Source organism: Mustela nivalis (assembly GCF_964662115.1).
Source record: "Mustela nivalis genome assembly, chromosome: 1".
In the NCBI taxonomy this organism is placed as follows: Eukaryota; Metazoa; Chordata; class Mammalia; order Carnivora; family Mustelidae; genus Mustela; species Mustela nivalis.
The window spans coordinates 129,444,916-129,674,304 of NC_139020.1; the positions used below are offsets into that span (position 1 = coordinate 129,444,916).

At 39.2% G+C, this 229,389-nt stretch overlaps 1 protein-coding gene across 1 annotated transcript; it reads right to left on the minus strand.

Annotated features, from left to right (window-relative positions):
- Positions 1 to 8,646: 8,646 nt before the first annotated feature.
- On the minus strand, positions 8,647 to 151,952 carry COL6A5 (collagen type VI alpha 5 chain). The gene is made up of 41 exons (XM_082684413.1): positions 151,781 to 151,952; positions 105,311 to 105,406; positions 103,479 to 104,072; positions 99,169 to 99,801; positions 90,822 to 91,382; positions 86,407 to 86,961; positions 83,841 to 84,416; positions 80,662 to 81,237; positions 77,997 to 78,328; positions 77,802 to 77,883; positions 75,001 to 75,143; positions 74,329 to 74,421; positions 72,739 to 72,792; positions 70,899 to 70,970; positions 70,537 to 70,563; positions 70,382 to 70,426; positions 70,239 to 70,292; positions 68,288 to 68,350; positions 67,307 to 67,372; positions 66,799 to 66,852; positions 62,733 to 62,768; positions 62,185 to 62,247; positions 60,624 to 60,686; positions 59,510 to 59,572; positions 57,908 to 57,970; positions 56,377 to 56,427; positions 56,221 to 56,256; positions 54,763 to 54,825; positions 53,435 to 53,497; positions 51,015 to 51,050; positions 50,860 to 50,896; positions 47,420 to 47,431; positions 44,910 to 45,394; positions 42,240 to 42,324; positions 41,037 to 41,696; positions 38,443 to 38,527; positions 36,010 to 36,218; positions 21,258 to 21,947; positions 19,781 to 19,877; positions 18,805 to 19,049; positions 8,647 to 9,448 (listed from the first exon to the last, which is right to left on the minus strand). The coding sequence occupies exons 2-41, from the start codon at positions 105,375 to 105,377 to the stop codon at positions 9,429 to 9,431; spliced, it is 7,809 nt and encodes a 2,602-aa protein (XP_082540539.1). The 5' UTR covers positions 105,378 to 105,406; positions 151,781 to 151,952; the 3' UTR covers positions 8,647 to 9,428.
- Between the last annotated feature and the right edge of the window lie 77,437 nt (positions 151,953 to 229,389).

The window sequence follows — 229,389 nt, forward strand, 5'->3', positions numbered from 1 at the left end:
AGACAAAGACCTCACTAAAAAGAAGAATTACATGCCAATATCCCTGACAGACATGGATATAAAAATCCTCAACAAAATACTAGCAAATTGACTCCAACAATACATTAAAAGAATTATTCACCTTGATCAAGTGGGATTTATTCCTGGGGTGCAGAAGTGGCTCAATATTTCCAAATCAATCAATCAATGTGATATAAGCATTAACAAAAGAAAGGATAAGAACCATATGATCCTCTCAATATATGCAGAAAAAGCATTTGACAAAGCACAGCATCCATTCTTGATAAAAACCCACAACGAAGCACGCATAAATGGAACATACCTCAACATCATAAAAGCCATATATGAAAGACCCACAGCTAATATCCCTCTCAATGGGGGAAAAACTGAACACTTTTCCTCTACAGTCAGGAACAAGACAGGAATGTCCACTCTCACCAGTATTATTCAACATAATACTAGAAGTCTTAGCCTCAGAAATCAGACAGCAAAAAGAAATAAAAGACCTCCAAACTGACAAGGAAGAAATCAAATAGTCAGGCTTCTCAGATGACATGATACTCTATGTAAAAAACCTAAAACACTCCACCAAAAAATTGCTAGAACTAATACATGAATTCAGCAAAGTTTCAGTATATAAAATCAATGTACAAAAATCGATTGCATCACTATACACTAATAATGAAACAGCAGAAAAAGAAATAAAAGAATTAATCCCACTTACAATTGCACTAGAAACAATAAGATACCTAGGAATAAACCTAATCAAAGAGGTAAAAGATGTGTACTCTGAAAACTATAGAACACTTATGAAAGAAATTGAAGAAGACACAAATAATGAAGAAAAAAATTCCATGCTCATGGACTGGAAGAACAAACATTGTTAAAATGTCTAAGATCCCAAAGCAATCTACACATTTAATGCAATCCCTATACAAATATTCCCAGCATTTTTCACAGAGCTAGAACAAACAATCCTAAAATTTGTTCAGGACTACAAAAAATTCCAAATAGCCAAAGCAATACTGAAAAAGAAAAGCAAAGCTAGAGGCATCATGATTCTAGACTTTAAGCTCTATTACAAAGCTTCAGTCATCAAGACAACATGGTATTGGCAAAAAGACACATAGATCAATGGAACAATAGAAAACCCAGAAATGGACTGTATGTTGAACTAATCTTCAACAAAGTGGGAAAGATCATCCAATGGAAAACAGTCTCTTCCACAAATAGTGTTGGGAAAACTGGACAGCAACATGCAGAATGAAACTTGGCCACTTTCTTATACCATACACAAAAATAAATTCAAAGTGGATGAAAGACATGAGACAGGAAACTATCAAAATCCTAGAGGAGAACACAGGCAGAAACCTCTCTGACCTCAGCCATTGCAACTTCTTACTAGACATGCCTCTGGAAGCAAGGGAAACAAAAATAAAAGTGAACTATTGGGATTTCATCAAGATAACATCTTTTGCATAGTGAAGGATACAATCAACAAAACTAAAAGCAGTCTGCGGAATGAGGGAAGATATTTTCAAATGACAGATCTGATAAAAGGTTAGTATCCAAAATCTATAAAGAACTTACCAAACTCAACACCCCCCCAAAAAACAAATAATCCAGTTAAGAAATGGGCAGAAGACATGAATAGACATTTTTCCAAAGAAGACATCCAGATGGCTGACAGACATATGAAAAGATGCTCCACCTCACTTGGCATCAGGAAAATACAAATCAAAACCACAATGAGATACCACCACCTCACACCACTTAGAATGGCTAAAAATAACACAAGGAACAACAGGTGTTGGCAAGGATGTGGAGAAAGGGGAGCCCTTTCTCCATATATATATATGCATATCTATGTAGATATGCATATATATCTCCATATATATGCATATATAGATAGATATCTAGATATATATAAATATATAGATATATAGATCTATATATAGGTATATAGATAGATATCTCCATATATATATGCACATATATATGAGATCTATATGCATATATGCATATATATGGAGATATATATGCATATATATAGATATATATATATATAGAGAGAGAGAGAGAAAGGGCTCCCCTTTCTCCACATCCTTGCCAACACCTGTTGTTCCTTGTGTTATTTTTAGCCATTCTAAGTGGTGTGAGGTGGTGGTATCTCATTGTGGTTTTGATTTGTATTTTCCTGATGCCAAGTGAGGTGGAGCATCTTTTCATATGTCTGTCAGCCATTTGGATGTCTTCATTTTATATATATATATATATATATATATATATATATATATATATATAGCAAGGGAAGGGAATATATATATATATATATATATATAATGGAATATTACTTAGACATCAAAAGGAATGAAATCTTGCCATTTGCAACAACATGCTAGAGCTAGAGAGTACTGTGCTAAGTGACGTGAGTCAGAAAAGGATAAATTCAGTATGATTTCACTTATACGTGGAATTTAGGAAACAAAACAGATGGATGTGTTGGGTGGGGGGAGGGAAGGAGAGGAAGGAGACAAACCGAAAGAGACCCTTAGGGTTAGAGAACAAACTGAGAGTTGCTGGAGGGAAGGTGGTTGGGGGAATGGGCTACATGGGTGATGGGCATTAAGAAAGGCGCTTGTTAAATTCCTCATATCAGAGAGACAGGGTGGGGGGTCTTGGGGGCTAGGGAGAGAAAAATGAAACAAGATAGAATCAGGAGGGAGACAAACCATGAAAGACTCTTTATCTCATGAAACAAACTGAAGGTTTTTGGAATAGAGGGGGTTGGGGGAAGGATAGGGTGGCTGGGTGATGGACATTGGGGAGGGTATGTGCTACCAAAGTGCTGTGAAATGCGTAAACCTGATGATTCACAGACCTGTACCTCTGGGGCAAATAGTACATTACGTGTTAATTAAAAAAAAAAAAAAAGGCTCTTCTTGTTGTGATGAACATTGGGTGTTACAGGTAAGTGATGAGTCACTAAGTTCCTGAAATACTCCTGAAATCAATTTCATACTCTATGTTAGTTAACTAAGTAAAACTTAAATAAAAACTTAGAAGGAAAAAAAAGTGAGAATCATTGAGTTACACTAGAACAGTCATTCTCAAATGTGGCCCCAGGACATGCAGTGTCGACACCAGCTGAAAACTTGTTAGAACTGCAGATTCCAGGGCCTCACTCCAGGGCTATGGAAAGAGAAACTAGAGGTGAGGAACCCTCCAGGGGTTTCTTATGCACACTGAAGTTTGAGAACCACAGGCCTAGATATCCAATTTCCTCCCTTATTCTGTCTGGATTAGTAGATTTTCATGTCCCACTCATTGTTCCTTTTAGATATATATATTTTTTTATGTCTATGCATCTCCATGAGCACCACAGTCCATTCTTGCCTAGAAAATTGATTACCCTGTGCCTGGTTCTATTTCTTTCAATCCCCTCCCCCTCCTCAGCCAGAACCAGCTGTAATGAAGTCTAACCGCACTCCCTCTTTGGTGCCTCCAGAGTAGAATCCAAGCTCTCCACCATGGCACATAGGCTTCTCTCTGGCTGGCCTCTGCCAGCCTCTCTATGCCCATCTCCCGTCACTCCTAACTTTGGGTTAGCGATACCGAATCCATACAGTCAATTCCCTTCTCCATGAAGATGACGGAGCTTATGGTTTAAACAAAAACCTATTTTAAGAACAAAGAGCTGGGAGAGACAATTGCTTTTTGCTGGATTACTTACCTGATTTTTGTTTGACTAAATTGTATCCAATCATTTTCATTTAGTTCAAAGAACCTCTTCTCAAAGGAACCTTCTCTGGGATTCCTGTCTGGGCTAAGGAGTCCTCCATATCACAGTGCTCTCTGCATACCCTCACCTTAGCTTGACTATGTTACATTGAAATGACCTCTTTCTGGGTCAGTCTTCCCAGCTAGAGACCATGAGCTCAAGGCATATGTCGCCTTGTTATTTATCTTTCTATTCCCCATCTCTGGCATAAGGCATGCCAAATGGTATGAGCTGAAAGTCTGTAAAATGCTTCGACTCGTTTACAGAGCTTCCAGCAAGTGAATTCTCAGCCAGTACTTCTCAAACTTAGATGTGCATATGAATCACCTGGAGATTTTACTTTTAGGTTCTGACCCAGTTGACTTGAGGTGGAGCCCAAGAATTCTGCATTTCTATCAAGTTCCCAGGTGATGCTGATGTTGCTGGTTCATGGTCCATAAGCTACACCTTGAGTAGTTAGGATTGTGGCCCCCAAAACCATGAAACACAAAGTACTTGTAGACCAATATATGTGATACTAGAAAAAACTTCTTTACTTTGTAGAAATGCTAGTAACTGAGAAGGTAAAAGATGATTTATGCTGTTTACTAGTCTATTAACTAATCTCTTCTCATCATAGCCCATCATCTTGGAGTTGTGAATACTCTTGTAAAAGACCGTAAACAGGCGTCTCATGAGCCAGGCCCCCACACAGCTGTTGTTCTCATCATAGGAACTGAGAACTTCCTTATCAGCTGCAGTTGTGGAGAGGACAACTTCTAGCTGTTCCAGGAATTTTTCTCAACACACAATCCAAATTCAGTTTGGGAAGTAGAAGCTGGAAAGAAATGAGGGAGGCCAACAAGATTAGCCAGGATCAGCAAGACAGGGCTTAGTCATTCTTCCCTTCCCTGCCCAAACTAAAAATAGTTAACAAGCACATACCACTCTAAGTTCCAAGTGTGCCACAAGGTGAGCTGCTCCCGGGCTGTCGAGGTGGGTGAGTCCTGTAAGAGTGGCACCAAATTTCAACTATGATTATTCAAATTCTCTACCCCACTGCTCACACTCAGATAAAAGATTTAGGAATCAGATTCAAGATGTTAAATAAAGTTGCTCTGAGATAATCACAGGATTCTTAGTCATCTGTAATTCTGACCAGCTGTTCTACAATTTAGTGCCCATGTCACATAAGGCTGCAGTGCTCAGCTATGGGCTGTTTCTGCACAGAAACTCTAGGAAAATAGGTACTTTCTGCATGTGCCATGGCTCCTTCTTGAGGACATGCAATTTTGATTACAGGTCACTCTATATTAAATAGATGGGCTATTATGGAATGATTCAAGATTTTTTTTAAAGTGTGCTGTGTTTTTTGTTTTTTTTTTTCTTAAAGCTTTTAAGAAAAGACTTTTCGCTTCCACCAATTCCCAGATATCCAATCCAGTCACACTGGCTCCCTTTATACCCTACTCACACACCGCCCATTGCCTCAGGGCGGGTGCATGCGCCCACGCACACACACAGAGGTTTTGCTGGGTTTTGTCCCCTTGTCATTTTTCATGCCAGTTTCCTTCTTCACCATCAAACCAAACTGTATTTATCTTTCAAGATTCATCAGATTTTTATCAGACACCTTTTAAGTGCCAGGCGGCCTCCCGGGTGTTGGGGAACAGTGATGGGCAAGTAGGGGTGATCACTTGGGTGCCTCCTGGGGACATAGACAAGTGAATTAGACAAGCTGTTATAACCCTCTCTGATGAAGACCTAAAGGGAGAGATCCAGCCCTAGGAGAATATGCAGTGTGGTGGACGGTTACTGCCCAGCTTTGCAAAGTTTATGGGCGATGTTCCCAAGCAGGTGAGAGCTGGCACAGAAAAAGGACGCACTGAGGGGAAGAGATTCCTTGCCGAGGGATGAGATTAGACAGGAAAGGTGAGCAAAGGTCAGATTTTGCAGAGTTTTTTAAGGCATGGAAGGCGTTTGTACTGCTATCTTTCATTTATTTATTTTAAAGATTTTATTTATTTATTTGACAGAGAGAGATCACAAGTAGGCAGAGAGGCAGGCAGAGAGAGAGGAGGAAGCAGGCTCCCTGCTGAGCAGAGAGCCCGATGCGGGGCTCGATCCCAGGACCCTGAGATCATGACCTGAGATGAAGGCAGCGGCTTAACCCACTGAGCCACCCAGGCGCCCCATTTGTACTGTTATCTTAAAGGAACTGGAAGGATAGAGTTAATGATCTGTAAGTCCAGACCTGGTGTGGATTCCTTTTATTCCTTGAAGTGTCCTCCAATTATTGAAATCCCAAGTGATTTTTTTCCCCTTTGACTTCCAAAGCAATTACTGGCTCTAGTTAGCAGCCTCACTCTGAATTCATGTGCAATATTTTTCATCATCCTATGGTCATTCTCTGCTCTTGGTTCTCAACGTTTTTGTCCCCACAGCACACACCCAAGTATTATATTTGGGGCTGGAATGTCCAAAATATATTACACATTACTTTAAAAGCTCCTTATATTTAGAGTATAATTGTTCCTCCAGTGAAACAATGTCACTTTCTATCACTCTTCTTATCTCTTATGTGCATCAAATTGTGCTGTACAACCTGAAGTGACCTCTCAGACACAAAATTCACATGAAACATGAATGGACACTCAGTGGTAACATAAACTAATTTTATATATTAATCAAACTTATGTGGCATACCAGTGATGGGGCAAGTTTCCCTGGTGCTTGGTGTTCAAGGAGAACCATTGTTCTAGGATGTTACCTAACTCTAGCCACCTTGCCTTAAATGCAAACTCATCGAGGGTGAGGAGAGTTATACATATTTTTATTTTTTATTATTTTTATGTTTTATAGAAACATGAGTTTAGGATTTTATTTGTTTAAGAGAGAGAATGAGAGAGCACAAGCAGGGCTCAGAGCATCAGAGGGAGAGGAAAAAGGAGAGGGAGAAGCAGATTTCATGCTGAGCCAGAAGCCCTGCATGGGACTTGATCCTATGACCCTGGGATCATGACCTGAGCCAAAGGCAGATGCTTAACCAGCTGAGCCACCTAGGTGCCCAGGTATACATATTTTTAAATTTCTCACAATTCTTAACATGATGTTGGATACAGCATTGAATTTTATGATTATTTTTATGACTGGGCTTACTCTTTAAATTATGAAATATGTCAGGCATTCAAAAATGTATAAAAAATAAAGAACATCATTTTTCTAATTTCCAGTTTAAGAAATAAGACATTATAATGACAATTGGACTCCTCTTTTGCCCTTCCCCAGTGAAAGGTAACCAGCATCGTGAATTGGTGTTATATGGGTGGTACTATATATGTTTTTACTACACTTGTGAACAATCATGAACAGTAGGTAATATTGCTTCTCAGGTTTCAAAATGTTGTAAAAATAATGTCATAATATATCCTTCTGCAACTTCTTTTGTTTCAATATTATCTTCCTTGTTTGTCCACTGTTTGCAGATGTAGCTTAGTGTACAATATACCACCTTCAGGACATTCCAGTTGATTTCAACTCTTCAGGGAAACACACAAGGCTGTGGTGAACATATTTTCATTTGATTCATTGTGTACATGTGTGAGAGCTTCTTCAGGCATATAGACCCAGTAGGGGGACAGCTGGGTTGTAGGATATATGCATCATCAACCTTGCTAGGAACTGCTAACATGCTTTTCAAAGACAGAACAATCCACAGTCCCATCAGCAAAAGCTGAGTTCCTTAGGCTTCGCATTCTTGACAACCCATGTTATCTTCATGTTTAGAGATCTGATGTATTCCTCATACATACATTTATTTTTATTTATTTATTTATAATTAAATTTTTTAAATAATTTTTAAAAAATTTTAAAAAGATTTTATTTGACACAGAGAGAGAGAGAGAGTGAGCGCACAAGTAGGCAGAGAAGCAGGCAGAGAGAGAGAGAGAAGCAGGCTCCCTGCTGAGCAGGGACCCTGAGACCATGACCTGAGCCAAAGTCACAGGCTTTAACCCACTGAGACACCCAGGTGCCCCTCATACATACGTTTATACACATGTGCACATATGTTAGGGAAAAACAAAACTTTAGTAAAGAGTAGAGTTTGCTTTAGAACTTCCCAGAGAGCAATATGTAGGTACTTCAAAACTTTTGACAGTCTAGCTTTAATTGATTGGGTTATTTTAAAATTATTCAAACAAAAATAGTATTGTTGAGGGATTTTATGTGGGAAAAGTACATAATTGCCAGTACTATTACCCTATGAAGAGAGTCACTTTAAAAATACACAAAATAGGGGCACCTGGGTGGCTCAGTGGGTTGAGTCTCTGCCTTCGGCTCAGGTTATGATCTCAGGGTCCTGGGATCCAGCCCCACATCGGGTTCTCTGCTCGGCAGGGAGCCTGCTTCCTCCTCTCTCTCTCTCTCTCTGCCTGCCTCTCTGCCTACTTGTGATCTGTCAAATAAATAAAATCTTTTAAAAAAATACACAAAATAGGGGCACCTGGGTTGCTCAGTGGGATAAGCCTCTGCCTTTGGCTCAGGTCATGATCTCAAGGTCCTGAGATCCAGCTCCACATTGGGCTCTCTGCTCAGCAGGGAGCCTACTCCCCCCACCCCCCACCCTGCCTACCTACTTGTGATCTCTCTCTCTCTGTGTCAAATTAATAAATAAAATCTTTTTAAAAATATGCAAAATATACTTGCTTGGTAATTATTAGTTGCCTTGTCCTAATTGAAAGACTTAAAAAATGAATTCACTATTGGTTTATTACTATATATATATATATATATATATATATATATTCCAAATATGTTTAATCCTGTACTGGTGTTTCAGTGGGCCTGGGTTAGATGACAGGTAGTTAAAAATGAACAGAATACGCTTCCAGCTCAGACTTGCTTTTATTCTAGAACTTGTCACTTGTTCCATTGTAATTCCCAAGAAAGCTCTGGTCATATAGAATATTCATTTTTTCCATAATTTTTTTTCCCAGCAAAAACCAAGTGCATATAAAGCAAAGCATGTTAAATGTAAAACAAATGATCACAGCACAAAATAGCCATTCATAAAATTAGCCTCATTTCACTTTTTTTTTTTCTCACGAAATCCATTCTTTTCTAAATGTTCTGGTAAAGAGCAAACATTGACTGTGGTGGCAGCAGCTGGCCAGGTGGGTTTTGTAGGGTACTCAGGGCTGGATTCACCAGCTGTACCAGAATTGAAGAGATGGACGAGAGTTTCTCATTCTATGAGGAGATAGGAGACATTCCTAGGAAATTCTAATTCTAACTGCTTTTTCTTCAACTGCCCCATCTGAGATGTAGATGCGATGAAAATCATGACAAAAATCTTCTTTAAGCAGATATAGCATCATATTGCTATCTGAACCATCCAGAGCTCTCGAAGAAAAGATTCCATCAGCTTTTCCTGGTCAGTTGTCCAAGTTCTCGGAAGAGATGAAATCATTCCTAGTTTCTCAGTTATGCTTATTGATGTCTTCACTCAGAAAAGTCTCCCTTTCAGATTTGAAGCAGAACAAATTTAGCATGTTATTAGCCAATTGGTTTCATGAAAAGTTCTTGCCCCTCACCACTCCACTTCTGACAGATGACTTGTAGTTTCTGGTTAGAATGCCAGTGGAATGATCTTCCTTTTCTGCTATGATCATCTTGAGTCCTCACCATCTGCAAAATATAAAAATATAAATTGTTCTTAAAGTCACCGGATTTGTTTATTATGTTTGTTTATTATGTCTCCTCTTTTGCCACATATGAATTGAACACACATAGTTTGCTGCTTTCAAGAGTCAAAATAAAAGGGTGATGTGATGATCTATACAAATGAGCAACATATAAGTAGAACTATAAATGTGATTCTTCCTGGGAAAATGTTGGTGCCTTCATCATCTGAAATTCCACACTTGGCACATTCAGTGGCTGGTATCACTGCTTCAGAGCAGGAAGGAATGTGCAGAGCAAGGACTCTGCCCAGAATCCTTCTAATCTTCTTTTTTAGCATTAATTTCTAGGACAAAATGCCTTCCTTTCTTGTCCTTCTTCCCTCCTCCTCCCTAACCACCCTCGTGTGAGCTTTCACTTTAGCATCAACACCTACTATTCTTAGGAGGGCTGCTGTCCCACCACTGGAGTGGTTTCCATCACCTGCATCATGAGTGCCTGGGAAGTCACAGCCCCTGACCTGTCGATGATCTACCAAGAGAGTGAGAAAGCCTGACTCTTTTGTTCAGGTCAGGATGACTCCGCAGTATAACTCAACATGCTGGAGTATCTGCGTGTAGCAAGCTAAAGCTGTACTTGATGGTACTTTGCCTGAGATGACACCCTTGCTTGTCTTCCACTTCTTCCCTCTCATGCTTCTTCCATTCCCTTTTAGTTTCTCCTGTGAGTGAGTGCCATCTCCATAAATCGCAAGTACACAATCCTCACTGCAGGGTCAGCTCCAGGGAACCTGGCCCAAGGCAGGATGTGAGAGATGATCCCATGTACTTATCTTCAGACTTACTTACATACCCATCCCAAAGGAAACAGTCATGTACACTTGCCGTGCATATTTTAAAGTTAACATCTAATTATTTTTTTCATTATGAGTTTAAGCATTTGAAAAGGATGTAATTTGTGACATAGTGTAAAAACTCACATTTAGAAATAAAACTGCCACCTTTTTCTTTTAATTAACTCAATAGAGTATATATAGCACAAGGATTTGATAGCACCCATTTTCCATTGAAAATATATGTAAACATGCTCATGCTTCAAAGTCAGATATTTTGTAGTGTTCCTTTTTCTCCTTAAACATGTATTTCCATTCCACTTCCCACACAGAATTTCATTTAATTGTAATATATTTACATGCTTTAAAATCTTTTGTTTGCCTAATCATAAATCTTTGCATCAAAAAATATATTTAAGCACATGATTTTTATTTCCTATAACTATAAGCTTCTATGTGTTAACATTTTCTGATGGAATACCATTACAATTTATCAAAACAGCATATATATTTAAATTTTGGTAATTCTATCAAAACAAAAGTCAAAAATTTTATTGGAAATGCATTTCTTATTGAGATGGATAGTTTTTAGCTATTACTTTTACTTACTAGTACAACTTACTGCTAGAGTGATGCCATTTCTTTTAAAGATTTTATTTATTGATGATAGAGATCACAAGTAGTCAGAGAGGCAGGCAGGGAGAGAGAGGAGGAAGCAGGCTCTCTGTGGATCAGAGAGCTCAATGTGGGGCTCGATCCCAGGACCCTGGGATCATGACCCAAGTTGAAGGCAGAGGCTTTAACCCATTGAGCCACCCAGGCACCCCAAGTGATGCAAAACTTAATATTAATTCTATTAATATTTATTGTTATAGTTTTAAGCACTGATAAATATTGTTTACATAGACAGATGGGTTTTGAAGAAATTTTATTATAGCAATACCAAACAATTCTTTGAATTCTGAGTTATGTGCCCAAAACTACCCAGTAATCTTTCAAAAAGCTTTTATTTACAAAAGAATCTATTACCCTGTCACTGGATGACATTTTCTCACTTCTGGGAAATGCACCCAAAAACACTTCATTGAACTTATCAAATGGCTATTAATAATACTAGTTAGTTATTCTTTCACTTACAGGTATGGTGTTTAACCTGAGACACTAAAATGTGGCTGGAAAATGTTAATATTGATAAATAAAGCACACTTCACATGTATGCTATTACTGTATTTTTTGATAAAATAATATTTCTTATAATCTGTTTTATGTATTTTATCCTTCAGAATCTTTTTTTTTAAAAAGATTTAATTTATTTATTTAACAGAGAGAGAGAGATTACAAGTAGGCAGAGCAGTGGGCAGAGAGGGGAGGAAGCAGGCTCCCTGCCGAGCAGAGAAGCCCAATGTGGGGCTCTATCCCAGGACCCTGAGATCATGACCTGAGCCGAAGGTAGAGGCTTAACCCACTGAGCCACCCAGGCGCCCCTTTCCTTCAGAATCTTGAGGCTCCAACTTGGCTTATTCTCTTGATGGGACATATCCCCATATAGCCTAATTGGCAGAACTAGCCCTTACAGTAAAACCAATTAACATCGCTTTTTCATTTGGGAGATTTGGTCTTCCAACTGAAATAAGTATGTTACTGAGGGTCTCTGTGATGATGTCTTACTTATGATTCCATTCCAAGATAGGTAAATGATTAAGGTTTTTGTTATGATTTTTTTGGCCTGATGAAACAATGCCTGCTCTCCACTGATACTTCATTTATAGGCTCTCTGCTTTGTTCTCATGGTTTTCTCCCTTTGAAGAGAGGTGTTTTTTGCCAAGATCGGGGAATGGAGCAGGCCAGATTATTAAATGAAACTTATCATCACTCCTACCGTCCTTACTCTATAGTATAACTGAATTCAAACATCAAAACATGAATTCAAATACCTCATTTCTAGCAGCACATTTCTTCCTTAACAGAAACATGTACAGGATGGGAAAGAACTGAAGCCTTACCTGGCTTAAAGGAGGCCTACAGATCCAGTATTTAAAATGACTCTTTGACAACATGCTCCCCCCTCCTTACCTTGTGCCTCCCTAGGAGGGTTTACATTTGGGCAGAGCACAGAATCAGATTCAGAATGGCTGAGAGAGATGCCTAGCAGGCTTAATTGGAAGCAAATGCAACCCTTAATCTTGGGGTTGTGAGTCTGAGCCCCATGTTGGGTATAGAGATTACTTAGGAATAAAATCTTAGGGGCACCTGGGTGGCTCAGTGGGTTAAGCCTCTGACTTCGGCTCAGGTCATGGGTTGTGGGATCAAGCCCCACATCGAGATACTTGCTTGGCGGGGAGCCTGCTTTCCCCTCTCTCTCTGACTGCCTCTCTGCTTACTTGTGAGCTCTGTCAAATAAATAAATAAAATCTTAAAAAAAAAATCATAAAAAAAAAAGGATGGTTGAGAAATATGCCTTTTTTTTTTTTAAATGAGGTGGGGGACATTTGTAAAAGGGGATGCAGGAAAGGAGACCCTCCATGATTCCTCAAATAGAGACATTCTCAGGTAGACAGAGTCCTTTAAGACTAATTTTTAGGAGGCGCCTGGGTGGATCAGTGGGTTAAAGCCTCTGCCTTTGGCTCAGGTTATGATCCCAGGGTCCTGGGATGGAGTCCCACATCAGGCTCTCTGCTCAGCAGGGAGCCTGCTTCCTCCTCTCTCTGTCTCTGCCTCTCTGCCTACTTGTCTGTCAAATAAATAAATAAAATATTAAAAAAAAAAAAGACTAATTTTTAGAAATCCATGCCCTGGGAAGTCTTTGCATGCCCCTTAGTATGAAAAACACTGGCCTTCCCAAGCTCCTCATTACACAAATAAAAAAGCTGAAGACCAAGATAAAATTTGAGATCACAAAGCTTGTTGGTGACAGAACCAAAATTAGCATCCCAATCTCCTCATTCCTAATCTGGCATTCTTTCCACCATGGCCATCAGCTCTAATGCCATTTGTCATCACCACTGTCATTATCATCATCATTTTAAATAATAGCTAACATGTATTAAGGTTTCACTCTATGTAAAGTGATATTTGAAGCAATTTACATTCATTTAAGGATCATATTACCCTACGATGTAGGCTCCATTATTCTGGCCATTTTACGGGTAGGGAAATGAAACCTCAGAAAGGCAAAATAATGGGCCTAGGATCACATGACCAGTAACCGCAGAAATAGGAGTCAAATCCATATCCTTATCCAGTGGCCCCTGGGTTCACTCTTTTAACTACTGTTTCCCAAACTGGTTTCTATAGAACACTAGTCCCTGATAAAAGATTCTGTGGTCATAATGGTTTGACAGTAGCCTCTCTCTCAGAAACACAGTGAAGATTAGCCCAATAAAGGCACTAAGAAGTCCTGCAAAAATGATACCTACTTATCAGTGTTTTACAAGAAAAATTTCTCCCAATTACCTATTAATATCTAACAAAAGGACTCCCATTAAAGAAGACTAATTTAGGCTCAATATTTCTAACACTAGGTCAGTGGTTCTCAAACCCTGGCCTGCATCAGAATCATCTGGAGAGTCCCAACCCCAGAGTTTCTGATTCAGCAGGTCTTTGGTAGGATTCAAGGATCTGCAGTTCCAATGACTTCCTAGATGATGCTGATGTTGATGGTCCAGGGACCACGCTTTGAGCAATACTCTTCTTGATGTTAGAAAAATAAAGACTAAGAAACAAGCCCTCATGTGGTATAATGGGAAAAGGAATGCAGTTGTTCTTCCTAAAAATCCACATTAAAACCTTGCAAATGTACATTAATGAGGAAAATAATCTGTACATTAAGTAGATGGATAGAATCTAAACATCAGAAAAATGAGTAGGTGAAAAGAAAAGCTCACGCTCTCTGGGAAAACAAAGATAAGCATAGCAAGATCAACATATAAGGGCTGATCATCCTTCACAATGGATTATTTTTAATTGCCACATATATTACCAGACTTAGATCATTCATGTAAGATAATCCTAGCTGATTATATGCCAAGCACATTGTGTATTTTGACCTTCATATGTATCATCTCCAATCTTTCAACAAAACAGATAATGAATTTTTTTCAGATAAATATTTTATTATCTTTTTTCCATTGATTATTTGTGTTCTAGAAACACAATTGTAGGGTATGTGTCTTTGTGACGAAATGGTATTGGACTAGGTGCTGTGAATATTCTTTGGTAAGACAATTTTAGATGTCTGCAACTTCCATTTCCTTACCTATAAAAAGATACAAGACAACTCAGTGATTTCTAAAGTCATTCCATTTTCAAATTCTAATCTTGCATGATTCCATTCCAAGAAAGAAGCCAAACTGACATTTCCTAAAGAGACTCAGACTGACTTCATGGAGAAGAGATGGCCAAATGTCACCCAATCAAGTTACTGGCTAGCACTCCCAGAGGGAAATGAGTAAAGACATCATCAACTTCTGGATGTAGGATATATAATTAAGTAGAAAAATGGAGAAAACTTCTGGAGGAAAGAAATTTTGGAGAATAATAACAAACAAAAAAGATCTCAGTAATGGTCACTTGATAATCCTTTTGAGTTACCAAACTTATCATTTTCAGCAGCAATCTCACCTCAAGAGATTAAGTATTAAGATTAGGTAACAGGACTGATTGAATAGAAATTTATAGAAGTGTTTTTCAAACTTATATGCATATTGGGATTGCTCTGGGGCTTCAAAAAAAAAAAAAAATGTTGTCTTTGTCTCCCTCCCAGAGATCTAAGTGATGTAGAGTGTGGGCTGGACTGTGGAACTGTCAACAAATACCCAGGTCATTATAATCCATAGTCAAGCTTGGGCAATGCTGATTTATCGGGTTTCTTCCTGTAATTATGTTGTTAATTATATCCCCTGCTGTGGACTGTATTGTGTCCCCCCAAATTCAGATGTCGAAACCCTACATGACTATATTGGATATATGGCCTTTAAGAAGGTGACTAAGATTAAATGAGGTTTTAAGATGGAGACAAAATCTGATAAAAGTGGTGAACTTAGAAGAGGAAGTGGCCCTAGGACTGTCTTCACCATGTGAAAACAGAGCAAGAAAGTGGCTGTCTGCCAGCCAGAAAGAGAGCTCTCATTAAAACCAAACTGGCTCTTGCCCTGACCTTGGTCTTCCCAGCCTCCAGAACCATGAAAAAATAAATTAGTGTTGTTTAAGTCCCCCAGTCTATGGTATTTTTTATGGTAGTCTGAGCTAAGATATTTCCTCTTACATCCACCTTCTCTATCTCAGATCTGATTCCTTTCTCCAGTATTGGGAAAGCACACTAAATCAGGACCTGCCAGACTAGGGTCAAGTCCTAGAAAGGTACTAAACCTATTTGAGCTTCAGTTTCTCCATCCAAATATGAGGGGTATTATTTCCTGTCTCTTACACAGGGTTTTGGAGAGAACTCAGTGGGATAATTTACATGAAATTACCTTCAAAGATAGTATGGCTCTGTACACAGGTGAGCTGCAGCTGGTACCTGCCACTTTTTCTCACTCAACCAGCCTCCCTTTCATCCCTTCCTTGATTTCCCTCTTGGGCCCCCTCCTCAGTATGTTCTCTCAGCCCTCTGATCCTCAGTCATTTGGCCTCACCCTAACTCCCTGGTTCTCCCATCACTGCTTTCCTTTAGCACATGTCTGTTAGCAACAAATCCTCTTAGTTTTCCTTTATCTGGAAGTATCATTATTTTGTCTTCATACTGGAGGGCTATGTTCACTGGATATAAAATTCTGTGTTCCGAGTCCTTTGATTTCAGTATGTGAAAGAAAAATGTTTCACTATCTTTCAGCCTCCATGATTTCTTATGAGAAATCTACCATCATTTGAAGAATTGTTCCTTTCTTTTGTAATATGTAGATTTTTTCTAGCTGCTTCGAGATTTTTCTTTATCTTTTGTTTTTAGCAGTTAATGATGTGTCTTGAGTGGGGTTTTAAACTCTGTAAAGTTATATCTTCTACTAATTTGGGAATTTTTTGTCCATGGTTTCCTCTAATACGTATTTTCTTCTGACTGAATCTAACTTTCTTTTCTTTCTACTTTCCTTCTAGAATGCCAATAGAACAAATGTTAGACCTTTTGATAATTTTTTACAAGTCTCTCAGGTTCTGTTCATTTTTAAAAATCCCTTTCAGATTATATAATTAATATATCTTCAAGTTATTTGAGTCTTTCCTCTGTCATCCTCCTTCTGCTTTTGAGCCTGTCCATTAGTTGCATATAAAACCCAGTGCTCATCAACACACATTTCTGCTGAGAATACCTTTCTGTTCATTTCAGGTTGTTTGCCTTTATCTCATGGAGCATAGTTAACATAGCTGCTTCAATGGCTTTGTCTGTTGTCTTTTCCTTTGAGAATAGTTCACATCTCCTGGTTCCCTGTATGTTGCCTAGTTTTAGGTTTTATCATGAACATTTTGACTATTATGTTGTATAGACTCTAAATCCTAATATGATACTGTGTAGAATTTTAAATTTTTTGTCAGCAGGCAATCAACCGGTAGGTTGCAAGTGCTGTGTTACCTCCTATGAACAGTGGTTCTATCCTCAGTTTAATGTCCAAAGCCTTTGCTATCCTGTTCTGGGTCTTCCCCATCCATGCACAGCATAGTGGAGAGCCCAGGGCTTATGCAGCTCCCATAATTAGAATTAGAGGATCCCTTCTCCAGTTCTCTTCTCTCTGGGGCTATCTATCCTACATGCTGGCCAACAGGGTTTCTCTTCCTAGTTCCTCTGGCCAGAAAAACAGGGTTTCTCTTTAATTTTAGCTAGCTAGCCTTCTACTCAGCTCCAAACTTTGCCTACTTTCAGAGCAAAACAGTGGGCAAAATAGTGAGAGGAGGGGTGTGTGGGTGGCTTGTTGGTTAAGCAGCTACCTTTGGCTCAGGTCATGATTTTGGGGTCCTAGATTGACCCTTGCATCAGGCTCCCTGCTCAGTGGAGACCCTGCTTCTCCTTATTCTTCTGCCTCCTCCCCTGCTTGTATGCTTTCTCACTCTCTGTCAAATAAATAAGTAAAGTCTTCTAAAAAAATTTTTTTTTAAATGAGAGGAAAGAGAGGGGAAATGGGGATTTCTTCCACAACCTCTTACAAACAAGGGCCCCTTTCTTAGTTCTCTGTCCACAAACATGGGGTTTGTACTGAGTTTTAGCCTCCTGCCTTACTGCCATTACACAGTTCCAGGACTGGGGTCTGGCCTCAGGCCAAATCCACAAAAGGAAACAGAAAAGACAATGGGAAACTTTATAACATATCTGCTTTTTGTTTCTTTTCAGAGATTTCAGGAGATTGCTTTTTTGTGTTTTCTCCAGAGTTCTCAGTTGTGATCAGTGGGAGAGAGAGGCTATATGGGCTTAGTCCATCTTGACTGGAAACAGATATTTCATTGTATTTATATTTGATTTTTCTTTTCTTACACGTCCCTTCCCTTTCTATAGTTTTCTATATTTCCTCTATTCTCATCTCTCCTATTTTACTGATTCTGTTCAATATCTATATACTAGCTATGCCTATAATTATACCCATATCTAATACATATAGTATAGATGTATATATGAAGTGTTGATATATATTATATATTAGTATATATTACAATATTGTGTATTAATATAGTGATATATATTACATACTTAATATTGTACATACATACTGTATACATACATGGAATTTCATTATATAATCATACCAAATTTGATTTATCATACCTGCTATTGGGCATTTTTTTTCCACTTTGGGACTACAAATAATGCTTTTATGGACATTCTAATACATGACTTTTGATGAATATAAATATTTTCTGTAAGGCATATACATTAAAGTTGATAGTCATAGTATATGTATATTTTCAGCTTTAGTAGACACCCAAGAATATTTATTTTAAAGTAATTTCCCATGTAGTTTTGATACACAACAAAAATTGTAAATAGCTTTTCTAGAGCCTACTATAGCTTCCTGTTCTCCATCTTTCATTTTTCCCTTTAACTCTAGGTCCAGAAACACCTCCTTACATTGCCTAGGAAGCTGCCCTCAGTCTCCAGAGAAGTCCACTCCAGACACTGTTTAGAAGCCCATATTTCAGAGCAGGAAAGCCTGGGTTACTAAGGGAGAAGGTGAGGTTTTTTGCATAGCTCTCCCCCACTGCATTTTTCACAGGGATGAAGGTCTCTGCTTGCTTAATCAGGACTTGTGTGGTCCTTTTTCTCTTTCCATTCCCTGACCCCACAAACATCTATACCTACTTCCAGTTCTGGTTTTGTCAACACCATTGATTCCCCTTTTTTTTTTTTTTTTTTTTTTTTTTTGCCTTTCTGGAGTTGTGTCTTGTCTGCCTCCTCATTTTGGGAACCCCTTGCAACCCTAGATGATAGGCACCTCTATCCTGTCATTTCTACTTGTCCCAGTGAGTTCTCCTTGCTCATCTTCACTCAGCTTCCACCAGGGGAAATCCAAAGGTACTTCAGGGTCTTCGATTCTATTGTACCCAAGGTTACCTTTTTTATCTTGTTGTTTACCATCTGCTAGAGCTGGCATTTCTTCTGATTGTGCCTCTTTCTCATTGTTCACCAGCAGTTCTCCAGTTGAAAAGAGCAGGTATAACTTCTGGATCAAATCAGTAGCAGTCTCAGAACCATTACTAGGACTGATCCCTAATACAAATGAATGCTGCTCCTGGGAACCAAATTCATCAAACAGCTCACTGTTTCCTGTCTCTATTTTATACACCTCAGGAATATGGCTGAGGTGACAGAGAAAAGAGATGAAAAATATATTAGCCAAGTCCCTTTCAGAATTAAATGTAAATACAGGCAGATATAGAACAGCAATAAATTTTATGCACGTGCTTGGAGTAGTCCAAATGCAGTTTGTGGATGAAACCTGATTCAGGGGCATTTTAAAAAAAATATTCCAAAGGAAATTAGAACGTTGTAACAATGGCTTAGTACTCCAAAGCAATCTTATTTTCACCACTGAATTTTTATTGAGTATTTAGGGTTGTACTTTGCAAAATCAAACAGAAAAGAATCCTTCCTACTAGTCTTCATATGGGTTCTGTTTTTTAAATGGTGAATGTTCTGGTTGCTTTTGCAATTTTTTTCTCTTTTTGTTTTTATTTTCCTCTAAGATTGTTATATCTAAAATTTGATGTTATAAGTTTTCTGTTTTGTTAGTACCCAATATTAGAGTGGTATTATATAAGGTATTACAAAGAACTTTTTTTTTTTCCATAAAAGCAACAGAAATGGAAACATGGTTCTTTCTAATATGGGTCATATTCGATCTGCTATTAACTCCAGATCTGTGCAGTCATTACAGACCAGGAGTATTTCACACACACACTCACACACACACACCCCTACATCCCAAGCAAACTTGCATCCTGAAAACTAAAGCACAGTTCATTTAAAATTATTTTTGTAAGGATTATTTCCAGCTGTAGTATTACCCAAACTGAATTTGCCAACTCACAATGCATTGTTTCCTGAGCCAACATTTTCTGGGTTGGGAGAGGTGATGTTAACACACTTGGGTCTCAGATCTGCAGGGGGATATTTGTTGATGGCACCTGGAGAAAGAGTGTGCTGGTTAATCTAAACTTTATCCTTCTATATTCTATCGCCCAGGTCAGTCATCTTCTCCTGTGGTTAGAGGTATCTTCAAGAGCAAATTAATTTTATAAAGTCCTTGGCAAAGTAGTTACCCTCTGACATTTGCAATATCTCACTGGCAAAGTCAATGAGATAAAGCAGTGATCGAGTCAAAAATTCTCAAGCTCTGTATGTCACAGGCTTGTGATACAATTCAAGGACATCTCTCCATCCCTTCTAAGATCTATTTCTCTTCCTCTAAATAGAAGATCTTTCCAGAAGACACATTGAGCTACTGAAATTGTCTGTCCTATTTATCTTAGGGTTGGAAGGAGGCTTTTTTTTTTTTTTTTTTTTTTTTTGCAAGTAGTGAATCTGCTATGATACAGATGAATCCAGAATTCCAAAATTCCTTAGGGTTACATGAGCCCTGGGGCTTTGTGCAGGGCAGCAAATCTGCATTTCTGTTAATTCTCTGGGAAACTTGCAGGAGCTGCAGGTAACTAATGTGGCCTCTGCCTCACTCCTAATCCCAGCACAGGCCAGAATTTGCTTGATGCCACAAGCTCTCAGGTACTCTACTATACTCACGTCTAAAATTGCAACTCACAGACAGAGGCTGGAGCAGTCACTCTCAAAGCCCCACTATAAAAAGACACCCTTAAGACCCTGCTTGGCTATGCCTGAGCCAGTTGTTTGGGACAAAGGCTCTGGAAGAAATTCATGCCAATGGCTCAAAAGAATTAAAGTCAAACCAAAGGTAATTTTCAATGAAAGATAAAACAGAAGTCCTTGGAGCAGTTGGGAGAGTGATGGTAGTGGGTGATTACTGATTATAGAAGTGTACTTCTTTTTGGGTACAGTATTGAAATATAGTTTAAAGAAGAGGAGCACAGCTCTGGGGTCAGAATGCATGGGGCTGAGTCTAGAATTTGCCAACTGTTAAACTGTAAACTTTTGGGCAATTTATTTAATGTCTCTGAACCTTTGTTTTCTCACCTGTAAAATGGAGATACTAGTACTTTTGTTTGAGGGCTGTACTGAGGATTAAATGATATAATCCATTTAAAGAAGTTGCTACATAGTACCAAGTACATAGTAAACAGATAAGGGTTAAAAAACACTTTTTTGCCTATATGGTGGTTTTCTGGCAAAGACCTTGACAGTGTAGCAGAAAAGTTCAAGGTCAGTAAGGCCTGATATTTTTCTCTGGTTTTCTCACTGCCTCCTACTCACATCTTAGACTGTACCACTCTCCACTGAAGTAAGGAGTTATTACTAAGCCACCTAGTGGACTGTACACAGAGACATTAAATCTATTGCAAAAGCAATAGAAGAAAAAAGGTTTAATGACTTACGTCTGATTAAATGAACAAATGGCTTGACAAACTTGATGATATAGTTCAAATCTGGCTTGTGGATTCGGCCAAGCTGGACTAAGTGATGATCCAGTGGGTGGCTGGCTAATTCTTCTAATTCTTTGTCGTTGTGTATAGGACCAAAGGAAAATACAAATATGGTGTAGCCCTGACATTTGGCTCTCAGAGCTACATTTCTTAAGACTTCTTTGTCTAAGGGGTTGGTTTTGCCAGCAGATATAACAAAGATAACTTTGTTTTTCCTCAGGTTGGGCGTTCCTACAAATACATTATCAATTGTCCACTGCAGGGCATGGCCAATAAAAACATCTCCATTGAGTTGTTGAAAAGAGTCTTGGAGATGATGTTTCATTTGGTGTACATTGTTGTAAGTAACCAAATCAAATTCCAGGTAGACAGGGCATTCTTCACTGTTGGGCATATAGCCAGGAGGAGAATAGCTCACAACTGCCACTCTATCTCCTAACATGGAAGTCAGTGGGTAGGAGGCAACACGAAAATAATCAAGCACTGAGATTAGAAAAGCTTTCACTTCCTGAAACTCATCATTTCCTATTCTTTGGGAAGCATCTATGAGGAAAGCCACATCCATGTAATATTCTTGAAGAGAGGTATCTCCAGGTTCATTAGTAAGACCTGGTTCTTCTTTTCTGCCATGGTTTTCATGTCCTGCAATAGAATAGCTCAAGTCACTCTTTTCAGCAGAAGGCTAAATTTGGAACTGCTAGCCAAGGATGACCAAAAAACATCATGGGATTTTGCCATGTGCTATTCCCATACCCATGGCAGACATCATAAATCAATTATAGTACTTATTCCCAGATGCATTCTCCAAATATGTTTCCACGCACTGCATGGGAAACCACCTGCATGCCATAGGTTCTGTCATGTGACAAAAAATGTATTTGCTAGCCTGTCTCAGATATTTGTCAAAGGACTGGTTGATCCTCTAGCTAGTATCATATGTAAGTTGAGAAACATGTAACTATTTTTAGTGCACTCCACATGATTACGAAGTACACATTTGTATGAGATCTAATTATTATGCAGCCACTCTAAGAGAAAGGCATATATGTCAAAGTCATATTTATTGATGTTACAAACACATATACCTTTATACATATGTTCAAAATAAGTACTATAGTGTGATGTCATGAGAGCAAATATAAATGCTGACTTTAGAATCCAAACTCTGTGTAAGACCTTAAATACTCTAAGATGCTGGTACCTAAAGTGCCAGTCCACAAAATGTTTATTGGCCCAGGACAAAATCAGGAGCTTGCACATGTTGTAAGTCATCCACATTACTAAGCATATTGTTTAGATTAGCTGACTTTTTTTTTTTTTTTTTGGTAGCAAGACTTTCTCAATGAATGAAATGGTGCCTTGATTTACATTCTGATGCTGATGTCTTATCTTGCTGCAGATCTGCCCTTCAAGTAGCACTGCTCTAAGCCCAAGGGATCATGAAACCATGTCCACAATCATGTTCATGTGGATGGTGACTGGTCAGTGAAGACACAACAGGAAATGTCAGCTCAGAAAGACAGGAAGTAGGTGGCCAATGTTCTTTTTTCTATGAAATAAGTATGTCTATAAACCTAATCAAGCAAGAAGATTTCTAATTGGCAAAATTTATTGATCCCCATCTGTGCTAAAACCCCATTATTTATGCTTTATATTTATTACTTTATTTACTCCTCACCATACTTACAAATAAATCAATTAACCTGTATTAATGCCATAAAATGTTAATAAAATAGGATGCCAAAAACAACCCCATGAATAATGCTATTAACAGGGCAAACGATCCATTATACCTTTGTAGCTCAAATAAATCTGAATTTCTAGGGTAAACTCCACATTATCTTTTTTATCTATTGTTGAATTTTGACAAATAAAAATTATATAAAAATAGTGAGATGTATAATGTAGTGTTTTGATATCACTACACCTTGCATAATGATTATGACAATCAAGCTAATATTATTGGATTTGGTTTACCTAAAATTTTGTTTAGAATTTTTGCAGCTACTAATGGGTATTTACCCCAAAGATACAGATGTAGTGAAAAGAGGGGCCATCTGTACCCCAATGTTTATAGCAGCAATGGTCAAGGTTGCCAAACTGTGGAAAGAACCAAGATGCCCTTCAACAGGCGAATGGATAAGGAAGATGTGGACCATATACACTATGGAGTATTATGCCTCCATCAGAAAGGATGAATACCCAACTTTTGTATCAACATGGACGGGACTGGAAGAGATTATGCTGAGTGAAATAAGTCAAGCAGAGAGAGTCAATTATCATATGGTTTCACTTATTTGTGGAGCATAACAAATAGCATGGAGGACAAAGGGAGCTAGAGAGGAGAAGGGAGTTGAGGGAAATTGGAAGGGGAGGTGAACCATGAGAGACTGTGGACTCTGAAAAACAATCTGAGGGTTTTGAAGGGGTGGGGGGTGGGAGGTTGGGGGAGCCAGGTGGTGGGTATTAAGGAGGGCACGTACTTCATGGAGCACTGGGTGTGGTGCAAAAAACAATGAATTCTGTTACGCTGAAAAGAAATTAAAAAAAATTAAATTAAAAAAAAAGAATTTTTGCAGCTATGTTTATGAGGAATATTGGAGTGTACTTTCATTTGCATGTAAAGTCTTTGGTTTTGTTATCATGGCAATCTGGCCTTAAAGAATGAGCTGGAAAGAATTCCTTCCTCTCAGTTTTCTGTAAGAATCTGTGTAGAATTGGTATTATTTCTTCCTTAGGTATTTTGTTTTATTTGCCACTGAAGTCTTGGAGGCTTGGAGTTTTCTATATGGGAAATTTTGAACTGCAAATTCAATTTCTTTAATAGGTTTAGGGCTATTTTGGTTACTTTCTGAATGAGCTCTGGTAATTTGTGAACTGCAAGAAATTTGTCTATTTCACCCAAACTAATTTATAGGCAAAAATTATTTATCATATTCTCTGATTACTCTTTTAATATCTGTTTCCTTTCTCATTTCTGATATTAGTAGTGTCTTCTTTTTTTTTTTTTCCTGGAGAGTTTGGCTGCAGGTTTATTGATTTTTATTGATATTCCCCCCCAAAAAAATCTGCTTTTGGTTTTACTGATTGTCTCTTTTCTGTTTCATTGAATTCTACTTTAATTATAGTACTTCCTTTCTTCTGCTACTTACCCAGGTTCTCCTTTTTCTGTTTTTTAAGGTGAAAGTTGAAGTCATTGATTTGAAAACATTCTTCTTTACCAACATAGGTATTTAATGCTATAGATGACCTTCTAAATCCTGCATTAGTGGAATCTCACAAATTCTGGCATATTGTGATTTTATTTGCATTCATCTCAAAATAGTTTCTAATTTCTCTTTTGATTTCTTCTTTGACCATAGATTATTTGGAAGCCTTTTATTTAATTTCCAAATACTTAGGGATTTTTTGAAGATCTTTCGACTACTGATTTTTAATTTAATTTTGTTTTGGTCAGAGAATATAATTGGTATGACTTCAATCTCTTAAAATTTTGAGAATTGCTTTATGGCTCACAATATGACTTATTTTAGTAAGTGTTTCATATGTATTGAAAAGAATATGTATTCTGTTGTTTGCGGAGTGTTCTATAAATATCCATTAGGTGAGGTTAGTTGCTAATGTGGTTCAAGTCTTCCTACTGATTTTTTACCAAGTATTGAGAGAGGGTATTAGAACTCTGATGCCCTTTTCATTAAAAACAAACAAACAAACAAACAAAAAAACACAAACTTTTTTCTCCCCAAGTTTTACTTTAGATAATTCCATTACTGCATCTTCAAGTTCACTGATTTTTTCTTTTACCAAATCTAATTTGCTATTAATCCCATCCAGTATATTGTTCTTCCTAGACATTGCAACTTTTATCTCTATAAATTCTATTTGAATCTTTTTTTAATATCTTTTTATCTCTACTTATCTCTACTTAACTTTTTCATGTATGAGATATAGTTATAATAACTGCTTTAATACCTTTGCTAACTCTAACATCTGTGTCAGTTCTGGTTTGTTTTAGAGTAATTATGTTCTTGATTATGGTCAAGTTTTCATGCTTCTTTTTTTCCACAAATATTGTGAAATTTTCGTTTTTGGATGTGGAATACTTGTGTATTCTTACAAATATTTATGCTGTATGCAAACTATTTGATCCTTTTGGGTCATGCTATTATGATTTGTTTGACTAGTCTAGAGCACTCCTTAATTTCAGGCTAAGTATTCCCCACTACTGAGACAAGACCTCCCTGAGTTTTCTTTCCAATACTGTATGAATTATGAGTTTTTCCAGGCTTTCTGGCAGGAAAAGGCACTGTTTGTGTCCCTCTATGAGCAACTGGCACTGTTCTATAATCTTTTCTGATGTTCTTCTCCCAGACTCAGGGCATTTCATCACAGGCATGTGCCCTTACCAATCTACTGAATAATTGAGGGGACCCTTTGCAGATCTCTTGGGGTTCTCTCTCTGTGCAGCTCTTTCTTTTCTGGCATTTTGTCATGGGAACTCTGACCACCTTGGTCTCCTTAGATTCTCAGTTCTGTCTCATCTCAAGCAGTACATTGGGCTCTGTTTATAGCAGCAATGGCCATGGTTGCAAGCTGTGGAAAGAACCAAGATGCCCTTCAGTGGACGAATGGATAAGGAAGATGTGGTCCATATACACTATGGAGTATTATGCCTCCATCAGAAAGGACGAATACCCAACTTTTGTATCAACATGGACGGGACTGGAAGAGATTATGCTGAGTGAAATAAGTCAAGCAGAGAGAGTCAATTATCATATGGTTTCACTTATTTGTGGAGCATAACTAATAACATGGAGGACAAGGGGAGATGGAGAGGAGAAGGGAGTTGAGGGAAATTGGAAGGGGAGGTGAACAATGAGAGACTGTGGACTCTGAAAAACAATCTTGAGGGTTTGAAGGGGCGAGGGTGGGAGGATGAGGGAACCAGGTGGTGGGTATTAGAGAGGGCGCGGATTTCATGGAGCGTGGTGCAAAAACAATGAATACTGTTACACTGAAAAGAAATAAAAAAATTTTAAAAAAAGGAAATAAAAAACCAAATATATTTTTCTTCAAAAAAAAAAAAAAAAAAGAAGAAGAAGAAGAAGTACATTGGTCTCTACACCAATTCTTTTTTCCTGCCCCATGGCAGTAAGCCGGGGCAATCATAGGGTTTACTTCATTTGTTTTTGTCTCTCAGGGATCCTTCTTTCATTTCTTGATGTCTGTTGTCTTGAAAACTATTGGTTCATGTGTGTTTGTGTGTAGAGATATAAATATATATCTAATAGGTGAGAACTAGCCATTTTGTTTGAGATGTTCCTATGTTCTCTTCCTTCTCACAAAAGGACTAAGAACTCATGATTTGTACATCAGATTCTTCCTTTATCAATACATCTGTAGTAACTGAATAGGATTTTGAATTTCCCAAGCAGGTATAAAATCTTTGGGCTTTTCATTCCCCATAGGAACCTACCTTTAAATTCTTTGAATTTTTTTATCCAGATAAAAGCCCCTGATTAAACTATTAGATATGAAATTGGAAGTGCAGACAAAAGTATTTATTTCACATTCCTTCTTGCTGTGACTGCTATGTACCATACTTTAGACCTAAAAAATCACCATCATAAACACTTCCAGAGTTCTTGGCTATAGTGTATTTGGCTATGAAGGTCAGTTAAATGGATATGTCTGTCATGTTGAAGTTTACAGTCCTGGAGATGTCTAACCACCACCTGCGCTGTCATCAGGATCTTTGTTTTCCAACTATAGCATTTTGGCTTCTTTAAAAAGAATAATCAACACACTTTGTTAAAACATGAGGAAAAGTATTTCATAAATGTTCTGATAGAAAAGGATTTATGTTAGTGAAATGTTTTTTCATGCATGCCCATATCAAAAGGTTTACTGCTTTTTCCCAATTTTCTCTTTATAACTGAGCAAAATCTCCATCTTTTTCCAAAGTACCCAGCAGAATTATTTTCTAAGGAGGCATATTTTCGCCCACAAAATCTGTAAAAATAGGCTCTCTTCCTACTTACAGGATTAGCATGAGAATCAAGAAGCTAAATGTAGATACTTATGGTTCGAAAACTCTAAAATTAGTCAAACATGAAGTATGATTATTCTAACTTTGAGTCGAAATTCATCTTACTTAGAGAGAGTGGGTGTTCAAAAATATTTTCTTTCAAGAAAACCTGGCAGGAATGTGGATATAATATATCCATAGCTCATAGCAATGCTGCGTATTTTCTGAAAATGTCATGGTGCCAAATTCCCATCTCCAAGTTTATGGAAGAATTTCCTCAGAATGGCAGAGAAGGAAAGGCTGGCTTACTTTTTATTGTGGAGGAGTCTTGGAAGGTGTGAGGGATCTAGCTAGATTTCCAGGGAAGTGGCCTCAGAAATTAGTCTAACTTTGGCCAGTATTAAAGCCACAACACCATGTGTGCTCCAATAACTTTAGGGAGAAGTGGGGGTGGAAAGGGAGCTTAGACAGAAGGGAGAATCTACAGGGCCTTGAGCCATTTGGACTGGGATTAAGTATTCTGTGAAGAAGCTATGCTGCTTTTCATGGCAGTTGTGGGAAACCTCAAGATATGTATGAGTTATCCAGTGATCTGATTTGGAATTCGTCCAGGGATCAAAATTAGTCATGTGTTCTTCATAGGCAAGCCACAAGTATAACTGAGGCTAACTTACATATTTATTTCTATCCAATTGTACTGTAGATTAAAGTGATGTTGTTTTATAAGATTTCCCATGAGGTTGACAATGTTTTCTTTCCTGCTTTTCCACTGAGTATTTGATGAGACTTCAGGTCTTATGCTCAGCTCTGTGTATGTCTTCTCTCAGTTAACCTTCCACAGGACACCACAGGGCACCAAGAGGGTAGAATTACCATCATTCCCCTTTTACAGATGAGCAAGCAGAAGCATAGAGAAAGTAAATTACTTGGCCAAGAAATGGCAGCTTCTAAGTGGTAGAGGAAGGATTTGACCCCCACTCATGTAACTCCCTCAGAAGAACTGGTCCTCAGATATGAGGGTAGAGCACACACAAAGGATCATATTAACCACTTCGCCAAATGCCCTGAGACCTGGTGTGAAAAATGAGGTTCTTGGTCAATTGCCATTCCTTCTGAGTGAAGCCACTAGAAGAAGTTTTCTTCCAAAATAGGCAACTATATGATTAAATAAAATTTGCAATTTTTTCATCTCTAGGCATTATAGAACAGTGGTTATGACCAAAACCTTTGGTGTTTTGAGTCCTGTCTCTGCTGTTTGTTACCTCTATGACCCTCAATCCCTCCCTACTTCAGTTTCATTATGTAAAAAGCAGTAATAATACACTATAAACCTTATTAAGGTTTTTTTGAGAATTAAAGCTTGCACAGTGCCTAACATACAAATATAATTTTTGGAGGGAGTTAAATAAATAGAAAAGTCCCAGACATCTGAAAATCCTGCCCATGTTACTCTATTTCACAAATGAGAATTTCCATCAGAAAAAAACGCACAGCCAGCTAGAATTAACGGAAGATAACTTGCACACGCACATATGTACGCATGTTCTCAGAACTTAGAAGCTCATTCTGCTGTGCTTGTGAATGTTTAACTACAGGGGAGTTAGCAATAATTTATGTACCTCTCCATTTAATGATGCCATCCCAGGCCTGTCCTCCCTCCTGTCTGCTGAGGTCACTGGCCAGGCTCTAAGCTGAGGCAGCAAGGGAGGGAGGCACAAGAATTTTATGCCAAAGGGAAATACAGACACATTTAAAATTCCCTCCTTTTATTGTATGAGGTCCTCTTTCCCCCATTTGCCTAAACAAGTAGAAGTGACTCTTAAAATAGATTTCATCCTTTTCCACCAAAGACATAGAATAAATATTTTTCTTAGACTTTATAGGTGGCACTTAGTCTGAAAGACTCACTCTGCAGTCCACTTCATACTCTGAAACAAGTCTGCAGAAGGTACCAGCACACTGAGAAAAAGTGACACATGCCTTAGGGATTATTTAGACCCAGACTACCTGGATCTAACATTTTGGTCTTTATGGTGTTATTCTGTACTCTGGCTTCTGGATAAAATTATAAGCAGCTTATAAGGCCAAGTTATTCTGGCATTATAGCTTCTGGATGGATTTATAAACAGGATTTTTTTTTAATGAAATTAAATTTTTGGAATAAAAATGCACTACTGAAATTATTTTAAACAATTCTTCCAAATTCTCAAATTTGGCAATTGGATTTATTTCCTCATCTGTAAATGAAGACAATGCCATCACCAGGAAACATGGCATACCTAGTTAAAAGTTAGTGGGTATGGGTTTGAGTCCTGACTCTGCCACTTAAAGTTAAGTACCTGAAGCTTTTAACCTTTGCATCAGTCTCCTCATTTGTAAAATATAAAATATAGGGGAGCCTGGGTGGCTCACTCGGTTGAGTGTCTGACTCTAGATATTGGCTTGGGTCATGATCTCAGGATTGTGAGATCAAGCCCCATGTTAGGCTCTACACTCAGGAAGAAGTCTACTTGAGATGCTTCTTCTCTATTGCGCTTTGTCCTGCTCTCTGTTTACATGTGTACACTCTAAATAAATAAATAAAATCTTTAAAAAATACAAAATGTAATAATAATAATAATTAACGATAATAATGGACTTTTTGGTAAAGATTAAATAAAATCATGTGTATAAAGTGCTTAGCACTGTGCCTGGCACAGAGTTGTGCTAAGTAAGCAGTAGCTTCTATGGTTATGATTATTCCTCACACATTGTTCAATCATCCCTCAAGTGAGACAATGCATGCGATGCTTTGAGAATTGTACTGCAGTGAATAAATATAAAGCATTCCATTTGCACTTTTAATTAAACTGAATACTTTCTGGGACTCCTGGGTGGCTCAGTTGGTTAAGCGGCTGCCTTCGGCTCAGGTCATGATCCCAGCATCCTGGGATTGAGTCCCACATCAGGCTCCTTGCTCAGCAGGGAGCCTGCTTCTCCCTCAGCCTCTGCTTGCCACTCTGTCTGCAAACAGAGGCACTCTCTCTGACAAACAAAACAAAACAAAACAAAACAAAAAAAAAAAACTGAATACTTTCTGACTTGTGTTATGCATTTTTTTCGTACACACAGAATATCCTCTGAGAGACCACAAACTCCTAGAACACAGGGCCTCTGTCTGAGTTTTAAAAGCAAAACAAAAAACAAAACAAAAAACAAAAAAAAACACTCCTAAGCCCCCAAAGAGACTAGCTCAGGGCTGAACTCAGAACAGGAGCCAATACATATTTGCCACACGAAAGGACATTTGAATAATCATGGAAAATCTACCTAAAAGCCTACTGCTTTCATATAGCAAGCCCTCATTGCGGGCTGTCACTGTTACCTTCACCTCTACCACCCCCACTATTACCATCCCACCCTCACAACTCCACCACCACCAGCATCACCACCACGATCATCACCACCCCACTTACATACCCCGACCTCCATCTCCACCATTGGCAATACTGGTGCCACCAGCCTCTCTACCACCCTCCTCTACCACCACCATCAGCAACAGCAAACAGCTTCACCACCACCGTCTTCACTACTATCACAACCAGTGCCAACACTGTCATCAGAATCCCCTCTACCACCACCACTATCACCCCATTACTACAAATATCCAAGTTTTATTCCATAAGAAAGGGGTCTGCCTTGAAAAAAATGTCACTAGTGTTCTAGAACATTGCTTTATTACTTGTAATAAAGTTTTGCCTGAGACATACAGAAATAACCAATGAGCATTTGAATTCAAATAGTCCACATACCCTGAACAACCAGTTCACGTTAGTTTTTTCCACATGCAAAACCTTCATGGGAGATGACCAAAACTGTAATAATGAGACAATAAATTCTCAAGCAAAAGTAAATGCAATGAACAGGAAACTCAGTTTATTCCCCAGAGAACGCCAAGATGGTTGAAATTTCCTAAAGAGTTTATGAAACATATCATGAAAATTCAGATATGACTACCATTTTATTACTACCCTCCTCTTTAGAATGTACATTGAAATAAAAGTAGGACATTTATTTGATGTTCCACAGGTGATTCAGAAGCCAATTCTGCTGCATTTAAGTCTAGCATGGACTTAAATTTAGCAGAAGTCAAGATAATATATTCAAGTTCAATACATGGCAGTAAAAATTAGAAACAAGTTAAGTGTTCAATGAGATAAATAAATTCATTCATTGAAAGTAATGTTATGAGATACAGAAAATCAGTATGAAGCTTGCAGCAATATGTAAAATGTATGACATAACATGATGTGAGAAGCAGGATATCCAATTGACTGATATGATGTAAATCTATGGAAAAACCAAAGAATATATTCCACACTACAAATAGCCTTTGCTAAATCATTTGAGATTCTTTGTATGCAAATTTTATGTATGACAGTACTTCTATAATTTTTTAAAAATTAGCAGAATCTTGGGTCCCTGGGTGGCTCAGTCGGTTAAACGACTGCCTTCAGCTCAGGTCATGATCCTAGAGTCCTGGGATCAGGTTCCACATCAGCTTCCCAGCTCCATGGGAAGTCTGCTTCTCCCTCTGACCTCCCTTCTCATGTGCTCTCATTCTCTCTCTCTCTCTCAAATAAATAAATAAATAAATAAGTAAAATCTTTACAAAAAAAAAAATTAGCAGAATCTGGAGAGTATAAGGGAAAAACAGTGGACAGGGTGTAAGAATTGTGAGTCCCTATTCTGAATCTTCCTGAAAGAACTTGGGGGCATGAAGTTTCTTCTAAAAATGTGTTTTTTCCACTATTGACAGTATGACTGGATAGTGCTTTGGTGTGAGGGGAGGGTCCTGGGATTGTATGATATTTAGCAGCATCTGTGGCCTCTGTCAGTTAGATGCCAGTACTACCTCTCAGGTGTGACAACAAAAATCATCTCCAGACATTGCAATATGTCTCCCAGGGTGCACAGAGTGAAATCACCCCCAGATGAATTTGTAAGAGAATCATTAAATATCTTTCCAGCTCTAAGGCCCTGTGATCGAGTCAAAGTCAAAAGACATATTGGCTTTAAAAAAAAGGGAAAAATGTTACTTCTCATTTCTCAGTGAAATTCATTGAAAAGAACATTAGCTGATGTTATCCTATGGCTTGAAACCCCTTAAAGCTATGAGTGCCCCCCAAGCTGAGTCTGTGTTGGTAATTAACATTTCATTACAAGTTATCCTGTCCTTTAATCTTGAAAGTCCACTAACTATAACTTTAATATTGGTTAACTTAGTATCTTTGATGAAAGTGCTATGCTTGCCACTGGCTCAGCAGTTACAACTTAATTAGAATTAAATCACCCATTTTTTATTACATAATTCCAAAGAACTATGTGTATTCCACTGGTCGGTAATTAAGAAGAACTGAATTTTCCAAAGAATTTTTATACTGCACATGTTGTGGTCAAAATGCTTGACATTATCTCATATATTTAGATCTTAAAAAGTATTGTAGTTGTTGTTTTATTTTTTTAGATGTTGGATGGAGGGAAGCATGACTGTTCTGTGGTTTTACATGAGTAAAAAAATATATATATATATATAATGCAGTTCACCTGGAATCCTTTGAAAACAGGAATTCCAACTTTTGTCCTGTGGTGCTAGGGTCTCAATTACTTTCAGCTCCCTTGAGAACGCAGAGCTAATCTGGCATGCCAAAGTGGCGGGATAAGCAATGGTTCTTAAAATACAACCTATACTGGGCTCCTTGCTGGCTCAGTGGGTTAAGCCTCTGCCTTCAGCTCAGGTCATGATCTCAGGGTCATGGGATGGAGCCCCGCATCAGGCTCTCTGCTCAGCAAGGAGCCCGCTTCCTCTTCTCTCTCTCTGCCTGCCTCTCTGCCTACTTGTGATCTCGCTCTGTCAAATAAATAAATAAAATTTTTAGAAAAAAAACCACAACCTGCTGAGCTCCAGCCCCAGAGATTCTGACTTGGTAGGTCTGGAAAAGGTGCAGAGAAGTTGCATTTCTAATGACTTCCCAGATGCTGCTGGTGCTGGTGCTGCAGGGACCACACTTAAAGTTTCTAGCCTTTTCCTTGCCACTCACACCCCTAAATATGAAGCAGTAATTCTGAGGTGGGTTTAGCAATCTGAGCTTATGAAGGACTTCCAGGTGATTCTGATACAGGCTGTCATTCAGCTGCTATAAGGATTGGAGAGGGCCATGGAATTAAAGACGAACTTGGACATCAGAGCATGTAGTAAGAAGCAGAGGGAAAGGTGGGGCGCCTGGGTGGCTCAGTGGGTTAAAGCCTCTGCCTTCGGCTCAGGTAATGGTCCCAGGGTCCTGGGATCAAGCCCCGCATCGGGCTCTCTGCTCAGCGGGGAGCCTGCTTCCTCCTCTCTCTCTGCCTGCCTCTCTGCCTGCTTGTGATCTCTGTCTGTCAAATAAATAAATAAAATCTTTAAAAAAAAAAAAAAGCAGAGGGAAAGGCATAGGGAAGAGAGATGGTGATTGTATATCTCATGGGAAACACACAACTCATTTCCAGCCCACAGGACTCTGGAAACTATACATTTTTTAAATGGTTCAGATTCCTGACTTTCTCCCAAGACTCTCAGTTCAAGGGCAGAAAGATCAGCCCTCAGCCACGAGAATCACATTACAAATGAGTAACAAGAACACATGTGGGTGCTTATGCCAGTTATCAACCTTTTATTTGTGCAATTCATCTGGAACTAATCAAAGTTCATCTCTTAGCAACTGAATAAAATATGTGAACCATAATGTCCTCTCCATGAGGATGGCACATTATATAGAAAGTTCTCAGTAGGTTTTGGCAACTGGCTAAAGATGATAAAAGAAGGGACAGAAGGAATAACACTAAATCCTTAGACAACACTTTTTAAAAAAAGACTTATTTATTTGACAGAAAGAGATGCAGAGAGAGAGAGGGAACACAAGCAGGGTGAGTGGGAGAGGGAGAAGCAGACTCCCCACTGAGAAGGGAGTCCGACATGGTGCTTGATCCCAGGACCCTGAGATCATAACCCGAGCTGAAGACAGACACTTAACAACTGAGCCACCCGGGCATCCTGGCCTAGACAACATTTATGATCTGAAATTCAGATTTATTTTAGAGGATAAAAAATATCTATTATCTTAGGTGTGAGACTCACACTGTTTGCAGGATACCACAACATGACTCAATCCTCCATGGAACTCCCAGCACACTTCAACCCACTACAGGAGAAATGAAGTGGGGCAGAGCAACTAATAATCTACATTTTTTCCTAGTAGAGCCATGTACAATGATTTCTTTGACCAAAATGAACCTTCCTTTTGCTATAAGTATCTTGATTCCCCAACATCTGATAAATCAATGAAAAAAGTCCATTATTACAGAACAAGGGTTGCTAGAAATGGCAACAAAGATGAATTCCTTTTCTTTCTTTTCTTCTTAAATATCCAGTTATATCTGCCTTTTCCTGAAAAGATTCACATTTCTGAGTTATTCGACTTTAGAGTGCTTACCTTTACCAAAATGATCACAATTGATAATTCAGTATTTAACCTTGTCAAACCACATTTTTTTTCTTTTTAAACCAAACCATTATAAATTCCTGTACCATATCATTGAAATGAAACCCAAAATTAATTGTATCTGTTAAAAAGAAGAAAATATCTTATTCTCTTCTTTAAGCTATGATAATAAAAATTGCTTAACTAAAAAAATACACACAGTTGAATGCCTTGATGCCAAGGTACTACAGACATTTTGTTTTACTGCACTACATCATTTTTTAAGCCCTATTTTTCAACTAATGGTTGACTTTTTTATTGTTAATTCTAGCTTGGAAAAGGAAATTCAGTTGTCTTAAAGGTAAAATGAAAATATTTATATTTCATAAGTAGGAGGACAGGGTGGAGAAGTGAGTGTTGAACCCAAGGAAAAGAAAAGGTATTTATTCAAGGAAGTTACTGAGAATGAATGTGATTCATTTTCAGGAATAACTGGTATAAATTAGCCCCTTTTCCTTTTAAACTTGCATTGTCTAACAACATATGTGCTACTTCTGACGTAATGCATTCAATGCTGGTATTCTGGTCTAATGAGCATTTTGGAAGCCTTTAACATACATAGCTGGAAATGGTTGAAGTCTGTTTAGAATGTCCTGCCTTTCAATGAAAGCACAGACAAAAAGCATACATATCTGATTTGTTTTAAAGTATTAAATCCTGCCAGAAGTTATTCTTGCTTTGCCACCCAAATGTATAGAATAGACAGAGGGACAGTCTGTGCTCTATCATTTCCAAGTACCTCAAAAATACCATACCTTCTCATGCAATCACAGAGTCTGAGGTACTGGCCCAGCCAGCTTTTAAAGCGATTTTGATCCCTGCTTTGCTCTGATATTCTCTGTATTGTTTTCTTCTACGTCATACTAACCTTCTAGAGAAATCTTAAGCCTGGTGAGAACATCATGGACATTTCGTAGAGCTTATACCAATGGTCTTCACATTGGTGCTCATTAACTTGTAAACCTTCATTTTCAACCATAGCAGCAGCTGTAGCTACCATCTTGAACTTGAAAAAAAAATCACCTTAGAGAACAGCCTTCATTTACTGGGTTCTCTGCTAGTATTAAAAGACAAGGACCCCGTTATTTAAAAATTCCATCATAACTTTTTGTTTCCTTACCAGAAGTTAAACTTGCAATTTCTTGATAATTGTGACCTTTCTTGTGTGTGATCTTTAATTCTTGTGGCATAAGCATATGACTTGGTATGTAGACCAAAGAGTCACTTCCAACGTCCTCCAACACAAAGGAAGAGTCTTTTCCAGCACTTAATTCCTGGCCAATGAAGCTGTTCTCTCCTGAAGAAATATCATGTGGCTCAGGAGTAAATCTAGCAGATAAAAACAGAATGTTTAGATGAATTTTGGTTGCCTTGGGGAATGCAAATAAAGTATCTCAACAATTTGACATAGTTACTTAGTCATTTCTTAGAAGAAAACAAGTGGTAAACATTTAAATTCATTTCAATAAAATTATTCATTAAGATTTGTTATTATTAAAAAGAATAAACTGATAAATAAACTATTCTTACTTGTCCTTCCTTTCCCCCATCTGCTTACAGCCCAATATCTATTAGTTTGGAATAATATGAGTCTAATTTGCCATAGTTTTAGATAAAAGACAAGAAAGTTGATCACAGGTTATTTGGAACAACCATACAATTTCTCAGATTGAGGTCACTCTCCACAGAAAATAGAGAAAATAGAAATCGAGATCTGTTCTGAGAAGAATAAGACTATACAAAACTTATCTCATTGACATCAGATCTCTTAAAATGGTGTCTACATTTATATTCTTGGAGTTTATGAATTCTCTTGTAATTTGAGAATGTGTTTTTATTTAGATGATGATAGAAAACATATTCAATATGAAGTTGATTCTTATTTTTATTCTATTTATGCACCTTGATGTAATTTCAGGGTCCATGTTCACATTTGTATTTGATACTAGTGTTTGGTACCCGGCAGTATTACTTTGACTATTGCGAGTTAATGAGGAAAGATAAAAAGGTCAGACATAACACATGAATAACACACTCACACAAGTTAAAGCCAAATGATATGATGACCGACGATATGATATATGTGGGTCATCATATATCATATTGAACAACACTTCTACAACAGCACAGGTGAAGACAGCGGTGAAGAATTAAGGTTTCACGCAACAGAGTAGGTAAGCTGAAAGCAGGTGTACTTCTACCATATGCCTCATATTTTACATTTTTTTTTTACCAATATATACCACATTTTTCCAGTTTTCAGGAGATCTATTTTGGTAAAGCAGAATCATCCATTATATTAAATTACTATTTTAAATTTGTGTCTTACTGATTTTGCTTGGATTTGACGTACATTTATTCTAGTCTGATAGTTGCACAAGAACTACAAACATAGTGTTCACAGCCAGATTTATGTTTGTACATGTCTGAATAACATTATAATATTTTGTCTGCAGTTCCATAAGAATTTAAATGAATTTATGACTTTAAATAAATTTATGACTTATTCAATGCTGGGAAATATTGCTTCACACGACATCAGTGTCATGTTGTTCTTCAGGTGTTGGCTGCTGGACACTTCCTTGCTAAACTACTAAGTGAATGAAATCTGAAATTACAGGAATATATACTTGCATGAATTCTGAGCACACTTCATCTTGCCATTGTGCTTCTGGATGTGTATAAGAGACCTTATCTGTTCCAAGAAGCTCTTTGCTTAACTGCAATCTAAGAAGAAGAAGTAACTGTGGGCTTAAATCTGGGCTTTTTCAAGGCTGCTGTTGGGGATCCAAGCTTGGGGAAATACAGAGAAGCAGACAGAAACCAAATGGGCCACTCACTCTGTTTGAAGTTCAAGATTTATTCAGATTAATTATTCATATTGTTACTTAGGATACAATTTTAAGAAAAAAATGCTTATATGTGAAATTACATGGTGGGGTCTTTCATGCCATCTTTTGGAGGGATGAAACAATGAATTTTATGTATCTCCAGACTTCAGTGAGACAGGCTTTGAGACAAACTATAATAATCGCCTCCTCAGAAGTATAAGAAGGTACAAGAAAATAAAGATTTTGTAAGTAAAAATGGGCTTCAAAGGGGCCATGGATGATAGTAAGCTTTCACTGGAAGGAACAGGGTTCCAAGTGGTGTGACCCAAAACCCAGGAAGGAGAAGCCACCATTTACACAAAGCAGACAAGGGTCCAGTATGGCTAGAACTCAGGGCTAATGCTGGGGAAAGAGGGGAAGGGAGGTTGCGGTGGCTAAGGCTATATTGTGGGTCCTACTCTGGAGTAGATTTCAATGAGAGACTTTCTCAGGAAACCATGAACCGAAAGGCAAAACTGTAATACAGCTCATGAGGATGTTACAGAAACATCAATCCAGAAAACATCCTTGCTGTGTGGCTTCTGCTACAGAAAATGGAAAATATGGAAGACTTTACTTCAGAGACCTTATTAGCTTCCTCAACCTAATAACCTGCCATCAACAGTTATACACCCATCAGTCAATTAACAGTTGCTTGTAAATGGAAGAGATTTCTAACTCACAGGTGATCACTATTTTGATAAGCTTCTTCTGAGATGAGTCTGCAGGCATTCTCAAGCTCTGGTGGGGGGTACTCATTGAATCCTCCTATGGAGAGAGCAGAGTTAGAATTAGGTTTTTAAATCAGAAATTGTGTTTTGTAAAGAAAAAGAATCCCAAAAGGAATCTTCTTGAAGCAATCACTGTCACGAAAATATTTCAGCCAAACTTGGCTGGGATGGAAACAGAAAATAGTAGCAGCTAGAAACAGCATTCAAAACTTGATTTTAGAGGGTTTTACAGCCAAAGAATTACTGGGCCCATGGAAAACAAACCTCCTCAAATTGTTCATTTAAAGGTTAATTGTGATGCAGAAACACATGATTTCCACATACTCAGGCTAATAGGATTTAAGGGAAATATTATTCTGAATCCACCAAGCTTTTCACTAGGATTTATGCTAATGAATCAAACCTAGAAAGGGTAGCATTTTATTACATGCTGCTATTTCTGTGCTGCTGTACCCATTAACACCAATTTCCTAGGAGGAAAATAATCAAAGAAAAGGTTTTAGTTTACTAGCCTAAATAATATGCCCTCTTATTCCCTTCCCACTGTCATTCTGTATTAAAAGTATATCCTTATTTTTCTTCATTCAGGAGAATAGTTTTTAGTTAAAGAAGGCTTTTGGCCACAGAATGACTCCAAGAAAATAGCTCAGAGAATGCTTATGGTTTTATAACAGTTGTACTTCTCTAGTTCTAAGATGAGCATTTTTTCCCCCATTTCTCGGAAATAAGACAAAGTCTTCTAATCAGTTGCATCTGCCAGCTGTCATTAGTGAGGCGGGAACTGTCATACGGCAGGTGTCGCTCGTGCACGAGGAAGCAGTAAACATGCAGGCACCAAAAATCGTAGAATAAGGGTCAGTAGTTTAGGAACATTTCCAGGCAGTATCAGTGAACCAAGTGGTTATGGGCAGGCACTGACCTGGTTGTATTCACCAACATTGTTCAGGTGGCAATCAAAAGCAAGCTAGCCCTAATCACTGCAAAGCTTAACTTGAAAGCCCATTAAGAACATCTCTGAATTGTTTTATAGTCTTTCAAATGTGCTATGTCTCCATCAATCCTGATGACATAAAGGACAATACTGCATTGAACAGGATAGATCTCAGTGAGTTGGAGTCAAGAAATAGCTCCCAGGAGTCCAGTTTTGAATGTGAAGAAGTGTTAGGAATGCCCCCACCAGTCAATTCCACACATATTCCCTGTTCACGCATGCACCAAGAGGGACATCTGCCTGTCTGTCTAAAAGGACTCTTTCAATTACTCTAAAATACAAAACTCTAATAGGGAAGCTGGTATCAACATTTAATTGGAAGCACTTTTTCTTTCTTTTTACATAATACAATGGTATATCTTACAATTGATTAAATTAAAGGTGGAGCTTTCTCTGCAATGGAGAGTGAAAGCTCAAGATACTGTCACCATGGTGCTGTTGAGATTCCTTAAATACCAGGGCAACTTTGGAATTTAAAGGGTGGTGGGATTGGTTCCAAAGAACCTACATCTAAACCTGATAGAGTCCCATAAAGAATGGGTTCAACCCTGATTCTGTAGGATGCCCTAGAGGCAGTGTTTCTCAGTTTCAGTGCTATTGACAATTTGGGCTGCAGCTTTTTGTTTGTTTGTTTGTTTAGCAACATCGTTGGTCTCTACATATGAGATACTAGTATCTTCTCTCTTGGCTGTGACCCCCCCTCAAAAAAAAAAATCTCCAGACATTTCCAAAATTTGGGGGGACAAAATCATCCCCAGTCAAGAACCACTGCTCTAGAGATTTTCTCAACTCATTTGTGGGGAAGGTATTTTTATTCTTAATACTTTGGAGACTGACACTTGTGGTTTCTATCTTGTTACATGAGAGCGAGTATACTGTTAATACACTTGAATGCTGTGGTAATGTCAAATTGCCTTAAAAGTTTGTGGATGCTTATTCTCAATGTCTGTATTTCTCTCTTGCAGATCAGTTTGGGGATATTACCCAACCAATGGGTGACATTTTGTAGTGCATCAGCCTGGAGCCTTCCTACTCAGTGTCATTGGACCAGAAGCATTGACATCACTGGGGAGACTATTAGAAATGCAGACCCTCCATCCTATACATACTGAACCAGGACAACATTCCGATATGATCTGTATGCTTATGCTCTTTGGGAACAGCATAGGACTGTGCCATCTTTAAACCTTCTCCAGGGTGTGCCACGGTTGAAAAAAACTAGGTGAAATAGGGCAAACCTTTATGTAAACACTCATCGAAGGACTGCTGAAACTTCTTTAGGTCACACAGGTGTGGCTCCAGAGACCTCCAGTCACTCTGTACTGGTAGTGCTGATATTTTGTGTAATAGACCTTCTGTCATGAAAGAGGTCTCATCACATTATAGTCAAGGTAAAAACAAAGTAGAAGCAGGAGGGGTCCCGCCCCATCCCCGTCTCACCATCTAATTCGTATATTTGGCTTAGCTATAGATTCAAAGATGTGTTAGGCTATGAATACTACTAACAAACACTAAATTTAACAAAACAAAGAAGAAAAACAAAATTATGACTTACGTCTGACTGAATAAACAAATGGCTTTAGAAACTTCGTAATATAATCCAGATCTGGTTTATGAATTTTCCCAAGCTGTATCAGATGGTGATCAAGTGGGTAGCTGGCTAACTCCTCCATGTCTTCCTTATATGCAGAGCCCAGGGAAATCACAAATATGACATAGCCTTGGCACTTGGCCCTCAGAGCCACCCTCTTTAAGAATTCCTTTCTCTCATGATATTCTCCAGCTGAGATAACAAAAATGACCTTGTGTTTTCTTAAGTTTGGTGTTTGTGGGAAGAGGTTCTCCACAGCCCACAGTAGGGTATGGCCAATGGTAGCTTCTCCTTTAAGCTGCTGGAGGGAAGACTGGATGTGCCTCTTCATTAGGACTCCACTGTTATAAGTTGTAAATCCAAACTCTGCTTTTACCACAGCCTTCTTTCTCCTAGAATTATCCCAAGGAGAATAGCTCAATAGGGCAATCCTATCACCAAAGTCTGAGATTCCAGGGTCTGAGGCAATGTTGAAGTTGTCAATCATGGAGCTCATCAAGGTTTTCACAGCATTAAACTCATCATTTGCTATAGTCTGAGGATTGTCTAAGAGGAAGGCTGCATCCATGTATGAATTTTCAGGTAAAAAAATCTCTTTGATGCAAGCATTTGGAAAACATTTATCTGAAAACAGAGAGACTTATGATTGGTTCAGTGTCTACACAACAAGACACTGTTGTTTAAGATCTTTTTCAAGTGATTCAGTGACTGATTACCAAGTATTAATAACTTGATTAGTACCTCTTTAATCTCACATTATTTAAGTCAATGAAGAATTTTCAATGTCCCAATATTTCTGTGGCCGCCAGAAGGCAATTTGGGAAGGTTTTTTTGAAAGCAGATGTAGATAACATATATGCTTGAAGTCTGCAAGTCATGCGTAAACTCATTTAGAAAATATTTTCAATATTTTAGAGGTATTTGATACACGCACTACCAAACTGTCCCCAAAGAAAAACCACAACAATTGGGATAGTATTCTAAACAAATTTTCACATTCTGGAAGCTCTAAATATTACAGAGATTGAAACCCTGATGTATGGTATTGGAAGACTAGGAAACTGAAAATAGAATCTATATTCAAAGCCAGAAAGATCTGATAAGTCAGACTTAATAACTTACCCAGTAGGCATTTGTTTCTGCACAATAAATTCTCAAGAGTCTTACCGTAGCAAAGAGTACAACGTCGAAATTTTTCTAATGACTCATTTGGAGAAACTGGGATCACCTGAAATGTTCCAGTGTCATCAAACTGTAATGAAAAACAAGTATATGCTTATTTGATCATTTTCTTTAACCATTATCAGGAAGCCATTTTGTGCTTACTTTAAGGATTAGTTTGAAAAACCCCTAACTAATTACCATTATCTTGCATTATAGTCTTTTCTATTCAGTACATCTCTCTTTCTTTCTCTCTCTCTCTCCTTCTCTTTCTCTCTCTCTCTCTCATACACACACCCCCACACATCATCCCCCTTTTATTCTAAACAACACAAAGAAGTATGTAAGGGAGGTATCAGCATCTTTCTTTTATGGCAAACAAACAAACAAACAAACAAACAAAAAAACATCAAATTTACCCACCAGGACAAGAATTAAACTCTCACACTTATTTCCAATTCTGAAATTTATCACTGAATCTTACATGCTGCTGCTGCTCTTCTTCTTCTTTGGTTATTTTTTTAAGTACCCCATGTGGGGCTCAAACTCACAACCCCAGGATCAAGAGTCTCATTTTCTACCGACTAAACCAGAGAGGCACCCCTATATACTTCTGATTATGTACCAGCCGATTATATACCGCACATCAGCTTCTGAAGTTGGATCCTAAAGAAATTTTACCTACATACAAGTTTCCTTTGGCCTCTTTAAACAGTGATCCCAACTATTTCCAATAACATTATTTAGAAAAAAGTACATCTTTCAGATGTTAAGTGGACTTCCTCAATCACAAATTCTCATTTAGAAGTTTATTTCCAAAGATAGTAGACAAATAACATTGTCTAATCAAAATTCTTGGTAGTACATGGCCTGATTTCATCTGTTTTTTTTTTCTTGCTTTTCTTGCCTTAATATTTACTGAAATGGGCAATATATGGCATTCATTCATTCATTCTCTAATTCACTTATTCATTCGATGAGTCAATAGCTATCTATTGGACATTTACTCTGTTTGAGGCACCAGGAAGGCAGATACTTTTGTTACAATGAAAGAAACCCATCATTCTTAGGTGGTGATGAGGTATCTTTCAATCACAAGAATACTCATGTTTTTTCCTTTTTCTTCTTGGGATAGTAAAGGGTTAGAAAAGCCACACCTTGTTTTACTGCAAAGTGTTGAGTGAGCTTTCGAAAATGCTTATAATTGTTCCAGTCTTATAATCAGAAAGTTTTTACCACATTCCTTACTATTTCTTTTGTGAACTTTGTGAACTTGCTTGTCCCCCATGGAAAGACGAAAGGCTGCCTTGGTAAGTCAAGGAATAAACCATATTATCTTCATTCATTCATTCATTCATTCATCCAACAAATCCTGACTAAATGTTGATAATGTTATAGGTGGTATTCTAGGAACTGGGGACACAGAAACGAACAAAGCAGATGAAATCTCTACCTTACAGTCTAGTGCAGCAGGGACACATACCATAAAATAACAAGTAAAATAAGTAAGTAATCTAGTATGCTGGGAGATAATCATTTTTAATAGAGAAAACTTTGACTTCCTACAATCCTTTCTGTCAGTTTCTATTGTGACTCTCCCTGGGGCTCCTATTCCCAAAAACTACTTGGATGTGTCATGAACAGATTAATTCTCTTTGAGTTAAAGAGTGCTTCTTTTTCTTTTTAAAGTAGAAATATAGGTATTTGTGTATATATCTAGACTTATAACCTCTTGGAAGACACCATGGCTTCACCAGGAGCATGTAGTTCATGGACAATCTGAATATATTTAAGAACAGTAGAACAGTAGATGGAGAAATTCTTCAGTTTTGGGGGGAGAGGCAGAAACATAGATTCTCATAAGTATCTGTTGATCCAAACCTCTCTTGGGTTCATAAATTCATTTTCATTAAATGTTTTACACAACATTAGGGTTCAGAGAGCACATAAACCTCATCTGTCATAAGTTAAGACCAGCTAGTCAATGAGATACCTCAAGCAGATGACAGATGTGAGAAACACCTGATCTGCAGGGGGCTGGTAGAGCCCCAAACTCATGGTCCCTTCTGTCAGACACACCTTAGTTGGAATTCTGATTTAACTATTTATTAGCTGCACAAAATTGGAGAAGTCCCTCAAACTGGACCTCAGTTTCTTCATTTTTATTTTTATTTTTTATTTTATTTATTTATTTTTTTAAAGATTCTATTTATTTATTTGACAGAGAGAAATCACAAGTAGATGGAGAGGCAGGCAGAGAGAGGGGGGGGGGAAGCAGGCTCGCTGCTGAGCAGAGAGCCCGATGCGGGACTCGATTCCAGGACCCCGAGATCATGACCCGAGCTGAAGGCAGCGGCTTAACCCACTGAGCCACCCAGGCGCCCCGTTTCTTCATTTTTAAATGGAGATAACAACAACATTCACTTCAGAGGACTGTGAGCATGTAGGTAAAGTTCTAGGGACAGTGCCTGGTGCACAGCGGGAACTGAGCAAGTGTGGCCGCCTTCATTTCTGACTACTGTTGTTATCAGACACCGGATTTCATGGATCCTGGCAACAATACAGCTGGGGAAATTGCAGAAAAAGACAGACCCTCTATCCCACCTCCAACCCTACTTCCCGCTATCCCCGTCTTACCACGTGATACAGGCAGAAGTTGCCAAGGGAAGTTCTTACCTCAAAAGCCTCAAGGAAAGTCCTTTCATTAAAAGCAAAGACTGCTGGGCTGATATCTAGGGCATTGAACTCCATGGTGGCCGTGATGATGGATGACTGACTGGCCACTTGCCCATTGCTGAAAAACACAGCGACCTTCCTCACATTGGCTCCTGTATGTGTCCGCTTGAAAACGTTCCGGGCCACAAACCTCATTGCATTACCAATGTCTCGGGCTTCTGTGGGGGTTCGATACTTCAGCTGGGAAATAAGCTGGAGGAGCTGCTTCTTGTTACGGTAGTCCGACCCACGGATGAGGTAGCTGGTGCCTGAATCATACGAAACTACAACAACTCTGGCTCCCACGGGGCAGTTACTTTCCCTAATGTTAAGGCCTTCAACAATGGATTTGATGACTTCCCTCATTTCATCAAATCTCTGTTTGGAGATGTCGTAGGACTGGTCCAGGGCAAATACCAGCTCTGTTGGGTACACTGGGCACCTTTCTGCAAACATGAAAAGCAGAAGTATGAAGTCATTTTGCTGATCAGAGGCCCTTCCCGTGCCTTTCCCTCCAGGGCTGAGGCTGGTTCACACCACGGGCTAGGGAGATGAGGGGTGCCTCCAGCTCCAGCAGTAGAGGGACGCACAAGTAACTCGTTGTTCCCATGAAAGTGTTATATGAGTCTAGAGCATCCATATGTGGTGGTATGAACACTCAGACTTCATAGCCTGAAATCAACCTGCTATTTATAAAGAAATTGATGGGAGTGTCTGGGCTCATAGAAGAGTTCTGAATCCTGATCATGGTGATGGTTACATGAATCTATGCATGTGTTGAAAGGGAACTCACACAAAAAAATGAGTTTTACTATAAATAAATTTTTAAAAATATGAATAAAAGGAAACGATAGCTTTGAGGGTTTTTTGAAAGTTTACTGTCTACAAAAATCATCAGACATGATCTACTAATGACTATAGTCAGTTGGAAGATTTTCATCCACTTAGGCAACAAATATTCACTCAGTAGCATGCTGGCTGACATACCAGGTGACATACACCAAGATACATGCAAAGATGACCAAAATTCAAGCCTGCCCTCAAGGACTCTTTCCTGGAGAGGATTGCCCCATGGAAAGGTACAGAGTGACTACTATTCTTGATGAGCATTTGGAGGACAAAGAGGCTGTTTCCCAAGAGGGGGGTTCTCAGGGCCCTCATGGAAGTCAGCTTTTAAATGAAAGCAAGGATGGCTGGACCCCAGCAGGCTTGCAATGAGCTGTTATAAAAATGGGACTGTCTGTAATTTCCAACTCAATGCTAATATTCTTCTGATGATTGGACTTTGGGAATATGATAGGGAATCTGCACTATGTATCAAACCAAACTGTTCAAAGTGCTATTAAATTCTCAACATAGGAAAAGAAAAAGCAGTTATCTAAAAAACCAACACCCTCATCTATATAGGCTGCTTTACTATCCTCAATCTGGCTAAGTCCCCAAGCACATTGGACTCTAAATAACCCACACACCAACCCACTGTTCTCAGCAATAGGATGGGAGAGGAAAGGTTGATCTAGAGATGTCTTGAGTCAAGGAATTTTCAGTGAAGAAAAAAATATCAAAGCCAATAATGAATAATAAAATATGAAAAATTAAGTATTCTTCCCTTCTTAGCCCTAATACTAAAAACTATTAAAGAAGTGGTAGGCAAGCATCAAGACTGACCTATTGTCACAGATTCTCCCAGAAAGCAGAACCAGTTTCTGTTTATTTTTATTGTCTTCTTTTCCTAGGGCCCAGCAGGGTATCTGATAAATTTAATTCAAATCCATGAAATTTTATTGGGTGCTTACATGTGTAAGTTTTTTGGGTTTTTTTGTTTGTTTGTTTTTCAGAATTAAAGCTCATGATGCCAAATTTGGCGATAAGCTCAAACTTTTGGAGTAAGTCCCTATGGGTCTACTTCAGAAGACTTCTGGAAGTCCAGGAGTTCTTCACCTTGACATAACTGCTTCAGCAACAATGGAGTCCAAGGGATCTATGGTGCCCTGGGACACCCACTGCAGTCCAGGCCCCAGGAAGATCATCCATAGCAAGGTCAGGTGTACAAGACGTGGGCACTTGGTGAAATGAAAGATGTGTGTGGGTCAGAGACAGGAAAGGAAATATCACCGGTCCAAGAAGCCAGTGTCCACAGGGTCAGCAACAAAGCAAAAGAATGTGGTCATTCAAAGCCCCGTCCCTGAGTTCCCCAGTAACGTGACCTCCTCTGTGAAGAGACTGAACTGTGAACGGAGACAAGACCTAGAAAGCACAATAGTGTGAAGGGGATCGGGGCTGGGTGTCACCATCTCACAATCAGGTAGAAACATGACATTGACAACTATAGCCATAATCACAATATAGAAGTGTCTGCATAGAAGGAAGAAGTCCTTTTTCCCATGTGGCTGAGAGTTTCTCTTAAATGGGCCTTGTCAGAATGCAGTTAATTACTTCAACAAGAATCACAGTACAGTAAGAATACTCACCTTTCCAGCAAGCTATAAAAACAGAGAGAGAGAAGAATTGGTTATATTTTTGGCACAGACTAAAAATAATCCCCTAGAACAAAATTTCAGCCAACCTTAATATTTTGTTTGACTCTACTTACTCTACTTCCTATATTATAGGAAGCCAAGGTTGGAGGCCTGAGGAACATGTACACAGAATTTCACTAATGGGGAATTTTCCTGACCTTTTCTCCTTGTGAGCCATGGCCAGCAGTTTTCAGCACAATCTGAATGGAAATCTGAAACACTGATCACTTGTCCTTGAAGTAGAATAGATGAGCCTCTGATTAAAAGGCTAGATATCTCAAATTCAATTTGTTTTGTCTCTCTTCCTATAGCCTGGAGCGTCATTCAGCAAGGCAAGGCTAAAATGTGAGGGCTTATTTTCTTCTCAGATGAATCCCTTGGGAACCTCTCTTGTCCTGCAGAAATGTGGGGATTTCCCAATAACCTTGGTCTTTGTTTAAAAATACAGCTGCTGCATTTGATGCTCTCTGTATCTAGGGAGAGTTGGGAAAGCCCCAAAGGATTTCTCCTGAGCAAAACAGCATCTGGTTTTTCTAAGTGATTTACTCTATGAGTTGGGGACCAATCTGAGGGAGATGTTGGTAAATCTTTAGAAAGCAATGGCCTGACAATTTGCTTGCTAATGTTTCTCAATTCTTAAAAAGCAAATGAGTCCCTTCGATATAGTAAGATTTTATCAGCACTGGGAACAACCTAGCTTCCACCCTGCTATCCCACAGCTCATGCTCTCTCACGTCACCCCTATTAACACCTTTGAACTGTCTTAATCCTGTGGCTGCTGAGGTGCTAACTGCCAACAGACGGGACTCAGAACCCACAGCCTCCTCTGCATCTCAAGGCCTGCCATGGATCCCTTTTGCTCTGAGAATCTCCATTTGCTTACTGGCAACCTGCTGTGAGTATGGAAACACGGGCTTTGGAGTCAGATGCACCTGTCCAGGTTTGAGTGTGACAAAGCTGCTTGACTTCGGGGAAACCACTAGATCTCTTTTCACGTGTTTATTTTTCCTAAAACACTTCTTTACTTATGTAAAAGTAAGGCCTTTACTTATGGCCCTAATCATTTGGGCCCTCCTATTTTATTTGCAACTGGTGGACGAGCTGCTAAGGTGGGCCAGTCAGGGCTTTGATCATGCACCCAACTACCTACTTGGGTTATTGTTCACGTGTTGATAGTCTTTGGGGCTGACATTAGGAGACTAACTGTCTCAACCTGTGATAATGACCGATGTTTTATGGTTAATTGTTTTGTTTCAGGATGTCTTGCAAAGGTCACTTCTACAGAGCCTGCTAGACAGGATGCTACTGTGGCCCTATCTAAGCTGTAAAATAAGATACTAACTCCTAACACAATCACCAGCATTCTGCATTCCCCTTAGCCCCCCTATTTTGGGTGGGGTCCCAGTCACCATCTCAGGATCTGGGCGTGTTGCAGGACTGGGGTGTTACAGGACTGAGGAACAGATGTGGTAGACCAGGAGGCCTTGCGGGAGTCCAACCCCCAGGGCCTCCATGATGTCACCTATAAAGCCAGGCCCTCTGAATTAGCTCTAAAAACCTATCACCCAAATGGCATCTTGGTTCTGCATTCTGGAAGTCCATGCTCCCCGGTCAGCACTGTTTGGTTACAGAACCCACAGTCCCCTGGCCCTCTAATTTCCCGGCTAACTTCTTTCATTCAGTGTTGGAAAACTGTCCTCAAGTCTCTAACCCTTCACAGCCTGGTATTTACCTCCCGCCCTGCTTCCTTCTCCTTTGTTCTTCCTTGGGAAGATATCTGTTCATTTCCTGAGACCAACTCCCCTCCCTACAACAGCTCTCCCTCTGTCCTCCTCCTGGAGCCCAGGCCCTGGTTCTCACTTCCTCTGGGTACTGGACAGCCTTTCTACTTCTCAAGGAACATCTTCCACAGGGGTCCCTTCATTTGAATGTTCTCTTCCTTGGCCTTTTCCTGCTTCTTTTCAAACTACGACATTTGCGGAACTTCCCCATCTCTGCAATGCCATTTGTTGTACTTTGGCCCCACTCTTTCTGCTAAGATGTCTTCCTGGATTCATCCTTTGGGTTTTTGTTTCTTTCTCTGTAGTTTTACATCCTTAGGACCTCACCCATCCCTGTGGCCTCAAGGACCACAAGTATGTGAGTGACTTCAACACTGCAGTCCCCTTACTCGATCCGTACCTTTATGACAGTCTGTTTATTTAGCTGCCTGGAAATCACTTCATTTAGGGCTCACACAATGTCCCCCACCTCTAAAATGTTTAAAGTCATCCTATTTTCCCACTAAGCAAGTTTCCCTTCACAGTTCCTCCTGCCTTCTCATCCACAGTGATACTAAGCCTCTCCCGCTCTGGCCTTGTACTTATTTCAAACTTGTTTTTCTTTTTATTCTTTCCTCACCCCATACTTGCAATGACTACATTTTTATCCAGTTCCTTCAGTAAAGTCTCTCCAATTCTCCCAACTTAAATTCTTCTGACAGTGATCATATAAGCATCATTGTAAGTCAACATGGAAGCAAGAAAAAAGATCACTTAAAATTCTACCACTCTAACAAAGTAAGTGGCTACATTTTTCTACTTTTGCTTTGACAGCTTGTTTCTGTGTAAATATTTACCTATATGTAAAAATAATGAGGATCCAATTTAATTTTCTGCTTTTTAATGACAATATTATTCATATTCTGATAGAGTCTTCAAAAAAACCAGTATCTGCTTATTATTTGATCAGAAGATGATGTACCATAACCCAATTATTTTCTAAGTGCAAATAGTCTAAAGGTATATTCATTTTGCTCTAATGAATAGTATTTTGACAAGCTTATTTGCCTATCATTTTTTTTTATTTCCTTAGGATAAATTGTTAGAGATGAGATCACTGGTCTTTTTCTACCTCATTTCCCCTTCTTCCTAACCAAAGACACTATATTTGTTGACTCCTGCCTTATTCCTCTGCTCAAAATATTCTCTTGCCACTCCCCCATTACTTCCCCATAACTAGATTCAAGTACCCCATCCAAAGAGACTTTATTACTAAGTAACTAACTGACTAAACACAAATCTCCATGTTCATCCTTTGAACACCAGGCCCTTGCAGACCTTTGTACAACATCATGTGAGCTAATTTACATACCATTTAAGTTGGATTTGTTTCCCACAAGCACATTTTCTCTCCTATATGAATCACACTTCTTAAGGCTTTTACTTATACCCCTTCCTGTCACACCTTTGATGTGAGCTCTTCCTACAGCAAGTACTCAGGACAAAGCTGTTGCAGAGGGCACATGCCACCAGTGGATTCAGCTTACTGATTCTGCATACCCACACCACACTCATCCTAAGTGCCCTCACCAATCCATAGACTCCCTTGTCCCATGACACACAGATACTCACGACTATGGCCCCTCAAGAACTGGATCAGATCACATTGCTGTAAATTAAAAAAAAGAGAAAGAGAACAGAAACATGAGCACAGGGACCTATAAGTGGCCATATTTATTGGTCAGTGGACTGGTTAGGTTTTCACTTGTGAATAAGAAGATACATACGGAATATATAGGCTTCCCTGCCATGCCTTTCATGCCCTAGGAAAACAAAACAGAGCAAGTTATTGGGATGTGATCTGGAGTCTTTAGTGACAAAGCAAGAGTAAAGAAAAAATACCTCATTCTTAAAAATACAGCTGGCAGAGAATGGTTAAAGTATTCCAGAACTGGTAGATTACAGTGCTATTTCCCCACTTAAATCAATAGTGTAAATTTCTTTGTTTCAGTATTAGATCAGTTAAGCTCATGTCTGCCCAGAGTGAACTGAATTACTTTTCAAGGTGAGAAGTAAAGAAATAAAAGTATTTCTTAAAGATGTTTGTACTAAGGATATAACACTTAGAAGGTACTTCTCATGAGAAAACTTGAAATGTAAACCGCAGGCTTCCCAAAGCATGCCACAGGGAGAGGAATTTGTTGAGAATTCATAGGTACAGATGTATTATGAATCAAGGAATTTAAAATGCAAGGTGGTAACATACAACCTCTACATTTGTGAAAGAACCAGAAATAATTACGTAGCAAAATGGGCATTATACAAAAGAAGAGCTTTACACAAAGAGTAAGTTCATAAATGTTAAGAGGTCATAAACAAAGGAGTACATGTAATTGGCTGAAATGAATCAAGGAAGCTTCCTAAAAAATAAATAAGTAAATAAATAAACAAATAAAGAAAGGTAATATTTTCTTCACAGCTTGAACTTTTCTCCCCTTATTACTTCCTTTTCTCAGGATCAGGCTTCTTCTTTGTAGCAGTTCTTAACATGTTCAATGCACACAGATCTCTTGGGGAACTGGTGAATGCTAGTATGCTGGCTCCAGAAAATGCTATTACAGGCTCACATTTGTACAATTTCATTGGCCTCAGAAGCTCAACCAGGGATGTCTGTGTAAGACCCCTGTTCTAAATGACAACTGGGTCATCCGTCTCTCTATCCAACCACCCATCCATCCATTCAATAAACAGTTACATGTCTGTTGAATGCTGAGGTAGCCCATTCTGTGGTGCTGGTGTTATCCAGAAATGTCGTCGCATCCATAATTGTACCCACTGGGAGCACAGATTCTTCCTACTAGAATCAGGAAATTACATATCTGACTGAGAGAGGCAGAGTCTCATCCTTCCTTTCGTAGGTTATGGCGGAAGACAGAAAAGAATGCATTGATTTAAAACAGAGAGAAGAACAGTTTTGGGCTAATAAATAGAGGAGGCAGCCCACATCTTACAGAGGATCAGAGCTCCAGAGCATCTGTCCTAAAGAACCAAGTTAGAAAAGAACTTCAAGTTCTTAAGCAAAGGCTGAGGATTGAGAGCCCAAGACAAAGAAGCTGATCTAATTTGAGCAGACCAGCAGACCCAAGATGGAGAAGTCACATTCTGGTAGAGCAGCAAGCCCGAGACAGTGAAACCAGGCTCTAGTGGACCAGCAGGACCAAGTACAAGGCTGGGAAGATGCACGACCCCCACATAGATCTCCAGAATCTGAAAAGGAAATCAATTCAGACCAGATCAGCATGGCTCAGAGATTAAGTCTCACCCAGGGGATTACATATTCACCAGCTCTTTAACATGAAAGGAAAAAAAAAGATGTATTAGAGAACCCTTAATAGCCAGTTGACTCTCATTCTATTGTCATCCACAAAATATCCGTGCTTTTGTTTTCTCTCTAAGGTCCCAAGTTGAAGAACTCCAGGTAGTCACAAAACACTCAGGGTGCACAGAACAAGATGGACTGTCTCTCTGCTCTATACACAATGCTTCCTACACCTCTACACAAACCCAGGTGCTGGCAACTTTTAGCTCTTACCTAACTATGCTCATCAGGGGATAGAGATGTGTAAATAAATCATTATGATAACAGGAGAGGCAGTGAAATAGAGATATGGATGTTTCATCACTGGGAGATGGGCCTGACTCTGCCGGGGAATGCTCCCAGAGGTGACATTTTTCTTGCAGTGGAATCATAGTAGGAAGCTGCGGTTATAATTCCCGATGTCTCTGGAGTCTACATTTTGAAGATGGGGAGGCAACGGCAGTGACTGGGGAAACTATCAACTTGTCTTGCATGCTAAACTTTACCAGGAGACCTTTATGGAGCTTCTTCCATATTCCCATTCCTACTTTAGAACTATAGTAAAAAAAAATAACAGTAATAGCTAATATTTGCACTGAACTTTATCAGTCACAAAGAGTGCTCATATTTGAGAATCTGGTCCTCACTCCTACCCTTTAAGGTGGTAGGACAGGATCTGTTGTCCCATTTTAGAAGTAAACTGAGAGAGCAGGTTGACCAGCCCCACGGCACACAGCTAGCAAGAAGCAGAACTTGGACTGGAACCAGTGCTCTGACTTGAAAACTGTGCCCCTCCGGGGAACATCCTAAAAACGAGCACAGGCTACTGAGTTCTAGCGGTGTACTTACTCTCTGTCCAGGAGGGCCCGGGGGTCCTGGAGGTCCCTGTTCACCTTTCAGGCCTACAGTGAGCTGCAGATAAGAACATGCTTTAGTTTCCACACTGTTTATATCCATGGAAACCACCTCAGTTTTAATGATACTTTCTACTTCAAAAACACTTTTTTAAAGATTTTATTTATTTAGAGAGTGCATGATCTGGGGGAGGGGCAAAGGGAGAGGAAGAGTGAGAATCTCAAGCAGACTCAGGGCTGAGCACAAGCCTGATGTGAGGCTTGAACCCATGACCTGAGATTATGAGCTGAAATTATGAACTGATTATGAATGAAATCAGGAGTCAGACACTTAACCTACTGAGCCACCCAAGCATCCCTTCCCCCCCCCCAAAAAAATGTCTTTAAAGAAAGCAACTATTCAAGTCAAGTAAATTCCTTACTTATAATGTAAATAGCCATTCTCAACCATTGGAAAACCTCCCTTTTCCTCTTAGCCTCTCCATTTAGTGATATACTTTGCTCTGGCACTGGCTGTGCAATTGATCTGAATTAGTCATAAACTAGAATTGGTGCTAAAAAAAAAAAAAAAGCAAATATACTAGCGCACACAAAGATCTAATTAAAAACTTCCTATCTGCAAAGGATCCAATACAAAAAATAATTCTCCACATACATAAGAGGACACGGGTGGGCTGTGTCACTCCCATACTTCAAGGTGATGGATATGGACGCTAATGAAATTTATCCAGAAAATATCTGTTGAATTGCATCTCTTTCATGCTGATAATGATCACTGATATTACACTCCCGCTTCAAAGTAAAAAGATGCTTGTCTCAGCATTTTGTTTTTTAAAAAATCTGTAATATTTTACTCTACACTTGGCTAATTAGAAGATCTCAACAGCCTTCTTTAAAATGAATGCCTGAGATGACCTTGGTCATGGGTGGTAGAATTGTCAGAAAACTCTGAGGGACACAGTGGGAAGATGTCAGCTGCATTTCTGCTCAGGGTTAATATTCTGGACTTTAATATATGCCTTAGAAAATATTGGAAGGCACTGACATTTCTTGGAACAGCCAGTTATCAATCTATAAATCTTTAAAATAGTTCAGATTCATGGAACCATAGAATTTTAGAGCTGAAAGTGATCTTTGGTGTCAAGTTCAAGTCTCATGTTACAGAAATAGAGACTCTGAAAAGGTGTGGTAAAGGTCACACAGCCTGGGAATGGCATTTCAGATGCCCCTGGGTTAGATCAATAATCCACATTTATTATTACACATAAAAGCCAGGGTCTTCCAAAGAAACATTTATTATTTCTGGAATTATAAGCCACTTACTGTTAATCCCCTAAATCCTTTGGGTCCAGGGCCCCCAGGAATTCCACGATCACCGACAGCACCCTAAAGATTCAGATATATGGAATCAATATATTAAAATATTTGCTATTAAAGAATAAAAGTAATTCTCTCTAATACTTAATTGATCTTATAACTATACTGTATCTTAAACGTTAAATGTCACCTTGTCCTGTTGCTTGGAACTCAGTCATTGATAAACTTAATTATTCTCCAAACTATTTTTAATTTTCTAAGAATACAAATATTTATGCAATAATTACCAAGGCAATGTCTACCCAATCGTTTTTTAAAACATCTAAAGGAAAAAATGCTTGAAAATCCAGGAAAACATATGGAGTATTAACTATAGAAAATACTAAATAATTAATTACTTCCTAAATTCTTGAATCATTCTGAAAAAGCTGAAGGTTAAAAAAAAATTTACTCTGACCTTGGTAGAAAATGAATTTTAGTACCTATTTATCAAAAAACTAATTTCATGTTTATCCCTAAACTGAAATATGCTAACTTTCTCCTTTTATCAGTAAATTAGAAAATTGGTCTTCTACAAAGAGAACTCTTGTCCTAACACTTATTTATATACTTCTCTCTTGCACTCTTCTCTAGTTAAGAAAAGAATTTCTTCTGGCACTTCAACCATTCAAAGCACTTTTAAGAAGATTCAAAAACTGGCTGCTTTTCTGTAGTTGATTTGATTTGATTGGACTTCAATTTCTTGTAATCAATATTTTGTATTTTAATTTGAGGACCAACTATTGGGAGACACTCTTCTGGACAGGACACTTGAAAGAAAGAAATCAATCTATCTATCTCAATCCAGAATTCCAGTGTATAAGAACGACATAACAGGAGCTGCTCAGATGGAAATGGAAGGTGTGCCTGGTGACAGAATGCAGAGGTTCTGTCCTCTCCAGATTTGTCCTAGAGTTCAATCTGGGAGACAATGAGGAATTCTGGAAACTGTTCAGGAGAGGAACATGTGTATGTCACACTGAAGAAGACACCAAGTGAGAGCAGTGTTTAGGACTAACCGAAGCAGGGAGAAGGTGGAAATAGAGACCATGAGAAGAATGTTGCCACCTTCCAGGCAATGGGAAGCAAAGGCCACAATGACAAAGAACAAACATCAATAGCTGAAGCCAAGAGTTTGAAATGAGTTTCCCCAGGCAGAGAAATCAAGAGGACAGAGGACTAGACTTGAGAGCAGGTCTAGAGGTAGAGTTTCAAGACCAGGGACATCAGACAATGAAGGACAGGAGAGTCTTTTCCAGTTTAAAGATCCATAGGAGTTAAGTATCATCCTTTATTCATGAAGCCCTGGAAAAACAACTGTCCTGCTTTTTTGCTTTTTGGTTTTTTTTTTTTTTTTTTAACCTTAATTCTCAAGTAGAAAGTTAAGATCATGGTAGTTTCAAAACAAGGTCATGTGCACAGTACCTTTTGACCCATATCTCCAGGGAATCCTCTTGGGCCCTACAATTCGCAGAAGAGAACATAATGGATCAACAGGCCACTCCTGCAGTACGATCATTTCTTCTTATATTATTTAGGTTTGTTTCGTCAGTTAAAGAAATAATTACTTTCCATATTTACCTTTACTCCTTTTCGTCCCATTTGACCATAGCCTGGGATGCCGTAATCCCCCTGTGAACATACCAGTTCATTTTAATCTCTCAAAAGTGAAATTTAATTGCAATCTATACTGGTAGCAGGAGATAAGCACTAGGGACTTGCAGGTAGAGGGGGCCTTATCAGTGATCTTGTGCTCTGGGTACATGAGCATTGCTGGGTTTTCCTCACTTCTTGTTATGTGCCCTGGTACTTTGGCCAGCTCCGCTCTGCAAACATTGTAGGAAACAGAGGGAAGACCAGTCAGGACCAAGGGAGTCAGTGACATTTACTTGCCTGGAATATTAGGAGCTGATTGAAAGGAAGGACATGGCTGAGGAATTTCCCCAAAGCAAAATTGCTAACGGCTGATAAACATATGAAAAACTGTCCTCCTCACTAGTAACCAAAGAAATGCAATCTGAAACAGTAAGGAGATGCTATTTTTCGTTAATAAAATTGGTAAAGATCAAAAAAAAGAAAATGACAAAACCCACTGTGGGTGTGGGTGCCCTGAAGCATGCATTCTCCTACATAACACATGAGGGCGTATATCATTTGAATATTCCTGAGGCCACTGTGAGAAAGAGTTCAAAGCCTCACTTAAATAGGCATATATTCTTTGAACCAGTTATGCTATTTCTAGAAATTTCTACATAGAAATTATGATTTTTGCCCCCAAATTTAGTTAGATACAAGAATGTTCATTGCTGTGCTGTTTATGACCGTAAAAAATGAAAACAAGTCAGGTATTTAATAGCAAGAGATTGGCCAAATGAACTAAGGTATATACATTCAGTGGAATATTTTGAAGCTATTAAAAGTAATGTAATGACATGGAAATATGCTCATGATATATTGGTATGAGGGGAAAATTGAGCAATTTTGGGGGTTATCTCTAGGATGTTAATATATATTTCAAAATAGTGAGATGATGGGTAATTTTTCTTCCCTATTTACCATCTCTTATGCTTGGTAAATTTTCTACAGTTTCTACATGTAACATTTATAATAAACATCATTTTCGAAAAGAAAGGAAAAAATGTCTCCTATATTGGCTGCTCCTATATTGGCTGCTCCTATATTGGACAGAGACGCTGGTATGTCCAGAGCTACTAGAACAACTGGTTCATTCTTTGGCTCTACTCCCCTCTTCTTGTTGTTGCCCTAGAGTTTTGCAAGACAGGGAGAGATGTGGGTAGTGCTGTTTTTCAAACGCCATGCATCTATATGGCTGTATCGGTTGTGAAAATATTGAAATGTCCGGCTGTGACTTACCCATTATCCTCTCTGTGTGCCCCCTTTCCCTCTAGCTGTTTCCCCTAGCTTTAACAGACAGACTAGCTATAGAATGAGAGCTGCAGAGGTTGGGAGTATGTCCCCTGCATCTTCCTAGGAGGCCCTAAAATATCTTTCGATACCCCAGGTGCTTAGGCTGATGGCATCAGTCCCCTTGTCTTTACCACAGAACTGAGCACTTGGAGTAGTGGAAAGGTAAGGGTCCTAAATGTCATACCTGTCTTCCTCTCTGTCCGACTTGCCCCATTGGCCCTGGATCTCCAAGAATTCCAGGTTCTCCCTAGTGAGTGAGACAAGAAGAACTTCAGATCAGTAAAATCAAACCCAGCTGCTACCACAGGAAGTTGCGAAGGGAGACTCAAGCCTCTCAGGGAGGGTTCAACAAGGAGATGGGGTGTAGGAAACCAGTGACAATGTGTCCAGTGGAGAGTAGGAAACAGCAGCACAGCCCAAGGCCGTGTGCAAGCACTGCTTTCCCCATGTGATACAAGGACGGAAGGAGGAGGCAAAGCGTGGAAGATCTACTCCGGGGCAAGTCGATTCATTGGTTGATGTGTTTGCCCATCCAACACGTATTTACTCTCCTGGAAAATAAACTGTCGAACAAGATAGATGTGGTCCTGCCCTTGCCAACAATAGTGTGGTTGGGAAGAGAGATGATTAGACAGGCAGCTATAAACTCAGGGGCCCGTGGCAGCCAAGAAGAAGGGCCTCTGAATTGGGTTTGGTGGGGCCAGGGAAGAGGGCTGGCTGAAGGGAAGGAGCAGGGGCACTGGGGCTTGAAAGCTGAGTTAGGTAAGCCAGAAGAAGGATTCGGGAGGAGAGAGGATGGTCTGGGTGGAGGGAAGCCATTGATGAGAAGCCTGGGCAGGCAGGCAGGAGGGAGAAGAGCTCTGAAACCTCAGAACTAAACAGTGTCAGAGGGCCTTCTTTTTTTTTTTTTTTAAGATGTTTATCATAGTTTTATTTATTTTTTAATTTTTTAAATTTATTTTCAGCGTAACAGTATTCATTGTTTTTGCACCACACCCAGTGCTCCATGCAATCCGTGTCCTCTCCAATACCCACCACCTGGTACCCCAACCTCCCACCCCCTGCCCCTTCAAAACCCTCAGATTGTTTTTCAGAGTCCATAGTCTCTCATGGTTCACCTCCCCTTCCAAGGGCCTTCTAAACTACATTAGAGTTTGGATTCTCCAAAGAGCCACACGGAGGTTAAGACAGGCTGCATAATTTATGGGGCTCAGTGCACAACAAAATCATAGGCCCCATCCTCAAATACGGAGACTTCCAAGATGGTGACAGCACAGCATTAAACCAAGCCTGGGGCCCTTCTGAGCTTGGCCCCTACTGTGACCACCCAGGTGCCAGGCCCAAGAAGTTGGCCCCAGAGCAGGGAGCCACCTGAGAGGTCTGAAACAGGGGAATGGGCTTCTAAATGGGCCTACAGTCTGCAGTCTGACAGTCTCCCACAGAGCCACATCAGAGACGGGTGAGTTAGAGAACCGTACGCACAGACAGATTTGAGTCTGCACACCCCTCAGCCCCCTGCTGGACTCCGTCATCACACACACTCATGCATTCAGGACACCAAGGAGGTGAGGAGAGTTTTTCAGAGTTGTTTCATGATGTATGAGATCACTGTGTCTCTCTAGTGAAACGGGAAGAGATAAGCAGTTAGAAATTCTTTGCTCAATGGAAGCTAAAGAATGTATCAGCAGAAAGCCAGTGGGTGGTTGATGGAAAAATGGAAATCCAGAAAAGAAGGGAGGTACTTTTTTTTTCTCAGTATTTCACATCTTAAAGAGATAACACTTACTTTTTTCCCAGAAGGCCCAGGACTTCCGATGTTCCCTTTAGCTCCCACTGGCCCGGAAGAGCCCTGAATGAAATTGTGAGACACATATGTTGGCCCTGTAGCAATTCTTAGAAAACCCATTAGATTAGTTTTGCTTTTCTTCATGTCATTTCCAGCAGCTCCTTGATGACTCCTTAACAAGAGACCCAGCCCCCCAGCAGGGAGAGACATCTGCCGCAAAGCAGGTGACTCAGGGTATGCTGCTGTGTAGAGGACCACAAGTCTTCCTCTGCGGGGATACCGCTGGTCCATATGGGGCCTTAGTGAAAAACAGAAAAGGTGCCCTTGACATGACAAATGTTAGTTCTAAGTGCAGCAGACTTGTTGTAATGTACTGATTGTGTGAGGACGAGATATTGTCATTTGCGTGCACTGTGCCATGCACACATCCAAAGAAGAATGTGTTTCAGTCCCAATCTGCAAATGGACGAAAGTGTCCTCCACAAACATGCTAGGACAGTAACTAGGCAAACACACATATTCCTAGCCTTCTGAGCTCCCACTATTGGAGCTGAAGAACTGAGCAGTTCCAAAACATTTTTCATAGGAATCCCTCACCATCCCAACTGTCATTACTCACTGTCAGAAACTCAGGGCCAAATAGATTGAGAGGGTGAATTCAAAGCTGAACTGAGAAATCAAATCAATTTGGGTAGTGAGGGATCTTTGTAGAGTCAATTTCAAATATCTACAATCAATGGAGAAACGCGTGGCACAGATAGATTTTTTAAATTTAGAAAAACCAGAATAGTGTACTGGGTTTCGAAATGTTCACAAGTCCGCACAATTCGTCTTCTTGCAAATGCTTTCTTCAGGCTGACGCAGTGGGTCTGTACCTTCGCAGTAAAACCCCAGTGGCAGGAGAAAGAGGAGGGCTTAAGAGACATGCAAGGAATCGGAGTTGTGCTAAGAATCTGTCCCCAGTTTTTTGTCCCAAGTCTGTTCCAAGTTAATTGAAAAATAAAATACCCCATATATACATAATATAAAATAAACTACAGAAGATGATGTTTTTGAAGGAGGAAGAAATGGTGTTGCTGGAGGCCACTGACTCTACGGTTCCTGGGTCACTCACCTGTGGTCCTTTATGCCCCTCGCTTCCCTTCTCTCCTTTTCTGCCAGGAATTCCATCCAACCCCTTCGGTGGTCATAAATAAATAAATAAATAAATAAATAATAAATAAATGAAGCATGGTATAATGAAGCAGAGGAAATGTACTTTTGAAACATCCACAGAAAGGCACTGTTCCAACCCTTCAAGTAACCTTTTAATTCTGAGTTTAAGCATATCTTACAATAGGAATGGAAGGGAGGACCAGACTTAGTGGTACAGAACTTATCAAGGAATCTCTGCCTGGGTCCAGACTGTCATCCCACTCTGACAGGGAGACATGGAAAAGAAACCAAAGGGAGAAATAAAACCCTCAGAAGAAGGAAGTAAGAGGTAAACAACAGTTATATGGATTCTTTGCTGGGGCAGGTTACCTGGGCCAGAGCGCTCACCATCAATTTGTAAAATAGAGAACAAAGTTGTTTCAAGTTCCCACAAAAGGACATTTAGCAGAGGAACGTAAATACATTTTCAACTTCATTTACCATCAAATACATGTGTACATACTATATTTGCCACAGGATTCATGTCTAGATCTCTCACACAGAAGAAAAAACTAGAGGTGCTGGTCAACTGTGCTCTCACCAAAGTGCCAGCTATAAAATGGCCCCAGCTGCCCAGTGCAAATGGTGGTTTGCACCCACTGGACTAGATGTGGTTCACTCCCTAAGTATCAAAGGGACCCTGGAGTAGCTGAGGTAATGTCTCCTCTCTCCCTACAAGGCCTGGGGATAGATCAGGACTGATCCCATGGTTACTTAACCTAAAGGATTTGCTAACTGGTGGCTTGGTTTAGGAACCCCAGAACCCTCAAGAGAATACCAAATTCTGCCTTAATGTGAATCATATGAAACCTCCTAAAAGAAAAATGAACTTTTGAGAAGGCCTCAGATCTATGCACACCTTCCAGGCAAGTTCTGGCTTAAAGTGGGACCCATAAGGTAACTGAATACTCCTGTTTCCAAGGCCATTACCTAGGGATGAGCCCAAGCATCTTTCCAACATGGAAGGAAGACAGAGATGTCCAGACTCCAGTGCTCATATCAGTAATGATATTGCCAAGAAAAAATGGCTCATGTAAAGCTCTATCATTAATATTCTCAAAGGACACTCACCTTGTGTGAATTAGCTTTAGATGAGTTAAATAATAGTTTCCAATTCCTAACTTTCCTTCATGGGATCTGTGTGCAGGCCTTCCATTAAGGAAAACCAATTTGTTGATTCTGATATTCATTACTAATATAATACTAAGGTCTTAATAATTCATTATTACTAACAAGCTGATAACAACAGTGGTGAACGCAAGAGCATCCATTTTCTCCGTTCAAAATAGGAGCAGGTTCGATGGAACAAAATCACTCTCCCATGATGGGAAATGTTGAATTCCAGAAACATGGTCCATGGAAGAAGGCGGGAGCAGAGTCAACATTTCTCAGTTATTTATTTTTATACAGAACTACCAACCCTCTTCCCATCAGGATAACCCAGCATTATTTATCAATATTTAGGAAATTCTTGAACACACCTGTGGGCCTTGTAATCCGTTGGTTCCCGGAAGGCCTTGAGGTCCACGATTTCCCGGCTCGCCCTGGTGAACAAATTTTCAGTGTTAACACTTTTTCCATACAGTTTCCATATACATTCTCTCTTTATACTATCTAGTACTATAATATATAGTACATGGGTACTATTGTGACTGAATCTTGGCTCACCCCTTACTTGGCCTAGGATTTTACTCTTTCCCATACTAAAAAATGAACACAAGATCTTTTCTGATTCTAGTAAAGAATGGCACCCTTGTGCAGTCGATCTGCAGTGTGGGTGAAAAGCAGGCAAACAGACAGCAGGTCTTCTGGTCTAGGAGGTGTCTGTGAAGAGGGTTCTGCCTTAGGCCAGGCCTGTCCAGTTTCTGGCAGCTGAACTAGTGTTTCCCTCCATTGGTGGGGCCATGTCCCACGCTCTGCACTTCCTACAATGTCCTTGTCAAATGCTCATTCATTCCCAGAGCCATCTGCATATGAGGAACCTCCTTGAACTGTCTACCACGGAGGGCAGGAGGTAAAGGGTACTTACAGAGGCACCTGGGGGCCCCCGTTGGCCTTCCCTTCCCTGGAACAGAAAAGGCAAAGTGTTAGTGTTGTGTATGTATCCAGATGGAGCATCCTTTAGAGGCAGACCAGCCTGTTTGATTCCCTGACAGACATAAGTAATGAGTAGCTCACAGAAGTGGCTTCCCTGAGGCACTTCCCAAAGACAAGTTTTCACACTGGGCACTTCATTATAGACTAACATTTGGGGGATTGATTGAAAACCAATCTGAAAGTCATTACAGATCCAGCTCATCTAACTGCCTCTGACAATTATTCAGGAAGCTGTTTAGAGAATCAAATCATTCTGAAGAAGCTGTCTTCTATCTTCCCCTCTTCAACAAATCCCACAAAGTACTGTCTGCTAATCAGATGCTTCCTACGTGAGGATAAGCTGTATCCTGTCCATCCCTCTGTCCGAGGCCCTGCATGTATCTCAGGGGAGAAGAGAAATTGTCATATTCAGCGCTTCTCATGGGCCCACTGAGGTCTGTTTTCATGGAAATCTGCAAGAAGGAAACGGCTGTGGGTCTGCTCAACTACATGGCAGTTCAATGGCCCTGCCACGCTCACCTGAGAAAGGGGCTGATCTCTGACGCTGGGAAATCTGCACTTAACCAGAAGCGAGCTCCACGTTGTCAGCTCAGGCTCTCCCTCTAGTGGCTCCTTTGCCACACCCTGTCCTTTCCAGCGAGTGATCAATGCAGATGATTCAGACCCTAGATCCTAATTTCTTTCCCCCTAAACAGCAACAATAAAATCTGTTCCTTCACGGCCTCCTCACCTCTGCTCCTTTGAGCAAGCTGTGGAGCATCTCAACCATCAATTTGTGATAAACAACTAACTATGACTACTTTAGGTACAAGACAAAGACTTCATCTTTTAAAATTTTTATTTAAATTCAACTAATTAACATATAATGGATTATTAGTTTCAGAGATAGAGGTCAGTTATTCACCCATCTTATATAACACCCAGTGCTCATTACATCATGTGTCCTCCTAAAGACTTTTAAAAAATTCTATGAACTATTGAACACTACACCTGAAACTAATGATTTACTATATGTTGGCTAATTGAATTTAAATTTTAAAAAAATCAATGATAATAATAATAATAATAAAATAAATTTAAAAATTCTATTCATGCATTCAGAAAGGTAGCCATGGAAATCATTTGAGAATCGGTTTTCTTTCAACTGCCTACCTTCTGGAGTTCCTTTGAATGAACTTCCTAACCAAGTATCATCTCTACCAGGTTGGCTGATGATTGGAATTCTTCCACTGGGGTTCTGCTTCCCCCACTCAGGGACTCTCCTATCAAAATGCAAATGCACTTTGGGAGAAGTTACCCATTGTACCTGGTCAGCTCTTTGTACCTTGATGTATGTAATAAAGCTCTTGACATACGAAAGCAGAGAAGAACTAGCAAAAGGCAGTTGAGGCCACTGTTACCCTGTGATGTCATAACTCCCTTAAAAAGGGTAAAAGAGGCAATATACTCCATAGTGTATATGGACCACATCTTCCTTATCCCTTCGTCCATTATAGCAACATGGACGGGACTGGAAGAGATTATGCTGAGTGAAATAGGTCAAGCAGAGAGAGTCAATTATCATATGGTTTCACTTATTTGTGGAGCATAACAAATAACATGGAGGACATGGGGAGATGGAGAGGAGAAAGGAGTTGAGGGAAATTGGAAGGGGAGGTGAACCATGAGAGACTATGGACTCTGAAAAACAAACCTGAGGGTTTTGAAGGGGCGGGGGTGGGGGGAGGTTGGGGGAGCCTGGTGGTGGGTATTAAGGAGGGCATGTACTGCATGGAGCACTGGGTGTGGTGCAAAAACAATGAATACTGTTACTCTGAAAAGAAATTTTTTAAAAAAAGGGTAAAAGAGCATTTATTCTGCATACAGACAATATTGCACAGTGGTTAGGGACGTGTCTTTAGAAGTCCGGCACTCTTGAGCTCAACACTGCCCTTTAAAGCCTGTGCGGTGCAGAATAACTGTGCAATACGCCTTAGCCAGGAGGTTAGGACCCTGGACTCTGGAGTGAGATGGTCTGGGTTCAAACCCCAGTTCTGCTACTTGCTACTTATCCTGGTCTTGGGCAAGCTGCTCAAGGGTTCTTGATTATTCTCTTCTATAAAATGGATATAATAACAGTATCTATCTAGTAGGTTTTTAAGGAAGATTTAATATTTGAAAGTGATCTGATCAGGATCCGGCACAGAATAAATGCTAGAAGTACTACTATTTATAAGCTTTTGTGTGTGGCAGGCCAAAAACAAGGGGCCTGTAATGTTGTCGTTTCAAGTCGTCTGGTTCTCAGTACATCAGTCCACTGTTTTGGCAACAGCTGGCACAACTAACCCACGTAAGGGTCTTCTATCCCAGAGGAGGCAGTGTCCTACACGCTTGCTTGTGTTCTCGGAATCTATCTACTCAAGATCCTCTGACCCTCACAGAGAACTCTGGCCTTCACTGGAGAGCTGGGGGAAGAGTTCAGAAGAAAAGTGATTGCAAAGGTAGGAGCTTGGTGGGGAAGCTGGTGAAGATAGGAGAGGGATGCTGAGAGCCTCCTGTCTCTGAAGTGACTTCAAGTCATTGGCTGGTTTGTCCAAGTAGTAAACCCCCCCCCCCGACCCCACTCCAGTATCTCTTTTTAAAAGGTGCCTGAATGATGGTGACAGTTACAAAGCTATCTCAAACTAAGAGTATTTTCTCTTAAACCAACAAAAATCCGTACTTATCTTTAAAAATTTATCTCATGTAGTGTATCTTGCTGCTCTGCTGCTTCCTCTGGTTAATTTTAATTCTTGCATATGGAGAAGACAGGCAGAGTCCCAGAGAATTTTTACCAGAAGCATCAAGAAGCCTAAGCCATCTGACTAGATCTTATCCCTAAGAACTATGATTCAAGATAAACAAAGGGAAAAGGAATTAAAACACATTCCTCCACTATCTATTCCAGAGAGAAAGGCAATCAGCCACAGCCTTCAAGGTGATAAGACTCCAAGTCTGTAATAGAAAAAGAAGCCAACTATTTTCGGTTCCCTTTTGAACAAAGCTTAGGGTCAAATAGATCTAGGGTGCTGTACATTATTGTCTTTTCATACTCTCCATTCTGAGTGCAGGATAAAAGGGTTTCATTCTTTTAAGATTTTATTTATTTATTCATGAGAGACAGAGGGTGGGGGGAGGTGCAGAGGTCACGGGAGGAGCTGGCTCTTCACAAAACCCGGAGCCAGACCCCTGACTCGATCCCAGGACACCAGGATCACCACCTGAGCTGAAGGCAGACGCTTAAGTGACTGAGCCACCGAGGTGCCCAATAAAAGGTTTTCTAACACATTGGAAATGTCACCTCTCACTTCAGTAGTCCATAAAAAAAAGTGATTTCTTGTTTGTTCTTAAAAAAGAAGGGGAAATCCCTGTTTTAGGCTTGGTATCACATGAGATGCTACAAAGTTGTCCTAGAATCTAGAGGTTGCCACAGGCTTGGCCCTAGTCACCAGTGTTTTTCAGGAATAATTTATCAGTGACTTTTCTTTCCCATTGGCAACACTTGAAGAGAAAGAGAGTATGTTTATCCAATTCATATTCTTAGAGAAGCTCAAAGATGCTAAGCTACTGGAGGAGGGCTTTCGTGTTAGAGGCACCGACTGTCTCCAAAGATATTCTGAAGCTTCTGGAAGGCGGAAAGAGGAAGGCAGATTGTCACAGAAGTTCTCAACAAGGAGTGATTTTGTCCTCTTCCCTCACCACTACCCTCATCCCAGACATCTGGCAAAATCTGCAGACATTTTCTCTCTCACAACTTGGGGGGCGTGAGCTACTGACATCTAGTGGGTAGAAAACAGCGTTGCTCTGACACATCTTATAAAAGCACATCATAGCCCCGTATATCATCTGGCCCCAGATGACAATAGCACCGATGTATCAGCCCTGGGCCAGCCAACTCTGCACTGGCAAATATTGTGAATACCTCTGTGGCGCCTTCGGGTGAAAAGGAGGGAAAATAAATGTTCGTAGAACATACTTACCCTATTTCCTCTGGAATTAGGACTGCCTGGTGTTCCTTTCTGTCCAGTTCTACCCTAGAAATATAATTGTTTCCCCAAGGTCGTAAGGGATAAGATTCTGAATAACTACATCAGCATAAAAACTTCATGCACTATTAAAACAGTAGAACAAATGTGTCATGCTAGAACCTGTCTGCATATTAACACTACTGGGTCTGTATCTGTTAAAGAGGAAAATGGCATAGCAACGTGCACTGCTAACTATCAGTTTCCCCGTATAATATCACCTGCCAGAAACTTAATAATTTTACCCGTGGAACTATAACCCACCACAGATGTGTCTTGTTTTAGGAAATAAAGCTCTTTGAAATCTGAACTTAGGGTTGTTATTCAATTATAGAAGAGATACATATTTTACTAAGTAATTAATTTAGACTTTATGAAAGTCTCAGCTCAGTAACAGAATGAGTTATTCATACATATATAAATAGATCTATAGATGCTATGTGTGTAAAATGGATCCAATTACTTGTCTTCCTTGTTCTCCTTTGGAGCCCTTTTGTCCCTTGATGTTACTGTTTTGTCCTGGATCACCCTGGAGGAAGATTTAAAAAGGATTTTAGAACCAAGAAATATTAACTTTTTTTTTTTTCACATACCATGGTATAATTTTAAAATAGAAAGCTAATTTGTTTTTTTTTTAAATTATTAACATATAATGTATTATTTGCCCCAGGGGTACAGGTCGGTGTTTCATCAGTCTTACTCAATTCACAGCACTCACCATAGCACATACCCTCCCCAGTGTGCATCACTCAGCCACCCTACCCCTCCTATCCTTCTCCCCTCCAGCAACCCTCAGTTTATTTCCTGAGATTAACAGTCTTTTATGGTTTGTCTCCTCCTCTGGTTTTATCTTGTGTTAATTTGGGTTAAGTGAGGAAAAGCGAGAGAAAATTCTCCATATTTGAAATTCATAGATTTTTTTTTTTAAATGAAAATATTTCCCTAAGTTTGAATGAAGAGGGTTTGGTGACAAATGAAGTGTTAAGAGTGTTTGCTAATGACTGTCTGATGAAACCATGATGATTTTCTCTTCTCTGTATTGGCACCGTCACTGATGCACTAGTTAAAACATGCTTACACTACTTCCTTAGCGATGCAATAAGATTCCTTTCTGATCAAGTCTGCAAATAGGGAATCTGTAAGATTAGAAGCCCAATAAGTAACATTGTGAAAATTTCTCCCCAAAATGAACTTGATAGTCTCAATGTAACATTAAGGATAATTAGGATGGAACCTTAGTTCCCAGTTCCAAATTTCCAATATAATCAGCCAAGGTCAGATGCACACAGATTTTTTTCCATAGCAGTTACTTCTCAGTCAACAGCTACTACTCCAAATCCCAAGACAAGCCTTCATCTACAGCTTAGCAGGAGACACAAGGAAAAGGAGAGAGGAATTTGGAGCAACTACGCAATTCAGAGCCAACTAGACCCAAGTAACTTACAGAATCTCCTGGGAAGCCCTTCTCCCCATATTCCCCAGGGGGACCTCTGGAACCCGGGCTGCCCTGATTTAAAAAAAAAAAAAAAAAAAAGAATATGAGCTTCTGAGTTAGCTTGTATGAGGGTTTTATAATGGTGTTAAAATGTCAAATGTGTGTTTTGGAGGCAAGAAAATTAATCGGACAAAATGATCCATGTTCTTCTCTCCCAGTCAGTTTCCTCAGACTTCTTAGGCAGCACTCAGTGCAGTTTTAAGCCTATATGGTCAGGATTATCCATAGGGAGGCTGAGCAATGGGAAATTTCTCATGATCTAGCATAGCACCATCTGACAGAACTTTTCTGCAGTAATAGAAATGCTCCATATTTGCATTGTCTAATATGGTAGCCCCTAGCCACATGTGGCTACTGAGCACATGAAATGTGGCTGGGACAAATGAAGAACAGAATTTTTTACAGTCACTAATTTGAATTTAAATTGTCATATATTGGGAGTGAGTATTACATTGGACATCGAAGCCAGTCTAGAAACTTTTGATGTTTATAATTAAATTGCCCACTGGAAACCTTCACAGGAGTATTCCACATGTCACCTCAAACTCAAGTGTTCCCAACTCAGTTTTGCCAAACCAGGGCACTTGAAGGCATTTTGACTGACTCCTCATTTCCTGCTTTTCTGGTCACCTAGATCTAGAGATCTTATGTCCTGGAGACAGAACTGGGGTGAGAGAAGCAAGTCACCTAGGATGCAAAATTTAGGGAGACACTCACACTTTGCATATCTCTGAGAAGGAGTACTTTCTTAAATCCTGCACTCTAGCTGCTCATTCCAGCCCGGGCCCTGCTATGTCCTTAATATGTCTTCTGTCTGTTCTCGTTGGCGTTGCTTTACTTGAAGGCTTCATCACTTCTCACCTTGATTATTTCAGATTCTCTCATCTATGCCTTGTATCTATGTCATCTCTGACACATCCTCCACACCGCTGCCAAGTAATAGTTCTAATAGGCAAATTCATGTGTGGTCCCTGTACTTAAAATCTTTCAAAGACACCTGATTGCTTAATGGTTAAAAGCTCAAGTCCTCCACATGGCCTACCAGTGCCTTCCCAATCTCTTCCCACTACCTCTAGAACCTCACCTCCATCCACCTGTACTCTGATGCTCAACTTGCAGTACCCCCAAGCCTCCATGTCTTTGCTTATGCTGTTCCCTCTATCTGGAATGCCTTTCCTCCATGTCTTGCTAATGCCTCTCATCTTCAGCTCAGGGATCATTTCCTCTAGGAAGACTTCCTGGACTTCCTCCCTACTCTGCTGCGTTAGGTGCCTTCTCTGGGCCAACATGGCCTCAAACATATTCTGCACTGTCTTTGGCTATTAATATGTCAGTCTTCTAATGTCCCAGGATCCTTGAAGACAAGGAAGTGTGGTTCATCTCTGAATCTTCAGCACATAACCCAGTGCTTGGCACATGCCAGGTATTCAAAAATATTGGATGAATAAATGGATCAGAACAAAAAAACAGAGCTGCTTGGAACCAGGTAGGCACAAGTTAATAAAGATCGAATTGAATTTAAAATTAAAAAAAAAATTTCACTGTGATTTGCTACAGAGAGGTCATCAAAATAATTCTGTATTTTTCTCTTGCCTTTTATGTTGTTTTCTTTTTTTCCCCTGGTGCAATAAAGAGAACATGGAAGCCACTGACAGGCAAAAACATTCGTTTTCAGATTTCTGAGGAACATGCCCATAGAAGAACCTTGTATGCCTTGCCTCCCTCTCTCTGGAATTTCTGAAAATTCCCAAATGGGGATGTAGCATCTACTCGGTAGTAACAGGACTTCACTGCATGGTCAGGTCAGCTGTCACACTTCTCCCTAGGAAGCACTGGCACACATCAGTTAAGACTGTCCCTGTTGCCAAATTCTTCTTCTTTGATGTATCGAAAGTGTTACCTGAGATCCTGGATCACCTTTTTCTCCCTTTTCCCCAGGAAATCCACGAAAACCCTAAAGGAAGTCAAGGAAAACAAAATTCCCATTTAAAGAGAAATACATCAACCTCCTGACCATGTTGTGATACCTGAAAAATGGCTTACCTCTTCCCCATCCAGTCCGGCAACCCCATCCTCTCCTTGTTCTCCCTGAGGGACAATAGGAGTGCATTCGGGTCAGAGGAGGGCTCTGTCACGTGCTTAATGGGAAGCTAATCCCGTCAGGAAATCGGATTGGACTGAGAAGACAACTACAGTACCTTACTTCCAGAAAATCCTCTGATTCCCTGTAAAAGACAAATTCTCTCTCACTGACACATCAAAGACCGACAGCAGTTGGATTCACAGACTGTTGGAGCAGGCAGCGGCTGCCTCCCTAAAGAAGCAATTGTGTTTCTTTAATTGCTTCTGGCTCTCTAAGCACAAACCGATAGAGAGATTGAATGAAGGCTCTGAACTCATTGAGATTTCTAAGAAGTTGAATTAGTCCACAGGTGAAGACATAGATATGTAATTGGAGAACGGCAATGGGGGGCATGGAAGAGAGAAAGGGAGGGAGAGAAGAAGAGACAGCAGATCATGTTGTAGGGAATTCAAAATCACATTTCTAGCAGAACCTCACCTTTTGACCATGCTCCCCTGGACATCCTGCAATCCCTTTATCTCCTGGGGGTCCAGATTCTCCTCGTCTTCCCTAAGAAAAGGCAGCCAAACAGGTAAGTCAAGTCACCACAGTGACTCTTTTGTCAGAAGTTGCCAGCAGTTTGCCCTTTAGAAGTGAAGCTCTTCCTTCTGCAAATGCATTCCTTCACCTCTGGCTCTCCCCTCTATTCAACACATCTTCCCCATCAACCTTCCGGGCCTCCTTACAGACCCAAGATCACACGGAGTCCCATGGCTTCACTGTCCTCAGCAGACGGCACAGCCAAATGTTCGGAAGTTGCTTCACATTCCAGCCCCCTTTCAAAGGCTCCAGTAATACACGTTGGCCCCAGCGTGGTAGCCGAGATCCCAGCGCTGCCCTGGAGAAGCCAGCACAGCTGGTGGTTCTGAAGCCAGCTGGTCCCGGGGGACCGGAGCTGAGTAGAAGCTGTTGATGAATGGGAAAGATGGGAAGTGCAAGTGCTCATGGAAAGGACCACCAGGGGAAAGAGTCCCAAAGTCAGACCGTCCACTGAGGGAAGAGTGCTCAAGGTTAATGGTGTGAGCATCTACCATCAATCCTGTTTCTCCCAGGAAATATTTAAACACAGGAAAATTCTAGAGTAAAATGAATTTCCAGAGAAAAGAAATGTGGTGCTCCTTGAAGACAGGAATCACCCTACTCTCTCTACCCAATTATGTCCCTTGCGCATGGCTCAGTCAGATCCGGCTGTAAAGTGGGTGCTTAGGATTTGCTGTTTGGATAAATAGTTGTTTAGCAAAGAGCTTGGTTATTTCCTCCCTGGTAGTTTAGGTGAGAAGGGATCTTCCTTCCCCCTGCTTTGCTTTCTTTATTCTGGAGGTTACTCCCAGGAAAGCAGGAGGCCTCATTCATGGTCACAGGACACTGAGAGATGCTAAACACTGTGACCTCCTGTTGACAGGACTGTCAGCCAGATGAGGGCTTGTGGCCAGACACTCACACTCAGAGTCCTCTACGCTGCATCGGTGGGCTCTAAGACCCTTCTGCAGGTATGGGGTAGGTGGGTTAGGGCACTCCCCTTTGTGGTCATTTTGTAAACTAGGTCAACACTAGAGTCTTAGAGGAATGTTATCTGTCTGTAGATCAGGAGACTGAGAGGAAGTTAAATGTCTTGCTAGGGTTTCATGTCTAGGTCAGCCTTTGGCTGTTTAACTGAGCTTATGCTTTTAATTATACCTGCCCAGGCATGATATAATTTTGTTTTAAATATTGCTGCCCTGGTGGAGAGCTAGCTCGATTCTAAGGGGATGGAGATGCAGGCTGGATGCTTCCTGAACTTTCCCAACCCCAAAAAGAGCCATTCAAGTATTTCAGTTCCTTCCAATCTATCCTCATAATTTGACTGATGAACCATGTGAGAGTTCTGGTTTAAGGGTCAAACAAAGACTGACATTAGAAAACCTCTGTGTTACATGGACCCATGAAGCCGTGCCTTCCCGTGCACTAAGCACTGAGCTCCAGGTCTGAAGACAGCTCCTCACTAGTAGTCAGCCCTATTGCGCCCTGCACAGGGGAGACAGGACCATGCCCTCTTCCCTGCCACTGATAAAAAACATGCCTGGCAACATGTAGGCAAGCCTGCTCCCTCCTTTCCTGCAAAAGTGGATTTGGTGAGTGTTCATGATCCAGACCCCAAAAAGGGGTGAAGGAGAAACCCATTTTCTTCCAAATCCACCAAAACACCCCATATAAACAAACCCTTTCTGTAGGAACATAAAGCTGTCCATGCAAAAGAAAATCATTGCTTGTGTTGCGGGGGAGGGTCAGAAAAACTTACAGGGTCTCCGTCGTCTCCCCTGTGTCCTCTGCTGCCTTTCAGACCTGCAAAACCCTAGGAGGAAAGAGAAAAATATATTTTGGTCAGCTTCCTTCAATCTGAACTTATGAAATCATTAGACAATTGCCTCCTTTCAACTTGGTCACAGTGTCTCCAGGGGTGGCTGTGAGTCTGGGGGAGAATCTGACAAGCCCAGACTCCTGCTGGAGTCTGACCTGTGGAGATGACTTTGCAGCTTAGGGTGTCTGGGGGGTTCCTACGCCCAAGAGGCTGTGTGGTAGGCAGCTGTAGCCACTACAACTGATTTGCCTCATAGAAGGCAAATCGATCACATTTCCAGAGAGATCATTTTATTTCCTTTTGCTTTTCTGAGAGCTCAAGGAAAAAGAAGCACTTCTCCCAGTGAGGTTACATATATTTCAGTGGCGATCATCACTTCCTCTGCCACATGGGGTTTAACTGCCCTGTGGCTTATTTATGGCAAAGATTTCAACAGGGCTTTGCTTTACTCACCGTAAAACAAAGGTCCCGACTTTCTGCTCAGTACACCTGTGCTGTGCTCTCGGAATGTTAACTCTAAGACTAACCAGAGCCAAGTGAGGGGAGAGGAAACTTTGCTGAACAAAGCACTGTAACTCAGTAAAATGGCCAAGATCACGTATCCATGGATAGGCAGTGCAGAACTTATTAGTAAGTATTTACTCTCTTTAAAAAAAAAAAAAAGACTCCTTTACTTATGATATCAAACTGCATTTGAAAAAGTGCATAAAATAAAAAAAAATCTAAAGGCATGGTTTAATTATTATAAAGTGAATGTCCATGTAGCCACCACCATGGCCAAGCAACAGGACGCAGCTCGCCGCTCTCCTCCAACCCCAGCCAATGCCAAGCACTCCCACCGACACCCCAGGGGACACACTCTTGGCTTTTTTTTATACTTCACTACTGAATTATTCATCCCTAGACATGATTGGTTAGTTTTGCTTGCTTTCAAACTTTTTATAAATGGAATCATACTACATGTTTTCTTCTGCATCTTGCTTTTTTTTTTTTTTTTGACCATTACTGTATTTATAACACTTATTCATGTTGTGTATGTACCTGTGGTTCATTCATCCTCATCACCTTAGAGCATTCCATTAGCAAAGACACTGTGACATATTTATTTACGCTATTGTGTAATGGATCTTCTAGAATTCGTTTTTTAAAGGGCTGTTAATCTGCAATGCCTTGCTCTTTTTGTGGTTCAATTTCACTCATTGCTGATGAACTACAGCCTTCCCCACGGTCTCCAACACCTCTTGCACTCCTCAAACTGTTCAAAGCTGCAAAGGTGCAAAAGTACAAATGGCAAAACCAAGGAGCAACGTCATGAAGGATATGGAGGAAAAATGGGAGTTATTCGTAACAGCAGTATCCAAAATGAGCCTTTTCAAAACTGGCCTCCTACACCTCAGAAGTCGCATGAAATAAATGTCTGAAGCAATTACATCGGCATTGAGTGAAGACAGCAAAGTGCAATGCGTGGCCTCAGTCCCACCCACCAAATCAAGGCACACTGGATAAAATAGTTTCACAACTGAATGGCACCTTCGTGGCTTGCAGTCCTCGGGATCCACGAGGACCTGGATCCCCCAAACACTTGCACAATGTGCAGCAGCAAGTCTTCTCTGCAATGTTTCCCTAGAAAAGCAAACTTGAGTGAGCAACAATGGTCAGGAACTTCTCGGCATTAAGAACTGTATTCAGAGATCCTAAGGCACCACCTACACAGCTATTCTCTCTCTGTGGGGGAGGGGCTGCAGAGGATCAGTGGGGCTCTTTAGCTTCATACTGAGGACCGGACACTGAGCTAGCAACTACAACACAGCATCCCCTCTCCCCGAAAATGATCTCTCTATAGAAACGGCACCTGCCCCACAGATGGCCACAGACCAAGTTTGCACAAGACTGCTTGGCTCATCCTTGACAGACTGCAGCATAAACTGCTGGGAGCTTTTCTATGTGACTAGGGGCTGGTTGTTTTTGTTGTTGTTGTTGTTGATTTTAATGCCCGTGCCTTCATTTGGGGAGATGATAAAGGAGGGAAGGACACTCAAAAACAAAAATGCTGCTGCTCTGGTCTTTCACACTTTTTCATCTACTAAAGGCCATGCACTTTAGTTAGTGGGGCAAGCAAGGAGGTCTCTAGAAATACTCAACAAAATTCCAATTTCATTCTGATGGCCTTTTGAATAACTGCATTTCTGCTCCCCAACTCACCAGGTACTGTGACAGCATCTTGCCCAGCTCTCTCATGCCAATGGTCAGGTGAGTCCTGTAATCAAATCCCTTTCCAAATTCAAAGCTGGAAAACTCATCGTGGGCAGTCGTATTTAGGGACACCACCAGCAGAGCATCAAGTCCTAGTCAGTAATGTAAACCAAAGGAGTTGCATGTGAAAGAGAAGAAAGCCTGTTGTATTTCTACTTGGTAAGTGATGTTCAGAGAATCAGAAAAGGGAAAAGGAAACATAGGAAGAAGCAGGACTCTTGACATATGAAGAACCAAACAGGCCTGCTTGTTTGTTTAGGCTTCAAACCCAACAGAAAAACAATAGCAGAAAACCGTGTTTAACGCCTCACCACCAAGTTTTGATAGATGCAATTCTTAGGTATTTGAAAGCAATTTTTAAGAAAGAGCATTGTTATCAGGGAACTACAAATCAAAACCACAGTGAGATACCACCTCACACCAGTCAGGTTTCTAAAATTAACCTGTCAGGAAATGACAGGTGTTGGCGAGAATGTGAAGAAAGGGGAACCCTCCTACATTGGTGGGAATGCAAGCTGGTGCAGCCACTCTGGAAAACAGTATGGAGGTTCCTCAAGATGTTAAGAATAGAGCTACCCTATGACCTAGCAATTGTACTACTGGGTATTTACCCCAAAGATTCAAATGTAGTAATCCAAAGGGGCACCTTCACCCTAATATTTGTAGCAACAGTGTCCAAAGTGGCCAAACTATGGAAAGAGCCTAGTTGTCCATCAATAGATGAATGGATAAAGAAGTTGTGGTACACACACACACATACACACACACACACACACACACGCAATGGAATACTATGCAGCCATTAAAAATACAAAATCTTGTCATTTGCAACAACATGGATTGACTTAAGTGAATTAAGTCAATCAGAGAGAGACAATTATCATATGATCTCACTAATAGGAGGACTTTGAGAAAAAAGACAGAGGATCATAGGGGAAGGGAGGGAAAAATGAAACAAGATGAAACTAGAGAGGGAGCCAAAACATAAGAGACTCTTAATATCAGGAAACAAACTGAGGGAAGGGGGTGGGAGGGATAAGGTGGCTGGGGGATGGGCACCAGGGAGGGTATGTGCTATGGTGAACACTGTGAATTGTGTAAGACTGATGATTCACAGACCTGTACCCCTGAAACAAATAATACAGTATATGTTAATAAAAATAAATAGATAGGTAGATAGATAGGGCATTGTTCATCTTCAGAGGTTTTCTGAATATAAATTAAGAATAGTTCTCAAAGTCATCTCCATGGCTCAACACCCCTGGGGGCCCAGGCCATGCGAAACTGAAGAAAGCCCAGGGTGAACTCCTGACCATAGCCAGGATTCCATTTATTCATTCATTCACTCACTCATTAATTTGCTCACTAGTCCATTTGTTCCACTTATCCTTGCATTAAACAAACATTTGCTTACTAGCAGCTTATTGTGTATTAATCACTATACCAGGGACACAAGATGAGTAGGACAGACACACTCTGTCCCTTCACAGAAGTCCAGTCCAATGGAAAAGGTGGACAGGAATCAGATGGCTGCTCTGAGAAGTGGTAATTGTCCTGAGAAGGAATGGCAAGGTGCTTTGAAGGCCTAAAGGAGAAGCTCCCAACTTGGTCTTAGAAAGTCATGGAAGGTTTCTGGGAGATACCTGCACTGATCCTGAAGGACAAATGAAAGCTGGTCGAGGTAGAGAACCAGAGACAGAAAGTGGAGAAGGACTGGGAGAGTTCTAGGTAGAAGAAAGTTGTATGCCAGGGATGGGGGCCTGAGGGACCGAGGCAGGAAGTGTGCTGAAGGAAGAAGGGGATGGCTCTGTATGCCAGAGATGCCGAGTGTGGGGAGTGAGGGAAGGTAAGAGTGGGGAGAGGAGCCAGATCCTATAAAGGACCAGAGGTTGTACTAAGGAACGTGATGTACTCAGAACAGTGGGAAAAGAGGACAAAACAACCCAGCAATTAAGCAGGAAATTTTGTGGCCTCTAGGGAGGTTGCCCATGGACACTAAACCCCAGAAACCAATGTGGGTCTATACCCAGAAAGTCTCAAACAATACATCTCATCTGACAATCAGTGGAGCCTCATGTCACTGCATAAGCTTCTCAAAACTTCTGCAGTTAGCTTCCAGCTTGGTGTGAAACTAGGACGAGGGATAGGGGCTGGGTACTAGGGACCCAGCATTTCCTAAGAAATGCTTTTCAAGATCAATGTGGCTTTCACATGGATAATCAGAAACAGTAGGGAGTGTCCTAGGTCAAGAGCCCTGGAACCATAATCTAAGAGAAGAATTTGTGTGTACATGGTTTATTGAGGGAGAAAGAGGTAGAGGAAGGGGAGGGGGAAGTTGTAAGCAAGAATGTGTCTCAGTAAAGTCTTCACCTTGATATGACTCATGAAGGACTCTGGTGTATAAACTGTATCAGAGTTGACCCACTTGAGGAAGGGTGCTATGTTTTCTATCCCTATATCGATTGTCCCCCTTCCATTTCCAGGTGGGACATTGTATAAACCCACCCCCTACTCCAAGGTTCAGGTCAGCCAAGGCCACAAGACTGTAGAAGGTCACAGGTAAAATGTACATGGCTGTGGCATTTGCAGTTTCTGGGGGATAAGCATACAGGCTGGTCAAGGGGGTTTGGGAAGGCACCAACAGCATCTGCTTCCAATGGCCAGACAGATCCCAAGATCTACCACACCTGAGTAAAAAGGGACTCATTAGCATATTCTGTGTTGTACCACTTAAATTTGCAATTCTGTACCTGCTGCTCTGAGCCTGTCTGATTGATCTTCAAGCATTATCTCGCTTTCACCCCCAAGACCATCTGAAAAGATGAGTAGAACCTAGAGGAAGAGAAAAGTAGAGGATGGGATGATGTGAAAATGAAACATATATTTGGGGAGGACGAAACAAATGAAAGAATGCAGAGATGGGAGACTGAATGTGACAAGAGTACCTGTCCATGGGATTTAGCTCTATCATTAAAGGTCTCCCACAGCGACTGCAGGAACTGTGCATTCAGATGAGTTGGCCCATCGACATTGACTTGCCGCAGGCTGTCAAATATTGCTCTCTGGTAGAGTTGGAACTTGGCAGTGATATTGTTCACCTTGAAGGCCACGTTCACCTGCACCTCTGTGCCTGCCCCACAGCTGACCCTCCCGATGGAGGTGATGTCCTCTAAGATGCTTGGGAGGTAGGATTCCAGCAGGGGGTGGCCATAGAACAACGGCTGCCCCAGCAGGTGAGTGGAAATGTCAAACCCGACCACTATGTCCATAAAGCAATCTGGAAACCAAAAGAAACGAGGCCAGATTAATGAGTAGACAAGAGTAAGGAAGAGCAGACCAGGCAGAAAAAAGGAGAGTGGTCACGGCATGGATCAGGACTGGAGGGTCCCTAGTACCCAGTGTTCAAGAAGGAAGATATTGGCTGCTTGATCAACACAGGTATTTTCTCTCTCCTCTTTCAAATATTTCAAGTTCCAATCATGGTTTAGCCTCATTTTCAGTGGCTGGTTGTGTGTGTGTGTGTGTATGTGCGTGTGCACACATGCGTATTTTTTCTTTTAATGATGACAAATTATGATTCATATAATCATAACATTTTAAGTTTTGAAATATCCTTAGGGATTATTTAATCCAGATGTCACAAACATAAATGGTTGCAAAGGCCGGGTGGATAATGTAAAGGAGTTAGATGGACAGAGAGCAAAGAGAACGGAAGGAGAATAACAACCCCGTCTGTTCACTACTCAGTTCCCACTGAGAGTAGCCATGCAGGAGATGGGTCTGGTGTAATCAGATTGCCTTTCTTTTTCCCAAGGAAAGCCTGAAATCTCCATTTTTCATGTGCAATTTTCAGTTTGTAAAAGCTGTCAACTAATTTTAACAAGTTGTCAACACCAGACAGGACCAATACGATGCAGCTGTAAGTTGCCATTTGGTCACTTCTGACCCTGCCTGATTGCTCATTTTATCACTAAGGAAATCATGATGGCTGGAAGTTACTACTGCACCAGAGCAAGAACCCTGGCTTTTGGATTCCAGTGCCCTTTCCACCACTGTAATCTGCTTCTAGCTGAGCACCCCAAATGGGGCATAGACCATCTGGAGAGCTTGGAAAGACCAACCCAATCTGTGAAAGAAGTGGCTTCAGTCATGACTCCAGAGCACGCTGAGGAATTTCTGCATGTTGTACAAATTACACAAAATGTTATATCCTGAGATGTCATCCTCTCAACTCCCAGCCCAAATGTACAGAACCTGAGTCCTACATGGTGACTCTCACCTGAAGCAAATAGTGACCTCCCCATAAGATGGCTTATTGCTGTCCCTTCCTTTCTTTCCCTTTCTCCCCTCTTGACTCACTTACCTCCTGGCCTTTACAGCCATTGGTTTTTTGACTTCTGGGAATCAAATAATCACTAAGGGCAAATTCAAATCTTTACTATGTTATGATTATACAAATGCCATCATTAAAAGCAGAAGAAAATATGCACACACATAGGTTCAAACAGACACACAACACAGAGACACACAGGAACATGGAGTCCCTTACAAGATGGTTTGACAAAGTTAAAATAATAAAGCTGCCAACTAGCCAAAGTCTGTTTCACTTACTTCCCACGGGACACAAGGCATTATTCTAGGCCTGCCACAAGTGGAGGGAGGCAGAATTAGGAGACTGACTTTCGGTGGTAAGAGAGGCACAAAGCCTGGCTTGCAGTGAGGGGTCAGGACTGACCTTAGGGCACAACCCAGGACCTCCTCCAGCCTCTGCACCTTTTTCCTCACCTCTGAGGGAGGCTAGCTAATCCCAAGCTTCCTGGAAACAGAGGAGAGGTCTGTTCTCACTGAGCACTCTTCAAAAAATATGTTCAGCTACAGCCAGCTGCCAGGACATCTCGGGGAAATGAGGCCCCAGGAAGGCGGCAGTTAAATCAAAAACAAACATGCAAGATGGTGCAGCCTCTTTGGAGAACAGTGTGGAGATTCCTCAAGAAATTAAAAATAGAACTTCCCTATGACCCTGCAATTGCACTACTGGGTATTTACCCCAAAGATACAGATGTAGTGAAAAGAAGGGCCATCTGTACCCCAATATTTATAGCAGCAATGGCCATGGTCGCCAAACTGTGGAAAGAACCAAGATGCCCTTCAACAGACAAATGGATAAGGAAGATGTGGTCCATATACACTATGGAGTATTATGCCTCCATCAGAAAGGACGAATACCCAACTTTTGTAGCAACATGGACGGGACTGGAGGAGATTATGCTGAGTGAAATAAGTCAAGCAGAGAGAGTCAATTATCATATGGTTTCACTTATTTGTGGAGCATAACAAATAGCATGGAGGACAAGGGGAGATAGAAAGGAGAAGGAAGTTGGGGGAAATTGGAAGGGGAGGTGAACCATGGGAGACTATGGACTCTGAAAAACAATCTGAGGGTTTTGAAGGGGCGGGAGGTGGGAGGTCGGGGTACCAGGTGGTGGGTATTATAGAGGGCACGGATTGCATGGAGCACTGGGTATGGTGCAAAAATAATGAATACTGTTATGCTGAAAATAAATAAAAAATAAATTAAAAAAAAAAACACAGAACAAGGGAAGTACTTACTGGTGGTCCCACAGCTCTGGCAGATTTCACGAACCATTCTTTTTTTTATACCCACATCCGTTAATGTATTAAAGTCTTTGAGGGTGATTATTTTTCTAGAATCTCCTGTCATTGGCAGAAGTTGCTCCTTATGAACATCCCCTATGCCCCAAACCAGGACACAAATTCCGAGGTTTCTCAGGACTTTCACTTCATCAGCCACATTGTAGTAGGGATCCCTGGATGTGATGACGACCAAAGTTTGAGGAACACCAGCATTTCTCCTCCCACCAGAAGATGGATTGAACATGACTTTCACTTTTTTAAGGGCCAGGTCAATTCGCGGAAACCCGTTGCTCTTAGTGATGGTTTGAATTTGAGTCTTCAGCTTCGGTATTGTCAGAGAGTTTTTCAACTCAATAATTTTCTGGAAGCCACTCCCAAATTGAGCCAAGCCGATTTTTATTCTCTGGTTCTGAAGGTTAAAATTATCAATTAAGTCTGACACAAAAGTTGTCATGGTAACAAACTCTGAGTGGGAAACCATGTCAGAGCCATCAAAAAAGAAAACCATATCGGCTTCTTGAATATCACACGCTGCAATTGGGAAAAACAAAACAATTATTTTCCTCATGAATTATTCTAAATCTTCCTTTTCCTCAAATTCTTCAATTGCTTTACTAAATCCCCACATTAGTAGCAAATTGAGATAAGTCAACAGAAGAGAGAATTATTGGTTGGCCCTCAAGAAGGAAAAACAGTGGGAAGGAGAAAGATAATAGACTTCGCTTCAAATTTTAATATTTATGTGATTCATTTGAAAAGACAGTGAAAGTTGCTTAGAGAAAGAAGCTTGAATAGATTGAATAAGTTCATTAAAAAGTAATTGCAAAGGCTAGAAATCCCTTCGACACACTCAAACTGGAAGGTTCACCGAAGTCAAGGTAATGGTACCCATGTATTATGGTTAGTATTCCTGTTACTATTAATGCTACCAGTTTACATTTGTGTTGAGAATTACCATTTTAAAAAATGTTTTTGGCATACAGTAACTTAATACTCATGATCATGTTATAAGGAATTAATCTAATTTTATAGATACAGAAATGGAATTCAGAGGTTAAGTAACTTGCCTAAGAATACACAATTGTTATGCAGTGGAGTGGGTACCTGGACCACGTCATTCTTTTTATCTTTAAATCCAGTATTTTTTTCTGCTGCTGTTTTTTATAATATCATAACCCAAATATTAAAATGCAAGGGGACAAGTGCTAATAGCTAATAAAGAGGGCAAAAAGTCATCTCCCTGAAATCCAAGGTGAAATGTCCCAAACACAGGGATAATATTCTATCCTCAGTTCCAATCAAATGCAATGGCTGGGATAGGGACAACACGAAGGTGATTAGTAAAGGTAGTTGAAGACAAAGAATGCCCTCTATCACACAATTCTTTCTAAGGGTTATCTGCCCAGATAGACCTTCAAGGAAGGATTTGCTGCCAGTTGTGGGAGTGTGGTCAACAGAGGGCCTCAGACTGTCAGCTCCTTCATGGTTAGCCTCACTGCAAAGAGAAGTCTTGCAAAAGACCATGACCTTTTTGGGAAGCCCATATCTGGGGTCTAAGTGGGAAGGGGACATAACCACCCAGTCATCTTAGTCTGATGCTGGACAACACTGATAGGCAGTATACACTCCAGAGCTCTTCACCAGGTTTGGAGCTTTGTTGAGCATGCCTCACTGTGCAACTTCTTCTGCCCATCCTGCTTTCCCACTTTCCTTCACAGGCTGTGGATCCCTAATAAACACCATGTATCCTAGATTCTGCCTCAGTATCTGCCTCCAAAAGGTAGGCATGGGAGATGAGAATAAAACAGACTCCATCTTTGAAGGAAAAGACTGTCCCTGGTGATGTAGTAGAGTTGGTGGGGACTCAGTGATAAACAGGAGGCTATGCCTGCCCAAGTTAATCAGTCTTGTGATAGCTACAGACAAAAATATAGCAAATATGTGTTTGGTGCTACCACCAGGAGAAATAGAAGGTGCAGAATCAGGGATACCCACTGGGATCACTGTCAGGTATTGGGTCAGGAAATTGGCAAAGGCTGAAATGTGAAATACTAGATACAGTGTGGGAAAATGGGCTGGTGTTTTCGTGATGGGTAGAATGCTGTGTACAAAGATGCAGAGGTATTTCAGATTGACAGGAGAGACTGTAAAGTGGGGAGTGGCAACAAATGAGGTTGGCGATATGGACAAGGCTAGATGGAACTCAGGAATTCAGAAACTATAAACTGTCAGCAAAGCAGTGACATAATCTAGTGTGCGTTAAGAGGATCACTCAGTGCTCAGAATGGACTAGAAGGTGGCAAGACAAAAGGCAAGAAGACCAAATTTTAGGATTCGAGTCCAGGGACAGGCTAGAACAGGCAGAATTGAAACTGTCCTGCTGCCTTGGGAAAAGTCACAATTTTTATTGAAGATAATACCATCATTCAGTATCTGAAACCAAGGAAATGAATTCATTGCTCACTTTGAGCCCAGATGGCAAATCTTACACTTTCCTCAAGTGGGATGCCTGTGGCCATCCCTAACCCATTGCTATCTCATGGGATCCACTTACGTCCCTTCCCTCCCTATTCCTACCCACCAGCCTCTACTACTCCATATTGAACTCCCATATCCTTTTGTCCGTATTAATGGCCCCTATCTAGAAAAACACACAGACTACTTCAACTTCAAATGGCCCAAGAGAATGTCTATAATCCCATTTAGACTGTCCTGGATGTCTGAAGACAGAAGTCTATTTGTGAAACCAAGCAGCTCTGAGACTGACCTGCAACTGGTATTCAGTGATTGCATTGAGACCATTAACGGAATAGCACAAGAGGCTCTGAAATGGGGTAAGGTCAGTATGATCCCAGGTAGAGTTCCCTTCTGCCAAGAAAAAGGCAACAGGGTAGCAAGACCTCAAAGAACATTTCTGAAGCCTTCTTCCATAAGCTCTTCAATGGATGCTGTCATGGAAAGGCAACTTTCAGATCTTGCTCAACCAATGCATTTCTTTTAGAAATAAGAAAAATAGCCTGGGCAGAGAAAGATTCATCCCATGACTTCCAGGTAATGGGAAGCCAAGATTTAATTTATTTTTTTCTTAACCTTCTATTGCTACCCCCAGAGAAACTTTAAAAATTACAACTTACGCTCAAGGGCAATGGTACACATTCTTTCTTGCAGAGGCAGGTAAAGATCTTTCAGTTTGTTGAAATTATCTACATGGAAAGTATTGTTTTTATTCCCTGCCATAGCCTCAAGTTCAAGTTGATTGGCCTTTCCTATACCCACTGCGTAGATATCGATGCCTTTGTTTCTCAATTTCAGTGCTGTGTCATTGAGCTGATTTCGGTCATCGGACTCGCCATCAGTGATGATGATCAGCATCTGTTTCACATTTTGCTGGATGCGGCTGCCATGTTCTTCCGTGAACATTATGTTTGTGTGATCAAGAGCCCTGGCAGTAAAGGTACGCCCTCCAGTGTCCCTGCGCCTCCTCAGGTGTTCAATGACTGCAGATCTGTTTGAGTATTTCCCAAGGTGGAAAAGAACCTCAGGATACTCTGAGTATTTGAGAGCTCCAATCCGAACTCGGGCACTGCCAACATCTGCTTTCTTCACCAAATGGATAGTTAGATCCATCATGCTTTCTTGCTCTTCTGTATTTATGCTGCCTGAATGGTCCAGCACAAACACAATGTCCAACACTTTAATATTTTTGCAATCTGAAAGAGAAAGAAATCAGGCATCACAATCTTTCTGCAGTGTGTTCTAGACAGACAGCTGAGAAGCGTGAGCAAGCGAACATCTGCCATGAACCTACTACGTGCCAGACACTGCTTCTCACTTGTTAGACGTGGCTGTTGCCATTTTACAGAGTGAGAAACTGAGGCTTGGTGATGTACAACTTGCCCAGATCATGATTCCACGGAAAATGTAGCTGACAATAACTCTGCAATGGGTGGTTGTTAAGCTACACCACTCTGTTCTGCTATATCTCATTAGGACAAGTGATATGTTTTCCTAGACAGGCTTTCAACTGAAATGAAATGTCAGAAGGTAGTTTAGTATCAGTATAATAGTGAAATAGGACTGATATTTGCCAAACTGGCCTGTTGCTCTAAAGAGCTCAGAGGCTTTATGTATTAGCTGGGATTTTTATCCTACCCTCTCTGGCTCCAGCTGTCTTTTCAGCTTCTGCTAGGCGAGCTGTTCCATGTGCACCATGCCTCTCTGCTTTCATTTCCGCTCCTTCCCCTCGCCTCCTGGATTAGAACCCGGAAAGACCCCAAGTAGGGGGAGAGCTAAGGCCCTATCACTTCCCCTCACCCCCAAGCTCTCCTCCACATTGAAAGTCAAGCGAACACTCTGGAAATGTCTCCAAAGTATGGGGTTTCTCTCCCCTCTTTCTCTTCCCTCAGTAACTTAAGTACATGCCTTCTACAATTTCACTTTCTCCACTTTCCACCTGAGTATGGTAACTTCAGTCCTTATTTCTGGCAATGGTCTCAAATTCTCAAGGCTAAGATACTATGGGTGAGCCCAGGATATATCTGTAGAAACCTGGGACAATGACATGATTTGACGTTTATGAGTCAATCTGATATGTGAGTCAGCTGAAATTTCACCTCATGCTATAGACAGGGCCTATCAAAATGAAGAAATGCCAGGAAGATCTCCATGGATTTCAAAGGTGGGGATGTGGCCTTAAGGCTAACCTGTCTTAGAATGTATCAACACTACCAAGAGTTTGAGAATCCTTGCCATTTTAATTAAGCTGTTATGAGAGAAATTGCAGTGTCACTGCCTAAAACTCAGAGTTTACACTAAAACATTTTGTTAACTTGTGAAAATTTCTCACACAGAATTCTGAATAATATAGTCCAAGGGAGATCTCTATGTTGCCAGGGGAACAACATACAACAAATTTACCAATACTTCAGTGTGTTGTCCTGGTTGTATCCAAAACACAGATAACAGCACATGATAGATTTAAAAGCAGAGTTGTTTTTAGTCTTATGTGTGGATTTATAGCCAAGTTCTCATCCAAGAGTCATTAAAGTTGATGGACTCAAACTGAAGATTTGCTTGACGCAATTTGAAAAGCATTACAGTTTGTGAGAGATAAAAATGATGATTCTGAACAATCATTTTTAAAAAGTAACAAATTAAAATTTTCCAAAGAGATAGTACATGAAAAGACAATTGTAAAATACTTCACTCATAGAAGTGGAGAAAAATAGGTGAATCAATGAAATCCTTTAAAACAGGATTTTTTGGGGGCGGGAAGGGTATGCTTAGGATATTGGATTTCATTTACCTAAGAAGAAGAATTTGTATTTCTAGGTATTTACTACTTGACAAGGATTATAGGTAGGCAAGAAACAATTCTGGGGAATCATTTGGGATTAAAAATTTCCTGTGGAAAATCTAGGTATTCAGGTAGTAAAAAGTTGGAAATTCAATGGAAAATTCTGAGAACTTTTTGGAATAGCTTCAAAGTCTCCACAGCCAGACTACCCTGTTGCTAAACTGGCTGACAAGATTGTTTAAGAGGAATATCCCTGGAGGTCACAGGCATTTTAATAAAACATAAATAAGATTAAAACTTAACACCAAAATCGAGAGAGTCCAAACCTGTGGTACTACCCACTGTTCACCTGAAGAGGTCAACAGCTCACATTTCAGAGCCCTGAGAATAACGGTGTTACTCACCATGGAGAGCACAAACACGAAAAATGAGTTTGCTTTCTATTGTCTTCAGATCATCAAATTTCTCAACCTGGAAGACCAAGCTGCCATCCCCACTGATCTCCTCCAGCTGCGTCCTATTGGCGCCATACACCCCCACGGAGAAGATAACTACACCTTTGTCCCGAAGAGCTTTAGCAGGGTCTCTCACAGGATCTTGTGCTTCTCCATCCGTGATGAGGATAAGAAACTTTTTGGCCATAGCACGGGCCCCCTTGGCAGGGGTAAAGTATTCATCTATAGAAGTCAGTGCATTTCCGGTCAAAGTGTTTCGGTTGATGAGAGACATTCTGTCTATTGAATCAGAAATTTCATTTTGTGTAAAGTATTTATTAAGTTGGAATTCTTCTTGAGTTTGATCGCTGAACTGAATGACACCAATCTGAGTTCTCTCTGGACCGATCTGAATCTTGGCTAATAGGTTTTTCATGAAAGTTTTCATTTTCCCAAAATTGTCATGTCCTATACTGCCAGAACTGTCCACCAGAAACATGATGTCAGCCTTCATGCCTTCACATCCTGCATGTTGTCAAAAAGACCAGAAATGAGTCAGGTTGACAGGATTTTCAGAATATAGAGAAATGGTAAGACAGAAATAAATGCATTGTCAGAAAACATCAAAAATTAACTCAAGCACCTGCTACTACATTTGAAAATTTAATCTGCTCCTGTAGTAGAGGCCTGCTGACTAGAACCCTGAATCAGAAATCCACTGAATTATTACCCATGAAATTTTAAAGAGAAAATTCAACTTCCGAAGCATATATTCATTTATCCATAATTCATTTATTCATAATTCTTGAGGTGTATGAAATGCCAAGTATCAGGTTATGTGTTAAAGGATGCAATGATGATCAAAAAAAGGAATAAAAGAAAAAGCAATCAATTCTCTACACTCACAGGACTATTAGTTCAGGTTTTTATGTATAATGTAAAAACACAAAATTCAAAGCAATCTTTATGTTGCATTATTTTCTTGGATAATTTAAAGTGATTTGATAAATATTATAAATCAATATTAAAAATCAGGGTGAGGAAAAAAATCAGGATGAGAAACCTATTAGAGATAATAAGTGTATTAGTAAGCGCATATCCATTCAGCATGGACTGTTCCTATATTTATATATAAAATTTGAAGAAACCTACCAACTGGAAATTCACATATTTTTATATATATATATGTGTGTGTGTGTGTGTGTATGTGCATGGATGTACACATTGAAGACCAATTTCTATAAGCCACAGAAAAAATAGCCAGTGCTACTAATCCATTGTACAGGTGTGTGTGAGTACATCTATCTCTCTCTCTATATATAGTATGTAAATATTGTTGTTGGCATATATCTCCTTAGTCTTATCCTTTTGGTCTACCTGTTCTCATTGCCATTCTCTCTCTTTTTTTTAATTTTTAAATTTTTTATTTTTTATAAACATATAATATATTTTTATCCCCAGGGGTACAGGTCTGTGAATCGCCCGGTTTACACACTTCACAGCACTCACCAAAGCACATACCCTCCCCAATGTCCATAATCCCAGCACCCTTCTCCCCAACCCCCTCCCCCCAGCAACCCTCAGTTTGTTTTGTGAGATTAAGAGGCACTCATGGTTTGTCTCCCTCCCAATCCCATCTTGTTTCATTTATTCTTCTCCTACCCCCTTAAGCCCCCATGTTGCATCACCACTTCCTCATATCAGGGAGATCATATGATAGTTGTCTTTCTCCACTTGACTTATTTCGCTAAGCATGATACGCTCTAGTTCCATCCACGTTGTTGTAAATTCATTGCCATTCTCTTAAGTAGTCCTTCCCTCAACACTCACAGAGTCTATCCCATACTATTTATAAATAAACAATTAGCATTAGTCAAAGAGAATAAAACAATGTTTATTATTTTTAAATAATTTATGTAAGGCCCACCAAGGAACATTAAAACCACCATTTAAGACCCAAGCTGCCTGGAACCATCTTGAAAGTCATCAATAGAGAGGTCACTAAATATATTTGTGGCCTTGACAAGGCCCCACTGCTGTGAAATGTGGAAGCCTCCCTTCCATGAAACATATGTAAAAGGAGTGGACTTTTACATGTGGTTTGGTGTTCACTGGGTCTACCTTCTTATATCTGTTTTGTGATGAGACTGCTTCCCGTCCTCTAATATCTGGTCTCCCATCCTTCTGTGTCAACTAGTTTCAACTAGAAACTAGCTTCAACTAGCCAGATGATTGTCCAGGGAAAGACCATATATCCTAGTCTTCCTTGAAGCTTCATGTGGCCCTGTCACTAAGTTTTGGTCAATAGATATGAGCAGAAGTGACTTTCCCTCGTCTGGATCTTAACATTAAAACAATTGAGTGTAGTGGACTCATATGGCCCTTTCTCCCTTTCTAAAATGCAAGGTGAAGAGAACTAGAGGTTCACTTTTGACCTAAAGATGGGAGCTATGTGTTGAGCATGGACTGGTCTCTCTACAGACCTCCACTACTCACCCTGGATCATTATACAAAAGAGAAAGAATACTCTGCATTGTGTAGTTTGGGGTCTTTCTGTTAAAGCCCCTTTTCTTGCCCTCTCAGCAATAAACACACTGTGTTTTGCTCCATATGCATCTGCTATGAGACTAGTCAGTATTTTTCTGGGTCTTCCAGCTTTGATTCCTCAGTTTCCCTGCCTCTATTTACCATCTTATGACTCATTTCCTTTTCCATAGCTCTGCATGACAACAACCTGACCCACAGGAGATTATGTACTGCACCTCCTCACATTGGTCCAGGCCTATCTCACTTGAAAGGACTGAGATACAGTCTACTTACTGTTTCCTGGGACCCTGTTAATGTTTCTTTGCATCAATCCCAGGAAATGTTGGGGAACTTTTGCTCTTGTAGTCTTTCTAGAACATCCTGAAGACCCAACTACTGTCCACAATGGGGAGAACAATGAGCAATATTGGGATTTCTGATTTTGCTGTGAGCCCCATTTATTATCTGTTTTTCTTTTTTGTTTCTTCATTTTTTGCTTTTTAAAGTTATGTTCAGTTAGCCAGCATACAGTACACAATTGGCTTTTGATGTAGAGTTCCATGATTCATTAGTTGCATTGCTTATCTATTTTTTTATTTTAGTGACTCAGAAAATCCCCAAACTTTTTCACTTTTCTGAGTTCAAATAAGTGAAAATCCTTTTGTCTTCTCATCAGTGAATACCTTAGCCAACTTGTACAATAGCTCCTTTTTATGTAGCAGTTACCATGGGCCCACATGCATTATTTTAAGTTTTCCACATGCATTATCACTTTCAAGCTTCACTATAGGCTCCAAACAGGGATGAAGGCAGGTAGACAGGATGTAACCCATTCAAGGTCCATAGGTTATAAGGCTGGGGTTTGAACTTTGACTCATTGACTCCACCATCCCTTATCTTAACCAAGAAGTTAACATGTCTCTCGGCACATGGAATTTTCATGTGTTCATACTAGCAATCAACATATATCATCTTCAATTAGTAAGTGGCTATTACTAACAAGAGAAATCATAATCAGGTACAGGAATTTGAAAATTGTTTTTCCTAACGTTTGTTACATGATTTTTAGTCAGAATGAAAATGCAAATATGTGCTTCTGTTACAAATAAAAATAAACAATTGTTATGTGTGTACTAGATATGCATGCATTATAGAGAAATGATAGCTAATGCGTGTTATGCTAAACCTGTGAGGGTTCTATGATGTAGGTGTTACCTTTGCTTAATCAATGAGGCAGTCTGAAGGTCAAGTAGGAGAGTGAGTTGGATCCTATAGCCAGAGCCCATTTTCTTTCCACTGTGCTCATCTGCTTTAATTAGCCCATGCACATACACACAGGCACGCACACACACACGTACACATGTGCACACATGCACACACAGAATAGAATCTCTTACACACCATACCGGTGGGCTTTGTCAGGGCCACAATATTCTTAGCAACCTTCCTACTTACAACATGGCCTCAGGGTATCTGTCTACTGAGGGATTTTCCAATCTTGGCAATTGTTGCCTGGGTGGTAGCTCAGTGGGTTAAGCCTCTGCCTTCAGCTCAGGTCACAATCTCAGGGTCCTGGGATCGAGACTAGCATCAGGCTCTCTGTTTTGTAGGGAGCCTGCTTCCCACTCTCTCTCTCTCTGCCTGCCTCTCTGCCTACTTGTGATCTCTCTCTGTGTCAAATAAATAGAATATTAAAAAAAAAAAAAGGGAGGGTGCTGAATCCCTCCCTGATGATAAAGGAAGTTAGCAAAATGTTAACCAGACAACTAGTCACGTCACTTCTTGTCTTAGCCCAGCTATCAGTCTGCCTAAAGTGCCTAATGAAGTATGGAGAATAAAGCTGTTTTTGTTTTGCTTACCTTTTTCTTTGCAGATCCTGTGAACAACTTCATTTTTTATGCTTCTTAAAGCATCAAAGTTCTGCCCAAAGCTAACCCTTTCTTCTCCCCCAGCAATTTGTTGGAGTTGTGCTTTGTTAGCTTCCCCGATGCCAACTGCATGAATGGTGACTTGCTCAGCCCTTACTCTCTCTGCAGGCTCTAGGACTTCATCTGAGGACCTCCCGTCTGTCAGCACAATGAGGTAACAGGGAACCTGGCGTGTCCTATGTTTCCTATCCTCTTTTATTATTGACAGCACGAAATCCAGGGCCTCCCCAGTATGGGTCCTGCCTTTGAGTTGCTCGATGTTCAAAACAGCATTTCTTAAGTTCACATCATTAGAACTTTCATTGATATAAAACTCCACTTTCATCTTATGTGAATACTGCACCGCTCCGACTTGGACTTTGTCTGGGCCAATGCTGAACATTCCTGTCACAGCCAGCATAAATTCCTTGATTTGTCCAAAGTATTTCTTCTGTATGCTGGTTGAGCCATCAATGAGGAAATAGATATCAGCCTCTTTCGTATCCATACAGCCTGCAAAAAAGAAAAGAAAAGAAAAGAAGGAAATGAATTCTTTGTTAATTACAGAGACTCTGGGGAGAACACTGTAAGAGGGTTTGTAGAGGACCAGGAGAACATGAAGAAAATGAAAGAGAGAATGAAAACTCTTCATCATTTGCACAGTCTGTCTGCTTCATGAAACCTGTTCATGCCCATTTTCTCTTTTGAAATTCACGAAAACATGATGGGATATTGAAACAGAATGGCCCCCAGTGCTTTGTTTCAGATCATACGGCCAGTTAATATAAAGGAAGGACCAGATTCCCAAGTCTCCAGGCTGTGATTAAAATTGTTTTTCTAGTATTGACATGTGACTTTTTGGACAGTTTATGCCTTATCATTCCTTGAGAAATGGAATGAAGGAGATGACCGACTGCCTTACTTCCCCAATAACTTCTTCTTCCTGGAGCAACTAGAACAATATATTTAAAACTAGAACCAGATCATATTACTCTTCTACTTACGTGGTTTATCATTGCATTTAGAATTTAAAAATAAAAAATTGGCCTGAAATTTCTCCCTGCTTTTCTCTTGGACCCTGTTTTCAGCAATTCTTCATCTTACTCACTGTGTTCCAACCACTCGGAGCTGCTTTCTGTACTTCCAAAGTGCCACAGGGCTTTTGCCCTTGCCCTTCTCTCTTCCTGGAATATTCTTCCCCCTAAATACCCACATAGCTGATTCCTTCTTATCTCATCATTTGCCAATTCAAATGCCAGTTCTTCAAACAGACCCTCTCTTCTCCTCTAGCTAAAACACATCAATCATTGCCTATGCTCTTACCTTATTTTCTCTATGACATCCTACTTTTTGAAGTTATCTTCTTCATTTGTTCATGAACACATACTGCTTCCTGCCACAGAGGGTCAGCCCCACAAGGGCAAAAACTGCCTCCTTCTCTGTTTTTACCTAGTATACCTGGTGTATCACAAGATTTCAACAAAAAATTTTTAAATAAAAGAGATTTCAGGGGCTCCTGGGTGCTTCAGTGGGTTAAGCCTCTGCCTTTGGCTCAGGTCACAATCCCAGGGTCCTGGGATCGAGCCCCGCATTGGGCTCTCTGTTCAGCAGGGAGGCTGCTTCCTCCTCTCTCTCTGCTTGCCTCTCTGCCTCTCTTGTAGCTATTGACACTACTTCAGGCTATGGGGAGTTGGTCCTTAAGAAATCAGAAATACTGGCAATAAGTTGGGACCTGGGAATTAAACTATGAATCAGGGACACCTGAGTAGTTCAGTCATTAAGGGTCTGCCTTTGGCTCAGGTCATGATCCCTGGGTCCTGGGATCAAGCCCTGCATTGAGCCCTGATTTACAGCAAAGGGAGAGGGAGAAGCAGGCTTCCTTGCTTGGCAGGAAGCCTGCTTCTCCCTCTCCCTTTGCTGCATTCCTTCTCTCGCTGTGTCTCTCTCTGTGAAATAAATAAATGAAATCTTTAAAAAAAAATCAAACTCAGCACACACAAAACAGACAATCATATCAAAAAATGGGCAGAAGATAGGAACAGACACTTCTCCAATGAAGACATACAAATGGCTATCAGACACATGAAAAAATGTTCATCATCACTAGCCATCAGGGAGATTCAAATTAAAACCATATTGAGATATCACCTTACCCCAGTTAGAATGGCCAAAATTAACAAGACAGGAAACAACATGTGTTGGAGGGGATGTGGAGAAAGGGGAACCCTCTTACACTGTTGGTGGGAATGCAAGTTGGTGCAGCCTCTTTGGAGAACAGTGTGGAGATTCCTCAAGAAATTAAAAATAGAACTTCCCTATGATCCTGCCATTGCACTCCTGGGTATTTACCCCAAAGATACAGATGTAGTGAAAAGAAGGGCCATCTGTACCCCAATGTTTATAGCAGCAATGGTCCCGGTCGCTAAACTGTGGAAAGAACCAAGATGCCCTTCAAGGGACGAATGGATAAGGAAAATGTGGTCCATATACACTATGGAGTATTATGCCTCCATCAGAAAGGATGAATACCCAACTTTTGTAGCAACATGGACGGGACTGGAAGAGATTATGTTGAGTGAAATAAGTCAAGCAGAGAGAGTCAATTTTCATATGGTTTCACTTATTTGTGGAGCATAACAAATAACATGGAGGACATGGGGAGTTAGAGAGGAGAAGGGAGTTGGGGGAAATTGGAAGGGGAAGTGAAACATGGGAGACTATGGACTCTGAAAAACAATCTGAGGGGTTTGAAGTGGCGAGGGGGGTGGGAGGTTGGGGTACCAGGTGGTGAGTATTATAGAGGGCACAGACTGCATGGAGCACTGGGTGTGGTGAAAAAATAATAAATACTGTTATGCTGAAAAAAAAATTTAAAAATAAACTATGAATCAATCCATAAAATATTAAGGCAAAGATAAGCAGTTATCTGCAAAAGATAGGATTGATCTCAGGCCAGCAAAACTTAACAGCAACCAGAATGTATTAATTTATATACCTAATAAAGAAGAATCAGGGGTTTTTCAGAATAAATACAATGGTGGTCAGCAATGAAGGACCGAAAAAAATGTGAGTCACAGTGGGTAACCAAGGCAATGCCCACGTAGCCCACCTGGAGCTGTACTATCTAATACACTAGCCATTAATCACACATTGCTATTAAAAAGTCAATTTAAAAATTTAAACTACTTAAAATTAAATGAAATTTAAAAATTAGCTCTTAAGTTGAACTAGCTATATTTCAAGTTAACATCCCCATGTGGCTAGTGACTATCAGATCCAATAGTATAAATATAGAATATTGCCATTGTCACAAAATGTTCGATTGGAAAGTGTTGAAGAAGAATGTGTCCCTGGCCCCTCACCTGTAGAGTTATACAGAGACAGAGATAGAGAGAGAGAGAGAGGGAGATCTATATTTTGACTTTTAAATAGAACCAGCTACCCAGCTGAATGATACCAGACATTTCAATCATAAAACTAACTCCATGGCTATGATCCTGCAACCTCCAGCAATCTCTTGATTTCAATTTAGCTTCTTGGTATGCATGCCTATAGGGAGAGAATATACTTCTCAGAGGACATGAATGTCCAGGTCTCTGGGCACTGGACATCTAAATATAACTGTCACTCTTCTATACATCAGTCTCTTGGTTTGATTATAGTGAATCTCTTCTTGATTTAATGAAACCTGACTTAACTAGATACCTACCCTGTGACAGATGTGGTAGAGACAATGACTAAGTCAGTATAGACTGGTTCTCTGTGTTTGACCATTCTGAATCTACAAACCTGGCCATCACACTCTAGACCATGTTAAATTCACTAAGATCAAGGCTCTCAAACATTGCTAACAAGAGTTTATAGGAGAGCTCTCTAAAATCCAAGTGCCCAGGCCCTAATTTGAGACTGATGCACTAGGTTTCTGGGAGGGCTTGGACAGATGAATTAGTAATAAATTCATCAGGAACCTCTGATAAGTTTATAGCTGACCCTGTTGGTACTTAGCCTGTATCCCCTCAAACTCTACCATTTCTCTGCCCACCAGTTCCTAATATGTTTACTCTGAGGGCTTGCACAGTGTCTGTCTGTGGGTAGATTACACTCAGTGTCCTGGAACCCTCTTAGCATGGGGCTTGAAGAAGTGCCTGGAAGTGCTAGAATACAAATTCTCTAGCTACACTGCCCCCTGACTAAGACAATTCTAATGTTTAAACTACACTGTCTCTAGAATGGTCCTATAGAATGGAACCTCCATGGGACTTGGTTTATCATCCTCTCCTTCCTGGCCCCAATCCTCACTTTCCTACCAATCTCCAGTTTTCCCTGGGTATATCCAATATATCCAATATATCAGTTTCACACAGAGCTTTTTCTGGCATCTTCTTCTGAGGAACCCAACCTGAGTCAGATACCAAATTTTGAGAACTACTCAATTAGTAAGAAGCCACCTACAGACTAAGGCCTCATGAAGAACAGCTATCCCCCTCACATGGCCCTTGCCTCTAGTCTAGGTCCTATGCCTTCCCATTTAGAATTTCTATATTGAAAATAATCATTTTTTGTCATGTCATTGTCACTCTCCAAGAGAGACCACACTACACATTCCTCCTATACCCTCGTAGTTAGTATTATACCAGAGTGGCTGCCACTAGGAAAATTCCCTCACAAGTCACTCAGGAGGGAACACAGGTCTTGTTTCTTGCTCCTGTGTGTAATGTATTCATGCCACAGGAAATCCAGGGTTGGCCCAGAATAAATTCTTAAACTTTCAATTGACTGGTCTGAGTTTAAAATTGGCCTTTAAAATCATTGGAAAATCACAAGCCTTTTCTATCTAAGTTCTGCCAAATTCCAGTTCCAATTGTTCAGAAGCATTTTATCTGCAAAGGAAATGTGTGAAGACAGCAGATATCTCAGTATTAGGTAAACACAAAGTCACATCAAGTTTCTTTTAGCATGCACCTTTGAAAAGAGCTAAGTAAGCAGAAAGAGGAAAAAGAACCAAAGAAAAGGCAGTTCAAACGACCAAAGGGTGGGTGGAAGGTGCTGCAGTATGAAAACTGTATGAATATTTTGACTCTGGTCTGAAAAGATAAAAGAATGTTATCGAAACTACATGGAATAATTGAAGTCCCTTCGAGTTTGAAAGTAAAGCATTTTAGGACAAATAAAAGGAAATTCAACTTTGTACTTGTGGAAAACTAATCCCTAAATCTGAATAGGTTTATATTGATTCATGGGTAACAGGTCCGTAATAAATTACTGGAAACTAGGATGTCTGAATATCAAGGAAGACAGCCAGAGTCTCTTACAGTGCCTCTGTTGGTCTGTCTCAAACTGAATTGGGTGAGAAAAGGTATGGTCCAATATAAACTTTTTCTTGGTTATCTCTATCAGTTTCATTTTTGCTGTTGGCAAATCCTGCTGTTGTTTATTCCAGTGCCAGTGTTTTTCTGCTTACTGATTTGCTTTGTTGGCATCTGAGTTTATTTACTTGTATGCCATGTGCAGTTTCCAACTTCCTTACACTCTCCCAGATAAATTCCGATTATAATACTTGACATCTAGCTAAGAGGGTCCATCTCTTCTCACCTTGGTCCTAAGTCAATATATTCAGCAAACGTTTATTTACTGAGCCCTTACTGTGGGCAAAAATTGTACTGGGTAATTGGGAAGAAAATTCACTTACTGAATAAATGTCTACTGAGCACAATTTAGTGAATCATTACAGTGTGGCCTCATCGTTTGAGGCGTATTCATAACTCTTTTACACCATTAGTATCTTAATGTAATTATAAAACCCAGAATACTATCAAAGATATTTTTTATGGTTATCTGCCATTTAAAAGTATCCAGTATTTCTGTTTGCATCCCATTAATACAAATAATGAAAAAATGTTTTAATCTTTAATAAACTGATTTATTGTGACTGTAATATACTTAAAGTCATATTAAATTGTTAACTCTGCCTCCTCAAACACATATTAGGAAATAATCCCCAAAATAAGTACTTAACTTTGCAATAGATATAAAGGAGACTCTGGGTGCTAGAATTAGATTATTTTGAGGCAGACGGAGAGCTGTTATCCCAGCTGATTTAGTATGTTCTGTAATTGAGAAAATGTTCACCAGATTATACTTTTTAGTGATTTACATGTACATTTTATAGGGGACATGTTCTGTGTATAGTGAATAAATAACTTTTATAGTATCACAAAAATGTTTTGGATTCCTTAGTTCCTTATTAGGATATGAAGTTTGTTTATCTATATGTTGATTTTCCATCACTCACATTTGATTTTTGTCAAATTGCTGCCGCATATTTTAAGCCTTCTATGTAAAGTTATTCACCTAAAAATTTAAAAAAAAAAAGAGCTAAGTAAAACTATAGAAGATTCACAGTGTATCTTAACTAGGATATCTTCATTAGAATGATGGAAGACATAATAGAAAATGTCAAAAAGTGCAAAAATACTCATGGTTGTGTGTGAAGATACAAGGATTAAGATGATATTATCCAAGACTTCCAGAAGGGAAAAATATGTATGATGACATATATATCCAACAGTTAGGGTATGTTTAGCAAATTATATTCCATTCATACCATGAAATTTTATTGCCAACCTAAAAAAAATGTTGCAAAATAATATTTAAGGAAATGGATGAAAGTTTGTGATACAAGGTTGACAGAAAAGTAAGGAAGGAAGATAACATTGGTTATCCCCAATATTGTTGTCTCCTTCTATACTAATCAAACCCCCAGTTTTTACCAAGGTGCTTGGCTGCCCTAAATAAAGACTACATTAAAGACTACATTTTCCAGCTCCCATTTTTAGAACTAGGTGTGATATGTGACTAAGTTCTGGCCACTGGGATGTAAACAGAAATTATATGTGTCATTTTTAGGAATATCTTTGAAGAAAAGGAAGTGGAAACTTTCCTACTTCCTCCTTTTTTATCTTTCTTGCTTGCTGGGTATGAATGTGATGCTTGGAGAAATTATCTTGGACTATGATCCTGGGAATAAAAGCCACAAATGGCCAAAAAATAATGTAGAAAGAGACAGGGTTCCTGACACTGTGGTATACCATACCAGCTCTGTCTACCTACCTTAGGACTTATTTGAGAAACATAAAAAAAATAGTTTCATCCTCACAGTTAAATGCTATTTTTATTTCTGTTAGTCACACAAAAATAGTCATAATTGATTTAAATTACCCAACTGTATATTCCCATATTGTATGATACAATACCCACCAGCTACATGTGGCTATCAAAACTAAACTGAGGGACGCCTGGGTGGCTCAGTTGGTTGGACGACTGCCTTTGGCTCAGGTCATGATCCCAGAGTCCCGGGATCGAGTCCCGCATCGGGCTCCCAGCTCCATGGAGTGTCTGCTTCTCCCTCTGACCTTCTCCTCACTCATGCTCTCGCTCTCACTGTCTCTCTCTCAAATAAATAAATAAATAAATAAACTGAATTAAAATTAAAGTTCAGAAAAATTAAATAAAATCCAGATCTTCTGTTACACTAGCCACATTTCAAGTGCTCAATAATCACATGTGGCTAGTTAGTGACTGCCTTACTGGACAGCACAGATGGGGAACATTTCCATAATCACAGAAAGTTCTCTTGGGCAGCACTTGCATGTACAATGCTATACAATCTTTAAAAAATGTGTATGTGGCACCTGGATGGTTCAGTCAGTTAAGCTTCCAACTTTAGATTTCAGCTCAGGTCATGATCTCAAGGTTGTGAGATTGAGCCCTGCATCAGGTTCCACATCGGACGTGGAGCCTGCTAAAGATTCTCTTTTGCCCTCTCCCTCTGCCCCTCCCCATCCTAAGTAAATAAATAAGTAAAAATAAATTAAAAATGTGTGTGTGTGTGTGTGTGTGTGTGTGTGTGTGCCAGTGTATGTACATAATAGGGAGAGAGAAGAAACCAAATGACATGATAAATGTTAAAAATGGTTTTATCTGAAAGAAAGAATTACAAATGACTTTCTTTTCTTCATGTTCATCATATTGTTAAACTTTTTTATAATGAACACATACTACTTTTTTATATTTTTTGAGGTACAATTTACACACTAAAAATTTACCCTTCATAATCATTTGATGATTTTTAGTAAATTTATGAAGTTCTGCAACCAGAACCAAATCTAGTCTTAGAATAGTTCCCTAACTACTGAAGTTCTCTCAGGCAATTACAGTCAGTCCTCACTCTTGCCCCTACTCTAGGCCACAATTCATATTATTTTTATAATAAGAAAAGTATTTTTTTTTAAAAACATACCAGTTCTGTCAAGGTCCATTCCCTCAGCACGAGTAGAAATTTGGGACCAAATTTCATTCTGGAGTTTTTTCTGGAAGTTTTTACTGTAAGCTTCCAAGTCTGCATAGGACTCAAGCTTGGAAACCATTTGCCTTGGAGGGTAAGACACTATTTCTTCTAACTGGACGTCATTAGCTCCTTGAATATTCATGCCAAACACAGTCACATCCTGCAGCCGAAGTTGTATCGCCATGTCGCGTACCTCATCAGTCGATGGTCTGTGAGTGACAAAGACTGCGATCTGAGGCACTCCCTGTGCCCTTCTGCTGCCACTTGACTCTGAGAAGGCTTCTAGCCTCATCTTCTCAATGGCAGCCCCAGCATTGGATTTCCCAGCCTGGATAGAAAGCTTTTGGATTTGCTCCTGAAACTCATATTGGGTTGTGCTTGAATTTAGAAAGGAAATAATCTTGGCTCTATCACTGTAACTCATAAGACCAAGGCGCGTGCAGTTGTAACTCACATCCATGGCGGCGGTAATGTTCCTTAGGAAATTCTGTAGGTTCCTTAAATTTTGCCTGGTGCCAACTGATTCATCTACTAGGAACACGAGGTCAGCTAATGAATCTTTCTGACAGGCCACTGGGAAGGAGACTATGGAGAGAGAAAAAAGTACAAAGATTAGTGTAAACTACTGGTCCAGAGTGAGAAAGGCACTTTACTGATTGTCAAAAGGCATTAGTGAGAACAGAGGTGGTCATGACAGATGTAGTTAACATTGTCTTTTTTTAATAAACAACAGATAAAAATTCTGAACAAAACTTACAAGGTCACTGACTTCAGAGTCTTTGCAATAATGTTCCTTCTCTCTGGAAAATGCTTCTTACCAACTTTTCTATCACTCCCCACCACCAGCACCATCATGATATTCATGACCACCATCACTACCAGTATGACCACCCCACCACCAACCACCACTAACTGCTACCACTCTCACATCCACCACCATCGCCACCTACCAATGCCCCTATATCCACTTGTACTATCACCCCAACCATCAACAACCAACCACCACCTATACCTCCACTATCACCATCTCTACCTCTATCTCTACTACCAACAACAACAATTACCAACCACCACCACTACCACCAACCACCGCCATCAGCACGACCACCACCTCTACCATCCCTCTCAAGTGCTAGGCAGGGATAGATTAACAGAAATATCTCTGACCTCAGGAAGTTCAGATTCTAGGGGGAGGACAGATAACTAGATTATATTATTTCAGTGCTCACAAGGAACTGAAACAAGTAAGACAACTAAGTTACTCTTCTGGGGATGTGGGAGAAGGACTAACTTACTTGAGATAAAAAAAAAAAAAGTCAGGGGGTGCTCTTTAAGAGGCTTGCACTGGGGCTGAGATACAAAGAGAAGGATTCAGCTACATACTCCTATTCCTGCCAGAAGAGGAGTTCTCGCAGAAGGAACAGAAGGAGGTGGGAACAAGAAAAAAGACCAGAGTGGCTGGTGACAGTGAGTGAGGGGAACAATGACGGATGAGGCCAGAAAGAAGCAGCGTCCAAATCATATGGGAGTCACATGATCTTATTTAAATCTTTAAAATATCAACCCAGTTGTTGAGGAGAGATAAAAAAAAAAATCAGGGATAGCCATTAATAAACAATTGCCCTAGTCCAAGAAAGGGACTGTGTTTCTTGGACAAGGAAGTTAGGACAAGCAGTTAGGAGGAAACAGCAGTGTACTTTTGATACATGAATTAAAGATAGAACAGAGAGGGACTTGATGATAAATTGGATGCTAGTGTTAAAGACAAAAAAGAAGTGGTGAGAACTAGCTTTTTGGCATGAACAACTGAGTGGATATTGGTGGTATCTTTTTTTCCAAGACAGGGAAGACAGTAGAAAGAACAAGTTGTAAGGGGGATTCAAGAGTTCCTTTTCAGTCACATTAAGTCTGGGATATTATTGAAGATGCCAGGTATGCAGTTGGTTGTAAAAATATGGAATCCAGGGAACAGAATACCATATTCACAGAAAAAGCCTATTCCAGGCACAGGTGGAAGAACTATATCTGTGGAACTCATAGCCAAGAGATAAGCTCAGTCTTGCCAAGAGCTACCCACTAGGATTGTGAATTCTAGAAACCAGAAGATATGTCTTATTTATCGCTATCCCTCCAGTACCTGGTGCCTAGTGAGAACTCAAATTAAAGATAATTCTCATAAATCTACCAATGCATTCTGTACTCCACACAGTTAGCGAAAACAAACTCCCGGCATGACCTAATTGGGTTAGTATTTATTTGCAAATAGCTATTACTATGAATAATAGTAAACTGTGTGCCAAATGCCACACAAGCCATCTCACACATATCAAGGTAGACACTATTATCCTCACATTATAGGTAAGGAAATGAAAGCTCAGAGGTTAAGTAATTTATTTAAGGCCATTAACAGCCAATCCAGAGTCTGAATTTAGACCTTACAGTGTCTGAAGTTCTTACTCTTAACCTCTAAAGGCGAGGATAGTGTCCCATCAAGCAAAACCTTGTTGTACCATATTGATGTGAAGTTAATTAGGAGAGAAGCACAATAACACACAGAACCTTCTAAGAAGGTGGTAAGATCCTACAGTCCTGAAGAGCACAGACTAAGCAGCCATCTGGAAGATCTCCCAGGTCCCCAGAGTGGATGGTTACAGAAGGGTTTCCTCTCTGAAAGAAGAACATAAGTCATAAAAACTTGCTATTCTTCCAAGGTGGCGGGAGTGAGAGATCAGGAGAGTGGAAGGAAAGGGATTCCCTGGTGTCTCAGGAGTGACACTAACTGTTGCAGAACCTCGTAAATATGCACTAAAACCCATTTCTTTTTCTTGGGCATAGAGCTAGACCTGACTGCCCCACCTCACCCTGCACCCCTACTTGCAGTTAGGGGTGGCCATGGGATTAAGATCTCGATAATGAAATGTGAGCAAAAATAATGTGTGTCTCTTCCAAGCTTATCCTATAAACCCTCCTGTGAGTGATATTTCATCTTTTTTCCCCTCCACCAGCTGTATAACAATCCCCAGGGCACCTTGGAAGTCACACGTTGAAGACAGAAGAGCCACCACCAACCCAAGTATCTGACTAGAGGAGAGACAGCTGGTCACTTTGACCACCGGTGCTAGAATGTTACAAGGGAAATAAACTTGCTATTATTCAGGGAATCTATTTGTTATTAAGGCCTGAATTGTTCCTACTACACAATTAGGCTATAGCTATAGTCATGGAATCAGTAATGATGAGGCAGAAAGAAAGTTTCAAGGTCATCTTAGTTCCCATGACTTACAAATGGGGATGCTGATGCAAGGCTCAGAGAGATGACATCAATTCCCCAAGTTCACACAACCAGCTAGTGGCAGTGTCTGGGTCTTCTGACCTTGTGTTCAGAGCACTTTGTACCACACCAGGTGGCTTCCTTGAGTCTTAGAACTAGATAGTACCTGCTCAGAATGGACCATCATCACCAACTGAGTGCAGAGGCAGGCAGCAAAATCCATTTTGCCAGGAACTCTTTCTACCTTACTCTGGAGAGAATGGTGGAAGACTTTCATGAGTCTGGGACCTTTACTGAGTGCTCTCCTGGGGCTATATCCTGGCCTGTTCTGAAGCCTGCCCGTCAGCAACGCATGGGTGGCTTTCTATCTCAGTTTACCCATTCCTTCCTAATGCTGTCTCCAATCACCTGCCAAGTAAACCATTTGTACTCAAGAGTCTTCCGTTTTAAGGTCTTCATGGAGCACTCACTTAAAACACAAATAAAGCATTCTTCACGCATTTTATCTGTAGGACTTCCATTTATTTGCTCACTAAGAAAGAGAATGCTAGTTCATTGTCAGGCACTGTGTAGACCTGAAGATAGACCTACGTGCCCACTTCTGCCCTCAACATGCCACCAGTTCATTGGTGGAGGGGACAGAAACAGAAATGAGCCATCCTTCCCTCTGGGAGGTGCTTCTGACCTCAAGCATGCACAGGAAACTGTGACACACAAAAAAGAAATGTGAAAGGAAAGCCTTCCAACTGGATAGGATTATAGGGCTGAGATTTAAATGATGTCAGGAGTCACCCAAGATATAAGAAGAAAAAGGAGAGCAAGGGAATGCCCATTAGAGAAAAAGCACAAGCAGACATGGCAGGTGGTTGACAGGTATCTGTAGAAATTTCCAGGACTTCAGTGTGGCCAGTCACGGGAACCAGAACGGGAGCTGCAGGAGATGAGGGCAGAATGCACAGAGCCCCCTGCCTGGGACCCAGGCCTTCCTTACCTTGAATATCGGCTGCTCCACCCCTGTACTGGGTGGCTTCCTTGATGATCTGCGTCATGTTTTGGGAAAACGCTCCAAGGTCCCTGACCGACCCGAGTTTGAAATGAAACTGAGCCGTGGCCATGGCCTTCAGCTGCTCCTCGGAAGCACCCTGCAGCCCCACGGACACAATTCTCACCCCGTATTCCCGCAGGGCTTTGGAGGCCTCTTCCACATCATCCTCAGACTCTCCGGAAGCCAGGACCACCAGAATCGGGGGAAACTGCTTCTTGTCCCTCCCGCCAGCCTGAGCAGAGAAGTAGGTCCTGTGCGCCTCCCGGAGCGCGTGGCCGATGCGCAGGGAGCCGCCCACGAAGGCGAAGTTCTTCTTGAGGTGGTTCAGCATGGGGTTCCTGCTCCTGAAGGTGCTCAGCTGGAACTCATTGTGGAACTGGTCGCTGTACTGGGCCAGGGCCACGCGGTACTTGTGGGCCTCTATGGGCAGACTGCTGATCATCTTGTTCATGAACGTTTTCACAAAGGAGAAGGACTTAGTTCCCAGGTGATCTGAGCTGTCCACCAGAAACACCACGTCTGCATACTCAGGGCCGGGTTCTATCAGAATAAAATGTCAACAAACCTAAATAAGGTGATTGCTTGTTCAGCCTTTACATTTGACACTACAATATTCATTTGAAACTGTGTCCTAGGTTAAGACTAACTCGGAATCCCAAGGGAAGTGTCTTCTGGAGGTCACACAGAAAAAACGAGACTGGTTTTTGTGAAAATATTAAATAGGAAGACTTTTGTAAGGTGAAGGAACAATGTTTTTCTTTCTTCACTCTATCCCAGAGACATTTTTTTTTCTTGTTTTGGCTAGGGAACCCCAAACTTCAATAATATACTAAAGAATAAACAAGAAAGCCCCCAAGTAGTCTGTGGATTAAGAGTAACTTTTAGAAACCATATCAGCTAATGGTTTAGAAACCATATCCGCTAATCAGGGGTCTTGGGTTGGAGAGTTTAGAAGCAGATCTGAGATGGGGACTTGGGGGACGGGGGCTTCACTGAACGGAAGCAGAATAAGGGAAGTAGGAGAGGAGCAAAGCACCGTATTTGCCTGATCTGAAAGGATTCCAGATCATGTCGCTCTCTGAGGCAAGAGGGCTGGTCTGTTATACTCTTTCTCTATTAGTCACTGGCTGCAGACTATCCCCAGGAACTGCAGGGAAGGGGAGCAAGGCTATGGGCACAATCTCCTGCATTAGCTGACTCTCCGAGAGCTGAGAGCGGTTCTCCTGAGAAAGCAGGCCTTGTCTGTGAGCTGTTACGGGCTATATTCATAGCAGCTGGGCCCAGGGCGAGGGTGGTAAGAGGGGTACCAGCCTGATAAGGAGAGTCTGGGCCCAAGGGAGACACCACCAGGATCTACTGTCATAGTCAGCCACCTCCACGCTGGAAATCAGGGATGTACTAGTATGCCTATTGATTGCTCCCTCTTTCCAAGTAACTCAGAAGTTTGTCAGGGAATCCTAGGATGCAGACTGACCTCCAAAACAAATGGATCGACTCTATTCACAGAGACACAGAACATTGGGACCTAAGCAAATCAATGAATAATTAAAGTTCTTCTAGCCAAGTGTAGCATAATTCATGCTTTTGCCTTTGGCTCTCTGTCATCTTTGAGAGATTGTTTGCTTGACAGTGTGCCTCCAACTATAATTCAGTGCTGTCTGCTTTGATTTTTTGGTAAATAAATAAATCCTTTGTTTCTGTGTATTAAAATGAGAGTCGGTTAAGCCATAAAAATGTTTATGTTCTTAAATGATAATAAACATAAAATATACCAGTACCTGGACTATGATCTGCCAATGTTTCAGTCCAAAGGATTAAGATGAATGTGATTAGCAGGATCTTCATTTTGTTAATGAAGGCTTCTTGCTTATATTCTGTAAAAAAAGTTATTTACAATATGAAAAAATCTCATTGTATAACAAGACATAATGACTGGAGAATCTGGGTTATAATGCAATTCACAACACAAGTGTCTGTCAAGTAATGCCAGGTGTGTTTAAAAAACTCATTAAGCATTTGGAGTATTTACTGCAAACAGAGAATGCTGACATTTGCTGAGTCCTCGCCATGGCTTAGATACTTTTCTCAGTGCTTTATAGTATCGTCTAATTTAATCTTTACAACTGTCCTACAGCGAGGGACAAATACTGTGGCTATGTGACATCTGAGGAAACAGCGCAGAGTGGCTTGGGAAGTGGTAGATCCAGGATCCCAACCCAGACAAAGGTGACTGCAGAACCCAAGCTCTTCACCACCGTAAAAATGCCTCATACGAAGTCTGTGTCCTCACAAATCACACTCTTTTTTTTTTTGATTTATCTATTTATTTTAGAGAGAGTAAGAGTGAGGGGGGTGCAGAGGGAAAGAATCTTCGAGCAGACTCCCTGCTGAGCATGAAGCCCAATGTGGGGCTCCATCCCCACCCATGAGATCATGACCTGGGTTGAAACTAGAGTCAGGCTTCACTGATTGAGCCACCTGGCCCTCCCTCAACCTTCTATTTTTATGTCAATAATGACTGTTGTGTATGTTCACACCTTGGCCCAAAAAAGCCAAAGCTACCCATGTCTCTTTCTTCATGAAATGCTTGTGAAGTCTGTTCTCACATTTACAGAGATACTCAGTTTTACAAATTACTTAAGCTCAGCATTTCTCTCCATGCAGCTCACAATCACTCAGAAATCTTCAGGGAACATTACAGTCTTTAGAAATTCCACCCATTCAGAGTTGTTTTTTTATAAAGAGGAAAAGAGATCAAATGACCAATATGCAAAAATAAAGCTGCCTTAAGTGAGATACCAAAAGTATAAGGGCTTGGTTTTTTTCTAGAATTGAATTTTCCAGCACTTCTTTTGAAATTGTTGATTATTAAGGAAGGGTGAGAGAATCATTGGAATCTAGATTTGGAAGGGACCCAATAGATCATTTAGACTAAACCTTTATTTTGCTAAGGATAGCCACTAACAAGGCTTCCTAGTAGTTAGTGGCTGAATCATGGCAACAATGTCTTTTAAATCTATATTCGTCATATTCTAACATACCACGTATTTTACTTATTCATTAATTTTAGTATTGAGATAAAATTTGCATACTCTAAGATTTACCCCCTTTAAAGTGTTCAACATATTTTAGTATGTCACAGAATTTGTATCCATTATCATTAATTCCAGAATACTTTCATGACCCCCCCCAAAAGAAACCCCGTACCAGTTAGTTGTTAATCCCCAACCTCCTCTTCCCACTGACCCTGGTGAACACTGATCTACTTTCTTCTCTATTGATTTACCTATTCTGGACATTACTATAAATGGAATCATATAACATATGGACTTTTGTGTTTGGAATTCATTAACATCATGTTTTCAAGACTTTTCTATGTTGTGATATATACTAGTGCTTCATTCTTTATTATGGCTAAAGTTCTGTTGTATGGATAAACATTTTAAAAAATCTATTCTGGGGGTGCCTGGGTGGCTCAGTGGGTTAAGCCTCTGCCTTCAGCTCAAGTCATGATCTCAGGGTCCTGGGATCAAGCCCCACATCGGGCTGTCTGCTCAGCGGGAAGCTTGCTTCCCCTCTCTCTGTCTGCCTCTCTGCCTACTTGTGATCTCTCTCTGTGTCAAATAAATAAATAAAAATCTTTAAAAAAGTCTATTCTGTTGATGGACACTTGAGTTGTTTCTACTATTATGAATATTGCTGCTATGAACATTTGTGTATAAATTTTTGTGTGGATACATGTTTTCATTTCTTAAGGAAATACTTTGAGCAGATTCCTAGGAGTAGAATTTTTGGTCATATGGTAATTTTATGTTTAACATTTTGAGAAACTGCCAAATTGTTTTCCTAAGTGGTTGCACCATTTTGCATTCCTACCAGCAATGAACAAAAGTTCCAACTTCTTTACTTTATCACCAAAAATTATTATTTTCTGTCTTCTTTTATTCTAGTGGGTATAAATGGGTATCTTACTATGTTTGATTTGCATTCTCCTAATAATGAATGACATTGAACATCTTCATTTAGTTATTGGTCATTTGTATACTTTCCTTAGAGAAATACCTATTGAAACACTTGACCCATTTTTAATTGAGTTATTTATCTTTTTTTAGTGTGTAATAAGAGCTCATTATATATACTGGATGTTAGATGATTATCAAATATATAATTTTCAAGTATGCTCCTCCTACTCTGTGGGTTGTAATCTCTCTTAAGACTGTCTTTAAGATACAACTAACTTTAAATTTAATTAACTCCAATTTATCTATTTATTTTTTCTTTTGGTACTAGGGCTTTTGGTGTCATAGCTAAACCACCATTACCTCATGAAGATTTACTCTGATGTTTTCTTTCAAGAGTTTTATAGTTTTAGCTTTTACATTTCAGTCTTTAGTCCATTTTGAATTATTTTTGTAGGTGGTATGAGGTAGGAATTGAATTCTACTCTTCTTTATGTAGATATTCAGTTGTCCTAGCACCGTTTGTTGAAAGGACTTTTCTTTTACCATTGAGTTGTCTTGGTATGCATATCAAAAACAAATTTACCATAAGTATATGAATTTATTTTTGGACTCCCAATTCTATTTCATTTATATCTATATGTATATTCTTATGCCAGTACCACACAGTCTTGACTATTCTACCTTTGTAGGAAGTTTTGAAGTCAAGAAATATGAGTCCTATAACTTTGTTCTTTTTCAAGGTTGTTTTGGCTGTTCTGGGCCCCATAGATTTCTAAATGACTTTTGGGATCACCTTGTCAATTTATGCACAAATGGGCTTTTTATTGAGATTGCCTTCAATGTATAGATAAATTTGTGAAGTATTACTATTTATTTTTTAAAAGATTTATTAATTTTATAAAGAAGGAGAGAACAAGAGACCATGAGCAGGGGGTTGCAGGGCAGAGGGAGAGGGAGAGAGAGAATATCCATCAGACTCCCTGCTGAGAGCAGAACCTGATACGGGGCTCAATCTCACAACCCTGAGATCATAACCTGAGCCAAAATGAAGTTGGATGCTTAAATGACTGAACCCCCCAGTGTCCCAAGTATTGCTATTTTAATTATGTTAAGTCTCTCAATCAATTAATATAGATTGTCTATAGAGGAAAGAATTTGTTTTAACTCCTTGCTTCATATTTCTGTAATGTTTTTCAAGAAGAAGAAATTATTAGAAGTCAGGGATAGAAGAAAGGCCTCTCTAAAAAGCCATGCTGATTTAGAAGTCAATAAATATTCAGAGCTGTTATGTATATTTGGAAAGTGAGACTGGACTCTACCCAGCTCAGGCTGAACTTAGTTGCCCTATTCACCTGTGGGTGCTAGAACCTCAAAGAAGATATCAAGGGTGGCCATCCATGGGCAGCTTCACTCCAGCCTGCAAACCTTGGCTTGGCTCCACTCTAGTTCCCTCTTCAGCTCAGGTCCCCACTCTGCAGGTCTTGGCACCAAAATGGTGGATCAGCAACAAGCGAGGTAGGCAGGCATGTCTTGTTTATTTATTTGTTTTTAATTTAATTTAATTATACTTTTTGTGTGTGTTCCAAAATTCATTGTTTATGCACCACACCCAGTGCTCCATGCAATATGTACCCTCCTTAATACCCACCACCAGGCTCACCCTTATTCATTTATTTTTATTATCTTTCTCTCCCTAGAGCTGGGAATCAAGCTCTAAGAGAATGGGGATTTCTATCTGTCTTGTTCATCATTATATCACCAGCTCCTGGCACATAGTAGGCATTTAATAAACACTATAAATAAATATTGTAACTTTGCATATACACTATTTCGTGAATATGTACATATATTTATAGCTTAATTGTGTAGAGGTGGAATCACTAGGTCAAAGGTATGTTTAAGATTTTATGAGTATTGCCAAACTACTAACCATTGGGCTATATCAAATAATACTCCAATACCCATCCCTACAACAAGCATGTTTCATAATTTTCAAATCATTGTCTTTTTTTCCAACTTGAGATATATTTGAAAAATTACATTAAGGTGTACTGCTGGTTATTTGATATATGTGTATATTATGAAATGATCACCACAATAAGGTTAGTTAACAAATACATCACCTCACATAATTACCATTGTGTATGTATATGTGTGTGTGTGTGTGTGCTGAGAACTTTTAAGATCTATATTCTTGGCAACTCTAAAGTATACAATACAGTATTGTTAACTATAGTAACCATACTGTACTATAGTTACTGTAACCATAGATGTAATCATCCCCCAAATTTATTCATCTTATAACTGGAAGTATGTATCCTTAGACTACCTTCACACATTCCTTCCCCCACCCCCCTGAAAACTAGTACTCTACTCTGCTTCTATGAATTTGGTTAGCTTAGATTTGACACATAAGTGAGATTGTTCAACATTTGCATTCTTCATCTGATTTATTTCATTGATCATAATGCCCTCAAGATTCACCCATGTTGTTGTAAATATCAGGATTTCCTTTTTTTATGGCTGTGTGTGTATGTGCGCATGTGTGTGTATCACATTTCTTTATCCGTTTATCTGTCAATGACAGGTCATTTCCATGTCTTGGATACTGTAAACAATGGTGCAATAAACAACAATGCAGATTCCTCTTCAAAATAGAGATTTTATTTCCTTTGGATATGCACCTAGAGTGGAATTGCTGAATCATATGGTAGTTCTATTTTTAATTTTTTGAGGAAACTCCATACTGTCTTCCATGGTGGCTGCATCAATTTACATTCCCACCAACAGTGTATTTTTTTTTAAAGATTTTATTTATTAATTTGACAGACAGAGATCTCAAGTAGGCAGAGAGGCAGGCAGAGAGAGAGGAAGGGAAGCAGGCTCCCCGCTGAGCAGAGAGCCCGATGCGGGGCTTGATTCCAGGACCCTGGGATCATGACCTGAGCCGAAGGCAGAGGCTTTAACCCACTGAGCCACCCAGGCACCCCCCACCAATGGTGTATTACAGTTCTTTTTTCTCCACATTCTCACCAACATTTGTTATCGTTTGTCTTTTGTGTAATAGCCATTCTAATAAATGTGGGGTGTAGTTTTGATTTGCATTTCCCTGATGATCAGTGATGTTGAGCACCTATTCATGGACCTGTTGGCCATTTGTATACCTCCTTCGGAAGAAAGTCTATTCAGATTCTTTGTCCATTTTTAAACTGGATTATTTGCAAGTTTGTTTTGTTGGGGGATGTTACCATGTTTCAGTACCTTGTATATTTGAGATATTAATTCTGTATCAGATAGGTTTGCAAATAATTTCTCCCATTTCATAGGTTGCCATTAAGCTTTGTAGTTTGATGTACTCCTGCTTGTTTTTGCTTTCACTGCCTGAGCTTTTGGTGTAATACCAAAAAATTGTTCCAAAAGCCGTGTTAAGGAGGTTTTTCCCCTTTGCTCTCTTCTAGAAGTTTTATGATTTGGGGCCTTATATTTTTAGGTCTTTAATCCATTTGGAGTTAATTTTTGTCAATGGGTGAGATAGGGGTCCAGTTTCATGCATTTGTACATCGCTGTTCTATTTTCCCAATACCATTTGTTGGGAAGACTATCTTTTTTACCATCGAATATTCTTGGTTCCTTTTTTGTAAATTAATTGACCATATATGAATGAGTTTATTCCCAAGGTCTCTATTTTTTTCCACTGATCTATGTATCTGTTTTTATGTTAGTACCAGCCTGTTTTGATTACTATATCTTTCTCGTATGGTTTGAAATCAGGAAATATAATACCTCAGCTTTGTTCTACTTTCTCAGGATTGCTTTGATTATTTGGGGTCTTTTGTTGTTCCATATGAAGTTTAGTGTTGTTTTTTAATATTTCTGTGAAAAATGCCACTGGATTCTTGGTAGAGATTGCATTAAATCTGTAGGTGGCTTTGGGTAGTATTGATATTTTAATAATATTAATACTCCCAATCCATAAACACAGATGTCTTTTCATTTATTTATGTCTTCCTCAGTTTCTCTCATCAATGTCTAAGTATTTTATAGTTTTTGATGCTATTTAAATGGGATTTTTTTCTTTTCTTTTCCTGAGATTTTATTGTTAGTATATACAAATGCAACTGATTTTTGTATGTTTGTTTTATATTCTGTTGAGTTTTTTCATTAGTTCTAAGAGTTTTTTGGTAGTCTTTAGGGTTTTCCATATATAAGATCGTGTCATATGCAAACAAAGTCAATTTAACTTCTTTTCTAATTTGGATGACTATGTTTCTTTTCTTGTCTGATTGCTCTGATGTAGGACTTCTAATACTATATCTGTTGCTTCACAAACCGGCCCCTATACCCAGAGGGCAAGGACAAAGTAAAGAAAGAGGCAGACCACTTCTGACTGATGGATGGCAGGTTTAATAAACAAGGGAAATGACTCATGAGGCTTTTCTTGGGTGGCAGCAAGATAAATAAATCTCCACAGTCACTCATAAAAATCTCAAAAGTTTATGTAGAGGCCTTTACTGGGTTCAGTCACATATATTGCTAGATGGTCTCAACCACAACTTATTCTCTTGAGGTGATGTCCTTGGACAATTCCTAATATGGGGAATGGTAGACATAGCATATATACCAAGGATAGGGTAGAGGTGAGAGGCTTCCGATTGCCTGGGTCTAACTTGAGAGTCAACTAGCAGTCATGTCCTCTTGATTACCTACTCCAACAATGTTGAAGAGTATAGTAATAGTGGGCCCCCTTGCCTTTATCCTGATCTTAGAGGAAAAACCTTCAACCTTTCACCATTGAGTATATGTCATACTTGTCACATATAGCCTTGATTATGTTGAGGTACATTCATTCTACTCAATTTGTTCAGAGGTTTGTTTTAATCTGTAAAGGATGTAGAATTTTGTCAAGTGCCTTTTCTGTACCTATCAAAATAATCATAAGACTTTCATCTCTCATTCTACTAATGTGAGGTATCACATTTATTGATTTGTACATGTTCAATTATCCTAGCATCCCAGGGATGAATCCCACTTGATCATGGCATATGATCCTTTTAATGTGTTGTTGAATTCAGTTTGCTAGTGTTTTGTTAAGAATTTTGCATCTGTTGTGAAGAGCACTGGGTATTGTATATGTAAGTGTGGAATCACTAAATTGTCCATCAGAAACTAATTACACTGTATGTTAAGTAACTTAAATTTAAATAAACTTTTAAAAAAGAAAGAATTTTGCGTATACATATTCATCAGATATAGTGGCCCGTAGTTTTCTTATAGTGTATATATATCAGGTTAACGTCTTAAGTTAATACCAGCCTTGTAAAATGAGTTAGGGAGTGTTCCTTACTCTTCAAATTCTCAGGAAAGTCTGAGAATTCTTCTCTGAGTGTCTTGTACAATTCACCAGTGAAACCATCTGGTCCTCTACTTTTCTGTGTTAAAAGGTTTTTGATTATTGATTCTGTATCCTTACCCATAGGTCCATTCTCTGTATTTTCTATTTCTTCCTGATAAAGTCTTTTTTTTTTTTTTTTAAAGATTTTATTCATCTATTTGACGGAGAGAGAGACAGTGAGAGAAGGAACACAAGCAGGGGGAGTGGGAAAGAGAGGGAGAAGCAGATTCTCCACTGAGCAGGGAAACTGATGGGGTGCTAGATCCCAGGATCCTGGGATCATGACCTGAGCAGAAGGCAGACGCTTAATGACTGAGCCACCCAAGCGCCCCTCCCCAATTAAGTCTTGGTAGGTTTTGTTTCTAGGAATTTATCCATCTCTTCTAGGTTATCTAATTGTTGGCACAGTTATTCATAGTAGTCTCTTGTGGTCCTCTATGTTTCTGTGGTATTAGTTGTAATATATCTTCTTTCATTTATAATTTCACTTATAATTGCATTATTGGAGTCCTCTCTTTTTTCTTCTTGGTAACTCTACCTAATGTTTTGTCAATTTTGTTTCTCTCTTCAAAGAATCCACTACTATTTTTGTCAATCTTTTCTACTGTTTCCCTATTCTCTATTCCATTTATTTCTGTTCTAATCTTTATTATTTTCTTCCTTCTGCTAACTCTGGGTTAGGGTTTTCTTCTTTTTCTAGTTCCTGAGATATAAACTTAGGTTATTTAATTGAGATCTTTCTCTTTCTCTTACTGTATGCATTGATAGTGGTAAACTTTCCCCCTTAGAAATGCTTTTGCTACATCCCAGAAGTTTGAGAATGTTGTGTTTCCATTTTTGTAGAGCCCCTAGGAGGGCTCTGTAATCATTTCTGGTCCAGCAAGCTCACAGACTGTGCTCCCTGGCAGGCAGGGGTCCACATTTGGACTCTGTGACTGAGCAATGCTGTGGGACAGGCTCTGTAATTGCTCTTGGTCTGGTGGAATCTTAGTCTGTGCTCTGTGACTGGATGGTGCCACTGGCAGGACTCTGTGTTTAGGTGGGGCCACCATCTGGGCTTTGTTAAAATCAAGGACAGATAGAGCCTAGCCTTGAAGGTTCCTGAGCAAAAAAAAATCAGTAATCAGGCAAAGCTTAATTTAGTTTACTTTAGGAGATTAACTTGACCCAGATCATTTCTTGCTTTTGCCTCTGGAAATCATAAACAAACTTGAACTACTTCTTAAAATTGATAGGAGGCAACCACCAAAAATTGTAATATTGTAATCAATCACTGTGAAGAATAAACAGTCATGCTTTCTTGCTATATAAGCTGCCTTTAAACAATACATCCCTGAGACTCATTCTTTGTTCTGGCTTGAGTGTTACTGTTTTGCAGATTGTCTTTTTGCAAATTGTCTCTTTGTGGCATAGAACTTTGCTAATTACCATTTTAGTGATTCATTGGTTTTATGTTAGCTCTTCTGAACTTTTGACATTTCATGATGCTAGAAGTGGGATGCATGGAAGACCTCCAGCACCTCCAGTGCCGGTGAGCAACCAAGGGCTGGTACCCACAGGGCCCACTGAGCTCACAGCTTTCTCCCTGACCCTGGGGCTTGAGGGAAGTCTTTCTTGGATCTGAGATCTGCTCTCTGCATTCTAAGTTCTCCAACTGTATTGCGTACACTTTTCTTCTGTTTTTCTGCTTTGCTTTCCGGTTTCTGCTTTTGTTTGCTGGTGTGTAAGTCACCTATCCTGTCCAAATTTCAGGGAAAAGATGTGATTCCACATGATTCCACATGTTTTAGAACAGCTCTTGGAAAACAAAGCCCCTCATAGTTAGGGTGTTTCAGGATATCCAAAGACAAGATAGATTCTACCTGGCCCTTGGACCATTATCTTGTGCCTTTCTGGCAAAATGGGTGAAGTTTTTAATTTGTAGAATCACAATGGCCATTCTGCAGAATCTTTGTTTTAGATAGGTTCACCTTAAGTGGCACCCTTAAAAGAAAGGATCCCAAACCTCTCAGAGACAATGGAATTCATTCTTTGATTGGTATGCAGAAGCTCCCAAAAGACAAAATGACTTCAAATATAGTTCTCAAAGGATCCCTGCAGCATACAAATAAAAAAATCTATAGTTTTTCAGAGTCCCAATCTGAGGGTGTTGAAGGGGTGGGGGGGGGGGAGATTGGGGAACCAGGTGGTGGGTATTATAGAGGGCACGGATTGCATGGAGCACTGGGTGTGGTGCAAAAATAATGAATAGTGTTATGCTGAAAATAAATAAAAAACTAAAAAAAAAAAAAACAGATGAATGGGGAAAAAAATCTATAGTAAAAAACTTTGGCCGTCTGAACAGGTAACCTTACACAACTTGGTCCATCTATCGGAAACACAATTTGAATTCAACTATTTTTTTTTTCACTTTTGTACCCGAGACAAGGCTAAAAGTTTTAAAACAAAAGTTATAAGATCTCTGTGTCTATCTGCATGTTACATATGTCTATGTGTGTATATGGGATATTTTTCTATCTCCAGATGGTATTGCCAAAGAGCTCTATTTAATTGGCTCAAAGAAAATTAAGCATTTATATAAATCAAGTGTACCCTCAGAAACACAGAAACTAACCTAAAGTTTTTCTAAGTTCATATGATCTGGGATAATCTTTGATAAATAAAAGCTAATTTCAATTTGTTGACTTAATAAAAGCAGGCAGGGGCACCTGGGTGGCTCAGTGGGTTAAGGCCTCTGCCTTCAGCTCAGGTCATGGTCCCAGGGTCCTGGGATCAAGCCCCGCACTGGGCTCTCTGCTGGGCGGGGAGCCTGCTTTCTCTTCTCTCTCTCTCTCTCTGCTTGCCTCTCTGCCTACTTGTAATCTCTGTCAAATAAATAAGTAAAATCTTAAAAAATAAATAAATAAAAGCAGGCATTTCTTCAAAATTTGTCAACAAGAAAAGAATTTAAGATGATGGTAATTATTTTGAGATCTAATCCAAGCATAATGTTAAAGCCAAGTAATTAGGTGAATATAAATAAGATCAAAGTTTGTACTAAGTTAAACTAATAATGGATATTCATTGAATATCTAAATCATTTCCAAATAAGACAAACACTGAATACTAAACATAAGTTTATCTACTTTCAGCTTTTTAATTTTTATCCAAGACTCTCCCCCGCAAAAAACCACATTTGAATCTATTAATAAACGTGTTTTATGTCACAATAAAAAAAATTATTAGGAGAAAGAATATAGTTCTAACATTTTTGAAATATTCTTATAAACTGGCTACTCTATTGAATGCTAATCTATGGTAGTTCATGTTGTGTGTTCTCTAGTTTTCACTGGAGAACAACTTGAACTGTCAAATCATTGAAAAAGTTGGAAGAAGAGCTGAGAATACAAAATGAACCAAAGAGACGCTGTCATAATGTTTAGAGTAATAGGTGTAAGTGAATTCTGTATACTGTGTGCACTGGTGCTAACAGAATGTGGGCAACGCAGCAAGCATGCCTTTAGAAGGTGAGAAGCATGGGAACACCCATGAGTGCTTTCTCTTACAGCAGAAGGCTTTACTGTAACTTCTCATTTTTTCCAGCTGTGGTCTCAGACCATTGGTGAATGGTGATTAATATTTATTTAAATAGAAGACATATATATTATCTATGTTGACCCATATAGATAAATGGTTAATATATATCTTCATTTTATCTATAATTTATAGATTGATTTATTATAGATTTAAATTCTACATATAAATAAGAGAGAATAACTTCATAGAGTGCAAAATAGTGTTACATACATGGCATATACTGAAAATAGAAAATATGTGCCAGCTTATTAAACTTTTATTTCAGTTACTTATATGGTTTTATATATGTAAGTCTGTGCTGGGCCACAACATACACTATATTTCTTGCCGTGAAATAATCCAACATGTTTTAAAGCCACTGCTCTTATAAAACAATAAACTGAGTAACAAAATGATCTGTGCAACCAGCCAAAAAGACCAATACAAGAACAATCACCATTTCTGTCCTGTACACACATAATGGTGACGCCCTCCCCAGGTCAGGCTGTGATCACTCTGTGAGAGGTTCAAACTTGATTATCTTCTCTTTTTGTAGCCAGACAGCAATCTTTGTTTTAAAATAACTTTCCGCATTGCTTAGAACTTCTTACAGGGCTGGGACTTCTGCTGGTGGCTTCCCAGATATTCATAGCACTGCTGTCAGTTTGGAAGTTGTTGACCCATTTTCCAAATCTGTATTCTGCCTACTTAGAATAAGTAGCTTAGAGCAAGCTTCTTGAATAATAATGTGGGGATCCTGTTGCCCTTACCTGTTCTGTCATTCCCAATCTAAAAGAGCAGTGTCAGGATGAGCCTATAGACATGAATGAATCTCATATTGTAAAACCCAAGAGGGATATAGTTTATTTAAACTATATTACATAGGAGTTTATATTCATTTAATGTAGTATTTAGGCAATTATATTTTCCTATAAGAGTAAATCTGTAATTACTCTGTAACAATTGCCTTGCATTCTTGTCCAGATAAGCTTTGTAAGTTTTGAAATTGAGAAAATAATATTTGAATCAATAAGGCTGAAATTAAGAGCAAAAGAAGAGAGGTTTGGGGAAGTTTTTGTTTTTTTGGTTTTCTGCTGGTTTTTGTTTTTGTATAACTGCAGACAAAATAAGGATTAAAAAATGACTATACATGAAAAGTAGAAAGTGTGTTTTCGATAAAAGAAGGTATGAAGAATGGAGATGCATGTTTGGTAAAGGGAATAAAAGGTTATTATATCCTAAAGTAAAATGATTGTTGCAGAATAAGAAGGAAAAATAACAAAACCTATATAGATATAGAAAGCTGTGGTAGGTTTGTAGAAAATCAATTTTGAGAAAGGAATTCTTTTAAAAAGTTTTATATATTTGAGTGAGAGAGAGAGTATGAGTGCGGGAGTGTAGGAGGGAGAAGCAGACTCCCCACTGAGCAGGGATTCCCAGTGTGGGACTCAATCCCAGGACCCTGAGATCATGATCTGAGTCAAAGGCAGATGCTTAACAAACTGAGCCACCCAGGCACCTTGAGAAAGGAATTTTATGTGTGGTCAAGCTAAGATTATAATGGATTTAGTTAAGTTAAAAAGAAAAAAAAAAGGGGGGGAAATGTAATATCAAAAGAATACTGGTACAAAATTAGACCTGGTTTTCTTTCTGTTAAAAGGACACAGTTTTCTTAGATTCTTGTCTGTAAAAAAAAGATTTTCTTTAGTATCGTGTATTCTGCATAAAAAAACAAAGATTCTCTGTTTTGTCTTTATCAAGTCCTTGAATTTCCTAAGAAAACTGAATTTTCTCTATTAGAAGAGTTAAGTTGTTCTAGCTCCTCCTCCAATACGTGTCTAAAACTCTCCAATCTGACATTTTCAATTTTCTCCCACTAATCTGACTTGGAACCGCTATGAAACTAAAAGCTGCCCTTTCCCTAAAGCCATGAAAGCTAAAGTTGGACAACTTGATATAAACTTCAGAGACTTAGCACAACTCAATGTGTGAACAACCCTCTTGCCTTTTGCTCTGTGGCCACTCAGAAAGGTCACCAGATACAATCACTGCAAATGAGGAAAATCTGCCTGATTACTACGGCTTGTCTTCCTCTATCTAAGGATGCTTAGAACCCAACATCTAGAAATCTTCTCAAATGGCCTCTCTCCAGACTCAGAAAACTAAATTTATACTTGGCTCAAATTATTAACCTTTGTTTTTCTTTTGTTTCCATGGAAATGCCTCTCATTAAAACGCCTGCTTGCTCACATCATACAGAGGCCTAATTTAGAAGAAAGCCCACCTGCAACACGGCCTCCTGAAATCTGACCTCAAGTTCACCTGTTCTTACCTGGTCAGGAGGATGTGGGTTTGCTAATACATCATGTGCTTATGTAGATAACTTGTGAAAAAAATCATACAGGGGCTTAGAAAGGTAATGCCTGAATCTGATTATAACCCATTTGATTTATTTAATTGGTTAAATCTTGGCTTCTGGGAATCAATGCTCTGGAGAGTTTCTCAAGCCTTGGCTGTTCTCATATTAACATCTCAAAGGTTTTAAATTCTTGTCATAAGCCATTCTATAAGCTAAATGGTATCCATCAGGACCAGATAACTGGATGAAATTAACAATAACCACATGAATGATGAAGAAGTGATTACATGGCCTTCTGGCCTGATGACCCAACTAATGGAAACAGCAAATGTGTGATTCTTTGGCATGACTACATTAACCAATTCTTGGTAACCAAGAATAATGCTATCACGATTTGGACAAACTTTCTGCTTGCGGAGAGAAAGCCTGAACAGAGGGAATTATTAAAATTAAGGATGAACAGAGATGATCCTTGAAGGTTCTCTGAGCAGACAGAACTGGTTAGTCATGAAGGCAAAGTTTCATTTAGCTTTTTTTGCAAGGCTACCTTGACATGCATCATTTCTTCCTTGTGCCTCTAGAAATGATTAGCAAAGTTGAACTGTCATCTAAAATTGGTATGACATAACCTCTGAAAATTATAATATTGTAACCAATTCCTGTGAAGAATAAAGGTCACTGCTTTCTCACTCTCTAAGTTGCCTTAGCAATATACCTGAGACTCATTCCATGTTCTGGTCTGAGTGTTCCTGGTTTGCAAACTGTGCACAATAATTTTTACTGATTACTACCTCAGCAATTCATTGGTTTTACTTTGGCTATGTTAAACCTTTGACAGCTTCATAGTTGGACAGAGCTCTGTCTGCAATCAGGCAGGGGCATAGGCTGTCCATCAAATGTGTGGGGCTGCAGGCTGAGCTTCACAATCAGGTAGCCCACTGGCTGTGCTCTGCTATTGGGTGGCACTGCTTTCCAGACTCTCTACCTGGGCAGGGACTTTCACGGGATCCTGTAGTTGGGTAGGGCTGGAGACTGTGTTTTGAGGTTGGGTGGGGTGACCTTCTGGGAACCTTGGTAGATTGAAGCCACAGTCTCTGGGCAGAGTCACTGGCTGGGCTCCCTGCCCAGGGTCACTCTTCAGTCTCTTAGGTCATGCAAGGCCAGAGGTTATGCTCAACAATTGGGCAGGGCTGCTGGCTTGGTTCCCCACCTGATCAGGGCTGTGAGAAGTTTAGCTGCCAAGATTCTCTGCCCAGGCTGCTTGTCAGGCAGGGCTGGATGCTATGCTCAGCAGTTTCATGAGGCTGAGAATTTGCTTCCTCGCCTGGGTGAGGCTATAGAATGGGCCCCATGGTCTATCCGGTCCACTGGGTAGGAATTCGGACCACTCCATGGCCAGACAGGGCAATGGGCTTGACTTAGTGGATAGGCAGAGCTGCTGGCTTGGCCCTCACTCAGGTGCTAGTGCACACTGACATGGGATTCAACAAGATCTGAGTCCTGGTTGTACTAAGCCATGTTCCGCTTCATCTCTGTTTGATCCTCGGTGGTAGAATCCAGCAGATTCCCCCAGTGATCCCTGTGCCTGTCTGGGGGAGTGGCAACATGATCAAAGTGAAACTGCTCCTCCTACCTTCTAAAGTCATCTTTCTCAATCTCTGTTGTCTGGGGGTGATTTTGGGATTTTCACAATGGTGTTTTGCCTATGGGTAGTTGCTAATTGGTCTTCTTGAGAAGGGGACTAAAGCTGGGAAAACCCACATGGCCATCTTGATGGCATCACCTCCAGGGGCTCCTGGACCATGGCCAAGAGGGACTTGAGCTAATTCACAGGCCACTTCAGAGCCCACAGGTGAGGGTGACTCTGGCCAAATCCCTTACATATAGCACTGGTGACAGGACCAAAGCCAGGGAAACTATAACTGAGCTCTCAGAGATACAGACATGTTTCTGGGTCTGTGGCAGAGACCACAGTTAGCAAATCAGGTACACGCCTCCAGAAAGGATAAATACCCAACTTTTGTATCAACACGGACGGGACTGGAAGAGATTATGCTAAGTGAAATAAGTCAAACAGAGAGAGTCAATTAGCATATGGTTTCACTTATTTGTAGAGAATAATAAATAACATGGAGGACATAGGGAGATGGAGAGGAGAAGGGAGTTGGGGGAAATTGGAAGGGGAGATGAATCACGAGAGACTATGGATTCTGAAAAACAACCTGAGGGTTTTGAAGGGGTGGGGGGTGGGAGGTTGGGGGAGCCAGTTGGTGGGTATTATGGAGGACAACTTTGCATGGAGCACTGGGTGTGGTGCATAAACAATGAATTCTGTTACGCTGAAAAGAAATTAAAAAAAAAAAAAATCAGGTACCTGGGTGGGGACCTGCCTTCTCCAAATGGCTCTCCTTGCTCTTGTACTACCTCGGGTTTCACAGTCTCCTACCTGGATCCCAATGCTCTCACAAAAAGATACTTTTGCTTAGAAATTATGGTTGTTGGGGATTCAGGGATATGAGTGAGGAGTTTCTTATTTGGGCATCTAGCTGATGTTTTTCACTTCACCTTTTCATTTGCTTTGTCTATTCTGCTTCCTTTAGTATAAGCTCTTCTGATTTGTCTTTCATATTCTCTTGAGAGAAATTTAATGGGCACATGTAAGCTCATTTTTCATTCCCTGAGCTGGTAATGTGCTCCTGAGGAAGGGTGAAAGCTGGGGTCCCTCTGCATGGGATGGGGTGGAAGAGAGCAGCCTCTCAGAGCAGAAAATCCTCAGTGCTGTAACCAAGCCATCCATTCCCAAACCCCCTCCCAGCCCCAGCTCTTCCCCAGGCACTTCTACCCCAAGCCCTGTGCTTATTCCTGAGAAGCTACCCTTTATTAATTATTTCTTATCAACGTCTTTTGGTTCTTCCATGGCTCAACTCCCCAATCTCTCCTGTTTGGATTGGGTAGAAGAAGACAGCAGCCACTAGCAAATTGCCATCCTGTCCAAACCAGCAGAGAAAGAGTAATGAAAGATGAGGATAAAGAGGTCCTAAGGCATCAGAGCGGGGATCCAAGCACCTAGGAGAAGGTTGACTCATATCTCCACAGATCCTCTTATCTTTAAGTATCTCTGATCTGGTGATGTTATGATGGAAGGTCCTGAAGCTGAGAGTGGCAGAACAAGCAGTACCTTGCAGAAGCCGGTCAGTCATGCTGGAAGATTTATACCCCAAAACAGATTTGGGCACAAAGAAACTCCAAGTTCAAACAGCTGCCATGTGAATCAACTTGTACATTCTCCCACTTTCAAATGCTCAAACTTTCAGAGACTGATTGGGAATTCAAGCCAGCACAGTCTCTGAGTGGGGAATACCCAAGCCCACTTCAGGGGGATTGATAGCCAAATTGCACACCTGAAGAGAAGGTCCCACACGCAGTACCAGACAACAATGAAGTGGCCTTGCTATTTCCCATAGGGATGGTCAGCACATGCCGGCCAGCCATGGAGAGATGGAGAACGAAACTCCTCTGCCCATTGCCAGGAGACAAAGTAGGAGAGTAATAGTGGATTAATGAATAATCATTTCCCTTCTCTTGATTACATTCCACCAATCTCTCCTATTCTGAATGGTAAACTGTACTTTCTATGAAGTGGTCTGTTTAAAAACAGAAGGCATGAGGTCTAAATGTGATTTGGTGAAGCAAGAAAACAAAGAAGTTTAATTGAGTGAAATACAAAGTTGCAAAACAAGCTTCCAACTTCCTGACAGGTTCAGACATCAAAAGAAAACAGCAATTATGCAGTAAGTTATAGGAACACATCAAAGGCACTGGTGTCCATCTTGAGCCCACTGGATTGGAAATAAGTATGTAAATAGTTTATTGGAGTTTTATACTGCTAAATCCTAAATCAAATATAATACAAAAAGCATTCTACAACCACCAAGTTTCATTTCTCTCTTTCACTCCCTTTGCAGCCAAAGGAGCAAGATGGACTAAATGATGGTAAGAAAGCAAACACAGGCCATCTCACCTTTTGCACTCCATCCTGATTCCTCTCTCACCAGTGACTGCTCTTCACCGTACCCTGTTATTCACCCCTAACTCAGGGTATCTGCACCCCAAACAGGCCAACTGAACAGGATATGGAGTTCCAGCAGAGGGAGAAGGACACAATTTAAGAATCACAGGCTCCAGGGGGAGACAAGATGGCGGGGAAGTAGGAGGAGGCACCATTTCAACCTGTACCACAAAGTGAGCTGATTACCTACCAAAGAACTCTGATCACCCATGAAATCAACCTGAGATCAGAATTATACACGTCTAGATCTCTACAGGGGCAGAAGACGCCAGTGGACAGGTAAAGCAAAGTGGGAACGTTGGACTGATATTGGAAGATAAATAAAAGGGGGAGGGAGCCACCAGAGGTGACTGATTGGAAAGTAATACCCCAATACGAGAGTGCCCTGCAATTGGGGACCAGCATTAACTTGGAGTCTGGTTGAAAGCACTCAAAAAGAGCAAAGGATCATGGGGGGGATTTGTGGGAATTGGGGTGGTTAGGGACAGGGGCTTAAGTCCCTGGACCTAGGACAGCTTCCCCTGGCACTGAGCCAGAGAGAGAGAGAGAGTGAGGTGAAGAAACCAGGTCTTGGTCCCTGAGCTGCCAGCGCGCCCAAGAACGTGTGGGGTCCAGCTCCTATGAGGGCTGGGAGCCTTGCCAGATGGCAGAACACTGCGCTGTGCTATCAGAGCCTGAGATGCGCGGGCCCCACACCCTCTCCTGAGAGAGGTGTGCAAAGGCACCAGCCCAGCACTCTCAGACCTGGAAAGACCAGGCATTCCCAGCCCAGGGCCAGTTGGAAAACCCCAGTGTGCGATGGCTGCTTGGAACCTGGCAGCTGCCCAGAGAGCCGCTGCTGCTGTGGTTTTGGGTACAAGCAGGAGATCCTGCGCCCCCAGGGACCATGACTCAGAACCTGCTCTGCCAGCAGCTGAGGGGGGACTTAATGTGCTCTGGAGACCCAGAGGTGAACAGACTGAGGCTTCTCTCTGAGAGGGAGGTTGGGGTGCAGTTTGCTTTCCTCTAAACCTCCAAAAACCATCAAAAGCTGTCAAGGTAGAGAAAACAAATGAACAAACAAAAACTTCCAGAGAACAAAAGCCTGAAGGTTTCCTCAGAGCCCACCCCCTTGAGGGGGGTGGGAGGAATTAACTGAGGGAACATCATTGACTGAAAACCCACGTGGCAGGCCACTCCCCCAGAAAACCAAACAGAAAAGAAAAAAAAAAAAAAAGATGACAAGAGAACAATTACCACTACTTCATAGATACAACTTTTATTTTTAACTCATTCCCACTATTCTGGTTATTTTTTTATATATAGATAATTTTTTAACCTATTTACCATAACAGTGAGATGTCCAGTACATCAAATTCCATAATAATCTTCTAACCTGAACTTTTTGATACATACGTCCATGTTTTTCTTTTGCTTTTCTATTTTTAATTTTTTTAAATTTTAGTTTAGTTTATCTAGTTTATTCTTTTTTTAATTTTACTTTCTGATATTCATATAGAGTTAAACTTCAAGGTAATCCACTTTCCTCAGTCAATGCTACCCCTATAGGTAAACCAATTTTTAATCCCCCTTTATCTTAGGAAAGTTGAGTCCTTTAACAAAGATACCAAGATACATCCAGGAAGAATCAAAATAACCTTCCTCACCCACACTGAGAATTTATAACCACTCTCCTCTCTTTTTCTTCCACCAGTGTTTCTGTGTATTTGAGTTTGTCCTGATAGTATATAAATCTTATACTTGGGGTTCTTTTTGATGAGTTCTTCCTTTTTTTGCTTTTACATATATATATTTTTTTCTCTTGTCATATACTTTTATCAGTCTTTTTGTTTGTCTGTTTTTGTTTGTATACTTCATAAATTTACCTTGGGGTCCATTTGGGCTGAGCCTTCTCTATTATCTTTCCTTTTTTTCTGTCTCTCTCTCTCTCTTTCTTCTTTTTCTTTTTTTTTTTTCTTCTCATTTGGGTGGGGAGTCCTGATGCTCAGAAGCATTTCAGGGTGCACCTTGATGGCACCACAGTCAATACATCCAGCTACATCCGTTTAGTCATCTCTCACCAAAATGACTAGGAGGAGGAATGCCCAACAGAAGAAAGATACAGAGGATGGAGTTTCTGCAACAGAGCTAATGGCTATCGACATAGATAATATGTTGGAAGGGGAATTCAGGCTAACAATTATCCAGGCAATAGCTAGGTTGGAGAAAGGCATGGATGACCAAATGGAATTGATTAGGGCAGAACAGAAAGCCACCAGGGATGATGTTCACAATGCTCTCAATGAGTTCCAATCTAATCTAAATTCTCTAAAAGCTAGGGTAACTGAGACAGAAGATAGAATTAGTGATCTGGAGGACAAACAGATAGATAGAAAGGATCAGGAGGAAGCCACAAACAAACAGCTTAGAAGCCACAAAAACAGAATCAGGGAAATAAATGATGCCATGTAACATTCCAATGTCAGAATTATTGGGATCCTTGAAGGGGAGGAGAAAGAAAGAAGTTTAGAAGATATAGTGGAACAAGTTGTCCATGAAAATTTTCCCAGTCTCACGAAGGGAACCAGTGTTCATGTACTAGAGGCAGAACGGTTTCTCCCCAAGATTATAGAGTCTCAAAAGTCCTTGAGACACCTAATAGTAAGAATAAAGAATTATAATTGTAGGCAGACCCTCTTGAAAGCAGCTAGGACAAAGAAGCTCCTTATATACAGAGGAAAGCCCATCAGAATAACGTCAGACCTGTCCACAGAGACCTGGCAAGCGAGAAAGGGCTGGCAAGATATATTCAGGGCACTAAATGAGAAGGAACATGCAGTCAAGAATATTTTATCCAGCAAGACTGACATTCAAAATGGATGGAGAGATAGAGTTTCCAAGACTGGCAAGGCTTAAAAGACTATGCAACCACCAAGCTGACACTGCAGGAAATATTAAGGGGGAGTTCAATGAAAGAGAAAAAATCCTAAAAATATCATTGAACAGAAATATAGGGACAATGTACAGAAAGAAAGACTTCAAAGGTAACACGATGTCAATAAAAATGTATCTATCAATAATCACTCTCAATGTGAACGGCCTAAATGCACCCATAAAATGACACAGTGTTGTAGATTGAATAAAACAACAGGACCCATCCATATGTTGTCTACAAGAGACTATTTTGAACCTAAAGATACAACTAGACTGAAAGTGAAGGGATGGAGAAGAATCTTTCATGCCAATAGGCCTCAAAAGAAGGCCGGGGTAGCGATTCTCATATCAGATAAGTTAGATTTTAAACTAAAGACTGTAGTCAGAGATACAAAAAGACACTACATAATTCTTAAAGGGAATATCCACCAAGATGATCTAACAATTGTAAATATCTATGCCCCCAATATGGGTGCAGCCAATTACATAAGAAAACTGTAAATCAAGATAAAGAGTCATATTGATATGAATACATTAATAATAGGAGATCTTAACATACCTCTCTCAGAAATAGACAGATCATCGAAGCAGAAAATCAATAAAGAAACAAGAGCATTGAATGACACATTGCACCAGATGGACCTCATAGATATATACAGAACATTCCACCCTAAAACAACAGAATACTCATTCTTCTCAAGTGCACATGGAACCTTCTCCAGAATAGACCACATACTGGGTCACAAATCAGGACTCAACCGATACCAAAAGACTGACATTATTTCCTGCATAGTCTCAGATCACAGTGCTTTGAAACTGGAGCTCAATCACAAAGAAATGTTCCAAAGGAACTCAAATACCACCTTGCTTAAGAATGCTTGGATCAACCAGGAGATCAAAGAAGAACTGAAACAATTCATGGAAGCCAATGAGAATGAAGACACTTCGGTCCAAAACCTATGGGATACAGCAAAGGTGGTCCTAAGGGGGAAATACATAGCCATCCAAGCCTCCCTCAAAAAAAATAGAAAAATCCAGAATACACCAGCTGTCTCTACACCTTAAAGAACTGGAGATCAACAACACCAAACCAACTCCACACATAAGAAGGGAAACAATCAAGATTAGAGCAGAGATCAATGAGGTAGAAACCAGAGATACAGTAGAAAGTATCAATGAAACTAGAAGCTAGTTTTTTGAAAGAATCAATAAGATCGATAAACCATTGGCCACACTAATCCAAAAGAAAGGAGAGAAAGCCCAAATTAATAAAATTACAAATGAAAAGGGAGAGATCACAAGTAACACCAAAGTAGAAACAATCATCAGAAGTTATTATCAACAGTTATATACCAATAAGCTAAGCAGCCTGGATGAACTGGATGCATTTCTGGAAAACTATAAACTCCCAAAATTGAACCAGGAAGCAATTGACAACCTGAATAGACCAATATCTAGTAACGAGATTGAAGCAGTGATCAAAAACCTCCCAAAAAACAAGAGCCCAGGACCTGATGGATTCCCTGGGGAATTCTACCAAACATTCAAAGAAGAAATAACACTTATTCTCCTGAAGCTGTTTCAAAAAATTGAAGCAGAAGGAAAACTTCCAGACTCTTTCTATGAAGCCAGCATTATCCTGATCCCCAAACCAGTCAAAGACCCTAAAATAAAGGAGAATTTCAGACCTATATCACTGATGAATATGGATGCTAAGGTTCTCAATAAGATCCTAGCAAACAGGATCCAACAGCACATTAAAAAGATTATCCACCATGACCAACATTCGCAAATCAATCAATGTGATAGAACAAATTAATAAGAGAAGAGTCACATGGTCCTCTCAATTGATGTAGAAAAAACATTTGACAAAATCCAGCATCTTTTCCTGACTAAAATGCTTCAAAGTATAGGGATAGTGGGAATGTTCCTGAACTTCATAAAATCTATCTATGAAAGACCCACAGCAAATATCCTTAATGGGAAAAAGCTTGCAGCCTTCCCATTGAGATCAGGAACACAACAAGGATGCCCACTCTCACCACTCTTGTTCGACATAGTATTAGAAGTCCTAGCAACAGCAATCAGATAGCAAAGAGAAATAAAAGGTATCCAAATTGACAATGAAGAAGTCAAACTCTCTCTTCAGAGATGACATGATTATTTATATGGAAAACCCAAAAGACTCCACCCCCAAACTACTAGAACTCATACAGCAATTCAGTAATGTCACAGGATACAAAGTCAATGTACAGAAATCAGTGGCTTTCTTATACACTAACAATGAAAATACAGAAAGGGAAATTAGAGAATTGATTCCTTTTACTATACCATCAAGAACCATAAGATACCTGGGAATAAACCTAACCAAAGAGGTAAAGGATCTGTACCTGAGGAACTACAGAACACTCGTGAAAGAAATTGAAGAAGACACAAAAAGATGGAAGACCATTCCATGCTCTTGGACCAGAAGAATAAACATTGTTAAAATGTCTATACTGCCTAGAGAAATCTATACTTTTAATGCCATTCTGATCAAAATTCCACTGGTATTTTTCAAAGATCTGGAGCAAATAATCCTAAAATTTGTATGGAATCTGAGGAGGAGTCAAAATGGTGGAGAAGTAGTAGGCTCAGACGACATCAGGTAGCAGGAAATCAGCTAGATAGCTTATCGATCCATTGTGAATACCTAAAAATCTAAAAGGAGACCGAAGAGAAGAGCAATAATTCTAGAAACAGAAAATCAACCACTTTCTGCAAGGTAGGACCGCAGAGCAGTGAATCCAAAGCAACAGGAAGATAGACAGCAGGGGAAGGGGTCGGCTCCCAGCAAGTGGCAGAGCAACGGAGCACAAAATCAAGACTTTTAAAAGTCGGCTCCACTGAGGGACATCACTCAAGAGGCTAAACCGGGGGGAAGCCCACGCAGGGTCAGCATAACCCCAGGTCCCGTGGGGTCACAGAAGGACCAGGGTGTCTGTGTCACAGAACTCGCGGTTATTACAGCAGGGAATCCTGCTACATTGACAAAGCTGAGGAGTGAGCTCTCAGCTCAGGGTTACCTTGAACTGGACACAGACTGGGTGAGCTCAGAGTGCAGCTGGAAGCTAGGGAGACAGAGTGACTGAGCACTTTTCTCCAAGCGTGCATCTGGAGGCCAAAGAGACGGAAGCGACCAAGCACTTTTCTCCAAGTGCAATCGACTGAGTGCTTTTCTCCAAGCGCGACCAGAGGCCAGGGAGGCAGAAGAGACCGAGCGCTTCTCTCCAAGCACAAGCGATTGAGCACTTTTCTCCAAGCACAACCAGAGGCCAGGGAGATGGGAGCGATAGGGCGCTTTTCTCTGAGGGCACACTGAAGAGCGGGACCCTGAACTCTCAGCTCCTCCCGGCCAGAGATTGGGAGGCCGTCATTTTCATTTCCATCCTCCAGAACTCTACAGAAAGTGCTCAGGGAACAAAAGCGCTTGAAAACAAACCCTAATTACTTAGCCTGACCCCTGATAAGGGTGGGGCAATTCCACCTCTGCCAAAGACACTTGAGAATCACTATAACAGACCCCTCCCACAGAAGATCAACAAGAAACCCAGCCAAGACCAACTTCACTCACCAAGGAGAACAGTGGAATTCCAGAGGAGGAGAAAGCAAATCTTATCTGTACAAAATGACAAGGCAGAATAACTCACCACAAAAAAAAAAAAAAAAAGAACAAGAGGCAACACTGAAGGCTGGGGACCAAATCAATATGGATATTGGTAATATGACAGATCTAGAGTTCAGAATGACGATTCTCAACGTTCTAGCCAAAAAGGTATGGAAGATATTAGAGAAACCCTCTCTGGAGAGATAAAAGCCCTTTCTGGAGAAATAAAAGAACTAAAATCTAACCAAGTTGAAATAAAAAAAGCTATTAATGAGGTGCAATAAAAAATGGAAGCTCTTACTGCTAGGATAAATGAGGCAGAAGTAAGAATTAGTCACATAGAAGACCAAATAACAGAGAATAAAGAAGCTGAGCAAAAGAGAGATGAACAAATTCTGGACCACAAGGAGAGAATTTGAGAGATAAGTGACACCATAAGACCACACAACATTAGAATAACTGGGATTCTAGAAGAAGAAGAAAGAGAGAGGGGAGCAGAAGGTATATTGGAGAGAATTATTGTAGGGAATTTCCCTAATATAGCAAAGGGAACAAACATCAAAATCAAGGAGAATGCCCCTCAAAATCAATAAAAATAAGTCCACACCCTATCACCTGATAGTAAAATTTACAAGTCTTAGCGACAAAGAGAAAATCCTGAAAGCAACCCGGGAAAAGAAGTCTGTAACATACAAGGGTAAAAACATTAGATTGGAAGCAGACTTATCCACAGAGACCTGGCAGGCAAGAAAGAACTGACATGATATATTCAGAGCAATAAATGAGAAAAACATGCAGTCAAGAATACTATATCCAGGGATGCCTACGTGGCTCAGTTGGTTGGACGACTGCCTTCGGCTGAGGTCATGATCCGGAAGTTCTAGGATCGAGTCTTGTATCAGGCTCCTAGCTCCACAGGGAGTCTGCTCCTTCCTCTGACCTTCTCCTCATTCATGCTCTCTCTCACTGTCTCTCTCGCAAATAAATAAATAAAATCTTAAAAAAAAAAGAATACTATATCCAGCTTGGCTATCATTGAAAATAGAAGAAGAGATAAAAAGCTTCCAGGAAAAACAAAAACTAAAAGAATTTGCAAACACCAAACCAGCTGTACAGGAAATATTGAAAGGGGTCCTTTAAGCAAAGAGAGACCCTAAAAGTAGTAGATCACAAAGAAACAGAGACAATATACAGTAACAGTCACCTTACAGGCAATACAATGGCACTAAATTCATATCTCTCTATAGTTACCCTGAATGTTAATGGGCTAAATGTCCCAATCAAAAAACACAGGTATCAGAATGGTTAAAAAAACAAAACCTATCAATATTCTGCCTACAAGAAACTCATTTTAGACCCGAAGACACCTCCAGATTTAAAGTGAGGGGATGGAAAACAATGTACCATGCTAATGAACATCAGAAGAAAGCTGGGGTGGCAATCCTTATATCAGATCAATTAGATTTTAAGCCAAAGACTATAATAAGAGATGAGGAAGGACACCCTATCATACTCAAAGGGTCTGTCCAACAAGAAGACCTAACAATTTTAAATATCTATTCCCCTAACATGGGAGCAGCCAACTATATAAACAAATTAATAATAAAATCAAAGAAATACATTGACAATAATACAATAATAGTAGGGGACTTTAACACTCCCCTCACTGAAATGGACAGATCATGCAAGCAAAAGATCAACAGGAAATAAAGGCCTTAAATGACACACTGGACTAGATGGACATCACAGATATATTCAGAACATTCCATCCCAAAATAACAGAATACACATTCTTCTCTAGTGCACATGGAACATTCTCCAGAATAGACCACATCCTGGGTCCTAAATCAGGTCTCCACCAGTATCAAAAGATTGGGATCATTCCCTGCATATTTTCAGACCACAATGCTCTGAAGCCAGAACTCAATCACAAGAGAAAATTTGGAAATAACCCAAATACATGGAGACTAAACAGCATCCTTCTAAAAAATGAATGGGTAAACCAGGAAATTAAAGAAGAATTGAAAAAATTCATGGAAACAAATGATAATGAAAACACAATTTTCAAAATCTGTAGGACACAGCAAAGGCAGCCCTGAGAGGAATGTATATAGCAATACAAGCCTTTCTCAAGAAACAAGAAAGGTCTCAAATACACAGCCTAACCCTACACCTAAAGGGGCTGGAGAAAGAACAACAAAGAAAGCCTAAATCCAGCAGGATAATAGAAATCATAAAGATCAGAGCAGAAATCAATGAAATAGAAACCAAAAAAACAATAGAACAAATCAACAAAAGTAGGAGCTGATTCTTTGAAAGAATTAATAAGACTGACAAACCCCTGGACAGACTTATCAAATAGAAAAGAGAAAGAACCCAAGTAAATAAAATCATGAATGAAAGAGGAGATCACAACCAACACCAAAGAAATACAAACAATTATAAGAACATACTATGAGCAACTCTACACCAACAAATTTGACAATCTGGAAGAAATGGATACATTTCTAGAGACATATAAGGTATCACAACTGTAACAGGAAGAAATAGAAAACCTGAACAGACCCATAAACAGTAAAGAGATTGAAACAGTCATCAAAAATCTCCAAACAAACAAAAGTCCAGGGCCAGATGGCTTCCCAGGGGAATTCTACCAAACATTTAAAGAAGAATCAACTCCTATTCTCCTGAAACTGTTCCAAAAAATAGAAATGAAAGGGAAAATTCCAAGCTCATTTTATGAAGCCAGCATCACCTTGATCCCAAAACCAGACAAGGATCCCATCAAAAAAGAGAATTAAAGACCAATATCCTTGATGAACACAGATGTGAAAATTCTCACCAAAATACTGGCCAATAGGATCCAAACATAAATTAAAAGGATTATTCATCACGACCAAGTAAGATTTATTCCAGGGCTACAAGGTTGGTTCAACATCCGCAAATCAATCACTGTGATACAATACATTAATAAAAGAAAGAACAAGAACCATATGATACTCTCAATAGATGCTGATAAAATATTTGACAAAGTACAGCATCCCTTCCTGATCAAAATTCTTCAAAGTGTAGGGATAGAGGGCACATACCTCAATATTATCAAAGCCATCTATGAAAAACTCACCACGAATATCATTCTCAATGGAGAAAAACTGAAAGCTTTTCCACTAAGATCAGGAACAAGGCAGGGATGTCCATTATCACCACTACCATTCAACATAGTATTAGAAGTCCTAGCCTCAGCAATCAGAAAACAAAAAGAAATTAAAGGCATCCAAATTGGCAAAAAGAAGTCAAACTATCACTCTTCGCAGATGATATGATACTATATGTAGAAAACCCAAAAGGTTCTACTCCAAAACTGCTAGAACTTGTACAGGAATTCAGTCAAGTGTCAGGATATAAAGTCAATGCACAAAAATCAGTTGCATTTCTTTACACCAACAACAAGACAGAAGAAAGAGAAATTAAGGAGTCAATCCCATTTATAATTGCACCCCAAACCATAAGATACCTAGGAATAAACCTAACCAAAGAGGAAAAGAATCTATACTCAGAAAACTATAAAGTACTCATGAAAGAAATTGAGGAAGACACAAAGAAATGGAAAAAATGTTCCATGCTCCTGGATTGGAACAATAAATATTGTGAAAATGTCTATTCTACCTAAAGCAATCTACACGTTTAATGCACTCCCTATCAAAATCCCATCCATTTTTTTTCAAAGAAATGGAACAAAAAATCCTAAAATTTATATGGAACCAGAAATAGCCTCAAATAGCCAAAGGAATATTGAAAAAGAAAGCCAAAGTTGGTGGCATTACAATTCCAGACTTCAAGTTCTATTACAAAGCTGTCATCATCAAGACAGTATGGTACTGGCACAAAAACAGACACATAGATCAATGGAACAGAATAGAGAGCCCAGAAATAGATCCTAATAATAGACCCAACTCTATGGTCAACTAATCTTTGACAAAGCAGGGAAGAATGTCCAGTGGAAAAAAGACAGCCTCTTCAACAAATGGTGTTGGGAAAATTGGACAGCCACATGCAAAAAAAATGAAATTGGACCATTTCCTTACACCACATATGAAAGTAGACTCAAAATGAATGAAGGACCTCAATGTGAGAAAGGAATCCATCAAAATCCTTGAGGAGAACAGAGGCAGCAACCTCTTTGACCTCAGCTGCAGCAACTTCTTCCTAGGAACATCACCAAAGGCAAGGGAAGCAAGGGCAAAAATGAACTATTGGGACTTCATCAAGATCGAAAGCTTTTGCACAGCAAAGGAAACAGTTTCTTTTTGGAACAAAACCAAAAGACACCTGACAGAATGGGAGAAGATATTTGCAAATGACATATCAGATACAGGGCTAGTATCTAAAATCTATAAAGAACTTAGCAAACTCAACACCCAAAGAACAAATAATCCAATCAAGAAATGGGCAGAAGACATGAACAGACATTTCTGCAAAGAAGACATCCAGATGGCCAACAGACACATGAAAAAGTGCTCCACATCACTCGGCATCTGGGAAATACAAATTAAATTAATACAAATTAAAACCACAATGAGATACCACCTCGCACCAGTCAGAATGGCTAAAATCAGGAAATGACATCAGGAAATGACAGATGCTGGCGAGGATGCGGAGAGAAGGGAACCCTCCTACACTGTTGGTGAGAATGCAATCTGGTGCAACCACTTTGGAAAACAGTGTGGAGGTTCCTCAAAAACCTGAAAATAGAGCTACCCTATGACCCAGTGATTGCACTACTGGGTATATATCCTAAAAATACAAATGTGGTGCTCCAAAGGGGCACGTGCACCTGAATGTTTATAGCAGCAATGTCCACAATAGCCAAACTCTGGAAAGAACCTAGATGTCCATCAACAGATGAATGGATAAAGAATAATACTATGCAGCCATCAAAAGAAATGAAATCTTTCCATTTCCATGGAACTAGAGGGTATTATGCTTAGCAAAATAAGTCAATCACAGAAAGACAACTATCATATGATCTCCCTGATATGAAGAAGTAGAGATGCAATGTGGGGGGTTTGGGAGATAGGAAAAAAAATGAAAGTAGATGGGATCAGAAGGGAGACAAACCATAAAAAACTCAATCTCAAAAAACAGACTTAGGGTTGCTGTGGGGGGGGGGGCGGGAAAGGGTGGTGGGGATATGGACATTGAGGAGGGTATGTGCTATGATGAGTCCTGTATAATGTGTAAACCTGGCGATTCATGGACCTGTACCCTTGGGAATAAAAATACATTATATGTTTATTAAAAAATTAAAAAAAAATTTTTTAAAGGTAAAGAAAAAGAAGAAAAGTATTTGTATGGAATCAGAAGAGACCCTGAATTGCTAAGGAAATGTTGAAAAACAAAAATAAAACTGGCGGCATCACGTTATCTGATTTCAAGCTTTACTACAAAGCTGTGATCACCAAAACAGCATAGTGCTGGCATAAAAACAGACACATAGACCAGTGGAACAGAGTAGAGAGCCTAGATATGGACCCTCAACTCTATGGTCAATTAATCTTTGACAAAACAGGAATATACAGTGGAAAAAAGACAGTCCTATTTCTCTCTCAAAAGCATCCCAGAACTTCCAGGATCCAATTTGGAATGTAAGGAGCTTGAAAGACATTGATGTGTCCTAACACAAGTAAAAAGATGAACCATCTGACAATCAACAACTCTTCTTGGATCCATCAGAGAAGTGAAGTCAGAGGGTAAGCCATGGCTCCATTAGAGGCAGAGGCAGGTGGATACAGAGATACAGAAGAATCTCAACTCATCAGAGTAGAAACCTATGTGCAGACAGCTCTCTGGATAACTATGTGGGAACTAGTGCCAGGCTATAGGAACATAAACCATAACTGACAAATTGTTGGAGGCTCGATGTAGACAAATAGGAGGGTTAAAAATTCCAGGGGAAGGCCCACACTTCTGTAAGTTTTACCCCCAAGAGCTCTACCACATTCTTCCAGTGAGGACCAGAGAAAAGCCCCCATGCTTCCAGTAGGAGGGGTGGCGTGGGGGAGTAACCATTTTTGAAATATTACAGAGTTCTTTTCTTCTTAACAAGACACGCCCTAGGAAGACACTATTTTACCAAAATCTAACTTACTGGGGTTTTACCAGAACCGTATTAACCTGGGAGAAGGGAAATACCTACCTCCAGCTCCCTAACCCCCTGTCTGACCAGAGGGGGTTCAAAAACAGAGAAGCATCTGTGAAGTTCATAGGCCAAGAGCACGAGCTCACTAAAAGATCGAGACCCAATCATAGGACGATGGAACGCTTCCATTCCATCCCATCCAACCACACTTCACCACCCCATCACTAAACACTTACTTATCGCAGTCCCTCTAGCTCACTCCGTCATATTCAATTTTCAACACAAAATTGTAAGGCAAGCTAAAAGGTAGAAACACAGTTTAAAGAGATAGATCAAGCAGCATAACTAGACTTAGAAACTGCAGGGATGTTGGCATTATCAGTCCAGGAATTTTAAATACCTGATAAATGTGCAAAGCACTCTGATGGAAAGAGTAGATGGCATGCAAGAACAGATGGGAAATGTAAGCAGGGCATGGGAAAATCAAGAATCAAGAAGAAATATAAGAGGCCAAAAACACAAAATGAAAAATGTCTTTAGTGGGCTTATTAGTAGACTGGATGCAGCTGAGGAAGGAATCTCAGAGCTTGAGGAGATATCAATAGAAACTTTAAAAACTGGAAAGAAAAGAGATAAAGTCTGAAAAAAATGACATAGAATATGCAAGAACTGTGGGACAACTGCAAAAAGTAGAACATACTTATAGTGGGAATATAAGAAGGGGAAGAGAAAGAGAAAGGAATAGAAGTGTAAGGGCCTATTTAGCCAGAGCGATTCCATCTGGTTAAACAGTGATTTTGTTATTTATGCAGTAAAACTTAAACTGACCCTGTCCCCATCCCCCAGGGGAACTTACTTAAAAGCGAGTCCAGGAAACCAGTAATATATGGTCTACCAGTCCCTGATAACCTAGCCCAAATACAAGGCCAGGTCAGGTCAGGTGGAGATAACAGAGCCCGAATGCAGGGATAAGTCAGGTCAGATGGAGACATCCCATCAGTGGAGTATGCATATTGTCTCCCTAGCTACCAAGGAGTGTGGGCCCCACCTTTTGGGCCCCGTCATTCCGACCAAAGTGATAGGCTAGTTCAAATAGCTACTATGGGATGGATTATAATTCAATTGGCCACCCGTGTGTGATCTAGCATGACTGTGCAGCTTTCTCTGTGTGTTACAATCTCACTGGCCTCCTGTGTGTGGCCAGGCTCCACCACATGGCCCTTTGCTCTACAAAAGTTAGTCTCCCCGAATGGTCGGTTTGGTTCTTGATGCTTAGCGCGGAATAAAGCTTTGCTTGACTTTCATTTTGTATCAGTCTCACTCCTTTGACTATGGACCTAACAAGAAGAAATATTTGAAACAATAATGACTGGAATCTTCTCCAAATTAATGTAGACACCAACCACAGATCGAGGAAGCTCAAGGATAATAAGCAGGATAAAGGCCAAAACAAAACAAAAACAAACAACACCAACAAAAACTATATTCAGGCATATCGTACTCCAACTACAGAAAATCAGAGATAAAGTAAAAGTCTTTAAAGAAGTCATAAGAAAAAAATACACCTTATCTACAGAGGAGCAAAGATAAATATTATATCTGACTTCTCGGCAACTAGGCATGCAAGAAGAGTGGAGTGGAATATTCAATGCATTAAAAGAAAAGAAAAAAACCAACTTGGAATTCTGCATCCTGGGATATTATCCCTCAAGAGTGAAGGAAAAACACACATTTTCACAAACAAAAATGGATCGAATTTATCTCCACTAGACCTGTCTTGTTAAAAGAAGTTCTTCAGGAAGAGAAAATAATAGAGGTCAGATACCTGAATCTACAAAAAGACCATGGAATATTCACCAATACTCAGCAATAAAAAAAGAACAAACTATTGATACATGCAACACTTTGAATGGATCTCCAGAGAATGATGTTAAGTGAAATAGACAGTAACAAATGGCTACATATGATATGATTCCATATAGATAGCCTTCTTTAAATGACAAAATCATAGGAATAGGGAAAAAAACTCGTGGTTCCCAGGGTTTAAAGATGGGACAGACAGGAAGAGAGGGAGAATAAACAAATGGATATGGTTATAAAAGGACAATATGTGTTGAGAAAAATGTTCTGAATCTTGATGAATCAATGCCAGCACACTGGTTGTGAAATTATACTAGTGTTTGTAAAATGCTACCATTATGGGAAACTGGGTAGAGGGCACATGGAATGTCTCCATTTTTTTTTTTTTTAAATGAACCACATGAAAATCCAAAATTGCCTCAAACTTTAAAATTTAATTAAAAGTAAATAAACCAATTAAATTTGAACATTAAAAATAACATAACTTTGAAAATTAAAAAAAAAAAAAGATTCAAGTTTTAATGGTACCCGGGATTTATTTTAATCAGGTATAGTAAGACATGCAGACACAAAAATGATTGTCATGAAGGAAGAAATGTTTATTTTACTCACAGCCCCCTAGAAACAGGAGGCAAAGCACAGGACAAATGGCCATCTAGGAAGAACTAATGCAAGAGGAGCAGGCAGAGAAAGAGAGAGGAAATGAGGGTGGGAGCTTTCATTGCAGTTTTCTTGGGAAGGAATGAGTGCGGCCAAGTCAACAAGCCAGGTGGATTTAGAATTGGATAGTTTGAAGAATTGCAGTTCCTGGTTGTCTAGCATGATCCTGGAGTGGTTAAGAATAGGGGATAATGTCCCAGAATTCAAGAGTCCAATAAGAGGAGTCAGGTGTCAATATGGGCTCAAGTTTGGTTGGTTTACAAAACAAAGAAGGGCTTGCAGGCAAATTCTTTACTATCTCTAGGAATTAGTTAGTCGTGGGGTGAGGCTAGTCCCTCCCTAGTCAGCAAGACTCCAGATGCCAGAGCCTCAAGAATACAGAAATTAGGAAAATGTAGTTAATGCAAGAACATTAGAAAAGGAATAATTAAAGCTAAAGACAAACTTTATTTTTCTTATTCTTAAACAGCCTAAGAAATAATAGTTTGTTCAAAATAGTAATAATAATGTACTTGATGATTACAGTTTATAAATGAAATGAATGATAATGATACAAGGGACAGGAGGGATGAAGTACTTGGGCATTTGGTTACTATAAGGTATTTGCTGTACCCATGGAGAGACACAGTTTTATCTGAAAGTAGATTTGGAGGCAACTGAGGTGTCCTTCACCAAGTGGAATGGATAAATATACTGTGGGACATCTGGACACTATAATATTATTCAGAGTACAAAAGAAAGCTATCAAGCCATGAAAAGAGACAGAGAAATCTTTGATGCATATTGCTAAGCGAATGAAGTCAGTCTGAAAGGCTACCAACTATGACCCCAACTGCAGAAGCATCCAGAAAAGGCAAAAGGCAAAAGATCAGCAGTTGCCAGAAGGTGGGGGAAGGTGACATAAATAGGCAAAGGACAGAAGGCAGTGAAACTACTGTGTAATACTAGAATAATGGGTACAGGTCATTATAAATAGAGTGAACTGTAATGTAAACTATAGACTCTGGGTGAATAAAACAGTAATAAAACCAACTTGACCTGTTTTATATTAACCGAATGAGCTGAAAATTCTAATCAATGTCAGTAACAAGCTACTCATTCCTAGCTGCACAGACTACTTATAAGACACCTCCACTTTGGTGTACCCAACTGATACATAGTCCCATTCCCTACAGACAACACTCACACCAGTTTGTATATTATTCTCCCAGGAGCTTTCCTACGCGTAAATGAATCACAACGCATGCTGACTAAAAGCAAACTTAACTCTCAACAGTAATATATAGTCGAAACTGAGGCCACATCATGGTATAAACCTGAGGGATCCAAAAATAAATCTGAAATTTTACACCAAACTTATAAACTATAATTATTTTCTTAAAACTTTAAAAGCAAAATTATAAGCCATAAGCACTACAGTTCAGGAACAATATTCTTTTTTTTTTTTTAAGATTTTATTTATTTATCAGAGAGAGAGAGGGAGTGCGAGCGAGCACACACAGGCAGACAGAATGGCAGGCAGAGGCAGAGGAAGAAGCAGGTTCCCTGCCGAGCAAGGAGCCCGATGTGGGACTCGATCCCAGGACGCCGGGATCATGACTTGAGCCAAAGGCAGCTGCCTAACCAACTAAGCCACCCAGGCATCCCCAGGAACAATATTCTTAGCACGGTCATCTTCTGGAATTTTCCTGAGGCCACTGTGTTGCATTCATGCCACACAAAGCAGATACTCGACAAAGAGCATGGTATGTGAAGATACTTTTTTTTCCTTAACACTGTCCCTTACCCCATTCTTTTTATATTCTTTATGATGTATGGGATGAAGATAATTTAATATAAATATGGACTACTTGGTGATTTTCCTTCTCTTCAAATTTTGAGTTGACCTAAAGGGCATCCCCCCATCCAACTTATAACAAATGGTGAGGGAACGTGAGGAATTCAAAAAGAATTTTTTGTCTTGAAAGATTGATGGTGTAAGTGGAAGTAATAAGGAGGAATAAAATCCAGGTCATAAAGATAATTTGTTTTTATATCGTGAGTGCTAACATACTAAGCCAAGAGCCAGCAAACTTTTTCTGTAAAGAGCTAGATAGGAAATATTTTGGGCTTTGATTCCAGTACAAATACCCAATTCCGCCCTTGCAAAAGCTACCACAGACAACCCACATAAACAATTGAGCATGGCGACACAGCTGCGTTAGGACAGCTGCAGGTCCCATGAACTTTGCCTTATGAGTTTCCCTTGAGAATAAAATTAATTAGAAAAAAAATTTTTTTTAAGATTTTATTTATTTTTTTGACCAAGAGAGACAGAGACAGCGAGAAAGGCAACACAAGCAGGAGGACTGGGAGAGGGAGAAGTAGGCTCCCCACTGAGCAGGGAGTCTGATGCAAGACTTGACCCCAGGACTCTGGGATCATGACGTGAGCCGAAGGCAAACATGTAAGAACTGAGCCACCCAGGCACCCCTAAAAACTATTGCTGATATAACTTTTGATACTTAACAATGCTTTTTTTTTTCTGTCATAGATAAAACTTAACAGATTTTTGTGAGCCTTTATGTGAAGAAAAAATTTTTAATATTCTGACCCTCAAAGTTTAATTTTTTTGTTCTGATTATTAAAGAAATTAAGGCATTTCATGAGATCCTAAAAGTACTGGGGGCCCTAGACACAGTGCCTTCTGTGCCTAGTGGATAAGTTGGCCCTCTGTGGCTGTGTTTCAATAAAACTTTATTTGGTGGCAGGTTGCCAACTCTACACTAAACAATTACACAAGTTTAGTATTATGATTTAAGCTCTATTATTCTGCGTGGTGTACATATATGTATATATGTGTGTGTGTGTGTGTGTATGTACATATATAATTTTAAAACAATTATAACTGATTATATATATTTTTATATTTAAAATTTTATATTTAAATTTTTTGAATTTTAAATTTTTTATATTTTAAGTTTGAATTTAAATTTTGTTAAAGATTTTATTTATTTGACAGACAGAGATCACAAGTAGGCAGAGAGTGAGTGGGGGAAGCAGGCTCCCCTCAGAGCAGAGAGCCCGATGTGGGGCTCAATCCCAGCACCCTGGGACCACAACCCAAGCCAAAGGCAGAAGCCTTAACCCACTGAGCCACTCAGGTGCCCCTAAATTTCAATTTTTATATTTAAAACAATTAAAACAAATTATATATATATAAATTTCAAAAACAATTATTGGCTCAGATATTCCTCCTAAATGTACCTACCTAATTAATTTTATTAATACTCATATTATCTGTTAGTCTATTTCCTTACTTATTTAACTATTGAAAATCCTCAATAATTGTCACAACCCAGTATGGTCACACTGGTTGAAACCAACAGCTATTGTGATTGGTCAAGGCTTAGTCATTAATTATTCTTAATATCAATTTTGTGTTTACCTTATTCTTCCTAATAGTTGCATAGTAAACCATCATAATGATGCAGCCTAATTTATTTAACCAGTTCTCTATAGATTATTTTCAATTTTTTCACAATTGTGAACAATGTCACAATAAACAGCATTGCACAGTGAAAGAAGTATTCCTATAGGATCACTTATTAGTAGTGGAAATTCTGGGTCAAAGGAAATGCATACCTAAGTTATAATCAATATTAGACAATTGTAACAAAAAATGTATTGCCAAATCATGTTTTCCCACAGGAACACATGGGAGTCTTTATTTCTCCACATTCTCACCACACACTTTTTAAGTTTTAGAATCCTGATTAGAAGCAAGAAATTCCATATCACCACATGGCTCTTTGAATTTGCAAGATTATTAGTGAGACTGTTAGTTATGAACTGTATACTTAAGATCTTTGCCCATTTCCCCTCACGAGTGTTTCTCTTGCATTGATCTGGATACACTCTTAATATTTATGAATATACACAGTGCTGGATTTTCCTGATCTTTTACTGCTTTACAAAGGGAATCTTTTCTTTTACTCACCTCACTAAATTATTATCTGTATCAGCTACTTTACTGAATCTTCCTGCTAACTCAGATTATACTTGTATACTCTTATTTTAAAAACAAATAATGATATATTGGAACCTTCTTTATAAATGTATATAGCTAATGCTATTCTCTTAAACTATTACATTATCAGAACTTTGACAATAATATTAAATAACAGTGTTGTTAATGTTCCTAACTCAATGGTAATATTTCAAGTTTTTCACAATTAAGTGTGGTATGCTGGCAGTTATTTTTAATGTGTATTTCTAATCATAGAAATAAGAAAACATCCTTTTTTCCTTTATTTTAAACTAAGATTTAAAAAGATCAAGAATGGCTGCTAAATTTTACCAAAGACATTTTCAGCACCTACTACAAATTATTTGTTGAACTTATTAACAAAATATTAGTGAAAAATTTATTACAGCTCTTAATATTTAACTATTTTTATTTTTCTAGAACTCCACTTAGTCATTCTATATTTTCTTTCATGTGCTAACATTTAATTCTGGAATTTTTCATCATTGTTCACAAGTGAGGAATGCTCATCTTTCATCTTTCTGTGGGTATTTTTGTGTGGTTTTGTATCAGCTATGTTGGCTCATAAAAAAGACTTGAGAACTTTTCTCCTTTCTTTTTGCTTCAAAATAGTTCAAGTGACAGAGAAATTACTTATTGCAAGTTTCTAAAGCATTTACACATGACACTCGCAGGACCAGAACGCTGGCTTTCAGCAGACTGAATTCCTTCTGATGTTACAAGCTACTTAGGTCTTCTATTGTTACGTTAGATTTTGTTAATTATTATTCATGTTTCCTTCTACAGTTTTCCACTTCACCCTGGTTTCATATTGTTTATGATAGAACCAGATAAGTTATCCTCTCATTTTTCTCTACCCTCTAAGGGTTATGTCTAATTTCTCATTTCTAATATGCATTTTGTTTATTTCCTTTTTTCTGGATTATAATAACTAGTAGATTAGTAGATAAATAGTAGATTATGATAACTAGTACATTCTTTTTACTGTGATTTTCTCTCCAAAAGAGTTTTTTTTTTTTTTTACATTTATTAACCAGTTTGGTTGTTTTCCTGTCTTAATTTTCAATTTTCTGTCTTGATTTAGGTTAATTACATGTCTTCCAACTTTTTGAATTGAATGATTAGTCCATTTATTTCTATTCTTACTTAGAAATGAAAGTTTTCTGAGGCAATGCATTTTCCCAACTCTACGTAGTCTTTGATAGGCAAGCATTTCATTCTTATTAGCAGCCAGATATTCTTTAAGTGTGGTTTTAAATTTTTCTAGTGGGTAGAGGAGCACCTGGGTGACACTGTCAACAGAGCACCCAACTCTTGGTTTCAGTTCAGGTTGTGATCTCTGGGTTGTGGGATTGAACCCCACATCAGGCTCTAATCTCAGCACAGAGTCTGCTTGAGATTCTCTCTCTCTCTCCCTCTCTGCCTTTGCCCCTCCCCATTGTGCTTTCTCTCTCTCTAAAATAACTAAATAAATCTTTATATTTTTCTAGTGGGTAGAAATTTTAAATTTGTTTGTTTTATAAAAGTTTTATTTTTAGTGACTTGTTTTTACCACTTTTGATTTTAATGCGTCCCATGCAGAGATCTGGTCTAAAATATTTCTCTTTTTGGGAACAGATTGAGGTTTCCCTTGGGACCTGATATGAACTCACTTTTTAGAATGATTTATGGATGCTTGGGGAAAAAACATTTTCTCCTGATGATATAGAATTCATTGTTAATCTATTAGGTCATCCTTACTTATTTTTTTCTGTCTAATCTCTCAAGGACTAACACAAGTGGATCAACATTTCCTCTATCCTGTTTTTCATTTCTTGCAGTTTGGGCTTTATATATTTCTACATCGTGTTAGTTATTTCATCAGGTTTGTGACAACTCTATCTTCATTGCAGATCATGTTTGCCATTTACTAATATTATGTGACCTTTCATTATAGGGTGTGCCACCACTATATGGTAAACTTCATCACAGAAAGACATTTGCTTTGGCCACTGTTATATCTATGGTATTTACTGGTACTTGGTCAATAGTTAACACTCAATAAACATTGGTTTAAAAAATAGAAAAAAGGAAGGAAAGAAAGGAGGCTTTTAAAAAAGAGTGTGTTATGCCTCATTTGATATATTTTTTTATTTATCTTAACATTATATAACAGCATAATCTCTGCTTTCTCTTGGATGACATATCATTAACATCAATTATCAAATCTTTTTTTATAATTATTTATTTATTTTTTAAATTTCTTTTCAGTGTACTGGAATTCATTGTTTATGCACCACACCCAATGCTCCATGCAATACATGCTGTTCATAATACCCACCAACAGGCTCACCCAACTTCCCACCCCCCATCCTTTCAAAATGTCAGATTGTTTTTCAGAGTCCATAGTCTCTCATGGTTCATCTCCCCCTCCAATTTCCCTCACGCCCTTCTCCTCTCCAACTCCCCTTGTCCTCCATGCTATTTGTTATGCTCCGCAAATAAGTGAAACCATATGATAATTGACTCTCTCTGCTTGACTTATTTCACTCAGCATAATCTCTTCCAGTCTCGTCCATGTTGATACAAAAGCTGCGTATTCATCCTTTCTGATGGAGGCATAATACTCCATAGTGTATATGGACCATATCTTCCTTATCCATTATCCATTCAAGCATTGAAGGGCATCTTTGTTTTTTCCACTGTTGTTTTTTTTTTTTTTTTTTAAGATTATTTATTTATTTATTTGACAGACACAGAATATAAGTAAGCAGAGAGGCAGGCAGAGAAAGAGGAGGAAGCAGGCTCCCAGCTGAGCAGAGAGCCCGATGTGGGGCTCGATCCCAGGATCTGGGATCATGACCTGAGCCGAAGGCAGGGGCTTTAACCCACTGAGCCACCCAGGTGCCCCCGTTCTTTCCACAGTTTGGCGACCATGGCCATTGCTGCTATAAACATTGGGATACAGATGGCCCTTCTTTTTACTACATCTGTATCTTTGGGGTAAATACCCAGTAGTGCAATGGCAGGGTCATAGGGAAGTTCTATTTTTAATTTCTTAAGGAATCTCCACACTGTTCTCCAAAGAGGCTGCACCAACTTGCATTCCCACCAACAGTGTAAGAGGGTTCCCCTTTCTCCACATCCTCTCCAACACATGTTGTTTTCTGTCTTGTTAATTTTGGCCATTCTAACTGGTGTAAGGTGGTATCTCACTGTGGTTTTAATTTGAATCTCCCCGATGGCTAGTGATGATGAACATTTTTTCAAGTGTCTCATAGCCATTTGTCTGTCTTCATTGGAGAACTGTCTGTTCATGTCTTCTGCCCATTTTTTTGACGTGATTATCTGTTTTGTGTGTGTTGAGTTTGAGAAGTTCATTACAGATCATGGATATCAACCTTTTGTCTGTACTGTCATTTGCAAATATCTTTTCCCATTCTGTGGGTTGCCTCTTTGTTTTGTTGACTATTTCCTTTGTTGTGCAGAAGCTTTTGATCTTGATGAAGTCCCAAAAGTTTATTTTTGCTTTTGTCTCCTTTGCCTTTGGAGACATATCTTGAAAGAAGTTGCTGTGACTGATATCGAAGAGGTTACTGCTTATGTGCTCCTCTAGGATTCTGATGGATTCCTGTCTCACATTGAGGTCTTTTATCTATTTTGAGTTTATCTTTGTGTACAGTGTAAGAGAATGGTCGAGTTTCATTCTTCTACATATAGCTGCCCAGTTTTCCCAGCACCATTTATTGAAGAGACTGTCTTTTTTCCACTGTACATTTTTTTCCTACTTTGTCGAAGATTATTTGATGATAGAGTTGAGGGTCCATATCTGTCTCTCTATTCTGTTCCACTGGTCTATGTGTCTGTTTTTATGCCAGTATATGCTGTCTTGGTGATCACAGCTTTGTAGTAAAGCTTGAAATCAGGTAATGGAATGCCCCCAGTTTTATTTTTGTTTTTCAACATTTCATTAGCAAGTCAGGGTCTCTTCTGATTCCATACAAATTTTAGGATTATTTGCTCCGCTCTTTGAAAAATACCAGTGGAATTTTGATCAGAATGGCATTAAAAGTATAGATCGCTCTAGGCAGACATTTTAACAATATTTATTCTGATCCAAGAGCATGGAATGGTGTTCTATCTTTTTGTGTCTACTTCAATTTCCTTCTTTCAGATGGCTAAGTAATATTCCATTTTAGACACACACACGCTATGTCTTCTTTATCCATTCATCTCTGCATGGATATCTTGGCTCTTTCCAGTTTGGCTATTATGGCATTCCTGTTACACACATTGGGTTGTACATGCCCCTTCAGATCACTACATTTGTATCTTTGCAGTAAATACCTAGTACTACAATTGCTGGGTCATAGGGTAACTCATTTTCAACTTTTTGAGGAACCTCCATGCTGTTTTACTTAGCGTCTGTAACAGCTTGCATTCCTACCAACAGTGTAGGAGGGTTGCCCTTTCTCTACATCCTGACCAACAACTATTGTTTTCTGACTTGTTAATTTTAGCCATTCTGACTTCCATGAGTTGGTTATCTCACTGAGGTTTTGATTTGTATTTCCCTGATGCCAAGTGATGTTGAGCAGTTTTTCAGTGCCTGTTGACCAAGTTTGGTAAGTTCTTTATAAATTTTGGATACTAGGCCTTTATCTGATATGTCATTTGCAACTATCTTCTCCCATTCTGTCAGTTGCCTTTCAGTTTTGTTAACTATTTTCTTTGCTGTGGAAAAGTGTCTATCTTGATGAAATTCCAATAGCTTATTTTTGCCTTCGATTCCCTTCCCTTTGGAGATGTGCCTAGCAAGAAGTTGCTGCAGCCAAGTTTACAGAGGTTGCTTCCTCTGTTCTCCTCTAGGATTAATGGATTACTATCTCACATAGAGGTCTTTCATCCATTTTGAGTGTATTTTTGTGTGTAGTATAAGGAAACAGTCCAGCTTCATTCTTTTTTCTATCACCATTTGTTGAAAAGACTGTCTTTTTTCCATTTTTCCATTTTTTTCCATTTTCCATTCTTTCCTGCTTTGTTGAACATTAGTTGACCATAGAGTTGAGGGTTTATTTCTGGGATCTCTATTCTGTTGCCTTGATCTATGTGTCTGTTTTTGGGTCAGTACCATACCGTCTTGATGCATACAGCTTTACAATAGAGCTTGAAGTCTGGCATTGTGGTGCCACCAGCTTTGGTTTTCTTTTTCATTATTCCTTTGGCTATTCGAGGTCTTTTCTGGTTCCATACAAATTTTAGGATTATTTGTTGTAGCTCTGTAAAAAATGTCTATGTATTTTGATAGAATTGTTTTGAATGTATAGATCACTCTGAGTAGTCAAGATATTTTAATAATATTTGTTCTCCCAGTCCATGAGCATGGAACATTTTTCCATTTCTTTGTGTCTTATTCAATTTCTTTCATATGTGTTCTGTAGTTTTTAGAGTATAGATCTCTTACCTTTTTGGCTTGGGAGTAACCATAGGTAAAGTCCATATCTACTCTTGGGTTCTTTATTTTGGTTTTTCTTTTTGCCACCTAAAACAACCAGGTCAGCACTGTCCAACAGAAACAGAATACAAGCCACATATATAATTTTAAATATTTTAGCAGCCACATTAGTGAATAAAAACATGAAATTAAATAATGTATTTTGCTTAACCCAATATATCCAGAATACTATAATTTCAATGTGTAATCAATATAATTATTAACACAATATTTTACTTTTTTTGCATATTAAATCTTCAAAATCTGGTATGTCTTCAACTCCCATAGCATAACTCAACTCAGACTACTCACATTTCAAGCACTCAATAGTCACATAATGACTGGTTACCATACTGAACAGCAAAGCCATAGATCATGATACACAATGGAATGACATTGTTTTTTAGGTTCTCAGTCCAAGGTCTTCTACCCCACAGGCTAAGAAGATCAATGTCTCAGCAGATCCAAAGACCTTGCGACAAACACCAGTTATAAAGTGCCAAGCTAGATGACTTTAAAGAAGTGGCTAAGGAAGACAGTGTTTCTCAAGCTTTAGTGTGCACAAGAATTACCTGAGCATCTTGTGAAAATGCAGGCTCTGATTCAGTAGCTCTGGAGTGGGGACTGAGATTCTGCATTTTTAACAAGCTCCTAGAGGATGCAGGTCCTCAGAAAATACCTGAGTAGCAAGGATTAGGTTATATGTCCTGACATCTGGCATAACTTGAAGCATGTCTTTCTGATACCTTCCCACATGCCATCTACAACAATATAAATCAGTGCTGTCTAATGAAAATATAGCACAAGCCATCTACTGAGTGTGGCTGTAGAATTCCCTAGTCTCATTCCTGTCATTTGCCTCCATAATACAGAAGAAAATAGTGGTGTTAAGTGTCTTACCCAAGTTTACACAGCTAGTAAGTGATGAAATGCTGATTTGAACCCATGTATATGGGCTTTTTTTAGATCATTAAATCATCTTTAATTATTAAATTTAAAAATTTAGTATGTATCTCCCTCTTTACAAACTCTTTCTTACCTTATTGCAATGGTAAAAATGAAGTATGCAAAGTTTTCTTCCTTTTCTCATTTCTTCTACAACATGATCCCTCCTGATTAAGGATATCTACTGGGTGCCAGAAAAGCTAAGATCTACAGTAGCTCAGTGCTAACTAAGCATATGCTCATACACAAGGGTTTAGTAATTCTAAGCCTCAATTTTCCTAACAATGAAGTGGTAATAAACACATCTACTTTTTGACCTCTCCAGATTACTCTGAGATTTAAATAGAACCATTTATGTAAACTGTTTCAAGACCTCAATAGAGATAACGCTATTAGTGCAATTTCACACACAGAGTACTTCTAGTTCAGGGGACTGTCTGCTTAACTTGCACATCCTCAAGTCATCCAGTTGCCTAGAAACTTGTTATTATCACATTTTCTCTACCACCTTCTATTCTTCAATGCACACACACATACACACCACCATTGACTACAACCATTGTCACTTTACAATCTCCAAAGAACCATTCTTGTCCTGTATTCATTTTTCAGAAACTCCTAGTTGCATATTCATTACCCAATATCCCCTCTTTGTTGATAGAACCCCTATACTGGTGGATAGGGCAATGGGCTCAGCTATAAAAACACACTTCCAAACCTTTATAGCTAATGCTAGCCAACACTGAAGGTAGATGAACCAGAAGAAGAGTCAATCTTTTTGCATGATGATTATCCCCTTACTAATGATAAAGAAACAGGCTCAAAGAGGTAGTACAGCTTGCCCCCAAAACTTCAATCTCTGTGACTGCATATATGATGTTCCTTCCACTGCAGTATATAGTCCTTATAAAATTCTCATCCCACTATTCTGCTCTTTTCATGTTCTTCATTATCTTCCAACCATGCTAAGGGAGAATTCTCTAAGTGTCACTTTGGTCCACCAAGCAAAGTAGAATTTTACAGTGGCTTTTCAGAGACCAAGTCTTGAATGACAGTATGACCCCAAAACATGACTTGAAGAATTAGAATTCAAGCAGATCAGAAGAATCCATGGCGGGACCACAGCACAACTGCCAATGCCCCATTAGCTAGTCCTTCCTCTTAAGGTAGGCATGAATCTCCTCTATATCCGAGGTCCCAGCTTTGCCCAATGCCTATCACCTCCTCTGCTGTACCTGCTCAGAGAGAACCTGAATCTGAGACCCTAGCAGATTGACAGAAGCATCCCCCAAGGAAACGACAGGAAACGACAATGTTAAGAAAAATACACATCACAAGCAAATGCCTATCCCCCTCTGTCAGATATAGAGGGTTCTGGATAAATGTTCTAGGGTTAAAAATTCTTCTCTTTTGGAAGGTGATCTGAACTTGAAGGAAGGAAATAACAACATAAAATATGACAAAAATAAGACCTATGTTGCAAACCTTATATTCCATTATAAAAGAATGTTGAGTATATACGCTCTTTGAATTCTTATGAGCAAGCTCAGTGTGCAGCTATGATTCAGGATGAGGAATATTTACAATGGCAAGCTTTATTTTCACAGGCACATGCCATTCTTAGCAATAACTTGCAATTTTAACTGACGTTTCCAAAGTTGTTTTCAAAACAGAAGTTAGCCTCTGAAATCTGTGAGCAAGCCTCTCAGATGATTTAACTTACAACATGCATATGTAATTAACTATGATCATTTATTAAGTATTTTGTCTACTTAACATATTAATAAAGATTCAATATTGTAACCATACAGCAGATAGGAAACTCTGGGGAGATACTTTGAAATACTGCTGGCAAGTGCCACATCAAAATCATACACCCTGCATCCACCCATTGACAAAAGAGGAAAACTGAGAAATATCCAGAGATTTGCTCCAGAATCTCAGAAGGACTCAGTAGTAGATTTAGACTTAATATTTAAGTTAAGCCACCAAAAGAGAACAAAAACACAACTAACAGCAAACCATTCATATAAACTTCATCATCAAATATGTCTTGAGTGAGGTTCTGAGCAGTGATGAAGGAAATCTGCGGGTAGGGTTTGAAACCTTGGAGATCAGGGAACAGCACAATTTGGGCCCCTACAACATCCATAATCATTTCCAAGGGGCTTTCCCATAGCAACTGATTTCTTCTCATAGTTTGTATGAGGTAGCTAGCTCTGGTACTAGATTCACTGAAGAAGATGACAAATTGCCTTTCTCACTTTGATTCATAGGAAATCTCAGGATCCCTATATATTCTACAGGTAAAATGTATCAAGTAGACTTCAATACAAACATCAAAAAATATGTCTAAAGGATTTTTGGAGTTTTTCTGAAGGATTTTTGTTCAGAACTCATGAAGTAAATCTCTTTCGAAATAGCTAATCTGGCATTCTAGGTTAAAAGCAATAACAAAAATTAACCTCAGAAGGAGCTGTTAAATACTAAAAACCCCAAATAAGTGTGAGGGTATGAAGCACTACACCAAATTACAAAGATCCTGTTTAAAGGAAAACTACTCCACCAGTGTGGAGATTTAAAGGTACATAACTCCCTCCTTCACCCTGAAAGAACCTTGCTTGGAGCCTTGCACATAGTAGAGACACTGAGTGCTGCTTTGAGGAAATCAAAGATCACAGATCACAGTTCGACCCTGAACAGCAATTCCCGCAGCCACGAGCCTTTCAAATTTCCTGTTTTATCTGAATCTATCCCGTTATCTAATGCCTCATGGCTTATGGTCAATGCAGGTCTTCCTGCTCCCTTGGGAGTTCCTGCCTTGAGTGAGGAGTGCAAGTCTTAAACTAAATGCCTCAAGGTCAGGGGTAAGAAAATGTTAGCTGCCGCAGACTCTCCGGGAGGGCTTGTGAAAACACACATTCCTGGGCCCCATACGCAGAGATTCTGGTTCAGCTGACCTCTCTTGGGGCCCGAGAATTTGCATTTCTAACAAGGCCCCAGGGGATGGGGATGCTGGAGGTCCTTGCCTCATACTTCAAATAGCACTGCTCTAATGTCCTCTCTGATTCTAAAAGCCTAGCCTTTAAGAACCTAGTCTCAACCATTTGCCAGATTCCTTAGAGCCAGGATTTTAGTGCATCTCACAGGTGCAAAATCACTGGGAATAAACTCACTCAGACCGGCATATAGGCCCTCTGCGCTCTCCTCCCGCCCTTGGGCCTCAAGCCACCACACCTCACACTCACCGAATTTTCCCTGGGTCGGGGGCCGCTCAGAATCTCAGGGACCAACCCCCAGCTCTGCAGAGGTCCTCAGAGTGCCCACGGAGGAGGAGGACAGGAGGGAGCACACGCAAGGACCCAGGGTCCGCGCTGCGCCGCAGGTGGTACCCAGCAGCAGCCCTTTATAGCCACTGCTGACCCTTGACCTTGGCCAGGCTGCCCTACTGGCTGGGGCTTTTAACTGCTCTCGGGTTTTCATGTGAGTGTCCAGAGACGCTCCAGCTGCCTGTTGGCTTAGCAATGATTCCGGAGAAGCCGGGGGCTGCCAAAAGAACTGGAGAAGTTTCTCAGAAACCGAGGGCAGCCTTTATCTGCCGGCCGCTGAGCTGAGGTCACTGCTGCTGCTTGGACTGCAGACTCACTGTTTAGCTCCAAGGATTTGCTCACTGGTATCTACAGAGCCCTCCTGCAGAGAAGCAGACTAAATGCCCAAAGAGGGGAAGCTGGGGGACAGGGGGCGAGTGGAGAACACCTACGTTAAGGTCGCAGTTTCCTCCCAGAGCTCCCAGCAAGAGCAAAGTTGGAAAGTGGAGCAGGCAACAAAAATGAAGATGTGATTTAGCACAGATCACAACGAAGAACTTGGAAAACACTGCCTATTCTTAGATGAGGGGCTTGTTTGCTTGTTTTTTCCTGGGCATGCGCTCACAGCTGAGATTTTATATGCACACGTATTCCCAGCTGCTGCCCTTGAATTCTGTCAGTGCCCTGTATTGCTGAAATCACTTGCTCTGATGAGAGTTTATTAAGAAGCCAAGAGGAAACATGAGAGATGGGAGCTCCCCCTTGCTCAACATGGACCTCTGAGGGACTAGGCTGCTGGATTCTGGGACTGCTTCTGAAGTAAATTAGAAGGATTCCAAGAATTTCTCAGAAGGGATGGTGTTGGAAGGATGGAGAGAAGGCAGATGAATGAAGGCTCTCAGGACTTTTCCCCTTTATTATCAGTTTTTTAAACAAAAAGAACCCAAATAGAAGTAATCTAATAACTTTCTTCTTTTTTTATTAACAAGGAGGAAAAATGGTTTTTCTCAGAAGATGGTGTATTTGCTCAAAGCCAAAGGTGTCCTGGACTTCTGGAACCCACTTAATACAATCAGGATTATGGGATGCTCTGCACAGAACATCCTGAAATCCTGGACTTGAACACAGTCTTGTTCAATTTGGGGAGGAGGTCTCAGCCTAGACCACAGGGGGCAAAGCCCCCTAACCTGCTTACTTGGTTCCTCTCTCTACTAAGGGGTAAGCATGTTTGTGTGCCTGTATGTTAGGGGTGGGGAGGTATGCTGTGAGTGTTCACCATCCCTGGTTCCACCCACCAGACCTGTTCTATCAAACATGATCTGCCTCAACACTCCTCCAAGTGATGTAACAAGAAACATCAAAACCCAATAAAGCAGAATGGCTGGGGGAGATGGGAGGCCGTGCTCTTTGTAAAACACCACACAGCATTGTTTCTAGAACATAATCAGGAAAAAACCTCCAGTTTCCATAGAATGATTTCCCTGGTTGAGAGGCACTCCCCACCAACATCAATATCAGTGAGTCTCAGATTCTATGCAGAATCTAATGGGGAATGTGCCCTTGGCCATCAGAGTGAAACACAGCGAGCGACACTGAAGGCTGAAAGCTCCAAAGACTGAAGTCTTGGGGACAAATTATATTTCCAGTTCACATTCACGCTTGGCCCCAGTGGAAGTCTTGCTCATGCTGTGTCCATACACCCACAGTGTACAAGGATTTATATATTGAACCTTCCTTCTCAATCCAGAGTAAAATCCAGAGGGAGAAAAAGAAGGCAGTTGAACTTCAGGAGAAGGGTCGGACCTTTTCTTCACAATTAGTGAAGTAGTATTCAAATAGCATTGGAGTCAAAGGAAGTTGGCTTCTTTGAGTAACTTTTCTGGAAAGTATTATTGTAGGGATGTTTTTACTTACAATACAATTCCAATGTAGTTTTTATGACCACAATATGACACAGAAGTGACTTGGGAATCTACAACCTTTTCCACGGAATCAACACGCCTTTTCTTTTCTTTTGGTTGTAAAATTTAAACAAGCTTTCTCCCTAGACAAATTATAATGCCAAGTTTGCATTCGATTGAGAATTATATTTATCCTCCTAAGGAAGAATTAACCTCATTAATTTGTTTGAGAAAGTAGGACTTTCAAGCTGAATATTTGAAGAAATTTAGACACTAAAATCACCAAGTTTTCTATTTCCTAATAAAGGAAATAGCCTAATTGGACTTATAATACATGTATCTGACCTTGGTCTCATTTTCTTTAGAAAATTGCCATCTTCTCTAGAAAAAGAAAAGTTACTGAATAAAATAATAGGAATCCAGACTTTCTGAATTGTGGAAAGAATATTAAATGTTTTCCAGAGAATTCACCACTAGTTATATTTATTGTTCATTAACCCAACCTCAACAGTCTCGGATTTTTGAAATTGTTTTAAATAATAAGATAATATCTTGTTTATTAATATCAACAAGATAATATCAAAGATTAGTATTAACAAGATAATATCAAATTGTGTTCTAGCCTTCATTCTTTAGTTCCCACTGAGAAATATTGGTGGCATTTCCAAAAACATGAAACCTGTGCTACCAGAAATATGCAAGATGATTTTGAATGCAAGATAATCTAAATAAACATGATTGACTTTCACCATGATACAATCAAAATTATTAAAATATGGGGAAAAAAGAAAACACTTCTCTCACCAAGTGTCTCAGTGTCACTCTGTCATGCCTATATACCAGTAGGTAGAAAAATTAATAAATAAAATGCAATATTGATAACTAAGCCAACATACTTTCATGAGTGTCCTTGTATTGGCTATTTCCCAAGTCGCTTCAAATCAAAACAGTCAACATTCTTTTGTGGCACCCTCAGGGGAAGCCTGCCCTCAGATCCTACAGTAAGAAGAAGCCTAAAATACCAAACTCCAAGTTCCCTTGACTTAGCCATCAAGAATGATAACTATGAGCATTTTTAAAGAGTCCAAAGCCAATTTCAATTTTGTTTCTCCCCCTTGATTTTAAAGGTATTGAAAATATGATAAAATATCTTTTTAAAAATCCTGTTGAATAAGAATAACAATTTTATTATATATTCCCAAGCTATTGTGGGGAACATGTGCTATCTCTGTTAATGCAACACCATCTGAATTATACTATGAATTTTGATGGTGACATGATGTAAAAATGGTGGAGAAAATTGTGTTTGCCATACAACAGTGTGATAAGAATTCAATGAAATACTGTAGTCATGTGTCTTAACAGGGTGGCCAAGCGCTTAATCCTTGGAACATAATCAAGCTTGGTTTAAAGCTCAGCTGTTTTTTATTGGCTGTGTGATTTGGAGCAGGTAACTTTATCTCTTTCTGTCAGATTCCCCATCTACTAACCATGGATAATATCTATGCTACAAATTATTGTGAAGTCTGGATCTGTCACTTATGTCTAATATGACTGTGTACAGCACATAGTAGATGCTCAATAAATACTACCTTCTTCCACTGTGCTTATCTGAAGTCTTGTCTCAAAAGTCATTTTGTACAACATTTTTTCCCCTCTATGGTGGAAATGGCATATTTCACAGCACACATCAGAGGACAATAATTAGTGATTTCATACTCAATAGCAGAGGTCTTTATAGCAAAGCATTCCTCTACAGGAGAGAATGTGAATATTTTAGATATAGCAAAAATCTGGACTAAAATTTTCTTTGCCTTTGCCTAGAGTGTGCAGGATGTGATGTTACTGAAAGAGAAACTACAAGAATTAAAGACAGAGAGGACTCTGCAAGGAAGGAAAGCCCACACACCCCAAGCTCAGTGGATTTTCAACTGATCCCAAATAAGAAAGGATATAGCACTGTAGATGCTTTCTCACTGCTTGTAATGCAAACACTGGGTGGCGTGCAAGACCTGTCACTCACTGGAGACTGTGCCCAGTGACTGTGCCCACTTTGGCTATAATGGAGGAGAAAGCAATGTTTGCTTTTAGACACACACACACAAACACACACACATACACACACACACATATATAGTATATGTATATATGTGTGTTACATATATATGTATACACAAACATATACATGTGTATGTGTGTGTGTTTGTGTGTATGTGTCTATGTGTCTAAAAAGCAAATATATATATGTGTGTGTGTTTTTGTGTATGTGAGTGTGTGTGTGTGTATATATATATATATATATATATATATATATATATGGAGAGAGAGAGAGAGAGAGAGAGAGGAATAACAGTTGAACCAAGGGGGAGGATTGAAACATAGAAACCCTTATGATTATGGGTTTCTGCTCCTGATTCAACATGTTCTCTCATTCATCTCTTCTTATCTGGATAAAATGACAAGGCAGAAAAACTCACCATAAAAAAAAAAAAAAAAAAAGAACAAGAAACAGTACCAACAGCTAAAGACCTAATCAATATGGATAAGAGTAATATGTCAGAACTAGAGTTCAGAATGACGATTATCAAGATATTAACTAGGTTCAGAAAAACATATGGGAGATGCTAGAAAATCCCTTTCTGGAGAAATAAAAGAACTAAAATCTAACCAAGTTGAAAAAAAAAGTTATTAATGAGGTGCAATAAAAAAATGGAGGCTCTTATTGCTAGGATAAATAAGACAGAAGAGAGAATTTGTGATATTAAGACCAAATGATGGAGAATAAAGAACCAGAGAAAGAGAGAAACACACAACTACTGGACCATGAGAGGAGAATCTGAGAGATAGGTGATACCATAAGACAAAACAATATTAGAATAATTGGAACCCCAGAAGAAAAAGAAGAGATAGGGGAGCAGAAAGTATATTGGGCCAAATTATAGCAGAGAATTTCCCTAATTTGGCAAAGGGAACAAGCATTAAAATCTAGGAGGTACAGAGAGCTCCCCTCAAAATCAATAAAAATAGGTCCATACCCCATCATCTAATAGTAAAACTTACAAAGCTCATTGACAAGGAGAAACTCCAAAAGCAGCTAGGGACAAGAGGTGTGTAACATACAATGGCAGAAATATTGGATTGGCAACAGACATATCTACAGAGACCTGGAAGACCAGAAAGGACTGCCATGATATATTCAGAGCACTAAATGAAAAAAATAAGCAGCCAAGAATGCTATATCCAGCTAGATTGTAATTGAAAATAGAAGGAGAGATAAAAAGCTTTCAGAACAAACCAAAACTAAAAGAACTTGCAAACACCAAACAAGCCCTACAGGAAATATTGAAAGGGGTCCTCTAAGCAAAGAGAGAACCTAAAAGTAAGAGACCAGAAAGGAACAGAGACAATATACAGTAATAGTCACCTTACAGGCAATACAATGGCACTAAATTCATATCTTTCAATAGTTAGTTACCCTGAATGTAAATGGGCGAAATGCCCCATGCAAAAGACCTAGGGCAGCAGGATGGGAAAACAAAACAAAACAAAAACAAAAACAAAAACATCAATATGCTGTCTACATGAAATTCATTTTAGACCCAAAGACACCTCAAGATTGAAAGTGAGGGGGTAGAAAACCATTTGCCATGCTAATGGACATCAAAAGAAAGCTGGGGTGGTAATACTTATATCAGACAAATTAGATTTTAAGCCAAAGACCATAATAAAAGATGAGGAAGGACACCATATCCTACTTTAAGGGTCTTCCCAATAAGAGGATCTAACAGTTTTAAATACCTATGCCCCTAATATGGAAGCAGCCAATTATATAAACCAATTAATCATAAAATCAAAGAAACACATCAACAATAATATAACAATAGTAGGGGACATTAACATCTCCCTCACTGAAATGGACAGGTTATCTAAGCAAAAGATCAACAAGGAAATAAAGGCTTTAAAAGACACACTGGACCATATGGACATCACAAATATAGTTAGAACATTCCATCTGAAATCAATAGAATACACATTCTTCTATAGTGCACATAGTACATTCTCTAGAATAGGTCACATCCTGGGTCACAAATTGGGTCTCAACTGGTACAAAAAGATTAGGATTATTCCCTGTGTAATTTCAGAACACGATGCTTTGAAACTGGAACTCAACCACGAGAGGAAAGTTGGAAAGAATTCAAATATATGGAGGCTAAAGAGCATCCTATGAATGAATGAATGGATCAGGATTCCTGGGTGGCTCAGAGGGTTAAGCCACTGCCTTTAGCTCAGGTCATGATCCCAGGGTCCTGGGATCAAGTCCCGCATCAGGCTCCTTCCTCAGCAGGGAACCTGTTTCTCTCTCCGCCTCTGCCTGCCTCTCTGCCTGCTTGTGTGCTCTCTTTCTCTCTTTCTCTCTGACAAATAAATAAATAAATAAATAAAATCTTTTAAAAAAGAAAAAAGAATGAATGGGTCAACCAGGAAATTAAAGAAGAATTTAAAAAACTCATGGAAACAAGTGAAAATAAAAGCACATCTCAAAATCTTTGGGACACAGCAAAGGCAGTCCTGAGAGGAATGTATATAACAATACAAACCTTTCTCAAGAAACAAGAAAGGTCTCAAGTACGCAACCTAACCCTACACCTAAAGGAACTAGATAAAGAACAGCAAAGAAAGCCTAAATCCAGCAGGAGAAGAGAAATCATAAAGATCAGAGCAGAAACCAATGAAATAGAAACCAAAGAACAGTAGAACAAATCAATGAATCTAGGAGCTGGTTCTTTGAAAGAATTGATAAGATTGACAAACCCCTGCCCAGACTTTTCAAAATGAAAAGAGAAAGGACAGAAATAAATAAAATCATAAATGAAAGAGGGGAGATCAAAGCCAACACCAAAGAAATACAAACAATTATAAGAACATATTATGAGTAACTATACACCAGCAAATTGGACAATCTGGGAGAAATGGATGCCTTCCCAGAGACATATAAACTATCACCACTGAACCAGGAAGAAATGGAAAACCTGAACAAACCCATAACCAGTGAGGAGATTGAAGCAGTCATCAAAAATCTCCCAAGAAACAAGAGCCCAGGGCCAGATGGCTTCCCAGGGGAATTCTACCAAACATTTAAAGAAGAATTAATACCTATTCTCCTGAAACTCTTCTAAAAAATGTAATGGAAAGGAAACTTAAAAAAATAATGGAAGGAAACTTCCAAAGTCATTTTATGAAGCCAACATTGCCTTGATCCCTTAACCAGACAAAGGCTGCTTCAAAAAGAATTACAGACCTTTATTCTTGATGAACACAGATGTGAAAATTCTCACCAAAATACTAGCCAATAGGATCCAACAGTACATTAAAATTGTTATTCACCATGACCAAGTGGGATTTATTCCTGGGCAGCAAGGTTGGTTCAACATCCACAAATCAATCAATGTGACACAAAACATTAGTAAAAAAGAACAAGAACCATATGATACTCTCAATAGATGCTGAAAAAGCATTTGATAAAGTTCAGAAGCCTTTCTTGATCAAAACTCTTCAAAGTGTAGGGATAGAGGGCACATATCTCAATATCATCAGAGCTATCTATTAAAAACCCACAGTGAATATCATTCTCAATGGAGAAAAACAGATCTTCCCTAAGGTCAGGAACATGACAAGGATGTCCACTATCACCACTGCTATTCAACATAGCACTAGAACTCCTAGCCTCAGCAGTCAAACAATAAAAATAAATAAAAGGCATCTGAACTGGCAAAGAAGTCAAACTCTCACTCTTTGCAGATGATATGGTACTATATGTGGAAAACCCAAAAGGCTCCACTCCAATACTGCTAGAACTTGTACAGGAATTCAGTAAAGTGTCAGGATATGAAATCAATGCAAAGAAATCCGTTGCATTTCTTTACTCCAACAACAAGACAGAAGAAAGAGAAATTAAGGAGTAAATCCCATTTACAAATTGCACCCAAAACCATAAGATACCTAGGAATAAACCTAACCAAAAAGGCAAAGAATCTGTACTCAGAAAACTATAAAGAACTTATGAAAGAAACTGAGGAAGACACAAGAAAATAGAAAAGATGTTCCATGCTCCTGGATTGGAAGAACAAATATTGGGAAAATGTCTATGATACCTAAAGCAATCTATACATTTAAGGCAATCCCTATCAAAATCTCATCCATTTTCTTCAAAGAATGGAACAAAATATCCTAAAATTTATATGGAATCAGAAAAGACCCTGGATAGCCAGAGGAATATTGAAAAAGAAAGCCAAAGTTGGTGACATCACAATTCCAGACTTCAAGCTCTATTACAAAGTTGTAATCATCAAGACATTTTGGTACTGGCACAAAAACAGACACATAGATCAATGGAACAGAAAGAGAGCCCATAAATGGACCCTCAAATCTATGGTCAACCAATCAGGAAAGAATATCCAATGGAAAAAAGACAGCTTCTTCAAAAAATGGTATTGGGGAAAATTGGACTGCCACATGCAGAAGAATGAAACTGGACCATTTCCTTACACCACACAGAAAAATAGACTCAAAATGGATGAAAGACCTCAATGTGAGAAAGGAATCCATCAAAATCCTTGAGGGGAACACAGGCAGCAACCTCTTCGACCTCGGCCACAGCAACTTCTTCCTAGAAACATTGCCAAAGGCAAGGGAAGCAAGGGCAAAAGTGAACTATTGGGACTTCATCAAGATCAAAAGCTTTTGCACAGCAAAGGAAAGACAAAAGACAGAAGACAACTGACAGAATGGGAGAAGATATTTGCAAATGACATATCAAATAAAGGGCTAGTATCCAAAATCTATAAAAAACTTATCAAACTCAACACCGAAAGAACAAATAATCCAGTGAAGAAATGGATAGAAGACAGGAACAGACATTTCTGCAAAGAAGACATCCAAATGGCCAATAGACACATGAAAAAGTGTTCAACATCACTTGCCATCAGGGAAATACAAATCAAAATCACAGTGAGATACCACCTCACACCAGTTAGAATGGTTAAAATTAACACGTCAGAAAATGACAGATCTTGGCGAGGATGTGGAGAAAGGAGAACCCTCCAACACTGTTGGTGGGAATGCAAGCTGGTACAGCCACTCTGGAAAACAGTATGGAGATTCCTCAAAAAGTTGAAAATAGAGCTACCCTATGACCCAGCAATGACACCACCTACCACGTATTTGCCCTAAAGATACAAATATAGGGATCTGAAGGAGCATTTGTACCTGAATGTTTATAGCAGCAATGTCCACAATAGCCAAATTATGGAAAGAGCCTAGTTGCCCCCATCAACAGATGAATAATAAAGAAGATGTGAGATATGTATGTGTGTGTGTATAAATATATACACTCACACACACACAATGGAATATTATGCAGCCAACAGAAAAAAAAATCTTGGCATTTGCAACGATGTGGATGCACCTAGAGAGTATTATGCTAAGGAAAATAAGTCAATTAGAGGAAGACAATTATCATATGATCCCTCTGATATGAGGAATTTGAGACGGAGGGGGATTGTGGGTGGTAGGGAGGGAAAAAAATGAAACAAATGGGATCAGGAGGGAAACAAACCATAAGAGACTCTTAATCTCAGGAACAAAACAAAGGTTGCTGGGGGGGGGGGGGGTTGGAATAGGGTGGCTGGGTTATGGACATTGGGGAAGATATGTGCTATGGTGAGTGCTGTGAAATGTGTAAGCCAGATGATTCACAGGCCTGTATCCCTGGGGAATATAATACATTATATGTTAATTTAAAAAAAAATACTTTCACAGTCTGCCAGGTTTTCAAAGACCAATGCATTTAGGAGCCCAAGTACTTGGTATAAAAATCAGCTTCATCAAGGGAGGTATGAAAGCGAACCCCAACAACATACTGATGTGGCTGCAATTTGCCTTTGATGTTCAAAACCAGCACTTTGTATCCTTTAAGGCCTCCTTCCTTCTTGATACCTTCTCACCATATTCAACCAAATGCTATAGAAGCTCGGAGATGTAGACCTCTAGTAAAGAGTCAGAGGGACCTTCTGGAGGATTAAGTGGGCCTCTCTGGCAGTACACATTGTCTCTCTTTATAAATACCCCTTAGCTAGGAGGCATGGACAGAAGAACAACACAGATGGGTACCAAGCTGAGTATAGTTGAACACGGAGTTGCAGATCAACTTCAAGTTTCTGGATTGGAGTCCAAACTTCGGGGCTGCTTAACCACCCTACCAAAAGAGAAATCCGTTTTTAAATTCACCTCTTGAAAAAACTCCATGGCTCCCTGTGATGCTGTGATTTATAATGGTAATTATATGTTTGGTATTCATCCCAGGTTCCTGGCACAGAGCTTCTAAAACCTTGGAGTTTCCTGTGACCAGAACTGTAAAGGCATCTTGTTATGTTAATGAAATGACTTCTGGAAAGCCTTTAGGTAAGGTAAAGATGGGGACTTGTTGTCATGGGCAGAACCCAGGTCATTAGAGGATTAGAACTTTCAGTCCCCAACCCCACTCTAATTTCCAGGAAAGTGAGAGGGGCTGGAGGTTTCAGCAATCACCAATAGCCGAAGACTTAATCAAACATGCCTATGTAATGAAGCCTCCATCAAAACCCAAAGGACAAGGTTCAAAGAGCTGCTCCCAGGCTGGTGAACATGTGGGGGTTAGGGAGATTGGCACACCTGGATAGGGCAAGGAAGTTCTGTGCCCCTTAACTTGCCATGTGCATCTCTTCCATCTGGCTATTCCTAAGTCATAGCCTTTTTAAAAATTTTATTTTATTTACTTATTTGACGACAGAGATCACAAGTAGGCAGAGAGGCAGGCAGAGAGAGAGAGAGAGGAGGAAGCAGTCTCTCTGCTGAACAGAGAGCCCGATGTGGGACTCGATCCCAGGACCCTGAGATCATGACCTGAGCTGAAGGCAGAGGCTTAACCTACTGAGACACCCAGGAGCCCCAGTTATAGCCTTTTATAATAAACCATTCATCTTGTAAGCAAAATGTTCCTTTGAGTTCTGTGAGCTACTGTAGCAAATTACTTGAACCCAAGGAGGGGGGCATGGGAACTTCTAATCTGTAGTTGTTTGATCAGAAGGATAGGAAACACCTTAGACTTGCAACTGGTGTCTGAGGGGGTCAGAGGGACAGTTTTGTAGAACTGAGCCCTCAACTTGTGGAATATGACACTAACTCTGGACAGAGAGTGTCAGAATTGAGTTGAATTCTCAGACACTCTGCTGTTGTCTGAGAATTGCTTGGTGTCAGTTGGGAAGCCCCAAACACTCAACACACACATTGAAACTGGGCCTTTGAACCCATAGGACTTCCCAGTCCTTACAAGATGAAGTTAAACTTAGAGAAAACTGTAAAATTTCTTTAGTGATCTAGACGCAGTCCACTTTTCTAGCTTAAACCAAAATCCAGACTATCTTGCTGTTGCCCATAACCATGCCATTCCATACCTTCATACTTCTGCCAGTGCTATTCCCATTTGTCTGCTTAGCAAACTTTTAGCAATCCTTGAAGACTTACTCAGATGTTACCTCCTCTGTGAAGTCCCTTCCCCATAATCATCTCTACTCAGTGTCAGTTGTTCCCATCTCTGCAACAATACATACAGACAGATCTAGATATGAATACACAACAACAAACAAATCTCAATATAGTAATTAGAGCAATTAACTTTCATATCTGTACTGGACAACTATTGTTTTGAATTTTTAGAAGAGTATTTCCCTCTCCTCTCCTGGGAAACATTTATTCTACCTATATGATTCAAAGAGAGCTGTCATTGCTTTAGGGCCCCACCTCCCTAGTCAGAGTTCTTAGTCTGGGGATCTGGGGTTCAGAGAGGTTGAGTTTCATTTCTCAGTAGATAAATGTGAGTCTGAGGCTGATGGAAGCCATATTTCAATTGTGGTGCAAGAAGACTGTTTAAAGATTAGACATGGTCTGCAGAGGAGGAGGGAGAACTTCCTGGGCTATTAGAACTCCCGGCTCTGGTCATCTTTAAGACTTTGTCCTTCCCACAATACATGCACATTGGCCAGGAAATAGCTCTTCTTGGCCTAAATGAGTTAGTTGTGTTTACACAATAAAAGAAATTTGACTAATGTAATGATTATTCATCCACTTAAATATTGGTTGCATTTAATTACTGAAACTATATCTTACTCCTCTTGGAGTAATTTCCTTTTAAAAATAATCCATAGGAATTGGTGTGGAATGGAGCATTCCTCTGGGTCAGGCTTCAGAGGAAGGCTTTCCCAGTATTTTTTCAGAGTATCACCCACCACCCAGGACCCTGTTTCTGAAAGATAAGCTCCCTCCCACGTTGCTACCAAGCAGTATGATTCTCCATTGTTGCTGCCTGGCCCAAGAGAGAAAAACTCCAGGCATTTAGCCCTAAAATACCCAACAAATCACCCTGTCATTTGTCCCTGAGCCTCTTGCTGCTTACAGCTTCTACCCTTTAACTCTCAGCATGGTCATTCTTGATCTTCCTCTGTCTTTTGAGGTAATGTTTTCCCACAAATGGACTGGGCTGTGCTTTTCCTCCTTAACCTGAGAATACCTAATTTGTATCTTTAGGAAATTTCTCACAGCTTCTGGTCCTCCAAGAGTTTCCATTTCTACTTGCAAGTATATGTATTTACTGATTGGTTTGTTTATTTATTTTTCTATCATTTCTAGGGCTTTTGCATAAAAGTTGATATGCCCCAAGCTCATCTCACCATCTTGAAATGGTTTCCACTATATGAATCCTGTAACTGCTACCAATGCCTTTCAAAATATCCCTGAGCTTTTATTCTTCTTGCTGCCTCACAAATAAGCCCTGGTCTGAATGGCAAGAAACTAAAGGAGCCAAAATAGACCTATGGGAAATCAAGTATAAGGCTTACAAGAAATGCCAAATGCTCTGGGTCCTTTCCTGCTTATTTTACTTTTTTGTCCTTTTCTGCTCATTTATTTGGTAAACTTACTCCCTTTCTGATTGAGTAACTTGGATCTATGTTTATATATCTGAATTCTTAATTACTGCTGAACCACCAAGCACAAGCATGACAAGCACAGCATGATAATGCTATAAAAATGTCTCTGAAGAGTAATGAGACATTTCAAATCCTCATGCTAATTCCACTGTATATATTCAATCGCCAGGTCTTATATGGGCGGAGGATCCTGAGGTCATGGTCACTGCAATTATCCCAGCTGCACACATCTGAAATTTCTGAGCTGTGCTGCATTAGTTCCCTAAAAAGAAAGCAACATAACTGATCAAGGCAAGAAACAATTAGAAGGGGACATGTATACAAGTGGATGAATCTTGGTGTTCTGGCCTCCATATAAGTCTATGGCCACCGTGTGAGTCTATACAATGTCTTCATCCCAATGATTAGGACTTTTTCATTATTACTGTTGTGTTTAGAAAAGTTTCTACAGAGGATTCCAAATACTTCCCAAATTTTTGTGTAAAAAATGTGAAACAAATGAAATTTATGCTCACACTATCTGAAATTCCTATGATATAACCCACATCAACCCCACCCAAGAAACTTGAGAGAATTTATAAATAGGGAGAAAATTTAACAATCAAGGACAAGGTTCAGATTTTTATTTCCAAACAGGTGAAGTCATCTTGAATCTAATTTTCAACACCCAGGGAGATAATTCTGAAACCCTGTTTTATAGCACTGACGAGAGAGCACAATTCTCTGTTGGGCAGATACATTTCACTTTGACCACCACCCCCACAAAACAAACGAGGTTACTTAAAGAAAGTTGACACCCGATCCTGCTCAAATAGTTACAATACAGTGAAAAACTCACAGGGCATTTTGACTGTGCCCATAACAACTCTTCAGAGGAAAGCCACATATTAAAAAAAAACAATCATTCATGTTTATGGAAGGTTCAATAATGAGGTAACTTATTTGCTTTCTTGCCACATTGTGCTTGTAGTTTTCAGGAATCCTCTGATTTCTAACCAGTAAGATAATAGAATAAGCTAATTCCTGAATCAAGACAAGTCAGGGTTATATCTAAATCCTCCTAAATAAATAAACAGGATATTTTATAGGCACTCAGAAAAGCTCCACTCCCTCTGAAGTTTCCCTAAACTAGTGTTAGAAATTTCAATGACTATGATCCTGAAAAATATGAATGGCTTGGATCTTATTCAATATCTTACAACTTTGTTGATCAGGTCCTCTGAGCAAATGTTATCTAATCTTGTTATCTATCTTCAAAATGGCTTCACTGCCATGTGACCAGCATTTTATTTATTTCATTTATATTCTGCTGAATTTACCACAAATCTACTTCAAATTTTCCATACCAGTCTCTTAACCCTCATACTCTCTTAGGCTATCAATTTCCCAGTAGACAATATTAATGGATGATATTGGTTTCCTACTTGAAATCCATTCTGCTACTTTTCATTAGCAGTGAACAAATTTTACCCAGGTGTCTATTCTTTCTGTGTGGCATTATCCTCAGGGAAATTGATCCTACTCCCAGCACAGTTTGAGCCAATCATGTGGTCCTATTCCTCTTGCCAGTGAACATGTCACCTTCTAGCCAATAACACACAAGGATATGTCTAAATGTTTTCTATTAAAAAGATACACTCTCTTTCCTTCTCTGGACATTATCATATTCAAATTAGATGCCTGGTGCTACGGCAGCCATCCTGTGACTAGCTTGAAGATGACAGAACAGAGTAATAGAAAGAACGTAGGACTTTGGTGATATTATCAGGCAGCTGTAGCTTATGCCTTGTGGCTTCCCTTCCCAGAACTTCTTATCTGAAAGAATAAATATCTTTCTTGAGTCAGCCAACTAGGTCAGTTTTCTGTAACTTGCTGCTGAAAATATCCTAACTGAAACAATTATTTAATTATTTTGCTTCTCCTTCTCCTTCTTTTTTTTTTTCTTTTTTTAACCTAAACTGCTAAACCTCATGTTGCATTCTCCTAAATTGTTACAAGTTAATAGGTTCTGTTGACCTCACCATTGAAAGTCTCCTCCTTTGTCTTTGGGAGACCATACCAGTTAGGTGTTCTTCCCACGTTTTGTGACTTTTCTTTAACTCTATGTCCTCCGTTAGCCTCCTGTCTGTGACCATACCAAAGCTTAATCCCTGACCTTCTGCTCTGTTTTTCTTGCATGCTTTTCTATTCTCATGGCTTCATTTCTCAACCATGAACATGAGAACACTCATACCACAACCCAGGACTTTGCTCAGATTTAGCTCTATTATCTTCCACTGTCCACTGGACAGTCCTGTTTGGATGGCCCTCAACCATCTCAATATTGATGTATCCACTAGCAACCTTACATTATTTTCCCAAAGCTCAGAAATGCCACCAGGAGCTAACAGTATTCTTCTACATGCAAGCCTTAAAGTCATTTCTGATTGATCACTATAAAGAAAGGCAGCCATCAAGGATGAAGAGCTCATGCAGATTGTTCATTTGTCATCCCATTTTGACTTCACTCCAGTCCACACCACATAATTTCTAGTGCTTCAATATTTATTCAAGAAGATCTTCCTTTTGTCTACTATTCAGTGCTCCAGAAATGGAAACTAACCCATTTGGTCCTGATTATGGTTTATCCATGAAGTGGGAACCCTTTCTGGTTCTTAGATTGATATTTGGGAGTTGTCAATGACCAGATTTTCATGGCTGGGGGAAGTTGAAGTATCTTATGAAAGAGAGAAGGAACAATGAGAAATAGCAAACAGAAAGAGAGGAACAGAAATAAGAAATGGATAAAATATGTGATGGAGTTCAAATTTTGATCTGAGTTGTTTCTGAGACCTAGCTCCAGTCCTGACCTTGGAATCTAAAAGATATCTCCAAATCCTAACAATGAAATCTCCCTTATCATTCAGTTAGTCCAAACTGGGTTTTAGTTATCCAGAGTAAAAAAAGACACTTTGTAGAAAATCTTCTCAGTCTTTTCCTTGAAATATTGGTTATTTTATTTCTATCCTCTAAACATTCACTCTGGGTTCTCATCCCCTAAAATTCTACAGCAGTTAGTTGTTAACTGGGTTCCCTGCCCCTATTATATTTTCTGCTCGATATGTTCTATGATCCAATTCAAAGTTATCTTTCCAAAATATTGCTTTGTGTATGCCATCCTTTTTCTCAATAATCTTCCATTGATCCCTATTGCCTATGTGATTCAATACAGCTCTGTGTTTACTGGTGCTTTCCATAAGTAGCTATGCAAGGTCTTTGACAATGTAGCCCATACTACTTTCAAGCTTCTTCCACTTTTTATAAATGTGAATCATCTTCTTCAGTTAGCCTTATCATCTCATTTCTTCCCTGAACTTGCAATAAAGAATTTGATAACTTTACTTAAACTGTTTTCACTGCCTGAAAAACCATTTTTATGAATTCTGCTTTTTCATGAACATTTTCTCATTAATGTAGAACTCAGAATCTTTCTCTCTAAGAAGGCCTTCTTTGGAGTGATAGAGTACAATATTTGTTCACGATTTTATCTTCCTCCCACAGCTTTACCAACTTCACTGTGAAAGAAATCTGTTTTCCCTCTCGATTTATTTTGGACTTCACCTCATGATATATATTGGCCAATGGAATATAAATAAACTCAGAAGTGCTTGTTCTAAGTTAAACTTTTAAGAGGTATGGAGTTTTAATCAGACTTCTTGGAGATTCAAATCTTTTCTATTAGATAAGCATAATTCAGGTAGCCAAATAAAAAATCATTAAGCAGATAAGACTATAAACCCAAGTCTGAAATCTAGCCCAATCCAGCTAAGTCTATCCAAGATCTACTGGACCACAGTTTGAGTTAAAACTCATAAACAAGGGGCACCTAGTGGCTCAGTAGGTTAAAGGTTCTGCCTTTGGCTCAGGTCATGATCCCAGGGTCCTGGAATCAAGTGCCACATTGGGCTCTCTGCTCAGCAGGGAGCCTGCTTCCCTTCCTCTCTCTCTGCCTGCCTCTCTGCCTACCTGTGATATCTGTCTGTCAAGTAAATAAATAAAATCTTTTTTAAAAACTTCATAAACAAAACTAACTTTTGTTGTTTTGAGCCACTGAGATTGTGGGGCTGCTTGTTACGCAGCACTATCACAGCAAATAGTAAATTCCTTTTTTGAATCCCTAGAACACTAATTATCTTTATTACCAGTTTCAAATTGAGAAAATGTTCTTATTTTTGCCTTTTGGTGTTTTTAATAATAACTAATATTTGTCAAGTATAATTGTTGTGTGAGGCACACTAGATAACTTAAATATTTTATATTCCCTAATTTTTTCAAAAAAAATGTAAGAAGTAGGTATGAGTATTCCTGTAAACTGATGTGGGAATACTGAGTTACTTTCCCCAAACCACACAGGTGTTTAATGAAAGAATAAGGATTCAAATACAGAATTATCTAGATCCAGAATCCATGTTCTATATGTCCTTTCAATTTGGAAGCTTTGCCAGTTTTCCAAAAATGGTAAAATCCATTAGATGTAGTTTCTCAATTTCATACAACCAAGAAAGACAACCAAAAGTGCAGTGAATTTACAACCTTGATAAATAAGTGAGTTTGTTTTCTCAATTTGTACATGAAGAAACTGGAACTCCTAGGGGAAGGAATTCTCTGTTAGCAAGTCCACCACTCTTTCTATAATCTCTGTCATGGGGAGATTTTAGTCTCTGTTATGCCTCACCCAACTCTACTCTTTTGAGGAGAAAGTGAAGTCCATTCATTCATGTGTTTTAGACCTCCATCTCTTCCCATAATGTATGCCTGGTAGGAACTAGCAAAGAGCCTGGTCTACTGAAATTGCTCAATATTTATGTGTCCAGTCATGGAAGAAAAGGGCAGAATTCTGCTTCCAGATGAGTGGGAGGACCCGTAGGAGTCACACTGAATGACATGCCTGGCATAGAAATTGAGATTTTAATATTTCTAATCTTTTATTATCCTTCTCATCCACCAAAAGAATGGGGCCATGTTTTGCTTCCATTTCATAAAACGCATTTTATAGGACAAGGGAGTTGAGTTCACTCATTTTTGAGCAAACATGTCATGAACACCTTTTCTTTCCAAAGACTGGAGAAAACAATTTCCCTGAGGAAGAACCTTCAAATTATATTATCAGAGAGAGGTATGTACTGCCCATGATACCCCACAATTTCTGGAATTTTTTTTAATTTAAGTTTTAGGTAGTTAATATACAATGCATTATTGGTATCTAGAGTAAAATTCAGTGATTCATCACTTACATGCAACACCCAGTGCTCATCATAACAAGTGCTCTCCTTAATACCGATCACCCAATTACCCCATCCCTCCACCCACCTACCCTCCATCAACCTTCAGTTTGTTCTCTATTGTTGGGTCTCTTATGGCTTGTTTTCTTCTCTCCTTTTTTTCTTTTCTACCTTACCACATGTTTATCTGTTTTCTTTCTTAAATTCCACATACAAGTGAGATCATATGGTATTTGCCTTTCTCAAACTAACTTATTTCACCTAGCATAATATACTCTAGCTTCATTCATGTTGTTGCAAATGACAAGATCTCATTATTCTGATGAGTAATATTCCATTGTGTGTGTGTGTGTGTGTGTGTGTATTCACACACATACTACATCTTCTTTACCATTCATCAGTCAATGGACATGTGGTCTCTCTCCATAGTTTGGATATTGTTGATAATGTTGCTATAAACATCAGTGCCCATGTGTCCCTTTGAATCTGTGTTTTTGTATCCTTTAGGTAAATACCCAGTAGTGCAATTGCTGGATTATAGAGTAGTTCTATTTTCAACTTTTTGAGGAAACTTCATACTGTTCTCCAGAGTGGATGCACTAATTTGCATTGCCCCCAGTAATTGTTTAATGCCACCACATTATTGACAATTATCTTGCTGATGGTAGATCTTATAGAGCACAACAATTCTCCACAAGAACACTCTAGCATTGCTTCAGTTGGGGAAATAAATTATTTTCAGTCTTCACTTCAACCAGTCAAGCAGGCTTAGACCTTTTTCTGGAATAGGTGTTTTTGTTGAAAGTATTAATAGCACAAGTCATAGAATAACAGCTCAGGTAGGAACCAAAAAACAATCTCTCTCAGTTAAGAAAATTCTTAATATAAAAAGCTTTACATTTTACAGTTGGAACAAGAACCATTTTCTTTAAGATTTGCAGTACTCAGAATTTGTTCTCATGGCCTCTGCCTTCCATCAACAGAAAAACTGCAGACTTAAACAGTTTACTTTTTTGCAGAATTAAACTATTTATGAAATATAAAACTGACAAAATGTAATTTATGAGCCTTTCTTTCTCCCCCTATCTACCAATCTCTACTGTAGTAACACAGCTACAGGTAAATAATGGAAAGGGGTGGGGGAGAGGATGCAGAAATGGATAAGTAAAAGCTTCATCAACACATACTTTAAATTTTTTAAAAAATGATTTTATAAAATCCATCAGTGTTTTTGATAAATAGTTTATCAAGAGCAAATAACAAAACTCTCAATAAATGATGAAAAATTAGACCTTGTTGTTAGAAAAAAACAACATGAACATATAAGTGATGTGTGATTATTTTCTCTCCAGCTATTTCTTGTCTTTTCATGCTCTAACAGCATCTTTAAATGAGCAAAAGTTCTTCCTTTTGATAAAATCTAATTGACCAATTTTTGGGGGGTCGTGTTTATGGTATTCTGTCTAAAAAATCTTTGCCTAACCTAAGGCCACTCAGATTTTCTATTTTCTTCTACAAGTTTTATTATTTTTGGTTTCACACTTAAGTCTATGATTTGCTTTGCATAAATTACTGTATATAATGTAATGTATGGATTAATATTTACTTTTGGATATGAATATTCAAATATTCCAGCACAACTAGTTGTAAAGTTTTTCTTTCTCATACAAATTACCTTTTCATCTTTGTCAGAATCAATTGATCTCATATATATATATATATATACATATATATATACACACACACATATACATATATATACATATATAATTGATCTCATATATATGTGTATATATATACACATATATATATATAGTCTATTCCTGGATTCTTTATTCTGTTTCATTGACTTATTTGCCATATTTATGCCAATATGACTCTGTCTTGATTATTGTAATTTTATAGTAAATCTAAAGTTAGATACTGTAAGTCCTTCAGTTTTGTTCTTTACAGACTTATTTTGGTTATTCTAGATTCTTTGAATTTCCACATAAATTTTAGAATCTAATTATAAATTTTTATTTAAAATATTACTGGAGTTTTTATTAGAATCCTTTTAAATCTATAGAAAATTTGGAGAGAATTGACATCTTAAAAAAGATTGGATCTTTTGATTTGTGAATACAGTTATCTCATTATTTTTTTAGATTTTTAATTTCTTTTAGCAATGTTTTATAGCCCTCAACATAAAGGTCTTGCATATCTTTTGTGACATTTATGTCTAAATTGTTTACATATTTGAAACTACTCTAAATTTCACTTTTTAAAATTTAATTTCTACTTGTTATTTGTGGTATAACATTTTTGTTGAGGCATAATTAACATAAAATAAAATTCATATGGCTTACATGTACAATCCAATTTGTTTTAAAAAGAAATAGCTGTGTAATTATCAATAAGATTGAATATTATCGTCACCACTACAAGTTCTCTCCTGTTCATTTTCAATACCCTATGCTGGTTTCTGGCTATCACTGATATTTTTTTCTATCATGTTACTTCCTAGAATAAATGGAATCAGATAGTATGAGCCTTCTCTGTCTGGTTTATTTTACTGGCTTTTGGAATGCATTAATATTATTGGTATATAAGTATTTTGTTCCATTATACATGAATACTATTCCATGTATACCATAAATATTTATTCATTTTCATGTTGATGGATGTTTAAGCTATTCCCAGTTTGGGGTTCTGTTAAATAAAGCTACAATGAAGATCCATGAACAAGTCTTTGTATGGACAGATGTTTTCATTTCTCTTAGATAAACACCTAAGACTGGATGCTAGGTCTCCATTAGTTATCTTATCAGAGACGTTAATATAAACATTGTTAACTCTGTCAATGAAAAGGCAAAAAGTAACTACTCTCTCAAGCACATGTAAAGATATTAGAAATCTCCACTTTATCCTAAAAAGTAAAAAACTTAAAATAGTGAAATACATTCTCTTTTAAGAGCTATACAAGAGAGGAGGACATAAGGCAAACTGCTGCCCCCAAGAAAAGAGAGACAGGTGTGTACATGGAGTCAAGACTTAGCAAAGCAGAGACTCATGAGGGGAAAACAGGTGCTAGGGTAGGAAAACCTGATCTGCAATTGTTGAATTGCTGGAATCTCAATGTGTACAACTCTGAGAGTTATAAACTCCAGAAGGCCCATTGTAGGTGCATCCCATGATAGTATGAGATTTACCTCCAGGAACATAGTAAATATCAAAGAAAAACCCCTCAGCTTCTTGCAAGTGAAGGGTAAAGGAAATCATCTAGTAATATACCATAACACTCTGCATTTCTTAACAAGGGCTAAACTCAGGAGAAAGTAGTTAACCAGAGCCTAACCTGCTGGGGTGTTATCAGAGCCTAACTGATCTTGGGGAAGGAAATGCCCAATTCCAGTCCACTTTAGCAGTCCTGACCCACCTAAGAGGGAAGAAAAAACTGGGTATCACAGTCCAGAGGCATCAGTTCACTTGAAAAATTGAGACCTAATCAGAATGCTTCCCCTTTCCCCACACCTCACTACCACATTACAAAAGGCCTATCTACAGCAGCTCTGTTTGCACATATCATGCTTGACCATGAAGAAAAAATTGCCAGGCATATCAAAAGGCAAAACACAATATGAAGAATCAGAGTAAGCATTAAAACCACACATGTCAGGAAGGTTGGAATTATCAGACCAGGAATTTAAAATAACTATAATTAATACGTTAAGGGCATACTCCAATACTGTGATATGGTGGCATGTTAAACACTTAACTCTAGTTTAAATGGTATAGGATTAGAAGTAGTAAAAATAAATATAGGGGCACCTGGGTGGCTCAGTCAGTTAAGTGGCCAGCTCTTGATTTCAGCTCAGGTCATGATCTTGGGGTCTTGGGTTTAAGCCCTGCATCAGGCCTCATGTTCAGTGGAGAGTCTGCTTGAGGATTCTTTCCCTCCCTCTCCCTTTGCCCCTCTGCCCACTAGAGCTCACTCTCTCTCTTTTTCTCTAAAAAAAGAGAAATAAATAAAATAAATCTTTAAAAATAACTCGTAATTTATTATTGTAATTTGTTATATACTATATAGTAGTAATTTATTATATACTATATAAAAATGTAAATTGTGATATCAAAAACAAAATGAGGTGAGTGAACAAAAGGGGAGGGTTTTGTATGTAATAAAAACTATTATCAGCATTAAAATATATTGTGATATATAGGATATTTTATGTAAGCTTTGTGACAACCACAAAGTTAAAAATAAATAAAAAATAAGGAGAGGAGATTCAAAGCATGCCACTACAGAAAATCATCAAAGGAAGAAAGCAAGAAAAGAAAGGAGCAAAAGAACTACAAAGAACCAGAAAATGGTAAGATGGCATTAGTAAGCCCTTACCTATCCATAATTACTTTAACTGTGAATGGATTAAATTCTCCTACTAGTAAACAATGTGTGGCCGAGTGGACGTTTTTTAAAAAAGCAAATTGAAGCTCCAAACTATATGCTATATGCAAGATTCACCTCCACTTTAAGGATGCACATTGGTTCAAAATGGGAGGATAGAAAAATATTATACACAAAGGAAAATCAAAAGAGAACAGGGTTAATTATACCTATACCAGTGAAAATAGACTGTAAGACAAAAACTGTAGTAAGAGACAAAGAAGGTAATATACAAACAAGGAATTAATTAATCAAAAGGATATAACAACTGTAAATATACATGCACCCAATATTAGAACATCTGAATATATTAAGCAACTATCAACAGATCTGAAAGGAGAAACAGATAATACAGTATTAGTAGAGGACTTCAATACCCCACAGTTGGTCATAAGTAGTTCATTTAGACAATCAAGAAGGAAACGTGAGGCCAACTGATTGTACCACAACAATAGCATATCTGACTCTAAGAAAGAAACATGAGACTTGAAGTGAACATTAGACAAAATGGACCTAACATGTATGCAGCACAGCAGCATTTATATTCCCTCCAACAGTAGCAGAATATACATTCCTCTATTTTTAATATATTTTAAATTTTTATTATTTATTATTTGAGAGAGAGAGCACCTGTGAAAGAGCAGGAGAGAGAGCATGAGTGGGAAAAGGGAGAGGGAGAAACAGGCTCCCTGCTGAGCAGGGAGCCCAATGCAGCACTCCATCCCAGGACCCTGAGATCATAACCTTAGCTGAAGCAGATACCTAACTGACTGAGACACCCAGGCACCCCAGAATACACATTTTATCTATCTATCTATCTATCTATCTATTTATTTATTTTCAGCGTGGTAGTATTCATTGTTTTTGCACCACAACCAGTGCTCCATGCAATCCGTGCCCTCTCTAATACCCACAACCTGGTTTCCCCGACCTCCCACCCCCCCCCCCCGCCACTTCAAACCCCTCAGATTGTTTTTCAGAGTCCATAGTCTCTCATGGTTCACCTCCCCTTCTAATTTCCCCCAACTCCCTTCTCCTTTCTAACTCCCCTTGTCCTCCATGCTATTTGTTATGCTCCACAAATAAGTGAAACCATATGATAATTGACTCTCTCTGCTTGACTTATTTCACTCAGCATAATCTCTTCCAGTCCCGTCCATGTTGATACAAAAGTTGCGTATTCATCCTTTCTGATGGAGGCATAATACTCCATAGTGTATATGGACCACATCTTCCTTATCCATCCATCCATTGAAGGGCATCTTGGTTCTTTCCACAGTTTGGCGACCGTGGCCATTGCTGCTATAAACATTGGGGTACAGATGGCCCTTCTTTTCACTACATCTGTATTTTGGGGGTAAATACCCAGTAGTGCAATAGCAGGGTCATAGGGACGTTCTATTTTTAATTTCCTGAGGAATCTCCACACCGCTCTCCAAAGTGGCTGCACCAACTTGCATTCCCACCAACAGTGTAAGAGGGTTGCCCTTTCTCCATATCCCCTCCAACACATGTTGTTTCTTGTGTTGTTAATTTTGGCCATTCTAACTGGTGTAAGATGGTATCTCAATGTGGCTTTAATTTGAATCTCCCTGATGGCTAGTGATAATGAACATTTTTTCATGTGTCTGATAGCCATTTGTATGTCTTCATTGGAGAAATGTCTGTTCATATCTTCTGCCCATTTTTTGATATGATTGTCTGTTTTGTGTGTGCTGAGTTTGAGGAGTTCTTTGTAGATCCTGGATATCAATCTTTTGTCTGTACTGTCATTTGCAAATATCTTCTCCCATTCCATGGGTTACCTCTTTGTTTTGTTGACTGTTTCCTTTGCTGTGCAGAAGCTTTTGATTTTGATGAAGTCCCAAAAGTTCATTTTCGCTTTTGTTTCCTTTGCCTTTGGAGACATATCTTGAAAGAAGTTGCTGTGGCTGATAGCAAAGAGATTACTGCCTATGTGCTCCTCTAGGATTCTGATGGATTCCTGTCTCACATTGAGGTCTTTTATCCATTTTGAGTTTATCTTTGTGTACAGTGTAAGAGAATGGTCGAGTTTCATTTTTCTACATATAGCTGTCCAGTTTTCCCAGCACCATTTATTAAAGAGACTGTCTTTTTTCCACTGTTTATTTTTTCCTGTTTTGTCGAAGATTTTTTGACCATAGAGTTGAGGGTCCATATCTGGGATCTCTCTTCTGTTCCACTGGTCTATGTGTCTGTTTTATGCCAGTACCATGCTGTCTTGGTGAGCACAGCTTTGTAGGTAACCTGATGCCCCCAGTTTTATTTTTGCTTTTCAACATTTCCTTAGCGTTTCAGAGTCTCTTCTGATTCCATACATTTTTGGATTATTTGCTCCAGCTCTTTGAAAAATACCAGTGGAATTTTGATCAGAATGGCATTAAAAGTATAGATTGCTCTAGGCAGAATAGACATTTTAACAATGTTTATTCTTCTGATCCAAGAGCATGGAATGGTATTCCATCTTTTTGTGTCTTCTTCAATTTCTTTCATGAGTGTTCTGTAGTTCCTCGAGTACAGATCTTTTACCTCTTTGGTTAGGTTTATTCCCAGGTATCTTATGGTTCTTGGTGCTATAGTAAATGGAATCGATTCTCTAATTTCCCATTCTGTGTTTTTATTATTAGTGTATAAGAAAGCCACTGATTTCTGTACATTGACTTTGTAACCTGCGACATTACTGAATTGCTGTATGAGTTCTAGTAGCTTGGGGGTGGAGTCTTTTGGGTTTTCCATATAAAGAATCATGTCATCTGTGAAGAGAGAGAGTTTGACTTCTTCATTACCAATTTGGATACCTTGTATTTCTCTTTGTTGTCTGATAGCTGTTGCTAGGACTTATAATACTATATTGAACAAGAGTGGTGAGAGTGAGCATCCTTGTCGTGCTCCTGATCTCAACGGGAAGGCTGAAAGCTTTTACCCATTGAGGATGATAGTTTCTGTGGGTCTTTCATAGATAGATTTTATGAAGTTCAGGAACGTTCCCTCTATCCCTATACTTTGAAGTGTTTTAGTCAGGAAAAGATGCTGGATTTTGTCAAATGTTTTTTCTGCATCAATTGAGAGGACCATGTGGCTCTTCTCTCTTCTCTTATTAATTTGTACTATCACATTGATTGATTTGGAAATGTTGAACCATCCTTGTAACCCAGGGATTAGTCCCACGTGGTCATGGTGGATAATCTTTTTAATGTGCTGTTGAATTCTGTTTGCTAGGATCTTATTGAGAACCTTAGCATCCATATTCATCAGTGATATAGGTCTGAAATTCTCCTTTATGGTAGGGTCTTTGACTGGTTTGGGGATCAGGATAATGCTGGCTTCATAGAAAGAGTCTGGAAGTTTTCCTTCTGCTTCAATTTTTTGAAACAGCTTCAGGAGAATAAGTGTTATTTCTTCTTTGAATGTTTGGTAGAATTCCCCAGGGAATCCATCAGGTCCTGGGCTCTTGTTTTTTGGGAGGTTTTTGATCACTGCTTCAATCTCGTTACTAGATATTGGTCTATTCAGGTTGTCAATTGCTTCCTGGTTCAATTTTGGGAGTTTATGATTTTCCAGGAATGCATCCATTTCACCTAGTTTGCTTATCTTATTGGCATATAACTGTTTTTAATGACCTCTGATGATTGTTTCTACTTTCTTGGTGTTAGTTGTGATCTCTCCCTTTTCATTCGTAATTTTATTAATTTGGGCTTTCTCTCCTTTCTTTTGGATTAGTGTGCCCATGGTTTATCGATCTTATTGATTCTTTCAAAAAACTAGCTTCTAGTTTCATTGATACTTTCTACTGTATCTCTGGTTTCTACCTCATTGATCTCTGCTCTAATCTTGATTATTTCCCTTCTTATGTGTGGAGTTGGTTTGATTTGTTGTTGATTCTCCAGTTCTTTAAGGTGTAGAGACAGCTGCTGTGTTCTGGATTTTTCAAATTTTTTGAGGGAGGCTTGGATGGCTATGTATTTCCCCCTTAGGACCACCTTTGCTGTATCCCATAGGTTTTGGACTGAAGTGTCTTCATTCTCATTGGTTTCCATGAATTGTTTCAGTTCTTTGATCTCCTGGTTGATCCAAGCATTCTTAAGCAAGATGGTCTTTAGCTTCCAGGTATTTGAGTTCCTTCAGAACTTTTCCTTGTGATTGAGTTCCAGTTTCAAAGCACTGTGATCTGAGACTATGCAGGAAATAATGTCAGTCTTTTGGTATCGGTTGAGTCCTGATTTATGACCCAGTATATGGTCTATTCTTGAGAAGGTTCCATGTGCACTTGAGAAGAATGAGTATTCTGTTGTTTTAGGGTGGAATGTTCTCTATATATCTATGAGGTCCATCTGGTGCAATGTGTCATTCAATGCTCTTGTTTCTTTATTGATTTTCTGCTTCGATGATCTGTCTATTTCTGAGAGAGGTATGTTAAGATCTCCTATTATTAATGTATTCATATCAATATGACTCTTTATCTTGATTAACAGCTTTCTTATGTAATTGGCTCTTCCCATATTGGGAGCATAGATATTTACAATTGTTAGATCATATTGGTGGATAGTCCCTTTAAGAGTTATGTAGTATCCGTCTGTATCTCTGACTACAGTTTTTAGTTTAAAATCTAATTTGTCTGATATGAGAATCACTACCGTGGCCTTCTTTTGAGACCCATTGGCATGAAAAATGCTTCTTCATCCCTTCACTTTCAGTCTGGGTGTATCTTTAGGTTCAAAATGGGTCTCCTGTAGACCATATGGATGGGTCCTGTCGTTTTATCCTATCCTCAATCCCATTTTGTTTTATGGGCACATTTAGGCCATTCACATTGAGAGTGACTATTGATAGATACGTTTTTATTGACATCATGTTACCTTTGAAGTCTTTCTTTCTGTAGATTGGCTCTATATTTCTGTTCAATGCTATTCTTAGGATTTTTCCTCTTTTATAGAACCCCCCTTAATATTTTCTGCAGTGTTGGCTTGGTGGTGCATAGTTTTTTAAGGCTTGCCGGTCTTGGAAACTCTTTATCTCTCCATCCATTTTGAATGTCACTCTTGCTGTATAAAGTATTCTTGGCTGCATGTTCTTCTCATTTAGTGCCCTAAATATATCTTGTCAGCCCTTTCTGGCTTGCCAGGTCTCTGCGGACATGTCTGACGTTATTCTGATGGGCTTTCCTCTGGAAGTAAGGAGCCTCCTTGTCCTAGCTGCTTTCAAGAGATTATATCTACAATTATGATTCCTCAATTTGACTATAAGGTGCCTTGATTTCTTTTGGAATCTATAATTTTGGGTGGAGACCTTTCGGCCTCTAGTACATATACGCTGGTTCCATTCATGAGATTTGGAAAATTTTCATGAAGAACTTGTTCCACTATATCTTCTAGACTTCTTTTTTTCTCCTCCCCTTCAGGGATTCCAATAATTCTGACTTTGGAACATTTCATGGCATCATTTATTTCCCTGATTCTGTTTTCGTGGCTTCTAAGCTGTTTGTTCCAGGCTTCCTCCTGATCCTTTCTCTCTGTTTGTCCTCCACATCACTAATTCTATCTTCTGTCTCAGTTACCTTAGTTTTGAGAGAATTTAGATTAGATTGGAACTCATTGAGAGCACTGTGAACCTCCTCCCTGGTAGCTTTCAGCTCTGCCCTAACATTGTGAACATCATCTCTGGTCATTTTCAGTTCAGCCCTAATCACTTCCATTTGGTCATCCATGGCTTTCTCCAACCTAACTATTGCCTGGATAATTGTTAGCCTGAATTTTCTTTCCAACATATTGTCTATGTTGATACCCATTAGCTCTGTTGCAGAAAGTCCATCCTCTGTATTTTTCTTCTTTTGGGCATTCCTCCTCCTAGTCATTTTGGTGAGAGATGACTGAATGGATATAGCTGGATGTATCGACCTTGGTGGGTCAAGATGCACCTTGGAACACTTCTGAGAAATCAGGATTCCCCACCCAAATGAGAGTAAAAAGAAAAGAAAAAGAATAAAAGAGAGAGAGAGAGACAGGAAAGAAAGGAGGATAAAAGAGAAGGTTCAGCTCAAATGGGCCCCAAGGTAAGATTTATGAAGTATACAAACAATAACAGACAAACGAAAAGACTGATAAAAGCATATGACAAAAGAAAAAAATATACATATGCAAATAAAGGAAGAACCTTATCAAAAAGAGCCCTAAATGTAAGGTTTATATACTATCAGGACAAACACAAAAACACAGAAACACTGGTGGAAGAAAAAGATGGGAGAGTGCTTATAAATTCTCAGTGTGGGCGAGGAAGATTGTTTTGATTCTTCCTGGATGTATCTTGATATCTTTGTGAAAGGACTCTACTTTCCCAAAATAAAGGGGGATTAAAAATTGGTTTACCTATAGGGGTAGTATTGATTGGGGAAAGGGGATTACTTTGAAGTTTAACTCTATATGAATATTAGAAAATAAAAATTAAAAAGGGATAAACTAGACTAAGCTAAACTAAATTTTAAAAAAAGAAATTTAAAAAATAGAAATGCAAGAGAAAAACACAGGTGTATGTATCAAAAAGTTCAGGTTAGAAGGTTATTATGGAATTTGATGTACTGGACATCTCACTGTGATGGTAAATAGGTTAAAAAGTTATCTATATAATCTCACAAAACAAACTGAGGGTTGCTGGGGGGAGGGGGGTTGGGAGAAGGGGGGTGGGGTTATGGACATTGGGGAGGGTATGTGCTTTGGTGAGTGCTGTGAAGTGTGTAAACCTGGCAATTCACAGACCTGTACCCCTGAGGATAAAAATATATGTTTATAAAAAATAAAAAAATAAAAATTTTTTAAAAAGTTATCTATATATAAAAAAATGAGCCAGAATAGTGGGAACGAATTAAAAATAAAAGTTGTCTTATAAAGTAGTGGTAGTTGTTCTCTTGTAGTCTTTTTTTTTTTTTTTTTTTCCTGGTTCTTTTTCTAAGGGAGGAGGCTGCCACGTGGGTTTTCAGTCAATGATGTTCCCTGAGTTAAGTCCTCCCGTCCCCCTCAAGGGGGTGGGCTCTAAGGAAACCATTTTTTTTTCAGGCTTTTGTTCTCTGGAGGTTTTTATGTTTGTTCGCTTTTTTTTTTTTTCCTCTTGCCTTGACCACTTTTGATGGTTTTTGTAGGTTTAGAGGAAAGCAAATTGCACCCTGACTTCCCTCTCAGAGAGAAGCCTCAGCCTGGTCCCCTGTGGGTGCTGCAGAGCCCATATAAATTTTCCCTTGGCCGCTGGCAGAGCAGGTTCCGAGTCGCCGTCCCTGGGGACGCAGGTTCTTCTGCTTGTATCCCAAACCATGGCATCATCGGCTGTCTAGGCAGCTCCAGACTGACAGAGAGGTTCCAAGCAGCAATCGCACACTGAGATTTTCCCGCTGGCCCGGGCTGGGCGTGCCTGGTCTTTCTGGGTCTAAGAGTGCTGGGCTTGCGCGCACCTCTCTCAGGGGAGGCTGTGGGTTGCACGCGTGTCTCAGGCTCTGCTAGCAGAGCACCAGCCTGGGTCTTCCTGTACGTCTCTCAGGTTAGAGTTTGGGGCATGCATGTGTCTCAGGCTCTGAAACAATGGCGCAGGTCTAAGAGCGCCAGGTTGGGCCTTCACGCACCTCTCTCAGGGGAGAGTGAGGGGTGGGGGTGTCTCAGGCTCTGTAGCACAGCTTAGTGTTGTGCCATCTGGTGAGGCTCCCAGCCCCTCACAGGAGCCAGACCCCATGTGTCTCGGGCACGCTGGGCTCAGGGACCACGACCTGGTTTCTCTGCCACACCCTCTCTGGCTCAGCGCCAGGGGAGGCGTCCTGGGTCCCGGGATTAAGCCCCTGTCCCTAGCAGCCCCGATTCTCACAATTTCCCCCCACGATCCTTTGCTCTTTTGAGGTGCTTTCAACCAGTCTCCAAGTTAATGCTCATCCCCAGATGGAAGGCACTCTTGTATTGGGGTATTACTTTCCAATCGGTCACCTCTGGTGGCTCTGTCCCCCTTTTATGTATCTTCTGATATCAGTCCGATTTTCCCACTCTGCTTTACCTGCCCACTGGCGTCTTCTGCCCCTGTAGAGATCCAGACGTGTATAATTCTGATCTCAGGCTGATTTCATGGGTGATCAGAGTTCTTTGGTAGGTAATCAGCTCACTTTAGGGTACAGGTTGAAAAGGCGCCTCCTCCTACTTCCCTGCCATCTTGTCTCAGAATACACATTGTTCTTAAGCACACATGAAAAGCTTGCCAGAATAGAACACATGTTGTTTCTTTTAAAAAACAAATCTTAGCAAATCTTAAAAGATTGAAATTATACCAAGTATCTTATCTTACCACAAAGGTATGAAACTAGAAATCAATAGCAGGAAAAAAATTGGAAACTTCACAAATATGCAGAAATTAAACAACACATTCCTGAATGAATAACAGGTTAAAGAAGAAATCAAAAGGGAAATTTTTTAAAAATCTTGAAACAAACATAAAGTAAATACAATATACCAAAACTTCTGAGATGCAGCAAAAGCAGTTCTAAAAGGAAAATTTTTTAAAGATTTTATTTATTTATTTGAGAGAGGGAGAGAGGGCATAAGTGGGGGAGAAGCAGAGGGAGAGGGGGAAGCAGACTGCCCACTGAGCAGGGAGCCTAACAGAGGGCTCAATCCTAGGACCCTGGGATTATGATTTGAGCTGAAGGCAGATGTTTAATCTACTGAGCCACCCAGGCTCCCCAAAAGGGAACTTTATAGCAATAAATATCACAGAAGAAAAAAGAAATATATATGTTTTTAAAAACCTTACTCTTATATTTCAAGGAAAAAGAAGAATGAACCAAGGCTAAAATTAGCAGAAGGAAGAAAAATAGCAAAGATTAGAACAGAAATAAATAGAGAGTGGGAAAAAATAGAAAAGATCAACAAAATTAAGCATTGGATTTTTAGAAAGATAAAACTAACAAATTTTAGCTAGATTTTCTAAGAAAAAAAAAGGATTCATAAATAAAATTATAAATGAAAGAAGAGACATAGCCACAGAAATAAAAAGGATCATAAGAGAACTACAATGAATTAGGAATTATAAATCAACAAACTGGGCAACCTAGATGAAAAAGACTAATTCCTAGGAATATACAACCTGATAAGGCTGAATCATTAAGAAATAGAAAATTTTAACAGACTAGTAATGAATAAAAAGACTGAATCAATAACTTCACAACTCAGAAAAGCTTAGGACCAGATGGCTTCAAGAGTGAATTTTACCAAACACTTAAAAAAGAATTAATGACAGGGTTGCTGGGTGACTCAGTTGGTTAGGCCTCTGACTCTTACTCTCAGCCTAGGTCTTTATTTCAGGATCTTGAGTCCAAACCCTGCATTGGGCTCCCTGCTCCTCTCCCTTAAAAAGAAATTATTAAAAATCCTTCTCAAACTCTTCCAAGAGGTCAAAAACGGAAAACTCCCAAACTTACATAAGGCTAGAATTACCCTTATACAAAACCCAAGAAAGGACACTACAGGAAAAGAAAACTAGAAGTTCCCTGATGAATACAGACACAAATATTCTCAACAAAATGTTAGCAAAACACATTCAACAGCACTTTAAAAGAATCATACAACATGATCAAGTGGCATTTATTCCTGGGATACAGTTATATTTCAACAATTGAGAATCAATCAATGTGATACACTACATTAATAAAATGGAATATAAAAATCACCTGATCATCTCAATATATGCCAAAATGGCATTTGACAAAACTCAACATCCTTTTACGATAAAAAGAACTCTTACAGAGTAGGTTGAGTGGGGGAAATACCTCAACACAATAAAGGCCATATATGACAAACCCACAGCTAATCATACTTACTGCTGAAAAGCTGAAATATCTAACATCAGGTGAAAGACAAGGGTGCCCTCTATTACCACCCTATTCAACATAGTACTGGAAGACCTAACCATAGAAATTAGGTAAGAAAAATAAGTAAAAGAAAATGCTGACAGCATAGAAGATTCTGGTCATGACTGAGTTCCAGAAGATACAGTGAGAGGTTTAAGTGATTTGGATATAGGTAGAAGAAGGAACAGAAGGATTAAGGGGTGCACAGAGGCTTTACAGAGGTGAGAGTCCAGGTAAACTTGGAAGACCTGAAAATCATGCTTTCTATGGTGACTAATATGGAAAGAACTATAGCACGTGACAAAAAAGTTCAAAAGACTCTGAAGCAGAGGGGACTGGTGAGGCCTTCAGCTGGTGATGAGGGTCTTGCTAGAGCACCAGGCGCTCTGTGGTCCTGTCACCATTCTTGTCAATGGCAGTACTAGAGCTAGGAAGAAGCCACCCAGAAGTTCTGTACACTTCTATCTCTTAATCCAAAAGATATATAGACTTTTGCTCAGTACAAAATAAGTGACATGAAGTTATTTTGCAAATCTAGAGCATTATGTGTAAAATAACCAAGCTTATTTACTTTTTGCTGCAATTAATGAATGGATTTGGCTTCTTAACAATCATGCATTTATATTCTGAAATGTGAAACCTGCCATCAAAGTTCTATTAAAAGCAAAATTAATGGAACAAATATGTTAGATTGTGACCGACCCTAGAAAGTATCTAGTCCAGTTCTTTATTCAGAAACAGCAATTTTCTATGATGCCTGGGTGGCTTAGTCAGTTAGGTGTCTGACTTCAATTCAGGTCATGATCTCAGGGTCCTGAGATCTATCCCTGTATCAGGCTCTGCACTCATCAGGGAGTCTGCTTGTCCCTCTCCCTGTCCTTCTGCCCCTCCCCCCATTTGTTCTCTCTCTTTCTCTCTCTGAAAGAAAAGAGAAGAAAAGAAAAGAAAAGAAAAGAAAAGAAAAGAAAAGAAAAGAGAAGAAAAGAAGAGAAAAGAAAAGAAAAGAAAAGAAAAGAAAAGAAAAGAAAAGAAAAGAAAAGAAGGGTAGGGAGGGAGGGAAAAGTGAAAATATGCATACTTGGGCTACAGACTCCTGGTCCCTTACCTTCTACATCCAATTTAAACAAAACCTCCAATCCGATATTTTATTTTATTTTATTTTATTTTATTTTATTTATTTATTTATTTGACAGAGAAAGAAATCACAAGCAGGCAGAGAGGCAGGCAGAGAGAGGGGGTGGAGAAGTAGGCTCTCTGCTGAGCAGAGAGCCCGATGTGGGACTCGATCCCAGGACTCTGAGATCATAACCTGAGCTGAAGGCAGCAGCTTAACCCACTGAGCCACCCAGGTGCCCTCCAATCCCATATTTTAGTGATATGTTTGTATCAGTCTCTCCATACAACAAGGAACAACGCAAGTTGTTCCATTGAAAGCAACACAACTCACAAACACCAAAACCATGTGAGATCAGTGGGTCACATTATTCAATGAGATGTTGCCCTCCCAGAATATTTCTCCTACAGAGTAAGCAGTAAATTCACCTTTTTTATTTCAGACAGTGAAAAGTGTTCTCTATCTTCAACTCCTAGATGCACCTTATGCACAGAGTGGCTTTCTCCTGCCTCACAGCTTCAAGCTCTCTTTTTCAGTTTAGATAAGCCTCTCTCTTTACCCTACTATTGCCTTCTGGTAAAGAGGAAGGGATGGTATCAAATTGAGTAGAGCTCACCCCACCTATACCCCACCTTTAAATCCAATTTAAAGCATTTCAAAGACACTGTGTGTCCCAAAGACATTTCATGGTGGATGGGATTGGGACTTCTGCTTTATATCCCTTCGTCTCTCCTCCAACTGCTACTCAAAGGAATATGGCATATCTCTTCAGTGAATTTAGACTTCAACAAAGATGTGAAGATCCTTTGATTTCAAGCAGCTTTCAATTTTAGCTTTGCCAAAATCATGAAAATAAAAAATAAATTTAAATCCCAGAAATTATCCAGGGCCTGGATACTTGCTTGAAATGGTAGAAGGAACAAGTGTAGAAAGAACAAGCACAAATTAATATTTTAATATATCACATAACAAGTGAATCTTATTAATTTAGATACTATTAATTCAGGGTTAATAATAATAATTTAGACACATCATGAAGGAGAAAATATTTTTAGAAAAAGACATTTAGCAAATCCTATTTGTATAAAATTTATTCTCTGACTACAAATGATTCTTAATTATAATTAAGATTTGGCTAAGTAAACTCTATTAGGGTATGTATGTTCTTAGTTCAGACAATGTTACAAATTTTGTTTCATTTTCATTTTGGGGATTCATCAAATAATGGTCCATTTTTAGAAAAAAAATATATATATACCACTTATCACTATATAAGTTTTAAGCCTCTTGATGGTCTATGAAGATTATAATTCTTACCTTACAGAGCACCATGAGGATAAAATACAAATACAAAATACAAATAAAATTTGAAAATACAGTAAAACAAAGTTTAGGTAATATTTAAAATTTTTTAAATGTACTGGGCCACTAACATGTTTAGTGTACTGTGTGATATCTTGAGGATAAAAAGAGATTCATGAAAATACCAATCCTTGGGGAATTTATATTCTAGCTGGGAAGGAACATCGGTCTGCATCTTCAACTTAAAGCTGGGTGTTCTGTCCTGGGGACCATGTAGAGAGTACCCAAGAAGAAGAGATTAATGGGTACAGACTTCCAGTTATAAAATAAATAGGTTATGAAGATATAATGTATAGGGAATATAGTCAATAATACTGTAAAAACTGTGTAGGGTGACAGTAACTAAATTTACTATGGGGGTCATTTTATAATGTCTAAAAATACTGCATCACTATGATGTACATCTGAAACACTTAATAGGATATTGTATCTCAATTATATTTCAATTCAATTAAAAAAAAAAGTGAGTTCCTGACCCTGTGTTTTCATGCCTGTACCAGAATCTGCTTGCCTTTTCCTGCATCCTGGTCTACTTCCTGGCCATTTCCTGACTCTAGCTTCATTGAAGTCTCTCTCTATAGTTACCACTAAGGTATGAAACTAAAACTTATCTTCAGGGACTTGGGACTAACCCTCCATCCTTCCTTAGGTAGCCCTATTTTAGTCTATCTGTGCTCCCCACTGCTCTGAATAGTAACTCTGACTGAGGGAGTCTTGCTCCTGCCTAAGAATGCTCTCTGTCTCATGGAAAAGAATCAAGCATATAGTACACTAACCATGATATGAAGTAATAACAGCTAAGAACACGGTGAAGGAGCCACAGGCAATAATGCAATATAAAGTTCAGGACCAGTCAGGGAGATGGGACTTGAATTGCCATTTGTTGGAAGGGTAAAGACTGGAGAAGCAGAGGGAAGGTGTGAGTCATTTGGGGAAAATAAAAGGGAATCATCACAGGGCAAAAGGGAAAGTCTATGAGATGAAGGGTGCCTGGGTGGCACAGTCAGTTAAGCGTCAACTGTGCCGACTCTTGATTTCAACTCAGATCCTGATCTCGGGATCATGAGATCAACCCCTGCATTGGGTTCCACACTCAGCAAGAAGTCTGCTTAACACTGTCTTTCTACCTCTCTCTGCCCCTCTCCCACCCTGCTCATTTTCTCTCTCTCTCTCTCAGTCTCTCTATCAGATAAATAAATCTTTTTAAAAATTCTGAGATGAAACCATCAGCTAAGGAGTAGATTCTTCGATGGGTTGGTACAATATTACATTGCTGTTTTATTTTCATCTTTTTCTAAAACCATCACCAACACAATTCCAACCCCCATTCTCAGGGCCACCATCACCACCATCTTTATCAATGTGGTGAACACACACATACGTTCCCAAAGACACCGACACACTCAAATTACCTTATCTCTTAATTCTTACCTTGGAATAGAACCAAAATCATTTGGATCATTTGTGATGTTTTGTTTTCTGTTAAAGGCTTAATGATGAGAACTACTTACCCTGAACGCTATTGCTGTACTTCACTGCCCAAACATTTTGAAACCCCATAAATATAGCATCTTCCACATTTGCACACTCCAGCTTCAAAATTTCTCAGTCCATAAGGAAAATACAGGCCACTATATCATGTCAGGATAATTATTTCTAGCATCTTACCACCATGTTATTCTTCTGGCCATGTCATGGCACAGGTCATGGTATCGTTATATTCACTGCTATATTTATCAATTTGGCAAACATTTATTTAGTCCCTACTATATGCCAGGCACAGGTCTTGCAATAAAAAGTAAAACCTGACAGAATCCCTGCTTTGTAAAGCATTAATTTTGGAGAAGAGGTGGACATTGTGTTAATTATCTATCATTATCTCTTGCCACATGATAAATTACTTCCATGCCAGTGGCTTAAAACTACAGTGATTATTTATTATCTCAGACAATTTCTGTGAGTCAGGAATTTGGACACTGTCTCACCGTGTGGTTCTGGCTAAGGTTTCTCAAGAGTCAAAATGTTGGCAGATGGTTTATCTGGAGTTGGAAGATATGTTCCAAAATGACTCACTCATATAGCTATTGGCAGATGGTTGCCTAACCAACCTCATGATATGGCAGCTGGCTTTCCCAAGAATGAGTGATCCAAGAAAGCAAGGCAGAAATGAAAATGTCTTCCATGCTTTCACCTGAGAAATCACACGCAGTAATTTCCACAGTATACTAGGTTCCATAGGCCAGCCTCAGGAAAGAACTACACAGGGCATAAATACACAGAGGTGAGAATCATAGCACATCTTGGAGACTGACTGCCCGACATTAATAAGATGATAACTCAAATAAATGCAAAATTATAACTACATTAAGGAGGTCTTTATAGTCCATGTCCAAGATATATTTTAGTCTTTATTCTAAGATTATTGAGACTCCACTAAAATATCCTAAGTAAATTCACAAAGCTTACATTTTGAAAAGATCACTCCATGAGTTCTGCCTTGGGCTGTATGGCAGACAAGGCATTCTGAAAAGCCCCTCTTCCGTGGTCATGAAACAGTGAGCCACTAGGTAAATTATAACTCAGATATTTTTTAAATGCATTCCTGAGCTCATACAGAAGTACAAAAGGCCCCTAAAGGCCAGAAAAAAAAAATAAAGAATAAGTTAAAATTACAGAAGTAAGCAAAGGTGGACAAAAGTTGGTGCTTCTGAGAAAAAAAGCCAATTTCAGGAACCTAGAATTTGGAGGACATGGCTAGCTGATGGGGAGCAGGAGAGCAGCCTATAGACTGAGGCCTGTTGGGAGTCACTTACAGGGCCCTTGAAGAAAGTCTGGTACTTACAAAGGGAGCCAATATGGGAAGGAGCTCTTTCTGCTTCTTTTCTGCATGGAAAAAATTATAAAAATAACAACAGCAGACTTGCTGAGAAATGATCACTGTAGGCTTGCTCCCATGTGGGTCTGGGATTTAGGTTTATACTACCTCTGTCTCAGCAATCACCAGACCTAAAAGTTAAAGTGCTACCATGCTGGTTCCTTGTGATACCCAGCCAAAGCAAATGCATATTCTTTCTGAATTTTGAATAAGAATAGAAATACTAATTGCAGACTTTATTATGTTACATATTCATGTTATATTTTTTAAAGTAAAGACTTTATTTATTTGACAGGCAGAGATTACAAGTAGGCTGAGAGGCAGGCAGAGAGAGAGAAGGAGGAAGCAGGTAGTGATCCAAAGGGGCACATGCACCCGAATGTTTATAGCAGCAATGTCCACAATAGCCAAACTATGGAAAGAACCTAGATGTCCATCAACAGATGAATGGATCAAGAAGATGTGGTATATATACACAATGGAATACTATGCAGCCATCAAAAGAAATGAAATCTTGCCATTTGCGACAACATGGATGGAACTAGAGCATATCATGCTTAGCGAAATAAGTCAAGCAGAGAAAGACAACTATCATATGATCTCCCTGATATGAGGAAGTGGTGATGCAACATGGGGGCTTAAGTGGGTACGAGAAGAATAAATGAAACAAGATGGGATTGGGAGGGAGACAAACCATAAGTGACTCTTAATCTCACAAAACAAACTGAGGGTTGCTGGGGGGAGGGGGTTTGGGAGAAGGGGGTGGGATTATGGACATTGGGGAGGGTATGTGCTTTGGTGAGTGCTGTGAAGTGTGTAAACCTGGTGATTCACAGACCTGTACCCCTGGGGATAAAAATATATGTTTATAAAAAATAAAAAATTATATTTATAAAAAAAAAAAAGTAAAGACTTTAAAAAAAAAGAGTATATAATGTCTTACCTAGTAGAAAGGAATAAATGCAATTTATTAAAAAATGCATTGCTATACCATAAGAATACAATACTATATTTATAAAATATGCAGAATAAAATGCATTCATTATGTTACTTCTGGTTATCTCTAAATGCATACAATTTAGTAGTTAAGAAGATGCACTCTAGAATCAGATAGCGTAGGTTCGAATCCTACTCCCAGTACTTACAAGCTATGTGATCTCAAAAAAGTCATATATCTTCCCTGTTCCTCAGCTTTCTCATCTGTAAATTAGGGGTTATAAGAGTATATATCTTACAGAGGATTCAATGAGTTAACCAATGTGAAATTCTTTTTTTAAAAGGTTTATTTCTTTGAGAGAGAGAGATAGAATGTGCATAGGTGTGAAGAATGTGCAAGGGGAAGAAGGAGAGAATTTTCAAGCAGACCCCACCCGCCCCCAGCACAGAGCCTGATCAGGGGCTCAATCTCATGACCTTGAGATGATGACCTGAGGCTAAACCAAGAGTCGGAGGCTCAACTGACTAAGCCATCCAGGTGCCCCTAAATGTAAAATTCTTAGAACAAAAAGGGATATAGAGTAATACATACAATGTTACAGATTTATGGGGTTTTTTTTGTTTTTTTTTTAAAGATTTATGTTTTTAAAAAAGTACTTTTATTTTCTTGTTTATATACCTCTATGGAAGATTCACAAATTGACTAATAAGCATGATTACCTGTGAGCAATAGAGAGAGACAGACTTACCACTGTAAATCTTTTATCCCTTTTGATTTTTGGTCCATGTACATTTACTCTCTACTTAATAATTAATTTAGAAATATATATAGGTGGGCGCCTGGGTGGCTCAGTGGGTTAAAGCCACTGCCTTCTGCTCAGGTCATGATCTCAGGGTCCTCGGATCGAGTTTCGCATTGGGCTCTCTGCTCAGCAGGGAGCCTGCTTTCCTCTCTCTCTCTCTGCCTGCCTCTCCGTCTACTTGCGATCTCTCTCTGTCAAATAAATAAATAAGCTCTTAAAAAAAAAAAAAAAGAAATATATAGGTAATATATATTTCAAACATATTTGAAATAAATTATAAATTTTAAAAGATTACTTACATATTAGAATAGGCTAACTGCTATAATGAGTAGACCCAAATCTCACAGAAATATATACATTGTTCAGTTGTTCCCAGGTACCAAACTATTCCTACTTCCTCAACCCAACCTTTATCTCTATGAACAGTCCTTTTATTAAACTCTTCTAATTATCCAATTTGAGTCTGTCATCTAAGACTAAGAAAAGTGGAAACCACCAATGTGATAGGTGATTGATATGACTAATTGGATGTGTCCTTTTTACCATTTCCTTGACACAAGTCCCATGCTGACTGTACATCTGCTGGGGTCTCTAAGGGTTAAAAGGAAACACATGAAACTTTTTGGCTTAGCTATGATTTGCAGCTTTTCTTGGCTGCTTTCCCTTAAAAAAAAAAAGAACCCAAAACATTGAGCAATCACTCAGAAAATTTTAAGATTAAGATTGAAGAAGAGTGAGACTTTTGTTTTGTTTTGTTTTGTTTTGTTTTTGACAACGAGAGAGAATTAGTGGGCAGGGGCAGAAAGAGAGGGAGAGAGAATCTCAAACAAGCTCTATGCTGAGCATTAAACCAACATGGGGCTCCATCACACAACCCTGAGATCATGACTTGAGCTGAAATCAAGAATCAGACATTTGACGCACTAAGCCACCCAGGCATCCTGAAGATCAAAAATTTTTTCAATGTCTAACACTCTTCCAAGGTGATCAAGGCAGAAATAAGTTTATATGATGTGCTTACATATGACATACACTTTGCCTGTGTGATACATTATATACTGTTGTAGATCCCAAAAGAAATAAGTGAAAGATATATGTGTATGACTCTTCACACAACTAAAGATAGTCGATACTTTGGAAGAGGTAGAGAACAGTTTCAAGTTTAATTGGGAAAGACATATGTCTGCAGTAGCTAAAGTCATGGTGCATTATTTAACTTCACCTAAGGTTAAATACTTTAGTGAGGAACCTTAGAAATGCCATTGGTGTACAGTTAAGTATGAGCTGTCAGAAAAATTCCATAGGCTAAAGATATAAGCTAAGTCTCAGTAAGTCTGTAAATACCATTCATTCCAATACAATGGAACTAGGTAAGGAATTTAATAAATAAAATCACTGAGGAAAAACAGCCCAAAATACACTTGGAGGAATAAGCAGGGTGAAACATTATGTAGGCATGTTGTGGAGTTTGCATTTTATTTAAAAAAAAATTTTTTTTTGAGAAATCTCTGAAAGGTTTTAGGTGGCAAAGTGACATGGGTCCATTTACATTTTAAGTAGAACCCTGTCCCTGCTTTGGGATAACTGAATGGAGCGAATGGATCCACAGATAGTTCACTGGAGACTATTACAGTGGTCTAGATCAGAGGGATGGTGACTCGGGCTAGGCTAGTGTGGACGTGTAAATGGAGGCAGTGGCCAGAATCCAGCTGTAATTTGAAATAAAATTGCTTTGGTTTAGCGATAGATCTGACATGAGATATGAAGGGAAGAAAAGTGTTAGCGCTGGTGTGTAAGTCTCTGGCTTGAGCTCCAGGGTGGATGACAGCTTTTAATGAAATGGGTGGGATAAGAAAAATAGTTGTTCTTCTTATCACAATCCTAATAGCTGAGAAAAATGGGTGCTTTAATTAGAAGATGTTTCTGTCTTCTTAGACCAGACAAAATCATCATCTTTAGTACAAGTTTTCACATCCTTGGAAATCAATGCTGAGTAGCAGATGTGAACATGCGAGATCAAGACAGCTGGGAGCCAGTGGAACAGCTTTCTGTGAAAATATGAGAAATTGAGGGGAGACAGCTCTCCACGGTGGGCAGGGAGAGATTGAGAGGTGCTCAGCCTTTGTGGGAACAGTAGCCAGAGACTGCCTCATAATACCCCTAGCTAGTGGGGTGTGAGCTAATCTAGCTGTGTCCTGGCAAGCCAAGGAGTCGTCAAAGAGGTCAGATCACAAGTTTAAGTAGTCCAGGCCATTCTATTGTCGTAGTCAGATGCAAATGGATCTTGAAAAGGATCCTTAATCTTAAGAAAGAGATAAGAGAACTTTTTTACCCCCATTTGATTCTTGAATACCTTTTTTTGAAATCATACCAATATTCAGCAGTTTCCCAACCACTGTTGGGAAATTCTTCTTTAATCCACTCCATCTCCGAATCATGTTTTAATCAAACCACTGTTTCCAGCTTGGCCTTAAGAAAGCTAGAAAACAGTCATGAGTCATCACCTTTGTAGAAATAATTCTAAGTTAACACTCACAAAGTTTTCTGACTAGTGGAATCCAGAGGTCAGATGTCCCCATATGGAGTCTCTGTTTTTGCTCTTTATGATGCTGGACCACCCCAACCTCAACACTGGTTGCATTCCCTACAAAGAACTCACTCATATTAAAAGCACTAGTGGGCAATGCAGATTTTGTTGAAGACTGTTGTGTGTACAGTTGTTATACTGTCCTTAATCAGTATGGGCCCTAATCACAAACCACAGAGCAAACTGATAAAAAAAAATTCTCATTAGACACGTTATCCTAAGTCACTTCTGTTACCATCTCTCCAGGGAGTTCTCCCTGGCCTTTCTCTGGCAGGATGTTCCACTCCTCAGTGCTCCCCACCAAACCTCAATGCCTCCGCCATTTTATTGGGCTTTTCTCTCTGAAGTATAAACCACAACCTAGCACAGTTGTTCAATAATAAGCCCTCAAAGAGTGGAAGACTTTATCCTTTTTCTCTCACAATCTTATTCACTGTTGAAGTTCTTGGGCTTTGCTGGGCTCAGCTAAATTCAGTACACGTGGCATCCTTCCAACTTTGCAGCCATAGGTCCTATTTTTAAATACTGATTCCTCTAGTACCAGCACCAGGAAAACAGGAAGGTTCCATTAAACGTATGTGGTGCTCCTACCTGGGCTCTCGAGGAGGCAGTTCCCAAGAGAGTAAGTTGAAGCCAAACCACAGAGGACCAAAACAACGTGAAGGATGAGAGCCAGAAGAGATTAGGTATGCCCATTCGTTGATGATCAAAGCCAGAGATGGGGTGAATAGAAAGACAACAGCCCCACAAATGAATGTGCAGGACTTCAGGTCTCAGACATGTCACCCATTTGTCCTGTGTATTATTAGCATTTACTGTAGTATGGACATGAACACAAAAGAACTAAAATATTATCCAGTATTTCTCCACCTGAACCACAGAAGACAAAAATATTTAGAGTGGTTATTTCCCAAAGTCTCCCAAGAATAGTACATAATTAGTACAATTCTAGATGCAAAGGAAAGAATTTAATTCATGGCCTACAAAGATGTGTTAGGTTAGAGGCTCCGAACATCATCAACCACCCCCCAAGGGCTTGTTAAAACAGATTGCTGCAGCCCACCCTCATAGTTTCTGATCCAGCTGGTAGAGGGTAGAACCTGAAGAAAACATGCAATTCCAACAAGCTCCAAGGCATCACTGCACTCCTCACCTGGGACATCACTTGGAGAACGACCACCTTAAGACATAAGAAAATAACTCCCTTGGAGAATCCTGGTCGCTAAAGATCTAACTGGACTAAATCGTGCATAGCTTCTTTCATGTATGTCAGCTCCCTGAATCTTGATTTCAGTGCCTTCCCTTCTATACCAAAGTTCTGACTGTGACATTTAGAGCCATTATGAAATTTTAAGCAGAACTTAGCAATACATAGAACTTGCCCTAGAAACTGATTTATAATTCTATCCTCCAAAGTGCATTTATCAAACTTAACACCATAATAGCAGACTAGATGGTCCATAACTGAAAGTAAAGTGGTTTTGAAATATAACCAAACTCTGGATATTATACCACACAGGTATACTGATTATCCAATCAGTTTTGATTAACCTCCAGTAATGTACTCGGGACATATCAGTGCCACAGTGCAAATGCATAGGACACTTTTCCTACCACAATCCAGCAGGAAAAAGAGATGAGGAGTATATAATATCTCCAACAATGGAATAGCATATTAATAGCATTAACCAAAAAGGCTATATGAGTTTATAAGGGCAAATGCAAATTCAAAAGAATTGTTTTAAGTCTCTCTAGTATATAAAAAAGAAAAGAAGAGATTTCCCACTTCCCTTTTCTTAGAGTATTTGCTTTTGAAAATTTGTATTTCGAAATTCTTTTTCTGCCTCTTTGAGACATATGTAAATCTTTAAAAAAGCTAAATAAGCCACTTGACAGTTTTACAACCCAGAAATGTTTCTTTTGTTTTTTTGTTTTGTTTTGTTTTGTTTTTGAGGATCTGGGAGCCATCCCTTTAAAATGCAATTGAAGGGGATACCTGGGTGGCTTAGTCATTCAGCATCTGCCTTCAGCTCAGGTCATGATCCAGGGTCTTGGGATCAAGTCCTACATCAGGCTCCCTGCTCAGCAGGGATCCTGCTTCTCCTTCTGCCTACCACTTCCTGTGCTGTGCTCTCTCTCTGTGTCTGACAAATAAATAAAATCTTAAAAAATAATAAAATAACCTGTAATTGAAGAAGCTATCACCCCTGCCTCCCAGTTTCCGTGGTAGGGTAGGATCCTAACTTTGACAGGGCACCTGACTCCAGGTTGCAAAACTACCTCTCGTGGTAAAGATATGAAAAGTTATTTTTCCTTTGGATCAAAACAGTTAGCAAACACAGAAAGCCACCCAATTACCAGATGAATTCAGGATGAACTATGTGTGACAAACGGCACTGTCAAGGCTTCTTTCTTGAGAACTGGTCCTTTATCTTCAGAACACACGTGCACAGAATACACACCTTACACCTACCTGGCTGCACAGAAGGGTGAGATGTCTTTCTGTCTTTGTAGCTGGATAGCAGATGGCCTGTCATACCCCTTAGGGTCTGGTTCAATAACCAAACTGTTTTCTTTTTTTCCCTATGTTTAGTAGAGAGGAATTTCTGTATTGGTAGGAGATTTTGTTGTTGTTGTTGTTCTTGATTATATTTCCTCCAAAGTTCAGGGTACGGAAATAACATTTCTGACAAGACAAAAGTCAGATGGGAGAATGTCTCCTAAGGAAGAGGCCTGGAAGGTGGGGTAGGATGTTGATTGGAGAGAAGAGGAAAGGGGGCATTTCAGGTAGAGAACATGACCTGAGCAAGGGCTAAAATGATACAACACAAAAATGTTCAAGGAAGGGTGGAGAAATCAATTTAGCTAAACTGAAGGACTACTCACTTGCAAAACAGACTCGGAAGAGCGGGCTCTGCATACGACGCCAAAACATCTGTTTCGTCTCAGAGCTTGTAGTCAAAGCATACAGGATTAACAGGACTCTCCCAGGGCAACCAAGTATCAAGTGGAGATGAATGACTCAACACAAATTTCATCAAAGAAACCGCAGAAAGCTATTTTTCAGTAGGCATGGTCCCATCTTGGAATTTCATTTAGAAAAATAAAGAATCTCTAAGGTCCCATTTATCAGTGTTTTAATGCCAATAATTTAGTTAACAGATTTTTAGATAATATCCACTTTGTGCTTGGTGCTGAGCTAAGCACTGAAGAGATGGAAATAAATAAAAGAGATATGGTTTCTGCAATCAGAGAGGTTATAGACTATTGGGTGGGTACTAATGTAATACCTAAATTTATTAGTCTCTTTGCTGTTAGGCATTGTTCTAGGCACTTAACTGAACTCCCAAAGTAAGCATTATCATACTTACTTCATAGATACAGAAACAGCCTCGGAGAGTTTAAACTGCTCAAGTTTATGTAATCTGAAATGCAAGGTATAATTACAAATGCAGTTCTTTTTTTTTTAATTTCTGTTTTTTCTTTTTTTTTTTTAAGATTTTATTTATATATTTGACAGAGAAATTGAGAGAGGCAGCACACCGAGGAGGAGAGGCAGGCAAAGGGAGAGGGAGAAGCAGGCTCCCCGATGAGCAGAGAGCCTGATGCGGGACTCAATCATAGGATCCTGGGATCATGACCTGAGCCGAAGGCAGAGGCTTAACCCACTGAGCCACCCAGGCACCCCACAAATGCAATTCTTCTGAGTTCAGAAAGCCAAACTCTTTGTAGGGCAGCAAGTGTGTAAAAGCACACATTCCTGTCTTATTCCCAACCCAGCAGGAAATAAGTCAGTCCTTTATTAAGCATATCAACTAAAGGTTTCTTGCAGGTGCCTTTTTTTTTTTTTTAAAGATTTTATTTTATTTATTTGACAGAGAGAAATCACTAGTAGGCAGAGAGGCAGGCAGAGAGAGAGAGGGAAGCAGGCTCCCTGCCGAGCAGAGAGCCCGATGCGGACTCGATCCCAGGACCCTGAGATCATGACCTGAGCCGAAGGCAGCGGCTTAACCCACTGAGCCACCCAGGCGCCCCTTGCAGGTGCCTTTTATCAATCTGGGGGAATTCCCTACTATTTCTAGTTCACTGAAAGTTTATATCACTAAAGGATGTTGAATTATGGGGTGCCTGGATGGCTCACTTGGTTAAGTTGTCTGTCTTCATCTCAGGTCATGATCCCAGAGTCCTGGTTCCAGTCCCCACCTTGGACCCCACATCAACCCCCACTTCGGGCTCCCTGCTCTGTGGGGAGTCTGCTTCTCCCTCTCCCTCTGCTGCACCCATTGCTTGTGTTCTCTCACCCTCTGTCAAATAAATAAAAAAATAAAACCTTTTAAAATAAAAGCGATGCTGAATTTTGTCAAATGCTTCTTCATGATCTGTTAAAATGATCAGATGATTTTTTAGTGTGTTCTGTTAATATAGTGATTTATATTGATTCATTGCAAATGTTAAATCAACCTTATATTCCTAGGATAAACTCTAATTAGTCATGATGTATCTTCCCTCTTTTTGGATTCTATCTGCTATTTATTTTTTACTAAAGTGTAATTGACAGAGGAGATTATATTGGTTTCAGATATATCACATAATGATTCAGTGTTTATATATATTACAAAATGATCAACACAATAAGCCACAATAAGCACATATATAGCTGTAAAAAATTATTTTTCTTGTGATAAGAACTTTTAAGATCTTCTCTCATAGCAACTTCCAAATATGCGAGACAGTATTATTAACTACATTCACCGTACTGTAGATTATGTCCCCATGACTGACTTATTTTATTCCTGGAAGTTTGTACTCTTTGACCCCCTTTGTCCATTAGCAAATATTTTGTTCATGATTTTTATATCTATAATTATGAGAAGTATTGTTCTGTAGTTTTCCTTTCTTGGAATTTTTTTGAATGTTTTGATATAAAGGCAATCCTAGCATCTTAGGATAAGTTGTGCAGTGATCACTTCCATTTTCTGAAAAAATTTGTATAAGGTAGGATTTTTCTTCATGAGATTTTTCATAGACCTCACCATTGAAACCACTGGGACCTAGATTTATCTCATTGAGATAGTTTTTAATAATAAATTTGATCTTTAATACATGTAATAGGGCTATTCAGATTTTTTTTCTTTTCTCATTTTTGATAAGTTGTATTTTCTGAGAAATCTGTCGATTTTGTCTAAGTTTTTTAACATGTTGGCCAAAAAAAGATGCTCATAGTATTTTCTTGTTATCCTTTTAATTTTTGAAGGCTCTGTAACTGATAATCCCTCCTCATCCCAGTTATTAGGGACTTGTGTTCTCTCCCTTTTTTTCATCAGTCTCATTAAAATTTTGTCAACTCTGTGGATCTCTTTAAAGGACCAGCTTTTAGATTTGTTACTTTTCTCTATTGTCTGTTCTCTTTGAATGACTTATTCTCTTCTCTTTATAACTTCCTTCCTTCTACTTGCTTTATTCTTACTCTGTTCTTCTCTTCCTAGTTTCTTAATGCAGGACCTTAGTCCTTGATTTTAAATCTTTCTTCTTTCCTAATACAAATGCATAAATCTATAGAGTCCTTTTAAAGACTGTCTTCTCTGCCTCTTATAAGCTTTGGCATGTTGTATTCATTGTCATTCAGTTCAAAATGTTTTCTAATTTCCTTTGTGATTTTGTCTTCAGCCCATGAATCATTTAGAAATATGCTATTTCATGTGCTCACTTAGGCAGCACATATACTAAAATTAGAACAACACAGAGAAGATTCACTTGGCCCATGCACAAAAATGACATGCAAATTCATGAAGCATTGCATGTTAAGAAAGAAAGAAAGAAAGAAAGAAAGAAAGAAAGAAAGAAAGAAAGAAAGAAAGAAAGAAAGAAAGAAATGTGCTTTGCATTTCTAGGTATTCATGGTTTTTCCGGATCTCTTTTTATTATTAATTTCAGTTCAATTCTCTTATGGTCAGAGAATACACTCTGTATAATTTAAGTCCTATTAAATTTATTGAGACTTGTTTTGTGGCCCAGCATGTGATCTATTGTCATGAATACAGCATGTGCACTGGTAAAGACTGCACAGTCTACAGTTGTTGGATGTAGTGTTCTATAAGCATCAGTTACATCAAGGTCTACAGTGTTGCTCAGATATTCTGTGGCTCTCCTGAATGTTTTTTTTTTTTTTTTTTGTCCAGTTGTTCTATCAGTTCCTGGAAGAGGAGTATTATATATAAGATACTATAACTGTGGAATTATCTATTTCTTCCTTTCATTCTATCAATGTTTGCTACATGTATTTTGAGATTCTGTTGTTAAATACATACATTCTTATAATTGTTGTGTGTCTTTCTGATGAACTATTCCTTTTATCATTATGAAACACCCCTTTGTTTCTGGTAACATTCTTTTCTTGAAGTCTGTGTAATATTTAAAATAACGATTTCATTCTTCTTGTGTATCCAGTTTGCGTGGCATGTCTTTTTTTTTTTTTTTTTACTTTTTTTTAACTTCTAATCTTTATGTGTCTTTGTATTCAGTGTGCCTCTTCAGGAAGAATATAGTGTCTTGCTTTTTATCCACTCTGTTTATATCTGTCTTATAATTGGAGTGATTATATATTAATATTTACTATAATAATTAACTTGTTTAGATTTGGGCTACCATTGTATTACTAATTTTTTTGGTTTATTTTTTCTTTCATTTTTAGTATCATTTCCACTTTCTTCCCTTCTCTTTTATTCTTTGTATATATTTAGCATTTCATTCTTTTTTTTTTTTTTTTAAGATTTTATTTATTTATTTGACAGACAGATCACAAGTAGGCAGAGAGGCAGGCAGAGAGAGAGAGGGAAGCAGGCTTCCTGCGGAGCAGGGAGCCCGATGCGGGGCTCGATCCCAGGACCCTGAGATCATGACCCGAGCCGAAGGCAGCAGCCCAAACCACTGAGCCACCCAGGCGCCCCTAGCATTTCATTCTAACTTATCAGTTGGCTTCTGCTGAATTTCTTTTTCTAAGCAACTACTCAAGGGCTTACAAAAAACAGACCTAGCCTGGGTTCTGAGATTCTCCCTATACTATCTGGCTCACGGGTCTACTTTTTTGGTTCCTGGCCAGGAGGACAAGGTTTTCAGCATAAATTAAGTTGCCAGGGCTGCTGCGACCATCTTGTCTTTCCATGAAATGGAGCCTGCCTTAAAACAAAGCTTTAAGAGAGGAACCAAAAGAAAAAAATAAATAAACACAGACACAACCTATTGTCTTCTGTGATTAAACATTATGGGGGAGTAATCTGAAGCCTTCTTGATGTTTCTGTTTTTACACTTAATGCCCCTTTTCAACCTGGTACTTACAATGTGTTGTTTTGTTTTCTTTTTTACAAAATTTTCTTCTTGCTCTTTTAATATTAAAACTTTGCCAGGATATTCCTACATACTGAGTATTTTGTTAACTTTACCAAGAACTAAACAGAGTCTTTTCAAATTTTGAATTAAAGGTTTTATTTAGCTCTGGATGTTTCTGCCCCCCCCCCTCCCCAGCCAATGCCACATCCTTGTTTTTCTCATTCAGTTTATTGAAACAAAATATCTACTATCTCTTTCCCATCTATCACCTTCTTGATCAGTTTCTTCCCTCAGTTTTCCCCTGGTGTATTCTGAAAGCATTCCATTTTTGTTTTCTACAACATGACAGAGTTTTCAACCTTTGATTGTCACTGCTATAAAAATACTCTACCATATTTCAGATTTTTATGCATTATTTCTTTATGTAAGCCAGATTATTTTAACATCTGGGTAGATGTTACCCTCACTTTAACATCTTCCTCAACCTTTGTGTTGTAGAGATTTTTTTTCATAGTTTAGGAAAGAAACCAATAACTGATTTCTAAAATATTCTTTTATGGGGTACCTGGGTGGCTCAGTTGGTTAAGTATCTGACTCCTGGGGCACCTGGGTGGCTCAGTGGGTTAAACCTCTATCTTCAGCTCAGGTCATGATTTCAGGGTCCTGGGATCGAGCCCCACATTGGGCTTTCTGCTCAGCAGGGAGCCTGCTTCCTCCTCTCTCTCTCTGCCTGCCTCTCTGCCTATTTGTGATCTCTGTCAAATAAATAAATTAAATTAAAATAAAAAGTATCTGACTCCTCTTCTTTTAATAAATTTATGGATTTATTTGAGAGACAGAGTACAAGGGGGTAGTGGGAGGCTCCGATGTAGAGGGTGGGAGGGAGGGGAAGCAGACTCCTAGCTGAGCACGGAACCCAATAAAGGGCTTGATCGTAGGACCCTGAGATCATGACCTAAGCCAAAGTCAAGAGTCAGAGGCTTAATGGGTTAAGCAACCCTGGTGCCCCTAAGCATTCTACTTTTTTTTTTTTTTTTTTTAAGATTTTGAGAGAGAAAGAGAGAGAGAGAACACTAGAAGGATGGTTGTAGGGAGAGGGAATGGGAGAAGCTTTCCACTGAGCAAGGAACCTGACATGGGGCTCAATCCTAGGGTTCCAGGATCATGACCTGAGCCAAAGGCAAACACTTAACTGACTGCACCACCAAGGCACCCCAGTGTATTGCTAGGATATAATTGTGTACCACTCTTGATTTCAGTCAGGTTATGATCTCAGGGTCATGGGATCAAGGACTGCATTGGACTCTTCCCTCAGTAGAAAATCTGCCTGAACTAATCTCTTTGCATCCCTCTCTGTCCTCCCCCACCTCTAAAATGAATTTTAAAAATCTTCAAAAATAAATAAAATAAAATCTAAAAAAACAAAATAATAAAATGTTCTTTTTCTGTGAAAAAAATCATTTTCAGATATTTGCTCTTCATAATCATCAGCAGAGCTTTTGTTGTCCTTACATTGCCCTTTTTGTATAGTATCAATAGAGCTTTTCTGTTCACTTACTTTAAATAGAGAGACCTATACTTAGAATTTGGCAACAATGTGGGATGTCCTTAGTTCTTTTTGCTGTCCTCTCCAGTGCTGGCACCTCCTCATCTCAGACCTAGATAAGAATGTCGGGTAAACCTGGACTAATTTAATTAGTAGAGTCTGACAGTATTCATTTAGCGTGAGTCTGATGTCCTGAGACTGGTTTTTCACTTGATCCAACAGCTGGAGATTGCTAAGGCTAATTCAGATGTGTACAGCTTTTGTTTCAGTGAGCTCTATTACATGGAACGTTAAATCCTATGTGAGCACTGCTCCCCAGAACCCCACCTGTCTCTGCAACTATTTGGTGAATTTCTCCAATGACAAAGAATCCTAGGACACAGTGAACCTCCACCCATCTTCTTCTTTTGTCATATTTGTGGCTAGGAATATTAATCTCCCAGTGAATATAGAAAGAAAGGAACAGGAGTCTGGGTTTTGGAGTATGAGTAACTGTTTTCCAGTGAACTCCTGGGTCCCAAATTTAGGAAGACATCACTCAAAGCCTTACTCAATTCTCTGAGGGGCTCTGAACTGTCTGTTTGCATAAGGTGGACAAGAGGGGGAGTGATCTAAGATGATGCTCCTTCATCTTTTTTACATCATCATTTTCGCATCCTAAAATGGTATGTTCTAAGAAAATCCATTCCTGCTCTGACATCTCCTATCTTCATTTTCCAGTGTGCTTGCTAGTTTTTATCTTTTTCTATTTTTTGAAAGCTATTTTAATAATAAGTTGGGAGAGGAAATATCAGGTCTGGCTGGATAGTCTGTCCCCATAGCAACCCAGAGCCCTCTGTAATTGCCTTCTGAACACCCTGCTTATTTGGTATGACTATGTCGATGACTGTCCATGCCACTGGTAAAAATAAAGCTGTCAGTGTGACAACTTTCCTAAATCAAAGAATATTCCACTCTGAGGCTGGATAAAATCTCTGATCCTCTAGGGGGGCTGACATTCAAGGGCAGAGATGTTTGCTATGGGCACCTGCAATCAGGAAGAGCTCCTGCCTCTAGGGTTCCTGCTCTCCTCCTCCCTAGTAGCTCCACCGATTCTCCATGGAAAGAGCCAGGCAAACTTACAGTTCCTTTAAATTTGGATATATTTGAGACAGAACACTGAAAAATTAGACTCTAAGGGCAAGCAGCTAAGTTTACATTTCATTTATCCTTCCTTAGCCCATTATCAGCACTGCTTTAACTGATATATTTATCTTGAGAGCCTGTTTCGACCCCTACATGGACTAATTCACATTACTGCATTCATTCTTTTTTTCTCCAAATATTTTATTATAAAAATTATCAAACATTCTGAAGAGTTGAAGTAATTCCCCAGTGAATTTTACACTATACCATCGTCTAGATTTTACCATTAACATTTTACTTTCTTTGTTTTAACACACTTATCCATCCTTTTACCCATCCATCCACTTATTCATCTTATTTTCTGGACACATTTCAAAATTACAGACATCAGTACACTTAAATATTAAATGCTTCAGCCAGTGTGCCACTAACTAAAGATGAATATTTGTTTATGCTTTTGTCCTTCTGATATACAAAATTTGCATACAATGAAATACACAAATTGAGTGCATGTTTGCTGAGCTCTAATAAGTGTATTTACCTGTGTGACTCAAACACCCTCTGCTATCCCCACTCTGGCAATCATCACCCTGTGATTTCTTCCCTGCAGTTCTGTAGCAAAGAGAAAGCAGTCCCAACTAAACTGGAACCAAGGGCAGGGGGTTCCAGGAGAGACACAGAAAGAGAAGACTGATAGAATAACTCATGTTTGAATACATTGAGGGAAGCACAACATTTGGCAATAAAATAGGGCCACATGTATAAATGACTATCGAATAAAACAAAAAATAGAAGTGATTTTTACTCCCCCACCAAAACAATCAGGTTATGAAATGTATATGACGTGGTTCTGCTAGGAATAATATTTACATAATTGTAGTAATATAAACCCTGCATGCTGATCTCATTTAAAAAGATATAATTATTTAGAGGATGAGAAGTAGGGACATGGATATGTGATTAAGAAAGCCTGTAGTAGAAATTCAATAGGAAGTATCTAAAAATAAAACAAAAATAAAGACATGGTAAGAAAATTATAAGAAAGAATAAATGTGATGGTCTCTGGAGAGCCTGAATTGAGGAGGTAAAGGGCAAGACATTTCTGTCCTTTGTAGCTACTTTAGTGGAAACAACTGGTTTTTAACTTATGTACCTATAGAATCTCATTAAAAATTAAAGTTAAATTTTAAACAACAGAAGAAATTATTACTGTGTGGCAGATTTCCAATTCCATTAATATTGTGTGTGAGGCATAATGGAGGAGGGGACCTCTCATCAAAGAGCAACCAGAGATGTTGGGAAGTATACTAATCTTTTAATTCAATGCCTGAATGTAAAGAAAAAGGAATCTCCCAGGTAAAATCAAAAAGAAACTGAAAAGCAGAAGGTATCTTCACTCTGGCATCATTTTCCAATTAAAGAAACCAAGGAACTTAAAATGTAATGATCCTCAGAGAGTGAGACAGGATGTTGGGCCTATGCAAGGGATTGAAATAAATACCCTACATGAACTGAGACTCTCAAAGAGCTACTCTCTTGGTAAAAGAGGATATTAGAAAAGAAGAGCCCTTTCAGAAAAGAAGGACATTCCAAGGAACTTATCTGTCTTGGCTTGGACCCCGTGTGGGGAAACAGGAATGTCTCACTTGAGAATTGCTAGGAAAAGCTCTGCTCTCATACAGGATAGGGGTTCAAATGTACAATGCATGATCTTAGACTCCCAAGTTAAGAAATTATCATTAAAAGTGGTCTTATATTAAAAACGACCCTGGGATTTCTGGCAAAAGCCAACATAAATCATCTTCAGGAGAAACATGCTTGACCCAGAGCTCACAAGATTCTGACAGATAAAACTCTGCCCAACATAAGCACAAAATCAAAATTAGAAAATAAATTAAAAGGCAACAAGAAAACAAAAATCAATCCATCATAAACAAGAGTCTTTAGAAACTACATGTATCAAAATGAGAGTCTCAAAATTTCAGATAATGCAATTATCATATATAAACAAAATATTAATATACTTGAAATTATTAGTTAAGGGATGACTGGATGGCTCAGTTGGTTAAGTGCCTGACTTTGGCTCATGAGCCTAGCATTCTGGGATGGAGTCCCACATTGGGCTCCTTGATTAGCAGAGAACCCACTTCTCCCTCTGACTGCTGCTCCCCCTGCTTGTGCTCTCACTCTCAAATAAATAAATAAATAAATAAATAGAAATTGTTAGTTAAAAGAAAGAATAACGATAGCATGAGATAGGAACAAAACACTATCACAAATGATAATGCAAATTTGAAAAACACATCTAGATGTCAATGAAATTAAAAACTCAGTGAAGGAGTTCTACTTTCAATACTAGTAATTTATGATTCAATAATTCCACTATTGGGTATTTAGCCAAAGAAAATGAAAACACTAATACAAAAATATATATGTTCATTGCAGCATTACCTATAATAGCCAAGATACAGAAGCAATGGATATGGATCAACAGAAGAATGGATAAGGAAGATGTGGTGTACACACACACTCACACACACACACACACACACACACACACACACACACAGAGGAATATGATGCCACTATAAAAAAGGATGAGATTGTGCCATTTGAGACAACATGGGTGGACCTACAGGGTATTATGCTAAAGTGAGAAAGTAAAGTGAGAAAGAAAAAAACCATATGATTCCACTCATTAAGTAGAGTCTAAAAAGAAAATAAATAAACAAGCAAAAAGCAGTCGTACCTTCAAAGTGGATAAAGCAAAGCAGGAAGGACAGATAAACAATTTTCAAGAAAGAAAGATATTTTATGTTTTAGGAACACAGGAAGAGGAGATTCATTTGAAGCTCAGGGGTTCTAGGGAGGTTGATGAAGATAGTGACATCTGGCACTTTGGAAAGAAGGAGTAGGATACTTACTTAGCAAAGAAGCAGGGAAAGAATTACAGTGTGGAGGAACAGCATGTACAAAGTCTGTAAAAAGACTGATGAATCACAGACCTGTACCCCTGAAACAAATAATACACTCTATGTTAATAAAAAAAATTTTTAAAAAGAAGTCATGAGCCAAAAGGATAAATGGAGGCTATTGATATTTTAAAATAGAGAACTAAGACTAGGTGAGTATAGGAAATAAAGATATAGAACAGAATGTCAATATCATTAAAACCTGAACTTAGAGTAATAATGGAAATAAATGTTTGGAAGCAATCTGGATGATAGTAAGAGGGAAATTTTCTAAGTGCAAAATTTTTTCAACCTTCAAGTTCACAGTTTCACTCATCAAGCTAATAAATACCATACGAACTGGAAGTTTTTTAAAACGAGGTTTAAGGACTGTTAAAGTTAAGAATGTACTTATGTGAAGCACTGAAAACTGATGATAAGACATTCAAATTAATGAAGAAAATGTTCAAAGCAAAACAAAGAAAATGAAGATCATAAAATGAAAGGATCCTTTCCAAAAGAGAAAACACAATATTATGAAAACAGAAAAATACTTTTTAAAGAGGGAGATTGATCAGTAAAACCAGAGTCTGCCTCTTTGAAAAAAGTAATAAAATTGACAATTTTTTTGTCACTCTGATAACAACAAAACAGAAGACCTGATAGATAAACTTTGAGTTGACAGAGCAAAACTCTACCTAGAAATGGGGTTAGAAATTTGAGATTCTTGCCGTGCATAACCTCATTCAATAAACACTAACACTTACAAAAATGGGTGATTATACAGGCACATATAAATTACCAAAATATTCTTAAGTAGGAGAAAACCTTAATAAACCAATCATATTACAGTAAACTGCATAGGTTCTTGAAGATGTATCCCTTAAACAACCACCACACCCAGATAGTACTATGAATGTATTGAATCAATCTTTGGAAAATTCCTTTATTATGTCAACTGTTCAAGTTCTTGGTAAATTATGGAAACTATCTAATTGATTCAACAATGCTAACAGAAAATGCTGATTTAAAAAACCCAGAAAATTGAAAGGAAGGAAGTAGGGAAAGGAGATGGAAGAGGAGGTAAAGGCGAGAGAAGGGAAGAGAAGAGATGAAACAAAACACCTATAGGTCATTTTAATTTATGAACGTTGAGTTCTGTTGTGTAAGGCAGTTAGTTCACTGATAGATTTTTCCCCATGGACTCTTGTCAGGTAGGTCTAGAGCAGCTTGCTCAGGGGCTTATGTAGATCTACTCTTAAACTTTGGCCTTTCAGAGGTCTCAGCTAAATGCCCCCTCTGTTCAGTGAGTCCTCTTCACCCTGGCTGGTTAGAACTCCAGCATTCTCCAGCACTTTGTGACTTCAGAAAACTCCATTTAGATCACAAACCCACAGTAGTCATTCTGCATCTGTCCTTGTGGGCTGTGTCAGCCAAAGACTCAAGTGGTCAGCAAAGATTTCTAAGACTTCCATCTCTGCACTGCTTCCTTTTATCTGTTTCTCTGTCACATGTATTCTAGCCACCCAATCTACTCACCTGTCTCTGGGATCCACTTTCCTGTGCTACAGTTTGGAAAAATCTCCAATGCAGGCAGCCAGAATAAGTGCAGAGTTCAACTCATGTTTTCCCTCCTCTTGAGGATTAGAGCCCTGTAGTGCCTACTGTTCAATGCTTGAAAATCACTGGTTCAAACTGGCACAGCCACTCTGGAAAACATTATGAAGCTTCATCAAAAAGTTAAAATTAGAACTACCCTCTAATCCAGCAAATGCACTACTGTGCATTTGTCCAAAAGATACAAAAATACTGATTTGAAGGAATACAGCACCCTAATATTTATAGCAGCATTCTCAACAATAGCCAAATTATGGAAAGAGCCCAAATGTCCATCAACTGATGAATGGATAAAGAAGATGTGATAGAGGATGCCTGGGTGTCTCAGTTGGTTAAATGACTGCCTCCGGCTCAGGTTGTGATCCCAGGATCCTGAGATGGAGACCAATATTGGGCTCCCTGCTCAGTGGGGAGCCTGCTTCTCCCTCTGCCTGTCAGTCTCCCTTCTTGTTCTCCCTCTCTCTCTGTCTCTCATGAATAAATAAATAAACAAAATCTTTTTTAAAAAAAAAAGATGCTGATGCGTGAGAGATATATTAGTCAGCCATAAAAAAGAATGAAATATTGCCATCTGCAAGATGTGGATGGAGTGGAGGGAGGAGTCGAGGTGGCGAAGGAGTAGCAGACTGAGATGACATCAGGTTGCAAGAGTTCAGCTAGATAGTTATCAAACCCTTCTGAACACCTACAAACCCAATAGTAGATCAAAGAGAAGAGCAGCAATTCTAGAAACAGAAAATCGACCACTTTCTGAAAGGTAGGACATGTGGAGAAGTGAATCCAAACTGACAGGAAGATAGTCTGTGCCGGGAGCGGCTGGAGAAACGTGGCTCAAAATCCAAACTTTTAGAAGTCTGCTCCACTGAGGGACATCGTTCCAGAGCTAAGTGGGGGTGAAGCCCTCATGGGGACAGTGTGGTCTTGGGTCCCGTGGGGTCACAGATGAATCGGGGGTGTCTGAGTATCGCAGAGCTCCCAGGTGTCAGAGTGGGGAAGCCAGCTACAGAGATAGAGCTGAGGAGTGAGCTCTCAGCATGGGGTTACCTTAAACTGTGGTCCATGATACAGTCAGACTAATGCTCTTTGAACAGAGACCCCATAAGTGGCAGATCCAGGGAGACCTGTCTTCCCCTGCCAGAAAAGCAGAGAGGCAGGAATCAGCTGGGTTTGGAGACTCCAAATGGGGAAGTGAACCAGAGAGAGAAATGCTCAGTCACAGGCCAGGTGAGCTTGGAGTGTGGCCAGAGACCAGGGAGACTGGAGTAATTCAGCATTTTTCTCCAAGGGTACACTGAGGAGCGGGGCCCCAAGCTCTTGGCTCTTCTGTGCTGGAGATTGGGAGGCTGCCATTTTCATTCCCATCCTCCAGAACTCTATGGAAATTGTTCAGGGAACAAAAGTTCCCAAGACTGAACCTGAGCAGATTATTTAAGCCCGGCCCTGGCAATGGTGGCACAATTTCACCTTGGACAAAGACACTTGAGAATCACTATAACAGGCCCCTCCCTGAGAAGATCAGCAAGAACATCCAACCAAGACGAAGCTCACTGATCAAGGAGAACAGTGGAATTCCAGAGGAGGGGAAAGCAAAGCATGGAATTCATGGCTTTCTCTCCATGATTCTTTAGTCTTGCAAAGCTAATTAATTTTTTTAATTTAATTTTTTTCTTATTCTAATTTTTTTAACTTTTCCTCTTTACTCTTCTAACATTTTTAACTACTTTATCTTAACAATACCTTTCTTCAAAAAAATCTTTTCTAAACCTTCATTATTATAGTCATATTTTATCCCTCATTGTATCTAACTTTATTTTTTATATACATTTAGGGTTTTTTCTTCTAAAAAAATTTAGGATACAATTTCTTCTAAAAATCATAATAAACCCTAAATCTAGCACAGGGCTTTGTTCTAGTCTCCAGCCTGAGCAAATTCTCTCCACTTTCTTTTTCTTTCTTTTTCCTTCCAACTTATCAATTCCTTTTCTAGAATTTAAAAAAATTTTTTTAATTTTCATCTTTACAGTCACATTCCATCCCTTCATTGTGTTTACCCTTATTTTGTATATGTATAAGTTTTTCTTTCTTTAAAATTTTGCGAGGTAGTTTCTTCTAAGAGACCAAAATACACCAAAAATCAAGTTGGTGGCTCTTTTCTATTCACCAGTCATATATATATTTTTTTAATTAAAATTTTTTTTAAATTTCTTTTTATCCCCTTTTTCTCCCCCCAGTTTGACGTCTCTTCTGATTCAGTTAGCATACTTTTTTCTGGGGTGTTTGCCACCCTTTTAGTATTTTATTCTCATATATTATTAACTGGATAATATGAACAGGCGGAAAAACTCACCACCAAAAAAAGAACAGGAGGCAATACCAAAGGCTAGGGACCCAATCAATATGGACATTGGTAATATGTCAGATCCAGAGTTCAGAATGATGATTCTCAAGGTGGGCTGGTGTCAAAAAAGGCATGGAAGATATTAGAGAAATGCTGTCTGGAGAAATAAAAGCTCTTTCTGGAGAAATAAAAGAACTGAAATCTAACCAAGCTGTAATCAAGAAAACTATTAATGAGGTGCAATCAAAAACGGAGACTCTTCCAGCTAGGATAAATAAGGCAGAAGAGAGAATTTGTGATATAGAATATGAAATGATGGAGAATAAAGAAGCTGAGCAAGAGACAAACAACTACTGGACCATGAGGGGAGAAGTCCAGAGATAAGTGACACCATAAGATGAAACAGTATTAGAATAATTGGGATTCCAGAAGAAGAATAAAGAGAGAGAGCAGAAGAAGGTATATTGGAGTGAGTTATACTAGAGAATTTCCCTAATATGGCCAAGGGAACAAACGTCAAAATCCAGGAGGCACAGAGAAATTCCCTCAAAATCAATAAATATAGGTCCATACCTCATCATCTAATAGTAAAACTTCCTAGTCCAAATGACAAAGAGAAAATCCTGAAAGCAGCTTGGGACAAGAAGTCTGTAACATACAATGGTAAAAATATTAGATTGACAACTGACTTAGATACAGAGACCTGGTAGGCCAGAAAGAACTGTGATGATATATTCAGAGCACTAAATGAGAAAATCATGCAGCCAAGAATACTATATCCAACTAGGATATTATTGAAAATAGAAAGAGAGATAAAAAGCTTCCAGGACAAACAAAAACTAAAAGAATATGTAAACACCAAACCAGCCCTACGGGAAATATTGAAAGGAGTCCTCTAAGCAAAGGGAGAACCTATAAGTAGTAGACCAGAAAGAAACAGAGACAATATACAGTAACAGTCACCTTACAGGCAATACAATGGCACTAAATTCATATATCTCAATAGTTACAATAGATAGAATTATATAGAATATATTTATTATATTTATTTATATTACAATAGAGGGAATCGATAGATATATATTTATTAAATATATATATGTTTATTTATTATATATATTATTATATATTATATATTATTATATAATAATATATTTATTTATTTATATTACAATAGATAGAATGTAAATGGGCTAAATGTCTCAATCAAAAGACACAGGGTATCAGAATGGATAAAAAAACCAAACCCATCAAAGTGCTGTCTACAAGAAACTCATTTTAGACCGCAAAACACCTCCAGATTTAAAGTGAGGGTGTAGAAAACAATTTACCATGCTGATGGACATCAAAAGGAAGTTGGAGTGGCAATCCTTATATCAGATAAATTAGATTTTAAGCCAAACACTATAATAAGAGATGAGGAAGGACACCCCATCATACTCAAAGGGTCTGTCCAACAAGAAGATCTAACAATTTTAAATATCTATGCCCCTAACATGAGAGCAGCCAACTATATAAACCAATTAATAACAAAATCAAAGAAACACATTGACAATAACACAATAATAGTAGGGGACTTTAACAACCCCCCTCACTGAAATGGACAGATCATCCAAGCAAAAGATCAGCAAGGAAATAAAGGCCTTAAACGACACACTGGACCAGATGGACATCATAGATATATTCAGAACATTCCATTCCAAAGCAACAGAATACACATTCTTCTCTAGTGCACATGGAACATTCTCCAGAATAGATCACATCCTGGGTCACAAATCAGGTCTCAACTGGTACCAAAAGATTGGGATCACTCCCCACATATTTTCAGGGGGAAAATGTTCTGAAGCTAGAACACAATCACAAGAGAAAAGTTGGAAAGAACTCAAATACATGTAAGTTAAAGAGCATCCTACCAAAGAATGAATGGGTCAACTTGGAAATTAAAGAAGACTTGAAAAAATTCATGAAAACAAATGATGATGAAAACGTGATTGTTCAAAATCTGAGGGACACAGCAAAGGCAGTTCTGAGAGGAACGTATATAGTAATACAAGCCTTTCTCAAGAAACAAGAAAGGTCTCAAATATACAACCTAACCCTATACCTAAAGGAGGTGAAGAAAGAACAGCAAAGAAAGCCTAAACCCAGCAGGAGAAGAGAAATAATAAAGATCAGAGCAGAAATCAATGAAATAGAAACCAAAAAACAATACAACAAATCAATGAAACTAGGAGCTAGTTCTTTGAAAGAATTAATAAGATTGATAAACCCCTGGCCAGACTTATCAAAAAGAAAAGAGAGAGGACCCAAATAAATAAAATCATGAATGAAAGAGGAGAGATCACAACCTACACCAAAGAAATACAAACAATTATAAGGACATACTATGAGCAACTCTATGCCAACAAATTTGACAATCTGGAAGAAATGGATGCATTCCTAGAGACATATAAACTACCACAACTGAACCAAGAAGAAATAGAAAACCTGAACAGACCCATAACCAGTAAGGAGATTGAAACAGTCATCAAAAATCTCCAAACAAACAAAAGTCCAGGACCAGACGGCTTCCCAGGGGAATTCTACCAAACATTTAAAGAAGAATTAATTCTTGACTCCTGAAACTGTTCCAAAAAATAGAAATGGAAGGAAAACTTCCAAACTCATTTTATGAGGCCAACATTATCTTGATTCCAAAACCAGACAAAGATCCCATCAAAAAGGAGAATTAGAGACCAATATCCGTGATGAACACAGATGCCAAAATTCTCACCAAAATAGTAACCAATAGGATCCAACAGTACATTAAAAGGATTATTCACCACGACCAAGTGGGATGTATTCCAGGCCTGCAAGTTTGGTTCAACATCTGCAAGTCAATCAATGTGATACAATACATTAATAAAAGAAAGAAAAAGGACCATATGATACTCTCAATAGATGCTGAAAAAGCATTTGACAAAGTACGGCATCCCTTTCTGATCAAAACTCTTCAAAGTGTAGGGATAGAGGGCACATACCTCAATATCATCAAAGCCATCTATGAAAAACCCACCGCAAATATCATTCTCAATGGAGAAAAACTGAAATCTTTTCTGCTAAGGTCAGGAACATGGCAGGAATATCCACTATCACCACTGCTATTCAACATGGTATTAGAAGTCCTAGCCTCAGCAATCAGAAAACAAAAAGAAATTAAAGGAATCCAAATCGACAAAGAAGAAGTCAAACTATCACTCTTCGCAGATGATATGATACTATATGTGGAAAACCCAAAAGACTCCACTGCAAAACTGCTAGAACTTGTATAGGAATTCAGTAAAGTGTCAGGATATAAAATCAATGCAAAGAAATCAGTTGCATTTCTTTACACCAACAACAAGACAGAAGAAATAGAAATTAAGGAGTTGATCCCATTTACAATTGCACCCAAAACCATAAGATACCTAGGAATAAACCTAACCAAAGAGGCAAAGAATCTGTACTCAGAAAACTATAAAATACTCATGAAAGAAATTGAGGAAGACACAAAGAAATGGAAAAATGTTCCATGCTCCTGGATTGGAAGAACAAATATTGGGAAAATGTCTATGATACCTAAAGCAATCTACACATTTAAGCAATCCCTATCAAAATACCATCCACTTTTTTCAAAGAAATGGAACAAAAAATCCTAAAATTTATATGGAACCAGAAAAGACTTTGAATAGCCAAAGGAATATTGAAAAAGAAAGCCAAAGTTGGTGGCATCATAATTCCGGACTTCAAGCTCTATTACAAAGCTGTCATCATCAAGACAGCATGGTACTGGCACAAAAACAGACACATAGATCAATGGAACAGAATAGAGGGCCCAAAAATAGACCCTCAACTCTACGGCCAACTAATCTTCGACAAAACAGGGAAGAATGTCCAATGGAAAAAAGACAGCCTCTTCAACAAATGGTGTTGGGAAAATTGGACAGCCACATGCAGAAAAATGAAATTGGACCATTTCCTTATACCACACACAAAAATGGACTCAAAATGGATGAAGGACCTCAGTGTGAGAAAGAAATCCATCAAAATCCTTGAGGAGAACACAGGCAGCAACCTCTTCGACCTCAGCCGCAGCAACTTCTTCCTAGGAACATCACCAAAGGCAAGGGAAGCAAGGGCAAAAATGAACTATTGGGACTTCATCAAGATCAAAAGCTTTTGCACAGCAAAGGAAACAGTTAACAAAACCAAAAGACAACTGACAGAATGGGAGAAGATATTTGCAAACAACATAACAGATAAAGGGTTAGTATCCAAAATCTATAAAGAGCTTAGCAAACTCAACACCCAAAGAACAAATAATCCAATCAAGAAATGGGCAGAGGACATGAACAGACATTTCTGCAAAGAAGACATCCAGATGGTCAACAGACACATGAAAAAGTGCTCCACATCACTCGGCATCAGGGAAATACAAATCAAAACCACAATTAGATACCAGCTCACATCACTCAGAACAGCTAAAATTAACAACTCAGGAAATGACAGATTTGGCAAGGATGCAGAGAAAGGGGAACCCTCCTACACTGTTGGTGGGAATGCAAGCTGGTGCAACCACTCTGGAAAACAGCATGGAGATTCCTCAAAAATTTGAAAATAGAACTACCCTATGACCCCCAATTGCACTATGGGTATTTACCCTAAAGATACAAACATAGTGATTCAAAGGGGCATGTGCACCCGAATATTTATAGCAGCAATGTCCACAATAGCCAAACTATGGGAGAACCTAGATGTCCATCAACCGATGAATGGATAAAGAAGATGTGGTATATATATACAAGGGAATACTATGCAGCCATCAAAAAATGAAAGCTTGACATTTGGGATGATGTAGCTGGAACTAGAGGGTATTATGCTTAGCAAAATAAGTCAATTGGAGAAAGACAACTGTCATATGATCTCCCTGATATGAGGAAGTGGAGAGGCAACGTGGGGGGGTTGGGGGGTAGGAGAAGAACAAATGAAACAAGATGGGATCAGGAAGGAGACAAATCATAAAAGACTCTTAATCTCACAAAACAAACTGAGGGTTACTGGGGGGAGGGGGAGAGGGAGAGGGTGGTGAGGTTATGGACTTTGGGGAGGTTATGTGCTATGGTGAGTGCTGTGAAGTGTATAAACCTGGTGATTCACAGACCTGTACCCCTGGGGCTAAAAACACATTATATGTTTATAAAAAAAATTTTAAAATTTAAAAAAGGAGAGAGATGAGGGACTTATCTGTACTTGAACTAGAGATTTAAAGGAGGAGTTTTGAATACCTATGTATCAAGAAGGGTTCTGACTGGTGGCTGCTTCCCAAAAGCCTAGTAAATAATAGCTCATACAAATAAGGAATTTATAATCAAATGACAAGAAGTCCAAGATAGGCAGTAGACACTGGTAGGTTTGACAACTCTAACAAGATTCCAGACTTTTTCCAATTTTCTGCCATCTTTAGCAAAGAGTTCTTTGTCTGCAGGCTCATGTCCACATTGTAGGCAAAAAGAACAAGGAAGCTGAAAGGCAGCACAACAAGCTCCTATGAACTTCTGAATCACATAGCCTTCCTGGCTACAAGGGAGTCTGAGAAATTGGGCTTTCAGCATTTCAGACTATAGAGTAGAATAGGGTTGGAAAGGTTGAAACCCAAGGAGAGAATGTGATAGTGGGCAGTAAGAAAAAGAGGCAGTAAGAAAGGAAATCAGTACTCAAGGGACAGAATTTGTTTTATCGGGTGTTTTTCCAGCTGGGAGATTCTCATCCCATTGCCAGCTTGGGAGAGTCCTGGGGAGGTACAGATTATGGGGAGTTGCCACTGTTAAAAGAAATGATCATCACAAACAACATTCTATATTTTGTTTAAATAAAAGAGAAAAGACAAGAAAAGTACACAAAAGGAGAAACCATAAAGGAAATGATTGCCAAATTGGCTACAGAACATTGGAAAACTTCCACCCTCTATATTTCATATATATATATATATATATACATACACACATATATATAAAACAAGGTCTAAAAACTAATGACAAACTATTAAAAATATTAGTTATGCATATGACATAATTTTCTTTATTTACAAAGAGATCCTATTATCAGTAAGAAAAAGATAATGAACTGTAGAAAATCTGACTTAAAGACTATAAATAGGCAGTTTTTAGAACAAACAAAAAAAAAGAAATCCAATTAGACATCCCAAAAAGGTGATCATATTCATAATTAAAGAACTGTAATAAAAATAAGTTACCATTTTTAATATATCAGATTCATCAAAAATTTGAAATTTGATGAAACCAGCGCTGATGAATGTAAGAGAAAGTGGGCACTCTCACACCACAGGTGGGAATTTAAATTAGTTCCATCATTTCAAGGGCTATTTGGCAAGATCTATTAAAATTTAAGATAGATGCCTCTTTTGTTACAGCAATCTCATTGCTAGTAGTGAATTTATTTATCAACATTTGTCAGAATACAGTGCAATCAAAACTGATATTTGGGGCACCTGGGTGGCTCAGTGGGTTAAACCTCTGTCTTTGGCTCAGGTCATGATCTCAAGGTCCTGGGATCAAGTCCCGCATCAGGCTCTCTGCTTAGCAGGGAGCCTGCTTCCTCCTCTCTTTCTCTGCCTACTTCTCCTCCTCTCTGCCTACTTCTGATCTCTCTCTGCCAAATAAATTAAAATTAAAAAAAAAACTGATATTCAACCATTATATGTTGATATGGTCTTCTGCTGGTGTCCATCTGTATGATAAGTGTCCATGTAATAATGTCTTTAATATCAGTCTTAAAGTTTATATACTAACTAAAAACTGGAAATTACTAGTTCATCTGTATGTTGGAGACTAGTTAAATAGATTGAGGCCTTCCAATCCAAAAATATGTGAGATCTTTCTATTCCTTGGTGTTGTCTTCAATTTCTTTCACAATGTCTTAATAATTTTTAGTGCATCAGTATTTCAACACTGTGGTTTAATTTATTCCTAAGTATTTTATTCTTTTAGATACGGTTGTAAATGTGACTGCTGTCCTAATTTCTTTTTCAAATAGTTTGCTGTTTGTGTGTAAAATGCAATTGATTTTTGTATGTTGACTCTCTATCCTACAACTTTACAGAATTTGTTTATTATTATAACAGTTTTGGGGTGGATTATATAGGGTTTCCCAAATATAAGACCACATCATCTGCAGAGAAGCCGTGTCTGATTTGGACGTCTTTTACTTCCCACTTGTATTCCCTAATTTCTTCTGGCTAGGACTTCCAATACTATGTTGAAGAAGAGTGGGGAAAATGAGCACCTTTGCCTTACGCCTGGTATTAGAGGAAAAGCTCTTGACTTTTCACCATTGAGTATGATCTTATCTGTAGGCTTGTCATATATTTCTTTATTAAGTTGAAATACATTCCTTCTTTACCCAATTTATTGAGAGTTTCTATCATAAAAGAATACTAAATTTTGTCAAATGCTTTTCTGTACCTATTAAGATAATCTATTTTATCCTTTGTTCTGTTAATGTAGTGTATCACATTTATTGATTTGTATATGTTGGATCATACTTGCATCTCAGAGATGAATCTCACTTGATCATGGTATATTATCTTTTTAATGTGCTGTTGAATTTTGTCTGCTAGCATTTTGTTGAGGATTTTTGCATTTATATTCCTCAGAGATGTTGGTCTGTAGTTTTCTCTTCTTCAGTGTCCTTATTTGGCTTTACTAACAGGGTAATTATTGTCTCATAAAACGAGGTCAGTCAATTTTTTGGAAGCGTAGGAAAAGGATCCTGTTGATTCTTTAAATTTTTGGTGGAATTTATCACTGAAGCCATCTGATTCTGGGATGTGGTGTAAATGCCTGGTGTAATTAGCTTTTTTGATTGTAATATAAGTGCCAGATATTAAGCTTCTCATTGCCAGGTCATCCATTATAAACACATTGATCTCAAATATCGCTATCACACAAGACAAAGAGCCAGGCCGCCTTATACATGAAAGTCTTGGGTGACCTACATAATTAACCATTTGCATGACTCTGCTTTTCCCTTCTTGTGACTTAATTCCTGGTCTTATGTTTTAAATTCACCGATAAAAATTGAGCCTGTGAAACCTTAGACACCCCTCATTCAACCCTAATAGATGCAAAACTGAGGTCCGCCCTCTCAATCCCTCTCTATACACAGCTTTGCTGGGGCATACTGCCTGCCCTCCAGCACTGGTAATAAACATTGCTTTTTTTCAAAGTTCCCAGATAGTTTTTGCTGAGAGGCATCTTTCAATCATAATAAGAACCTCAAGGGCCAGTGCAGCTATAACATTAGTTCTGGCAAGAGAAATATCTATCAGGACTCACCAGCCCATGTATCAGTCCAGGTGAATGCCCCCAGTTATTTCTAGCCCATAGCATCACTATTGATAGGTTGAGAATAACACAAAACATGGGCTTTTCTTTTTTGGGAAATTTTTGACTACTGATTCAATCTTCTTATTTGTTATTGATCTGTTCAGACTTTCTATTTCTTCATGATCAAGTCTTTGGAAGCTGTTTCTAGGAATTTATTCATTTCTTCTAGGTTATTCAATTTGGGGCATATAACTGTTCATAGTAATCTCTTTGGATCCATTATATTTCTGTGGTATCAATTATAATGTCTCCTCTTTCTGATGTTATTTCAATCCCCTCTCTTTTTTTCTTAGTCCGGCTGAAGGTTTGACAGTTTTGTCTTTTTAGAAAACCAACATTTTCTTAGGTGGATCTTTTCAATTGTCTTTCTAGTCTCTGTTTCATTGATTTCTGCTCCAATATTTTTTAGTTCCTTCCTTCTGCTAACTTTAAGCTTAGTTTGTTCTTTTTTTATGTTCTTGGGGTACAAAGTTAGGGTTTTTGAGATTGCTTTTTTTTTACTATAGACATTTATTACTATAAATTTCCCTCTTAGAACCGCTCTTACTACATCCCCTAAGTTTTGTTATGTTACGATTCCATTTTCATTTGTCTCAAGATATTTTTTTATTTCCCTTGATTTTTTCTTTGACTTACTAATTGTTCATGAATAAGTTCTCTTTGATATTTGACAGTTTTCTCATAACGTGTCTCAATGAAGTCCTCTTTGTGTCGAATATCTTTGAGGACTTATGAGCTTTATGTACCTAGATGTTCATTTATATCACTCCTCAGATTTAGGAGGTTTTTAGCCATTATTTCCTTAATAATATTTTTGCTCCTTTCTTTCTCTCCTTCTCCTGAAGTTCCCATAATGTAAATATTATTTTACTTTGTGGTGCCCTACAATTCACTTAGGCTCACTTCACTCATTCATTTTTTTCTTCTTTCTTCTCGACTTGATAATTTCAAAGGACCTATCTTTAAGATCAGATTCTTACTTTCTCCTTGTTCAGTGTGCTGTCGGTGCATCTATTGCATCTCTTAATTTAATTTGTTATATTGTTTCACGCTAGAATTTGTTTGTTCTTTTTAATGTATTCTACCTCTCTGTTGAGCTTTTAATTTTATTCACATATTATTTTCCTGATTTCATTGAGCTATCTGTCTTCTCTTGTAATTTGCTGGGCTTCCTTAAGACAATTGTTTCGAATTCTTTGTCAGACAATACACAGAGCTCTTTTGAGGAACAGTCAGTTACTGGAAAATTATATTCCTTTGGTGGTATCATGTTTCCTTAATTTTTCATGTTTCTTGTAGCTTTGTGTAATGTCTGAATGTTTGCTAAAGCAATCACCTCTTTCAGACATACGAATGGTTCCCCTGCAGGTGGGTACTAGGGTAGATGTGGTGGTTTCAGATTTGGGGAGTGCCTACTGGTATGGTCTTTGTGCAACTCAGTTTTGGTTAGTGATGGCAAAGACTGTAATGGTCCTCAACAATCAACACTTAGACCAAGGTGTCTGTAGCATCTGTAAAGGCTACTGGAATCATCAGTGGTGAAGACCACTGGGGACCACCTGATCTCTTTTTCTCCTCTAAGGGATGTCATGGTCAAGAGGATTCCTCTTGGTGCTGGGTCAAGCTTATGGGTGCCCTAATGGTGGTGGCAGTATTGGTATCTGATGCATTTGTGAATCAGCCACTGAGCTTAAGTCTGGAGCACTGGTGCTCACAGAGTGACAGCAGCTCCAAGGATTGGGAAGTGTCTAGACTAAAGTGGTAGTGTCCCCAGTGCCTCAGGTGTGGGTGTTGGCACAACTGTGCACTTGGGATCTGGAGTATGGGCATTCACAGAGAAACAGTGGCTTTGAGGTTCAAGGCACTGGCTAGCACACATGTTTCCTTGGGCGCCTGAGACAAAGGTGAGCACTAAGTGGCCACAGAGCCAGATTCTAAAGCAAAGATATGCATGGGGAGGTAGCACTTGAGAATCTGGGGTGTTGGCTTGTCTGCATTAACAGTGGCTTTGGCACCTGAGAGGGAACTGTACACATAGCAATTATTAAGCCAGGAACTGGAGTGTGGGTGCACACAGAGCCAGGGTCTGAAATGTAGCTGCATATGGAGCAACTGTGACTCTGAAGTCAGGCAGGCATGGGCCTGTGGGGCATGGGGGTGGTGGGCAGGTTGTCTGAGTTCCAGGGCAAAAATAACAGCAGCTCATTCTGAAAGGTGCACAGCAGTGTCTTTCTTCTGGAGGTCCATGGCAGCTATTGCTGTTTGTATGTCAATTGGCCAAAGCTGTTTAATCTCAATAGAGTAGGCTGCTGTGGTCCATGGCGGTGACATTATAGGGTCCTCTGCCATGAAAGCTATGGGGAATCTGCAGCTGTTGCTGGAGCTATGAGGTCTTCAGCAGGAAAAGCAGAAGTGGTCCTTGGCAGAGTAGGCCACTAGAGAGATGGCAGCAAGTGGCACCTGATCACAATAGGAGAGGCCTCCACACCTCTTCTTTGTTCCTAGTCATCTCCAAACATCTCAAGTAAGACAATCTCCTCAGTGATCTTTTCTCTGTAGTTACTCATTTTTTATCCCACTGTGTTACAGTAGATTCTTAACAGGGCTCTTGAGCTCTTTCAGTATCATTTTTGTTTGTGGATAGCTGTCCAATTATTGTTGTTGTGGGTATGAGGAGACAAAGGCCAGTATCAACTACTCTGCCATCCTATATTGATCAGCAATGATTTTTTTAATGTGACATGAAAAGCTTAAGCAGCAACAACAATAACAAAAATAAATAAATAAAAGAATGGAACAACCTCAAACTATAAAGCTCCACGCAGCAAAGGAAACAATCAGTAAAATGAAAAGGTAACCTATGGAATGGGAGAAAATATTTGCAACTATATATCTAATAAGGGGTTGATATCCAAGATATATAAGAAATTCCTCTAATAGCAAGAAAGCAAACAACCAGTTTGAAAAAATGAGCAAAGTACCTGAGTAGGCATTTTTCCAAAGAAGTTGCACAAATGGCCAGAGGTAGAAGAAAAAGTACTAAACATCACTAATCATCAGGAAAATGCTAATCAAAATTACAATGAGATATTCACACCTGTTAAGATGGCTATTAGTAAAAAGAAATAACAGGGATGCCGGGGTGGCTCAGTTGGTTAAGCATCTGACCTCAGCTCACGTCATGATCCCAGAGTCCTTGAATTGAGACCCACTTTGGGCTCCACACTTGGTGGGGAGTCTGCTTATCCTTCTCCCTCTGCCCTCCCCACTTATGCACATTCTACTTCTTTCTCTTAAATAAATAAATAAAATCATTCTAAAAAAGAAATAAAGAATGTTGATGAGGATTTGGAGAAAAGGGATCCCTTATGCACTGTTGATGGGAATGTAAATTGGCATAACCATTATGGAAAATAGTATGGAGGTTTCTCAAAAAATGAAGAACAGAACTATAATATGATCCAGCAATCCCACTTCTGGGTATATATACAAAGGAATTGAAATCAGTACCCTGGAGATATCCATGCTCCCACCCTCACCCCAGTATTATTTACAATATCCACTATGTGAAAACAACTTAAGTGTCCTTTGGCAGATTTATAGATAAAGAAATTATAGTATGTATATACAATAGAATACAACTCAGCCTTAAAAAAGAATGGATATCTTGCCATTTGCAACAACATGGATGAACTTGGAACACATTACACTAGGTAAATAATTCACATACAGAAAGAAAAATATTCTATGATCTCGCTTATATGTGGAATCTAAAAAAAGTCAAATACATGAAAATAGAGAGTAGAACAGTGATTACCAAGCTCAGAGATGTGGGAGAAATGTGGAGATGTTGATTAAAGGGTACAAAGTAGCAATTACGTAGGTTGAGTATTTAGAGATATAATATAAAACATGGTGACTATAGTTAATAATTCTATAAGATACACTGGAAATTTGCTAACAGGGTAAATTTCAGGTGATCTTTCCACAAACCAATAACAACAACAACAAAAAAAGGTAACTATGTGAGCAGATGAGAGCAAGGACTTCTTTCTTTATTCTATACTTATATATCCCAAAAGATGTGTTCCTAGCATATAAGAACCAAGGTAAGTAAGTGCTCAGTAAATATTTTTATTTCTTATGTCTCTCCTTATAAATTTCTTTTTAAGCCCTGTCCAATTCTAAGGGTTGAAATTAAAGCAACCTATTAAATGGGAGAAGATATTTATAAATGATATATCTGATTAGGGGTCAGTATCCAAAATTATATAAAGAACTTACACAACTCAACACCAAAAAGAACAAATAATCCCATTAAAAATGGGCAGAAGACATGAACAGACATTTCTCCAAAGAAGACATACAGATGACCAACAGACATATGAAAAGATGCTCAACATCACTCATCAGCAGGGTAACGCAAATTAAACAAAAGGGGCTATCACCTCACACATTTCAGAATGGCTAAAATCAAAAATATTTTAAAAAGGGGGGGGTTGTTGAAGATGTGGAGAAAAAGCAACGCTTGTGCACTCTTGGTGCAAATGCAAAGTGGTGCAGCCATTCTGGAAAATCAGTATGGAGGTTCCTCAAAAAATTAAAAATAGAACTACCCGTATGATCCAGTAATTCTATTACTGGCTATTCTCCCAAAGAATAGAAAACACTAATTTGAAAAGAAAAATTGCAGCATTATTTACAATATCCAAAAATATGGAAGTAACTCAAATGTCCAATGATACATGAGTGGATAAAGAAGATGTGTTATTTATATGATATAACTCAGTCATATTACTCAGTCATAAAAAAGAATAAAATATTTCCATTTGAAACATTATGAATGGATCTAGAAAGTATAATGCTAAGTAAATAAGTCAGTCAGAGAAAGACAAATACCATGTGATTTCACTCATACGTGGAATTTAAGAAACAAAACAAAAAAAAGAAGACAAATCATAAAACAGACCCTTAGAGAACAAACTGATGGTTCCCAGAGGGGAGGTGTGTGGGGGATGGGTGAAATAGGTAAAGGGGATTAAGATTACACATATCTCCATGAGCCTGGGATAATGTATAGAACTGTTGATATTGTACACCTGAAACCAATAGAACACTGTACATGAATTGTACTGGAATTAAAAAAAAAAAAAAACAAGATATTTTAAAGGACATTGAGATTAAAATGAGTCTGAACATTCTGACATCACTCTTTAGTTTTCCCTGAGGAAAGTGATTAAGAAATCAAAACCAGGCCCAGTCTGACTTTCTTTTTGTAAGAGAAGGAACTCTGACATAATTGCTATCTTCTGATGAATGAAAAATCATGCTTTTAAAACGTGCCCGGTCATAAATGCATAATGAAGAGTTTGCCACCACTTCCAAAGAAGGAAATTAACTCAAACCAACATAGAATAGGTTCTACATTCCTGAATCAAGGGTTCTATGAAGATAACATTAGCTCTCGTGTTCTGGCTTCGTATTTCTAAGAAATTTTGTATTATTATGATGTATAAAGCATAAATTTTTAAAAAGCCACGAATCAATGACATAAAACATAAATGTACACTCTAATGAATGCATGTAAAGTAAGTATCTGTGAAAATAGAGAAGACTTGAACATTTTCTGACACCCCAGTTCTGCTTCCCAGTCCCGAGCTCCTCCCACTGCAGAAGGATAATGGGCTAGGGACTCTAGGAAGTAGTCTCTGAAATAGAGCTTAGCACGTAGGATGTTTATAAGAGAATGCTCTTGAGATCAACGCTTGTGGAAAGGAAGGGAAGAAAATCTAATTAGGCAGAGGGTCATTGGGCTGCACTGGTAGTACCATCAAAGTTCTCAGCTGACCCCCTCTACCACATTGCCATCCTGACTTCAATGGTAACTGCATATTTGCTTTTTTTTTTTTTCCTAGTCTCATCACATAAAGGATAACAATATAATTTAATTTTGTCTGTTTTTCAAAGCTTTGGTAAATGGAACCCTATTCTGTGGATACTTCTGTCTTTTTGTCTCAAAAAATCTCTTTTAAGATTCAGCAACATGGCTGAAACTTAACTCAGTTCCATTAATTCATTTTCACTGTTGTACATTCTGTTTTAAGGTATCCCAGCATATTTACTCATCTCACTATTAATGGACATGTGGACTTTAGGGGTCTGAACTCAGTGCTGTGAACATTGCACATGAACGTATATGAATCCTGGTGGTCATGTTCATAAGTTTCCAAGGGATATGTGTAAAAGTGAAATTGCTGGTTCAGGATATTTACATTTTAAATTTTAATAGAAAACGCCAGAATGCTTTCTCATTTTCGCTCCGTAGAGGCATGTTTAAGAGTCCCCACTGCTCTCTATCTGTATCACTGGGACTAGGCTTTGTGATGCTGCAGTAACATCCCCTAAATCTCGATGGTTTACAACAACAAAGGTTACTTTCTCAGCCATATTTTGTTTCCATCACAGTAAGTTGTTCCTGATCCCTGTAAGATCCAGACTGATGAAGCACGCTCTATCTACAACACTGTTGTTCCCTTAGAAATTTTTACTTTCCCATGTCATCTACAAAAAGAGATTGTTACTTCTTCCTTTCCAATTCTTCTGCTTCTAAAAGCTTTCTCTGGGTGCCTGGGTGGCTCAGTCAGCTAAGCAACTGCCTTTGGCTCAGGTCATGATCCTAGGGGCCTGCAATCGAGTCTCACATCAGGCTCCCTACTCAGCGGGAAGTCTGCTTCTCCCTCCCCCTTTGTCTGCTGCTCCCCCTACTTGTGCACTCTCTCTCTGTTTCAAATAAATAAATAAAATCTTTTTAAAAAAATAAATAAAACTTTCTTTAACCTAACTGCATGGTGCTTTACATAGAGTAAGGCTATATTATTAGGTGCATATGAATATATAATTTTTTATCATTATGAAGTGAGCCTAAACCAAACTACTCACCAATAGACTGGTGCTTGGCTATATTCAGATGAGCCAGCTCAGCCACAACTTTCATCAAATTATAATCACCCCAAAACTTAGTGCTCTAAAACAACAACCATTTATTTAGCTCATTATGCTAGGGGTCAGCAATTTGTGTGAGACTCAACTGGGTGGTTCTTTTGTCCTCAGCTAGGCTTGCTTCTTCTTCTTTTTTTTTTTTTTTTTTTTTTTTTGGTATGAATAGCTCCAAACTGCTATTTTTTTTTATATTTTATTTATTTATTTGACAGAGAGAAATCACAAGTAGGCAGAGAGCAGGCAGAGAGAGAGAGAGGAAAGCAGGCTCTCTGCTCAGCAGAGAGCCCTATGCGGAACTCGATCCCAGGACCCTGGGATCATGACCTGAGCCAAAGGCAGCAGCTTAACCCACTGAGCCACCCAGGTGCCCCGGCTTGCTTCTTTTAGATGCCTAAGATAAGAGATGAGCTAAAGAAAGAACAATTTAGTTTGCATGCATAATTTAGAGAGACTACAGGAGGCAAGAGATGTGCCTCTCTCCAGTCTCCTCAGCCAGAAAAGACTTGGCCCAGAAAGATGGAGTGAGTTTCACAAGGTCACCAGGGAATTCACAGAGGGAATCAGGGGCTGAATTCAAGTACCCCCGTCTTGTTATTTCCCATAACACCATAATTATAACTGTGAATCCCCAGTGGCATTGAAAACATACCTCTGGGACTCTTCAAAAACAAAGGAATAATCCACCATGAGATCACAAGATAGAAAAAATGTAAAAAAGGAGAAAGGCTGGGAAAGTGCCTGGTCAGCATGAGTCCTACTCAGGAGAGCTCAGGAAAAATTCTTGGATTAATTTTTATGCTTTAAGAGAGGGCTGGGAACCAAGTTCAGAGCCTAACAAACCTAAACCCTCTGATACTCTGGAATCAATGAAATCCACTGTATGTTTAAAAGCACAAAGCAATCAATTCACAAATGATTAAAACCTCTCCACTTTGCCCAGTGAACCAGGCAGATGCCACGTTAATTCCACACACTTTTTGATTCTAATTTTAGGCCAACTTTATTCATTGAATAAGATTAGATGTCACTTGACCTTTCTACATCTTAATTCATCAGAAAAACCATTATCTCCACAGCAATGCATAGTGAGTGACATTGTGATAACACATCCAGGAAAGATATTATAAACACATGAAATTTTTTTCCACTTGGCTGCTGGAGCATTGATACCCGGGTGTCTGGAACAAATGGAAAACTTCTACAAAGCAGAGGCTTCTCTAGAGCAGGAGGTATGGAATGAAAGAGTCACGCATTTTTGTGGGGAGAAGGTGGTTCATTTCTAATAGTCTTTGAAAACAGAGAGTTATGAATTCAGGACCAAAAGAAAATCTGCCTGACCCTGTGCAGGGCAAGCAGTTCCAAGGTGAAAAGGCTCACAATCTAAGGAGACTCATGGGCAAATGGTACAAATATGATGAAAAAAAGATGAATTCTTTCTTGAAGAGGGATGAGTTTTCACAGAGGCAACGAGAGCTGAGCTGGATTTTGATACAGATAATGGCCCTGGTAGACAGCAAATACCTATGACACACTTCTCAAACAAATGAATTAAAAGGCCACTACCCATGGAAGTATCACCACAGGCAATGGAATGGATGAATGGGTTGTGCAATTTCCAGGAAACTACACATGATTTATTTAGCATTGCTCAAGAAAACTTGGAGGGACAGAACAACCGTCACCATCAATAAGGTTAAAGACTGGAGGCAAAAACCTGATCTCTGAGGCCTTGAGTGCTGCACCAATGCTTCCAAGTGAGTCCTGTTGGATTTGGGAGGCTTTGGATGTGGGAAAAGAATGAAAAAGGACATTCCCCATAAAGGAACTGTGATGGAGATGCACCCCTCCCCCCGAATGCCCCTCAGCGGAGAGCTTGCTGCCCCAGCTGTAGGAGTGCGGTTGGCAGACAGCCTTTAGCTAAACCCCTTCAGAGCTGCCTCACATATGAGCACACCCACTTCCAAAGGCCAATGGAGCCCACTTCCAAATGAACCCACTTCCAATGACCAATGGAGTCAGAGGATACAAGTCCAGCCAATTCCACACATTCTAGGGCAACTCTGGCAAGCCCTTAATGCCTGAGCTTCCTGAGGTGCTCGTGGAGGCAGTCATTAAGATTCCCTGCACCATAGTACAACTTTTCTTTCAGTCCATACCTGCTGCTGCTTCTCCCAGACTTGGGCTAGACCAGAACCCCAGGGGTGGGGCGGGAGCATCTGAGGCAGCCAGCAAAGTCAAGCTCCCTTATGTCAAGCAGGAAATTTCTCTCTTCTGTCTCAGTCCATCCTCCTCCTCCCACCACCCCTAACACCTAGAGCTCTGGCCTTCGGAATTCTCTGATGGCATCAAATGCTTTGAAACAGTAGAGTAGAGCCCAAGGAGCCCTGCTCTTGGGATCAAAAGGAATTCAAAGCCAGTTTCCTGTTAAGTGCCTGGTCAAGACACTTCACTTTTCTGCGAATGGGAAGAACAACAGGAAAAATAAAGAACAATGCCAACATCCAAGTTTTAGCAATGGGAGTAAGTAAATAGATGAAATAATGTGGGAAAGCACCCTATAAATTGCAGACGATCGTGGTTTCCAATCCTCGGTCAGATTGTCTCTCCACCTCGGCTTTTCAAGTAAACTTTCTGCCAAGGTCAGCAGAGTGCCCTGGAAGGCTTATACCACCATGTTATAAATGCGGGGAGATCTGCCGGTAGGCCTCATAAGCATTCCAAGGATGAGAACAACCAACACCTGAATGTCTCCTCCCAACATCCTCTTACAATGAATCTTTGCCTTTGGGTTAGGGAAGGACAGGGTGGGAATAAGAAGTGGAAAATACATCACAACTCTATTTACATACCCTTCTCTGGATAGATACGCTCAACTCCTACCTGCATACCACAGCTGAGGATCTGCCTAAAAGAGAGAAATGCACGATGAGCAGCTCTGTCAAGCAAGATGGAGCATGTGTTATTCCGTTCCCATCACAAACATGCTTTAGCCAAAAGAAGGTACAATGTAGTATGTTAAGGAAGGGGGAAAAAAAAAAAGATCGTATTC

Coding starts and splice junctions, on each gene's coding strand:
- COL6A5 (XM_082684413.1), bottom strand. CDS start 105,377: ATGAAGATCCTGCTAATCACATTCATCTTAATCCTTTGGACTGAAACA. Junction 54,826..56,220: donor CTGGAGATATGGGTCAAAAG/GTACTGTGCACA, acceptor CTGAATCTTTAG/GGTGCTGTCGGTGATCGTGG. Junction 36,219..38,442: donor TATCAAAATAGTGATCACCT/GTGAGTTAGAAA, acceptor TTTATCTGCTAG/ATTTACTCCTGAGCCACATG.